The sequence below is a fragment of the Neofelis nebulosa genome, chromosome 4 (assembly GCF_028018385.1).
Source record: "Neofelis nebulosa isolate mNeoNeb1 chromosome 4, mNeoNeb1.pri, whole genome shotgun sequence".
Classification (NCBI taxonomy): domain Eukaryota; kingdom Metazoa; phylum Chordata; class Mammalia; order Carnivora; family Felidae; genus Neofelis; species Neofelis nebulosa.
In genome coordinates this window covers 34,431,067-34,700,737 of record NC_080785.1, presented here as the reverse complement: position 1 = coordinate 34,700,737, position 269,671 = coordinate 34,431,067, and the positions used below count along the sequence as shown (strand labels likewise).

The window sequence follows — 269,671 nt, the reverse complement described above, 5'->3', positions numbered from 1 at the left end:
TGTATGATACAGTGATTCAACATTTTCACATAATACCCAGTGTTCATCTCAACAAGTACACTCCTTGATCTCCATCATCTGTTTAACCCATCTCCCCACCCACCTTATATGTCAATTAATTTGAGACCCCAACAACTTTGTGATGAATATTAATATTCTCATTTGGTAAATGACACATCCAGGGGCTAATGCTTTGAAATTTGCTGTGTCTTAACTGGGATTTTGTTAAAAGGGCTATTTCAGTCACAGTTTGTTTTTGGCCTTGGTTAAGTTTACATTCAGAGCTGCTGTATTAGGGTTCTCCAGAGAAGCAGAACCAATAAGAAATACATTGGTTGTTTATATTCACAAATATATTGGTATATATACAGAATAATATAAATAGATACATAAAGACATAGAGATAGACAGATAAAGACATTTATTTTAAGGAATGGGTTTACATGATTTATGGAGTCTAAAAAGTCTCAATATAATGCAGGGTGAGTTAACAAGCTGGTGACCTAAGAGAACCAATGGTATAATTTCTGTCTGAAAGCTGGAAAGTTCAAGACCCAGGAAAAGCTTATATTTTAGTTAAAGTCCAAAGGCAGTAAAAAAACCAATGTCAGTTTGAAGGCAGTCATACAGGAGGAATTCTCTTATGCAGAGAAGCATCAGCCTTTTATTCAGTCCCTTCAACTGACTGGATAAGGCCCACCTACATTGGGGAGTGCAGTCTGTTTTACTTGGTTCTACCAATTTAAGTGCTATTCATCAAAAACACCCTCACAAAAAACACCCAGAATAACATCTGAGTAAATATCTGGGTGCTTTGTGGCCCAGTCAAACTGACACATAAAATTAACTATCACAGCTTCCAAAAAATTTTTGCAAAGGGGATCTTCTAATCTCTCTCAATCTGAAATTCCTTTCATGAAGTTTATAGAGTCTCTCTCTTTGTTGGACACTCAAGCAGGCACTGAGGCCACTTATTTAAAAACCCAATCTAGCATTTATATTTATTCAATAAATCCATTTCTAGTACATGAAGTAGAAACATGCCTTTAACCACTGCAGCATGTGAAATCCTGGCCAAAGTTATGTACCCAATTCAAGAAAAATTCATGAAGTGACTTTAAAGAATGATTATCTTTCTTTTGGTTTTATTATTTGAGTTTCTGAATGAATGCATATTAACAAAATAAAGGCTTTACTTAAGTATTTTTTGGTTCAGCCACACACATGAAACAGTTCCATTTCTGGACATATAAATAACTACATGGCTTCAGACAACTTGTATTCCATATTGGGAATAAGCAGCTCCACACACTCAGTAAGTGTTAATTAAATAATAATACACATCAACCACACCAACCTAGTGGAGTAGAGGTCTATCTGAACAGCTGACTCATACCTTCTCTGATGTAGGCACTGCTATTTAAATGTTCTAGTTATAAATTAAAATTCATATTTATAAAACTGGGAGGAAAGGGGAGAGGTAGAGAAAGACATTTGTAACATAACACAAAGGGTAAAATCACAGAAGAAAAGATCATGACTGTGATACATAAAAATGTTAAATTTCTAGGGGCGCCTGGGTGGCTCAGTCAGTTAAGCATCTGACTCTTGGTTTGGCTCAGTTCATGATCTTGTGGTTTCGTGGGTTTGAGCTCCACATCAGACTCTGGGATGGCAGCACGGAGCCTGCTTGAGATTCTCTCCTCCCTCTCTCTCTGCCCCTCCCCCGTTTGTGCTCTCTCTGTCTCTCTCAAAAAACAAACTTAAAAAATGTTAAACTTCTGTATATTAAGAACAGTAGAAACAAATATAAAATAATGATAGTATATGTGCTGCCGAAGCAAGCACATATAAAATAATGATAAAGAGTGCTAAAAAATATGTGTTGTGTATCTATATATATGTGCGTAAATGTATATACTGCAAAGCATTATAGTACACTTAAAATATAGAGAACTCTCATAAATCAAGAAAGAGATGAGCACAGCAGTAGAAAAATAGGCAAAGATATGAAAAGATAATTCACACAAAAAAGTGCACAACAATCACATGAAAACACATTTATACTCATTAGTAATGATGTAATAAAAAAGCAATGAGATACTTTTTGCCTGAGTTTGCAGTAATCAAAAATAAAAAATAACATTCAAGTTGGTGAGAATGGAGGGAGGCAAGCACATTCAACCACTGCTTCTGTGAATGTAATTGGTACAAGCCTTTTGGAGGACAATTAGATGTACTTATGATTGATCCAACAATTTCACTTATTAATAAAAATAACAGATATACCAAGGTTCATCACCGTAAATGTTCATTATATTATTGTCAGTAGTAGAGAATATTGGAAACAACATAAATATTCAGAAATAGGGAACTGGTTAAATGAGTTATGGTATATACATTTAATAAGCTACTATTAGCTTTTAAATATTCTTATTTAATCAAGAATTTAATGACATGAAAATATGCTCATGATGTTAATTGAAAAAGTAAAGTTAAAAATTGTATGTAAGATATGCTACTTCTTTTTTTGCTTTAAAAAATGGAGAGGAGGATTCAAGATACTACATCATTTCTGAGTGTTTTACAAGCATTATGTCATTTACAAAATCCTCATTTTGCAAAAGATTTCATCCTAGTGAGTCACCCATTCACATAACTAATAAGAATCTTGTTTAATCCAAGTGTATCTGACAATCAAAGCCCTGCTCCTTCTGTTCCTCTATCTGCACTGTATGGTTTCTGAGCCCTAACCTTTCCCCCTTTTCATGAAGTTTTCTGTTCCTACTGGCTTGCAGGATCATTGCATGCACTCTTAAATACATAATAAGTAACGTGAGCAGAGTTGGAGTAAACTTTGGCAATAGTTGAGTATTAATAGTTAAACATTATAATAATTTCTGCATGCCAAACATTGCTCTACTTTAAATATATAGTTCACTTAATCCCCCCAATAACCCTATGTGGTATGTACTATCATTATTATCTCAATTTTATAGATAGGAAATTTAAGCACAGAGAAGACAAGTAACTTGCCCAAGTTCAAAAAATACCAGTAAGTGACATGGAGTCTGACTCCAGAGTCTGGAACCTGAACCATGGCACCAAACTACAGAATTAACAACAATGCCAAACCAAGAAAAGCAAGTTGTACCTCTACGTAGAAAGTAATGGTCAACGGTATGGATGGCACTTAAAATGTAAACTAAAACATTTTACATCTAAAATATAAAATTAAAATTACTCTCACAGATTTACCAAAATCTTTGATTACAATATTTAAATATAAGTTTTACCACATAAAAATGTTTTGCAATAGTGTATATTTGATCACATCATAGTTTAGTGACTCTCAAGACCATAAAATGACTAAGTGACAAGTTAATGTACAGATTCTAGGACAGAAAGTTAAAGATGGAAAGAAACATATAAACTTTTTGAAATGCACCATAATACTTATATTTATTCAGAAAATTCAATAACGTATTAGGATCCAATTGGATTTAGATAACTGACAGAACCATTTTACCATTAAGATTTAAAACACTTCTATTTTTTTTCTAGGAATCCTTTCATTTACTTGACTTTCATATGCATTCTCAGATCTGCCAGTTGCTTGAGTAATAATGAGTTTCTCTAGGTATTATTCATCACCCAACTTACTGAAGCCATCAACGCAAACTCTCTCCTCTTCCCATAAGGAACAATGAATCTACTTATATTTGCTCCCATTTTCTTCTCCCATTTCCTTCTGCTAAAATGGAGGAAGATTCCCTGCTCTGACAAAAAGCCATTTCCTTGACATGTGTCCTGAGTTTCATTCCTTCTTATTTTCCCAAGACCTTTGCTCTTTGATTGTCAGCTCCATGTCTTTTCCATCAGTCTCTCTCTGTATTCTGGATTGTTTGCATCAGCCTACAAATACCATGTATATCTTTCTCATGAAAACAAAACAAAACAAAACAAAACAAAACAAAACAAAACAAAACAAAACTAAACCCCCTCCCTTGAAATCAGATCCTCCTCCAATCATCAACAATTTTCTCTTTCTTTTACAGCCAAATTTCTCAAAAGAATTATCTACAGATAGCAAACACTATGAAATTATCCTCGCTATAACTGTATTTTTAAGCCAAATAGGTTTTTACAATAATTTTTTACTTCAGGTGCTCAGATGTAAGCATAGGCATAGTCACAGGTCAGCATCATCACTGGTCTTATGTGGCTCTCATTATTTTATTTTATTTATTTTGTTATTTAGTTATCATTAATTAGTACTCATGAAATCATCACTTAATCAAAGGACAAGTACAGTAAAAAGCAAACAAAAACCAAAAAAACTTACAACCACTCATTTGATTCTTCTCTTGCCCATTCACCTGACCCCTTCCACCCATATGAAGTAATCATTCTCCTAAATTTCATATTTATCATTTCCTTGACTTAAAAAAAACCTTTTATATATAAACAGTCTCCCAAGCAGAAATTACTTAGTTTTAGCTATTTTTATGTTCTTTTTCTTTTTTTTAAAGTATCATTGTGGAATGGAATATTCTGACACTTAATTTTTTTCATTTAACTTTAAGAATCACCCATATTATTGAATATAATTCTAGTTCACTCATTTTTCTGCTATGTATTAGTTCAGTGTGTGAACATTCCACTATTTTTTCAGTTGCCTTTTTATGGGCCCTTGGGATGCCAATGGTGCTGTTATAAACATTCTTGTACATTTCCCCTGAGGGGGCTTATGGATATAAGTTCCTCTAGGGGTTATCATCACTAAGACTAAATTGCTTGATCCTGACCTATGACACATCCCCAATTTTTCTAGATAATTACAAATGGCTTTTCAATCATTATTATTAGATAGCAATTCACATGTGAACCAGCATTTGGAACTGGGACACTTCTTAAATTTTGCTAATCAAATGGGTATAAAATAGTATCTTATTTTAGTCTTGATTTATAACTCTCTGATAACCAGTGAAGTTGAGCATCTCTTCATATGTTTATTGGTCATGTGGCTTTCCACTTCTGTGAAATGACCTCCCACATCATTTAGCAATTTTTTCTTAGGATAGTTTCACTTACATCATTGGTTGTAGAATTTTGTCAGTTCTTTCTTGACTATGTATCTTGCTTTGGAACTCTTGCCTCATCTCCACTGTCACTACCTCAGTGTGAGCAACCATCATTTAAATCCTGGCCTACCTTAGCTAGTCTTTCTGTTTCCACTCTTGTTCCCAATCTAACTCATTTGCCCATTTTGCTATACAGCAACACAGTCACACACATATATACATATGTATACACAGGTTAAAGCCCTCCAGTGACATTTTACTGCATTTAGTATAAAATTTAATCCCTTTATCAAGGCCTTTACCAAAGTCTTACATGACCCACCCCCTACCTATTTCCCTCACGTTACCTCATACCACCACCTCTTCACTATCTGTGCTCCAGACACACTGATCATTCAATTCCAAGAACATGTTAAGCCCTATCAGCTCACAGAACCTTGCACAGCTGTTCCCTCTGACCAAATGCTCTCACACCTTCCTCTACTTTACTGCCTCTTTCTTATCCTTTGGGTCTCAGCCTTAATGGCCCTTAAGAAAGAAGTCTTCCATGTCTTTCCTACCTGAAGCAAGTTCTCCCTTCTTAATCTCTATCTCAACCTCTTGCCTATTTCCCTCAAAGCACACATCACATTGAGTAATTATTTTATTTATCTGTTCACAATTTTTTAGTTTTTATCCTCTTTAGGTAAACTCCATGAAACACAGATTTCACCATAATTGAAATTCCCCAATTGATATTTGTCAGATGCATAAAGGACGGATGGATAGTCAGACCATCCTGAAGACTATGAAAGCATGAGGTACCAAGTTTCTGCTTTACCCACAAATAGTGTCATGAAGAAAGTTATCTAACACATTCTGATATAAATTACAGCATTACCAACAACATACTGGCCATTTGCTCTTCTTCCACTTTATTTTTCCATGATTTTGTTCCCTCATCAAAACTTTCTCTACTGTATCCGTTTATATATTTTGATATGTCAAGATATGAGTTTCACCAATGAAAATTTTAGCAAAAACTACTCATAGATATTTGATACACGTATTTTTCTTAATTGAATAATAGCAAACACATGTTGATACAGTTACTAAGGAAAAAGATGACTTTCCAGCAGCTGTTGACTTCATCAATTCCACTATGTGATGAGTCACATTAAATTCCACAGAGCTAGAAAGTTATAAGGAAGGATTTTTTTTTAAATTGTGATGAGAGAGGAGTGGGAAGAGTGAGACATGGGGAAAACAAATAAAATCAAGTGGAATGAGGGATTTGATGCTATAGAAAGTTGAATCATTTACTGTATATCAACCTAGTACTTTAAATGAACAACTGAAAAACATACTCAAACTAGCATAAAGTATAGAGTGTTTGCAATAGGAAGAAGGAAGACAAAAAAAAAAAATGATAAGAGCCACCAGCCTGAGTCACTCAATGAATGGGCAAACCCTTTTTGGAGTGAAACCAACTCTTCTTCATTTTTATTAATATTATGCCAACTATTAATGAGATAATAACTATTCCAGGCATTAGTCAAAGTCCTTTTTGAGAGGATATTTTTTAAATCCTTCATTACATTGCATAACCTCTTGGAAAAGGTGAGATTTAGTTACCTTCCAACTCTGAACAGAAAGCTCTGTCAACTGCATAACACAAGTAAGCAATCTGAAATGCATAGCACAATGTTCACATTGATGGATGTAATTTGGCTTGACATTGACTTTACATTTTCACAATGATTTTCTTATTTGCTTCATTGTTTCTAATATTACCCTCAAAATAAAATAACTTCCATATATTGAATACATAACATATGCCAAGCAGTGCACTACGCATTTCACAACTAGTAGTCCTACAATAACCATATGGCTTATGTGTTATTATTATGTGTTAAAAGGATACCATTGCTCTATCTTTGAGATCAGAATATAGAAGCTCAGAGGAGTTAAATAACTCACTCAAGGTTACCCAGTGAATTTAACACTCATGACTATTAGTTCCAAAGCTCTTCTTTATGAAGAAATTCACTCTGTTCTTGGGAGACATCGCAAAAGCAGCCCACCATTTGACAGTATTACAATAGCAGTATGTGTTATTAAGGAGAAAAAAAGAACACTAAATAGTTAAAAGCCATGAAGCCCAAGGTTCTGTTTACATATGGTTCACTTTGTTCCTTTAAGAGGCATTTATAGAATAACTATTTGGTATAGCACGGAATAGAAAGATAAGACAAGGATGGGTGGGGTGAAGGTCTTTGTCAAGGAAGCTCAGTAAAAGCATCATTGAAGGCAACTCCAAGATGGAATTAATACTTTGCCATTTTTCTGCTGAGAAAATAGTTTTATGTAGAGTAAAAATTATTGATAATAAATGTCATGGTTTAATATGATGCTTTTAAAACTGTGCTCTATAGAATCTAGAAGTGTTGACTAGGTTCCCTAAGATGACAGAGGTTAGGGGTAAAGATGAGAGGAATTACATCCACCACTTCCTTAAGACAGACCAAGCTCCGTTATAATTTCTTTTCATATTACATTTCAGCATAATATTTTGTTTGATTAAATGAGTTGCATCACCAAGAAAATTTGAAAACCGTTGACTGATTTGTTGATGAAATAATACATATTTTATACCAACTTAGATCTTAAATGTTGATACTTGCTTTTGTAATTATCACTAAATATGTTCTATAATATTTTTTGAAGATGCAGGCTCAAACCAAGGAGATGACCAAAGTCAGAAAGTATCTATCAAAACCATGAGTACATACCAATTAAAATATATGATTGCCTTGCAAACTCTCACACTCTGGTTCTAATAGAAATGAGTAATGATTTGAGTGGGATGAGTAGGAAAAAAGTAGCTGTGTCATTTATATTCCTGAGGAGAAAATAAATTTAGCAGTGAGGTTTTTGGCATTAGGACACATATCATCCAGGATGATGTCAAATATTGCCCAGGCAATTTACAAATAAAATATCAGTCTTCAGTATCTACATTGGACTAGAAAAATTTCTTTAGATCCTCTTATTTAAACCTTAAACAATAATGAATGCAAATAATAAGCCATTCTGTAACACACAAAAAAAACCTTGAACTTAGAAGCAGAAACCTGTAACCAAATCCTCAATCAATCTCAGAACCAGCTATGACCATGGAGAAGTCACATAACTGACTAAGCTCTCTTAGTCAAGCTGGCAGCCATATTGCCTCCTACCTCATTAGACTGAAAAATGTGAAAATGCCTAAAACAGGGCCAGACCTCATGGAAATTAGAAAGTTTCAGACAACCCCTCACTCCATCACCCTATCTCATTCTTTCTCGTGCCTGAGGGTCACTTGCGTGCTTTTCTTAACACAACCAAGTCATTCTTTTGCCTATCTTCATTGAACGTATCTCTTCTGTGCTCATCAATATGAACTGAGTCAAAATGCCCAAATCTACCTGCCCTTTTACTTCAAAGATCGATCATTGTCTGACTTCCATTTCTGTCTCTACATTAACCGACTCAAGAGGGGCATCTGATTGGCTCAGACTGGATTATGTATTGGCTCCTCTTACATTTATTGTCTTATCTGGTCCAGTCAGTCATAGCTTGGTTTTAAAGGCTGCCCATTCAATAAGTTGTGGAAGGAAGGAGAAGCTAATTAGCAAGACAAATGTGACAGGCAAACTAGCAAACATGTCTATTAAAATCAAAATCTCCATAAAACTTTAGTCTTCTGGACATCTCTGTCCTCCTGTATTCCCATTAAATAGGAAGGGAAGTATACTCATAACCCCATTTTACATATGTAAAGAATAAAACACCAGAGACAAATGACTTACCTAGGGTCACTTAATGAGCGACTGGTGGAGCAAGAAATAAATCCAGATTTTCTGAGAGTTTAGGCTGCCAGTTCTCTCTCTAGCAACTAAGATTGCAAAGATTTCAAAACAAACAGCAAGTGCAACAAATGTTGTATCAGTATCAATTGTAGAGGCAGAAACTCAGGCTCAGATAAAAAGAAGTAACTACCCAAGGCCACTAAAGTAAGGGAATAAACTAGCTTGAAATAGACTTCTGTCTTCACAGCAATGTGCTTTCACTCCAGGGCAACTTCCTCTCTATAAAGTAGCATTAATGCCAGTGAGAAAAGAACCTGAGGGTTAAATCCTTGGCGCCAGTCCTAGATGGTGGTGAAGAACTCCCCTTCATCCCCTCCAGAATTCAGCCAACGAATAGATGCCTCTTTCATACGAGTCTTGGAAAATACAGTTAATATTCAGCCACTGCCCACAAATTAAACGAGGAGTTATCTTACTGTAAATGACATAACTATTTCATTATTTATGCAATTTAAATGAGACATAATAAAGAGAAAAGAGACAAAACAGCTGCTGCCATAAGTTTCAATAAAAGATCACTGCTGACCACTTAGAACTGTGAGACTATTATTAAATACAAATATCTACTGCACCTGACCCATGGTGTTGGGGAAAGGACAGGAAGAAGGCTCTCTCTGCTTTAAGCAGCAGAGGGCAAAGAGAAGTGTCATTTGCAGGAGGTCTGATGGCCTGCATTATGAATAATGTTGCTGAGCAAATTTGGGAGTTGTCATGGTTCCCACCCTATGGTCCAGGCTCATTTGTAAAATAGAGCAAAGGGAGCTCAGTGCTTTGAGACTGTTAATGCAAAATTATGACAACTTTATTATATAAGGCAGTTATTATTTTCTGTGTTATTCATGTACACGGATAGAGAACACAGAAGATATGGGTGTAATTGTGTTTTCCTCTCATAACTTTCCCAGGCAGAGAGAGCTGTTCTGGTCCTCAAGGACTTGAGGTATTTTTATTCATATCTTCATTGAACTGTAAGATACTGTGGGGCAGAGACCAATTTTTGGCCATCATTTTGTCCACACAGTTTATCTGCTAAACTGAACTGATAATTTTGCTATAGAATTTACTGTGATATATCCCAAGTTCTATAATAATTGTAAGTTCTTTAAATAGAGGGACCAAGTCTGATCCCTTTACATCTTTGTAAATATGGAGCAGTGCTATTCAGTAGAACTTTCTGTGATTATAGAAAAATCTCTTATTTCCATTATAATAAATGGAAAGCTCTTAAAGGAACTTTATTTCTTTAGGAATCTGTATTTACATTGTCCAACAGTAGCCACCAGTCAGTCATATGTGGCTATTTTGAAATGTGGCTAGTGTGACTAGGATCAAAGAAATTTAATTGTATTTAATTTCAATTGAAATCACTACTGGTTCATGGCTACTGTATTGGACAGAGTAGCACTGGAGTCTAGGATGGTGCTTGGCACAGAGCAGCTGCTATTCAAATGGTTTTGAATGAATGAATTACTGCACATACCTAATGAAAGCTTCATAAGCCTACATCCCTCCAAAAGCTCTCATCTTCACAATTCTGGGAGCATTCAAAACCTACCCATGTTCTTGGCTCAGTTAAGGTTAAATATGTGGTCTAAAGGAAGAGAGAATTTAGTCATTGGCTGGATATTATGAGGAAAGCTTTTTGTAACTAATTCAAAAGATGTATTTCAAAGTGGCTGATTTGCCCATACTACCCAAAGCAATCTGCAGATTTAATGTAATCCCTATCAAAATATGAACAGCATTTTTCATAGATGTAGAACAAATAATTGTAAAATCTGTATGGAACCACAAAAGATCTCAAATATCCAAAATCAATCTTGAAAAAAGAATAAAAAAGCTGGAGGTACCAGAATCCCTGATTTCAAGATATACTACAAAGCTATGGAAATCAAAACAGTATGGTACGGGCACAAAAACAGACACATAGATCAACAGAACAGAATGGAGAGCACAGAAATAAACCCATAATTATACAGTCATTAATCTTTGACAAAGGAGGCAAGACTATACAATGGGAAAAAGACAGTCTCTTCAGCAAATGATGTTGAGAAAACTGGACAGCTACATGAAAAAAGAATGAAGCTGGACAACTTTCTCACACCATACACAAAAATAAACCCAAAATGGATTAAAGACCTAAATGTGAAACTAAAATCATAAAAATCTTAAAAGAGAGCACAGCCAGTGATTTCTGATTTCTCTGACATTGGCCATAGCAACATTTTTCTAGATATGTCTCCTGAGGCAAGGGAAGCAAAAGTAAAAATAAACTATTGTGATTACATCAAAATAAAAAGCTTTTGGGGGTGCCTGGATGGCTCAGTCAGCTAAGTGTCTGACTCTTGTTTTCAGCTCAGGTCATGATCTCACAGTTTGTGGGTTAAAACCCTGCGTTGGGCTCTACTCTGACAGTTTGGAGCCTGCTTGGTATTCTCTCCCTCTCTCTCTGCCCCTCCCACACTCTTGTGTGTGTACACATACTCACATGCTCTCTCTCTCTTTCAAAATAAATAAAGTTTAAAATAAATAAATAAATAAATAAATAAATAAATAAATAAATAAAAAATTTAAAAACCCCTTTGAACAGCAAAGGAAGCAACAAAACAAAAAGACAGCCTACTGAATGGGAAAAGATATTTGCAACTGATATATCTAATAAAGGGTAATATCCAAAATATATAAAGAACTTATACAAGTTAATACCAAAAAACAAAATAACCCAATTAAAAAATGGGCAGAAGACTTGAAGAGACATTTCACCAAAGAAGACATGCAGATAGCCAACAGACACATAAAGAGACATTAAATATTGTTCATCATCAGGAAAATGCAAATCAAAACCACACTGAGATATCACTTCATAGCTGTCAGAATGGCTAAAATCAAAAACACAAGAAACAACAAGTGTTAGCAAGGATGTAGAGAAAAAGGAACTCTTGTGCATTGTTGTGTTGATTCAGCCACTGTGGGAAACAGTATGGAAGTTCCTTAAAGAATAAAAATACAATTATCATATGATCTAGTAATTCCACTACTGGGTATTTACCCAAAGAATATGAAAACACTAATTCAAAAAGATATATGCACCTCTATATTTATTGTAGCATTATTTACAATAGCCAAAATATGGAAGCAACCCAAGTATCCATCTATAGATGAATGGATAAAGAATATGTGGCATATACATACAATGGACTATTACTGAGTGATGAATAGGTCATTTATAAACCATATTTTTACTTCTAGTCTTACAGCTTAGACAGAGTGCTTAAGTAGAAAAGCAATCTACCTGTCTGCCAGCTGATTGACTTTGGAGCTCAAGTACCATGAAAAGCACTTGAGTTTTCTTAGTTGCAAAATGGGGAAATCCTATCTGCTGTGTCTCCTTCCTGGGATGTGGTCAATAGCAAATGAGATCACACGCATGAAAATATATAATGCTAAACAAATGCAGAATATTATTAAAATATGTTACTTATTTTGAATTAAATAATACTTTTAAATAATGATTGTTATAGCTATGATGCTTGTGTTATTAGCAAATAATTGAATATACATTGTCTTGCAAAGTAAAGACATTGCCCCCCCCCCTAAAAAAAAGTCAAAAATCGCTTTCTTCCACTTTAATTTCCACTTTGATTATACTTAGGAATGGCTACCTAGGGTCCCTAAGGAGGCTGGACCCTGCTAGTCGCCTAGACTTGGCAATGACCCCAGTGCCCCAAGAGAGTCCCCATCCTTCAGGAATAGTATTTCTCTGAATACTGACAACTGTGATCTTTGGGGACCAAATACAAGACATCTTTTGGGCATTCGCATGCTACCAAGAAGCATCCCATTATGACAGAGCTTGGCCTTTCCACCAGTCAGGCTAAATGGGGAGATTGGAGCATATTAAATTTATTTAGAAATAGGAAACAAATGTAATATTACTCACGTCCTGTGTTTTGAAGAAAAATCATACTGCTACCCACTTTATGGCTGTGCCTGAAAGCAGGGCTGACTTCCAGTCCACATTTTTTATAGGGGCCGTAATGAGGTGGCTTTTGGATTCATCCTTTGTCACAGCCCCATCTCCATATAACTGTGAGGACTGAGTTGAAGACAAATCTAATTAACACTTACTAGGCTGTATTCAAAAACCAGTGTTTTTCTCCAACCCTGAAACAATTTTCTTAAATCAAATGAGTGTACCTAGGGAACTGACTTAAGCTAATTTGGTTGCTCATGAGTTTTAGATTATTCTGGCAGATATCAGTCATTTTGAGTAACTATAAATGAATGAAAATTATAATTATTCTTCCCCACAATCTCATTACCGAGGGATATTTTTCATTGAAAGCATATTTCAAACCAAATAAGCCATGTGTTCAAATATCTATTATAAGCAGGCCCCAAAACAACTAGATAACCTGAGACAATAAGTACAACAAATTCCCAAGCAACATCAGATCTAAAAGAGTTACTCAAGCATATATCAGTGCTCTTGTGAAGAATTCATCTGAACTTGCAGTCAGAAGTCAGGCTACTGGATCCTCAATGTTAAGCAAAGCCTGGAGAGCTAGGGGGTCCAAGAAAACCCCTGTGAAGGGGGTAGACAGCTGGGCTCTCTCTAGACTCTTATTCCTTATGGTTCATACAAGGGCAATAGGTGGTGCCTGTACAATATTTCCAGCTAATCCACATAACTTGATCATCACTCACTTCACTAAAGAAAAATTATTGTAGCACCCCTTGCGCTAACTAGCAAACTTTCTTGCACTCACTGGAGATAAAGTTATAATTGTATTGCTGGTTATATTCTTTCAAGTACTAGCTTTATATTCACAGAGTGTGAATTTCTTAGCCCAGTATTTTGAAAATTAACTATCCACTGCTAACGTAAAATACACACACACACACACACACACACACACACACACACACCACATACACACATATCCTTCTGTTTGTGCTAGAGAATTATAATTTACAGAGAATATAACAGTATTGTTTTCCCTTCAGAGTTCTCCCCCTGAATCGTTGAGAGGTTTGAACTCTTTCTTCTTCTAGTCATGGGCTTAACATTGGAGTTCAGTGTTTCCCTTCATTGTCTTTCTTCTAGGACCCCCATAAATATAAGCCTCTGGTAAGCCCACAGAGCTGGCCCGAGATAACCACAATATATGAGATCATTGTGAGCATGCAGCTTGTACATGCCCTGCTGCTGGCTCTTCCAGCCAGTCAACACACTAGAGCCATTCTTAAAAATAAGTGCAAACCCAGTAGTGTTGTTCCAAACCTTCAGGAGCCTCCCAATTTCTTCCCAATGTCCAAAAGATATTTCCTCCCAAGTATCTATTTGTCTCATTTGAAACACAGTGTATCTTTTCACTGAACTGGGGATAGGATATCTGAAAAAAATTTCCACCTGGTGCCAAACAGCCTGGTACCTAAAATTTATTAATTTTTTCTTTCTTCTAGGAACAGAGGATATTAATTAATTGTGGGTTCTTATAACAAAGGTGGTTACATAGCTATCTTGAGAGACAATGAATAATAGTGTGTAAATCCCCTTCTTGAACTTTTCTTCCTTTAAGAATCCTATCTTCTCAGTCTCTGTTTTGAATAGTATGTCTCCTTCAACTAATGTTTCTCAAACTGTAAATGCTGACCTATTATAGAATTGCAAAATTGATTTAGTGGGTAATAGCTTTCATTTTTTAATGAGAATAGAATAAAATAGGATGGGATGGGATGGGATAGGTGAGGATAGGGTGGGATAGAAATATTAAAGTAGATCACAGCAAAGGTAATAGGATGAATTTAATGAGACTTGTTTCACTTTTATGAGTGTGTGTGTAGTGAATTGCAATATAGAGCCCATTTCTTACTGAGGATAATACCACAAAAAGTTTTAGGCCACTACCATAATTTATGTGGAGATAAATTTTCTTTGGATCTCAAAAAAGTAAAAGAAAATTCTAATGGGAATCACCATGTGTCAATCAAGATTAGCTAAGGGAGGAGGTTGGGAGTAAACTCTATCATGATCCCAAAATATCTGCATGGGGAAACATTATTTTGAAAGTATCAGAATAACCCCGGCATGAGGCCCAGGCTATTTTATGGAAAAGTAGAGTCTTTGCATTTTCCTAAAAGCAGACCCTGAGACAAGGATTCACATACAAACCATTTATTTCAAAAGAGCAGGAGACATCTGCTGGAAGCTAGGAAAGTGAAACAGGGAAGGAAAGACAGCTATAAAAGTCAGCTACTATGCTTAGCTTGTGTGTACAGAAAACTTGGATCAACACTGCACAACACATGCCTTGGAATTATCCCGCGCTAGGGGGAAGAGAAAAGGCATTTATATCCAGTTCCCAGGTTGATTACAGCCTGATGCCACGGCTTAGGGTAGAGGTGCTAGTGTTAATTCCCTGGAACTTCTAGCCTGCCCTGCTGCTGGGCAGAGTAAGGCAAAGAAGTTTCCCTGCTCTACCTTCCAAAAAAGCACTTGGACCCTGAGATGCAGATAGTGAAAGGTCCAAGGGATCCTCTCCATCCTTGTCTACTACACTCAACTGGGGACAGTGAGCAGACCACCCTGTTGTAACTGAGGGTGGAAAGAATATAAGTTATGTCAAGTATTGTTTTGGCTCTCATGGTTGGTAGCAAATAAAGGCTAAGTAAAATCTTTATGGTAATCCTAAAATTTCTACCACTTTTGTGATGAGAACAAAGCCTGCAGAGGAAAGCCCTAATTTTAGAAGATTTTAAGCCACTTATGCCAGTTTCCCTGGCTCTGAACCATTAGGCACATACTCCAACTTTGCCTGCTGCAAATCTGTCCCACCAAAAATGAGAATGCAGTCTGAAATTGTGGGCATGAACCCCTGCATGGTTTCTTTTTTTTAATTTTTTTTTAATGTTTATTTATTTTTGAGACAGAGAGAGACAGAGCATGAATGGGGGAGGGGCAGAGAGAGAGGGAGACACAGAATCGGAAGCAGGCTCCAGGCTCTGAGCTGTCAGCCCAGAGCCTGACGCGGGGCTCGAACTCACGGTCCGTGAGATCGTGACCTGAGCTGAAGTCGGACGCTCAACCAACTGAGCCACCCAGACGCCCCCCCTGCATGGTTTCTGAAGTAGCCCACTCTTCTGGCCTCAGTGTCCCCAGCCACCTGAAGGGTTTGTAGTAGGCAACTGCAGTCCTCAGACTCAGCCCTTCCCTTTCACTTTCACCCTAGGCCTGGTTCCCTAGTTGTAAAAGTTCTCTCTGGGCCCCCAGCACCATGAGTGGGAGGGCGATTTGCTAAAATTCCATGGCCACTTGGATTCATTGAACTGAAATGGACAGATCCCAGGCATCTCCATATCCTGTGCTGGGAAATACTCCACCTGAGAAAGGTATTACTCATAGGTATGAGTGAGTCCAGAGGGCACTACTGAAGGATATTAATTCCATACTTTCTCATCAATTTTACAACTGCAGATTCACAAGGGGGTTCTTGGCCTTGCCAAGAAACCTGGCCATTGTCTGGCCAGGAAAATGAACGACATAACCAAAATGAATTTAAAGCTGTAGCGAAATAGACCTTGAAGACTCAACCAAAACATTTACTAGATCCAAGGAAAAAGAGAAAGGGTTTATGTAACTGTATTTCTCAACCACAACCAGCTGAAGAAACACCAGACCTTTACCCTACTCACTTCCATGGTTCCATTTCACTGAATCTGGCAGCGTTCTAGAGATCCTTCTCAATCAGGTGGTATGATCTGGAATTTGACTTTCCATATCGTGTCCAATAGATTTGTCTCAGACCCTGAACACCCACCCAGAGCTCAGACTATAACTTCTCCTACTTTGTTGTATTAACCAAGGAATTATCTCTAAGTTTCCATCTTGGATTTCCTGGAGATAATTCTGACTTCTCCCAGGACTGAAGCCTGTTTTGGCCCAGATCACTTGGCTGTGATATTCTACTCTGCAACCCTGCTTGGTTCTTCCAAGCCTTCTCTTCTCCCCTCAAGGGGACTAAACCCAATTCTCCATGTCTCTGCCACTGGCCTCTTCAAACTAAACAGGCTCTCTTAGAAGCAGGTACAACTTATTATCTGACTTCAAACCCACCCAGTTCCTGGCATCAATACCAGCCATGTTGGGAAACAGACTTTGGCCACTATGACTGAGACTGGTTAATTATGCACAAAACTTGTTTTTACCTTTTTTTCTGGGCATACAGCTAAACTACATTTCCCAGCCCTTCTTGAATGGCCATGTGACTCAGATCTGGCACTGGATTTGGGGCAGAAATTATGTGCTCTGCCTGAGCCATAAAACCCTCCCACATGTCCCTCCATCTGTTGGCTGGATGTCTAGATCGAAGGCATCTATGAAAAACATGTGTTGAAATGGCAGAACATCTCTTCTCTTAGGTCCTCCAAAGACTATGTAGAGGAAAATGCCATCTTCCACCCTACCTTACTCTCCAGCACTAATGGGTTCTTACATGAGTACAAACTGAACTACTGAGATTTCAGGGTTTATCTGTTACAGCAGTTGCACTCATATTAAACCAATGAAGACACCCATGTCAAAGGCTTGGCCCATAGCCAAGTTGGTTACCCCAGCTGTCTGCAGCTGGCGCCCCTTTCCCTCACAGTTGTGGAGGTCTTGGCTTTCTTTACTTCCCCAAGAGGCAGTGTTAGACATACAATATGTGTGGATGGGTGGTATATACTGTCAAGGAGATGTTTTCTCAAGGGAAAAACTGCTTTTCCATGTTTTGTAATCAGAATTTTCCATGGTCATTCAGTGAGTCAGAGGCAAAGTGAGGATTCACGTTCTCCCTCTTCTGGGGTAACTCTCCTCCTGCAGAATGGGGTTTAGGTTCTGTGCTTAGGAATGTGGAGAATCAATCATGAGAAGAGTCATGAAATCAGGATCCTACCTTGTGACATAGACCAATGTGATTTAAGTCAGCCAGTCTCAGACAAGTAAGGAAGTTTAAAGTCAGCTGGATAATTCCTTTTTGGTTTAAATATAGTACTGTTCACTCCCTCTCCCAAATGATTCTATCCCATTACTATTTTCAAGTCATTAAAAATGCACATTCCCATTGTTTAATCTGTAAACTACACTGTCCAACTCATTTGTACAAAGAAGCAAATTGAAAACCACACTTAGCTAAGCACTGGAATGCATAGCAAATTAGTTTAAGAACTGAGAAGAAAACATGTCTAACAGGGGATCTTGAGGCTCCCGACCCTGTGCCTGTCACCATGACCAGCTTGCTCCCTCCAGGAAAGAGTTCATGTAACTCCAAAAGAAGTTTCGTGTATCCTCAGGGAATTTAGGAACACTTCATCAGCCTTACCCTGAGGAGAAAGATTCCTCAGAGCAGTGCAAAAGGCAGAGGGCAAAGAAAGGGGGAGGAAGCACATGACATGTAGCAGGCCTCGTCTACAAAGAAACGGCTGGGCCTTGCCGAGCCTATATTTAGTTCGTTCAGTGACATCTTTGCACCTCATCGCCATCTCTCACGCTAGCAAAGGCCTGTGAGACCAAAAGTTTTTCTCATTGTAGCAACGTTCTGACTCATGAGTTTAAAAAAATATGAGAACAATAAGACCCAAGGGGACAAGAGAATTCCAAAAAATAATAATAATAAAGGAAACAGTTGAGCATTCTTGTAGGCTGAATAAAAAATGATGGTCCTGGAAAACTTTTCAAGCAGCCTCCAAAAAGTTCTTTTTTTTTTTTTTTTTTGGTTAGAGCACAAATCCAAATTGCACCAAATACTAGTTTATAATTTCCAATGAGTTCTGAAAAACACTAGCCTCTTTTTATAATGAGTGTTTGCAAAACGAAAAACTGTTAGCACTGACTATAGACCAGCATTGCAGGGCTGACTCCAAATGCAGAAGTACCATATTTAGGCCAAGTAGTGGCCTGTTTTGGTTTGGTCTTGACCCCTAAAAGAGGTTAGAGACAAACTGAATATTTTCAATCAATCCTCCTTTAAATCTGTGAATAACTTACTGCAAAATTTTTCTGGACCAGATAGTAAATTTTTTTTTTTTTTTTAATATATGAAATTTACTGTCAAATTGGTTTCCATACAACACCCAGTGCTCATCCCAAAAGGTAGTAAATATTTTTTAGCTTTGCAGGACATATGGTCTTTGTCACAACTAGTCAACTTTGTCATTTCATAATTTGACTGTGTTCCAATAAAACTTTATTTCATTAGACCAAAATAGGAGCCGGCCTGAATTTGTCCTGTGGCCATAGTTTGCTGATCCCTGACTTAGTGGTCAGACACACTGTTAATGAGGCCAGGCACTCAAACACTGCCCAGGGCTTCACTCTGTTCTATGGCCAGAGATGTGCCTCCACCCCCACTCCAGCAGGCTGTTTCAAAAACCCTCTTCTGGCCAAGGAAGACCAAGCAAAAGAGGGTGAATTTATCCCTATATTTCTATCAGCACCACAGGATTATCAACTCAAACTCCAACTTTATAGGAAACAGAAAGTTATGCAAAAATTGAAAATGAGTATATATTTTCTTAGGTCTGAACCTGACAGGAGAATGAAGTTTCTGAAAACTCCTGCATCCACCAGGAATCAAACTCTTAGCCAACTTATCTGAGGTTGGGCTTTTGTAAGACCTGGTTTTTGGAGTTTAGACTAACAGTGTTCAGGGATCACCATACAAGATTTGATTTCTAGGAAGTGCTCACACCCAGAGCTGTGTAAGTGGTGTTTGTGGAACTAGAGGCCTGGCAGACTCCACTGGTTCTTGCCCAAGCACCAATATTAATGGATGTCCACCCAAAGTGTGAACACTCCTGCTCTCATAGTATCTGTTGAGGTTCTCTAGAAAAATAACAAAAGGAATTATCTCCTTGATAATCATATTCAGCCTTATAAATAACTCATTTAGGCATGTATAATTAATACATTTGTCCCAAGGAAATCATAAAGTCTTACCATCCCAAGTTAAATCTCAAATTCTACATCCTGGTTCTATCTCTTTTCATAGGGCAGAAAGCATGGACTTGGATGAGAAATGAGGAGAGTCTTTTTTTTTTTTTTTTAAGTCAAGGATAAGTTTTATAAGACAGAAATTTTAGAAGAGACTAGGGCCTCATTTTGATCCAGCCCAATTGTGAAGGGCATGTCCAGAGCTGGGCACACTCAGCCTCGAGTACAAGCAGGGCATGACATCAGGGGAAGATGTCAAGAGGCAATAAACAGGCCAGTGACACTTGTCTTGACCACACATGTGTAAGCCTGTCTTGTTCACCTACCAACAGGAGCCAACAGAAGAAAGCAACAGCATGTGGCTATGTCCATGGCAACCACCTGAGAAACTTTCTCATTGCTCCATCTTAGCTCTCAGTTCAGCTTCCCCAGCTTTGCCCATCTTCTGAAACCACCTTCATGAAAGGTAGAATTGAGTAGTTATTAGAAAACTGGACTTTAGAGCAGTGGTTCTAAACCCTGGATGCACACATTAAAGCCACCTGGGGAGTTTATTAAAATCCCAGTGTGGAGACCACACCCCAAACCAATTTAAATGAGAATTTAATGGTGTAAAGCCAGGTATCCATCTGTTTTGAAGCTCCCTGGCAACTGGTTTAAAATCTGATGGCCTGAGTTCAAAGTCCAGGAAAACCAACTACCCATTCTAAGTCTCAGTTTTCTCATCTGTAAAATGGTAATAATCAGAGTGTCTGATTTATAAGGTTATAAGGATTAAATGGGTTGATTCATGTCAAAATCTCAGCACAGCTCTGAAACCTTAGCTCTTAGCACCAAGTTTCCTCTTCTTGGCTTCCCAGTTTTGAACTTTAATGCCTTCCAAATATTTAGTTTTTCCTCATCATCTGTAGTTTTAGATATGGCTCTAACCCCAGGCTATGTAGTTGGCACCTAGGCCAGGCTCACCTGTACCAACACCAAGGGCCATTGGACAGGCATTGGAGGTCCGACACTGAAGAATACTTTGACAGAGGGCAGTTACAAGCAGAGTAGCTAACTGTTCTAGTTTGCTCAGGACAGAGGAGTTTTCCAGGATCAGGAATTTCAGTGCTAAAACCAGGACTGTCCTGGGCAATTTGGGACAGGTTGGTCACCCAGGAAATCAATGCAGACAGGAGTCATCTTGAAGGAAGCCAATTAGTAGGAAGTCAGAGTCTCAAGGTTAGGCTCTACTCCTAACAAGGACGAAGTTTGAGAAGAGAAGGAACTATATAAGAAAGCAAGACAGGACTCCAGTCCTAGTGACATCATCAGGCCAGTACAGGGATGCAAGGACCCCATTCACAAAACTGGAATGCACAAAGGCAACAATACTATGAGGCCAAGGCCCAACTAGACCTCATAAGTACCATGAGTGTTGAGCTAAAAGTGCTTAAATTCCTAAGACTTAAACAAGGTTGCACTACACGTGGAGATTTCATGCCCAAGGAAAAGAAAGAACGTAGATGCTGGCTGAAGCACCCTACCCTAAACCATCTAGGCTTGATCTCTTCTTTTTTTTTTATTTCTTTTTAACATATTTTTAATTTGGTAAAATACACATCATATAAAATTTACCTTCTTCACCAGTTCTAAGTGTACAGCTAAGTAAAGTATATTCACATTGTTGTGCAACCAATCTCCAGAACGTTTTGATCTTGTAAAACTAAAACTCTAGAAGGACAGATATGTTTTCACTCACATGTGGATCTTGAGAAACTAAACAGAAAACCAGGGGGGAAGGGAAGGGGAAAAAATAGATACAAACAGAGAGGGAGGGAGGCAAACCACAAGAGACTCTTAAATACAGAGAACAAATTAAGGGTAGGTAGGGGTATGGGGGAGAAGGAAACTGGCTGATAGGCATTGAGGAGGGCACTTGTTGGGATGAGCACTGGGTGTTGTATGTAAGCCAATTTGACAATAAATTATATACATTAAAAAAACCCTGAAACTCTATATACCCACCAAATAATAACTACTCTTTTCCCCTTCCCTCACCCCTGGCAACCACCATTCTACTTTCTGCTTCTATGAGTCTGATTACTCTAGATATCTCGTATAAGTGGAATAATTCAGTGTCTTTTTGTGACTGGCTTATTTCACTTATATAATGTCCTCAAGGTTCATCCATGTTGCAGCATGTGTCAGAATTTCCTTCCTTTTCAAGGCTGAATAATAGTCTATTGTTTGTATATAGCACATGTTGTTTATCCATTTACGCATCAATGGGCATTTGGCTTACTTCTACATTTTCGCTATTGTGAATAATGCTGCTGTGAACATGAGTGTATAAATATCTCTTCAAAATCTGCTTTTAACTCTACTGGATAAACATTCAGAAGTGGAATTGTCTTAACTTCTTTTTAAGCTATCGTCCTGAACTCCTTACAGTGGGCACAGAGATTTTGTGGCTTTTCTCAGGGTGGTGAGAGCTTGCTACCTTTCCCACAGAAGAGCTCACCCCGTTACCACTACCATGGCTGTTGTCTGTATCTTTTGTATTTTCAAACTCTTAGGCCTAGAATATTTATTTTCTGTGTGCGATCATCTAGCCATTCAATTACTGAAGAAATATTTACCTGAGGCTAAGAGATGAAGACTGAGAAGATGATGGCCTGGTAAAAAGTAGAAGAGCCTTCAGAATCAAGCAAATGGCATATGTAGAGACTTTACACTTCATTCATCTTCTCTTGCCTTAACTGATTTTTTACTACACACTCTTCTATGTTAGGCCACATGTCCCTTCGCTTCAAATAGTCAGTGTCCTCACCTGGTACCTTCCTGATCCTCTGACCAAAAAAGGTCTCTCCTTGACCATCCTCTGACCCAGACAGCCTCACCACCACAGGCAGCAGCCACCTCCCACCTCCAGCAGCCTCACACTTGCTTATTTCTGACAAACTCACAATGACTGCTCTGAATGCACTGACTCCTAGAAACAATGATTCTTCCCCTCTGCTCTCAAGTGGACTGGGGTAAATTCTTTATCCTGCCCAAGTCTTTTGAGGTAGATAAGAACAACCACCAGGGCAAAGGTCTCCTTGGAAACTTCTGTCTCATAGGGAGAAATGTTCCATTATCATTTTCTCTCTTTTTTATCCCCCCAAAATTTTCCCTTTGAAAAATCAGATTGGCAGCCTGTACAACAGTCACTTTGCAATATTAAACATTAGTAAAAATTTCTATGATTACCATAAGTTGTGTTTTTCCGTAGAGGAAACTTTGTAGAAGAATAAGGCATTATCTGATATGTTGCCATTCACATTTATAGGGCAGCATCTTGGCCAAGAATCATATCCCCCAGTCTGCTCCTCTTAAAAATTAAGAAAACTTACAGAAAATTTGTTTATTGAATTTATTATTCCAGTGTTTGCAGATATTAATAAATGAATAATTTCTTTTGTTCTATTGTGCCAAAATCTTTTTCAAACAAAATGAAACAAAAAAAGATATATGCTTGTTTATAGTCCTTTAAAGCTAAAAAATGAATAGCTTGAAATTGACTTGCAACCTCATGTATGAAACCTCAGCTTCAAAAAGGCAGATTTAAAAAAAAAGCGGCTGTTAGAGTTTAAAAGATGTTTTGTGAATCCTAGTGCATTGACTGCCATCTACTGGACATTCATGGTATAAAATTAGCTGAGCTTCTCTAGAACCATGTGCATTTAATAACTGAAGCAGGATCTGTAGGGAAAAAGTAAATTACAAATGTTATTTTTTTTTTAAGATTACTTATTTTGAGAGAGAGAGAGAGAGAGAGAGAGAGAGAGAGAGAGAGAGAGAGAATGAGCAGGGGAGGGTCAGAGAGAGAGAGGGAGACAGAGAATCCCAAGCAGGCTCTATGTTATCAGCACAAAGCCTGACGTGGGCCTCAAACCCATAAACCATGAAATCATGACCTGAGACCAAATCAAGAGTGAGATGCTCAACTGACTGAGCCACCCAGGTGCCCCTACAAATGTTAATTTTTATAATCAAAGTAAGTATCTGGATGGCTGCATGGAATAAATAAGTATAATATGCAGGCACAGCAATATTCTGTGTGGAAATACTCATTATTAAGGAGTTTTCATTTCTACTGACATTGTAATGTTTGCTTGCCACTCTGGTGAACACAGAATCACTGCATTCATGCTAATAAAATGATTTTCAAATTGTGGTTCCTTGATATGGTCACAGAGCAGAGATAACTCATTATGCTTCATGTGGTAGAGTAAACATAGATATGTGGAAAGTCCCTTGTTCTAAAATGACTGCAGAATAGGACATTCTGTCTAATCACACATTCTGAAAATATACGTTGCAAGTGTGTGTACAATTAAAGACGGAGACCAATTTTTAAGGAACTGAACTAGATCACCTTCACAATGCTGACTTTTTCATAAACTTCAATCTTCATTTCAGAAAGCAGTTCAGAGTTTTGTAGTGTCTTGTAGTCATTATTGAAAAAATTAATTATTTTTGTATAATACTGTAAAAAATATACTTAGCTGAGCTTTGACCTGTTACTTTGGACAGATAAGTGCTATCCTATCCTTTGATTGGATGGCCAAAAAAATACGCGGGTTTTGTATTTTAAAACATACAAAGTAACTAGTTTCAAATATTTGACATACATATGGAAAGTGCAAAGATTTTTTGGATGGTAAGCTTATTATAAGGCAAAAATGTGGGCCAGGGAAAGCTTAGATGTAAAGAAGACAAAATTCATCATAGATATTACAAGCAAACTTTATATAAGTCACATGTCATTTTTCTATTAATTTTAGTCCACACTTCCCACACATATGTACCTTGTTAGAGAGGTTCTTTAAACAACACTATAATAAATTGCTCCCAATCACTATAAGTCTGAAAAGAAATATGTGTGTATGTGTGTGACTGTACATGTGTATGAGGGTGGGAATACGTACGTGTAATGTATGTGTGTGTGTGTGCGTGTGTGCTGTTGTTGTTGTTATTGTTGGAGGAGTTGTTTATCTGGCAATAGGGGTTAAATTAAAGTGCCTTCTATGATGCCAATAACAGGAATCACAGTTGACCCATGCATAATGTGGGCAGCTAGGGGCACCCACCCCCTGCACAGTTGAGAATCCACACATAAATTCTAATTCCCCCAAACTTAACTATCAATAGCTTACTGTTGACCAGAAACGTCATAAACAGTCAATTCACACCTAGTTTGTATATGAATTATACACTATATTGTAATAATAAAGTAAGCTAGAGAAAAGAAAATGTTATTAAGAAAATCATAAGAGAAAGTACATTTACAGTATGACACCATATTTATCATATTTATCAAAAACAATCCACATATAAGTAGATACAGTTCAAACCTGTGTTGCTCAAAAGTCAACTGCATATACTAATGAAATGGTTAGAAGAGTGGGTTTAATTTTTTTTTTTTTATTTATTTTTTTTTATGTTTTTTTTTTTTTTTTTTTAATATATGAAATTTACTGTCAAATTGGTTTCCATACAACACCCAGTGCTCATCCCAAAAGGTGCCCTCCTCAATACCCATCACCCACCCTGCCCTCCCTCCCACCCCCCATCAACCCTCAGTTTGTTCTCAGTTTTTAACAGTCTCTTATGCTTTGGCTCTCTCGAGTGGGTTTAATTTTAAACGCAAGAGCACAAAAGAAAGTTCAATAACTTGCAATGAATAAAAATGGGATGAAGTTTCTATTCAAAATCCTTGAGTGTTTGCAGGGTAGATTTTAAGAAAATCTAGATTTTTTTTAAGGTAAAATTTAAGTTAAATGAAATTTTAAAAAATTATTTAAGTATTCATCTATTTTTAGTTAGAGGTATAATAAGTAGAAAATAACAAATAGAATAATAAAAAGTAACATATTTTGAGATCTCATGACACTACTAGCTTTTTTTTTAAAACCTGAATTCTCAAATGCAGATAATTAGCTTAGAAAAATAACTGTAGGAATTGGGCTTTGAAATTTACCCTTACTAATAAGCATTACAAAGTGGTTCTCAATGTTTTTGCAAATCCTTCTTTGTGAACCAGAAAAATTATCTTTGTTTTACCTAAATGCAATTAAACCAGAGCTACATAGCTAATACCATGAGAGAAAACGCAATTATGGAATAAATCCTAAAGCACTTGTATGGTGAATTCTCATGAATGTGGAATAATAAGAGTAATACAGAGCCAATCAGCATAGAAAGCAAATTAAGTAACTAGTGAATATAACCCCAAATTGATCAAGAAATCCCCATGTTTCCAATCTGTATTGTTCAATATGGTAGCCACTGGCCACATGTGGTTATTTAAATTTAAATCAGCATTACATAAATAAAATTAAAATTGAGTTCCTTAGTCCTACTAGCTACATTTCAAGTGCCACAGTACTGGACTGTGCAGGTATGGAACATTTCCACCATCTCAGGAACTCTATTACACAGTGCTACTATAAATCATTAAAATCTTATTTTAGCTCTTTTTTATAACTTATAAGTTTTTTAAGCAAAAGAGTAACTATACCCGTCCAATTAACAACTGCTTTATTTGCTAGTTTACTGAGTGAACATATTCCAAGCTTCAAAATAGAGTTGGCATACATATCCATTGCTTTAAAAAGATATCTCATAAGGTGCTGGAGTTAGAAAGGAGCTAGAGAGAAGTAAGATATTCTATCACTCTCATTTTACCAATAAGGGCACTCAGACTCATAGAGGAAATTACTTGCACGAGGTCACAGGAGCTAGTGCATAACTAGGTCAACAGGTCAACTGCATAACTAGAACTCAGCTTCATGACTTCAAGTCCTCTTTTACAATTGAGTAAGGTCTTTTTACAAGAGTAAGGTCTATCTAATCTGCAACTGTACTGTAACCTGAATAAATCTTACAAGGCATATAAAGAAACTAAATGGAATTTTAAAATGGAGGTTCTCTCAATATACTTGTGAAACATTTAGCAGTACTCAAAATGAACACTGGGTGTCAGATCATCAGATTTGAAAAGTTAAACCTGATGAACAGAATTTTTATGTATTTGATCAAAAATTATCCATCTTCCAAAAATCATTGCAAAATTCTATACCATGGTAAAATAACTTTGTTTGATTTGGTTGTCCCTGCAGATCGGAGCATTATCCTCAGTCAGTCCCTACTTCTGATCTTTGTTCTCAGAAGAGAATAATATTTACCTTTCTTAAGTCTAAAATGATTTTTGTTAATTATTTGGGGGCATTTTTAATTGCTCTTCAATGCATCTGAGAAGAAAACAGAATATTCAAAGCTTAATTATAAGGAGACTTAAAGTGGCATTACACTTCATCTTATGATATGCCATTTTCAGCTACTGCAGGGAATAGGCCATACAGCCCAAAAGAATAACTGGACAAAACTGGCCCTTGAGGAGTTATCCTTTTAATGCCACTCACATTTTTTTAGGAGCCCATCCAGTGATCTGTTGATCATTTAAACCTACTTTTCCATAGCTTCTGCCCCCCACGCATTACAACATTCCACCAAATCTTACTCCCTCAGGGTATCAAGTCGAACAAAGAAAAAAACCGGTAATATGCTAATGGAAAGGTTTGGGGTGCCCTTACAACATGTTAACTTATGACTACACATAGGGCTGGGCATGTATCACAAAAGAAAACTCATAATTCCATTAAGAAACAAAGTGAGGAAACTCACTATTTCCTATGTTCATTTATTTCTTCTTGTGTTTATAGGAATCACATTTCCAATGTTCTCAAACTGATCCCTTTGGCACTGAATTTTAAAAAACAATCTCATAAAACTGAGGGAAACCCTGCTGTTTTATGTCTGTATTTCTAGATCTAGGAAAAGGAAAATAATTGTTAAAAGAACACAGTCATAGCATAGGCAGAAAGGATTATTTTCCAGAGGTTTTTAAAGCCCATGGACTTATAGGGTGCCACAGAGGTGCCTTAGAACCTCTTACTGGGGAAGGACATGCTCTGGCAAGGGAAGAAGCTAGGTGGATGTGGCTTAGGGCTCTGCTCCCTTAGTTCCACTCTTCTTTCATATGTTTTATATACTGGCATTCATTTTAAAAAAATTAATGGTTCTACTGGTAAATGTTTAATAATCAGTTCTCCAGAGAGTGCAAAAAGCCCTGACTTGTAGTGTTTGCCACTTGCCATAGTGTAACTACTCCCACTATGGCCAGTTTCAAACCGCCAGCATGAAGTCTCTGAATACCAAAAGTTGGGAAGAGAGGCACCTGGGTGGCTCAGTCGGTTAAGCATCCAACTCTTGGTTTCAGCTCAGGTCATGATCTCATGGTTTCATGAGTTTGAGCCCCACGTTGGGTTCTGTGCTGGTAGCGTGGAGCCTGCTTGGGATTCTCTCTCTCCCTCTCTCTCTGCCCCTCCCACACTCATGCTGTCTCTGTCTCTCTTAAAATAAATAAATAAACTTTAAAAAATTGAAAAAACCAGTTGGGAAGAGATGCACATAGTCAACCCTCACAAGCTGGTATGAGTCGATTCCAGCACACTTCTGCACAGCTCATTTTAGTGGCTAGACCAAAACTAGAACTCAGATTCACTATATCAAAATGCAATCCCACCACACATTGCAAACTATCAACAATCTTGGGGTAATTACCCAAACCAGTGTTTAAATCTCATATGCAAAAATCTGAGTTTGGACCTTCTTCATCATGATGATTCAAACATTTCATAACAAATGAACGTTCCAATTAGACACGGATAGAATCGCATGTTCAGGATTTCCAGCTTCAGTAGGAGCCTAGAGGTTCTTACTCCAACCATGCTTCCTATGCCTAAATCTCTACTGTAATTGATCTTTCAGCCTATGACTACATGCCCCCAATAACAGAAATTTACTACCTCTCAGATCACCCATTACATCTTTAGTTATGAAATACCCTTTCTTAAAGTAAACCGACTATCACCTTGACACTGTATCCATTGCTCATCGTCAACCAGATGAAGCAAAGCAGAATAAGTCAAACAAAACTCACATGAACAGCCTCTTGGCTGGGACATTAACATTTCGATGAGTCTTCTTTTTCCAGTGCAAGCACTCTTAGTTTCCTTGACTATTCTCGTGACATGATTTCAATCAAGCCCTATCACCACCCTAGTCACTCTCTTCTGAGCTTGCTTCAACTTGCTTCTCTATTTCTCCAGGCTTGTGATGACTGTCATAGGCATCATGTGACCAATTCAGAGTAAATAAATAAGGGACAACCCTTTCTGTTTACTAACTTTCTACATGGCTGCCACACTGTAAACCTGTTAACACAAAAGACTTTCTCACACATGCCATTGTTAACACATGCCTGCCTGAAACAGTCCCCTTTGAATCAAAGGGGATTCTTGAATCCAAGCATAGATTTTCATATATATCATCATCTCTTGTAATCTTGTGAGATTATCCCTTTCTTTCAGTATCTTTCTGGGTCTTGATTTCTCTCATCCAATGTATCCCTATTTATTTTCCTGAGATCCAGGCAAAAGATAAAATCATGTGGTACAACCTAAAACTTTTCTTCCAGGTGATATCAATCCATTTATCAACATCATTTGGGTATCATTATTCCAATTCCCCTTTGGAAAGTTAAAAATTACAATTCAATTTAGTCCTCACTGTGGACTCCTAAATGGTCTCCAGGTGATCATTATTACTAGAGTATCAGAGATCCCGAACAACCCACAAAGAGATTTGACCTTAAAGCATGTGCCCTCGTATCAGTGGGACCCTCTTCCTGCAATTCTAGCATCAGAAATAGAAAGGACTATAAGCGTGGACAGGTTTCCTGCTGCCTGGTCTTTGTCTAAGGTTGTGGATGTTTGTGTTTGTGAACTGTTCTTTCTGGTACTTGAGCTCTGTGATTATAAGAGAATTCTAGACAACAGCCCCAAATAATGAAATCATGTATTCATAATGCAAGGCAGTGTCTGTCACACCATTATCATTCTAATATGGTTCATGCACCACAACTTTTTACTGGAATACTTAAAAGACTCTTCTTTGAGATCAACACCAAAATAAAAGAGTAACTATTAAGTCAGCAATGTGCACTATCCCAGGGTAGTTGCAGCTGGACAGGAGCTAGAACAAAGGCAATGGGTTGAAAACCCATTAGTATCAATAACATGCTATATAACAAATCTTGTCCAATGATAAGATAGCTATGGAAAGCTGTACAACTATCTATTTTCCAATAGTGGATTCAAAAGTCTGAGTGGATTTTCTACTATTATGAGGCACTGATTCTGGAGTGCAGCTATTCTTACTCCAATCCAGGAAACTCGTGGAAGCCCCTGAGTGCAGGGGTTCGGGTTAAACTCCAAGACTGGATTCAAGTACCTAGATCATCGTGAGTCCTTCAGCTCCTAGTCACCCAATCAATACTAACTGTGGCATATGCTGAGAACTTGGGCACTCCTTGTGCGACACCTAATTGTTTTAGTGTCCCTGAAGGTAATAATACTTTGCCAATACTAAATGGGAAAAAAACAAAAACAAAAACAAAAAGCCCTCAAGCCCTGTGGCCTATCTAGCTCCTTTAAGGTGGAGGTGTGATGATGAACATAAAGGCAGAGTAGGCCTCAAATGGACACATTCCAAAGTTTACAGGAGGTGACCTTGTTCCTGGATAAAGAAAGGAAGTGAGAATGGCCCCTTGGGTGTCCAGTCTGGGAGATTTGGGGAAATTCAGTCTAGGAAATGCGGGTGGTCCCAAAGAAAGCCTTGTCAATGCCAGTGCCAATCAGGAAAGGTAGAGAGGAATGCATCTGAAATTCCCCTGGAAGTCGGAGCCATGTATTTTTGTTGAGTGTGTAGTAAAGAAGAGATAAGAGAAAGATTTAGAAATGGGATGGAAGTATCATTTTATTCAGTATTCATAACTTTAATTTTACTAATCTTGTGAAATAATTATTTTTCAACCATTTTACTAATGACAAAACTAAGTCTCAGCTTAAGAGACTAGCCCAGGATCACAGTTAGCAAATAAAGGAGTCAGAATTCAAAAATCAGGTTTGTCTGACCCCCAAATCCATGCTTTCCCTCCATAAGAAAGAAGAGAGAAAAGAAAGAATAAGAATGAGCAGGAAACAACGTTGAGTTTCTAACACAGACCAAGTACTATGGTAGGCACTTTGTTTGTTTGTCTTATTTATTTATTCATTTATTTATTTATACATAAGTACTTATTTTTATTTTATGTAGTATTTAAAACAACAGATATGGTTGTTATTCTTGTTCTGCTTTATATCTGTAACTGTGATTTCCTGTATAAATTTCAAAGTCCCACAAGCACATTTAATCCCCACCTATCACTTTTCACCCACCCCAGACTCTTTCCTGATATGCTCAAGGTTTTGAGCCGGTATATAAAATATCCAAAGGCCCAGGCCTATGGCTGTCTCTGGAGCTACAACTCAAGAGACGTATTTAGGCTGAGGAATCTCATAACTGACATCAGAAGCATATTGCTCTGAAGTAAACCAGTGCAGGGGCGCTTGGCTGGCTCAGTCAGTAGAGCATGCAACGCTTAACCTTCTGGTTGTAAATTCGAGGCCCATATTGGGTGCAGAGATTACTTAAAAATAAAACCTTTAAAGTAGACCAGTGCGTGTGGTGCTGCCTCAAAAATGGGAGGCCACTGAATTAAGTGAGCAGTCTGAAAAGCTTCTCCTCCACCGCTAGAGGGCATTGTTCCTGTCTTGTCCAGGGTTGATTTCTGCCCACCAGCAAGCTCCACACAGCTGAGCTCCTCAAGAGGAGAAGGTGTCTGCTCTCCTCTCTCCTAGTGCAAAGTTCAGCCACTGGGACTCCAAGCCAAAGTAGGCCAGGCTCAAACTTGCAGCTCTTTCAAGTGGTTCATGTAGAAATCTCACCACAGCAAAAGCAAGCTTCCCTTCACTTTTCCCAAGCAGTAACTGTGATCAGCTCAGTGTTCCTCTTTCTACACTCATCATTATTCCATTTCAGGAGTTGTATCACCTATCTCCCTGTCCCTGGGCCTTGCTCAAGGCAACCCTGGCCCATTCTGATAGGTTTGCTGACTTGAATCACAGAAAGATTGGAATTAGAGGGTCAGTGAGTAGCCTTGGCCCCTTCTCTCGCAGAGGTCTTCTGGGCTGCTTATGCAAAATTGCAAAATTACCAATCTATTCCCAAATAGTTAATTATTCATCTCACAGGAGAAGAAAAGAAGTTTGCCTTTCATCTTGCCAGGCTCTCCCTACACACATGAAGAAACTAAAGCTCAGAAACGTTATAACAAAGAAGAAGAAGAAAAAGGAGAAAACAAACTCCAGTTCTTTCAGCTAGTTAAGTGAGACAGCGAAGATTCAAACCCATGTCTCACTCCATGATACCATATGACTCAAAGAAAATGACTTTGATTCAAATTATGGAACGTTCATTCTTGGGGCGCTCCCCCTGGAAACCCAGCCACCATGCTGTGAGAAGCCCATGCTGAATGGAGAAGCCACTGATAGGCACTGTAGTCCATAAAATCCCAGCTGAGCCCAGTCTCTGTCTCATCCCAATCCAAGTGCCTGCTTGGACCCTCCATAGAATTTCAGCCCAAACCATTCTAGTCACCCTTCTCTGTTTGAGTCTTCCCAGCTGAGGTCCCAGATATGAAAGAACAAAGAATCCATCCTGGTTGTGTCCTGGCTGAATTCCTGACCGCAAAATCAGGAGCATAGTAAGAAGTTTGCTGTTTCACCTCCTGAGCTTAGTGTGACTTGTTACGCAGGAACAGATAACTAGAGAAATTCATTAGCAAGTATTTTGGTCATCCTAGACAAACAGCATCAAATGCTGGAAAGTGCATTCTGTCACATAAGTCATAAGTCATCAAAATGCAAGTCTTTCACATTATAATCTTTGGTTGAGGGACTCAATATACACATTACTAGGTTATTGTTAACTGAGGATTATTCATGTTGGGCCAGGAAAACCTTTACTGGCAACAGTGGAACATTTGGATGTGGAATTCACTGTTACGGAAAATGTAAAAAACATTCCTTAGTGAAAAACACTGATCATCTGGAAAAAGCTTTTATCAGTATTTTACTGATGCTTTTCAATTTCTTATGAGGCAAAAACAGTTTCTCCTAGGTCTAGGTTACGTTCAGAACTTTTAATAAATAGTCCCCTAGTTCCTATTATGTAGATAACAGTGCACAAGAGATGAGAGAAATTGTCCAAACCCTGGAAAAGATTAGATAAATATATGAAGTATAAGAAAAAGATCCATAAATATGAGGCTTTCATATTTCTTGTTTCTTTAACATATACGGAATGTCATATACGTGACATATGTGTTGTGTTGTGTGTCTGTGTGTATTTATGACCATGAAACGACAAAATAAACAAAATGAACTTCTATTAAATCTCTTGGTTGTGTGGAAATAAAACATAAGGGTAAAATTTTTGATAGCCCTATATTCATCATTTTTCTAGCATAGTAGCAAGCAGGTACAGTCAAACAGGACATATACATGTATGTGTAGACTGGTAACCATATACAGCTGACCCTTAAACAATGCAGGGATTAGGGGCACCAACACTCCATGTAGCCAAAAATCCATGTATATATTTTGACTCTCCCAAAACTTACCTAATTGCCTACTGTTGATTAGAAACCTTATCAATAACATTAACAGTCAATTCATATATATTTTGTATATTATACATATTATATATTCTATTTTATAATAAAGCTAGAGAAAGGGAAATATTATTAAAAGAATAATAAGAAAATTCCATTTAGAGTAATGTACTGTATCAAAAAAAAAAAAAAAAAAAAACCCAAGCAGGTATAAGTATACTAGCACAGTTCAAACCTGTGTTTTGAGCACCAACTACACATTTATATATAAACTGTCTTATTCATTTGTGATGTTATAGCAATACCATAGACTGGGTAGCTTACCACAGTAGAAATATATCTGGAGGCTGGGAAGTCGAAGATCAAGGCTCCAACAGATCTGGGATCTGGTGAGAGACCACTTCCTGGTTCATAGATGGCCATCTTTCCAAGGTAGAAAAGCATGGTAGAAAAAGTAAAAGAGTCTGGGGTCTCTTTTATAAAGGCACTAATTCCACTCCTGAGAGTTCCATTCTAATGACCTAATTAGATTCCCCAAAGGCCCCACCTCCAAATACCCTCACATTAGGGATTAGGTTATGTTACATGAATTTTGGGAGTACATAAACATTTAGTCTACAGGATACATTGCCTACTGCCCATAATTAAACATATATTCATGTATTTATTTATTGAAAATATATATACTGCATACTAACTATGTGTCAGGCATGGTTCTAGGTACTAGAGATAACAGTGGTGGAAAAAAGAAATAAGAACCCTCCCCACATTAAGCTTACATTCTGGGGGTGGGGGGGGTAGAGTTAAATGATAAACAAGTAAATAACAAGATGGCTTCTGAGGATTCAAGGAAAAAACAGGTTTGACACAAAGAACTTTTGAAACACAGGATCACACAGCAAAGAAGCAAAGTAGGAGTGTGTGCTTCAACTGTCCAAAATATTACCTCCCTTTCCTTGAATAGCTTGGTCTCCCTTTATGTGAAACCTCTTGATAAAGGTACTACAAGCCTCTCACTATGGAAACCAATGAGTAAGAACCTCCCTCTCCTTACCCTGCTATACTGGGAGATGGGCATATGACTGAGATGTGGCCAAACAGGACTTTGATTCTTGATTGGCAGATTTTACACAGGTCTCGATGATGAAAGGCTAACCTGGACATGCCTACCAAGAGGATCTTGCCATAGGTAACCAGATATTGGGTCGAACATTATTTTAGATGTTTTTGTGAAGGTATTTTTAGATGAGATTAATATTTAAATCAGTAGACTTGGGAGTAAAACAGATTACCCTCCATAATGTGTGTGCCTTGTCCAATCACTGGAAGGCCTTAACAGAAAAAAACAAAACAAAAAACTGACCCTGACCTCCACCCCCGAGGGAATTCTGCCAGCAAACTGCCTGTGCACTCAAGCGATAGCATCAACTCTTCCCAGATCAATCACACAGACTAGCATCATAAAAATACAAATTAAATTTTACAAAATCCACCCATTTCAACCTATATATCAGTCCAACAAACTTCCTTCTGCTCATAATGGACAGAGGAACCTGCAACCATGTACCATGGTTAACACAGGAAAGCTATAGTTTTTGAAACTTGTGGTCTCTCCAATATCTTTTGCTTAATACCTTTTTGCCTTTTCTGTCCTGAAGCTTTCCTGCCTCCAGTAAATCACATACCTATACTGAGGACATTTTTGGCATCCTCACATTAATTCTGGTTTGATTTATGTGTTATAATTAAAGCTTTCCTTGTCTCCCCAGCTAGGTCCTTCAGAGCAGAGATCATGCTTCACACTCCCTCACACCATCCACAGCTTCCCAATGTGTGATGGCCACTCAGTAACAGTCTCTTGAGGTGATGGAAGTGCAATGCCTCAGTAAAGACCAACTTTCAGTTTGAGAATTACGTTACCTGTGGTAGTAGTGACTGATTTATTTGAGTTCTAAACATTTGAGCACATTGTTTCAATAATGCAAGATAATTTTTCACAATTATTTACAGATAGAAGTCCAATAAAGACAAAAAACATTGCAGTGATTTTTCCACAGATAGTTAAAGGTAATCTGAGGAAAAGGCTAAAACTATCCTTCTTTTCAATAAGTTGTGTTTTTATGATGCTAGTCTGTGGGGTTGATCTATAGCCTTTTTTCCTTAATTGGAACTATCATTTGTCAATATTTGAGGTGAAACTGGAATGTCTGCCCACATATCCCAGACTGACAGGGAGAGGATAAAGAGGGGAAAAGAGTATGGGTAGTGGGAGGGGCATTCAAAGCTGTTCATCTATTCATATCCGTGCAGATCAGGAGACAGAACCAAGGCAGCCAGAAGGAGATTGGGTGCATCCTCTTTTTCGCTCCAACTCAATGTATTGCTGTGCATTAAAGAAAACAGGCAAAGGACTGAAGCAAGTTAGTGGTAAAGTTTATGGGCTGAACACAGCTAAGACCGTGACATTAATAATGAAGACATCTTTTTCAATTCCTTTTAAGCAGTATGGTAACTTGAAAGCATTTCTAATCAGGCAAAAGTGTTTCTAAGGCAGCTCCCATTTTTCAGTACTTTCCATGAGCTAGAAGGTGAAGTTTAATAGTCACAAGATCTGAGGTTGCAGATATAAGTGTCTCTCTTGACTTGAATTTCTATTTTGTGAAGTTTTAGAAGTTTGTAAGGGGAAGTAGCAACAAAATAGGAAATACAGCTAAGAGACTTCAAATTCTTATGGGTAAATTGCTATCTCCTATCCGCATACAATTCAGATTTTAATTAATAAATTATTAATGATATGGCCAGAAAGATCAAATTGGTGAAAATTGCTAGGACAGAGTCTAAGTAATAGTGGCGTGATGGCCTTATGTAGACACAAAAAAAGGAAAATTCAGCCCCTATTGTTTTAAACGCTTTTCGCTGAATTTACTACAGAGACCATTAACTGCCAAGCTCAGATGCAAAAGGCGATGAGACAATAAAGGTAAAATTTAAGGCAGCTGAAAGGGAACTTGGCTTCCAGTGTAACTTTCCCATTAAATTACTATCATCTCAGACTCATTTCCATCACAGTCCAAGTTACCTGCTTTTACAATGAGACTCTAACAGGCAATTCAGGAAAATTCTTTTCCGCTACAGAGCTCCAAACATGGTGATTATACTACTTCAATGCCTCATACACACCAATGGCAGCCATAAAACCCCATTATGAACAGCTCTCTGCATGTGGTGCCTAATAAGTGCTACACAGAGAAAGTTTCTGTAGCTGATTTGAATAAGGCCAAAATGAGGCCCTCAAATGAAATCCAGCTCTTAAAAGAGCCACTTTCAACTCTCACCTAGGAAGTAGTTTATACCTGGGCTTCAGGTACAGAAGGGACACTGGGGCCTTGCATAAATCATTTAACCTCTGAGCTTCAGTGTTTTCCTGTATGCAAAGAGAGGACAATGGTGATGATAATAATAACAAAAAAGATAATAATAGCCAACACTTAGCCTTCACTACCTGCCAGGCACTGTTCGCAGCAATTCACATGTGTAACTCATTAATAATTAGGACAATCCTATTAGGCAGGTACAGGTATCAACCACCCTTCCCTCTGTTGCCTTAGGCCTCAGGCCAACTTAACCTCACCTCTTATAAATCATAGAACTGATTTCAAGCAGTAACAGCTAAGGGAACAGGCCTTAAAGCCTAAGACAGAAAATAGCATCAGGACACTGCAAGCAGGATGTATATCTGTAGCATTTAAAAAAAGAAAAAAACACCACACCATATAATTTTGACTTTGCCCCTGGTTTCTGGCAGAACTCCTAAAGTCTTTGGAATTTCCCGAGTGATAGGAGAGTCTTTTGTTATTCATAGCCAGCCCCTCTGTACTATACCTAAGTTGGTAATGAGATGACTCATAGTGAGGCCCTTAGAGAAAATCCAAACACGTGATCAGAGTCTGATTGCAATACTCTCAGCCTCACCACCCAACCTCTAAGGAAGGGACTGGGGGCTGGACAAGGAGTGCAATTACCAATGGCCAATGATCACATTTACACAGTGAAACTTCACTAAAAACTCTTGAACAATAAAATTTGGGAGGTTCCTGAGTGGTGAACACATTGAGGTTCTGGGAGGGTGGCACACCCAAAACAGTGTGGAAGCTCTACCTGGAAACCTTGCCCTAGGCATCTCTTCCATTTGACTGTTCCTGAGTTGTAGCTTTGAAAACAAAACTGCAATTGTAAGTACAGCATTTTCCTGAGTTTCATGAGTAGTTCTAGCAAATTACTGAACCTGAGGGGAAATTGTGAAAACCACTGAATGTGCAGGTGACCAGACAGAAATGGGGGTAGTCTGGTGACACCATATGCAACTGGTATCTGAAGTGAGGGCAGTCTTGTGGGACTGAGCCCTTAATTTGGAGGGTCTGCACTAAATTCACATAGTGTAAAAACTGAGTTGAATTCCAGGACGCCCAGTTGGTGTCAGAGAATTGGAGAATTGGTTGTTGTTGGGTGGGGGGGGGGGGGAAGAAACCCTCAATGGCTAATTAATTGGCTAAATCAAGCTCAGGGACAGAAATGGATAACTCTAAAATGGAGTGATATAACTCACTCTGTGACTTGTAAAGTAACCTGTATTCCTAGCAATTAAAAAGAGAAACACAGAAAATTCTTACTTATTACATAATATAGGAATCTCCCCAGGCACTGAGGTCATCTGACCCCACTTTGAATGAGAAGAAATATTTATTGTAAAAGCCATATTTGAAATTTTCCATGAGGAATCTGCATCTTTTCAAAAGTTTATTTAAAGACTCTTTCCTCTGGAGAAAATAGATACATATATATTGGAGGGGTGGTTATAAAAGATTTTATGTAATCATAAAAATTTAGTATATTTCTTTTTAAAGTGTTCTGTCCACCAACTCATTGTCCTATAGCCCACTGTGATACTTAGCATCCTAAATATGTAGTGAAGGATAAAGAATACCTGTTCTTAAGTCACTACTTCTGTAATCTAAAACAATTTGGCAAAAGTGGGAAGTAGATGAAGGAATAGAGAAAAGAAACGGACAGAAGAAAGGTGGGAGAGGAGCCGGGAAGGAGGAGGAGGAGAAAGTCTGTCTTCCCCCACACTAATCTGTAGTCATTCTTTTTGTCAGGTATTAATGTGATCTAATTAAATATCAACCTCTATTTTGATCTGTTGCTGCTGCAGCACCCTCCATTTATTAGCTACTTGCTTGCATTTCAAAACACAACAATGCTTTGAAGGATGATTGGCCTCCTCTGATCAAAGCTAATTTCATTAGCTGAAATAGCTTGACTTCTAGCTGGCCTATAATACAGAATTGGAAAAAAATTTTAATGTCTATATAAAAATACCTGCCAAAGGTCTTTCAATAATGTTTATTTTTCTCCAAAAGACAAAAGGAAGACTGTGTAGCTAAATAATTTACCTAATTGAAAAACCTAGTGTCCAGAAACCATTCAGAAAATTTTCATATAAATTAAAATTAAAAACCTTTGAAATACTACCACATGAACTGCAAAATCTTATTTAACAGAACTAAAAATAATTTAGAAAAGCTAACAGACTATATTTGTTAATTCTTTTTAAGCTCTCAATTGGTAGGATTTAAATGCACCCAATTCTTAGTGATTTAGTAATTGATAATCCAAATCATATATTTTTTAACAGCTTTCTTTTTCTAGAATCTTCTTTCCCTGGCTGCATTTTGGGCATTTAACTGCTTTTAGTCTCAACCACTTAGTTTGGTAAGGAGTGAAAGAGAAGATCTACTGGATTTTCAATCCAGTCTTTATTTGATAACTTGGTTACTTGACTGGAAAATTCCAAACCATGGATTAACATGGGTTTCTAGATTCCCTGTCTTTATTTTGTATTACTTCACTATTCATCTGTTACTATTTGTAAAGAAAAAATGGTTACAGTTATTTATAATAATTTTACAATGGAAAATATTAGATATTTTCCTACTTAGGCAAAATGAAAGAAAGTGGTTTTCAAATAAATAGTCCATCAGGTTAAGTTAGAAAGAAATACATTCAGCAATAAAAATGCTATTCCACCTTAAATATTCTAGTACATGCATTTTTCTGTAATTTTGTCTAAGTTCTGTACTTTATTTTGGCTATGTAAATAAAACACCTACTGTAAAACTTTAGGGTTTTTCTCATTTTTAATAACTTTTGCTACACGTGCTATATATTATCAATAATTGGGAAAGTCAGATGACATTCCCATTCAAGACACTTAGTATAATTGTATAAAGAGCAAATTTGAGAATTTATCACTGGGTAAATTCATTTAAAGATTTCCCACTGCTCTCAATAATTAAATTTAACTCAAATTTTAGACCATTAAGAAATCGGAGACTGAAGAAGAAGAAGAAATTTTGTCTATGGACTGTAGCAATAGCTCCTGCCTGATAATTTCCAGCCTGTTCTTCCTAATGGTCTGCCCTACTCATTTGGGACTAGCTCAACCAGGTCCAACAATTACATTAGGTCAATTCCTTGTGATAAACAAGAATATATATCTCCTACTGGTTCTGTTTCTCTGGTTGGACCCTAACTGATACAATCCCCAACACTCTTGCCAACTTCCCCAACTTCCATCCTGTCTTCTCTCTGAAAAGATTTGCCTTACATCCCATCATCCCATCTTCCCTGGCACCATAAAGGCAGACATATCATAGAAAGAGAGAAAAATCTATTGTTAACAAGAAACTATAAGCTGCAACTTTTCTACCTGTCTTCCTCCCACCCATTTCATCATAAAAAATTTTAAACTACAGAAAATTCAAAGATTTTTTATAGTAAACAGTGTATAACCTAGATTCTGCCATTAACATTTTATTATACTTACTTCATCTGTTATCTATTCATCTATGTATCTCCCCACTCATCCATTAACCCATCTTACTTTCTGCATTTTAAAGTAAGTTGCAGACATTAATACCCTTCTTCCTAAGTGCTTCAACATGCACATTATCAATTAGAATTTAATATTTGTTCATAGCTCTTTTTTTAAACGTTTATTTATTTTGAGAGGGAAGCAGCAGAGAGAGAGGAAGAGAAAGAGAATCCCAAGCAACTCTGTGCCGTCAGCACAGAGCCCAACGACACAGGGCCCAAACTCATGAACCATGAGATCATGACCTGAGCCAAAACCAAGAGTTGGACGCTTAACCAACTGAGCTACCCAGGTGCCCCAAGAGATTTCCCATATATCCCCTGACCTCACACATGCATAGCCTCCCCCATTACCAACTTCCCTCACCAGAATGGTACATCTGTTACAGTTGATGAATCTACATTAACATGTTAATCACCCAAATTCAACAGTTTACATTATGGTTCACTCTTGGTATTGTACATCCTGTGGGTAAAGACAAATGTTTAATGACATGCATCCATCATTACAGTATCATACAGTTATGTTCACTGCCCCAAAAATCTTCCGTGCTCTATTGATCTCTTCCCCCTCCCCAACCCACGGAAACCACTGATCTTTTTACTGTCTCTACAAGTTTGCCTTCTACTCAACAAGTTTTGACAAATGCATCCAACCATGTGACCCAAAATTTATCAAGAACACATTTACATTACCTAGAGTTCCCCTATGTTCCCTCCCATTCAATTCTTGTCTCACCCCACCAGAAGCCACACTGATATGATTTCTTTTCCTCCAAAAATTAGTTTTGCTTGTTCAAGAAATTAATAAATATGTAATCCTAGAGTATGTACTCTTTTGTATATGGTTCTTTCATTCATTCATGTTTTTGAGATTCATCCATGTTGTTGGGCATATCATTATGCCTTGCTATTAAAGAAGCATTTCATTGTATGAATATACCATAGTCTGTTTATGCGTTCTCCTATGATGGATATCTGGGTTGTTTTCAACTATTATAAATAATGTTGCTGTGGAATTCTTATATTAAAAATCAATCAATCAATAAAAAGAAATTCAAGACTACATTGCAAGTTCCATTCCTCACATGGTCAAATATTTATTGTACAACTATTATGTGCAAAGCACCATTTTGAGCACTTATGTCAAAAAGTTTAAAACCCAGCAGCAGAACAAAATGTGTAAAATGATAAAAAGTAGAAGTACTGCAAGAATAATGTGAAATTGAGTGTATCTGGAGAGGTTTCAGGAAAGATATCAGTGTATAAGTCTACAAAAGTGTGTTTGGACTGTATTTCAGAGGGTTTTTAATGAGAGGAGGGTTCTATTGACTTCAACAAATAATGAAAGGGAAATCACTGAAGGATTTTGAACAGGAACATGATGATCAGAACTATGTGTTAGCTAGATTTTTCCAGTGTTTGTGATGATTGAGGAGAGGATAGCCTGGAATTAAGATTCCAGTGAGAAGGCCATTACACCCAAGTGAAGTCATGGAGAACTTGCCCAAAGGAGGGGGCAGTGAGAATCAAAGGAGGGAATAGGTTTGTTACAAATGGACCTATAGAACTTGGCCACCAACTACTTTTTTAATGCATCCTCTGATTACATTGTAATTCAATACAGACACATATGCATAAGTAACTGAAATAGAAGTTTCACAAAAACATTATGTGTAATACACACTAATATTTTCTATTTTTATTCTCTTTCATTATTTAAAAGCTGAGAGTAGGGGCGCCTGGATGACTTGGTTGGTTAAGCGTCCGACTTCGGCTCAGCTCAGGGCTTTGCAGTTCATGAGTTTGAGCCCCATATTGGGCTCTGCTGACAGCTAGGAGCCATAAAAATTTTTTTTAATGTTTATTTATTTTTGAGAGAGAGAGAGAGAGAGAGAGAGAGAGAGAGAGAGAGAGAGACAGAGCGTGAGTGGGGGAGGGGCAGAGAGAGAGGGAGACACGGAATCCGAAGCAGGCTCCAGGCTCTGAGCTGTCAGCACAGAGCCCGACGCGGGGCTCGAACTCACAAACCATGGGATCATGACCTGAGCCAAAGCTGGAGGCTCAACCGACTGAGCCACCCAGGCACCCCTAAAATTTTTTTTTTAAATAAAAGCTGAGAGTAAAGCATTAAACTGATTTCATAATCTGTTGGGTCATGAACTATGGTTGAAAAAACATTGGGCTAGATAATGGTAATAAAGGTGACTCAGATTCTAACATGGGCAGTTGGGAGAATGGTGGTTTCATTGCATTTGAAAATACTTTATTGAGAAGTCTCAATTTATTGGGGGATAAACATAAGACAATTTAAGTTTTTCTAGTCACTGCCTTCAGCTATGTTCTATCACTCACCTTATCCTCACCTGACTTCATAACTTCTCTTTCTATTTATTTTTTTAATGGACTTCAGGACTACAACATTGGGTGAAGCATAATGCTTTTCTCATTATAGACTATCATGATTCATGGTCCTGTTTTTTATTTATGCATTAAGTACTTAATAATATAATCAATACCTATAAATCACTCACCCCACTGGAGAATTAGAACAGTGACAAAAATTTACATCTACCTATGTTCACTTCCCTATTCTCTCACTTCCCCTTATCCAATATGACTATTATAACAAATTATGCTTATCATTCCCTGATTTTTAAAAAATAATTTGCTACAAGGTCACCTGGATGGCTCAATCGGTTAAGCATCCCACCTTGGCTCAGGTACTGATCTCATAGTTTGTGGGTTCAAGCCCCGTGTTGGGATCTGTGCTGACAGTTCAGAGCCTGGAGCCTGCTTCAGATTCTGTGTCTCCCTCTCTCTCTGTCCCTCTCCAACTTATGCTTCCTCTCTCTCCCTCTCTCTCTCTCTCTCTCAAAAATAAAATAAAATATTAACAAACAATTTTTTAAATAATAATTTGCTGCAAATCCTGAGTTAGAACAAAGTGATAAAGCTCTATAATCTTGGAGGGCTGGGATTTTTATTCAACATTATATTATTAGCATTCATCCCCATTTTTTGATATTGCTATAATTTGTTTTAACTGCTGTAAACATTCCACCGTGTGAACAACTGCCATTTATTTATCCTTTTTTAATGTTTTTGTTTGTTTTTTTCCATGAACATTTTGTTTGTCCAGTGATTTTTGTCTATTTTTGCTACTACAAACAGTAGTCCTACAAATACTTTTGTATCTGTGCCTTGTAGTACATATTCATGAGTTTATCTTAGAGTCACATCTAGGAGTAGAATTACTGAGTTATAGGGTGTTCATATCTTCTACATCATAAGATAATTCCAAAGCACTTTGCCAACTTACCTCCCTCTTTTTTCCTTCACTTTTTATTCTACTTCTCTAAATTAAGTCCTGGTTATTTAGAAACCTCAATATCACATGGATTTATAGCTCTTTTTTGAACACTCCTTTCCCACCATTCAATGTTAGACCTGCAGCTTGGGGTGGAGGTTGGGCATGGCCTCTTTCACACACATCCCTCACCCCTCACCCCCATTTCCTGTGCTTCTCCTCTGGTCTTAGGGTGGGGAGAAAGGACGGAGATGGAAGAAGTATCCGTACTTGATAGCTCCAAACCAAATTTTACAATTTCCTCTTGCTGCTAGGGGAAGGATGGAGAAAGAGGTTGGAGACAGATGAAGGCAGGTGACAGACTAAGAAGTGGAGAGGCCTAGGCACACAGCCAACTCAGGAGAAACCATTCATCAAGTACTGAGGGAAAGTGCCTGACTCCTCCAATAGTATGCTCTCTGCATTTAGAATACAGACTACTTAGGATCTTCTAGTTCCAGCCTTGGGCCTTAATCACAGTTTTGAACTAAGTCCCACTTAGCACCTAAAACCACCTGTTACAAAGAAGTAGTGTCTGGTTGAAGGGAAATAATATTCACCTTCAGAATATGAGATTAAATTGCTAGTGAGACATCCAAGTAGAGATTCCCAGTTGGGAACAGGATTCTGGACCTCAGGAGGATGCTGTAGGCTATAAATTAGAATTTGAAAATCAGCTACATTGCTAAAGTCATTAAAAGGTAGATATTACAATCCATTTATACTAATGAAAAAAGAAACTGAAGCTCAATTGGTATAAATAACTTACCTAGGATCTTACAGCTGGCCAGAAGCTAGATATCCCAACTAGCAGAGAGGACATCTGTCTCTAAAAGTTCATGACTGCAAAATATATGCTCCTTTCACCACAAAATAATACCACATGAGGGACTGAACAATGAAAGAAGGGAAGGGGGCACCTATGACAATGATTATTTCTTTGGAAATCATAGAAATAAGATTGCACATGAAGAGTTGTATAAATTGAATAAATTATCCTTTATACAATCTGCTTCTAATAACTCAGAGGATAAAGGGATTGCCATATCTGTTAAGATATGACTATACTCTAAAGAAAGACCATTCATAAAGAACAACAAGGGTGTGGGAATACGTACAAGGCATGAGGGGAATATAAAGTGGACATGGTATGATAGAAATTATCTAATGAAGCAGAGATGAAAGAGAAGTGCAGAGACAAATAGTGGCAGTGCTCATTCAAGCTCCAAGTACTACTACGGGGAAAAGGAACACTGACCTGTGAACTCACCCTTTGCAAATCCAGACCAAGAATATTCCCCATTATGAAGATTAATCACATAATCTGCTCATTTTCCTACCCCAGGCTCACTATGCAACCCTTTTAATGGTAACTTGGCTTCCTGACACTTCACCTTAAAGAGAGAATGCACTGGGGTGCCTGGGTAGCTCAGTGGATTAAGTGCCCACCTCCGGCTCAGGCCATGAACTTGTGGTTTGTGAGCTTGAGCCCCACATTGGGCTAACTGCTGTCAGCACAGAGCCTGCTTTGGACCCTCTGTGCCCCCTCTCTCTCTGCCCCTCCCTTGCTCATGCTTCCTCTCTTTCAAAAACAAATAAACATTTTAAAGAAAGAGAGAGAGAGACAGACAGAGAGAAAGAGAGACAGAGACAGAGAGAGAGAAAGAGAATGCACTGACTAGAAGACAGGAGTATCCAGCCCCCTCAGCCCTTCCATATCTCACCACATCTTAATTTAATCAAGTTTATGAGCATCAATTTCTGATGAAATTTTTATGTGGATAAGGTCTGCTAAGTCAGTTTTGGAAGCTGGTATCAGATTTCTAATCCCACAAGTCTCTGAGCAATGGTCACCCTACCACGGTAAGGATTTGGTAAGGCTCCATGGCCATCCAGTGCCTTCCACTCTGCTGCCCCACTCTGCTCTGGGCTTCTTTGACAATAAAGGAAGCAATGCAGATAGCCAAAATGCTTTTACTAAGGAAGAGTAAGTAAAGAGCCAAGAATGGTATAACCACAGGACAGAATGTCATGGTTAAATGAGCAGAGGGTGGATGTCCACTGTGTCAAATGCTACTGAGGCAGTAGGATCTGTGCAAGGAGAAAAGACTTTAACTATTTTCTATATACATTATGATGACTAAAAGATATATTGTTGATAAAAAGCTAATGGATAAGAATTGAATAACTATTTCTGCAAGAAGATGTTAAATGTGGATATTTAAATGTAGTAGGCAATTTAGAACATAATTATTTATAAGCGTTGAAAGAAAGAGTAAAAAGAAGTGAAATTAGTGCTTTGACTTTTTTAAAGTATAGGTTAGTACTTAAGTCAGTTATACATAGCCTGGGCTTGCACATTTAAGAATATCAACATGAAACCGGTTCTACAAAATGAAGAAAAACTGAGATGCTCTCCTGAATGTTTGCATAGAAATTTTTCACGTTAAAACATGATATTCCTGATGAAAGTGCACACATTGATCACAAATGTGAATGGCTAGGGGGAAAATAATTGTTATTTTTGAATTACTGATTTCAGAGTCACAAAATACTAAATGCTTGTTAAAGAAAAGAAAAAGAAAAGCCTGGTTTTCTTCTTTGCAGCTTTAAATTTTTCAAAATAATAGTATCTCAAATGCAACTAAAAACATAAGCCAAAAGACCCCTGATAAACAATAATGCCTCTGATGGGACAGATGCCATTATTCCTTCTGTGTCCAGTGATCGAGTTCATGTTCGAATTATATATTGAGGTTTGGATGGGAGAGTTACTTTCAACACTGGTTTCCCTTTCCACTATACTTACGATTCTCTCTCAGATTATCTTTGTTTAGAGTGGTGACAAGAATATGAAAAAGGATTACCTAAGAGTCCCAATTAAATAAGAAAATTGTATAGGGGGCCATATTTCATTTGTCTAAACATGTGGCTTAGACCTATCACACTGCCCAGGCTTCCTAGCAAAGCTGTGAATCCTTGGCTGCCAGTTAGTAACATATGAACTGGGAAAGGCTAAGTTCCTCCCTGCAGCTGAGGTAGTAGGCATACAAGCTGCTCACAAGTAGGCAACCAGGGAGTAGAATAGCAAGAGAGTGTCCTTTGTGAGCCCAGTGTTCCCTTTGTGTCCAGACAGGACTGTTTTTTAGGAGTCTCCTCTATGATCTCAGGATAGGCTAAGGAAAAATATATATATTTAACTGATGAAGATAATGTCAAAGATTTTAGCTTATTAATAATTAGGTGAACCTAATAAATACACAGTTCATTTAAGGGGGATGTATGTGTATATCAAAAAGAAATCTCTGTGATGTCATGTTCCCTGGTATCTGAGACTTACACAACAGACAAGTCAAAACATTGGCAACCTCAGTAGTGTTTCTTTAATTGGATTTAAATGCTGTACTCTCAATATTGACGTCTGTGCTTTATCTTGACTTCCTTTTATTGGCATGGCCTTCTCAAGGACCTGGTTGTCTAGGTGATGAATACTGCACACTATAATAAAATAAAGTACTTTTGAAGTAAACAGTAATTAATGCATTCGCTTTGTAAGTTTAACCTTTCCCCTGATGAGGCAAGGGGGCTAGGGGCACCTTCCTCATCAATAGTCACTAGGTTTGGTGTTAATTCACCCATACTGTTGTTCGCCCTTGATGGGATGCAATTTGTCCACATTATGAAAACGCTTTTAGTATGCTCAATTTGATAAAAAGAAAAGAATGCTCCATCATCTCTTCCAATTGTTGTATCATGTGTGTAAACTATTATTTCTTTGCAATTCTTTTTATAACTTACTGAATTCACATTCCAAGAATTTCCTGGAAGTATACATGCACGTAGGTTTCAGTTTCTGCACCGGTTTCGGTCTTGCCCCAACCTGAGCTCTGACATGCCGGTCCCCGATTATCAGCAATTCCATCAAGTTAACATAAAGGGTTCTCTCAGTTATAGCTCAGTGATTCAGTGACAAGCAGCAGCTTGAGTGAGGTGAGGGGGGGAATGCATAGCAATGCAATGGCTGATCTTTTTATACTTTTAGGGAAAATAATGAAACTGAAGAGAAACAAAAATCATCCACAAAAGAAGGAAAGTAATAGCAGGATGTAAATGGCTCATTAGGCTAGCATGGTGGGTTTTCACATTTGGGGAAATAGGATTTGAAGACATAGGAATAAATGAAAAGGAATTGTTTTCAATGCTCATGCTATTATTCATTTAGAAGAACATCCGCACACATACCACAAAGAGACACATACACACCTACGTACACACCTGAGAACTTAGGAAATGGGTGTGCTGTGCCCAGGAAAGGAAAGGGTAGGAGCAGCAGGAGCAGGTTCGTTGGCAGAGCCTTGCATGACAAAAGACAAGTATACACAGCATGCAGTATGCGTGCTTGGCTCAAGTCTGTGCAATTAGTACTGCTATTTACAGCAAACTCCTTGTACCAGCACTTTAAAAGTAAATGACAACTAGATTGAAACTGTTTAATCAGAATGTAAAATTGAACCACCGTAGGTTCCAAAGCTGATTAACTAGCTCACATTTTTTTGCCTCCTGCTAATTGCTAAGTACATTTGCTGGTTCCTGGCATTGATTTGCTGGATTCTAATTCAGGGTATGAGTTTAAAATATTAATCCACAAACTTTTCATTTTCTTTATTGGTCAATACAACTCATGACAAATTGTAATCCATAAATTCTTCATCGTAATGTTTCCATTTTGATTTTTTTTCTTGGTTCCTCCATCTATTTCATATATTTGTCCTCATCCCTCCCCGACAGACTACATTTTTATTCTTTTTTCTGCTAAATTTCCTTAGACAAGAGCAACATCAGTCCGAAAAAATGAGAATACAAGTAACAGAGATTAATAGATACCACTTAGAGCCCAGGGGCTCGATACAATGGGTATTCTGTGCTAAAGAATAGAAGCATATTAGAAACCTAGAGAGACTGTACCAAAAGGTAGATGTGGGCTGATTCTTTCCTTTCTATCAATATTTCCAAATACCTTTTTTAGGAAGCATTGGGTCTTACATTAATCTAATATGTTTTCCTTTGGAGTTTGTGACTAATCTAATTTTACAAGGATGCCAAATATCTCTTGTTTGTTGGGAAGAATGATATCAGTGCTATAAAGAGGGTGGGTTGACCCCAGCAAACATATAATGCCTGATTCTGCACTCTATCCTTTACAGACAGGGAATAAATAAACTCTGCACCAGTGTGAGAAAACTCACAGTGATGATTCTTCCAGCAGATAATGGCGTGAAAACCTCTGTATTCCACAGACCCTTTGAGAAAAGTTATTGTTCCTCGAAGAATCTACCATTTAATTGTAATTCCATTTATACTACAGCAGAAAAAGTTAAATTCGCCTTTGCCAAAAAAGGCAAAATCTCTTCCTTATTGCTAATACAAGTATTTCCCATACAGAGAACATGAACCAACTAAACTAAAAATTTCTTTAAAAAATTAATCAACCTTTTGGGGTGCCTGGGTGGCTCAGTCGGTTAAGCCTCTGACTTTGGCTCAGGTCGTGATCTCGTGGTTTATGGGTTCGAGCCCCACATCGGGCTCTGTGCTGACAGCTCAGAACCTGGAGCCTGCTTCGGATTCTGTGTCTTCCTCTCTCTTCCCCTCCCCCCTCATGCTCTGTCCCTCTCTCTCCTTCAAAAATAAATAAACATCAAAAAAAAATTTTTTAATTAATCAACCTTTAAAAGATATATTTGATGCTAATATAATGACACAGATATTTTTTATTGCTACCATTTTATTTACAATAATTTCTCTAAGTATTCACCTCACAATTCAGAGAAAAAAACTCAGAGGAGTTTTGAGAAATAAGAAGCAAAGGGAACAATACTTTTTTAAAACCACCTATATGCAAGGTGCTTTACATATACCCTTTCACTAAATGCTCAGAACAACCCTGTAAGGTCCACAGGATTATATAAGGATTATCCAACAGGTAAAAAACCGAGACTCTGAGAAACCAAATAATTCGTCCCAGATCACACAGTTAAGTTTTATATTCAGGATTTAAACACAGGAGTATCTGTCCTAACAGCTACCATAACCTTTCCACCACATTATATCATTCCCTATATTTCTTTCTTCTTTTTTTCTCTTTCTTTTCAAAAGCAAATTTCTTATATCGCAATTATTAGAGAAACTTCCAAGAATATATCACTTGGTAAAGGTGTTCTTACATACAAATCAAACTAATTTTTAAGTGAACAAGGATGGGTTTTTTTTGCTAGAAATTCTTTGTCAAATAATTTTAATAATGTTTAGTTTAAATTATTAAATCCTCTTACATTTAAGGTGCATGTCCTAATCTGGACTCCAGTATAACAAATTCAAGCAGAGCACATAATAATTATGAGCCATTCTTCATATGTAACCTAAATGGCACCAGTGACCAGCCATAAGTAGGTAATATTTTCTAAGGTGTTTTTCCAGCAGTGGTGATGGATTTGCACTGATTCATTCTTTCTCCTTTCTTTTGCTGGTTCCCTTGGGACCATGCATATGTATTTGCATTTGCTATAAAGTCTGTTCAAGATTGAAAGCATGAAAATAGTGCAAAATGAACCGGCCCACAAGGGACTTAAACCTATGACCTTGGCCTCATTAGTATCATGCTCAAGTCAACTGAGTTAACCAGCTGTATTTTCTTAAGTCCAAGCACATATTTATTTGGTAAATATGGGAGTTTGAACTTCTTCAAGCCCCTTCGGGACCATTAAATAGACTACAACATTCATTTATTGAACAGATACTAATTGAATACTTAAATTGAACAAATCTTGTCCTTACCAATCTGAGAGCTATCAAGCAGTGAAAGATGTGGCTCATGGTCACCAGGAATTATAAGTTAGTTAATTAAGATGAGAAGACAAATATGCAGGTAGAATCTTATGCAATAGTTAAGAGCCTAGACCTGGAGACAAAAAAAGCTGATCTTGAAACATACATTAAATACCCTGTAAGTTGTAGCTAGTATGTTAAAAACTAGCAAGATGAGAATCAAAATTTTCTAATCTCCTAGGATTATTCAATTTGTTGAGAACTAAAGTTCCTTCCAACCCAAACTACCCATGATTTTCTTCTCCATTTCCAAGAATGGTGTCACCATTCCCCAAACCAATCTCTGTAAGCTCTAGTATCCTTTCTACTTTCCCTGAACCAGATCTCAATCTCAACACTACTTCTTTTCACGTCTTTCACAAAACTCCTTTAGTTCTCTGCTCAGCCATCTCCTCACTCCTTCCGAAGTAAAGCTCCTGAGCTGGGCTAACCCCAGTAGCTCCCTGATTTAGTATATCTTTTACCAGTTTATCATTAATTCAGTCAGTCCTCCATCTGTCCCTAGCAATCCTACTAAGCATAGTACTGGTTAAGTCCTGACTTACTTTCATTGGCTTTCCATTGTCTACAGAGTACTCATTAAATGGGTCAACAGCTATATAAAAATTTCTCTCTTCATGACTCCATTTCTTGCAGTATCCTCAATATTTGTCATTAAACGTATCACACAAAGGTCAAGCTTCACGGTCTTCCCATCCATCTTGCATCTTTCCACCTCAGTGTCTTTGCTTATTCTAGTATCTGCCTCCTGAAACTCTGCCTATCCTGCAGAAAAGCCCAGCTTAAATGCATCTTCCTTCAAATTAAGCCTGCTATGATGCTCTCATCATGAGACAAGCTCTCCCTCCCTTGGGTTCTAGTTACACTTCATTTGTTGTTTTATATAATACTCACTGAAGTACACTTTGTGTTGGAGTTATTTGTATATGCCTCTCCTTCATTTCTAAAGTAAACCCCTGAAAATAGTCATAGCTTCTAATACATCTCCCCATCTTACAAAATTCTAGCACAATGACTTGTTAAACCTGCACAGTTCAATCCCCCATTATCCACTTTCAACACTTATACTACATGTGATAGAAATTTACACAAGATCTCCTAGATCTCAAATCCTATTGACACATTTCAGTTCTTAATTGTACTTAGTCCCTCTGCAGCATTTGGCATTATTCATCCCTCCTTTCTCTCTTTAAATCTCTCTTTTGCTGGTTTCCTTAACACCACTCTCTCCTAATCTTACCTCCTATAACTTTCTTCTTCTTAGTTTCTTTCATAGGGGTCTCTCCCTCACCTATCCCTAAAATACTGGTATACTTATGTTTCAATTATCAGTCATATCACCTTTTCATTCAACATGCAATCTTATTGAATCACTAAATTTTACTTGAATCCATAAAGTTTTCCCCTCAACCACTTACTCCTTCCTTAAAAAACATCAACATAAACTCAACATAAACATCAACATAAACTCAACCACTCAAGCCGAAAGCTAAAAGCCATCTTAGAATGCCCCCCAAACTCATGCCAGCTGTCAACCTTTTGTCTCAGAGCTCTAACTCATTGCCTCCATTGCTCTCCTAGTGATATTAAAGGTGGACCCTGTAAACTTTTCTCTTTGCCAACAAACCCAAAGTTAAGCTTTGTCAGTGGAGGAAACTAACAGGACATTGCGGAAGGAAGGGATTCTCCTCCTGATTTTCTTTATTCTTTATTCTTGGTCCTGTGCTGCCTGTCCATTGTGAAGGACATGTGGTAGTGCTCTCCTCAGAGTTTCAGCAGCCTCCCCATGGGAACTTCCCCATGAGTTCCCCTGGTGTCACAACCAGCTTCCCAGTGAGATCAGCCTTAAAGTGGCTACCCAGCAAGTTCAGCAACATCCCTTTAGATGGCTTCCAAATTCCATTAGGACTCAGGGTTTTATCAGCACACTAGCAGATGGTTTTCTGCTTGCCAGTCCCAGACTGCTACACCTGAGTAGACTTCTTCAGCATTCAGGGGGCTATAGAAATCCTGTCCATTGAGATCTGAATCTCAGCCCTGGGGGATGGGACAGCATTTGCAGATTTGTTCCTTTCTTGGATGCTCTGCTTTGTCCCCAGAGACAGTGGCTACTCCTTATATCTGCTATTCTTGTATTCTTTAGAGTTGTCTTTATCCCTTCATAATGAATCCCCTGTTATTAGTTAATAATTCTTTATATTAAGGATACCTGGGTGGTTCCGTCAGTTGAGCATCTGAGTTCGGCTCAGGTCATGATCTCACAGTTTGTGAGTTTGAGCCCCATGTCGGGCTCTGTGCTGACAGCTCAGAGCCTGGAGCCTGTTTCAGATTGTGTCTCCCTCTCTCTCTGCCCCTCCCCGACTCACATTCTGTCTCTCTCTCTCTCTCTCAAAAATAAACATTAAAAAATTAATCCTTTATATGAAACTTGTGCTGTTCAAGTCACTGTGTGGTTCCTGTCTCCAGACTGGAGCCTGATTGATACTCCTCTCCTTCTCAAGTGCATCTCCTTAGGATCTCTCAGATGTATCAACTTCTCTCTAGTCACGGAGTCCCTGCCTGAGTTTAGACCCTTGTTTGTTTGGTTTTAAAGATAAGCCTCCTAAGCTATTACCTTCTTCCAGCTTAGATTTTCCAGTACTTCTTCCTCAACACCAGAGAAATCATTCTATAACATGCATTGGGTGTGAATTTTGATCCACCAACTCAAGTGTGGATGAAATGTCAAATTATTTTTCCTAAAGCCTAATAAAATCTAACTTTGACCAGAAAATCTTATTCCTAGTTATTATTGAGTTTCTTCTAATCTCCCTCACTCTATCCCTCCAGGATTGTATAGAGATCCCAAGAGTCTTATGGAGATTAAAATATGATCACTGATGGTAGGTGGTACAGCTAATTCTCCCAAAGGATAGGAATCTTTGCTGAAGCTGGTAGTCATTTCCATGAGTTCAGCCTTCTAAGGGTATACCATCCCATTCCCCTCCTAAACTCTGTCAGCTTCCTGGTACGCTATAAGGCAATGGAGAGCAGGTCTGCAAGGGCCCTGAAGATCTTCACCCCTTCCAGGATAAAGGACCTCTTAACTCTCCTCTTCCACCATTTAACAAGGTGAGGTCTATCCCAATAAGAATGATTTCTTCTGGCAACTCTGCTTTTAGACACTAAAACCTGAAACTCCTCCAGGCCAAGAAACACAAGATCCTGGCCACCTTCTAGAAATGGAAAAAGAGAGAGGAATACATGAAGAACAAAACAGAAATTAATATCTCACATAGGGTCATAATCTTTTTAGTCAAGAAAAAAAATCTTCATCCTTTTATGTTTCCCTTTAAATATATGTTGTATCCTCTCAAATTCCTTTTACTTTTTCCACAAATCTTTTAAAACAATTTTTTTTAACGTTTATTTATTTTTGAGACAGAGAGAGACAGAGCATGAACAGGGGAGGGGCAGAGAGAGAGAGAGAGGGAGACACAGAATCTGAAACAGGCTCCAGGCTCTGAGCTGTCAGCACAGAGCCCGACGCGGGGCTCGAACTCACAGACCGTGAGATCATGACCTGAGCCGAAGTCAGACACTTAACCGACTGAGCCACCCAGGCACCCCTCCACAAATCTTTTAAAACTTTCAATTAAAAAGTTTAGGTTTCAGGGGTACCTGGGTGATTCAGTTGGTTAAGCATCTGACTTCAGCTCAGGTCATGGTCTCATGGTTCGTGGGTTCAAGCCCCACATCAGGCTCTGTGCTGACAGCTCAGAGCCTGGAACTTGCTTTAGATTCTGTCTCCATATCTCTCTGCCCCTCCCCATCTCGCACCCTGTCTCTCGCTGTCTCTCAAAAATAAATAAAACATTAAAAACAATTTTTTTTAAGTTTAGGTTTCAGAGACACAATTTCTCAGATTTTTGGTATTTTATTTCTTACTACAATTCTCAGGAAATGAGCACAGGCCTAGCAGTCTGAATTTGGCAAGTTGAGGCAGGCGAAAAGTAGAGAAAGGAAGCAATGCAGGGAGAAAATAAAACATCAGCTAATCTCTCAAAATATTATTCAACCAGACATTTAATAAATCACCCTCCACAAATGCAAATTTAACTTATCCCTCCCCACTTATCATCCTTCATTATTTCTCAATTATTTCTAGGTTAAAAAATCAGTCTCCCTCGGGGCGCCTGGGTGGCGCAGTCGGTTAAGCGTCCGACTTCAGCCAGGTCACGATCTCGCGGTCCGTGAGTTCGAGCCCCGCGTCAGGCTCTGGGCTGATGGCTTGGAGCCTGGAGCTTGTTTCTGATTCTGTGTCTCCCTCTCTCTCTGCCCCTCCCCCATTCATGCTCTGTCTCTCTCTGTCCCAAAAATAAATTAAAAAAAAAAAAACGTTAAAAAAAAAAAAAAATCAGTCTCCCTGCATCTGGGCAAGGTTCTTCCCAATGTGGCGCTTGATGACTTCTCAAGGCTTACTCCCTCTACATGCTTTGCTCTAGGCATACCCAAGTACTGGCAGTTTCCTGGGACTTCCTGCCCTCTTGCCTTGTACTTTTTACAACTATTCCACCTTAGAAACATCTCAATTGTCATTAAGTGCAGTTGACAACTCCACCAAAAAACTTGTAGGCCTGCCCCCAACTACATCGGCCACTCCTGAACAGTGCTTTATCCTGTGCATTCCATAGTCCTAGCACCTGTGTTGTGTTTTGTTAAGATCTGGATTTTACACAGTTTTTATTTATTTATTTATTTATTTATTTATTTATTTATTTATATATTTTTTTAATTTTTTAAACGTTTATTTATTTTTGAGATAGAGAGAGAGAGCATGAACCTGGGAAGGTCAGAGAAAGAGGGAGACACAGAATCTGAAACAGGCTCCAGGCTCTGAGCTGTCAGCACAGAGCCCGACGCGGGGCTTGAACTCACGGACCGCGAGATCATGACCTGAGCCGAAGTTGGACACTTAACCGACTGAGCCACCCAGGCGTCCCATAGTTTTTAAAATGTTTCTTTAGGGGCACGTGGGTGGCTCAGTCGGTTGAGCGTCCAACTTCAGCTTGGGTCATGATCTCACGGTCTGTGAGTTCGAGGCCCGCGTCAGGCTCTGTGCCGACAGCTCGGAGCCTGGAGCCTGTTTTGGATTCTGTGTCTCCCTCTCTCTCTGCCCCTCCCCCGTTCATGCTCTGTCTCTCTCTGTCTCAAAAAAATAAATAAACGTTAAAAAAATTTTTAAAAAATAAATGTTTCTTTGTTTTGAGAAAGAGAGCAAGCATGTGTGCGAGGTGAGGAGGGACAGAGAGAGATGGAGAGAGAGGGAGAATCCCAAGCAGGCTCTGCGCTATCAGCACAGAGCCCAATACGTGGCTCCACCTCACAAACCACGAGATCATGACCTGAGCCAGTATCAAGAGTCTGATGCTCAACCAACTGAGCCACCCAAGCACCCCTGATTTTTACATTTCTGTTTGCTTTGCTTTTCTGCTTCCCCCTCTAGTTTATGGGTTACTTCAGGGATAGGCACAGTGCCTCTCATCTCCATATCCCAGACCTAAGAACAAAGATTGTTCTTGAATGTTTCCATGTTTGTTGAAATCACTTGACTAATTCCTTTCAGTTGCTACAAATAAATCTGATGATCAGAGTGCCCTGAAAGATGCACTGTTCCCTGAGATGGCTGAACTGAGTTGTCAGGTTTTCTTTTATCTTTCTAAGAACAACTAAACTCATCTCCAATTTCAGCTACAAAAAAAGGGCCAATTAACTCCTTCATCTTTCAAATGCTACTTACAGCATCTGCTGTGATACAGTCCCTGGAACCTTCTAAATATGGAAAAGCATGCTACCTCTCATTCTCCACATTTTTGGAAGTCAGGTGTGTGCTTTGGAATTTGATACTTTAAAGGGGGTATTTTTTTTTAAAAGGAGTATGTCTTTCTGATGGCCAGTAATGAAGTTGTTGATGATTTGCATTTTTAGGCTTATAGAATATGAATTACTGAGTTTTCAGAAGGGGGAGTTATTTTTCCCTTTAAAATGAGATGTTAATATTTTTATGTTGTTTGTGTATTTTGGCAATCTCAAGAAATGCCATCTGGATTAACAAAATGAGGTATATTCCTAAGGGCTGAAAAATAGTTCACAATTTATAAAATGTTAGTGCAGAAAAAGTAAGTTTCTTTGAAAAATAACAACAACTAGGGCTATTAAGCTAACTCAGAATGTAGCAAAAATATGGTAAGGGACTCAATATAATTTGTTCAATAGCTGGCTATCCAAAAGTGAGGTTATCCAAGTGCATTTCATTGTAATGCATTTCTTTTATAATAATTAGGTAAATTGATTTCACATTTTTGCAAAGCAGCACTTCTGCTTGGTTCAAAATGTGGTTCTGCCACTTTCCAGCTGTACAACCTTGACAAATTATTTAACTACTTTGTAACTCAGTGTTCTAATCTGTAAAATGGATACAATAATAGTACCTACTTCAGATAGTTGTGGCAATAATTTAATAATGGACCAAGTACCATGCTAGGAACTTGAGATACAACAGGAACAAAACAGGCAAAGATCTCTGTCCTCATGGAGCTTATATTGTGATTTAAATGCTTAAAACAGTGCCTTGCACATGAATCATGTAGAAAGAATTATCATCACTATTATTGTTAGCAGTAGTAGCAGTATGACCAGAAAGTAAGAACGTGCTGACTAGCAAGTATGTGCTGACAGTCCTTAAGCAATTGTCCAGAATCTTAAGTCTTTCTCTGTAGCCTGCCACACCCAAGGCTTCTGGGTGAAAGGTTGTAGACCACTGCCCAACCAAGCCACTCCTGGTTGGGGCAGGGGGAATGGTAGGGATGGAGAGGATTTCATCCATCTCCAGATGCTTAATATTAACAAGAAAAATTGAGTATCATGGGATTTTTTTTTCCCTTTGCAAAAGCCTAGGGAAGATAGGATAGAAACATTAAAAAAAAAAATCAGCTCAGGGTACAGAGAATGAACTAATCCTGAGAGATTCTACTTTTGCCAACACTTTTGGGTACATTCTAAAGAGGTTGCAACATGTGGCACATGAACCTGAAAGGCAGTGCTTGCGTAGGGAGGGGTGTGGAGGCTTTGAGAATAAACAGATATGCCCTGATACTCCATTTCCTCCAGAGCTTTGTACCAACTTGAACATCACATAAAGTGCTTTTTCACAGAGAATGACTAATGCAGGTAGCCAGCAATTTGCTTACAACTGTCTTAGCTTTATCCTGATTTTTCCAGTATTTTGTCTTTCCCTTCAAAGCTTTTATATTTCTCTTCCTTCTTCCCAGCCCTTGCTTTATTTATTGACTCTCCTCTACACTCTTAACTATTCAATATATCACAATTTGGAGGAAACTTATTAAAATGATGTTGTAAGATTCTTCTAAACCCATTTGAAGACAGGCACAAATAAGGAAAGCATAAGCAATGGTGGTCTTTCGTTGAACTTTACTACATCAGCAAGATTTAGACATGATTTGGTAAGCTCTCATTTTCACCCTGCACACTATGCTGGGGGACTCTCACTGCCTCCAAACCCCTTGTCACTTGAGGCCAGATGGACAAAGCCACCAACTAGTCATTATGCCTACATAATCCAGCCAGACCTTGGTTGACCTTTTAAAAAGGTGAGAGTCTCCCAGATGAGACCAGATGCCCCTCAGAAATGCAATTCAACTGACCTTCCAGTGATTTAGAGGAACTTGAGTGTCCCTGTGTCTCATATTTCTGCAAAGTTAAGTCATCTTCCAAGATACATGACCTCCTTTCCATTTGTCTGCCCCAGACACTTCCCCAAATACTCTTTATATCCTCTCTACTGACCCAACTTTCCACTGTTTTTCTCCTTCCCACACCTTCCATGGGTACCCTTGGAATTACCTCCTGGCAATGGTTAACAAACTTCACCAGCCTCCTCACTAAACATACCTTCTACCTCCTTGCCTGCACAAGAGAGTGATGTTTACACTCTCACAAGCTGAGTTGGAAGGTGGAGTCAGTGTCCTCAGGATAGCAGTATCCTTTCTATCTCTCCTGGTTCTTATTGTTTACCAGCCTCTAGTTATTCTCTCTTTCTACCAAAATCTTGGGCACCTTATCTTCATCCATGCTAAGAATCATAATTCTGTGAAAAAATCAATGCTCATAAAAGCTAGCTGATCAGTGCCTCAGCAGCCACCCAACACTTGAATACAGTCATTAGCCAAAGTAAATCCACCCTTTTATTAAAAAAAATAATAATAATGTTTATTTACTTTAGAGAGAGTGACAGAGCACAAACCGGGGAGCAGGGGGGGTGGGTGGGAGGGCAGCGAGAGCAGGGAGCACAGAATCTGAAGCAGGCTCCAGGCTCTGTGCTGTCAGCACAGAGCCCAATGTGGGGCTCAAACTTACTGTGAGATCATGACCTGAGTGGAAGTCAGATGCTTAACTAACTGAGCCACCCAGGTGCCCCACTCCATCTTTTTAAATTACAAATGTGGTTGTATAATAACCTGCACCTCCTAAATCATAGCATTTACCACACTGTTGGCTTTCTTCCCAGATAGACTATAAGCTCCTTGAGGGCAGGGATTTTGTCTGATTTATTTACTGCAGTCTTCCTAACCACTACCACAGTGTTTGACACAGAGCAAATTTCAAATAAATACTTGTTACATGAATAAACAATGGCCTGTGTTTGCCTCAATGGACAAAATGGCTCCCAGAGGCAACAAAACTTGAGAAATCAATGAAATCTATAGAAGCTGAGCTACTTTGCATTCAGTAATATGGCAAAAGTGGGTATCCAGCCATCCATGTATTAGCTGTCTTTCCAACAGTTAATAACTACTGGCCAAAAAGAGCTAGAGGATCATTTGCTTGACTAATGAAAAATTTATCTCAAAGGGAGTTTCCAATAAAGCTTTCCTGATGGTATTTATGGCCATTTTTTTTTAATCTATATGTAAACTGTTCTTATTGGTGGAGAAATCGCTTTCTTTTAGACTAAGATAAAACTGATCCTGTTGGAAGTGGCCTTCCTGAAGACTTCTTTGGCTACATACTAGGTATCCCCCAGACTCAAATCAACCACACATCACTTGTAATACAAGTAGGAGAGGCAACTATTTACCAAAATAAGTGAATTTAGCAAGTATTCTTTGGGTTTAATTAACCAAGTTGTTTTGATACCACAAATGAAAACATAAATAAATAATGAGGTCAGCATTGATGCTCCTTGAAACTAATTATTTAATCTTGTAGCTTCATTTGTAGAATAGTTTTATTAATTAGATATATTTTTAAATGGTGGCTTAATTTAATTATAATTTTAAAAATTATAATCACAGTCCAGAGCATTGATGAAAGGTCATGAGAACTCATGGTTACAGAAGTAAACTGAGATCCAGGGATCCTAAGATTCCAGTGCTGACTTCACAATAGAAGGCAAATATTTGGGAACAGATCTCTCATGACGAGAAAGCATGAGCCTCCTTCTGGGCCTTCCTATGCAGTCTTCACAAACACCACAGAGACCCTCTAAAATTAATATTTAACCACGTAGCACAAATACACAGTAACACTTCAGCTACCTACTGGGACCAAGAAATAGGTATTCTATTCGACTAGTTTTTTGAAAATAACCTGGTTTTAAAAATAGAATAGAGGGGCGCCTGGGTGGCGCAGTCGGTTAAGCGTCCGACTTCAGCCAGGTCACGATCTCGCGGTCCGTGAGTTCGAGCCCCGCGTCAGGCTCTGGGCTGATGGCTCGGAGCCTGGAACCTGTTTCCGATTCTGTGTCTCCCTCTCTCTCTGCCCCTCCCCCGTTCATGCTCTGTCTCTCTCTGTCCCAAAAATAAATAAAAAACGTTGAAAAAAAAATTAAAAAAAAAAATAGAATAGAGTATCTCTACAAAGGATTTATTATAAAACAGTGATCAGAACAATTCTCTTAAATGCTTAGAAGTGAGATTAGTGTATTCCCCAGTTAGGTGACTTGAGAAATACAGAATTTTACCAACTATAGACCTTCAGTCTTAAAACCAGACTTCTGAATTTCAATATATAAATAATCTCAATGAATTTTTATAAAAATGCATGGGGGTGTTAAGCCAAATAAAATCAAATTATGACAACAGCTACCATTTACTGAGCACTTATTAGGTGTCAGGCTCTGTGCTCAGCTCTTTTACATGCATAATCTTTCCCTAATGTAGAAAGCTTGAGAAGTCCATGAAAAATGACAGGCATCTAAAAGAGAAAATCTGATTATGGAATATAAGCATGGAGTGCTGGCTCTGAAAAAGAGTGGTAGATGGGAGGTATTATTAAGGTAATAAGCCTTAAAGATACAGTCATAAAAATGCAAATGTAGGAGTTAAATCAATTCTTCCCTAAAGATCAAAACTGAAGTCTCTGTAGGTTGAGCACACAGAATCCTTGAGGGGCACTTGGGAAACATCAGGGCACTCCACACAACTTCATCCCCAGACTCCCCCTCTAACAGATTTCTCTGCATCTTTGGTAGAGTTCCCAATGTGCTTTCAAGCACCAGGTAAATTTAGAATGACTGAAATATTATTATAGTAAGTACTATTATCACCAAACAGATGCCAAGAAAGAAAATAATAAAAAGCAAAAATGAAGTATAAATCAAGTGACTTTTGAAGGTCTCAGCAAGAAATAAATGCAACTTTAAAAAACACTTATTAAATTAAAAAATTAAAAACTTGCATGTGAAATAATTCCAAGATTATGCATGTACCAAATCAATACAACCAACCTACATAATTATCAACCACGAAATAACTATAATATTTAAAAAGAATAAACAAGGAGCGCCTGGGTGGCTCCGTCGGTTGAGCGTCTGACTTCGGCTCAGGTTGTGATCTCAGGGTTTGTGAGTTTGAGCCCTGTGTTGGGCTCTGTGCTGACAGCTCAGAGCCTGGAACTTGCTTCAGATTCTGTGTCTCCTGCTCTCTCTGCCCCTCCCCTGTTCACACTGTCTCTCTCTCTCTCCAAAATGAATAAATATTTAAAAATATTTTATAAAAATAAAGAGAAGAAACAAACAATTTACTTTCACACAATAAAGCCCAATGTAAATTTAAGTGGATCACTGTATGATGTTAAAAGTGGAAACAAAATACATTTCACTATTTGGAATACTAAAAGGAAATAAGAGTAATTAAGGAAAAATTAATGTAGAACACATCTAGTAATGACCACAGCTAAAGTGATAAAATATGAACTCTGACTAGAAAAAAAATCACACCACTAAATAGATTACCTGAAGCTATATGTGGAGATGATAAAAAATATAACTAAAAGAGCTTAATTCCAACTATAAATTAGTTCAGGTGCTTTTTAAACTATTTCTATTTAAGTGATATGAAGCAAACCTGACTCGATGATCAAAGTTTATTCCTAACTATGATTTAGCTGGACACACATTAACTTCCTTAGCACCACATTGTGAGCACCAACCCAATGAATGTTTGTACAGTCCTGGTTAGGTTTCCCAGAAAAAAGCTTTTATAAGAATAGTAAAAAGCACAGAGATTTATGAAAACCATTTGACATTGATTTTTCTCTATTCTTTGGGAACAGAGACTGTCTTTTGTCAATGACAGAAAGAGGGAACTTATCCACTGCTCACCTTAGAATTTGCCTCTTTAGCACATGCATGGCAGAGATATCTCTTAGCATAGCAATTGGGATCCTCATACTTTAGGATAGGACTCTACAAACTTTCTGGAAAGGTCCAGATAGTTAATATGTTAGCCTTTGTGAGACAAGAAGCAAAATAAAGTATGTTGATACTTATGTAACTAGGAAAAAAACCTATTCCACACATTTTTTATTGGCAAAATTCAAAAAGTGAAGATAATAATTCAGTACAATTTTTTTTGTAATACAGGCCTAACAAGAAGAATGAAATTATCTTCTAGGGAGGTAATTCACTTAATTGGGGGATAACAGTTAGAGTGTTCTATCATCAAACCAATTGCAAATATTCACCTGTAAAAATCATTATTGGGTCACAGGCCATACAAAATCAGATGACCAGATTTGGTCTTCAGAACATAGCTGACTATAAGACTTCTTACTGGTGCCATGGAAGAGATAAAAAGAACAAAACAAAGACCAGTAACAATACAAATTGTAATTTACATTTTTTTTCTGAAATATACCTATATTCTTCTTTATTTTACATTTCATTTTATTTGACTTTCTCCTTGAATGGCCAAAGGCCATCCATTTGCCTTGGAGGTGATTTGGATTATTTAGCAGAAATGGAAAGAGGGAGAAAGAATCAATGCTTAGCTAATGACTACCAAAATAAATTTTTTTCAGTTCCAAGTAAGGCCAGAATATTAAAGCCAAGCATAGCAGAGAGTGAAACTTTTTTTCATTATTTAAATTCCTATTTATATATCAAGAACCAAGTTTGACTAGTACCTTCAGTTTCACTAAGCTAAAGGAAGAAAGTTTAGGATATGTCTTAAGGAAAGTCCCTGCTACATGATATCTTAGTCACCAATGGCCACATTAATACTGAATAACAAACCATTTCGAATCTCAGTGGCTTACAACAATAAGAACTTACTCTCATCTTTTTGGAGTCTGAAGGTCAACTGTGGTTCAGCTAATACAGTGTGGGTTCAGCTGGATGACTATGCTTCATCCTGAGGTCCAGCTGGGCTGTGCTCCAGGTTGTAGGTTCATTCAAGTTTGCTCATGTCTGCTCATTCTGGGGCCCAGGCTAACGAAGCAGAAACTAGCAATAGCATGTTCTTCTCAGGGCACATCATCGGAATGCAAGAGGCCAGCTACACTGCACAATCATTTTAAAGTTTCTGCCCATGCTCTATCCACTAATATTCCATGGCCAAAGTGTGTCATTGTCAAACCCTATATCAATGGTTAAGGTAAGTATACTCTGCCCCCAATGGGATAGGAGGAAAGTGAAGTTTGCTACACAATAATTCAGACTATCACCACAAGATAAAAGAAAAACCCTGAGTTTAAAACACTATGATGTATGGAAAGGGAGATGAGAAAGAAAGTGAATGGAAGCAATCAAACAGACACCCTTGTCCTGACATCACCATTTTATCAGTGAGGAAAGCATTTAGCCCCATATAACAAAAAAAAATCCACTATAGTACTTTAGACAGTTTTCTTATAACAAGAAGCATTGAAGTAGGAAGCTGAGGGCAGAGGTACTATGTCATCAAGTATCCAGAATCTTTTTATCTCTCTCCCATTGTTAGCCTCTTCTCTCTCTCTCTGTCTCTCAATTGCAGTATGCCCATATTCCAGACAGGGTTGAAGGTGAAGAACTCAAAAACCTTTCTTATGGCCTTGGGGTTTATTTTTTTATTTTTTTATTCAAGAAATCACATACTTTCTAGCTTCTGCTATATCTCTTTGGCCAGAATTGCATCCCATGGCTACCTCAGACCAAATGGCCAGGAAGACTGAGTATTTAGTTTTCTAACACCCATAGCACAGGAATTCAAGATAGGAGATAGAGTGCAATTTGAGGCTGAGTAAGATAATTCATACTCCAGGCCATAAGTTCTCTATCCTAAGATCTTGGGGGAAAGGGTTTGCTGTTACAGTGCCCAGATAAAAATGGAAGAACATAGGAACACAGCAGCAAGTGGGCCACGTATCTGAATACCGCTGGGGTGGGGGATGGGGGGCACAAAGCTAGAGAAGAGGCCTGGCATTGACACAGAGCCACATCCAACCTGGCTTGGAAGTACAGTATAGTGTAGACTATACTCTCTTAGGTGTATGGAGAAATTTGTATGAAGCATAGCTCCTGCCTGGGACCCAGCAGCTTCTTCTGTCCCTGTAAAAGAGTAATGAGAGGGACACTGGAGGAACAAAGGCCTGAGAGCAGGTCATTCTGGGAATAACTATTCAATGCTCAATCCCTTCTCCTGAGATTCAAAATTACTGGACTGGGCTGTGGCAGACCAAAATAGTTTCAAACAGATTCCTACATAAAGTTACTTTCAAGATGGAATAAAGCCTGGTCCAGTGAGCTGGCCAATGCTAAGTCAGGAAGTCAGATGGGAATGATAGTTTGGGGTTTGTGATGAAAATAAAGCCAGACTACATATCCCTGCCCTTATAAATCAGGCTTATGCCCCAAAGAAGTAGCTCTGAAAATGAATCTAAAGGGCTGGGAGAAGGAAACAGAGGAAGCAGAGGAAGGTGGGAACTCTCCTTCCGCACCCTGAAAAATCACGATGTCCTAGGAAAGGCCAGAACCAGTATCTGTGGTAATGAAGAATACAAGAGATATAGCTGCTCTCCATCATCATGGACAAGACTTTAAGCTGTGTATCTTTCATTTTCTTTTTTTTTTCCTATTTTTTTAAAATATAATTTATCATCAAGTTAGCTAACATACAGTGTATACAGTGTGCTCTTGGTTTCAGGGGTAGATTCCCTTGGTTCATTGCCTACATATAACACCCAGTGCTCATCCCAACAAGTGCCCTCCTCAATGCTCATCACCCATTTTCCCCACTTCACTGCCCTCCCATCAAACCAGTTTGTTCTCTGCATTTAAGAGTCTCTTATGGTTTGTCTCCCTCTCTGTTTGAAACTATTTTTCCCCTTCCCTTCCCCCATGGTCTTCTGTTAAATTTCTCAAGTTCCACATATGAATGAAAATATATGATATCTGTCTTTCTCTGACTGACTTACTTCTCTTATCATAATACCCTCCAGTCCATCCACACTGCTGCAAATGGCAAGACTTCATTCTTTATCATTGCCAAATAGTATTCCATTGTATATGTAAACCACATCTTCTTTATCCATTCATTAGTTGATGAACATTTGGGCTCTTTCCTGATTTGGCTATTAAACATTGGGGTACATGTGCCCCTATGCATTAGCACTCCTATATCCTTTGGGTAAATTCTTAGTAGTGCTATTGCTGGGTCATAGAGTAGATCTATTTTTAATTTTTTGAGGAACCTCCACACTGTTTTCCAGAGTGGCTGCATCAGTTTGCATTTCCACCAATAGTGCAAGAGGGTTCCCATTTCTCTACATCCTCACCAGCATCTGTTGTTTCCTGAATTGCTAATTTTAGCCACTCTGACTGGTGTGAGGTGGTATCACAGTGTGGTTTTGATTTGTATTTCCCTGATGATGAGTGACATTGAGCATCTTTTCATGTGTCTGTTGGCCATCTGGATGTCTTCTTTGGAAAAGTGTCTATTCATGTCTTCTGCCCATTTCTTCACTGGATTATTTGTTTTTATTTTCTTTTTTAAAATATTTTTTAAATGTTTTTTTAATTTATTTTTTGAGAGAGACAGAGCACAAGTAGGGGAGGGTCAGAGAAAGACACAGAATCCAAAGCAGGCTCTAGGCTCTGAGCTGTCAGCACAGAGCCCAACGCGGGGCTCGAACCCACAAGCAGTGAGATCATGACTTGAGCCAAAGTCAGACGCTCAACCGACTGAGACATCCAGGCACATTTATTTTCTTTTTTTTTTAATGTGGGGAGGGGCAGACAGAGATGGAGAGAATCCCAAGCAGGTTCCATGCTTAGCGTGGAGCCCCACACAGGGCTCAATCTCACAACTGTGAAATCACGACCTAAGTCGAAATCAAGAGTCAGGCACTTAACCAACTGAGCCACCCAGGTGCCCCCATTTTCTAAGCATGTGACCCCAGATGTCTGGCCTAATGTTTCAGCCACTCTTAATGGACTGATTCCAGACAGGGTACATAGCATCCTTCATCACTAGTTGGTATGCCTGGAACTAACCCAAAGATAGTTATAAAACCAGAGAGCTTATAGCAGTTATCTCAAAAGAATATTCTTTCTCTCTAGGCAAGATGGGAACTCAAGGTAGAGAGAGTAGGGCATCCACAATAGAAAGAAGGGAAGTAGGTTTTTATGGCTTTGTTAATTATTTTCTTTTTCCCATGATGAGAGAAAAAATAACTCATCATTCTTACTTATATAAATGATAGCATAAATCTCAATTTTGTTTCTGGGAAGCATGAGCATGTAAAATGTTTACAGTATTTCACTTATTATGATTATAGATAATCTGGTCTGTACCTCTTAAGATCTTTCAGATAATAATGATGAAAATATCTTTAATAGAATGTAGTCAGGGTGAGTTTATGGAGGATGAACTTTCTATTAATATATTTCAGCAATCCTTTGTACCTCAATTTTATTGAAGAATATGTGGAAATAATCATTAAGAATGTCCAGGAAAGACAACTTTCCATAATTGTTTTCTCCAATAAATGTGAGAGGTTGCCACCCTGAAACAACACAGTCAACCTTCTATATAATGATGCTGTTAGAGAACAGGGAGAGGGAGAAGAGGGGGAGACAGAGAGACAGAGAGAGAGAATTAATTAAAATGAGACAGAGGATTACAGGAGAAAGGAATAGACTCCAAAGCCTATCTCTAAAATTCTGAAAGCAAGTGGCTCAGGTCATGATCTCACAGGTGATGAGATCGAGCAGTGTCCTGAGCCTTGCGTTGGGCTCTGAGCTGACAGGGCAGAGCCTGCTTGGGATTCTCTCTCTCTCCCTCACTCTTTGCCCCTACCCCACTCATGCACACTCTCTCTTCCTCTCAAAATAAATAAACATTTTTAAAATTTAAAAAATTCTGAATATAAAGAAGAAGAAGGCAGTATAGCAGAAATATATTACCTAGGTTTAAATATCAGTCGCGCCCCATTCATTAGCTGTGTGACATTGGGAATTACTTGAATCCCCTAAACCTCAGCTCTTTACCTGTAAATGGAAATAATAGTTCCAACTTCATATGGTTATAATGATTATTAGAAGACCTAATAGATATAAAGTACTTTTTACAGTATCTGGCAATAGTACTTGGTAAACATTATGCACTATTATTACAGAAAATAAATAGGCCATCTCTGCTAATTACCTAATTAATGTCCATTACATCTGATGAAATTTATAAAATGAGTTCTTCCTTAAATTGATTTACCCTCTTTTGTAATTATTTGGAGTTGATTTTTCCATCCATAGCTTATACAAAGCCTATTATCTTATTCCTGAAAAAGTTCCACTTTTACCTTGGTTCTTCACTTAGCACCTCCCACAAAGGAGGCAGTACCCAGTCTGCCTTCTACTATTTAGTCCTCAGGATCAGCATGGCCACTTTCAAGGGCTCTGCTAAGATACAGAATCTAGTCAGCCCAAAAGACTCATAGGATCAGCCACTATGACATGCTCCTCCCTGTGGGTCATTTAATAGTTACAAGACTGCAAAGCATGCAACTTAGGGAGGTGCACTTATGGAGCCTCTTAAACTGGACTCATTAGCAACCCTTTTCCTTCCCCTCTAGTCATTTCAGAGCCCCATGCTTAAAAACTTATTCTTAGGCAAAGAAAATTTGCCCCACATTTGGAAGACATTTGCTACCTAAGGGGTCTCCTTTGGTGAAGATCCAAAAGAAACTATGAGTCTACTGATGATCACCTCTCATAGAACTGTAACATTTTAGAGGTGAACAGGGTATATAGTCCTCTCATTTCATAGAAAAGGAAACTGGGGCCCAGAGAGGTAGTTGCCTTATGTGAGGTCACACAGCCAGGTCACAGTGCAGCTGGAAGGACCAGATTCCTGGTCCTGTATCTTTCCATTAGATCCTATTATTCTTTTCCTGTTTGACCCAGGGATAAAGAGAGAAGGTTGGATTATGTCATATATGTCCCCTTAAATAATACAATCTAAGCAACTACCATATTATAGGGACTATTTACAGAAAAAGGGAATACCTTCCTCCATTGAGATTTGTGTGCATTGAAATAAGCAAATGTCTTATACTTAATTGGATTGTCTAGAAATAGAATTTATGCCTCTAGAAACACATCTGAAATTATGATAGAAGCAATGCTTACAAAAAGCCTGACTTTCATCTATAAAATTTACTTTTAGGATCCTGAATAGGGACATGGAATAATCTAAGATGTTGTCAATTTTTACACTTGGGGTATGTGTGTGAGTGTCTGTGTGTGCACGTGTGCGTGTGTTTATCCTAACAGTGTATGACAGGTCAAAATTTTCAATTGGTGAAGTTTCCTGCAAACAAGGAAAGGGCTGGCCCTGTTGTGAGTTTGCCCTAATGACTGCCCCTTCCTTTCCATCTGCCAGTTGGTCAAGCTGCAATGAAATCCAGTGCCATGTGCTCTGCAGTTGTGTTTAGGCTAAGCACAGATGATCAGGACACTGAGCTTACCTAGACTTTGGTTAAATATAAAAGTTATGATCTAAAGGAAGGCCATATCATACCAGATATAGTCAAACCCATTTAAATTCTAAGCCATTTAGCATACACATCCTAAACTATAAACTGTAAACATTATTTGACTGATTAGTCATTTTTTTAAATGAAATTTATTGTCAAATTGGTTTCCATACAACACCCAGTGCTCATACCAACAGGTGCCCTCCTCAATGCCCATCACCCACTTTCCCCTCCCTCTCACCCCCATCAACCCTCAGTTTATTCTCAGTTTTTAAGAGTCTCTTACGGTTTGGCTCCCTCCCTCTCTTTTCTTCCTTCTCCTCCCCCATGGTCTTCTGTTAAGTTTCTCTACCCTATGACCCAGCAATAACACTGCTAGGAATTTACCCAAGGGATACAGGAGTGCTGATGCCTAGGGGCACTTGTACCCCAATGTTTATAGCAGCACTTTCAACAATTGCCAAATTATGGACTTACTAGACTTCAACTTCGCTACCGAGTAGGTAACAGAACACAGTTAATGTGAGACTTGGGATATATATTTCCATATATATTCCCCATATATATGCTAACATCTGATGCAGCTCAGAATAAAGAAACATATATAAAAGAAGACTATAAAATAAAGGTTATATAAAAAGGGGGAGGAAATGACAAATATAAAAAAATTTATCAGAAATGTGGGATGAGGCAGTCGCTTTAGCTGAATACCACATTCACCCTGGGCTTCCTGACCACAAATAATATTGGTGAAACTGAGCTCCTTATTTTATATATTTACTCCCACATAGATAGCACTCTGTTTATCTCATTTCATTCTCCTTGGTTCATATGCTCTGAGCCAAAGGTTATCATATATGTAAAGGCTGTTCTGAATTGCCTGGTTATAAGCCAAAACTATCTAAACTAATATAATGAAATCACATTATGGACAAATTGAAGATCCACAATCACTTATCTAAAACCATTGGGACCAGAATTCAAAATGATTCAGGGTTTGGAAATGTAATAAATTATATGGAGCCTACGTTATGTATCATTTATTTCCAGAGCCTAGGGCAGCACCCTGTAATCAAACACAAGACTGTTTCTAAAGTAAAATACATGAAGAGTCACACTTGCTGGTATATATGAAGTCTATATATAGCCATGCATCAGTTCACATCAGGTTTTGCCAACAATGGAGTTTGTTCCAAATATGAAAAACTTTTGGTTTTCAGAGCTTTTTGGATTTGGGAATGGTGGATACAGGATTGTTCACATATACTCACACATGCACACACACATACATACGTGCACACACATAATAAAGAACTACACATGAGAAATTGGACTAGTGAAAACTTTGTCTTTTTTCTTATTTTATATTTGACCTGAAGCAAATTATATCACTCTGGGCTACTTTTGCAGCCAAAAAAAACAAAAAAAAGGGAGAAAATGTGGAGTTATCCAAAAGATAAACTGTGACTAAAGGTTGTAAACACTCTTTGAAACACTCTTCGTGAATGAACATAGCTGGAAGGTTAGGAGATTTGAATGTCATCACAGTTTTGCTATTGACTTTTGATGTGACCCCAAGAAAGTCACTTCATTTCCCTGATCCTCAGATTTCTCTCCTGTAAAATGAGGCGACTGGAAATAATCTCTAAAGCCCTTCCACAATCTGTGTTTCTAAGGTTTTCATTTTGCTCATGTCAACAGTTTTAATTTTTTAAAATTAATATCCAATAATATGTTTTAAATCATCTCTTAGACTAACATGTCTATTTTTATGCAACTGAATATATTAATCTTCCTTTAGTCACTGAATTACAAGAGTTTGGGGCCATTTTCTTTACCGTTTCTAAATACATTATTTTACATGTGAGCAACGTGGAACAAGTAAACATGATAGTAAACCCAGAATGTTCCCACTCTCTTCAACTAGGCTTTGCAAACCTCTGTATTACTTAAATGCCTTGATGTCCTTAAAATAAGAACAGAAAGTGCTACAAGATTATTTCTCAACTCTGGAAATATTTGTGAGTAATTTTGCCAAAATATTAGTCAGAAATGCTAATTGAAAACTCCAGATGGCAGTATCACAGTTACCTTGCTTTGCTAATTTTCGTCTTTGAAATCTTGCCCTCCTAAGAAAACACATTGAAAAGAAGTCTCTTTGAAACATTATCTTGGGCATGAAAATTAGCTTCTCAAGGGTTTTTAAAAGCAAATTCATACTTGTGGCCTCTGTCCCATGTCTTTTTTGTAGCCACTGTTTTAATTTCTAAAAAGTACATCTTGGAATGGCCCAATGGTAGGAAATAGTAAGTTGAGTTTTATAAAAAATATTTACCAGTTGTGAATCTTATTAAACTGCTGGCACTCAACAGGACAATTATTGTGTTATCCAATGTCCTCCTGGAGCCAATCCAATTCAAAGTTTCCAATGACCTTGAATGAGACTTTGTACCATGTCAGCTGCTTGGTTATAAGAATAAAATAATAATCGGGGCGCCTGGGTGGCGCAGTCGGTTAAGCGTCCGACTTCAGCCAGGTCACGATCTCGCGGTCCGTGAGTTCGAGCCCCGCGTCAGGCTCTGGGCTGATGGCTCGGAGCCTGGAGCCTGTTTCCGATTCTGTGTCTCCCTCTCTCTCTGCCCCTCCCCCGTTCATGCTCTGTCTCTCTCTGTCCCAAAAATAAAAAAAAATAAAAAAAATAAAAAAAAAAACGTTGAAAAAAAAGAATAAAATAATAATCTAGGTTAGTATTTCTTGTGCTGACAGCATAACAGTTCTACAATTGTTGTCATGTGTATTTATTTTCCCATATATACTCTTGCTAATATATATTTTCCCCTTATCTGCAAAATGTCTCTTAATATTGTGTGTCTGAGTGTGTATGTGTGTGTTTGTGCCTGTACCATATATACCTTCAGTAACCTCTTCATCCTCTGTCCTTAAAACTGGTAACTTGTACCACTATAACTACTTAGTTAGTGATTAAAATGCTAAAAATACTAAATTTCTTAATATATTTTTAAATTTTATTTGTTTAGGACCAGGACCTCCAAATCCTAGCCTAATTTCCCACTTCTAATATGTATACTTCCTGCCCTATTCTTGTCTCTATAGGTTTAGAATATGAGTTGGAAAGAAAGCTCAAGGATTAGAGCACTTTATCTTTTCAACCCTTCTAGCTCTCATTCCAATCTCTGCCCTACACTCTTACTGTGTCCTGAATAGTGGCCTGAAGTTCATACATTAATGCATTTTAGTATATACTTTTGCTGGAGAGACACAATTTGATGCATAGTACATCCAAATGCAAATTATTACAGGAATCTACTTACGGTTTTTCTTGTCTTTTTCCACTTAAAGAATATATCCCCTAATATGTGTAAGAAATACTTTTATAGTTCTTTTTACATTTTTGCACATTGCAACTCATTTCTTAATCTAGTTTTCCTAAACCTTTAAAAACAGCCATCACGATTTCTACTCAACTTTTTTGAGCATAGTCTCACTTCATTAATTTCTTTTAAAGTTTAGTGAGCAAAATTTCTACATAACTTCTTTGGCTTTTCTTCTAAGAGTATAGCCTTGAAAATATAAACAAAGTCACATATACTTACACCCATAAAATATATGAAGAAACATTTTTGATAAATTCAGAGATTTGAACATGAAAAGAAGGCAAATTTTTTTTATCCCAGCTCCACTCTCAACCCTAACATACCATGTAAATAGCCCTCACAATATCACCCTACCTACCTCCTAAGGCTCACTGATTTTGCCTACTGGTCTACCTGCCAATGAGGGATAAAGGAGAATCAGGGAATGGCTGTTAAAGAGAGATGGAAACAAGCCAAAACATAAAACGAGATAGATAAGGGAAGTTTGGGTGCTAAGCTAGTGACTCTTGCACTCTTGATACTAACTGAAAAGTAATGTACAAATCTTAAGGCACACCAAAGGCAGCTGTGTTCCCTATCCAACAATAGCTTTCCTCTCTTCTCCAAACTTAAATACCCCAATTCTTCATGTAAATTTTCCTATAAAAAAAGAATCAAATAAGCAAATCAAATATGAATAAGATGTAACCTAGCCTATTTGTTTTTATGAGTTAGGCTATTAGATTCGAGTGTGCTTAACTGTGATTATAGATTTTGGTAAAAGAAATGGTGAATTACTAATAATTTACAGTCTCTCTGGTGTACATTCAAAATAATAGTAATAATAGCTAACATATACGGTATACTTCTATGTGCCATACACTTTCGTGTATTTTCAAAACTTTACATGTATTAAATGAACTTAATAGTCATAACAATTGTATTAGCATTCCTGTTTTAGAGACTAGGAAACAGAAATACTAAAAGGTTAAAAGACTTGTCCAAGGTCACCCAGCTCATAAGTGGCAGCCTCAAGGTCACACACATATAAGAAAAATTTTCCCTAACTTGAGAGTTTATTGAAAACAAGTAATTGTGCAAATTAAAAATAAATAATACATTTCATCAAATGGAAATTGGTTTCATATCCAATAATTAATTCTGTCGTAATTTCTGGAAGGAGGTGGTTAAATTAATCAAACAAAAGAAGTTTAACCACATAGTAAATAAAAAGTTACAGTTTTGGTGCAATCATTTTGTGCCAAGAATTACTCTACTGAGTTAGATGTTTTTATTATTTCCTTAAACTCAGACAATATACTAGTTGAATATTCCCATGCTCAAACAAAAGATGTAAAAATATATGCTTTTGTGCATATTACATACAAAATTGAAGCTTTATTATATCTTCTAATGCTAAAAATATATATTGGGAATGCACATTAATCCTCAGTTGTCCCTTGTCAGCAATATATTAAAATTATAGCCTTTCATGACTTTATACCGAGAATTTAAACTGCACATGTTATTTAGCTCTAATTTTACCACCACCTCAAATGTTATGTTTGTAAACTTACACCTCCTGGTTCATTTTATAGGATGCAATTAAGTGGATAGCTGCCCAAGGTTGTGACACAGTAATATATTTTCACATGGTGGTTTGATTTAAGGCTATTGATATGTTTGTTCAAAAGACTGAAGACTAAGCATTATACTAGACATTGAAAGCAGCTGCCATAAAATCAAACTGCAAAAAGTACAATGGTCTATATACCCATCATAAATGCTCTGCCTTACTGTTATTTTGAAGACCTAAAATAACCTGTGGAAATTTTCATGGTATTAACTCTCCCTAAAAGTCAAATAAAATACCTGTACTAAACCTCTGGTTAATTTTTTAAGCACAAATTGTATTTGAACACTTAAATGGAAACACTGGTATGAAGGTTTAGTTTATTTATTTATTTTTTTAAATTTTTTAACATTTATTTATTTTTGAGACAGAGACAGAGCATGAATGGGGGAGGGGCAGAGAGAGAGGGAGACACAGAATCGGAAACAGGCTCCAGGCTCTGAGCCATCAGCACAGAGCCCAACATGGGGCTCGAACTCACAGACCGCGAGATCGTGACCTGAGCCGAAGTTGGCCGCTTAACTGACTGAGCCACCCAGGTGCCCCTAGTTTAATTTTTTTTAAATAAACCTTTCAGAAATATTTTTAAAATATTAGGAAAATAATAATGTAAACATGGAAGACCAAAATGAACTCCACAAAACACTAAAGGAGTGTTATAGGCATTACTTGTCCTCCTCCAAAAAAAAAAAAAAAATTCAAATAATTTGGGGAGATGCAGTTTCTTTATAGGTTTCTTTTCCATAACTCATCAAGATAATTTTATATGTCAATTAATTGCCTTATGAATCTCCAAGAAAGAAACACTGCATACAGCATTTCCTATAATATCTGACCATAAAACCACTTTTTCATAGAACATCTTGGAGGACTCAAAGTTATACAGAAGTTATTTGGGGATTTTTGATTCAGAAACAAAGGACTCTTGCCACACATACATATCTGGGCCTCTAATGGGAAGATGCCCCTGAGTCTGGGCCCTCCCTATATGTAAGATTTCCACTTGACTCAGCTCCCCTAAGGTAGAGGTATTCTCTTTCATCATTGACACCCCAGCCTAGCACATTGCATGATACATATTAAGAGTCAACAAATATCTGCTAAACATTTCTATTCAAGATATTGTCATTACACTGCTATTTTACTATCCTTTCCCCTCTTTTCTCTCATTTAGCTCCCTGAAGTTGATCCATTGATTGGTCATGTAAGTCTGGGCCTTTCTAGTCCTGATTCAGTGTTTCCATAGCCAAGATATGATTAAAGAAATACCTGAAGCCCATTTGTAGCCCTAATCCATTCCTATTCTTCTATTCTGAAGGGTAACCACTGTCTAACAAAGTCACTGTAAATACACAATATGATACCTTTACTACTTACTATGCAATCATACTAACACAATGGGTACCATTCTTCAACTTGTTTTTTTCTTCATTCAACATTATGCTTTCACTATGTATCCATGCAGTACATGTAAATCTTGTTCATTCATTTTAACATGTATGGAGAATTCCAGTGGTGCCTGAGTGGCTGAGTCAGTTAAGCATCCAACTCTTGGTTTCAGCTTTGGTCATGATCTCACGGTTCATGGGTTTGAGCCCCTCATCAGGCTCTGTGCTGACAGCGTAGAGCCTGTGTGGGATTCTCTGTCTCCCTCTCTCTCTGCCCCTCCACTCGTCGTGTTGTCCTTGTCTCTCTCAATATAAATAAACTTAAAAAAAATTTTAACATGTATGCAGAATCCACTGTATGCATATGCCATAATTTTTTACCCATTCTCCTTTTGATGAGCATTAGGTATTGCATTTTTTAAAGAAATTGTAGTGCCCCACCCAGATTCCTTTTCCTTGGGCACTGCATCCACCTCCAGCTGCTCTCAGTATTGGTTGCTGATGGCTCACAAGCTACCCCTTTATCCAGAAATCTCTCTTGGCTGAAAGAAGCTACCTTACCCTGGAGGTGACATTACCCCACCTTGTATACATATCCTAGGTATGACAGGCACAGAGTATAAAATGATCCCATTACCTCGAGGGAGAAACTACTCAATGTAATTTATGTCACAGAGCCTTTCATGGATCTAACCATAAAGAATTATTCACCTGAGACCATATCTTTGCCTGACATTTCTCCACTCTATCCCTGCTTCCCTCACTCCCTTACAGGTTTCTCCTGAAGAACACACTCACAATAAATGGCATACACCTTCATCACTGTCTGAGACTCTGCCCCTGAAGAACTCAATCTCCAGCAGAGTCCTTGTCATAAACACTATTAGAAAATGCAGTGACCATTCTCACATGTCTCAATGTGCAAGTTTGCCAGAGGGTTGCCTGAGTATATGCCAAAGTTTCTGCCTATTAGGATAGGCCTATCTTCAATTTAATTAGATGTTGCCAAATTGCTTTAGAAAGTAGTATCAATTTACACAACCACTCCCATTTCCCACAGTATCTCTAGCACTTGCTGCTTTCGGCATTTAAATTTTGCTACCAGGTTGGGAGTAAAATGATTCACTATCCCACTCCTTCGTTCTGAGTTGTTTCCTTTTAATTTTGTTATTTAACAAATACTTGTATAGCATTTACTGTGAGCCTTATAAAGCACTTTACTAACATTAATTCATTTAATTCTCATAAGAAACCTATGAGGTAGGTACTTCTATGATTATCCCATTTTACATGTGAGGAAACTGAATCACAGGGGTCACAAAGGGGTAAGTAACTTGCTTAAGGTTGCACAGATAGAAAGTGGCAGAAATTGTATTTGAACTAAGGCAGTCTGTCCAAAATACCCATGTGCTTACTCACTATCCTAATGCCATCTATTAACTATACCCTTCACTAGTTCTCATAGTATTGATCTCTACAGAGTAACTCTCTTGAATTTGGGTTCTCTTGGAAATGTTTTTTTAAAATAAATACATAAAAATAAAAAATAAAACATAAAACCCTATATAACAAATTGTGGTCTGCTATATAATGTCCACTCCCCAAGGTATCCACATCCTAATTCCAAAACCTGTGAACGTTAACTTATATGGCAAAAGGGATTGTGTAGATGTAAATTAAGTTTCCTGAAACAGGGAGTTTATCCTAGATTATCCAAGTAGGCCCCAAATGTATCACAAGGGTCCTTATAACAGGAAGACAGAAACAGATTTAACTATAGAAGTAGGAGATATGACAACAGTAGCAAAAGACTGGAGTGACATGAGTAAGGGTTCATGAACTACAGAATATGGGTGGCCCCCAGAAGCTTAGAAAGTCAAGGAAATTAATTCTCCTGAAAAAACAGCCCTGCCAATCAAAGGTTGACTGACTCATTTTGGAACTCTAGAACTGTAAGAGAATAAATTTGTGTTGTTTTAATCACTGAGTTTGTGTTAATTTAATTCAGTAATAGGAAAATAATACAATAATCTATCCACAAAATCAATAACTGAAAAAACAATTATTTATTCTCATGCATATGTGGGTCAGCTTATCTTCTCCCAGTTGTCGGGTGGCCCTAATCTTCATGTCTATCAGCCTTCTCCTGGGACAAGTGGGGTGGTCCAGGTATATTGTTCCCCAAGGTGATAGCACCAGTACAGAAGAAACTCTCAATTGACACCTATATCTGAAACTGGCACACTGTCATTTTCCTTTCATTATATTGGCTACAGCAAGTCACATGGCAGAGTCCAGCATTAAGTGTTAGAGAAATATACTCTACTGCCTTTACTTCAACATTGAAAAATGCATTGCATACTTTCCTGAATCTAGTTTTTAAGTCTAATTGCTCTAATCTAATTTGTCATTTTTTCTAGGATTTCTTCCATTTCTGTCAGATAGCTTTTAAGAATTTTTGTTTGTTTTTGAGGAGCTTAGATTTTGTTTTTTACATTGAGGAAAATAGATTTATTTGTAAATTTGAAAGTTAACTTCCAGGGAAATTTAACAGAAAATAAATAGTAGTCACGTAAGAATTTAAGTAATGAGCAAATGAAGATAACTGGCACTTCCTTACATTAAAAAATATGAATTTTAGGGTATTTAATAGCTTTTAGATACAATGAGATAATCCAGACAAAAGAGTATTTCAAATTTACTGAAACAGATTATCCAGGTTTGCTCTTCCTTCTTAGAAATCCCACCACTTCCTCCAAGTAACCTTTCACTCTTTACTCTTATAGTCTTGAATTTAATTACTTTATGTATTCATTAAGTAAATACACAAAGCCTGTTACGAAGTACTGTGCTGAATTACAGGCCAAACCAGGACAGACAACAGATCATGTACAGTAGTTTGCTTGCTGTGTTTCTTTTCCCCTTGGTTCAAAATCCATTTTTATGAGCCAAGGTAACATTATTTTTAGTGTATTGTGGTTTTTTTTTCCTCATAGGCATCACTTCCCCTTAATTATTATAAGTCTTGGCCCCTGAAAGCCAGCCTTCTTGTTCATTTTTTGCTCCTTTTAGTCAATTCAAATCTTTACTCATCTTTCTGTCTTCAGTTTCTTTATTAATTCCGTTCCATCTTCTGCCTTGTTTCTTAAATCATTCATTCCCTGAAATCAAGGAACACATCCTCCCCATAATCTGGGCTTGAATGTATTACAATATCTCTTGCACGTATGCCCTATCAGCGGCATTTCCTACCCTATGACTGGTGTTGGACTCACAGATGACTAAGTGAGAAGTTTAGATTTGAATTTGTTTCCATTTATCTCACTGGGATGTTGGGATATTATGTCAAACTGAGGACTCCTATCTTGCTTTAGGTCTAAAAAAATTGAACCATACAAACTCTTATTATCTCAATTTTATGCTTCTGGAATTCCTCTGCTGGGCCTTCCTATCTACCCTCCACCTTTCTGCATAATTTTTTTTGTATCTCTTTACATTTCTGTGCTATATTCTAATTGATTTGTTTTTCCAGAGTAGCTCCCACTCCACTAATCCTCTCTTTGGCTGGGCCTAATCTGCTATTTAACATTTGTTGAGTTTCCATTTCACTTACTATGTGTGCTCTATAACTATGCACTTGCTTTTTCCATACAACTTTGTTTACTTTCTTTTTAATGTTTTTATTTATTTTTGAGACAGAGAGAAAGAGAGAGAGAGAGAGAGAGAGAGAGAGAGAGAGAGAGAGAGAGAACGAGTGGGGGAGAAGCATAGAGGAGGAGACAAAGAATCCGAAGCAGGCTCCAGGTTCTGATCTGTCAGCGCAGAGCCCGACGCTGTGCCCGAATTTGTGAACTGCGAGATCATGACTTGAGCCAAAGTCGAATGCTTAACTGACAGAGCCACCTAGGCGCCCCATTGTTTACTTTTTTATTATGGTTTTTATTCTTTCTTTCTTTCTATCGCTTTAAGCTTTTTTACTGGGGCTATTATATTTCAGATCATTCTATAATCTTCAGTTCTTGGGGTGCAAATTCTCCTGGTTATGCAGCTGTTCCGTCTCCCTCATGAAATTCTGTTTTCCTTTTTTTTTTTTTTTTTTTAATTCCCATGTGCTCTGTTTGTGGGATGATCCTTTCAGAGCTGTTCCGCTCCTGTTTCTTCCAGAGACCTGAGAGGTTCATGAGTTCTCGTGCCAACCAACACTGTTGTTAATTTCTCAATTTGGGATTCCTGCACCCCAGGAGTGGTGTAAATTCAGTACTCACACCTGTTGGTGTCGACTTAGATTTCCAATCCTTTGCAGATTTCTTTACTCAACCCATCCCAGGCCTGCCCCAGAGGACAGAGTCTCTTTAGTCCCATTTCATACTAGGGGCAGCCCTTCAAGACTTACAGTGATACAGGGGACTGTCCCAGTGTCTGTCTTACGTGAGTCCAGGGCCTCATCTCCTGACTCTGAACTGGACTCTAGTCCCAACTTTCAAATCTCTGCCTGATTGTGAAGCTCCATGGCTTCATCTTCTTACAAACCTGACTTCATATTACTTATTCGTTTCTGGTACCAGGGATTTTTACTTTCTTTCAAGCTTGGTTATTCACTTTTTAAAATGTACATATTTTCCAGTGTTTCCTTTTTTCTTTTCCATAATTAGGAGTAAGAGGAAGAAACTTCTATTGCTATCTCCTTTCACTATGTTGATAGGAAGTCTCTGTCTTGACTTTCTATTGTATAATAGTATTTGATGATCCTATTTACTTTCCCAGTCTCTTTTAGCACAGGGACCCTATTCTAAATCCAGCTGATACCTACAGACCCTATTGTCTTCCAGCTTTCCTTCCCCATGGTGAATCTTCCACTATACAAAAGTCTTCTAGAACCAATCACACACAGTCCATCTGGTTAGATTTCTTTGTTGTAGCAGTCCCACCATATTTGAAATTCTTTTTTTTTTTTTTTTTTTTTGAGAGAGAGAGAGAGAGAGAGAGAGAGAGAGAGAGATCAAGCACAAGCAGGGTAGGGACAGAGGGAGAAGGAGGAAGAGAAACCCAAGCATGCTTCATGCTCAGCACAGAGTCCAGCACAGGGCTCAGTCTCATGATCAGGAGATCATGACCTGAGCTGAAGTCAAGAGTCAAATCAAATGCTCAACCAACTGAGCCACTCAGGCACCCCTGAACTTCTGTTTCTAAAATCAAGCCAAAGGCTGTGACAGTGCCTGGATACTAAACAAACTATCCTCACTCAAGGCCCATCTCTACATTCAGGTTACTTTCTCCTATCCATTCCCCAATGATGAGCTTTATCCTGTTGAGTAAATCACTGCCAGGATATGGAGTATGCCTCAACAGTTTACCCCTGCCCTCATCAAAATCTCACCATAATACAGTAAAATCCTCTTTCAACAAACATCGTACTATCCAGAGCCCCTGATTAATTTCCAATCCCAAACCATTGCTAGAGCTCTATTTTGAGAAGAGAAAAGAAGCTTATATTGAGAAAGGAAGTTTATATCAAGGATTTACTCCAGTAATAAATTCCTGGTTATGTGTTGAAGTTATATACATTCATCCTAATCTCTGACTGTACAATGATTATTGACATTCAGAAAATCAATATCAGACACTGGAAATTCACAGTGGCCAAAGATAAATACATTTTTTTGTACTTCTCATGACAGTAAAGGTCATGAATACATTTTAAAAAGATTTTCAGTAAGAATTAAAAGGGAAGCAGTTAATCCTAAATTTAAAAAATTTTAAGTAATTAAAACAAAACAGCATATTACCCAGAATTTCCTATCAATTGAGACATTTCTGTACAATATTTCTATTAAATAGTATTATTTAATGAGTTTTCAGTTTCCTAAAATTATTTCCTATAAATTAGATTACAGATTTAATTCACCTTGTGAAAATTTGCAGAAAATATTGTCTTTTGACATGGTAAAAAAAAATCTATAATGCCATTTGAAGTTGACTTTTTTTTTAATTTTTTAATATTTATTTATTTTTGAGACAGAGAGAGACAGAGTATGAATGGGGGAGGGTCAGAGAGAGATAGAGACACAGAATCTGAAACAGGCTCCAGGCTCTGAGCTGTCAGCACAGAGCCTGATGCGGGGCTTGAACTCACAGACTGTGAGATCATGACCTGAGCCGAAGTCAGACACTTAACCGACTGAGCCACCCAGGCGCCCCTGAAGTTGACTTTTTAAGAATATGTTGACCTACATTATTACAGATACTATTGAAAAATCTTTAGGAATTGTAAAGAAAAACAATATAAGTAAATAATACTAATAACATTCTTCTTGAATAATTTTTGAAACAGAATACTTAACTACAGAATAATTAACATGCATGAAATAACCAATCCCTTAGCTTTTTCACCTAGAATTCCTTAGCAAATTTTTGCTTACTCATGTGTTCTGAAAGCAATTTCAGGTGTCTCCCTTCTGGGAATTTTTTTTTAAGAAAACTTCCTAAGTAACTTTCTAATAAAAAAGCCCCTTATGTATGCTATGTTATGTTTTCTATTTGACTATTTTTTAAAAGTTATCCCACAGAAAGTTTAGCAACATTTTCTGGGGAAAATAATTCCATAATTAAAACTAAAAGATTTCCAATAATGAATATAAATACTTCTATTTCTTATAGCTGATCTATGTAATACTACATATTTCTATATACAGTTCGAGGTGGTAGAAGATATGATTTGATGCATGATATAACTAAGCCATGAAATGAGCTCTATGCTAAAAATAGAGGTATGTGTCACTCTCTCTTTTTTTTTTTTAAGTTTATTTATTTTGAGAGAGTGTGTGTGTGTGCAATCTGGGAAGGGGCAGAGTGAGAGGGAGAGAGAATCCCAACCAGGTTCTGTGCCAGCATGAAGCCTGACATAGGACTCAATCCCGTGAACCTAGAAATTGTGAGCTGAGCCAAAATCAAGCAAGAGTCAGATGCTTAACCTCCTCAGCCACCCAGGCACCACTGTGTTACTCTTAAAAATATGGAAAAGATAATATTCTCATAATATGGTAATTAATGAAGCATCTGACCTCATTAATGAAGTTATAATATTCCTAACTTCATTAAAATTCTAACTATCTTAATATCCAATCTCTCTGGATTAGAAAACATCCAATATAACCCCTTACTGTAAACAGGCCTAACTATAGCATATTTGCAGACCAAGGATATTTATGAATCAGGAAAAAAATGCTACAGAAAGTATCCAAGTACATTTTTCTTTTAACTAGGACATTTCTATTACCAACATCGGATTGGATTTACTAAGGAAGCTCTAGAGGCTGGTTAGGTCTTTCTATCTAGGTTAGTTCACTGTGGTGGCTTCCATTAATTACAGCGCTTGTTGTTTTGGATTAAATTTCCAAGAGTTTAAGTGACTTGCAGCAATGACAGAATCCCCCAGTCTTTCAGGCCTCTGTTAGCCAAGACTTCACAATTCTTTCCCTAAGTTGAGGATAGAGCTCCTCCTTCTTTTTCCTATTCTAATGAATGTTCCCACTCTATACACATTTTCTTAAACCAGATTTTGCACTTTTCAAAGTGGGGGGGACCCCCTTGATATCGGCTCAGGTGGTAATCTCGCAGTTGTGAGACTGAACCCTGCACTGTCAGGCTCCACGCTGAGCATGGAGCCTGCTTGGAGTTCCCTCTCTTCCTCTCTCTCTGTCTCTGTCTCTTTCTGTCAAAATAAATAAATAAATAAATATTAAAAAAGAACTCTATGAAGATTATCTTGTCATTTGTGGATAGACATCCCACGAAAATAATTGAAGGGTATTTGATACAGTGACACAGCCCAGGGTTTAGAGCCTGACAGACCTGGCATGAAATCCATATTTACTAACTCTGCAAATTGCTTAACTCTTGGAGCTTCACTTTCCTCATCTATCATATGACGACAATAATTAGCAACTCTTAACAAAGGAGATAATATACAAGAAAAGATAAGTTTTTCTCTCTCTTAGAATCTAAGGATGTCCATGCTTTTTGCTTCTGACAAGAAATAATAATGGATATAATATAGAGGATCAGTCTGTTTTCTGAAACAATAACATGCTTCCCATTTATTCTAGCGATTATTATTACTTCCTAGCAATAGGAATCCCTAGCAGCAGGTGGAGGACAATTCATAACATAAACCAAGGAGAAAGTACCAGTCTTAACCTTATATTAGTTCTTGTCGGTTAACTAAATGCTGAGTAATTTCTCTGTTCCATGTTGTGCCCCTAGAGATGTGTCTGCACCTCAAAGAATAAGCTGGAAATAAAAAGCCAAGGTCTCCAAAGAAGAAGAAACGAAGGCTCAGAAGAACTATGGTCTGTGCTGCCATTGCATTGTCCTCTCTTTGACAGGAATCTACTCTAAGTCACTGCCATTTTCCGAGAAGCTAAAGTTCCTTTTCTTTAAAATTCTCAGTTTGTTTGGTGTAGGGAATTTGCTATCTTTCATCAGTCTTCAAACCTCAGACCCTGGGCCACTAACTCCCTGAAGTTGAGAAAGACCCGGAAAGCATATATAAAAGATTGACTATCTAAAGGAGATCTTGTCTCAATTTCTGAGTGTCCTTGCCAGATGCCTTTACTGTACTGACTTTGATCAAATACATCAGCTCAGCCTGTGGCTTTGTCAACTCCTAATTCTAACCCAGCCTGCTTGTTGGCCCCTGACTACTGGTCTCATGTCAGAGCATCTGTTACATTCTCACTCAGGTTTCTGTGACTTCTTAATTCTGATCGTTCCTGTAAACTTCTTTCATAGTCTTGCCTTAACTACTGCAATCTAGGCTTTCAACCCTGCCATTCCCATCTACTGTCATTCCCAACTCCAGTGTGATAATTTGTCCTCCCCCAGAATATCATCAATAAAAATGATGCTCCAGAACTGCCTGCCTTCTCAAAATTGCTACTGAGAATTTTATAGTTCTACAGTACTTTTTGAATACTATGGTGTTAGAAAACGAAATTATATAAATTGTCCAAAGAATTCCAGTTCACAAGCTCTATAAAATAATCCTGGATAAAATCTTATGGATCAGTGATTATTAGAGAATGATCTACTGTGATCTACTAGTGGATGGGCAATGAGGTTTCTCTTCATGGGCCAAGAAAGGACAAAAATCCTTCCCAGAGTGTCTTACAGGAGAATAATGCGCACCTCCATAGATTTTCATTTATATAAATGACCAAGGACAGTTTCAAAACCTATGATCTTAGCTAGGTTCCCCAGAAAGCAGAGACAGAGCTAAAGTATATGTGCAAATACTTTATTATGGAGTGCAATCCAGCAAAGCAAGGGACTTCAGCAAGAAAATTAGTGAAAACAGCTTTGATTCCTGTGTCTGTTTCTCATACTGTAATATGGCCACAATTGAGATTCATCTCATCTTCTGACCCCTTCACCACCCATTCAAGATTCCCTCATTCTTGGCCAGCACTTCGGATGGTCTCGTATTTTTGCTTACTGAGTGGCCCAAAGCTAACCATAGGGTGTTTAGTTTCTCCTCATTTCTAGATGGGCACCAACCAGATCCCATAGCATCTTCTTCCTCACCATCAACAAGAAAGCCCCAGGGCAGAAGGTGAGTAGTGCAGGAGCAGGTATGGAAAGGTGCTGGTGAGTTGTATTCTCTTGAAATCAGCTGAAACCCTTTCCAAGATGGTCACTCTAGTGGCTACTGCGGCAGAACAAGAGACTAAAATATCTTGGAGATGAGTGACATTGAAAGGATCTAAAACAGTATAGAAGTGTCTGGTGATGAGGAGAACAAAGGTAAAAAAAAATGTAGACAAAATTACATGTCCTTACAATTTTCAGCCCATTGATAAATACCCGAAACTAGCAGAATATGACATTCCTCAAGGAACTCACAACTGCTTTAATGTTAATGTTTTGCTAGAGGCAAAAAGCAACCTTCCCTTGACAATAATAGCCAGATCTCCAGGACGCTGTTAAGTCTTCTTTAACATATGAAATTCCCATCTCTGCTTCCCCCACCAAACTTAAAAGTATTTAATCAATCTCTCCTCACAATCACAGTGTAGCTCTTTCTGCCCATGGGTCCTGTCCCAATGCTTTAATAAAAACACCTTTTTGTCTCAAAAATTCTTTCTTGACCATTCGCTCCTGGCCCACATCTCATCATCTGGTAGTTGTAGCAAGTGAGTTAATAAACATCAAATTTCAAAACTTTTCATTCTTAATCTAAAGGTAGCATGTTCATTGAGGTTTTCTTCCCCTTAGTAAGTGGAAATGAGTAGGGCAGATGGTCCACAGGGCCCCTTGCCTTATCTAAGTAGTTGGGGGAAGGGTGTCAAAAAAACTGCATATTATTACCTGAGATGACCTCTATGCTGCTTATTTATTTCACTTGTTAACAATCAACTTGTTTTTATCTTGACTTTTTTTAAAGGATTTGAAGTGGCTTATAACAAAAAGCAAACCAGTATAATAGACATATAAAATGGCCTAAGCAAATGAGAAAAATACAAATATGTTAATTGTATGTTTAGAATAATTACAGTGATAGAACTGAAAATTTGGCTCAGAGCTGTATAGTTCAGAAAGCATGATAAGTTACGTAGCTCTTGTCATCACAAAGGGGGAAGCATGCCTTAGGAGGAGCAAAGTTTTTTCTGGCACTGAAATCTAAAAGAAGTTTCTGATATGGAGCTTTATAGGGGGAAATTGAATGATGTAATGGACAATGTTCTCAACAACATTTTTACAGCAAATGCAGAAGTGGATTTCATTTTATAATGAGGTAGGGGAAATTATTTTTAAAACTGGCACTATAATTTCTTTTAGGAAGAGAAAAAAACTTTTGCCGAGAATAACACTTGGAGTAGAAGCAAAACCTTCTATGGGTCTGGTGTGGGCTGTGCAGACTTGAGGGGAACAGGAAAATAGTTCTGCCAAATAGAGGGAAAGGAATTTGGAAGCATATGGGGCAATTTGGAAATGAGTGGGTGAAGAGCTAAGGTGGGAAGGAAATGAGGGATAACAAAAGCCACTTGAAAAGATGGAAGGCTCTGTGAACAAGTGATCCCTCATCACCTACCACCACTCTCAGACCTCAGTAAAATCTGCTAAAATCATAATTGCTTTGGATATTTCAATACATATATTGATATTGAAAAAAAGAGGGCTAACCTATGGTCAAAATAGCAGTGGGGCAAGATGGTGACAGAAATTAGGAATCCAGAAGCCAAGAAAAAGAGGAAATCAGGAGACTGTAAGCCATCTGGTGTTAACAAGAACCAGAGAACAAAAAAACAATGCTGAGGGCAGGTCCACAAGCTTTCAATACCAGATGAACAAGTGTTCACTTTGAAATTCTTTTATAAAAGCCAAAAGCCTAATAGTGCCAAAATGATAGACTATCCTTTCTCAGATGACACATGACATACTCATTATGAAGGAGTCCAGTAATTGTCACCCAGCATCCATTTCCCCCTTCTTTTTAGTTACAGAACATCTCCCTTTTTAGCTAGATATGTGGGGTCCCACCTAGAGCCGTTTCTTAACAGACCATTCAGCTGGTTGTTGCATGTTAGCAAATAGCTAATAAGATGTATGCAGAAAGGATATGGACAATTTCAGATCAGATCTTTATGGGAGGCTACTTGCCCATTTTTTCCAATTCTTGCATTCCTGAAAATTAGACTACAGACATGCTGGCAGTGAGCCAGCTTTGACCATGTGAATAAGGACAACACTCTTATCTAGGAGACAGCCTAGCAGTGATATAGAAGGAACCTAGATTTCTTGATGAGTAGAGCTACCTACCCTCCTTCCCCCCCACTACCTACCAACTCAAACTTTTACATGAGAGAAAAATAAATTCTATCACGTTTAAGTCATTGTTATTTGGTCTCTGTTAAATAAGCCAAGTCCATATCCTTTTCTTCAAATATATGCTCATCTGTTGATACTATTCTACAATTTGGGTGTAGCCCTTAAAATTATGTAGTATAAATATATTCCAAATGTAGCCAAAATTGTACTTCATCAGTTATAACAATGGTTCCATCACTGATATATTGCAAGTACTTCATTAAAATTATTATTATTATTATTATTTGCTATAACTAACAGTACTACCTATTAGACGGAATGTTTTGCAGCATAGACCATGTTGGGGCACCTTGGTGGCTCAGTTGGTTGAGCGTCGGACTTCGGCTCAGGTCATGATCTCGCGGTTCGTGAGTTCAAGCCCCACATCAGGCTCTGTGTTGACAGCTCAGGGCCTGGAGCCTGCTTCGGATTCTGTGTCTCCCTGTCTCTCTGCTCCCCCCCCCCCACTCTTGCTCTGTCTCTCTCTCTCTCTCAAAAATAAACATTAAAAAAATTTTTTTTAAAGAAAAAATAAAAGAATACACCACATTGCCCGTTATAGAGCAGGGTTCAATATGCTGCAAATAAGAGGTAAAAAGAATGTCATAATGTCATGCTGGCACAAAGAAACTACACTTATTGAACATGCCAAAACTTTCCCTCATGAATATGGGAGAGAAGGCAGTCAGAGCAGTAACAGCTCTATTCATATAGAAACACAGTGAACAGAGGAGATGTTTTTACAGATTCTGTGATAGTGTTGATCTGAGCAGCGACTGTATTATAATTATTGCTGATTTTTTTAGAGTAGTAATTCAGTTAGGAACTGGATTTCACTTTATGCAACAGAAAGCCAATAGCTGTGGTTTAGCCATATACAAGATTATTTATACCTTGTTTCAAGAAATCTAGAGTAAACTGTATAGGACTGTCATAGTGATTCCACAAGGCCATCAAGGACTCAGCCTTCCAGCTTTCCTCTCAACAATCCTTAACATGTTGCTTTCTTCCATATGATCACCTCTGCTGAATCATAAGGCTGTTGCAGCATAGATATCACATCTGCAGTCCAGGCAGAAGGATGGGGAAAGAATAAAGAACAAAAGAAAAAGCTGTTTGTCCTCTTAAAGTGTTTTCCTACAGTTAGTACCTAATGACTTCTGTTTACAACAAATTAGTCAGAACTGTGTCCCACTGCAATCCATAGATTCAAGGGAATCTAGAGAAGTGAGAATTTTTACCTGGGCATATGCTGACATAAATAAATTCAGAGATCTCTTAGTAAGGCAGAAAGAGAGAGTGGATACTGGGGTCAGTCTGTCACATAGTGTGGCAAAATTCTGCTACTCAACCATATATCATGAGCTCAAAAAGATGAGAACCTCTAGAATACAAGATTCCAAACATTTCTGAAACATGCATAAATCTATTCTATTACTTCTTTTCAGGATACTTTGTTACTTTTTCATAAGAACAGTGACTGCTACTGTTCATAATCAGTTTTTTCTTTCTGTTTATTATGTCATTATTGGTTAGAAAATGTGTTTTTTAGAGGGGGTTGTTTGCTTTTTGAGAGAGAGAGCATGAGCAGGTAAGGGGCGGGGGGGGAGGCGCACAGAGGATCTGAAGCAGGCTCTGCGCTGACAGCAGCAAGCCTGACACAGGGCTCAAACTTATGAACTGGTAGATCATGACCTGAGCCAAAGTCAAGACACTCAACCAACTGAGCCACCCAGGTCCCCTGGAAAATTTTTAATACTGAAGATGACATTGAGAATACTTAGAGATGGCCACAAATTTTTTTGACATTCATGAAGTCAAATTCATGAGATTTATGCCCCTTTTCTTGAATCTGAGTGGGCTCTGCAACTGCCTGACCAATAGAACATGACAGAAATGGTGCTGTGCCAGTTTTCAGGCCCAGGCCTTAAGATACTGGAAGCTTCCTCTACTTGTCTTTTCAAATACATGTTCTTGGGAATTAGTCACCATGTTGGAACAAAATTCAAGCAGCATTGTGGAGAGGCCAACAGGGAAATGAACCAGGGCCACAGCTTATAGCCCTGGCTGACCTCCCAGCTCAGAGTTGGCACCAACTCGCCTGGCATTTTAGTGAGCCATTTTTCAAGTAGATCCTCCAGCTTCAATGGAGCTGTGCTAACTAATGCCTTGTGGAGCAGAAATAAGCTGTCCCCTCATTCACCCCTCTGAACACTACCCAAATTTCAGATTTGTGAGCAAAATAATTGTTATGTTTTTAAGCCATTACATTTTGGGGTGGTTTGTTACATAGCAATAGATTACTTTCAGTGAAAGAAATTAATGATGCCTTAATGACACATAAATACTTAGCCCTCCACCTTGCTTACCTGCAGTTTAGTTTTCAGTGTTTTCAGTTACCTGTGGTCAACTGTGTCTGGAAGCAGATGGTCCTCCTTCTGACGTATTGTCAGAAGAGCAGTAGTTGCCAAACACTATGTCACGATGCCTACATCATTCATCTCATTTTATCCCATCACATAGGCATTTTATCATCTCACATCATCACGTGAAGGATGAGTACAATACAATAAGATATTCTGAGATGACCATATTCACATAGCATCTATTACAGTATATTGTTATAATTGTTCTATTTTATTATTTGATATTGTTGTCAATTTCTTAGTCTGCCTAATTTATAAATTAAAATTTATCATAGGTATGTATGCATAGGAAAACAATGTATGTATAGGGTTCAGTACTATCAGCAGTTTTAGGTAATAGCTCATGTAATATCTTCCTTTGATTCATGTTAATACCCACTGGGGGTCCTAGAACACATCCTCTGTGAATTAAGGGGATACTACTATAAAGATGAATTTCTAGTAGTCAAAAATTGTGAAGAATATAAATATCATCATGAACATGCCACTTATGTTTGTTTATACTAATACGTGGCTTTTTAGTTAATTTTGCTATATGTGCAGAATCACTGACATAAATATATGGGCAAAAAATTTTAAAAGGTGTATTCTCCATTTACATGGAAGCAAAAAGTACTTAAAAAGTAAATGAAAACTATACTTGAAAAGCATCTGATATAGTAGTTTCACCTTCCTGAACTCTGAATAAATTGTAAACTCTGAAGGAATTTAGAATAGAGATCACCTATTTTTTTTTTCAACAATGCACAGCTAACTCTGTCAGGTTTTACCATTTACAAGAATCAATTATAAGGACACCTGGGTAGCTCAGTTGGTTAAGTGTCGGACTCTTGGTTTCAGCTCAGGTCATGATCTCCTGACATGTGGGTTGGAGCCCTGCATCGGGCTCTGTGCTGACAGTGCAAAACCTGCTTGGAATTCTCTCTCTGACCCTCCCGAGCTCATGTTCTCTTGCACGCACGCGTGCACAAAATAAGTAAATAAACTTTAAAAAATAAAAATAAATGAATCAGTTATTGCCCCTAAGCCACTCAGCTGTTAAGCACTTAAGCTGTTAAGATAGAATAGGAGAGCACGCAATGGTCAGTTAAGATGGTTTATCTAATGTATCAGAATTGTCTAATTTTAATTAAGATATTTTCTTTTCAGTTTTACTACTTTTATTATGTTTGGGGCTGAAGTCATTTCAAAGTAGAGCTCCCTAGTTTGTTTGCAGGTGCAACTAAAAAAAATCTTTATCCGTTTCAGGATGAGGGATGATATCTCCAAATAAAATTTTTAATGTACCCAAACACAAAAATAAAAACTCAGTTGATTTTTCAATAAGACCTGATCCATGACTGGGTAATTTAGTATAAAATCTGAAAATTAAATCATTTTTCTTCCCTCTTGCTATCTGAAAAGATAGGCATAAGTTAGAAGATAGTCGGTGGTTTATAACCAAGACTAATTATGTCTTTGGTTTTTTTTTTTTCACTATTATTTTAGAGAGAAAGAGTGTAAGTGAGGAAGAGGGGTAGAGGGAGAGAGAAAAAGAAAGTGAGAAAATCTCAAGGGGGCTCCATGCTCAGCACAGAGTCTGATATGGGCTCAATCCCATGACCATGAAATCATGACCTGAGCCAAATCAAGAGTGGGATGGTTAACTGACTAAGCCACTCAGGCACCCCATGACTAATTGTCTTAAACACATTCACATGTAGGTCTTATAAGGCAGCTATGGCACCTCTAGTCTGTGAGTTGTTCAGGGACCCAAGCTCCTTTTGTCTTGTTGTTCCTCCATTTTCAGGTTTTCTTTACCCACATGTACAAGATGGCTTGTCATCACATCTACATTCCAAGCAGCAGGACGAAAGAATAGAGAAAGAAAAGCACACCTTCCCTTTAAAGATACAGCCTATAAGTTTCACAGATCAATTTTGCCCACATCCCGCTGACTAGAACTTAGTTATCACAAGTCACATCCAGCTGTAAGAAAGGTAAACAATACATAGACTTTATTTGGGATGGCCATGTGCCCAGAGAAAATTAGGTTTTCTATTGCTATAGGGAAAAAATTTAGATTAGATGTTAGGGAACAACTAGAATACCTACCAGGTGCACTCACTTGAGAGCAAGAATGAATCTTGTGGCTAACATTTTACTGTTTATAAGACCTTTGATTTAAATGTTCTGCCTGAATAAACACCAGACAAATGCTTTGCCTAAACCTGTTTGACCAAAAATTCATAAGGAATTCTTCACTATGAACAGAGATGATGCACCTTTAAGTCATTTTTATGAACTAGCCATAAAATACTATAATAAATTACAGTAACCAGAAGTCATTGATTCAGACACAGCTAATAGATATTCAGGGCACTTTTATCTTTGCTAAGCAACAATTTCTAGAGTGCTCTACATGTTTGCTTTTTATATAATTTTAACTCATGTAATCTCTTTCAGCAGACAATTTCAAGAAGCTTTTATAAACATTAATTAACTGAACTTCACAACACTCTCGAGAACTGAGTATTAATACATCCATTTACATGGCAGGAAGCCAGATAAACATTACAATCAAGCAATATGGAGCTTACTTGGTTTCAGCCATGTAAGGACATCAAACAAGCAGCACTGAAAATTCAATGTTAATCTGAAAATGGGTATTTAGTTACTTGCACATGTGCAAATGAATATTACCCTATATTCAACATAGGCAAAACCACATTACTAAAACAAACATGAAAAGAAACCCTTTATTTTGAAATACTACTTCAATTTGAAATGTGACTGATGTGTAATCTTCTATCTATAAATCTAAATATAAAAATAAAATTGGAAAGATTCTCATCATATAGACTTTTAGCACTAAGCTTGATGCAATTTGTTTCTAGATTAAATTTAAAAAAACAGCTGCTAAAAAAAAAGAGCTATTCAATTCACATGTCAGAGAAGGACAGCACATATCAGATTTCTTTCAAGGAAACAAATTATATCTGAATGTATATAATGTATACTTTCTGAACTTATCTTAGAGTTGCCCTGCTGAATAAATAATAAAAATGATGATTAGAGCTAACTTCTTTGGTATGACATAAAATATCCTGACAATAGTTAAAATCCCAAGGTTTTTCATATTGTTGTTATTCATTGGAGAAATTCATTATTTACATTCCGTATGTTCCAATGAATTTTCCAAATAAGCAAGTAGATATAACCATGGTCCCTTACAGAGGCCAATATATTTATTTCACAAAAGAAAATTTTTAACATTACACTTATTTCTGGTCATCTAATCTATGCCTGAAAAAAAGAGATGTATAAGTCTCAGTTTAATGAAAGTTAAATTATAGAAATAAAGGCAAGAGTGTTGTTATTTTCATAGGACTGGACAAACGTCCACAGCCAGATTTACTGATGACAAACAGTATGAGGACTAATGAAATATGAACCAATGACTTTTAGCTCAGACTTCCATCAGTAATCCTTCCAAAAAGCTCCTTAGATAGATTTTTTTAACCCTTCAAATAAGGTCAATCTGAATTTTAGATACAGGACAATATGCTATTAGGTCTTTTGAAGCTGCTGGTTTTCTAAAACACAAGAAAGTTAAAATAAATGTTTGGAAAATTTCTCCTAGGACATTTATCCTGGCGAGGCTAATAAAGGAGGGGAACTGGGCTTCCATTCCACCTGGCTTGCCCTTTCTTGTGGACTGACACGCTCAAAACATTAGAGAAAGTTTTAAGCCAGCTAACTAATGAAAACCATTTTGAAGCTAACAGTCTAACCTTATGAGTTATTTTGTTGGTTGTAGGGGGTGTGGGGCACCCTTTTCTGAAGGAATATCAAATTTAACTTTAATGACTTACCCAGGGAAAAGAATCCTGGTCATCAAAACCTGATAAACATGGAAAGTCTCTGCTAATATAAAGGTGAAATAGAAAAGTTGATAGTCATTTCTAATAGAATGGGAAATAGCTTTATGAGGGGATATAACTCTTTTCAAGCAGGATACATATACATGTTTCCCTATAAACACTAAGAAGGTTTTGTTGGGGGTTTTCTGTTTTTTAATAAGACTATAGACTTTTGCCTGCATATGTATTTTATGAAATTCATTTCAACAACAGTTACTGAGAATCTCCTACTGAGTATAGTTGATATATGCAGATGAGCAAGACACAGTTTCTGCCCTCAAGAAACTTACAATGTAAAAGGCAGCTAGGAAAGTATATGTACAAGAAGAATAAAATAGTATTATTAGAAAAGTACAAATAATGTATCATGAACTTTGATTTTTTTTTGTAATGTTTATTTTTTTGAGAGAGAGAGAGAAGACAGAGTGCAAGTGGGGGAGGGGCAGAGAGAAGAGGGAGACAGAAAATCCGAAACAGGCTCTGGGCTCTGAGCTGTTAGCACAGAACTCATGAACTGTAAGATCATGACCTGAGCTGAAGTCAGACACTTAACCTACTGAGCCACCCAAGCATCCCGATGTGTCATGAACTTTAATGGAGAAAAGAGCTGACATAGAATCAGGAAAGGCTGCTTGAGCAAGGAAATATTCAATATGGGCCTCCATGGATAGGTAGAATTTTGGCAATCAGAGTCTGGTGATATAGTGACATGAGGAAAGGAGGGCAGTAGCAGTGGAAGGATTCCAGGTAACAGAAACAAAAGACACAGAACACGTAAAAGTCTAAAATATGCTGAGTGGTATACAGTAGAATGTAGAGAGCCAAGTAATAAAATATAAACTTGGAAAGATAGGTCAGGGTAAATACTGTTCTTTGTTTAGCTTGCAACAGGTACGTTAAAAGTGTTGGATAGAAAATGCTGAGAATGGATTTGATGAACTTATTCCATATAGCTTTATTACTAAGAGCACTCATTCAATACCTATTATAGCTATGCCGTATACTTATACTTTAAATGCTCCAAATGTTTTACTAATTTGAAAGGATCACAGCTATATATTAAAATCTCACTTAAATTCATCAAGTGAAAACCACATTGGCTAGGTAGCATCTGTGATATTTTTCTCTTTGCATATCATAAACAAAAGAACTTCAGAATCTATAAATGCTATGCATGGGTCTCTTCTAATCAACTCTTCTCCTGGAGATGCTGAATGAATAAAAATATTAACTGATTTAAGTTTCACTTCCTCTTTGTATCCCTGGCCTTTCTTCTAACAGAAGTACTAATTAATATTGAGATAATCCAATGCAAGATTAGATTTTAGAGCCAAATGCAATATGAAGATTACATGTACCCAATATCTTGTTTTATATCCAGGAAATAAAAATCCATAGGCTGAGTGGCTCACCCAAAGTTTTCAGAGCTAAAGGTGAAATAGATCATATTCAGAGCAAGGGAGAAAAATTACTGAGTTTACCAAAAATATTATTTTCTCTTTCTACTTATTTGTCAAAGATCACTTACTAAGTCAAGACTTCCTGACATGTTTAGGACAATTAGGACAAGTATATTTGAGACTGTTTCCTTCACTTACTTTTCTTTGTCCATACTGACCTCTTTGTTGATCCTCAAAGATGCCAAGATACCTGACATGGTCTACTTCATATATATGTGCATATTTCATATACGTATGACAAAGTTAAAAGATAAATCCTACAATTTTAGCATCTCAATTCTGGAGTCCCGGGACAGAGAGCAGAGAAAATGAACAGGAGGGGGAAAATCAGAACTTAAAGTGGTATCAAACTTTTCAAGAACAAGAGGGGGCTAGAAGATAATGGATCTCTGTCTCTTAACTTGGTATTCTATACCCAAACTATCAATGAAGTTAGAAGGGTAAAATAAAAACACATTTAGACTTACAAAGTCTCAAAAATTCTCACCACATATACCTTTTTTTAGGGAGCTATAGGAGAAAGCGTTTCACCAAAGCTGAGAAAGAGGAAAACAGGGGACCTAAGAAAACAGGTGGGAGGTGATGAAAATGCCAGTTATCCAACCTCTGACCTCTTGGCTCATGCCTCAGATGTGGTATTGCCTAATCTCTCAGTCCTGACACAAAGTGCTACTTCCTAATCTTCACCTTCGTCTTCCCCTCCCCAACCTTAATTCATATACTCTGACTTTGCTATTGCCAGCATCACAAATAAACAAGTAAATATTTCATTTGAGCTGTCCTGGCCTTTAAGACTTTATGCTGTATCCAATCCCTCAGGAGTGGGCTTCTGTTGGAGATACTTCAGCCCAGTGACCAAGTCCCAAATAAGGTTTGTGGGACTTGACTCATATGACCGTAAAAGACTTTGCTGCAATTGTATGTAGCTCCCCTCCAGAGAGATCATGTAGTGCTTCAAAAATCAAGCCTTTGCTTCATGCTTTAGAATACTGCCAAAATTTGGGATCCTTCCCGGGTCAGGTTTCATTTCACTTCTTTTAATTATAGAGAGAAAGCAATTTCAAGACCCCAAGAGACAAACACAGGCTTCAGGTCTTGTCTATCTGAAGAGTCCAAGAGCCCTTGCAGGCATGGCTCATTTGGTCTTAGGGAAGCAAAAGAGCTTATTGCCACCCGCAAACAAGGGACATGGCCATGATCAACAGGTGCTTCCAAGGGCACAGGTATAGTGTGAGTCCTGGGTGACATCCAGGCACAACTCTCCTTCTCCAGGCCCATGAGACTGGCTTTTTGGCGCCATCTAATCACATGGTTTACCTCATTGGTGGCAGGTTTGGCAGGCATATCCAATCCCAACATTTTTGCCTCATTTGAGGCACTAAGTAGTAGATACCTTTCAAATATCTAATACAAAATAACTAGCAAGCATGTTATCTGAACAAAGAGAAAAACATCACAAGAATTCTGCACATATTTCATGATTCTTCCTTTGTGTAGTATGTATAGTATATCCTTTGCAGAGGAGACATGACATGATCCAGCGTGACATCCTTAAGAATAATAGACTCTGTTACAGTTTGCTAATCCCATTTGTTTTCCAGGAGAAAGGAAAGATTACTAATTACATAGTATGGTCAGGGTCATCTGGCCCACAGATATCAGGCCCACAAATCTTGATATACAGATATCAAGGATTTTAGGCAAATGGATTGAAAGGGTGTTATTTCTGATGCCTTGCCTAACCAATCAATTATAAAGTTGGGTTATCCTGTATTTGTAGCAAGGCAACCCCTTCTGAATATACCACATCCTAAGAGATGTAAGACCTTCCACCTCCCCCTGTCCTCAGTGACAGATTTTCTCATTTTCTTTCCCTTAATGTTTTCTTACAAATAAGAGACAGAAATACACACACACACACACACACACACACACACACACACACACACTAATGTATCACTGGGATATGCTGTCAACAAAAAAGGCTAATTGTAACACAGTGAGAGATGTGCTAACTTAGGAGTATGAAGTACCACTGGAAAACAGATAAAGCAACCTGTCAGCCTGCCCAGGGTGTGGGATAGGGTGGGGTGGGAGAGGGCCAGTCATTGAAGCCTTCTGAAATTAGGCTGGGACTTTGAGTTTGCCATGCAACTATAAGAAAGAAAGCTATTTCCACTGAAGGAATAAACAAAGCCAATACCACTGCTTTTTCTGGCCAGGCTGCCAAAACTGCCCTTTTTGCCATTCTCTTCTTGGAGTAGGAGACACCCATGTTCTCCTTTGCTGGCTTTAGAAGAAAGGCAGAAAGCAGAACAAAAACAAGAAAGTACTTGCCAGGGCACACACCTTTCTAGGTCAAGTCTCATTTCCCAATGCTAACAACAAAGTCAGTACCTCTTTATTATCATCCTTAGAGTTAAACTCCACCTTCTTCCGAGGGCAGAAATGGCCCAAGAAGAGTAACCCACATGCTTATTTTGGGGTTCCAGATAGTACCTTCTACTCACTTCTGTTCTTGACCTGTTCATGGCAAGATCCTCATTGTACTGATTGCATTAGTACCCTCTGTTCCACAGCTACTCTTTCAGTAAGAGCCTACATCCCACACACTACACCCCAAGAATTGTTCCACCTGCCAGCAGGAGGAAAACCTCTTTTCCTGCCACAATCTGCCCTCGTCCTTTCTGCCTGTGTCCAAGGCACTTGAGATCTTTTATGCCTAGTTCTCTCTGGCCCAAATAGTTCTAGAGCACTATATTATATTAAAATGTTCACATATAAGCAATAATAATGATTTCTTTCAACAGCATAAAAACCAAATATTGAAGTTTCTTGAAATCCCTCTTAGCTATCCTGACAATTTCTCCTATTTGGAAACATTAAGATCATCATCCTGCACCAATAATCACTATCAGGAAGTCAGGGGGAAAAAGACTCTCAAAATGAAAACAATTCCAACTGATAAAAGTTTTGAGTATAAAATGTAGGGATTTTAAGGAGCTCTGTTTGAAAATACACTTTGGTTATAGCTTTAAAAAAATTCAATCAGAGAAGCAGAACCACCAGGAGTCATAGAGAAGAAGAAATGTATGATACGACGTACGACTTACGCAATTGTGAGAAGAGCTGGGAAGATACAGATCCAAAAAAATGTTGTTGAAGGGAAGGGGAAAAGTCACAAATGACTCACAATTTGCAGGGAGCTCTGGAAGCCAGAATGTGAGACCATGAAGTCTATGGAAAGTTGTTGGCTCTTCATGGCTGCCACCTCTGTGAGTTGTCAGCAAAGTGTCTGGTGGAGATCTGGAGTCACTTTTGGTAAGGCCAGCATCAGGAAGGAGAGAAGAGCAAACAAACTGGGATCCAGCAGCACCCCTGCATCCAGTGATAACCTTCAGAGTATAATGACGGCTGCTTCTTTTGTGCCTTCCAGAACACACACAGCTTTCCTGTGGGCCAACTCCAAACTGAAATTACATGGAGAAGGAGAGTGAAAAATGCAGCTCTCAACATGAGACAACACAATAATGTGGCATGCTGGTATTTTGACTCAACTACCAGACCTCTAACAACTCATTGTGCAGGGACATGTAAATACTCCACCTCAAACTCAGTAAATCCAAAATGAATACATCATTGTGTGCTAGACTTCCATTAAACAACCAAAGACAAATAAAACAAAAAGAAGCTTTCTGAATATCACTCAATTTCTATAACCTCTAAGTGGTCCTGTATGTTCCATATCCTAGGCATCTATCAAACTTTCCTCCTTGCCCTGCATCCTGGCAGTCCCTGCCTTATGACATTGCTTCCCTGCACTAAAGAAACAGCCTTCCCTTGTGCCACCCCACGTCTAACCTATTGCTGCTCCAAATGTTCCATTAAATGTTCCATTTCTAAAATGTAAAATTCTAATCATTTTACTTAAAATGCTTTAGCGACTCCTTATCACCTATCATAGTTTTTCTCGGTGCAGTATACAAGATCCATCATATTCTGATCCTCACCTACTTTGTTAGTCTCTGCTAAGAATTAATTTCCTCACCTCAATCTCCTTGCAAATATAGTCACCTAGCAAATTCCTGCTCATCCTTTCAGATATGTTTCAAATGTGGCCTCCCTTGCAGTGTCTTCCATGTTTCCTCACCTCCCCCTGATCCCCAAAGTTACTCTGTGATACTCTCCTAACAGTGTTTAGCCCTTGTCTCATTGTACTGGGTCTGCTGATTTACAAGCTGGTTTTTCATGCTGGACTATAAATTCCTCAACAGTAAAGACTACATCTCATTCATCTTTGTAGCTTCAGACACTAACACTTCCCTGGCACATGGTAGGGGCTCAATAAACATTTGGTTAAGAAATTAATTGATGGATTACAAGACCTGACGTGTTTAAATATTTTATTCCATATTTATAACTGCTTCCATACAAATTATGATTCCCATAAAATACAGGTTTATATTTATAGAGAACTGATTAATTTGGAGGTAATCCAATAAATGTAGATGGCCAAATATTGAAATTCAGTCTAAATCTTGAAACGGCCCTAAATCATATGACCTCATTGACCAGAGGAACAAGATCTAAATTTCTAAATCTCAATTTCACTGGTGCTGTTTAAACATGGTCTTGACCTGCCATCAGAACATAGAACAACAAAGGAAACATCTGGTTTTTCTTAACTTTGGGGTGACAAATCCATTTGTTAACAGTAGCAATGGGAGAGCCAGAAGTACCTGATAACAGTTCTAACATGGGGAGCCTGTGCTAAAACAGATGGCCCAGACACTTCAGGGAAAGCTCTAAAAAGATGTCTTTTCTAATTCAGGTTACACACTCCTTGAAAGTTCCTTCAACATAAGCATAAAGTTTGCGGATGATTTTATTGGCTCTGACAGCTCTGTCAGAGGTTAGTTTGCAATTGCCTCTTGGGCACAGTTTGGTCGGATTTTTTTAAGTAAGTAAAGGCAGGAATGTTTATAGTAGACCAACAAACTGGAAGTCCAAAGCAGTTTGCATCACCACTGACTTTCTGAACATGAACCTTGACTGGTCATAATTTGTCTGCCATCTTAGTTTTTTAAACTGTTCACTGACAAACCAAGGTTAATCCAGAGTTACTGCCACTTCTTCTGTGTACATATATCAATAGTAATTATGTTTAAACACTGAGGTTGCTAAATGGTTGAAATCTGGCCAATACAAAGGTGTTGGTACCATTTTTATTATACCTTAGAATACATTAGTTACCTGTAATAGTTACAGTGATTCTAATCAAACCTTTCATTCTATCATTTTTCAATGCTGCTAAGATGTATATATTCCCTCTTAAACTGTTGAATTTTGTAGCCATTTCTAAAGTGCCTAATTTACTAGTATAGTAAATATACTATCCTTATGTTGATTATTAAATCAATCAATTACTGAAATAGAAAAAAGAATTTTATCATATTTGGATACAATACAATAAGGCAATAGTTAATAAGAACCGCATACTGGATACTTTCTTTCTAAGTTAATGTCCCTTTCTGTAAAATACAATTAGTAAATTGTCTGGTGTATTTGCTCCAAGTGGACTGGTTTCAGAAAAATTTTGTTTGATACTTAATTTTTTTTTTATTTAAAAAAAATTTTTTTTATTATTTATTTTTGAGACAGAGAAAGAGCATGAGGAGAGGGGCAGAGAGAGAGACACACACAGAATCCGAAGCAGACTCCAGGCTCTGAGCTGTCAGCACAGAACCCGACGTGGGGCTCAAACTCATGGACTGTGAGATCATGACCTGAGCTGAAGTCAGATGCTTAACTGACTGAGCCACCCAGGCACCCCTTTGATACTTAATTTTTAAAAATAGTTTCATTAGACCTTGAAACTGTTTTTATAGGTGAAGAAACTGATGCATTGGGGTTAAGTGCCAAAGCAATAATCTAGTGGTAAAACCTGGCATTGTAGTAATTACACAAACTCACATATGCATTTTTAAAAGGCTATCCATAAATAAATGCTGATCAATGAAGGAAACGTGTTTATTTTTTTGGTGCACTATTTCCCAAGAAGAGCTAATCCATTTCTATTAGTGCCAAACAGTTTAAATTGAGAGGAAATGGATAGGCTCGTTGAGAAATAATGCTATACAATGCTATATAAAAATGAAAGATTTTCCCCTATTTCTTTACCAAAATGCTTTTTTTTTAACCAATTTGCCACAAGGTAAAAGACAAAAGAAAAGAAAAAGAAATTAATACAACTTCTGGGAGGGAAATATTGATAGCAGAAAGAATTGTAAGAGCCTTCTGAGACTTTCTTCTAAAAGCCTTTGCCTTTATTTTTCATCTCTTGAGAAGACAGTGACTCTCCAAAACACCTTCTTTTAAGACTCCTTACTCTATCATTTGATGCTTTGCTTTCTCTCACATTCCCTAGGTCCCCAGAGGAGGGCTCAAGGGTTGTAAAAACAGAAACATTGGGGAAAGAGCATTACAATTCCTTTTCACACTTGGGAGGTTTCAGTCCTGTACCTACAGCCGACCACCTGGGCCACCTTGACTGCTGGGGACGCTTGCTCCACCCAGCCTGTGCAGTGCTTTACAGATGGAACACCATAGGTGGTGCCAGCACCTTTCTTCTCATGGCAATATCCAGTCCTCAAAGTGAAGCAAACAGAGGGGTACCTATGTCTTAAGTTGCAGCTGACTTTGTGTACAAAGAAGAAAGGAAAATAGGAGGAAGCTTTAAGTTCGGCTGTTCCATGTTAAATGACTACATCATTCACCAGAGGCCCTGAGACAATTTATAATAGTTGCAATGGGAAGTGCAAGAGCTCTGCAAAGAGACAGCCTTACTTAGGTCAGTGGTATGACCCTGGATAAGTTACCTGATCTCTCTGAGCCTCATTTCCCTGGATGTAAACTGAGAAGGATGATACCTCTCCTGGAGTTTTGTTAGGAGGACATAAGTAGAACTCAAACACATGATTGATACATGGTAGACATTTAATATGAGAGATAAATACATTATGCCTTTACTTGATTTTAGGAGAGAGGCAATAAGCTGGATGTGAAAATGAGCCAAATCTGTAACAAAACTGCAGCATCCTGTTGGAGATGGCAGATTTTTTTCATTTTTTCTGTGTCCAATTTCCTAAGCTTCTGAGTAAAACCATACTTGTAGCTTCAAGAGCCTAGCAGTTGTGTACTTGTCCTCAATATTGAATATGCTTAGTCATATTTTTAGATAACGTAACATTGCCTGTTTTATTTTTAGAGAGCCCAGCCACAAACAAATGACCAATACAAATTCACATAAAAGCAGTTCATATTGAAAGTGCCCTGTTCTAACCCTTCGTATCTGGCATTTCCTTTTTTTTTTTTTTTTTTTTTTTTTTTTTTTTAAGAGAGAGAGGTGGGTACATGTGCATGCAAGCAAGGGAGGGGGGAGAGGGAGAGAGAGAATCTTAAACACCCCTAGCAAGAAGCCTGAGCTGGGACCCCACACAAGCCTACGCAGGATGGATCTCACAACTGTGAGATCATGACCTGAGCTGAAATCAAGAGTCTTATGCTTAACCAACTGAGCCACCCAAGCACTCCTGGCATTTCCTTTCTTTAAGGCAAGGTTTCCAACAGTGTGTTCCCTATTATCAATTTTACAGAAAATTGTTACTAAAGATGTTAAGAGGAAGAAAGCATGTTTTTGTTTTTGTTTTCTTCTGTTGTGGTTTTCCATATGAGTCCTTAGAATCTTCGATATTCTATTGTACATGAGGTATCTCTAAAAAGTAAGAGGAGTCCTACATCCCCAAATTGTATTTGCCCACAAAAATGAGTTGAGGAACTGTCACCTGAATTCTTCTTGTCCTTTTGTGGGGACACTTTCCATAGGCACAATAACAGGGGCAACGGGGCTGGGGAAGGAGGGAGAGCAGAGTGAGTGAATCCAAGAATAAATACTCTAAAACAGAAGTCACAAATCCTAATGCCTATAGGAGAAAGTGACCTCAAGATCAGAGGTAGGCTGGATGCATTACAAGACAAGATGGTAAGATGATGGCAAACTGCAAAACATATGTTCTGTCTACCACAATTCAAACTGTTAAAAAATATTCTGTGGGCCTGTGCATGTCTGTGGTTCCTACCCTCCACAGGTTGCCAGTGTGAAGCCTTGCTCTAAGAAGACTGCTTTCATTTTTATTTCAAATACAGTATCATGTGAATGAACTTAAAGAGAACCTTTGAAGATCCACATTTTAATGTTTTGAAGGGGGAGCAGAAAGGATGTGGCATGTTTAGAGCAGGACATCACTGTTCCTCTCAGTCTTGTCCATGGCTACCATTAGGCCCATCTCGGAGTTAAGAGATGGGGTCCTGTTTATAGTTTAGCACTGTGTGTTATCCACGAATACGTGGGTAGGGATGGCTCAGGCCTTTCAAGAATTTATATTTCATCAGACACTATTCCATGTGCTTTACTTAATAGCTCTTCATTGCATCCTCACAAACCCTATCACTATCCTTATTTTACAGATAAGGCACAGTTTAAGCCACCAGCCTATAGTTACACAGGTATCAAGCAGCAGAACTGAGACTGAAATCCAAGGCTTTCTGACTCTAGAATCCACACTTTTTTTTTTTAAGTAGGCTCCACTCAAACTCACCACCCTGAGATCAAGAGTCACATGCTCTACTAACTAAGCCAACCAGGCACCCCCTAAAACCCACACTCTTAACTACTATTCCAAACTCAGTCTTGGAGATGTCTTGTTCCCCATTTGAGAATATATCAGTTTTGAATGCTTTGGACTCCAGGTGTTGGAAATCCTGGCTAACAATGTCTGGAACAAGCATTTTCCCAAAAAATAATCTGGAAGCAGGGGTCTACTGGTGTTAGTGCTATAGCTCAGCAATGTCAGAGCCAACTTCTCATGGTCACAAGATGACTACTTCTCGGCTGGGCATTATATATGAAATCAAGAAAGCAAGAAGTGGGAAGGGGTGGCAAGCTTATTAGATCTCTTTAATCGGGAAATTAAACTCTTTCCCAGAAGTCCCCAACAGACTTTAGCGTAATTTCATTACCAGAATGATATCATATGGCCATGTCTGGCTGCAAAGGAGTCTGGGAAAGCAAGTATTTCTCCTTTCTAGCCCCAGGAGTGGAGGCAGGCAAAGGAATATCTGGTTGGGAACAGGTGCTGGCTTAGCCAGCCAACAGTATTGGCCTCAGGAGTTTGGTTTGATTAGGAAAATACCAAAAGAACTCCATCATACAGTGTGTCACCCATGCCATGGACCCAAGGAAAGTTAAACAGCAACAAGTGAAGTTAGCCACAAAACCAAAATTGAACTTTAGAACTCTTATTGCCTTTTAAAAGTATCTGCTGCTGTCCATTTCCAAATATGTGAAATGACTTCTAACCCTTCTCCTGATCAAAACTCTCTGGGTAGTATGTAAAAACTAATTATTTTATTTTCACACACTCAGATACTTTTATGATGCTATTCCTAGTAAATGTTATTTTTTTTTTTTTTAATTTTTTTTTTTCAACGCTTTTTATTTATTTTTTGGGACAGAGAGAGACAGAGCATGAACGGGGGAGGGGCAGAGAGAGAGGGAGACACAGAATCGGAAACAGGCTCCAGGCTCCGAGCCATCAGCCCAGGGCCTGACGCGGGGCTCGAACTCACGGGCCGTGAGATCGTGACCTGGCTGAAGTCGGACGCTTAACCGACTGCGCCACCCAGGCGCCCCCCTAGTAAATGTTTTTTTTTATAAAATGTTATCTCCTTACTCATGGTTAATAAATCAAAATGACAATTTTTAATACAGTTTCAAAAGTGGATTGAAATTTGTCAGTAACTAGGAACTAGGAAACTTTGGTGCTGAAGATACATAATACATTACTTAGGTTTATAATCTATTTTCTATTTTGCATTGGCTTTTCTACTAGTTTAATTGTAATTTTTTTCTTTTGTGTTTTTATCATGGTACACAAACTCAGAAAACCTGTTCAGGCAACTATATAATGCAATCTAAATATCCAGTTAACATATTGCTATGGAAACCAGGAAACAGAAACGACACTCTAGTCATTTCTTTGGACAACTATGGCTAATTGTGTGTGTGTGTGTGTGTGTGTGTGTGTGTGTGTGTATGAATCCATTAGTTTATTCCTCTTTTATTGAAAGTTGGTACTGAACCCCAAATGTATAACTGAACTGTCCATAAATGGGACCAGTGCCCTGTGACCTATAGGTTAGCCTTTAATAACCACATAACCATTATGGTTATATAACCAATAACCATAGTCATACTTAAATTACGTCATGTGGTATCAGGAAATCTTCAGTAAGCTTGCCAGGCTTCGGCCTTTTGGCATGCTGTGAAGAACACCTGACTGGGATTTGAGGGCTGGGTTCTAACCTCACCTCTTTTACTAACCAGTTATGTGATCCTCAGGAACTCAGGCGCTCAGGTTCCTCATCTGCAAAATGGTTCAATGCAGAGCTCTAGTATGACGTAATAGGAAAGTCCTTTTTCCATAAAAAAGGAATCGTGAGGTAATTACTTTTGAGGATTGAAACTGCTTCTGCAGTCCCTGATAAAGTGCCTGGCACATAGTAAGCTCTCAGGAAAATGACAACTATTCTTATTTTACTTCTCTGTTTTTCATTCTGTAGTAAATGATGCCTGAGCCTGCACAGTGAATGTTGTTTTGTGCCGTGACTCAGTAATTAACAGATGCCATTATATGACAAGCCCTTAGGCCAGTCAGAAAGGAGACCTACTAAGACCTAACAGGCAATGCTGTTCCTTAGATTCTGTTACCTTTGCGTGTTTATTCTTTTGAAGGTTAATGTCAATTTTGGTAGTCAGGCATATGAAGTATAAAAACTTACCCTAACACATTCCTAATACAATTCACCAGGCCTCACAAACCTTTTTTTTTTTTAATCATAAGATTTCAACGTTCAAGAATTAAACTTTTGTTCCGTTTTGCTTGTTCATTGCTGTTTGCCTAGTTATTTAATCAGCCTGTTTCCTGCTATGAAAAAAAAAAAGTTAAAGAAGTTGAAGTTTCCTCAGGGCTAAACTCCTGTGTTGTTCTTCCTCCCAGAGATCCAAGTTATTATATAGTAGGGGATAAACGTTGCATAACGAAATCATTGGGACAATTCTCCATCCACTCCTACCTCCGCCGCTAACAATGAATTCCTTGTCTCTGTGGTGTCCAACTCTTTCTCTACCACGCTCAGCGCCCAGAGGCTGACGGAGCCGTGGGAGAGTCCGGCAACAGAGCGTCGCGCTTCTCCCGACGGCAGCGCGCGGGGTGGGGTGCGTGGAGTGTGCGCGGAGTGGGCGCGCCGGGCGTTCCGCGCGTCGGCTGACGCTCGCCGCGCGAGCACCAGGAGGGGGAGACTCGGACTCGCTTATCTCCCGCTGTGCTAACTTCAAACTGCCCGAGCTGGCGGAGTTGAGATCTCGCGGCCAGGGCGAGAAAACTTCTCCTCCACCTAGAAAGTTTCACCTTGGCGGGGGCGGGGGAGGGGTGGGAGGAAACGCGACCCCCGCGGGGCCAGGCGCGGCGCGCGGGCGGCAGGAAGGGCGGGGGCCGATTTCCCCCTCTGGGTGGTGCCAGTCCCCCCCTCAGCGGTCCTAGGACCGGCGGACCGGGCGGACGACCCCGCTCGAGGTAGACGGACACGTGCTGGGGCGGGCAGGCGGGCGAGCGCTTGGGTCGGGTCGCCTGCTTGTGCTTCCCGCCGGGACGCGCCCGGGGCCGCCGCGGGCCGCGCGCGCCACTGCCCGGCTGAGTCACCGGCTCGGTTGCGCGCGGGTGAGAAGGGGCGGAGGGAGTTCGGCTGGCTGGCAGACCGGGCGTTCGGCTCGGCCGCGCCGCAGGTGACCCGGACGCTCTCGCTGCCTGCAGCGCCCCGAGCGCTTTGTGACCAGATGCGGAACCCAGCGGAGGGCGCCAGCCAGATGCGGGGCGACAGCTGACCTGCAGCCGGGAGGCGCGGAGCACGCGGGTGGTCTCTGTGCGACTGACTTCTCCACGGTTCTTGGACGCCTCGAGGTAAAGCTACAGCCCACTCCAGACCCCGCACCCCACCCCTCGGCCCCAGCGTTCTGCTCTTTGTTCCCCTTAACAGACCTGAGTTCTGTTCCACGGGGCAAGACCAGGGAGGTGAGCAAGAGTTTAGGGGTTTCAGAAACTGAAGGGACGTGGCGGGTTAGAGGTGTAAAGTAGAGTGGAGCTTTTCGTTTTAAGGGGTTGTTTCTGACGGCCACCTGTATGACTCAGGGGAGAGAGGGGCGCTGGAGTAAGGGGTGATGTATGACTGTTATGGCCGGGCAAGTTTCAAGGCGGTGATCTGACTCAGCCCTTAGAAAAGAGATTTGGTCACCGTGTCCCAGAGTGATGCGGCAGGCAAGATTCGAGCCAAGTGCTTTTCTTGTTCCCAGCCCTGCTTTATCTATAACGCTTGAGGGTCCTTTCAAGGGGCAGGTGTGTTTGTGAAAATCTGAATTCTTCATTTCTGGCAAACACATAGGGCTTGTGATCCATCATTTTCAATCGTACCTTACTTATCTCTTTGCCGGGGCTATATGGAGGGCATCTATCTTATTCGGGGAAATAGATTATAACCGGAGGTCGGGCAGTCTAGCTAGTACTGGTACTGATCCAATAATTTAAGTTCCAATGAAAGTATTTTCACCGACTATGGATTGGTTTCCCATTTCATACCTTCTATGTTTTAAAAGGGCCATTTACTAATTTGGCAGTTGGAGAGAGTTCCAGTGGCTCACGCATGAATAGTTGCCCAGTGTATTTTACCTTATCACAGTTTTATGTTCAAAGGAGCTCTAGGGCTGAATGAAATATTGTCAGCCCTCTTAAGCAACATAATCAGGATACTATAATTGTCAGGTTAAGATGGGCGATGAACGTGAGAGGATTGTAAAAAACTCACATTGCAGAGAATATAGACTATATGGACCCTCTACTGAATTTTAAGAAGACTGTTCACATTTTGTAGAGTTGGGTGGTTTATTCTGCCATTTTCATCAGCCAGACACATGGACACTGCCATGCAAATGGATCCAGAAAAACATTATTTTCCTTTATAGCTGAACTATTATAGCTGACTAATGCATTTTTTCTGCATGAAGATGGTCTGAAAATGCTGTACATCATGTTTCTCTGTGCTACTGGGACATAAATTGTGTTTTTATGTAAACTGTTAAGTGGTGCTTGGATTACTTACATGTACGTAGCTTTCCTTTCGAGCTCTAAGCTTATTGGGATTTGTTTTCACATGTAAACTTCTGTAATAGAACAGAAGTAAGGTGCTGTGGCTCCACTCATACACTGCAAGACTGTGGCGTATTCAAAGTTCATTCTTTTTAAACTGCTGAATAATACCAGTAACATTTATATTACTCCTAAGACATGTTTGTAGTGTAGACACAAAAATGTGTCTTGAGTGCCTATAAAATACACTGGTGTTTTGGAAAATCTGTTCAAGTCTCAAACTTAATGGTGCATAAGTCTATAATTATTAACCTAAATATGTTTTGATTTTAACATGATGGACTGTATGGCATATAAAAGATGATCTGCTGAGTATTACTTTTTCAAAGATTGCTTTGTTCTTAATACATCACAGGAGGGGTTTACATTATATATACACTCCATGCCTTCAGAATTAATGGGTGAGGTTTATTTGAATGCTAAAGATATACAAGATTAACTATAGCCAGTCAGTATGAAAGCTGGTAATATTTTCATGACTTTTAAAATTACAATAAAAGGAAATTGACCCTTTTCTAAGCAGGAGACATATACTTATTTTATAAATTCCCATTTAAGTATATGTCCCACTATAATCTTGAAATTTTTAAAATTTGTTTTAATGTGGGTTAGACTAAGAAATACATTTCAAAAGTCAATTTTCTTAGCCGTTGGTTAAAAAAATAATAATTCAAAATAGCATTGGTCTAATTTTCCTTTTACAAATCTATATAGTAGCCTCAAATAAACTTGTTCTCAAATGTAATCATCTCAAAAGAAAGTGAATAACTCAAAAGAATTATTCCTTTCGGACACAACACCTTTCTCTAGGTGGCTGCACCAGTGCCTATGGCCACACACCCATGAGGAATACACAGCTCTGTACACTCTGAGAGCACCTCCCATCTTTCTGTCCCTTTCTCCTCACCCCTTCTCCTGGGTTTGGTCAGAGTTGCTTCCAAACCCTCTGTACCCCCATTTTTCCACTCTGATTTCATGGTTTCTTCTTTGCTGTCATTAGGCGCACCAGAGCCAGCAATGCTGTCTTTTCCCCATCATCCCTAATACTTCCTCAGGCTGCTGTGCTTGTTAATGGGATACCAGATTTCCTAATTGTGCTGCCTTAAGGGAAGAAAATTTGAAGAATCTCACGTACCAGGAAATTAACCTCCTTTTACCTCCCTGGTGTATGTTGAAACTGGTATCTTTGACATAGAGCCCTCAGGGCAGTTTCCTCAAGGGCTTTGCTCTATGCAAAATAAATAGTAACCTCTTAGTAATGGATGATAAATATACTGACTAATGTCAATTTAGGATCACTTTGATTCTCTTTTCTTAACAGGCACTGAATTGCTGCCAGGCTTACATTTGCCTCACCAAAAATAGCTAAGAACTATATGTTGAGCGTCGTATGTGTTTGATACTAAAGAAACATTTTTTGAAAGGGAGAAATGAAATCTCTGCCCTTGAAGAGTTTATAATCTAGATGTTCAGATAAATAACATATAAAATGGAACCAAGATCCATAATTATTAAGGGGACATAACATGAAAATGACATTAGAAATCATCCCGTTTACTACTAAATAATAGACTTCTTTAAAAAAAAAAACAACAAAAGATTGGAATTTAAAGACTTCTTAGAATTTTCAAGCTATATCTGAGCATGTTCTCTTTTTGAGACTACAACAACCTTACAAAATAGACGAGGCTGATATCAACATACTAACCTCTCCTTGCTATAGGCAAGGACACTGTGTTTGAGCCTAGCCTCCATGCTATCCTGACTGCACCACATAGCTTCTCCCCAGCCATCATTAAGGTTAACTATTTGAAGCATTTTCCACTGAAGCATAGTTTAGGATTCTTAGGTTAGTGGTAAGTGATGAATATAACATTTCTAATTTCTGGAGTTTTTCTCACCTTCTATTTTTCAAATCCTCTTTTTTGCTCTTTCTCTTTTTGTAGTAAGGATACCAGAAAAAGCCTTCATTCATATGTGTGGGGCGTTCTGCTCCTGTTATCAGATAAAGAGCTGTGAGTAATTTTGTAATCTGTCCTACTATCAGAAGCCCATTCTCAGATATCTCTTCAGCTGTGTTTAACAGTTTAGTATATTCCCCTTGGGATTTGTTTCAATAAAAACATCCAGTAAAATCTTACTACAGATCCTTTGCTTTTCGGAGGACAAAATGAAGAAAGTGTTTTTATAAGCTGTAAATGTAATTGAGAGAAAAATCACACGTGTGGCATTTGTAGCAGGAGGTGTGAGAACAGTGGGGGAAAAAACCCCAGCTCACTGACTAATTGCATATCCAGGTATACATATTTCTTCTATGATTGTGTAAATTTGCACAAGTATATTTATGTAGGTTACTTATGTAGTTTTTAATTTCTGTAATAAATTATGTAGCTATAGGGAACCATAGAATTCATATTAAGGGCCTGTAGGGGCACCTCACTGGCTCAGTCGATAGAGCATGTGACTCTTGATTTGAGGGTTGTGAGTTCATACCCCACGTTGGGTATAGAAAGCCAGGTTCCTATACTCTAAGAATGTGATTGAGGACTTAGACATTCAGGATAATTTACTGAGCGCCTACCAGGCATAATTCAAGACTCTGGCATAGCAGTAGAGAATAAAACAGACTAAGATCTCTAACAGTATAATACTCTGTTCTATATTGAGGAAGGCAAACAATAAATAAAATACATAAATAAAAATGTGGTGTTTGTGATGTGGTGATAAGAGCTGCAAGGAAGTGGAGTGGGAACTGTCAAGCATAAGGGGATGGAGTGGTAATTGAAAAAGTCAGTAGTAGAGTTAGAGAAGGCTTCACTTTGAAGATGACCTTTGAACTAGAACCTGAAGGAGATAAGAGAATGAGCCATGTGAAAATCTGGAGCATGGCTTCTGCTTTGCACTTCTTGGGAATGCTATTTTCATTTTGTTGTCTCTGGAATTGTGCAGTGCATAGCCCGCACAGCTATACTTGGAGTCCCTCATTTTTTATGGGAAGTACTTGGACAGGGCCTGCCATAGTTCATTGCAGTCTCAAAGGGGACGGTGAAGGAGTGACCCACATCCCTTGGTTTATGGTGTATGGAAGAAGCAAACCCATGGTATTTTCCTGCATTCAGTTGGTCCCATGTCTACGTGCCATCCTTGATCAAGGTTCTTGCTCCATTCAGAAAATTTTCCTTCTTATTTTCTACACTGTAAGCCTGGCCCAAAAGGATTTGTTGAGAGTAATACCCACAGCCTTTGTCTCAGATCCCTTCCATAGTAAATATTTGGAGACAGCAAAGGAGACAGTTGCTCATGGTATGCAGCCTCTGTTTGCTGAACACTTTTTTCTTGTCTCTCTCCTTTCTTTTCCCTTTCCAATGTTAAACCACTGTGTTGGATTTTCTTCCTCTTTTCTTCCTGCCCCTTTAAGCCCTGTCTATATCCTGTATCAAGATTTACAAACAGGAAAAAAAAAAAAAAAAAAGGGAGGGGACCTGTCTGGCTTAGTCAGTGGAGCATGCAACTCAATCTTGGGGTTGTGAGTTTAAACCCCATGTGGGACATAGAGATTATTAAAATTAAAAAATTAAAAAAAGATTTGCAAACAGGTAACCTAAATGAATGAAACTAACCATTTCACTAGGGATGACAACGTGCTTAGAAAAAGCCGCACCTAAAAGGAGGCAGCCAGCATTTGGCATCATCAGAGTTGCTGTGGATCCCAGTATGTGTCATGGGCCCATGTGGTGGTGTCTTTCAAATTTTTAAGAGAAACTAGAAACCTTGCAACTTTAAAGTGTTGACTCAGCATCTTTAAAACACTGTGCGGGATACAGAGACAAAAAGTCTGTGTGCCAGATTTGGCCTCTGGTGGTTCTGTTTACAATCCTTAGCCATGACTATACCTGCCAAGTGGTCCACTGTATCACCTTCAGGTGTTATATTCAGCAGCATGCATGGCCGAAGAGTCCCAGAGCCACTTGTGCCAAGTATTTTATCTTCTAGAGTTCTCAGATTTGTCCTCCCTCTGGAAAATTGGTTTAGCAATTAAAAAAAAAAAAAAAAAAAAGGATAAGGGCACCTGGGTGGCTCAGTCAGTTGAGCATCTGACTTCGGCTCAGGTCATGATCTTGCAATTTGTGAGTTCAGGCCCTGCGTCAGGCTCTGTGCTGACAGCTCAGAGCCTGGAGCCTGTTTCGGAATCTGTGTCTCTCTGTCTCTCTGCCATTCCCCTGCTCACACTCTGTCTCTCTCTCTTTCAAAAATAAACATTAAAATTTTCTTAAATAAAAAAAGATATAATTTATCACCTATTGGCACATACTTATTTTTGTAAACTCATTAACCAGTATGCTTTCTATCAAGCTATGTATATTTGTAAACTAAAGGGCACTCTACTTTTTTCATTCTTAAAGTGAAACAATCTTTTTCTGAAACCTCAGTTCATCGTAACTGTATGTATAGATTCCATTTCCAAGTTGTCATTCAGGATAAACTCCCTCTTTGGAATACTGGTGCTTTTGCTTTGTTTTATTTTTTTATATCTGCCTGAACTTCACTAGTTGTTATTTCTCTACCATTGAAATTCAAAATGTGTACTGCATTAGTTTCGAGTGCCCTTTAAAAGCCATCAGATCACTATTGCAATCTATTTTTCCAAAGGAATGAAAGCTCACAGGTTGTCCACTAACTTGTTTCCTTTAATCCTAAAATCTCAGTGAAATGCCCAGGCTAGTGGCCTTCAGGAAGGCCATTGTGTTAGAACGGAAGATTATGTACTGTATTTCTTCCTACTATTTTAAATGCAAATATAATAATATATCATGAAACAGTGCACATATTAATATCAGTGGCTTTTTCCTGTTTTGAAGTGATCCTATATTCCCTGATAGTTGGATCTAAAATCCCAGTCCAATTTTGAAGTTGCACATAAGAAAACAGAATTGACTTGGAGGAACTGGAAAGTACTGCAATTGTTTCATAAGACCATGGGTTGTTTGTGATTTTTAACATTTTATTGAAAATACCAAAAAGCATTCAGAGCTGGAGACCTTTGAAATATAGTTGATCCTTGAACAACACAGGGGTTAGGGGCACTGACCCCCTGCACAGTCAAAAATCTGTGTATCTTTTGACTCCCCCAGAACTTAACTACTAATAGCCTACTGTTGACTGGAAGCCTTACCAATAACAGTTGGTTAACACATTATGTTACATGTACTATATACTGTATTCTTAAAATAAAGTGAAAAAATGTTATTAAGAAAATGGTAAGGAAGAGGAAATACATTTACAGTGCTGTGTTGTATAAGTGGACCCATGCATTCCCAACTCATGTTATTGGAGGGTCAACTGTAATGTAGTTTTCACAAGGCAGAGAGAGAGGTAGAGTAAATTTGTTTAACAGAAGGCAGGTTGTCTCCTTTGAAGTCTAATCATGTGAGAAAGGAAAATCCAGCCAAGTTTGGGGTCCACAAGACAATTCAAACTATCTTTAAAAATAAGTTTTGCCTTTTCTTGAGACCACTGTGTGTTTAGACCAACATTTTAGCTCTTAAAATTTAAACCTAGGAGTCTTTTAAAGGAAATTTAATCCATGTGTTTTTGATTCACTAAATCCTAAATCATTACCCATAAACTGTATGTCTCTCTAAGCTCTTTGATGTCTAAGAAATCTTTGAAGCCATGTAAGGCCTTTTTTGTTCCAGAAGAATAGGAAGTTGGTTTTTGCTAAGGGTCAGTAAACAGCATCTTCAAATATCTGAATTAGGTCTAAAATCTCATAACCGTAACAGAATGAATATTTGAACGAGTGCTAATACAGTTTTCTGATGCAATGTGAAAAATATAAGTACTTTCAAAGACCCAGTAGTATTCAGTTGTAATCCTTACTAACCCCAAGGAAAATATTTTGCCAGCACTCCTCTTTCTATTGTAAAAAAAAAAAAGTAAGGTCCAAATATTTATTATTTTATCCTAACACACAGTAGGTACTCAGTAACACTTTTGTTGAATGTTAACTGAATGACGTTTTCTTCTGCTTAGAACCTTCCAGCTAATGTCAATCTTTCTATTCAGTATCAGTATCCATCTGTCATGTCTCAGAATAAATCTATTCTGAGTCAGTGACCTGGTTCGACAAATTTTTAAAATAAGCCATCAAACTAAATATATGACATTTATTGAAATTCATTCTGTACCATGAAGCAACTGCCTTGCAAAGAGTGCTGAAAATAGGAAGGCATTTCTAGGCTAATTAGATTAAATATTCAGTTGTTACCATATGCTTTCTGAAAATTGATTTTTTTCCCCCTTTTACTGTTCCTGCCATTCTTCCTCCCACCTTGACATGCTTACTGACTGAAAACTATGCATAGAAAAGGGCAGGTCATTTGTATCTATAAGCAAGTTCAAACAGGTTTAGAAAATGTAATGCTATAATCCTAAGTTGCCATAATGTAGAAGGGAAGAGTTTTTCAACAATAATGAGGGTGTTAGGTTTTGCTCCAGATTATATAGACACATATTTAAACTCTATTGTGTGGAGAAAAACACCTCTTACTGTACTTAGACTTCCTGTTTTTGAGTGTATATTTTCTAGTAACTAGACTTCCCATATGGACTCAGCACAAATATGTAGCTTTACGTGAAGTTGAAATGCACATGATTAGAGTACTGATGGCTGTGGAGACAGCAAGTCCTTCTCTCTAAAAGAAAGAAAGTAGTATTTAGAAGAAGGCAGAGTACTGAAACATGGGCACTGAGATCTTTCTTGATACCATGTTGTGAATTTCTAACTACTCCTCACATTTTGTCCTCAGAAAACATTGGGGTGACAGAATTTGGTGATTTCTTGTATCTTGGTGGAGAGAAAAAGGAAAATTGTGCTATTATGGTCTTTACATAGAGGTTCTTTTAGGTGAACCTGAAGGTTTACTGAATGCATATTCATTCCATCATTAAACTTGTTTTGAAACTTAATTATGGATAGTACTATATAAGGAGTAATTTATTTATATGGCTTATATGGTCATATATATAGAAAGAGACATGCTTAATTTCTATTTCAATGGTTGATCAAACCATTAGTAATAATCGTATATCAATATGTGCACGTTCATTTTTAGATGCTCTTTAAAACTCTACAAGTTCTCATAATTTGATAAGCCTTTATATTTGTATACTTGGAAAACTGTAGTTCAAGTTAAGAAGGTTTTTGTGATAACTCTCATGCAACAGATAGAGAAAAGAAATAATGAAGGAGAAGACCTGGAAGTTTATTGTTTTTGTCTTGTTTTGTTTTGTTTTGTTTTGTTTTGTTTTTTGAGAGAGATAGAGACAGCACCAGTGGGGGAGGAGCAGAGAGAGAGGGAAAGAATCCCAAGCAGGCTCAGCACTGTCAGCATGGAGCCCAATGCAGGGCTCCAACTCATGAACCCATGAGATCATGACCTGAGCTGAAACCAAGGGTCAGATGTTTAACCCACTGAGCCACCCAGGTGCCCCAAAACCTGGAAGTTTTAATGGGTGTTGGATCAGTGAGGTTACAAGAGGGGAGAGATGGGTGGATACACTGCTGGGTCACGGGCTTGGGTGCAGTGCTGGTTGTGAGGAGAGTGTCGCATTAGGAATCAGGCTGCTGCCTTCTGAATAGGAAAAAGGCTGGGCACAACTGAGTGGGGAATCCAGGAATACTCACAGTAAAATGGTAGGACATGTGATAGGTAAGCAAAGTCTGAACTTCCTCTGTCACATGTGGTTTGATTCTAGGAGAAGTGAGGCTATCATTTGCCCAGTCCTAGATCAGAACTCTTAGTCTGTTCTACCCTCAGATACCAATAAGAATAGCAAGGATACGTAGCAGGAAGTAGAAGGAACTTTTATTCTGAGTGTTGGAGACATGCTCTAAGCATTCTATTAGCTACTTGCAGACACTACAAATGAAATTCTGTATTCTCAGAAGAATTCATAGTTTTAAAACCAAACTTACAAGTATTTTACATGATGTTCATGACCAGAATTTTCTAGCATATCAGCTCATTATAATGCATCAGTTACTCTTGGGATCAAAGCTTATGGCCTTCGAAATTATATCCATAACTATTCTCCCTTGGAATACCATCTGCTGTGGATATATATTAGCTTTACTTTCAAATATTATCTTGAGGCCATTTCTTTGGGCTTTGATTACACAGAGTTCATGCTGGAGTGTATGTAATAATTACATTTGTTATGTTCTAAACACGAACTCAGACAGTGGTCTAAAGATTTGAGGAAAGCTCCTACCAAGGTCTGCCTTCACTTTTTGTCTTTTTCCTCCTCTGAGAGACTGAAGTGAGTAGATGTCCCCTTACTCTGGTCTCATATTCAGACAGAACCCCTTCAGCTGCTGCTACACTGTCCGAGGTGAGTTCATGGACTGACCATTGTCTAGTTAAGATAGAGACACCAGACAAATAGAATCGTTTAGGGCCTACATGAATCTTTGGGCTTAAAATATTATTACCCTAGCTGTTTTTTTTTTTTTAAGTGCTATTGAATTATATAAAGAAGCACCCAAAGTAAAGCTTGTTGACAGAAAAAGTGTCTTCCTAAAAGAAATAAATACACATTTTGGACTTTTCAGAAATTCACTTTCTGTCATGTCAAAATTAAGATACTTCTAAACTGTATTTCAGTTTTACTAACACATACTTGGATTGTTCATTGAAATCTATATGTCAGGGGCGCCTGGGTGGCGCAGTCGGTTAAGCGTCCGACTTCAGCCAGGTCACGATCTCGCGGTCCGTGAGTTCGAGCCCCGCGTCAGGCTCTGGGCTGACGGCTCGGAGCCTGGAGCCTGTTTCCGAGTCTGTGTCTCCCTCTCTCTCTGCCCCTCCCCTGTTCATGCTCTGTCTCTCTCTGTCCCAAAAATAAATAAATAAATTAAAAAAAAAAAAAGAAATCTATATGTCAGAATTCAATTGTTTTAAACACTCTTCTGCTCTTCAAAAAGCTTACAAAAAAGATTGTTCTTTAAATCACCAGAAGAGTGCAGATAAAACCCCAGTTTCACTAACGGCAATGAAATGTGACAGCCCTTGAGTCTATGTCATAAGTTGATTAATTATTTTCCAAATGTTATTAAAGATTCTGAATGAGTAACTAGAGTGGTATTTAAGATCAAGCCTCCCTCACAATTCCTAAATGGGTTTTAATTTTCACAGTTAGATGATCATTATATCTGATTCATTTCTTTAACATCTTCAGATTGTTGGTTTTATTGAAAAGAGAGCAGAGTATCTGTTTCAGTGTGTTTTCTTTTCTCTGAAATTATTCCTTGCAGATTTTAATAAAACTGGTTTTGAAATAAAAATAATCAAATGCTAGCATTGCCCTTTAATAAAGGCCCATATATCTGATGAGTTATATAAACATTACAAGAATTCACTACCAACGTCATGATTATGGAACCATTTAATTCCCAAATCTATCTTGCTGACTGCTTGGACACTCAACTGAAATCAGCATTGTGCATTAGGATTAGTATCACCTCAAGAGAACTTTTGTTTTGGTCATTGCCCATTTTCCCCCATTCCCACAATGATTCCAAACTTTCTTTCTTTTGCTTCCTTTACTCTCAGTGTAATATCTCCCTTTATGGTTTAGAGAGTAAACAGAAGCCCAGATGGTTTCCATATACCCGTTATTACCTCCCTGCTTCTGTCTCAAATGATAAAATGGTCTTTTCACCCTGTGGTCTTCATTCTATTCTTCTCCCACATCTTTGAGCACCTTGCTTCATCTGTCCCACCCTCCCTGCCCACCCCTACCATCTTTTAAAATCTCCCTCACTGTTTTCATTCAGCTCTTACTCAACTTGCTGCTGCTTCTAGAAAAAAAAAAAAAAATCCAGACATTCTGATAGGATTTTTACTATACATTTACCTTAAGTATTTATCTTAAGTATTCACTTCTATTTCTGCCTTATCCTTTAAATAAAAAATTCTTGAAAATAATTTCTCACTCATTGTCTCTATTCTCATTCATTAATTCATTCCACTCAAGCAGTCTGTTCCCATCTACCAAGAAGATGTCTTCACTCTAATAACCAGCAACTTCCTCATAGTGAAATCTGATGGACACTTGTTTTTATCCCAGTTGACCCCCCTGTGAGATTTGACACCATACATATTGCTCCTCCTTTTTGAAATTTCTAGCTTCTGAAATACCACTCAAACTTTTCTTTTTAGAGTTTAGATTTCAACTTTATATCTAAAGCTTGAATTCCTTCTTTCTGCATACTGAACATGCCCATACGTGATCTTACTTACCTCCATTACTTCAAATACACTGATGGACCAATGATTCACAATTGTCATGTCTGACTCTCTCTGCTCTAGACCACCATGCCCATTTATTAGCTACCTTATAGACACTTGCACTTGAATGACCAACAGATACCTCAGAGTTATTAACTGAACTATGTTTTTGCCCCATAACTTTTCTCTGCCTATTTATCTTACCTTTGCTTTTGACACCAAGATAGATATTTTTTAGTCATCCCTGACTTCTGATTCTTCCCCTATGATCAAAACCCATGTTAGATCATTGTCACATAAATTTTATCTCTTTAATATCTTTCTAATCTAGTCTTCTTTTTTTTCTGTTATATCCATACTGCCAGAGTCTTTGTACAGGGTCATTCTTTACTAATTCATTTCATTATCCATTCTTCAACAAATCTTTGCCAAGTGCTGTGTACTGCTAGGGGCTAAAAATGGAGCTTTTAGTCTAGTGGGAGTTACAAACAAGTAAATTACAACTCAACATAATAAAGTGTAACTAAGGATAAGGCAGGTTTGATATGTGAGCACATGGAACAGTTTCTACTCTTTCTAGAGGGTGAGAGAGGCGACAGAGAAGGCTTCCTGAAAGAAGTGTCACCTACAATGAGACTTGAAGAGAGAGTTAGTTAATCAGGTGAAGGTGAGGACAAAAGTGTTCCATAGAGAGGGATCCATATGTGCTGAGACCCAGAGTGGGAGAGCTCATGGCCTACTTCAGCAACTTGCAGAAGGGGAAAATAGCTAGAGCCTAGATTTCTAGGGGGACGATGGCAAAAGGCAAGGCTGGAGAGTTAAGCAGAAGCCAAATCATGAATGGTTTTTAACATGTGCTAAGGAGTTGAACTGTTTTTTTTTTTAAGTTATTTATTTTGAGAGAGAGTATACACACACACACACACACACACACATACACATACACATACACACACACGGGTAAGAGGGACAGAGGGAGAGGGAGAGGGAGAGAGAGAATCCCAAGCAGGCTCCACACTGTTAGCACAGAGCCCTACATGGGGCTCAAACTCACAAACTGTAAGATCATGATCTAAGCCGAGAGCAAGAGTTTGACGCTTAACCAACTGAGCCACCCAGCGCCCCAGGAGTCGAACTGTTTTTTTTTTTTTAATTGTTTATTTTTCTTAATGTTTATTTTTCAGAGGGGTGGGGGAGGAGCATAGAGAGAGAGGGAGACACAGAATCCAAAGAGGGCTTCAGGCTCTGAGCTGTCAGCACAGAGCCCGACATAGGGCTCGAACCCACAGACTGTGAGATCATGACCTGAGCCAAAGTCGGATGCTAAACCAGCTGAGCCACCCAGCCGCCACAAGTTGAACTGTTTTTAAACAGCAAAATGACATAATCGGATTGTCGTTTTAGAAAGATATCTCTGGTACATTGGGTAATGGATGATCAGGGGCAAGAATAGAACAGGAATACCAGGTAGGAAGCTGTTGTAATCCAGGCAAGAAGTGATACCACCTTAAACTGTGAGTGGAAGCAGATGAACATGTTTAAAACACCTATGGGAGTCAAGGGTGATGTCCTGGAAAAGTGGGAATGTTAGGCATTGAGATAGGATTTGAAGTGGTAAAATAAGTTTTCATGGGAAGAACATCTGACTGTTTCTTCTTAGTCTACTTTTCTCATTCACCTTCTTCTCCTCAGCCTCCTGGTTTGGTGTGCCTCAGCACACAGGCTTCCTCTGCATTCTCTACACTCCTTTCCTTGGTGGTCTCATTCAGTCTCATGGCTTTTCATACCACCATCGTTACACAGACAATTTCCCAATTTAAATCTCTAGTACAGACCTTTCTTCCCTAAAAAGTATCTCAAACATCAACAGAACTAAACTGCCTGATTGTCATACATTTCTGCCAGGCTTGGTCCACCCACCAGCTTCTTTCTCCATGTCAGTAAGTGGCAAAATCATTGTCCCTGTTACAAAAACCAAAATATTTGGAGTATTCATGATTCCTTTTTTCTTGCACACTTTATCTCCAACTCCTTTACCAAATCTTCATAGCTCTGTCTTCAAAATATAACCAGAATTCAGCTACCTCTCATCACTCACTCCTTCCTCTCTTGCCCAAGCTACTGCCATCACTCACCCGGACTACTACAACAGTCTCCCAACTGATTTCATTTCTCCATTTTTGCCCTATCCCATCCCCCTGCCACCACCAGTCTTCTTACACACCCACACAGTCAAGGTGATTCCATTCAAATATATTTACTGCCTTGCTCAACACCCACATTCACTCCAGTAAAAGACCCAGTCTCACAGTGGCCTACAAGGCCCTGTATGGTCTGATTCTTTGTCCACTCTGATCTCATCTCCCCATCACCAGAGTCCAGTGTTATTAACAAATAAGACACATCAGGCATGCTTTCAGTTTGGTCCCTCTTGCCTCTGAAAGAAAAAAAGAAATCTCTTCACATCTCAGATTGGCTAATTCCTGTCCTTCAACTCTTTCCTTAAAAGCTACCTCCTCAATTTTTCAAAGCCACAAACCTTTCCCACCACCTTCTTTCTCTCTCTCTCTCTCTCTCTCTGTCTGTCTTTCCAGTAGCGCTCAACACTCCTCACGTTGTAACACACTACATGTATAATTTGTTTTCTGTATCTAACTGCTAGAAAGTAAGTTTCATAAAAGCAGAATTGTTTATTTTGTTTACTGATGTACCCCCACCCCACCCTAAGTACCTCACACATATTAAGGCCTTAATTAATATTTGTGAGATTTAAATAGCTTAAATCTGTCTTAAATCGCTGTTGGACATAACAAAACTCATGCTTGAGAGATCGATTTATGGACTCTCTGGAGATAAAGAGATGAAGATATAGATCAGGGAATCTTCACTGTTGTCAGTCTTTATCTTCAATTGCCTGGACAGATGCAGTGACCTTCTGTTGTGTCTTCTGGCATCTAGCTTTTTTCCACTCCAATCCACCTCACCACATTGTCACCAAAATTGTCTAATATGTGTAATTACAAGTACTATGCTCATTTCCATCTCCTGCTTAAAACCTTCCAGTGACTCTTTACTACAGATAAACTACAGATCCCTCAACAGGATGTATAAGGCTTTCTATGATGTGGCCCTGGACTAATCTTTCAGTTTCGTCCATACCCAGCCCAGCCCACATAGCCTCTGTGCCAACTTCCTGAACAGCCCTGCACATTCTCCTCTAGGTGCCTGTGTGTGTGTGTCCTGCCTGTCCCCTGCCTCCACTGTGCCTAAGCAACTCCTAACCTGCAAGACCCAGCTCAAGTATTATCTCCATGCTAACATACTCCTTGGCTCTGCCTCTCGGCTACAATTAGCTGTTTGTCCCTCTGTGTTCCTTCAGCAATGTGCACCTGTCTTCATAGCACTTTATAGCACGGTGGGGTGGGAGGCTGGAACTGCCAGTCAGTGAGCAACACTGATATGGTTGAAATGTTTTTGGTTTGTTTTTGTTGTTTTTTTTTTTGTCTTGTCCTCTCCTTTCTCTTTCTGTTTCTTTCTCCCTCAAACACACACACACAACTCCCCCTTACACACAAACACAAATGCCCTGGATTATTTTTCCTTGAATTGATCAGTTATATAAACACAATCCTGAGCACAATTGTTTTTAAGTTGTCCTAATGTCCTCGCCTTTTGGTTTATTGATTTTTCAAGGACCCAAAGTATTTACTGAGTTTTAGAAATTGAATTTTGTACCTATGTACTTATTTTCTGTACTGTTCTGTTTTTTACAAGGATAGCTTTTGCTTGACATTCTCTATCCCTTTAAAAGTATTTTAAGATTTTTATAGAAAGTTTATTTGGCTCTTTTATTCTCTGATTATATATTGAACTCAATGTAGTGATATTTATATGCTTTTAATTTTTCTCCCAACACTGTTAATTGCATTATGTTCAGCCAAGGAATCCACATCTATATAAAATGTGATAGGTTTGGCTATTCCTTCCATTCATAGTATTTTTATGATTTCTAAAAGTTTTTTCTACTTTTCCTGAAAAAGACTATGTTATATACTGACAAAATTTATCTTGAAAAAGGTCCCTAGTTCATTCTCCTGGGAGAGAATCTACTTGCTAACTTTGATTTCCAAGAAAAGTACTCAGGTATGAGCAAAATAAAATTCAGACCTACCCGAAGAACTTAGTGAAATTAGTGTTACAGAGTAATGCCCACATCACATGGATTTGACTGTATATTTCCAGTTTAGGCACCCTCATGCCTCTCCCATTGTCTCCCTCTCCCTAGGTGCTGGTTCCTTTTTACATGACAGCCACCAGGACACAAATGGGATCCACTCACCACCATCATTTCTCACAACCATTTGATTTCTGCTTTAGGTAACACCACAGGAGGTTTCATCAGTTATATAGACCCAATTCTGAGCACAACTCCCCACACTTGGAATTCACCATGCCTTATGCTGGGGACATTTTCAAACACTGAGGAAGGGAAATATGTCTGATTCATTAATGAGTAATGTACCAGCTTCCTTTCTAACTGGTCTCCCTTTAGTGCTTCACATTCTGACTATTCAGTCAGGTTTATCGTATTCCAACCCTGTGCTTGAATACAACTGGAAAAAGTTGCTAAGCTTATTTTATTTTAACTTACATGCTTAGGAAGATGTTTCTCTAGTGAGATTTGTACTTTCTCATTATTCACTGTCCCCGGATTAATTGAAGAAAACCTGGTAGCACTTCTGCACAATCTAAACTATAAAATTACACCTATCCATTAGGCCAAAAATTATTTTTAAGTACTTTTATAGGATTTCAAGCTTCTTAGCACTTTCTTAACAGTGAAAGTTCAGTGTTCACATTTTCAAGGGTAATGAAACGTTCTTGTCTGACCTACAACTTATTAATGCGACAAAAGCCTTTCCAATCATTCAGAACTCTGACAATTCAATGTATTTTCTCAATAGGACTTTTTATAGTATGTACAATGTTAAAACAAATGTCCATTTATTCTTCCTTCCCAGAACTTGAATACTTTCAGCAATTCTTAAAAGGACAAAGATGTTTACTAACAGATTATGAATATATGAAGGATAATCTTGAGAATATAATGAAATTCTGTTCTTTTATCTGTATTCTTACCAGATCAGATTTGGACAATGGTCTCAGTCATATGTTACAACTAGAAAATGCACAGTTGGCTTTTTCTAACGCTATAATTCTATGATTTTCAACTTTAAAAATGTTTTTTGGAAGAAGAAAGGATGCAGTATTGGATAAGGATCTGAATAAAAGCACTATTTAGGTCTTTTTCAAAGAAATAACATTTGTGTAGTAATCAAGCCTCAATGTTTAGAGGAGCCCCTAAAACATTAATTAATTATAACATGTGAAAATTATTATTGCACCAAGTTTAGTCTAACTTGTTTTCTCCTATAGCCACCTATATGTGATTTTTAGTAAGCTTTTTTGTTATAAATTAAGTATACAAATCAATCTAAAGATACTTTCTTTGTTTTAGAAATTTTGTGTCAATGACAGATTGCCTTATATAGTATAACTTTTCTCCACAAGCGCACAAATCTTTTCCTTGATTTTTAATTAAAAAAAAATTTTTACTCCCTTTCACATAATTATATCTTCACATGATACTTAAAATCACCCGTTAGGAGCAGTTTACTGTGTAAAGTTTACTGTACAAATAAAGTTTATTGTGTACAGATAATCACTTTGAAAACAGCAAGTTTTAGACACATAGCAACAAAACAACAGAAACAAAATAATCATATGCAGTTATGCAACATACATGTGCTATAAAAACCTTAAAAATACTGTTCTACTCCAATAGATAAATATGTTTGGCCAAAATCTTTTCAATCTGAATTCTGTTAGTAAAAAGGGTAGTTGTTCCCTGATTTTTCTCCATTTGCTTACAGCTAGGATTGTCACATAAAATATATTCATGGAGGGGTGCCTGGGTGGCTCAGTCAGTTGAGTGTCTGACTTCTGCTCAGGTCATGATCTCATGGTTCTTGAGTTCAAGCCCTGCATTGGGGTCTGTGCTGACAGCTCAGACAGAGCCTGAAGCCTGCTTCAGATTCTCTCTCTCTCTCTCTCTCTCTCTCTCTCTCTCTCTCTCTCAAAAATAAACATTAAAAATTTTTTTTAAATATATTCATGGGACTTATTTATACTAAAAAGTATTCATTATTATCTGAAATTCAAATTTAACTGGGAATCCTGTATCTTTATTTGCTAAAACTTCAGTGAGGGTGTGGGTTTACTCTTCTTTAAAGTGGTAAAGTAATTTTTCCTTTTTTGTTGTTCCTCCTTAGAGTGGAAGACTTTTACCATGGTCTTTGTCTTGGAGGGCAACTTAAGAGTGACTTCAGGAACTTGACAGGTTTAGAGAAAAACCACAAATGGCCAAAGTGTGGGAAAATAAGAAATAACAGTATTTAAACTGAGAGGATTAAGGTGATGAAATAGTCACCAAGCATTTGGAGTGGGCTCACCCACTAGACTATGCCAAGTTCCTAATTTTTGATGAAGGCAGGCAAAAACTGGCTAAAACACAACTTAGGATAAGCATGATAGCCACATTTATTGAATGCCAATGTATGCTGCATGAATGAATGCCAGTGTCTCATGATTTATCTTTAACCTTCATGGCCAACCCACAAGATGTGTATCATTATCCCGATGCTTTAGATAGAAACTGACACTTACAGTCGTAAGGTATGTAAGTGGTAAGGCCCAGATTCACATCACATCAAATTCTGACACCAAAGCCCATACTCTCTCCACTACACTTTACCTCTTTTCTAGTAGGTTTTATGAACTGTTGGGAAGACTGTTGTCAAACAAAAGAGTTTGTAAATATCAGACATAGTATTGACCCCTGAGTATTCAGATCATTTAAATGTGGTCATATTATAGAGAAATTGGGTAGGCTGAAAAATCCTCAAGATTTCTTCTGTCCTCAACTTACTGTTAAAAATCATTGTCAAAGTAGTATCTGACTACATTAGATGGGATTTTTGACATGGCATATTGTTTTATCTTTCTAAAGTCAATTTAGGCTTTTTTGATGCTCGTAACACTAGTAAATCTTTAGGTATAAGAATCCAATGTTCAACAAAGAATGCTTTAAAATTTGCTTTCTCTACAGCCTGGTAGATCCATTCACTTTTCAATTTAGGTTATACACTTAGATTTTTAGCATTTATCTTTCTGTCTTCAAGTCCACAGACTGTATTCTTTTTTGAGTGTGGGAACTCTCAGTATCTAGATAAGTGCATGGTGTCCAATGGATGTTGACAAACATTTGACTAATATTGTGTGATATAATATGATTCATATGCAGTAAATGTTTATAAATACAGTATTTTAAATGACATCAGGAATCTCCTATTAGAATCTCTTAACTTTGCTTTTATGGGCCTACTTTTAAAATTAATAGAAATAATATAAGTGTGGAGAAGGCTAAGAATTTTTCTTAGGATTTCACTCTGGCAAGTCCTCCTGGAGATTTAGCTATGACTGTTTTTTATGGCTGCAATTTCCTTAATATGGGGTCTCGGCCATTTTCCATCATCGTAAATCCCTTTTATATACTTAAAAGCAGGATTGAAATGTTTTCTGCTTTTTATATCTTGCCTCTTCACTTAGATACATTATTTCTGTCTTGAGGTTATATTATGTAAATATAGAAAAAATTTGGAATTATATGGCAGGAAAAAACTAGTATACCACCTCAGAAATTTTAACTAATAAATGTGTTTCTAAATCCAAAGTGAAATATTTAAATTTTTTAAACGTTTATTTACTTTTGAGAGAGAGCGAGAGAGAGCCAGTGCACCAGTGGGGGAGGGGCGGAGAGAGGGAGACACAGAATCTGAAGCAGGCTGCAGGCTCTAATCTGTCAGCACTGAGCCCAATGCAGGGCTGGAACCCACAGACCATGAGATCATGACCTGAACTGAAGTCAGACACTTAACCAACTGAGCCACCCAGACGCCCCATCAGAGTGAAATATTTAATTATTCAAGTAAATAAGGAAACCATCTTTGTTCTTTGTTCTAATTACTGTAATATTTTACTTAAAATTGCTTTTATGCACTTGACTTTGTGTTTGAATTCAGAGGTTTGTAGTATTTTCAACTGGACATTGTTTGGTGAGGACTTATTTAGGAGCAAGGAATAAAGAATCACAATGAAACTGCTGATGGAAAAAAAGAGAGAGAGAAAGGAAGGAAGAAAGATTTCACTGGTTTCCATTAGTTTTACACATGGTAGGCACAGAGGCTTGAACAATAACATCGAGAACTTCCCTTTCTCCGTCTCTGGGTTCTCCTGTCACATGGGTCAGTTTCATGTTCAGTCAGGCTTTCTCCACATAATGGATGCCAAAAGTTGGGCATTAGATGCTCTAAGTTAACATCATTTTTAGTGCTTGTGATCTTTGAAAGAGAGAGGTCCTCTCCCAGTATCTGTATTAAATCTTAAAAAGACTCTGATTGGTCTTGCTTTGGTCACGTCCTTATCCTGACCAAGCTCTGCATCAAAGGAAAAGTTCATTGAAAGGCCAGCTTGGTCTGCAAGCTCACCTTGTGGTAAGGAGGTAAGCCATGTGATGACAGCCCCATTAGATAGAAGGGGGAGGGTTTTCAAACGCGTTGCCAGTAGTAGAGACATTGAGAACTGGGTAGGTAAAAACAAATGTTTACCAAAATATTGTGCTTTTGAATAAAAATATTTTCTAGGAAATGCAAATAATTTATAAAACAGCTCAAATAAGCACGATACATGTATTAAAAACATTAGAAACAAGAACTATGTTGCATGTTTAGTACATTTTACATAATATTTTATCTTCTATGAATCTCAGTTTCATTATCTGAAAACACAGGAATAATGCTTACCTTATAATTATGCAGACTCGAGGTGGGGATGTAACTGACTGTACCTTGTAAACTATATAGTGCTATTTATGTAATTGTAAATTATTATGATTTTAAGAAAATCAGTTCCTAAAGAAAGCAAAGTTATCTCTGTCAAAGTCTAGAAAATTTCTCTTACAAATGTATTCCATTACACTTGTGGTGTTTTTTCCTGAGATATCAGTGCTTGAATACAACACACATGTGCTTTGTGATCGGTTTTTGTTGATGAGGAGGACAGTAATGACAACAGCAGTAATAGTGATAGGCACAGGTGGCAACTCAATAAATTCTTTGAGAATTAAATATATTTCTGGGGAATGAAAAACCAATGTAAGTTAGTTTAATGAGAAAACTAGAGGCAGATAGATGGCAGACATAGTGGAGTAGTTTGTCTTAAGTTTAGGCTGAGCTGATATTCCTAGCTAACAGAGTAATCTCTTTAGAGGAAATACTCCTAAATACCAAGAGTTTAATAGCCAAGGTGCCATTCAGATAATTACTCCCAGGAAATGTTTTGCCAGTGAGATTATCTTAACTATCAACTGAAAAGAAATAAAGAAATGTTTTATGGATGATTCATTTTCACCTGCTATGTGTACAACATGGTAACAGAATGAATTAGTCAATCTGTTTGAATCATCTTTACGTGTTCCTTTTAGTAAGGAGCTCAAAGTTGGTTAGATGGCTAGCACTATTTCAAAAAGAAAGAATAAACAGAAACAGTAAAAAAGTCATTCTATATTGAAAGCCTGATCCAGGCACATCACAGGAATAAATGTATCAAGACGAAAATGTATGAAAAATGAAAGTATTTCTGGAGTCACTACCAATATAAATATTAAAATTGCTCACACATCCCGATCTGGCAGATTATATAGATAGAAAAGAAAAAGCAATATATGCCAATGCAATAGCATTGAAGTAGAATGTAATTGTATAAAAACAATCTCAGAGTTGAAAATTATTACAGTTAGAAAATAACTTTTGGAGGTCATTAGTTCAGCCCAGGAGTGTGCTTATAAATATTTAATAATCTTCAGGGAAGGAAAAAAAGCCCTGATTTGTAATGTTTGCCAATTTCTGTGGTGTAAATACTCCACCCAAGGTGGATTTCAAGATAGGTCACTGAACTCAGAGTTGGGAAGAGATGCACACAATAGGCTGTCATGAGACAGAGGGCTCCAGCACATGAGGAGTTCAACACTATCATTTTGCAAATAAGAAAGCAGCTGAGGCCAAAGAAGTTGGGTGACTGGCTTTGGGTCATACAACTATTTGGCTGCACTGCAACAAGCAAAACTTAGTTTCTCCCCCAGGCTACACCTCAGGATTCTGGATGCGTTATGAGGAAAAGACCATGATTGATTGATGCCTGCCTGATTCCCCAAGCCTGGTTAAGCTCCCCTTCAGGGACCCTCATAGACCGTTCCACATTGAGTTTAAACTGCGGTCTATTTGTCTGTCTCCCCTACTAGTCTGAGATTCACTGATAATTACAATCACTCCCATATCTCAGATGAGTAAACAGAGGCTCAGAGAAGTTATTTGCCCAAGGGGCACACAGACAGCAAATGGTTTTAAACTTCGCAGTCTGTCTCCAGAGCCTGTGCACTTGACTATTCAGCTGCCACTTATTTAACCAGCAGTGTCATCAGGCTACATAGCTCAGCAAGAAATAGTTCCAGAAGGTGTCCCTCCTCCATTCCTTATGAAAGACAGACATTTCCTGGAGAAGATCTAGTCTAACCAACATACACCTTTGTTAATGGGGAGGAGACTTAATTAATTGAAATGATCAAGGAAATGGGATGTTTAAGTGTTCTCATTATCTGAGGATTAAACAGAAACCTGTATTTTAATTAAAAGTCCTATTGTTGACAGTGGGCTCTAACCCTGGTTATTTGCTTTAATTTAAAAAAAAAAAAAAACCTTTCTTTGATTTCTCAGTCTGAAATATGGCTTCACTGCTTGCTATCAAAAGAATGTAAAGAAGAAGACTGGGTTAGCTAACTCCAGGGATATTCTGCAATGTTTTTTTTTCCCCTTAAACAGAAAAAATATCCTCCTTCCCTACTGGTTTTCTTATGATTTGCCTTCTCATCAAGTGAGATAACAACAAAGCCCATTAGTGTATTTGTACATTTTCTTGGATTCTAGTTAATTGAGGTTTAGTATTTACTGTGAGTGACTTCTATACCAACTTTAAGATATGGACCTTGTTTTTAAAACATAATTTAATACCTCAGGTTAAAAACAAAAAAAGTTCGTTTTGAAGGCTCCTTCAGAAAGCCTAAAGGAAAAAGTCATTCACCCTCCACATTGCATTAATGGATATCAACTAAGGTACAAATTGGTTGTAATGCTTTTTTTTTTTTCTTTTGGCAGTGATGGTTCATTTATTTTCTTTCTTTACTATATTTCCTAAAGAAAATACAGTGATAAATTATGTAGTAGGCTAATGTTCCAAATTTTAGAAGATACACTAATACCATATCAAGAAGTTCATTTAATTTTCACCCATAATATATTCTAGAAGTTTTAGACACATATTTATAGTTTGTTTGGAATTTAATTTTGTCTTCTCAGAGGAAAAATTGTTTTAAACCCTTCTTTTCCTCTACTTCTTGTCATTCCCCCCACTATTGCCAACAATTTTCTAGTACGTTTCAAAACAATGAGAATTACATATGTAAATACCAAGTACAACACCCTACATTTATATATACACTGTATAACGGCCAAAGCTTTCAAAGATGAGATCTCTTTTTCATACTTAAAACAATTGTGTGAAGATATTGCACTCCAGGATCGAGAGGTGGGTGAACTATCCAGAGTCCTACAGCTAGGGAGGGAAAGGGCAAGACCCAGGGCTCTGATTGTCTAACTTCTGCTCCAGTGCACTCTCTTCTTAGCTTAGGAAGCTGCTTCAGTACTAGTGAAGCATTTAAGAGCCTGGACAGATTCCTGTCAGGCAGACATGGGATTGAATTTGGTTCTGTGTGACTTTTGGCTAGTTTACTCATCTGGTAGAGGAGAATAATAATACTTTCTACTTCAAAGGGTGTTTATAGGGGCGCCTGGGTGGCTCAGTCAGTTAAGCCTCTGACTCAATTTCAATTCAGGTCATGATTTCATGGGTCATGGGTGAGAGCCCTGCTTCGGGCTCGGAGCTGACAGTATGGAGCCAGCTTGGGATTCTCTCTCTCTCTCCGTCTCTGTCTCTCTGACCCTTCCCTGCTTGTGCTCTCCATTCTCTCTCTCTCCCCCTTTCTCTCTCTTTTCCCCTTTCTCTCTCTTTCTCTCTCTCTCTCTTCCTCTCTCTCTCTCTCTCTCTCTCTCTCTCTCTCAAATAAATAAACCTAAAAAGAAAAGGGTGTTTATAAAGAGTAAATCAGAGGGTTTAGCAGAATGCCTGGCACATGGTAAGCATTCAGTACATGTTATTGTTATTATTATATGGCTTATACCTCTTTCACTTCTTCACCTTAATGACACTTTGCTTTGCCCTCTGGTCCAACTAGAACTCTTTCTACTTGAAGAGAAAGCCACAACACATTGTGTTTTATCTTAGGAGCTATTAAGCAATCCTTACTTTCATTTCCTGCTGACCTCTTTTTGCATGCCTTATTGTAGCTATTCTAAACCTCTTTCTCCAATCTGAAGAACCTAGTCCCTCTTCTGTAACCATTACTTTCAGTGATGGTCATATACCCTAATTTATTTTTAGAATGTTGAGGTCATATTCCCTGAACTCCCTCAGTGTCTGTACTTATCTTCATCTGACTTATCCTCACCTGCTGTCTCAGAAAGAGTGATCTCTCTTATGTTCTAGGCTCTTGAAAGTGCCTCTTTTTACTCTTTTTGGAATATTGCTCCAACAGTTTTTATGTCCCCCATTTGCTTTCCTTGGGCTTCTCTGGGCTTACTACATGCAGTTCTCTGGGCCCTCTGGGCAGTTCTTCTGGCCATGCCATATTCTCTTTCCTGCCTCTGTATCTTTGCACACACTGCTCATAATCATAATAATTCTAAGTACGAATTATTCCCCCCTCTCTTAATGCTTTTAGCTTTGGTTAGTGCTATGCAGGGTATTATAATGCTGTGTATTCTTGTTATTTTTGTATGTGTGCTGTCTCTCAACCACACTGTAGGTTTACTGAAGAGTAAGTGCCACATCCCATTTCCATAGTGCAAGCACAGAGCCATGCACATACTAGTTGTTAGATTTTGTAGACCTAGGGTTAGTCTTTAACATAGTTATAATGCCTAGTAAGTTTTTAAAGGTTCCTTTTGTCCTGTCAGAATTATGCACCAAAAAATAAGGGGAAAGGGTAATAGCTATTTGGTTTCTATTCCTTCTAAGTCCTCTCCTTTCTAACCTACCACCTTGCCTTGAACTTTTATAGTTAGAACTAACAAGGTTTGTAAGGTGTACCTTAAGTTTTTCAAAACTGAAAAACAAATACACTCGTTGAAAACTAGAAATACTGTCCATGTGCATACAATGGAATGTTAAGATAATGTGGTTTTTTTTGTTTTTTGTTTTTTGTTTTTTTTTACTAAATAGCTTTTGACTTGGTAATAAACAATATGTTGTTTTTCTCTGAGAAATAATTCTAGGACTTTAGTCCTGAACATTTTATTTTATACATTTTCAGTTTGCTGTTTTTATGTTTCTAGTGATCTCACATTAAGTTAAGCATTTGTCTATCCAAAACAATAGGTCTGCTATAGCCAAATTATAACCATACCTTTCCTCTGCACACAAAATCCTATAAACAGCATGTGATCATATTGCTTCTAGAATTTATGATTGTTTTCTTCCAAAAGGAAGCTAAATTTAGACTAGTAATTCTACATGCTCCCAAGAAAACAATGCCTGCTGTGATTTCTAGAATAAATGAATCTGAACCACAGTTCCTTTACTTGACTAACTGAGAAGGCTTAAATATCAACCTAGTCATTAACCACAGATATTAAACCACATTAAACAACCAGCAAGCGGTTAAGAAAGAAACTTGCTGTTTCTGGCTTTATTGCTAAATGAGTCTAACTTAGTTGCTGTATTGTCTTAATACAGAACATTGTTTGCATCTCATAATGGTTCTCTAAAATTACTCGTTCTGGCTCGAGTTCTAAAATTAAACTGTGTGGAGTCATGTCCATCTGTACAATGCATCTTTATGTGAAACCAGCTAGAGTTTTTCGTTTTCACTTGATGTAAAAATTCCAGTTAGGAAGCTTTGTTTCTAATAGTTTAACTGGTATAGTTCTTTCAGTTTCTTTGTTTCTAATGACAACTAAACTGCTCTCGCCTTGAACATGTTTTGGCAGATAAGCTTCTCACCATGAAGGCCCCTGCTGTGCTTGCACCTGGCATCCTTGTGCTTCTGTTTACCTTGGTGCAGAAGAGCTATGGGGAGTGCAGAGAGGCACTAGTAAAGTCTGAGATGAATGTGAACATGAAGTATCAGCTTCCCAACTTCACTGCAGAAACACCCATCCAGAATGTTGTTTTACACAAGCATCATATTTACCTTGGTGCAGTTAACTATATTTACGTTTTAAATGACAAAGACCTTCAGAAGGTTGCTGAGTACAAGACTGGGCCCGTGCTGGAACACCCAGATTGTTTCCCATGTCAGGACTGCAGCCACAAAGCCAATTTATCAGGTGGTGTTTGGAAAGATAACATCAACATGGCTCTACTTATTGACACGTACTATGACGACCAACTCATTAGCTGTGGCAGTGTCCACAGAGGGACCTGCCAGCGACATGTCCTTCCACCCAGCAATACTGCTGACATACTGTCAAAAGTTCATTGCATGTACTCCCCACAGGCAGACGAAGAGTCCAGCCACTGTCCTGACTGTGTGGTGAGTGCCCTGGGAACCAAAGTCCTGATATCTGAAAAGGGCCGGTTCATCAACTTCTTCGTGGGCAATACCATAAATTCCTCTTACCTAACAGATCATTCATTGCATTCTATATCAGTGAGAAGGCTAAAGGAAACTCAAGATGGCTTTAAGTTTTTAACGGACCAGTCTTATATTGATGTTCTCCCTGAATTCAGAGATTCCTACCCTATTAAATACATCCATGCCTTTGAAAGCAACCGTTTTATTTACTTTTTGACAGTCCAGCGAGAAACTCTAGATGCTCAGACTTTTCACACAAGAATAATCAGGTTCTGTTCTGTAGACTCTGGATTGCATTCCTACATGGAAATGCCTCTGGAATGTATCCTCACAGAAAAGAGAAGAAAGAGATCCACAAGGGAGGAAGTGTTTAATATTCTCCAAGCTGCATATGTCAGTAAGCCTGGGGCCCACCTTGCTAAGCAAATAGGTGCCAACCTGAATGATGACATTCTCTATGGAGTATTCGCACAAAGCAAGCCGGATTCTGCTGAACCAATGAATCGCTCTGCTGTCTGTGCATTCCCTATCAAATATGTCAATGAATTCTTCAACAAGATTGTAAACAAAAACAACGTGAGATGTCTTCAACATTTTTATGGACCCAACCACGAACACTGCTTTAATAGGGTAAGTCACGTTAATTTTCCACTTATAAATTATAAGGTATAAGTAAAATAAGTAGCAGTCTGAAAAGAATATCAAGGGCTTTTTGGTGCTTGGTAAATGATCTTTTTCCAAAATATTTGTACGTTCTTTCCAAGAAAATTTAAATATTGAACATTCATTTAATGGTAAAATCAGGGCCGCCTGGGTGGCGCAGTCGGTTAAGCGTCCGACTTCAGCCAGGTCACGATCTCGCGGTCCGTGAGTTCGAGCCCCGCGTCAGGCTCTGGGCTGATGGCTCGGAGCCTGGAGCCTGTTTCCGATTCTGTGTCTCCCTCTCTCTCTGCCCCTCCCCCATTCATGCTCTGTCTCTCTCTGTCCCAAAAATAAATAAAAAACGTTGAAAAAAAAAATTTAATGGTAAAATCATAGCTTGAGAAAAAGTTAATGTGGTTCTAAAAGAAAATATATTTTACAGTTTGGGTTTACATGTTTGTCAACACTTCAGATTGTTTTTTTTTTAATGTTTATTTATTTATGAGAGAGAGAACACAAGGGGGAGGGGCAGAGAGAGAGAGAGACAGAGAATCCAAAGCAGGGTCCAGGCTCCAAGCTGTCAGCGCAGAGCCCCATATGGGGCTTGAACTCACGAACTGCGAGATCATGACCAGAGCCAAAGTCAGATGCTTAACCAACTGAGGCACTCAGGTGCTCCAACACTTGAGATTATTAAACTTATTTCTCATAGAAGTTTTAATAGTTCTAATCAAATTTACATAAACCGTAACACAATAACAGTTAAACACAATTGCTGAGATCCCGATGCAGTCTTTACAACATTCAGAATAAGAAGCTCAAGTTAATTTGTGGGTTTTTGAAGGCATTTTCCTTATAAGGCCCCATTCACTCACTGATATACAAATAAATGCTTTATATTCTAGGCATTACATGAAAATTAACCAAAAACAAACAAAATAAATCTCTTCTAAAATGTTGATAAAGAAAATATTTTTAAATGTGTGAATACAGTTCTCTGAATAACTTAGAAAACTAGACAAAAGTTTTGCTCTCACATCTTTCCTTTGGAACATGTATGGACTTTCTACTTGAATAGACATGTGTCTACCACCTTCTAGTTAGGTACTTTTACCTGGATGGCGTTTGATATTTATAAATATAAATGTTTTAATCAACGCTTGTTTAAGCCTACATGAAATGATACTTTCACAGGAGGTGTTAGGGACAGTCTCTGTTGCTTTGATTTAGATGTAGTAAAAGCTACCAGCTATACTAGACGGTTTATCCTAGTAGCCATCAGATCACTCGGTACTAGAAGAAGAGCACCAAAACAGGAGTTCATTATGTCCTTGGGCTTTTTGGTTTGGGCCCAGATTTGAACATATGAACCTGGCTACTCCTAACATAATGACCCGTGGTGATCATAATTGGATGAACAAATAGTGTAGCTTTTCTATAGATGGTTTGACTTTGGAAATCCAAATCTCTCTACTCTAAAAGTTCTTAGCGTCAGAAAGAAGGTTGAAATTGTAAGCAGGAAGGACATTAAGCATCTCCTTGATGAAACAGAGTATATAATTTGCTGAAGGGTACCAAGGACATAGGAATTCAGAAACATTTGGTTCACTTTTGCTGAAATGTCTGAGATACTTCCCCACATGGAAACTACAAACAACTTATAAAGGTAGAAAATGCTGAGAAAATGAATTCATGTTTCAGTGATCTAAAGACCTACCTTCCCTCCTTCCCCCTCCAAAGTCTAGGAATAAAAAATAATATGCATGCATAAATCCCTAGTAGGACTTATTTCTCCCTGCATCCATATCATATATGTCAGAAACTCTGTAAGAAGCAATAAAGATTCCTCATGAGGCTGCCCCTTTTCTTCACTAGAAAATACAGAAGAATGAAGGAAACAAAAGGACTTTCAGAAACCTGAAATTAGGGGGGGAAATGTAATATTAATAGCATTCCAGAGAAAATACTTTTTTGTATCCAATAAATTACATCAGAAACACGAGTTTTAAAAGATTCTATTAGAAGTTCCTCCAGGGCCTCTAAAGCACATGACTTTGCTATTTAAATCTTGTTCTGTTAAAAGTTAAAAAGATACTTTACCTTATGAGGGAACATTGATATCTCATTTTCTTATTTTGTACATTTTAGCCCCCCCCCCCCGCTGTGTAAAATACTTACCAATTCTAGAAATTCTCAAAATAAATTTGAACTTTTTTTTTTATCCCTTTCACTCCTTTAGTATTTTCCAAGGGAAACAAAAAGTCAGGATTATCCAATGAAATTCAGGTCAGTTTTAGCATGCAGGAAAAAAATGCCCCAAATGCACCATTTGCACCTGAAATCATTATCATTCCCATTGCAAAATTCTTGTGGAAAACAGATGGGGCTTGCCAACATAGTCTTCCTACCAGGGAAGCCAAGTTTTGCACTGGCCAAATTCCATAAAGACAAATACCTTCCAACTTCTTCTACTTATTTGCCTGTTTATCTTCTCTGGTTACTAAATATCAAAATTCTTCTGAGAATGAAACTACCTACATTGTCAGTTTTCATACACCAATCCACAGAAAGAACTCTGATTCCCCCAATAATCAGCATACAGCCATTTCCTAGCTTCATCTTAAAATAAGGTCACCTAGAGAGCCTTTACTCACACAAAACAAAATGATTTACAAAATCAAACCTGTTTGGAAAGACCAAGCAATAAGATGACTCCATTTTGTCTTGGCAACTTTTCTTGGCAAGATATCAGGTGACCCTTCTAACAATTTCTTGGAACTGAGCTTTGGTTTTGGCATAAAGGTTGATGAATAAACACATATATTATAGTTTTGTTATTAACATCTCTAATCCATCAGATCTTTATGGAGGGACTATTGTGTGCTCTGTAGACAAGGAAAACTGCAGTGGTAACCTTGTGATAATAAGGCTTCTGCCCAGTCCTCAGTGTGTGAACAAAGCCATGGCAGGGGTTTTCTGGCCCTCTTTGAGCTTCCGCCATGTACAAAAAGAGTTTCTATCACAGGATCAGACAGAGAGAGTGCCAAGAAAGGGTCTTTTAAGTTGTAGGGGTCCAGCCAGTATATAAGCCTGACTTGGCTTATTTCAGATCACATATTAGGTTGCTTTTCCCACTCGCATTTTATGAAACAGGTCTATACTTCTCATATTGGTGACATCTCTAAAGCCCTCTTTTGAGTCATTTGATAGCTTCCAGAACACATCATCTTCACATCTAAGTTGTCTGTGCTTCAGAACTCTTTGATTCTGCATATGATGTTGTTTCTGGAAACTTATCCTAAGCCATATATGTACCCATTCATGTAATATTAGAGTTGATTGTATCAGTTCTATAAAAATAAATTCTTGATCTTCACAATGTAACCATTTTCTATGTTGCTTTTGAGAATGATTCTTAAAGGATAGATATGTTTACAGTGATTTCTAGCACTTAGAATTATGAGATTAAATACCCACAAATAATTACTAAATCTTTAGTCTTAAATATGTTACCACCTTTTTACTCATTCATCATTTGACCTCTGTAAACATCTTAAACTGGTATTTGATTAAAGTTGTTTTAGTCTAATGCGTATTTACTAGACAGCACATTATTATTCAAAATAAAATAATTGAGAAAATGTCCCATAATATGGAGAGTTTATAAATCAAATTTGGGGATAAACAGTATTAAAAATTCAGTTCATTTTAGATGGGATGTATACACAGTGGAATATTACTCAGCAATCAAAAAGAGTGAAATCTTGCCATTTGCAACAGCATGAATGGAACCTGAGTATATTATGCTAAGCGAAATAAGTCAGTCAGAGAAAGACAAATATTATGATTTCACTCATATGTGTAATTTAAGAAACAAAACAGATTAACATAGGGGAAGGGATGCAAAAATAAGATAAAAACAGAGAGGGAGACAACCCATAAGAGATTGTTAAATACTGAGAACAAATGGAGGGTTGCTGGCAGGGTATTGAGTGGGGGGGATGGGCTAAATGGGTGATGGGCATTAAGGAGGACACTGGTTGGGATGAGTACTGGACTGGGTGTTATATGTAAGTGGTGAATCACTGAATTCTATTCCTGAAAAACAATAATAAAATAAAAATTTTTTTAAATTCAGTTCATTTTAAGCACATTGATGGGACTCTTCAACAGTATTATATAAGGGATTTACTAACATGACATTTACTCTGGGAGAAAACTAGAATCAATACACATTGACCCAGTTCCTTAAAAATGGGATCAATATTGAATAAAAGAATTTTCTTAATCCCCAATTCTCTAAAGATCCTATTCCCTAAATTATACTTACTAAGAGAATTGGATTAATACATTTTGGAAAGATTTTTAATCAGAGTTGAAATTAGAAAAAGAGTTCTTGTAATATCTCTTACCTAACCAGAAAATAACAATTACCACATTATACTTTTTCTTGCAATCCCATTTCAAAGTTTTGCTTCATATGTAAGCATTTGGAAGAGTAAGAGTAGGCTTGTAGTAAAAAATATTTTCACCAACATCTTAATGACCATTGATTGATCAGTTGAGGGGGAAAAGCATGCAGTTTGGTGCCAGACATCCCTGGATAGAAGTCCCAGCTTATTGAATATCAACTGTGTGACTTTTGCTGCATGACTTAACTCCTCAGAGCCTCAGTCTCCTTGTTTGTAACATGCAGAGAACAAAACCTACTTCACACGGTTTTGTAAAAATTGGGAATAATACATAGAGAGTACCTGGCACAGTAAGATGACCATAAATTCAGGGCACCTGGGTGGCTCAGTCGGTTGAGTGTCCTACTCTTGATTTCAGCTCAGGTCATCATCCCAGGGTCTCAGGATCAAGCCCCATGTTGGGCTCTGTGCTGAGCGTGGAGCCTGATTAAGATATTCTCTCTCTCTCTCTCTCTCTCTCTCTCTCTCTCTCTCTCTCTGTTTCTCTCTCTCTCTGTCCCTCCCTCTGCCCTGCTTGTACTCCCTCACTCTCTCTCTGTCTCTAAAATATTTTTTTAAAAAAAGGAACCATAAATGTAGCTCTTTGGGAGACAACAGCATGGTCTAAAGGAACAAGACTGAAGTCAAAGAGATCTGGTCTGTACCTGATCATTTTATACCTGTCTGGTCACAAGAGCATTATTTAAATCTCTGAACCCATTTTCTTCCATGCAATACCATTGGGAAGACAAGTGCAAAAATGTTTGCAAAAGACCCTAACTTAGTCCTTGGTACCTAACAAATAGCAATTATTATTGTAAGGAATATTGTAAGGAATTCTTTATGTAAAGAAAGGCAAATTTAGATTATTGGATTTTCTGGAAGGGGTAAACTCTGGTTCTACTGCTCATGAAAGTCTTTCACTTACCTTCCTACCTGTTATGAGTGGCCCACCTCCATAATATTTAATTCGTGTAAGTCCTTCTTAAAACTTGATTGTTCAAAAAAGAGAAAGGGAGAGAGAGAGAGGGAGAGAGGTGGGGAGTGGTGGTAGTTTGGAGAGGAGAGCCAGGCTAGAAGTTATAAGGTGTGCCCCTGTTCCCACTTTCAATTCTGACTGTCCATGGCACTGTAAGATACTAAGCTTATGTAATTTAAATTATACTCTGCATTCAAGAATTTTCAGATAATGCTGTTTTAGAAAAAGTCAACTTCACAGGTTGTTTGTGTCAAGCTTCCTTGTTTTTAAATATCATTTATACTCAAATTCAAAGAGTAGCCAACCACTTCCCAAAATAAAGGAAACTTAAAGTAGTAATTTTCCATCTCCGTTTCAAGGAGTGCCAAAGTTAAAGGGTCACCACTCAGAGCCATCTGAGGAAGAAAGCAAAATGATTAGAACAATTTTGAATGAAAACAAAATCAAAACAAGATGCAAACAAGGAATAATAGGAATAGGCAGAAAAATAAACATACAGTGATGTTTCTTTATTACTATTATAAAAATGATAGATGAGTAAAATTGGGTTACATTTAAGTTGTAATGGAAGCAAATAATTGCAGCTTTCCATCAGGAAACCACAAGGACCATTATTGATCTGCCATCCTCAGGGCATGTCTCGTAATATTTAATAAAATAAACAAAGATTTATAACTCTTTATAGGCCATGTATCTGTAATCTCCCACACACCGCACCATTTGAACTGGGAATGTGGAGTCAGTGTTACAAATAACATCCATGTAATTATACTGGTTTGGCATGTCTTATTTAAACAATCTAGCACTCTCAAGAGAGTATTTTTGTATTAAGGATGAAAAATGTGAAGTCGGATTTCAGGGTTTTCTTAGTTTCTATGCTACGAAATGAGAGAATGTTATCCTATATGAAAAATGTTTTTGAGGATTCTTCATTCTAAACACTAGATACCTTGGCCTTAAGCCAAACGTAATAGCTACCAAAGCAAAATCTTGCAAAAAAGAAAATCCTTGAGGTATAATGATTCAGTATACTGTTTTAAAAATCTGAGTAGAAATTTGTTAATTTTACACTTGATTCCTCTCCTCCCATTAACTCGTTTATTCTCACCCAGGCTCAGGGAGTTGCTGCTCCCTAACTTACTTATTTGAATTCTACATGCTAACGTCCCATGAAAAGTAGCATATTGCATTATTTTATTTTCTTTAAAATTTTTTTTTAACGTTTATTTATTTTTGAGACAGAGAGAGACAGAGCATGAACGGGGGAGGGTCAGAGAGAGAGGGAGACACAGAATCTGAAACAGGCTCCAGGCTCTGAGCTGTCAGCACAGAGCCTGACGCGGGGCTTGAACTCACGGACCGCGAGATCATGACCTGAGCCGAAGTCGGACGCTTAACCGACTGAGCCACCCAGGCGCCCCTGCATTATTTTATTAAAAATAATTTAAAATAATTTTCTTTCCAGAATTTTGTGATACTCTGTGAGATCACAGGGCACACCCAGAGGGTATTGAAAATGTGTTACAGTGAGCCATTAATATCTTCTACTCTCTCTCTTCCTCCTGCTAACCTTTCTTTAAACCATTTGGTAGCTTATTCATAGGTCCACCCCAGGAAAGAATGAAAAAGCAAGGGCATGACATTTTTATAAGATAACAGCAAAGAAATACAGTTAATGCTGAAACCATTATCAAAAACGTAGGTAGGCTTTACCTGTGGATTATGTTGATCCATGATGTGATGAATGCATTTTAAATTAATTCTTTATTCTCAGTGCCTTTTGAAGCAGGTGGTATGATCTGTATTTTATTTAAGTAGTTGAGTTCTACATGGAGATTCACTTGGTAAAACTAATAATGTAGCAAACAATAAGGCATTCATGCAAAAAATAAGTCTTAAAGTTGGTTTTTGGAAAGCTGAAGTGTTAACAAGACAGTTCTAATACAAGATATTTTCGTTGTCATACTGCTACATACTGTTATACTACTACTGATTAGAGGCAAATGAAAACCTGTGGAATCCTGCATTTTGATAAAAATGTTAACCTCCTTGAGTAATAATGGATTTTTTTACTCAGAATAATATATCGAATTCTGGGTGTTACACCTTTACTTCATACTTCTGTCTTATCAGTCGTCATCCCACCCTGCACTGTTATCTCCTCTAATAAGAAAAAAGAGGATCTGTTAGAATTTGGATGGAATACCCATGAGGAATTTCTCCCGTTGCTTATTCATGGATTGGCACAGATACCGAGTCAGTGGGCACACAGAGTCCAGAATGACTCAGTGCCCAGATAAGTACTGTAAGTCACATCTCCAGCAGCCAGGGAGGGCTGTAAAGGGCTCCTATATCAAGGGAATGAAACCAAGGGCTCAGCTACTCTTGAAATCTTTAAGACTCCCTCAGTGTGTTTTGGGGTGTTTTGTTTGTTTGTTTTTGTTGGTGTGTGTGTGTGTTTAATAATAGTGAATGTGGTAAGTGATTCTGGGATCCTGGATACAGTCCAATTTGCTAATTATATATTTTTTCTAACTAAAATGTTCCAAGCTGGTTCATTTGCATATGAATTGCTTGCTGAGCAGTGTTGACTTCCTTTCTTAAAAGCCTTGGGGAAGAAGTTTACTGCACATCACCCTAAACCTAGGCTAATTTAGAACAGATGAAGTGTGTCTACCTTCTATATTTCAAAAATATTCTCTAGTTTTTCAACAAGAGGACAGAAAAACGTCTTACAAATTCATGCTGATGTAGAATAAAGGCTATTTTCACCACTCTGTGCTCGCAAGTAAGGGGAAATGCCTTATGAATAGTGTAGCTGGAAAACAAAAATTAAAATTGTGAGTTCAGACTAAAGTCTGACCTCAGTTGTCTTATTTGGGCAAATCACCAAAATGTTCATCAATCAGAGGACATTAAAATGGTAGGTGACATTTCAAATCATGCTCTAGGTAAAAAGGGCGAATTTAGGTCAGTTTTGATTTGTTAAGCACTCTTTTCTAGAGCTGATTTTATGAAAATTAAGTTTGCTAAGTTGCCATGTCAAAATATATGGATTATTCATGATTTGCTTTAATTTGTGTCCATGTACCAGAAAAGTGTAAATTTGTATAATGTTAAATTTTCCAGTGACATTTTTAATTTAAAATCTGATTAACACTTGCATGTAGCAACTGTTCTACTAACTTAACTATAGGTGAGGTGGTGCTCAGCAAGTGGGAAAAATGCAAAGATTAAATTGGTCTGTTAGCTGAGCGAATCAATAGTATTTAGTGCTAATGCATTAAGCAGATACAAGCACTAATGCAGTGGCAGTCAATAGCAAAAACAAACATCTCTAAAAATTATCTTGACAGTAAAATGTGCAAATTTTTCCATTTTTTGAAAGCTGCTTACACTGCATGCTTGTTCTTTCATCTTACTAGTTTAAGCCAAGTTCTAGAAACCTAATCATTTTATTTAGTGCATAAAATGACCAAAAACTTGTGATCATTGTTTTCAGCAAAAGACAGAAAAAAGGTTTTATTCATACAACCAAGATTCAACAAGAAATTCAGTAGATATGGAGTGTCTGACCTTTCAGATCTTATAGTGATGAATGAGATAGCCATGGTTCTTGTCTTTTTGAAATGAACACACTAGGGGAGGGCTGTCAATAAGAAGCCAGTCACACCAATAAACATATCATGATAGTTTATGAAATATAGTGTGAGGGACATAAAAATCTGTGAATGTAAGCTAGGAGGAATATGTTAACTTCATAGCGTAGTCACAAAAGACCACCCTGAGGAGGTGAAAGTTAACTTTTACATAAAGCCCAAAATTTTACACTTGATCTTAGCCAGAAGGCCGAGAAGCGATAAAGCCCAAAATTTTAGAAGAAGCCATATGTCCTTAGTACAAGGCCAACTACTTATTTAATTAACTTATAATTCTTACCTATTTCATAAACTTGAGGTCTTAACTACACGGTGCTGCTTTTAACCAGCTTTTTAAAGTGAGTTCTGGATATGAGTACATATTGTTTTACACTTAGAAAAACATATCACAAGAGGTAGAACTGTGCCAGAGATTTTAACTTCTTTAACAGTTTGTTTTTTAAAAAGTTGTTACTGTATATAAAGTTTGTCTTTGATTTCTAAGGGAATTAAGTTACTTTTCATTAAGTGATTCTTAGTATGAGGAAGATAATATGTAGATTTCTAGAAGCTAATGACATAATGTAGGTAGCACTTACCTCCTCTCCTAGCCTGTCACCTTAATCAGCTTTGAAAAATAGAGGTTTCTTGTATCTCTCCACGTTGTTTCTTTCTTGTCCCTCTCACCTTTCTTCTGTGGCCAGCACTTGGGATCCTATGCCACAGAAGAATTTGCATTTCCTGGGGATGGAAGGGATTGTCCTATCACCAGTAAATCCTATGACAAAGTGAATCATAATTCCAAAAACACACAAAATAAGCTCTTTTGAAACTATCAAAATTATAAAAATTGATGGAATTTAAGGGAATGTGGTGCTGAGATGGGCCCCAATCATATTGTCTTTCTACAATCATATACCGTTCTCTGCACAACTGTCTTATTTTAGACCATTTCCTTCTCATGTGAATCATGTGCCCTACAGGGCTGAGGAACAAGTGCTCCTGGGACTCACAAGGATGTCATGAGCACCTACTGAATGTACGGGGGCGTGTCCTCTAGTTAGTGCTGCCTTTATGTTGTTCTAATGCATTCCCTAACTGCAGACATTTTGCCTTTCTCTTTCATTTTAATCATGTTGAGTTATATATACATAATCGTGCAAATATCTAAATAAGTTTAAGGTCTTAGAGGGCAGGCAGTTTGTCATGGTTCTTTGTACCTAGGTATGTATGCCTTGCAGACAACAGACAATAGTATTTGACAAAATAATTTGTCTTCCAAAAGAAATCTGTAAACTTATACAGTAAATAGAGACCATCTAAATTGCTGCAGTGTTTGGATAAAAGCCCTTGATAGAACTACACATATTTTTATGAGGGTCGTAAAAGGCACTGTTTTTGCCTTCCCCACAAGCCATGAAGATTTGAAATCCAAGTACAAAACATACATGTGAGGAATCCAAAGGCATACTCACCTTTTTCTTGCTCACTTTGTTCACTTTTGTTTTGCCAAGAAAGAAGTGGAGTCTCCCATTGGAAAAGATGAGGGAACAGGAGGCATTTAATCCTCAGGGCTCGTTCCTGTGCCTGCAAGTCAGAGAGGTCATTGGCTTGCCCCTTCCTGAAGGCTATAATTATGGCAAAGGGCTATATTTACTTTCCAGTAAAGTAACCAGAATCTTGAATGTAAGAGATAGTTTATAGGAGTACCGTTGGGGGGGGTGGGGTGGTGGGAGGGTGGATATACAAAACCTTAGGAAAGATAATGGGTGAGATTATTTTTCTTCATATATTCATTAATATGAGAAGGTCCAAGACTCTGGAAATGTTCTGAAGTGCAGTAATAGAGGTGAATATGAGGTCAAATTAGGTGATCCTGGTACTTAAGGAACTGAATTAAATGAATAAAGAAGAGGAATTTACAATAGAATATATCTGATGATTCATTATAATGTATCTGAGGATTCATTAATGTAAACTTATTTGTGGCTCCAACATCATGGTAAACAAGAATCAGTAAATGTATTAGTAAGAGTAATTGAGAAATATTTCTAATTTGAAAATACCAGTTACATTGGGTCTATCTAGAGCTGATAGGGAAAAAAAATGGGCAGTGTTTCTTACTCTCAACTAAACTCGCTCTGGTTTCTGAAGAGTCATAACAAATGTATTGATTCCAAGTACAACTGGGCAGCCAAAACACAAGATCAATTCTGTTATTGGCCCAATATTAAGAATATTAGTCAGTGTTTGCAAAATAATGAGTAATATATAAATGGTAGTTTAACAATAGTACATATAACCTGTAATTAACACTTAAAGGTCAGGTTTTTGACATGCACAAAGAAGACTAAAATATGTGCCTGATTTAAAAAATACGTATTATGATGAATTGTGGCAATGATTATGGTATTTTAATTTTTTTAAATTTTTTAATGTTTTTTATTTATTTTTGAGAGAGAGAGAGAGAGAGAGACAGAGTGCGAAGAGTGGGACAGAGAGAGAAGGAGACAGAATCCGAAGCAGGCTCCAAGCTCTGAGCTGTCAGCACAGAGCACAACACAGGGCTCAAACTCTCAAACTGTGAGATCATGACTTGAGCCACTGTTGGACGCTTAACTAACTGAGCCCCCCAGGCGCCCCTATGGTATTTTCTATGTAGATACTTTTTTAAGAAAACAAAAGCATTAATTTCAGATTTTTAGGCAAACAGTGCTTTTTGTGATCCTGGGTATGTGGTATGGTGGCACCATTGAAAATTTGAAGTTCACCATTTGTGGCACAGTTATAGATCACAGAAAAATAAACACCAGGACTTTACCACGCCTAACAAGAAAGCTCTTTTTTAAAAAAAATTTTCAGGATCTAGACTTGTCATGGTGTAAACTATGTGATATTGAGTATCTTATGACCCTAAATTATAAGATAACAATCCAAGTGAATGCAGATGAACTCCTAGAAAAGGAGAGATTATTAAATATTTGAAAAGTAAACATCTAAATTTTCATAAGTAAATATTAATTTAGTATTTGTGTGAACTATAGATATTAAAGCTTTTCCTTCATTTTCTGGGCCTTTAGAACCAGCTGTTATAACTCCCAGTGCTTTTTTAAATACTTTATATGCCGGATATTCACAAACTGGCTAAGAAATAGTCAAATTTTTTATTTTCACTGCAGAAATATAATAAAATCTCTGTTCCAGTGAATAGCTGGATAATTATTTTAATAATGATATTGACATCACTTCATTTTATCTTTCTTGCTACTAGCAAGAAAGATAGCTTTTATTTTATACTCTGAACTCTGGCTAAATCACAAGTTAAACTGAACTATTGTTTGTTTAATGCTCTATTTCCTTCTAACCTTATTTTTGTCTCTCAACCTCAGTCCAGATCCCCAGTGGCTCAGGAAACCCTCAACTAGGATTAAGTAATAGTTTACACAACCTCTCTCATTCATTAACCCAAGTTGACATTCTTATTCTGTGTACCAACCTTATTTAAGACTTTCTAAGCACCTTATCCTGGTTTGAGTGCAACTAACAACACCTATTTAATCAAGGAACTTAATATTTCCAGAGAATCTTTCAGCCTAAATCAGCCTTCTCCATCAGCATGATCTAATTCAGCCTGCTTCTTCTATTCCTTCTTCCGAATAAAATTTGGTCTCATTTATAGTAAATGTGAAGTTTCAAAATCTTTACTTATTCTTTCTTTCTTTCTGCAGATACACAAAGGAGAAACAAAATTGTACGTTATCATTCCAGATAGATTTTGTTCTTTTAGTATGTTGAAATGGTGCCAGTAAGATAAAACTAGATCTCCCTGGCTCCATTCTCATCTCCAACCAATCTAGTTGTCTCCAGACTGCTGCTAGAGTAACTAATCTTTCTTGAAAGCAAACCCATTTGTGTTACTGTGTCCCTTAAAATAATTTGAGGGCTCCCCAATGGTTTTAGAGTAAATCCATACTCTTTAGTATGTATTCAAGAAGTGTCCTACCTTGGCCTTGACTATTTCCTGGTCCTCAAACTCACTAGTGTGCTGGATGTCTAATTCTGAGGGAAGAGGGGAGTAGAAGCCCTGATCTGTAGTGCTTGTCAATTTCTGTGGTGTAAACACTCCCACCAAGTCAATTTCAAGCTGCCAAGGTAAGTCACTGAACAGGATGAAATTAGGAAGAAATGTTCACAGTTGGGTCTGTAAGCTGGTACAAGATGGCTCAAGCACAGCACTGCCACCCTACCCTACCTTCAGCCTATCATACTTTTTACAAAAAACAAAAACAAAAAACTGTCTTTGCAAATTTCAACTATATAATTCAGTATTGTCAACTATGGTCACCATGTTATACATTAGATATTAAGACTTTTTTTATTTTTTAACTGAAAGTTTGTACCATTTTACCAGTGTCTCCCTATTTCTGCTGCCCTCTCCACCCGTCACCCCCATCACCCCCGACTGCTGCCCCAGCCCCTGGCAGCCAGTTTTCTACTTATTTCTAGAAACACAACCTTTTTTCCCCTTAGATTTCACATAAAATTGATGCAGTATTTGCCTTTCTCTGTCTGGCTTATTTCAGTTAGCATAATGCCCTCCAGGTTCATCCATATTGTGGAAAATGACATAATTTCCTTTTTTTTTTTTTTAAAGTCTGAATAGACATATACCACATCTTCCTGATCCATTCATCCATTGGTAGATACTTAGGTTGTTTCCATGTGTTGGCTGTTGTGTATAGTGCTGCCATTAATGTGGAAGTACAGATATCTCCTAGTGCTCCTTTTTTTTCCCCCCTTTGGATAAATACCCAGAAGTGGGATTGCTGGATCATATGGTAGTTCTATTTTTAATTTCTTGAGAATATCCATACTGTTTACTGGCTGTACTAGTTTACATTCCCACCAACACTGTACAAGGGTTCCCTTAATGTCCTTACCAACATTTGTTATCTCTTATCTTTTGGGTAATAGCCATTCTAACAGGGTGTGAGGTGATACCTCATAGTAGTTTTGATTTGCATTTCCCTGATTAGTGATGTTAAGCACCTTTTCATGTTCCTCTTGGCCATTTGTATCTTTCCTTTAGAAAAATGTCTATTTAGTTTCTTTGCCCATTTTTTTTCTTTTTTTGCTACTACTGAGTTGTTTGAGTTCCTTGCATATTTTGGATAGTAAGTGCAATGTGAGTCAACCTGTGCATTTATCAGATGTGTGTCAGCGTATCATTCTTGTAGTTCCCAGAATCCATTAGTGTCTCTCACAACCTTGCCTTAACACATATTACTTCATCTGCCTCAAATTCCCTTTAACATTGATTTTGTCAGGTTCACATTTTCTCCCAGTTCTTTACAATTCTACTCAGGCATTTCCTTCCCCAGGAAATCTTCTCTAGCTTTCCCCTAACCCTCCATTCTGGATAAGCTGCCTTTCCTGAGTACTCCAGTAGCACCCTTTGCTTATTTCTACCATATCTCTTACCACACTCTGTGGTAATATGTTCACTGGTTTCCTCATTAGCCCCTGAAGATATGAACTGTGGCTTTTATCTCCACATCCTTAGTACCTAACAAAATTGCTTGAACAAAATATCTGTTTATCAAATGAGCAAATAGTTATGGCACAGCCTCATATTTCAAGTAATGTAATGAAATGCTGATTAGTAAAAATTATTTTTAGATAAAACAGTTTTTCATTTCCTCCCCCAAATCTCTAAAAACTAATTTATAGAATTGAGGAGTTTCCAAAAGTTAAAATAGCATGGAAGAAGTTCTGGGAAGTGTTGGTCCCTTCCTTACACACACACACACACACACACCTTCCTTCATATACCAGTGTGGAATGAAGATGGATCAAAAAACAAGGAAAACAATGAAAGGAGAAGAAAAGATGATAGGGAGAGTAAATAGAAATTCCAGAGCTTTGTACTTAATCAAAATTGGGAAAACATAATTAGAGCAATTAAAAGGAGAAAGGTAGATTAACTTCTCTGCTCCATAATGTTTTTTTGAGCCTTTCAACAGTGTCCCTTTTAAGTGGGTGATATTGTCTGAATGAGAGACTTTAGGCAAAACCTTCTAGTAGACATTGCTTGAGCAGTGGTACTAGTAGAGGTGACCTCCCATGAAGTTTGATTTTTGAATTCATAGATTTTTCACTAACCACCAGTCTATGATTTCAAGTTGAAAATAATTTGTGGGTTAAGAAAAAGAAGTTAAGAGTGAAGGTCTTTTTCAATACCACCTTTACTGTGGCCATAATGGCGTCACTGCATATGTACCAAATACATGCTTGGTGCATAGCATGAGCTTGGCCTTGATGTAGATGCAGAAAGATTAGAAGAGAGTTTGGTAGGGGCTTGTAGACTTTGGTCAATGAGAAGGGTTACCCACAGATTGAGGTTTCTGATACACAGTTCTGGTTGGGAACAAGGGAAGAAGATGAGTAAAGAGGCCCACTGCACAATGGTAAGATGGAAAAGAAGGATAAGAGGTGATGACAGTCATGGCAGGTTAAGATATAGACATGGGTTTAAACAAAATACTGGGGCACAATTGAGGAACTGTGGTTTCATCCATCTTTCACCTCAACTGGCCATCCTCTAAGACATTCATCAGCCTGTTTTCTATTGAGCATGACACTGTTAGGCACATCAACAGACCACAGCTCTTATACTCTACAGAAAGAACTGCTTCTGTCTTACTGCTTAGTGCAGGGTAACTAGTGTTCTGTGTTTTGAGTATCTCTTACAATTCAATGAGTAAGCACATTAAAATTTGTTTTCTATTAACTAAATAGAGAAAAGGAGAAAAATTCTATACACTAAGCATTAAAATTTGCTTCACTTGGAACAGCTTTCTTTATGAATCACTCTGTCACTCCTGGCTGTGACTGAAGTGAGGTATGAAGGCTGCTAAGCCAAACCACATGGACTTGGTCTGTTTTAGATCTGATTCACCTTGGGAAATGATGATAAAGAAGGAAACATTTTAACACGTAGAATTCCAGAACCCCTATCATATTAGAATTCAGAGTCTTTTGAATCCTGGGGATACCTCGGAAGGTGGGTATGTTTTTATTTCATTTATATGTAAATGCATTTTTATACATGTGTATACACATGTACATAAAATACATTCTGCTCCAAATATTTCTTCCCTCTTCACTAATCCACCTTCTGTCAAGACCTCTGTCAGCTTTGGCCTCTGCCATGAGCAAAGCTGTTTAAGCCCATACTTGATCTTATCTTTTTCCTAATCTTCTAGCATTACCACCTGTACCAGTGTTTTCAGAATGTATCTATCAGTGATGTTCTTTGTGCTTTGCATTATTAGTTATTTTGTGTGTCTACTCTGGCACGACTCATTTCACTTAAACCTCAAAGCAATTCTGTTAGATAGATGTGCATTTTTCCATTTTACCAGTGAAGAAGTGAGGCTTGGTGATCTAAGTATTCTCTCTAACTTTGCACAGCGGGTAAGGGCAAGGCCACTCCTGAGCCCATGCTCTTCTCCACTAGGCTAGGGTGGTTACCACTGGATATGACTAAGGCATTTGGGGAACCTTACTCTAAAAAGTTATGAAAGTGGAATTGATCAAAGACATTCTGGAATCAAGGAAATTAGATTCTGGGACGCCAAGTGTGAGATTTCCTTTAACTCTATAGAAACATTTTTAAGAATTGATAGATGGATATAAACAATAAAATAAAAGGAAAAGTCAAAGATGACTGAGACGTCCTGAAGGGAGAGGGTGGCTATTGATGCCATATAGAAATAGGAAACCAGAAGAGGGAATTAGTTTGGAAAGAAAAGCAGTGAGTTCAAATGTCATTAATGGCACATTCAAACTTGGCCTAAAGGCAGTTGCAGAGACAGGGCTAGTCCTCAAAAGAGAGAATGCCGCTGGGTATGCCTCATCCACGAGGCAGCGTCCATCACCTCGTGAATCACTACTGTCGAGCCAGCAGCGTGTTGGCCAGATGCATGGTTGTATTGCATTCAGGGCCATCTGAACACACAGGGCCAGAGATGATGCCCTTTCTCCCTTCCTGGAGACAAATCAGCTCTTCTTTAACTGCCCTCCCCCCAGCTTTGCTCCCCTGCTTGAGGTCTTTGGTTGTAATGAACTCCGTGGCTGTTGAAGCAGTGCAGTAGGATTACTTCATCAAGGGGAGTTTGTGGCAGCACAAGTATTAAGGAAGCATCTTTCTTTTAAAACTGTGGCTGAGCACAACATGAAGCTGAGTTGTCTTTGTAGCACAAAATGGTCACATTCTTAGCGTTCAACCACACCATCCTAACAGTCTGGCCTTGCATTAAGGACCCCAAAGAAAAGGTCCTGCTCTGGCAGAGAACTGACTTTTCTGCATTTTACAGACAATCAGGCTTCATGTTGACATCTTAGATATTTGAGTACAGACTCATAGAAGTTAAATATGTCTGAAAGCAACATAAGCAGACACTGAAGTTCAAAGCTCTGTGCCTCTGCCTGCAGTCCACAGCACCTCCCTCCCAGTCCCACAGAAGAGAGAACAGAAGGAGAGAACATGAATAAACAGAAGAGAGAACATGAATGAAATTTAGAGAAATAAGTTATGTGGAATTCCTGAAATTAAAGCAGTTGAGTATTTAACCAGCTTTAAATACTCAAAGCTGAGTAAGAGGGACTATCTATTTTGAAATACATATCCCCCAGAAAACCACTATTATATGTCAATAGAATTTGTAGAAAAGGTGATTATTAGGGCGCCTGGGTGGCTCAGTCGGTTGAGCGGCCGACTTCGGCTCAGGTCAGGATCTCGCAGTTTGTGAGTTCAAGCCCTGCATTGGGCTCTGTGCTGACAACTCAGAGCCTGGAGCCTGTTTCGGATTCTGTGTCTCCCTCTCTCTGCCCCTTCCCCACTCATGCTCTGTCTCTCTCTGTCTCTCAAAAATGAATAAACCTTAAAAAAAAATTTTTTAAAAGATGATTATGAATAAAATTTATATTAAAATGCTTCTGTTAGTTTTGTCATGTACAAGAAGGAGAGAGGGCTGGTATGAGTGAACTGGCAAAGATTTTATAAAATAGTACGTTTTTTTAAATCTAGCTGCAAGACTGGGGCGCCTGGGTGGCGCAGTCGGTTGAGCGTCCGACTTCAGCCAGGTCACGATCTCGCGGTCCGTGAGTTCGAGCCCCGCGTCAGGCTCTGGGCTGACGGCTCGGAGCCTGGAGCCTGTTTCCGATTCTGTGTCTCCCTCTCTGCCCCTCCCCCGTTCATGCTCTGTCTCTCTCTCTGTCCCAAAAATAAATAAAAAACGTTGAAAAAAAAAATTTTTTTTAAAAAAATAAATCTAGCTGCAAGACTGATTTAAATTATCTATAGATGAGCTAAATCTGTCCTATAGATGAATTAAAGGAATCTCTATTTTAAGTATATCACATCCTTAATTATACAGAATTAAATGTAATTGCATATTCACTGCATGCATCATAATGTTAGTTAGGGAAAACAGTTTGAATCAAATACACTGAGGTATATAGCACTGCAGTGTTCATTTTATAAAAAAAATAGTATACGTCTGAGTCAGGTAAAAAAAAAAAATTTGGCCAAGTATTCATGAAAAGGTAAAGAAAGAATAAATTATTGTTTCAAGACTTACAAATTGTAGAGTGGTTCCTAATATTTAACCCTATGACAGTATATAAGCCCTTGAGTTAAGGAAGCAGGTTTGTAATAATTTTTTTTTTTTTTAAAGCAGAACAGGATGTTTACCATTGGTTCTCAGAGTGGATTTCATATTATTATTTTAGAAAAGGATGAACCTTGAGCAATTAAATGCTTTTCAAACTTCTTAAAAAATGGGCATATGTATCCAGAATCTTTTCATGTGTTGGAGTAGCCTAAGATGATTGGGGGACAGTGACTGTTTACTCATGACATCCTAAATATCCTGAGCAGTCATTTGTTCCAGCAGCAGGCCAATGGCAGCTTGGTAATTCCAAGCCTAGAGGAAGCTTTGGAAAGCCATCCACAGACCCACAGCATGGTAGAGCCAGAAGAGAACTTTGGATTAATTCCCTCAACCCCTTCCTTTACAGACAAACCTAGGTGGGGGGTGAAGACACTGCTGCTGTGTGACCTAAGTTTAATCCTTGCCCTGCAGCTGCTGGTCTTTTGACCATGCAGTGCCTCAGTTTCCTCCTAGGATTGTTATGAATTAATATTTGGAAAGTGCTTAGAACAGTGTCTGACGCATTATAAACACTCTGGACAAATGTTTTATATATCAGCAAAGTAAAGCTCAGACTCAGAGAGATCAAGCTATTTGCCTAAGGTCATGCAACTCATCAAATCCCAGCTGGGTAGAACCAGTCCTGTGCTGTAGGCACGCACATTCTTTTTCAGTGTCCTTAGACCATCCCTAGAATGTGAGTTTGTCTCAGAAATATTGTAGGAGCCTATAAGTAAGGAGTATGATGCAGTTGGATTTGGATTTGAAATCAACAGCTAGGGTTCAAGCTCTGATATTTACTGACAACTCTCTAAACTTTAGTTTCTTCATCTGTAGAAATGTAATGATCATAACAAATCCAATTTACAGACCTACTGAGAGGATCAGATGAGATAATGTACTTGGAAAACCATAACCTACTATGCAGATGATATTTAACATTACTGTGAGCTCCTGTGAGATGACAAAAGCCATGAGAATGTTTCAAATCTGCTTAGGATGTCAGGAAATTGGGGTAGGGAGAGTTTGTAGTAGGCTGTCTCCACTTTTTCACTTCGCATTTATTCATTGGTAATTCCAGTGAATTAAATTACCAATTAAATGAATTCATTCGTAATTCATTTAAAATTTATTTTTGTTATATTCATATATGCAAAAGACTCATGTTCTCTTTGTGTGTGTGTGTGTGTGTGTGTGTGTGTGTGCGCGCGTGTGCGTGTGTGCAGTAAAACAAATACTGAGTTCTCTACCACCAGGCTTAAAAAAGAGAATATCACCAAAGCCTCTAAGTCCCCTGTATGTCCCACCCCAGTCATATCCCTCTCCTTCCCAGAAAAGTAGGTAAACAGTGATTGCGAATTGTCTTTTCCTTGCCATTAGTTGCACTACATGTGTGTATATGCCTAAACAATGTATTAAGTGAATTTTTTTTCCTGTTTCTTTTTCCCTCTTGACTCAGAAATCTCAAGCTTTATGGCATCTACTTATACCCATATACTGTCCATCTTATTCTTTGTCACTATCTCCCTCCCAGTCCACTAAAACATAACTTCTGTCCTTCAACAGACTTCGCAAGGAGAGACTTTAGAAAAGAGCCAGGCTTTAGGTTCACATGGCCAAGGAGTAGGTATCACTGACTAGCAGAAGCTGAGACATCAGCTGCTAAAGCAAATGCAAGAATCCAAGAATGGGAAGGGTCTTGTGTCAGGATAGCCACTCTTAGATTCATTTGGTGTCCTAGATGTCACTTGACGTTTCACTTTAATGGAAAAAAGACTTAAGAACAAACTAAGGCAGGTGTGGATACCATAGTAGGGAGTGCGGGCTTTTCCTGCAATCCTTTGGGAAGCAACTAAGTTTTTGAAGAAGAGAGTGACCGCTCATAACTGCTTCAAGGCAGATGAGATGGAAGACAGGAAGGCCAATGAGGAAACACTAGCCTAGGGCAGGGGTGCAGGAGTGGCTGGAGGGCTGTAGCCAGAGGTCAGAGGAATTGAGCAACTAGTTAGATGTGAGAAATGCTCAAGAGAGAGGCGTTGGTGTTGACTGAAATTTTAGAATTACCTGGGTGGAAACATGTTAATGTTCATAAACCAAAATAGGCAATAGAGAGGAAGATTTGAGAGCCAAGCTGATTAGAACAGCCCAAAATGCTAGTGGTCATCTTTATGCCACTATCCAGAAAAAAAATAATTAATTCCAGCCTTTCTCTCAGAAAAGCAATCAGGGGTGAGTGAATCCACATTTCGTACTTTGAAGGGTTGTAGGTTTTTTACATGCTGATTGATAACTTTTGTTGAATGATTCCAACTTTTTGAGAGGTACAATTTCCCTGACTTTGAGTTTCTCATATTTAAAATGAGGAGCTGGGGTAAGATGGTCTCTAAGGCCCTTTCCGTTTTTGTAATTGTGCAATTCTTGGAACTTTGCCCAGAATAGTAAACAGTAGCAGAAGAAATCCATGAGGTTGAGAATCACAGAGAACTGAATTCTAATGACTGTTTCAGTTCTGATGCCAGTTCCAGCGTGAATCGGCCACTGTGGCCGCACCCTTGGCTGCTCTGAGTCTCCTACTCCTGAAAACTGAAAACCTTACAGGGCTGTGCATCGGCCTGCACGTAAAAATGCCCAACTCAGTGCCTGGCACAGTGTAGGTAGGTGCAGGGTAAAGACAGATATCCCCCATCCCTTCCTTTCTTCCTCCTTCCTTCCTTTGTTACAAAAAAGAGAGTTAGTCTGACTCTCCAACTAGTGCTGGGCTGAAACCTTTGTAGACTCTTCCTTGGTGCCCCAAAGCAGCTTTTACTAGAGAACTGCCTTCCACAAGCTATGCTCAGTTTTACCCCAAAGCACAGGGCCTCTTGGCTTTGAGGGAAACACGAGTGGCAAGGAGACCCCTGGCAGTAGATCTGTAGGTCTCCCATCTCCACCCAATGACTCCAAATGCTGTACCCAGGAACTGTATGTAAAGTTGTGAGAAGCCTCCCCGTCTTCCCTGCACAAATGAGCAGCAAATACATTTCCTTTAAGGCACATAGTGACTCAGACTGAGATTTATGAGTAGAGAGCATTTTCCTACATTTGCAATGCTGAGAGCTTAAACCAGGGTTCCCTGAGAGTTAAAATTCTGTTCAAACTCAAAGACAACATGGGGCTCTGTAAGCTAGTTCCTGCCACCCTGACCCCAATCATTGAGTTTGTCAAGATTCTCAGAAGGAAGAGACAAGGAGTAGTCCCCTCTCCTGCACTGAATGCTGGAATGTTACTTTCTCCTAGAAGCTTGTGGCCCCAGTCCTTTCCTGCAGATCTCTGCTATGGAGAAAAATGAAAAAGAAAAAGTTAGGAATCTGTGATTTATAAAATCTGAATGTCATTTGGATCTGACATGATATTTGTTTTTTTAGCTCCAAATTACATAATTTTTCAAGATCAAGGAGTTCTGTAGATCCTATTCCAGCATTGTGCAATGTTTTTATACTTAGGAATTTATTTGGGGGAGGGGGATAGAGACATAATACAGTTAGTCCTTGAGGAGGTACCATTTAGAGACCTTACTGTTTCCTAAAGGAGAAATCTAAAAGTGTAAATATACGTGAATATACATAAATGTGAATTGAGTCAGGTGCAGAGTTCTACACTTATGCCTTACATGTGAGGAAACAGACATACAATTCAGAGTTCTGGTTGTGTTACTTTCCCTCCATTTAAAAAAGATTGAGGGGGCGCCTGGGTGGCTCAGTCGGTTAAGCGTCCGACTTCAGCCAGGTCACGATCTCGCGGTCCGTGAGTTTGAGCCCCGCGTCGGGCTCTGTGCTGACAGCTCAGAGCCTGGAGCCTGTTTCAGATTCTGTGTCTCCCTCTCTCTCTGCCCCTCCCCTGTTCATGTTCTGTCTCTCTCTGTCTCAAAAATAAATAAACGTTAAAAAAAAAATTAAAAAAAAAAAAAGATTGAGGACTTCTTGCAGGTTTGCAGACACTCCGAGGCCCATCTCACTTCCATTCTCCCACTGGCCCAGTTCAGCAAGCAGACAACAAAGCAAGCTGGGTAGGCAGATGGGCTTATCTCTGGGTACCTTGCAGATGCATTAATTTTTAAGGAAGCTATTATTAAATGCCTACTGTGTGCTGGGCACAATACAGGGCGGGATGATAAAAGATGAATGAGACCGTTTGGGGCATCTTGTTGATAGAAGCCTGCTACTAGTTTACAATCTAAGACTCTACTCCACATGCAGCAAATTGTTTTCATATTCCAATGAATCCATCATATCTCCACTAGGTCAAATTTGAGGCCTTAGGTTCCCAGGATGCCGTCTAGACATAGAAAAAAAGTAAGAACAAGCAAGAAAAGGAACAAAACAACCACAGATACTGACCCTGAAGAGCAGTCACTTCTGAAATGGAATACTTGAAATGCTCTTTGATTTAAAACTAGTCTTTGCTTCTTTAAGCAGTGTCCCTTGGTTCTGACTATATCTGCAAAATGGATGATTGATCACCAATGGAAACTTAATTACCAATTAATCGGTTACTATGAATTGCTGGTATGTCTTAGTTATCTGCTATTCCTCAGAGCAATCTATAGTACTTTAGTGAAGAAAAGCTTCTAATTAAATAGTGAAATAGTACTCATTAATATATCAAAATAAATGTCTAGAACCAGTACATTTCATTAATTATAAGAGTCAGCAGGTTTTGCATCTCTGAGACTCTTTGTTTACTAATTTATTGCCACTTAAAATGAAGAAATATTTGTTGCTATATAAAACAGTATTGTAGATTATTTTTAACCATAAAAGTTAATAGATGTAAGAACTCAGTATTCCGTATGACCGACAGAAATTTGACATTGAGGAGTAAGGCTATTTTGCATAAGGATAACTGAATTTTTTATTTCACTTTGTTCTTAAACACTAAGTTGGTTTGAAATCTACTCTAACAGCTTTCTAATTATTATAAATATAATAGGACAATAATAGAGAATTCCTGATCTTCAAATAATTTTCCTTAACTTGAAACTACATACAAAAATCTGTAAAAATGAACTTTTTCTCTTTTTCTAACAAGTTAGACTTCATTTTCCTTGTTTATCCTCCTGCCTCCTGTTATCTGCCCTCCATTTACTAATTCCCAGATGTCTTATCAGTACAGTCAGGAGCCAGACACTCTATTCATTCCTCTTTTTTTTTTTTAATTTTTTTTAACTTTTATTCATTTTTGAGAGACAGAGACAGAGCATGAGTGGGGGAGGGGTAGAGAGAGAGACAGGGAGGGAGACAGAATCTGAAGCAGGCTCCAGGGACTGAGCTGCTAGCACAGAGCCTGTTGCAGGGCTCGAACTCACAGACCATGAGGTCATGAGCTGAGCCGAAGTCGGATACTTAACCGACTAAGCCACCCAGGCACCCAGCCTTGTTTTTTTTTAGCTTTTTTTTTTTTCTAATGTTTATCTCTATTCATTTCTTATAAACTCTTTCCTGTACCTATTACTGAAAGAAAAAAAAAAAGCTTTAGTAATATTAGTTTACGTCTCCACACTCATTCCCTCTCTACTTATAATTGATTCATTTATTCATTCACTTAATATTTATTAAAGATCTCTGTGTGATATTTCATCTACTACTAGCAATACCTTGGTGAACAAGCAGAGTCTCTGATGGCAGGGACTTCAGTCATAATCCACAAGCAAATAGTTACAGCTGTGAGTGCTATGACAAATAGGTAAAATGTATTATGACAGTCTGTAATAGAAGCATTTGACCTAGAAATTATGGTCAGGATAGGCCTCCTAAGGAAATGATGACGCACTAAGATCTGAAGGAGGCATAGCAGTTAATAAAATGAATGAAGGTGGAAGGATCACTCCAGGAAGAGGGAACAATATGTGCAAAGGCCCTGTAATGAGAGGACATATGGCATTTTTGGAGAACTGACCAAAGGCCAGCTCCCTGGAGTACAGAGTGCAAAGGAGAACACAATGAGAATGATTCTGGAAAGTTCAGTAGGATCCAGATGATGAAGGGCTCATCAGACCATGTTAAAATTTTTGTCTTTTATCCTAAGAACAGTAGGGGGACATTCAGTGTTTTAAAAAGAGTGATGTGATGAGATTTGTGTTTTATGGGGGGAAAAAATCTGGCTGCAGTGTAGAGAATGGACCTGGAAAGAGATTGGGTGAGATCAGATGTAGCAGGTCCAGTTTGGAAGCCATTGTAGTAGTTCAGGAAAGGGAGAGGATAGCTTGAATAAGGGTTGAAGTATGGAGGCAGAGAAAACTGAATGGATCCAGGAGATATTTAGAAACTGCAACTGATGAAAATAAGTGATCGACTGTACATGGGGAGGAATCAGGGATGGCACCTAGATTTATGACTTGTGCATCTGGAGGAATGATAGAACCATCCATTAGGGTGTGTGGTATCATCAGATCAGGCATGAGAGAAAATGATGGTTTCTACTTTGATTGTGTTGAACCTGAGGTCTTGGAGACATCTGAGTGTGTATTTCATAGGCAATTTGATATATGCATGGTCAGCTCAGAGGAGAGGATAGGGTGGAAGTACAAATGTGTGTCAACTAAATGGCAATAGAAATCATGGGAGAGACAGAGGTTGCCTACAGAGAGTGTGAAGAGTGAGGAGAGGAGCAGCCTTAGGATGGATCCTTGAGAAACCCTGACGTAGATGGCCCTACACCAGAGACCAAATGTTGCAGTGTAAGAAGTAGAAGGAAAATCAGGATACTGAAGTGTCAAGGTGAAGGAAGGGATCCACAGTGCTTAACTGACATATATAATTGAACAATATTTTTAAAATTTTGCACTTGAGCCTAAAAGATAAATACCTGATTGAGTGGTAGTTGCCTTTTAGTAAGTTAACTATTGCAGCACTTGATGCATGGTTTCTACATTTTTTTGAGCCTTTTACCATAATAATGACAAATACTTCAGTGGGATTTTCTGGGTGCTAGGTTCTATGGTAAAAGTTGTCTGTAAATTAGCTCATTTAACTTTTATAACAGCTATGCAAGGTTGGTACATTTCTATAAGTCTCTTGATTTTCCTGGGAGACTGAAATGAATAACCTGAATTTCACAAACACATAGAGGCTATAGGGTCTGTGTAAGGTAAATAAGCATGACAGACCAGGATTTGATGCAGAACTTGAGTCTGGGGTCTGTGTTCCACTGCCTCCTGGTGAATTATCTATCAGCCACCACCCCCCTACCACCTCACTGCACACAAAGGCACACATTTTAAATTTTATTTTAAAATTGTATTTTAAAATATATAATGTATTATGTATGACTCTAACATTTATTATTATTCCAGTTGAAATCCATCTCATTGGACTTGCCTGCTAGAAGCACTGCCTTTTTATTTTTTTAATATTTATTTATTTTTGAGAGAGACAGAGTCTGAGCTGAGGAGGGACAGAGAGAGATGGAGACACAGGATCCAAAGTAGGCTCCAGACTCTGAGCGTTCAGCACAGAGCCTGACGCGGGGCTTGAACCCACAAACCGTGAGAACATGACCTGAGCTGAAGTCGGACACTTAACCAACTGAGCCACCCAGGCTAGAAGCAATACCTTTATGCCCAGGACTGGGACATCTATAGTTTTGTTTTTCTTTTATTAGCACCACTAAGTTCCATTTTTATGTATGTACATATTCAACCATGGTGCAAACTGTGATAGTAAGGTTTACCCCAGTTAAAGTCTATATACACATAGCAGCACCTACCAGTACTGGAGCCATGTAGGTCACTAGAATAATTTCTGCCTGTCGGGGGCTCTTTGTTTATTTGCATGGTTATCCTTGCTATTCTACTCTGAGCTCTGAAAAGACACACTGAAAAGTTTCTTACCAGCTTGTTCGCATCTGACTCACATTAATTCTATGACCATATTTTATTCCAGACACTTTTGAGAAATTCATCAGGCTGTGAAGTGCGCAGTGATGAATATCGAACGGAGTTTACCACAGCTTTGCAGCGAGTTGACTTATTCATGGGCCAATTCAACCAAGTCCTCTTAACATCTATATCCACCTTCATTAAAGGAGACCTCACCATTGCTAATCTTGGGACGTCAGAGGGTCGCTTTATGCAGGTAAATGTTTTCTGAGAGTGGCTGTGACTGTTTTACTTGGTATTGTTCAGTTAGTTTGGTTTTGTTTTTACAGAAGGTATTTACAGATATCGTAAAGTGAAAATCACAGTAAAAGCTAGAGACACAGACTGAAAGCCAGACAATGAAGCCTGGTCCACTCTTTATGAAGTATATAGCCTATTTTTTTGTTAAGTTCTTGAAGCTTTCAGTTTAAATGTGGTTGCTTTAATTTTCTTGCCCAGAATGGTTTAGAATTTTGTTTGCTGTTGTTTTTTTTTTTCCATTCATGATTTCTGTCACATGATTGGAAAATAAAATGAAACAATTAAAGCACTTCCAGGCGATGTTTTCCTATTTCAAGGGAAGCTACGGATCAAAGGAGAGCTATTGTGTGAACCGTGTGTCTCCATGAGAAGAAACATTCACATCATTGAGAAATATTGGCAGGAGTTAGGAAGGGACGTTATCATCAGGATCCCATTGTAACTCCAGCTCTCCTGATTCTGCAAAAGGATGGGGTCAGACACAAAGAAGTTCATATACTGGGGGGAGAAAAATCTGGACTTTATTAATAAATGATTTTAATGGATAGCAACACTATTTCTATAAGTGAAAATTCACATTTCAGACTTGCAATTATTGTGTTTCCAGAAAACAAGAATCATAGCACTTTGCAGAAATTAAAATGCTCTTGTGTTGAATCTGTTTTCTTTAATAGTAATTGAGTAGTGTTTTCAACATGAGTTCTTAGTAGGATCTTGATTAATGCAGAATGACCAGGGTATCTATGGAAATGTTGACTTTTTACAAAGAGTAGAAATTTCTTCTAAAGAGAGATTCTTATTTCATAATAATCTGATGTAATTAACATCCTAATCAGACAGTGACTTCTGGTAAGCCAGTTGAGGACAATGATGTTTTCCTATGACTTGCCCATCTGTACATCTTCTATCTGTATTCTTTTACAAAATATATCTTTTAAAATTACCATTGTTGTTATAGTGGTATGGATATCGGTCATTGCCGTATTTTCAATCATGTTTTTCTTACACTAGTTGGATATATTGGAATTTTTTCAAAGTCATAAAATGTAAATAAAACCTTCCTAGCTCAAAACTAATCATATAGGGGCGCCTGGGTGGCTCAGTCGGTTAAGCGTCCGACTTCGGCTCAGGTCATGATCTCACGGTCCGTGAGTTCGAGCCCCGCGTCGGGCTCTGTGCTGACAGCTCAGAGCCTGGAGCCTGTTTCAGATTCTGTGTCTCCCTCTCTCTCTGACCCTCCCCCGTTCATGCTCTGTCTCTCTCTGTCTCAAAAATAAATAAACGTTAAAAAAAAATTTTTTTAAAAAAACAAAAAACTAATCATATAGATCCTCTTATCTAAATGTTTCCACACTTGGTCTCCCCTCCTCCCACTGCTTCTAATTACTATACTTTTTCACCCCTCCCCTTTCTCCCAGCCCAGTGTTCTTATTTACCCACCTCAGATCAGTTAGTTCTGTCTTAACTCCTCAAAATCTGAAGAGTATAATCTCAGTCCCCTTCTGCATGCACTCTGAAGTATTTGAGTTATGGTCATATCTATTATCCTTGTAAAATATGTAATTCTGTGTTTAAATGTGTTTTTAATTGACACTGATATTATTCTGCAGAATTCCAAAAAAAAAAATTGAAGGAGGATGAAAGAATCTTGCATCTGTTGAATTCCTAAGGTGTTCACTATGTTGATTTGTTATCTTTATTTTTTCTTTCTTTTTGTTCTAAATTGTTTATTACCTCATTCATCCAGTTTCATATTAATAAGTTTTCTATAGTCACTTTAGGTCTGATACTTTTTTACATCAAAAGGTTCCTGGCCTATTTCCAGATTCTAAAGTTCTAATAAAATCCCATTTTTAGATAGATCACTTTAATAACTGAGTAAATTCTGCTGTGTGACAGATTTTACCACCTAAGTGATATGTCATACATCAGTCTCATTGTGACAGAAATGCTGTGACACGTGTTTTATTCTTATCTCCCAGCATTTTCATAAAAGAAGCAATATTATGCCCATTATCTGTGCATCCAAAACATTAAAGAGGAAAATAAGTAAGTAGATACTTATTTTATGGAAAGTGCTGATATCACTGATTTTTTTTAAACCGTGTGGTTCTTAATTCATCAGATATGCACTGAGAACTTACTAACTTTGCTCTACTAGGCAAATACGTGAAGCAAAGGAAGCAGTGACACAGAACCTGCCTTTAAGGAACTAAAATTTTAGTATGGGAGATAAGAACACGTACCTGATATCAAGACAGCAAGACAAAGACATACAGACAAAGGGCTATTGAGACCCACATATAGGATTCATTTCTCTGACACTTGTCCAAGAGAATTCCAGTCCCTTAAATTTTATGTAAATAAACCTAAAGCATTTGAAGGATCAAACAGTCAACATCACTGAAATCCAGTTTGTTTACAGCAAATAATGTTGGGGGAGGAGTCCAGCGGCAGCAAAGACCTAGGGAACTTCTAGCTTAAGCTAGCCAAGTAGTAACTGCGGACCAAGTTCTGTAAATGTTTTGACTGCGTTAAAGTGCTAAATCTCTGGCCAGGCCTAATTTTCCTACAACTTGTGTTTTAGTAATACTGTGGAGTTTCTGTTATAAAATAGAATGGACATAATTTTTTTTCCAAAGGCAGGTGCCATATATGAAAAGGAACAGAAAAATGACTTTTACTTCCTTCCTACCCTGAAGCCTAAAGGCAGAGTTGCTTTGCAAATGTTTTCTCTCATGAATTTGCAGCTGTTTCTGCCTTTCCTATTGTGCTTATGTTCAGCTCTGGCTGGGAATACAAGCTTCAGCCCCAGCTGTTGGGTGCAAAGTGAATCAGGTATTTCACAGTGGTTATTTGGTTAGAAAGAATTATATTGTTTAGCTAACAATATCGTATGTATGGAAGAGAGGACATGTTTGACATGTTTCTAACATTTAAACATGTGTGACTTATCTCATACAGGTGCAGATATATCTAAACTGATAAGAACAGATACTACACTTGATCTTAGCCAAAAGGCCGAGAAGCGATGATATATCTAAATATACTGATGTGCACATGTATTAGAGTCTTTCTGTAGCACCAATTCAACATAGATACAAATTTCTAAAACAGTTTTTATTTGTGTGATCACCTTCTTGGGATACTTAGAAGTAAAATAGTATGATAAGTATTATTCAAGATAGTATAAGTGAACAGTGAGAATGGGGCTTCTTACAAATTTTATATGGGGAAGGGATGTTGAAAAGAACAAGGCTTGAGAACATTAGCACAATGTGCGGGGCTACGTGGGAGAGGGAGGACCGTTACTCATGAAGATCACAGGACTATTCACAGGGATTGCCCACGTCTCCCCTTCTGAGCTCCTCATCTAATCAGCTTGCAAAAATAATGCTTGCTTGATATATATATATATAATTTTTTTAAAGCTCTCATATAAGGCCTTTAATCTCTAGATGCAAGGCATTGCTATTAAAATATTTGTGCCTGACTGTCAGGCCAGAGAGAGTGAGTATATCGGGTGGGTTGGGGGGAGGAAGGCACTTTCAATACTTTATAAGTTCAGTTCCACAAACATTCACTGGGCAGCTACCTTGTCTGTATACAGTGGCCACTGCCTGGGCACTGTCACAGCTGTCCCTTGGTTCTTTGGCATCATCCTTACTCTTCTCCCATCCCCTTTTCCCCTCTCCCTGATTCTTTGAGGCTGTTCCCACTCATCACCCCTATTCTCTTCTGCCTCTTAACTGGACTAGTTGGATCATAAGCAAGAAAGTTAAAAAGACAGAGGGATCACCTAAAAAGACATCCTTTGCTTGTGATCATTACTTATGATCATTACTTAAAGGATTATGTTAGTAATCAGTAAACTTAAAAATAATTACACACTTCCAGTAAGAAGAATCAATTCATCTATTGACATCCTGTCTTCAAATTCTTTCAGTTCCTGTACCACCATCATGGTATGTCAATGCTTTTTGTTGGAAGCCTGTAGCATACATTATCTTTGGGATTACTGCTATTTTAGAGTAACAAATGAATGATATGAGCATCCAGCAGAGACCCAGGCAAATAAACAACATTTCTCTTTAGGGATTGTTGATTTACTGGTCTCCTTTATAAAATGCTCAGATAAAATATCATCTGTCCTTGTTTTTAATGTGTACATCATTGGTTTAATTATATCCCTAAATAATGGTAGATTTGGTATATTTCTTTTTATTAAATGTTTATTTATTTATTTTGAGAGAGAGCACGAGCTGGGGAGGGGGAGAGAGAGAGGGAGATAAAGAATCCCAAGCAGGCTCCATGCTGTCAGTACAGAGCCCAATGCAGGGCTTAATCCCACAAACCATGAGATCATTACCTGAAATGAAATCAAGAATCAGATGCTTAACTGACTGAGCCACCCAGGTGCCCCTGATTTGGTATATTTCTTTAGGAGAAAATATATTCATGAATTGTGAGGCTTCTTTTGTTTGAAAGAGAACCCATTATAAATAATAATTTCAGACTTCTATCTATAACTAAAATTTAAACCTAGGGCATGTATATCTCCTAAAATGAATTCATGCATGCTCTTGAAATACATATATCTTATACACTATTATATGCATAGAAAATTAAAACATAAGTATTTGAAACCCTGAGAAAATGGTAAGCTTTTGTTTGTTTTGTTTTTTGGTAGTAAGAAATAACTAGGATTTCTTGTTTGGGTGCTTTATTGACAGAGTAGAAACACATTTTAAAACATGAAGTATACGAATCAGTAGTTTTTTTTTTAACTTTTATCACTTCTAAAATTCAAAAACAGATATACTCTGTGTATACATTGACAGATCCTACAATTACTGTATTTGGAGTATTGATTTGAAAGTACTGATTAATTTTTTTTTATATTTTCTAGTCTTTTTGGTTTTTAGTTGCTTGATATTTTTTTACAGAAGTCTCAATCTGGTTTTGACTCATTTCAACTCACAGTGATTCATTTTAAAAAATTTAAACACACACCCACATCAGTAGTGCAGCAATAAGGAAAATTATTGTGCTGTTTGTGTATACCTGGCTTTTGTAGTATCAAGTTGGTGTAGAAGCACTCATGCCCATTTACCAAAAAGAATAAAGGAAAGAAAGAACACAATAACGCTTCATTTAATTCATCTCTTACCACCTGGTACTTTGTCTTACGACTTTTATTTCTTGAGCTGTCAGCACCAATCAGCAATTTCTGTTTCTCGTGTTGTTGTTGTTTGTTGGGGTTTTTTTTTCCATTCCAGAAAACTAGATGTTTACCTTGATTGAAATAAATGGTTCCACTCTTCATATCTGATTTCTTGCTATAGAAACACCAATTTCTCTCACATACTGAAGAAGATAGTAAACCTAAAGCAGGTGTCTGAACCAGTTCAGGCTACTTTAACAAATTTCCCATAGACCTGGTGGCTTAAACAGCAAATATTTATCTCTTACAGTTCAGGAGGCTAGGAAGTTCAAGGTCAAGATACAGCAGATCTGGTTTCTGGTGAGAATCTGATTCCTGGTTCATAAATGGCTGTTCTTGCTGTATCTTCACATGGTGGAAAGAGGGAAAGAGAGCTCTCTGAGGTCCCTTTTATAAGGACACTAATCTCATTTGTGAGGACTCTGTCCTAATGACCTAATTGCCTCCCAAAGGCCCCACCTACTTACACCATCACATTGGAGGTTAAGATTTCAACATCTGAATTTTAGTGGGCACAGACATTCAGTCTGTTGCAGTAAGCAAGAAGCAAGAGGCATTAGAAGCCATACGTTGAAAATGCAAATTGAACTGTTGGAGGTTATGTAAATATCTGAAACGTCTAAAAACCTTACCCCTTCATCAAGACTTAAGTGAGTTTCTTATTTCAGGCCATTCATATATTTAGGCAATAGATATACCTTTAGGACCTACTATGTGCCCAATCCTGTATTGGGAACTACAGTTAAAGCAGACCCACTCTAGATCCGTAAGGTCACACCCAGTTACAACCCAGGCTGTTTATTAATGGTGTCATCTCCTCTCACATTTTTTTCTTTCAATTCACATTTTTTTCTCATTGAGTTTCAAACTCCAGCAATTTGCATCATCTTTCATGACAAATGAAGTTTTCCTCATTCCCTAACAAAAGTCCTCTATTTTTCTTTGTTTTTAAATTAGAAATCAGTCTAGATGTTATCACAGGTTCCATTCAGTTCTATTTGCCTAGAAATTGAACTGTATATATTCTGTTCTTACAAAAGGAAATTTTACTTTGATCCTCAATTAGTATATGTGCTGCCAAAGCGAGCGCTACTTTGATCTTCAAAAAGCAGTGGGGCCCAGGGTGCCTGGATGTCTCAGTTGGTTAAGTGTCCAACTCTTGATTTCAGCTCAGGTCATGATCTCACTGTTCGTGAGTTCAAGCCCTGTATCAGGCTCTGCACTGATAGTGTGGAACCTGCTTGGGATTCTCTCTCTCTCTCTCTCTCTGCCCATCTCCTGCTTGTGTGCATTCTCTCTCTCTCTCTCTCTCTCTCAAAATAAAATAAACTTAAAAAAAAAAAAAAAAGGCAATAGGGTCCAGGGAGTGTGCTGCATCTCCCACTCTGATTCTTCTAGTGAAAATCCACTTTTATTCCATTTTTTACCCCTTTCCCATCTCCAGCCTCTCTAGGACCTTGTTGTACAGAAGTCCAGTCTGATCCTGAGGGGATATTTAGGACACAGGTTGGGAGGCTAAGCAAGTGATACCCAGGTTCTCAGTCTTGGGCAGGAGGAATGGATGGGAGACTGTACATCTCGAGAAGTAAGCTTGCCTTTTACTTAATTTAAGCAAACATTTGGCAGAGAAATGCAAACCAAAATCACAATGAAGGATGACTTCACACAACTATGGGTTGGCTATAAATAATCAAGAAAATGGAAAATAACAAATGTCAGTGAAGTTGTGGAAAAATTAAAACCCTCATACATTGTTGGTGGGAATGTAGAATTGTGCACACCTATGGAAAATGGTATGGCAGTTCTTCAAAAAGTTAAATATAGAGTTATTGTAAATCTGACATTTCTGCTCCTAAGTATATACCTGAGAAATGAAAATATATGTTCTCACAAAAAGTTGTATATGAATGTTGATAGTAGCATTATTCACAATAGCCAAAAATGGAAACAGCCCAAATGTCCCATCAGCTGCAAATGCATAAATAAAACATGGTATATCCATATAATGGAATATTATTCAGCAATAAAAAGGAATGAAGTACTGATACATGTTCTAACATAATGAACCTTGAAAATATTATGCTAAGTTAAAGAAACCGGTCACAAAAAAATCACATATTGTAGGATTCAGTTCATTTAAATGTCCCGAATAGGGAAATCTATAGAGATAGAAGGTAGATTCATGGTTGCAAGAAACTGGAGGGTGTGAGGAGATAAAGAAGATGATAGCTAAGAGGTGTTGGGTTTCTGTTTGAGATAATGACAATGTTCCAAAATTGGTTGTGGTGATGGTTGCACAAATCTGTGACTATACCAAAAACCATTGAACTGTCCACTTTAAAAAAATGAAGAGAAAGCGACATACAAATATCTCATGTTAAATTGTATTCATCATTCTTAAGGAAAATTAAATTTTGAAACAGTTTAATCAAAAATAAAGCTCTAGTAGCACCTGCATGGCTCAGTTGGTTAAGCGTCCAGTTTCGGCTCAGGTCATGATCTGGCAATTCACAAGTTCAAGCCCCATGTCAGGCTCTGTACTGACAGCTCAGAGCCTGGAGCCTGCTTCAGATTCTGTGTCTCCCTCTCTCTCTCTACCCCTCCCCTGCTCACACTCTGTCTCTTTTTCTGAAAAATAAATAAACAGTAAAGACTTAAAATAAATTAATTAAAAAAAGATTTTAAAATAAATAAATAAATAAATAAATAAATAAATAAATAAATAAATAGAACTCTGTGCATGGGTAAGGGAATCTGGCCCTTACATATTTGAAGATACATCATGCAGAATTATGATTCTAGGTTTATGGATTTTGGAGCCTAACCACAAAGGTTTTATTTTATTTGTACATATATTTCTTCCCCATGTCTTCTCCCATATCATTTGAGATCACAGCCGCAACAATCAAGTACATTTAGATTCCTCCCTAGTCCCTCACACCCAAACATATTAGTCTTATATTTTCAGGAGCATTAAAGAAAAAGGCGGGTATTTTTTGAGATAAACATTAAAAATTAGTTGTCAACATAGTAGAAACTCAAAGATAATTGCCATTCTTCTATTTTATACTTACCCTAAGATTGCCAAACTATTTGTCCTAAGCATTAAATTTAAATGACAGATTTAGTTCTGTCCTTGAAACTATCTCCATGATGACCAAAAGGAACTTCTAATTTCTTAAAAGCATTGCTTCAGGGATATTTTGAAGTTAAAGTGGTTATTCCATTATTTGGAATTCTAGCAATAAGATAAAGTGAGAAATTAATGATAGAAAAGCGTTCTTGGCATGTTACAGCAGTAGGTATACCTGTAGAGAAAGGGCTAATGATCAACAAAAAGGTATTTACATCTGTGATATGACCTCTACTTAAAATTCCAGGTATCTCAATTTTCCACACAGCCTTCCCATCTTCTCTGGTTCATCCCATTTTCTGTATGAAGCCCCACTCATCCTAGCTCATGCTCAAAAGTAGAGCTCACTGGCTCTACTAAGTAACATTTCCTCTGTACCATCAAAAACTATTCAGATGTAGTCTTTCTCCTTAGGCACACTTAACTTGTGCAGCCAAGATTGCTGAAACAAGGAGGATTGGCAAGGCAAATATATTGGGAAATTTGTTTTAATGCTTTGACTCACAAGTGGCTCTTGAGAGCTCAGAGTTGAAGCTTTTTATTAGTATTTATTCTGGTGCTCCAAGAGTGTAGCAGTTGAGTGTTTAAGAAGAGGTCAAGCAGTCAGATTCTAGCATTAGATAAAGCTCCTTGGAAACCTGACTCTTGTACTTCCTAGCTAAAATTCTGTCTTATTTTCTTTATGGAAAATATTAGTACCTACCTTATACGATTATTGTGAGAAGTAAACAAAATGTCCATTTAAAGCTCTTAACACAATGACTGGCTCAGTTACCATATATATGGTGCTCTCCAGACAAGAAGTCTTAGGGAATACACTAAATCGATTCCAGTTCCAGAGGTGCAAAGAGCTTCTTTATGAAAAGAGAGATAAAGGTTAATCCTTTCTGGGAAATGAACATTTGGATGGACTTCAGATATTTGATAAAGTCAAAGATGATGACCTCGTAATTAGGAAGGAATTGCTTATTATAGATGTGGGAAATGATATTAAAGAGAGCAAAAAACATAGGAGAAAAAAAGGGTACTAAGAGTTGATTGTTATATAGCAGGTCTGAATAGAATGGAAGCACAAGACAAAGAGAGGCAAAATGGAAATATTCGTAGGAAGGTTCAGGGGGATGAATAATCTTCAGTGAAGTGGAAAGCACAGAATGAGGCAGAGAACAGAGTCTGGTTATTAAGGGAGACTGAGGTTTTGTTTTGATTTTGACATGTGTGAAAGATTTTTTTTTTTTCACCTTTGTAGTTGAAAGTGATTGGCAACAATCAGGGATATATGGGAAAAAATGAGGGTTGACAGATAGGAAAAACAAGTGGTGAGCACCAGAAGTGAGTCAAAATTGAAAAATTATATAACTGAAATATGGATAATTTGGGATAGAGGCTCTAGAAGTCTAATGTCCTGATAATTCTGCTTGTAACCTGCACCCAGCAGGAGGTAGGACTGGTAAATCAAACTTCTTTTTACTTTGGCTACAAAAGTCACAAATAACTATTTGGCCTACATTTAGGAATAACGGTTCCCATCCTTTCCTATCCTGATCAAATGACCTGTGATCCGTCATTTACTTCTGTGCAAAAATAGCCACCCTGCTTAATGGAGATGTTTTGAAAGTATTGCATGTTTGGAATAGAACATGTGTTAGAAAAAAAATGTCATGATGTTTAACTTTTAAAGACTGTATGTGAATTTGGTTAGTTTCTCTATCAACAACCCACTCTCTGGAAGCAAATTAGGTACTTTGGAAATCTTCCCAAATTGTTTCAAGCTACTTGACTCCTTGTGCTGAGGAAAAAATTTACTGCTAGCTCTCCAGGACATTTATATGTTGTGTGTGAGTTTGTTAGAGTACTAAGCAGTTAATTTTCATTCCCATTTTACAGATAAGAAAGGTGAGGTAGAGGGAATGGTTATTTAATCATAACCTCACAGATGCCCATGTTTGTCCTGTGATTTCATACCCACAACAAATAAATACACTTTCAATGAAACAAAAAAGGATATTTGGGATGTCAGGCAATTTCACAAAGTCAGTTTCAAGCCCAGAGCTGCATGCAGTAAGCCTCCTGCACCTCATGTAGATGCAAACCCACGGCCTATTAAGAATGAAAATCTTTCTGACCACTCTTTTTATTTTCTAATGTTTATTTATTTTTGAGAGAGAGACAGAGTGTGAATGGGGGAGGGTCAGAGAGAGAGGGAGACACAGAATCCAAAGCAGGCTCCAGGCTTTGAGCTGTCAGCACAGACCCCAGCATGGGGCTTACGAGATCATGACCTGAGCTGAAGTCGGCCACTTAACCGACTGAGCCACCCAGGTGCCCTTCTGAGCACTCTTAAATACTCCTGAAGTCTGAGTGTTCATCTCAGATTGTCATTCAGATTTTATCCCTGGACTTCATTATTACTGGGTTCTTGCAGTAGAGAAGATGGAAATTATATAGCCTGAGAAACATCCCAAATTAGAAATACCTGAAAGCAAGAATGACACAAGTCCTCAAACTCCATTTCCAAGGCATTGTTAAAACCATCAGGCCTTATTGTAAAACCAGGCCAAGAAGAACTTTATAATCCAAGAAATAACATCTGATAGGACGATGGTTTATAAAAATGACATTAAAGTACCTGAAGGCCTATTTTGATCTCAGAAGATCTATAAATATGGCTTAAGAGTTAGCAAAGCTGGAACTAGATTCGGGTCTCCAGACTCCCTGTCTGCTAACCTTTCCATTACATCAAGGAAAGCTGCCCAGTGAGGAGGGGAAGGAAGATAGATTTAAAAAATAATCTGAAATCCTTGTAGCATAAGTGAGGTCTTCTGTTTTGGAGAGAGTTTTGGCTCTTCCAGTTCCCCATACAATTGTGAGGATTTGTCTGCATGCACCGGCTGATTGACTGAAAGATCTCCTTCTCAATAAACCGTTAAAAGATCATATGCAAAAGTCTGTCTTGGGGGTTCAGATGAACTCTCTTCACAGCAGGAGATTAGGAGATGTTGTATTGATTTACAATGAGGTAAACTGTTGGGCCTTCTCTTCAGATACCCACAAGCTCTCCTAATCTGTTATTAACATTATCATCCACATTTTCCACTTATATTTAAACTGAACTCATTGGACTAAGGGTGTTTGTGTTTTGTTTCTCAGGTTGTGGTTTCTCGATCAGGATCATCAACCCCTCATGTGAATTTTCGCCTGGATTCCCACCCTGTGTCTTCAGAAGCAATTGTGGAGCACCCATTAAACCAAAATGGCTACACACTGGTTGTTACTGGAAAGAAGGTAAGCCCCGTTCCCACAGGGAGGTTCCAGGGCTGTAGTTTTTCCTGAGTGGATATTTAAAGCATGTATCATATGACCCTTTTTAAGTTTTGTTTTGGTCTTGGATTCACCTCTCCTTTCTCAGGTTATTTCTTGAGTATTCCAGAGATCTTCTGAAGCCAAGTTAAATTTTTATTTAGGAAGACTGGACCAAAGGGAGGTCCTCCTTGTAATGTGTACTTCTCCTTTTGTCCTGTATTTCTCAATGAGAAAAACAAACATGCAGAATGAGAATTACAGTCCTAAGGGCAGACTCTAGTGCAGGCTGGTAAGTCCTGAAATGTACATTGGAATCTGACACCAGCCAGCAATCCCTCTTCCCTGAGAGGAGATGCATCTTGATGCTGAATGATGTGTAAACTTACTTAGAATTTCCCAGGGGTCAAGTGTGTTTTCCAGCAGCTTATATTAAACTCTCTTATGTTTTAAAATCACACTTCAGATAGAGCAGAATGTCCCTACTAAATAAAACTTCTAACATTGCATGACAGTACTTATGTTCCCTGGACAGTAATGGTAATGTTTATCACATATGTGCCAACAATAGAAGAAAGGAAGGAATTTGGTTTTTTGATTTAAATCACTTAACCATTATTACATTACATGTTTTTTACACATTGGTGCTATCTCTAGTAGACTCTATACGATTATAGTTACATATATCTTTGGGGTATTTACTTTTCATTTAACAAACCAATAAAAAACCTCTCTGGAAGCTCTTTCCAACACTTTTCTTCACAGATCACCAAGATCCCACTGAATGGCTTAGGCTGTGAACATTTCCAGTCCTGTAGTCAGTGTCTTTCTGCCCCTCCCTTTGTGCAATGTGGCTGGTGCCACGATAAATGTGTGCAACTGGAGGAATGCCCCAGTGGAACATGGACTCAAGAGATCTGTCTGCCTACAATCTATGAGGTAGGAATCTGTCAGCTCTCATGTATATTTTTTGGTAAACATAAATCCCATTGATGAAAAAATTCCGAACTCAGTTTATTCATTTGGCTGTGAGACACCAGTGAAAACACCATCTCCCTCCAAGGTTTTCCTTCAAGGTGGCATTTGGGCACATCACCCTGAGACCTGTACCTGAAGTGCTTGCTTCACTCTCCCTAAGTAGTTCTCTCCTTGAGCAGTTGCTCTCCTTTAGTGCTTTGTGAATAAAAGAATGGTGGCTAGTGAGCAGCATGGCTCCCCATTTCCTTACCCTGGGACTTTTCCTCCTGACTCATTTGACTCAGTGGTTTCCTCACCACCTACTTAATCTGCCAGGTGCCCAGAAATGAGCCTCCATTACACACAGAGATCTGCTCATAGAATAACCCAGAATCTTAAGCTGAACCATGCAAGCTAGGGATGCCAGCCATGCAGGAGCAGATAGGACAGAAAGTTTCTTCCTGTCTGATGCATAGATGGTGGCCTTGTCTCATCACACATAAGACTGGAGGTTACTGGGGTGCCTGGTGGCTCAGTCAGTTAAGTATCCATAACTCTTGACTTCCGCTCAGGTCATGATCTCACAGTTTTGGGGATTGAGCCCTGCATGGGGGTCTGTGCTGACAGCACGGAGCCTGCTTCAGATTCTCTCTCCCTCTGTCTCTTCCCCTCCCCCACTCGTGCTCGCTCTCTCTGTCTCTGTCTCTGTCTTTCTCTTTCTCTCAAAGTAAATAAACTTAAAAAAAAAAAAAGACTAGAGGTTACCCCCAGAACAATAGGGGAGGCAAGTAGTCATTGAACACTCATGGGTAGCTAACTCTCTCAAAGTTCCTAGAAGAACAGTATAGGTACAGCTGATGACTATACTAACATCTATACTCTGTGAGCCATTTCATTCTTTGATTCATTCCAAAAATATTTATTGAATACAAACCATTCTTCTAGACATTAAGGAGGCACTCTTCTAGACATTAAGGAAATGTAGTTGACCAAGACAAAAGTGCCTCCTAGAAAACTTAGCTTCTACTGATGAACTCAATTGACATTGTAGCCATGCTCTCTAGCTCTTTGCTGCCTTGTTTAAGCATATATTTGGCACTATGAAAATCGTCATGGCATTTTTTTAAATGTCTTGGTCCAAATATATTTTGCTTGAAAATAATTTTCTGGTGAGGACCCGATATGTATTTTCCCTGTCCACATATAGAACAGTTGAACTTTAGTAAATGATTCTTGTGAAAGATTCAAGTTAAAGGTCTCGGTCTCCTGGTGCAAGCCCAAGTAAACAAAGTGTGCAAGTCAGAATGAGAACCCCCCCCCCCCCCGCAAAGTGCATGGCTGTTTTCATTTAGTTACGGTTTGGGGCAAGATTTGTGCAGGGTGACTGGGTTTTAAACCAAATTATTTTCTGTTAGGTGAGACACAGTTACTAAGATTTAGTTTGATCAGTCAGGAATAAACTAGAAGATAATAAGAAAACAAAGTTAAATCTACATGCACTCTTTCTGTTGTCGTTGTTTAGTATATTTGTAAAACCACATGCAATGTTATACTTTTTTAAACACACAGCCTTGGCAATTTGAGACACTAGAAATCTGAACTCAGCAACTCCATGAAAGAGATATGGGAAGAGTATATGTGATGTGTGTGTGTGTGTACGTGTGTACATGCAACTGAATTACACCAATTTCATTTCTTCAAAAGTAGCCAAACTGGTGTTTTAAATACAGAGCACGGAGAACCTGTATAAGTAGAACATTTAATTTTGACCAATGTTCTTCCTTTTATGACTCATGAAAGCCATATTAAAATGGTGTTTTAAAATGACTAAATATCTTAGAATTTTCTGGAACCAGAGAATCTCTGACAGTGTTTAAATCTCCCTCCTCTCTCTCCTTTCCTAACTCCACCTTTCTGTAGTTGGTGATTTTTGAAAGGTTGCATTGCATCATGCACAAGTCAGTGAGGCTTGGGCTGTATGGTTAGGAGGAAAGTAGTGCAGCTGAGTCCATAAATCCTTTTCAGTTCATAGTTGTTAGGAAGATTTCATGCTGCACTAGACCGTGACAGTTAGCATTCTTACTGCAAAAAATAAGACAGATTATTCATCTATTTCTTATCTGTCTTAAATACTATGGACACAAAACCCAACTAGTGTATTGTTTTACTTTCCAATAAATGTAAGTTAACCTGCTTTTCAAGGTACGTGATGTTCAGTGGCTGAAATTCTTTGCACTTCCACATATGAGAGATTTCAGGATTGCAAACCCATTATTTTGTTTCACACGTTATCTGATCTCATACTTGAAGAGCAAAGAGAAATGTTTCAGAAAAGGAAAAGCACTTTCCAATGTATTCTGAATTTATTGAGATAAAATTGTCATATCTTATAGGATTGAATTCAACCCCAGTGAGACAATAAAACTATTTATTAATTGATCAGAAGATTCAGATAAGAAGCAACAGCAATATCTTATGGGGCACGGGGGTCATTCAGGCAAAACGCTACCACCACTGTATTTGTGACTTTTTAAGTACTAAAGAGGCAAATTCTAATTTTCCAGGAAGGGTTTGTTGTTGTTTTAGTGTTCTCTTGTATTATCTTGATAGGTTTTGAAAATGTGATCATTTAAATCATTTCCACCTGTTGAAAGGGCACCAGCTGCTTTTGTGGCTGTTTCTCCCCTGTCCAGACAGGTGGGAGATCTGCGTTTGTGGCTTTATGCTGGACACTCCTTTCCTTCCCACAGAGTTTCCCTGCCCTTTAGGATAACTCAGAGTTTGCCAGCTCATTGTTGGTTCTGTCCAAGGGTGTGTTGTCCAAAACCACTTCCTTCCTTTTCCCCTGGAAGATTGAACATTACCCCATAAACTAAGGGGGAAATGCTCGCATACTCCACTCTAGCATCTCAGCCCAGGGAAGAAAGCTAAGTTCAGCTGGCCTTTCAAATCCTGATCTTCCATCTAGCAGACATTTTTATAATATTCATTTCTGTTTGCCAGTACACCAGCTGAACAACTCTCATTGTGTTTTCTCAAATCATCATTCCAAGTGATGATGTATGTAGATGACAGAGTTCAGTTTTTACATAGAAAGGGGGGATCTGGGCAGCAGGATCAGGCCAACATCAGTCTTAGACAGCTGTTTTCTATGGGGAAGCCTCCTCCTTAAACAAGGGAAAGGCAGCTGTGTGGCTGCTTCAGGCTGAAGAGAGTCCGGAAGGGTTAGGTGTCTTGTTCTCTCCTACTGGATTTCTAACATAATAATAAATTTTTTTCTAGCAGTTCTTATTTGACTAGACATGGACGAGGTAAGTTTTCATGAAAGGCACAACTGTGTAATGGATTTTATGGGTAAAATAGCTATCATAAAAGCATTAAGCTAAGACTTTAAAGAGGTTTGGTAACAAGGGTAAGTTAAGACTTTGGTTTGCGATTATTTACTTGGGATGAATAGGAATGTTTGCAAATTTGAATTTTGCTAAAAGCCCTTCTAAATTGTGAAAGAATCACTTTTAGACTTTTACTAACTGGTCTTTAGCAAACACTTTTACTGGTTTTTGAGTTGTCTCTATGGTGGTGCTATGTTTTCCCACCATTGTACTTTTCCAGCACAATTTACAATATGTCCTCCCCAAAAGAGCATTTCCTTTCTCAATTGTCACAAAGCTGCTGAGGAGAAGCTTATTTTTAACTTAGAAATTTGTTTTGTTTTAATAGTTTTAGCCTAAGAACAGTTGTCTTGTAGACTTCATAAGCACCTACTGCTATCTTATATCGCAGTTGCCAGAGTTTTGTTAATGAACTCATGTTTTACTTTCAACACACCAAAAGTGAGCCTGCAATAATAAAATGAATGTATGTATTTAACATAGAATATGGGAGAGAAAAAAAGTCAGCTCTAGAAATGAGATGTAAAATAATGCCAAGAGAGATAATTAGAAACATTGCTACAATACAGATTACATTTGGGGCTCTCTCTAGTTTTGTTTTTTTTTTTTTATATCCATTTCTAATAGAAATAATGTATTATATTTATTTAAAATTATATCATTTTTTAAAAGCTGGGTGTGTCAACTAACCAGCTTGTCTATAGAAAACAGGGACCATATTTAAAGGAGAAAAGAAAAATTCCGAATCAGTAATAAATGTGAATTAGCAAGTATAAAGAAATAGATTCACCTATTCATTTGTTAGTGCTTGGCACATAGCAAATAATTTATAATGAATAATGAATGAGTGAATGCCAGATATATATTGAATACCATCTTTGTGTTTGGTCTTATGATAGCTGCTGAATGCAATTATGAAAACACTGGACACCAAGAGGTGTTTTTACTGTGTGAATTTCTTCTCTGGGTGGGGAGTACATAGCACAAGACTATAGCAAACACCCAGCTGGTGCATGGAGCAAGGCACATATTGGTGCTTGGCTTCTAGGGCACATGAAGGATTTTTGATCAGAGTTTGATCTGGAGGCCCATGAAGGAGTTATAATGAGAGTTACAAACATGTAAAAGTCTGGGCCCAAACTGTGTCTATTCCAACCTAGAAGATTACTAGATGAATTCACTTCAGAGTGACCCACAAAGACCCTTCATTTCCACCCAGGCTGAATCTGCTTTCTGTCCCATCTCTGGATCTCCCGAAAACAGCTTTTATTCATCAGCATGTTAGGTAATTTTCATATTTGTTCCAGATTCTGTGAAATTTGTGACACTTTTTCAGTTTTGTTTTTTTGTTTTGTTTTTTTAGATAGTGGCAGGATAGAAGAATTTTAGACTGAGGATATATATTTTGTTTTGCACACAAATGAAGGATAATGTCTTGAATTTTTTTTAAGTTTTTGGTTATCCTTGTAGGTTTTCCCAACCAGTGCACCCCTGGAAGGAGGAACAATGCTCACTGTGTGTGGCTGGGACTTTGGATTCAGGAGGAATAATAAATTTGATTTAAAGAAAACTAGAGTTTTCCTTGGAAATGAGAGCTGCACTTTGACCTTAAGTGAGAGCACAACAAATATGTAAGGATCTTAAAATGTTTTGCTGGGGTGTGGTTGGAAAACAGGTTGTGTTTCAAGATGAATGCTTGTAAAATTATCCCAAAAGTCCATGTCTTGAGTTAAAAAAGGGTCTTGGCCTTGTAACATCCCTAGTGGAACTGTTTTGTTTTTAATCCTATTTACTTACCAGGATTAATAAAGAAGAAAGGTGACATTACCTAGTAAGGAAAAGAAGAATCCAGCATCTGGGAGTTTTGAAACCATTTTTGTTACATTTCTTCAGAAATTGTTTGGGTAGATTTGAAAGAACAGCACTGGCTAGGGTTGCTCCATCTTTAAAGTCTTCAAATATAGAGTCTCCAATGGCTTTTTCTATAAAAATCAGTAAACAGCTCAATATAGACCCTGTCTTCTAAATTCACTTTCTAAACCTCAGAAATGTAGTGAAGCAGCTCAGTCATATTTTTGAGAATTCTTTTTCTTTCTTTCTTTCTTTCTTTCTTTCTTTCTTTCTTTCTTTCTTTCTTTCTTTCTTTCTTTCATGCATTTAAATTTATCTTCAGTTGATATTTATTGGTACTGTAATGGAAAGGTATCTCATTTAGCCATTCCCAAATCCCAGGAGATAGCAATACTAGACCTATTTTACAAAGGTGGTACCTGAAGTTCAGAAAGGTGGAGTGTAGTTTAGCAGAGGCAATCCAGAGAATAAGAGCTTAATAGGCCTTCTAACTCAACTCTCCTGATCCAAGATACATGCTTCTTCTGCCATTTTCTACATGTACCTTCTATCAAATGTAAATCCCATAATGAACAGAGAATCCAGAAGTTTTTAGTTATCATTTAGTAATAACAATCAAACATTTCAAGTTTTATGGTTGAAACTATCCTATCAAGTGATTATTTTATACCTTGTAGAATTTCTTCCAGGGCTCAGAGGTCTAAGTCTACTCATTTACTGAAACCAAAACGTCAAGTAATGTCATACTTGTTAATGGAAAAACAAATCCATTCTAGAAATCTTCCTTGTAAGTTCTTACTCCTTGCATTATATATTATAACCTGTAAAAGTGAAACATAATTCATTTTCTTCTTTGAATAGTTGTTTAACAAAAAAAATCATATTTATACTTTTTCAAGACTATAACATTATTAATTCAAAAAGAATTATATGGAGGGGCACCTAGGTGGCTCAGTCAGTTAAGCATCCAACTCTTGTTTTTGGCTCAGGTCATGAGATCATGGTTTGTGAGATCACGCCAGCACAGAGACTGCTTGGGATTCTCTCTCTGCCTCTCCCCTGCTTGTGCACTCTTTCTCTCTCTCTCTCAAAATAAATAAATGTTTTATTTTATTTTATTTTTTTAACATTTAAAAAAATAATTCTATGGAAAGTCTGTCACAAAAATAATTTCATTATTTTTAAAATAATTTAAATACACACATGATACATGTAATTACAGAAATGTGCCTGTTGACATTCTTTAATGAAGAGATTTGGTTTATTTATTATTATCCCATTGTTTCATATGCTGTTGAAATATTTATCTTAAGAATACCAAACATTATGCCTACAATTTTAGAGGATTACACTTAGATTATTATGAATTTTTCAGTTGGTGAGGTCTGCACAGATGAGATTTAACTGTTGCTGTTTTGTCTGTGTGAAGTGTAATAGTACAGAACTAGAAATATATAATTTTTAGCCCTAATGCTTACCACAAAACTCTACTTGCTATTCAGAGTATCCAGCTCATCATAATTTAGAGCTAATGTTCCTTCATATAAAACAGCCAAACCAGAAAAAGCCTTTGGATTTGCAACATATTAAACTTTGGGTTTTTTTCAGGTTGAAATGCACAGTTGGTCCTGCAGTGAATGAGCATTTCAATATATCCATAATTATTTCAAATGGGCGAGGGACAGCACAATACAGTACATTTTCCTATGTGGTAAGTCTAAGCACTACAGTTCTCATGAACTAGGATATTTGGTACCAAATTTGTTTAGTTATAAAATCAACAAGTTACTTTGTTTTGTTTTGTTTTTATTTCCCATCCAGGATCCTGTAATAACAAGTATTTTTCCAAGTTATGGTCCTAAGACCGGTGGCACCTTGCTTACTTTAACTGGAAAGTACCTTAACAGTGGGAATTCTAGACACATTTCAATTGGTGGAAAAACGTGTACTTTAAAAAGGTGTTGTGAATTTACTTTTTGTTGTATCAGTTAAGTAGGATTAGTATCTGTACCTAACAAATCAAGAAGAGATTGTTTTGTTTTGGTTTTTTTTGTGGAGGAAAATCAGGATGCATATTATTTACTCCCATACTGACAAAATTTCTTTTCCCATATCCATCTACCTTTTTGCTGACTTTTTTACCCTTCCATTATGTTTATTAATTCCACTTTTAAGTTTCATCTTCCCATCTACCTTCTCTACTGTTACATTACATCTTAGTATCCTAGCTATGCTGTGAGCTGTGAGATTCTGGTAATTGACAGTAAATTAAAATAAACATTTCCATCAATATTTACAATTAGATTAAATCACTTTGGGGAGGTGAGAAACATGGGGGAGATTGGGTTTAGAAAGAAGTTATGTTTCTGTTTCTTAGAGGTGAAAGAGCTCAGTTTAATCAAGTACCAAAAAGATACTTTAAAAATTGCTTAAAATCCCAAATGTTCTGAAGTCAAAGATGGCTTGTCTATAACAAGGCTGAGTTTGGGATCCAGTCAAATGTAAATAGGCTGCATTAGAAAGAACTTTTTTCTAGACACATCTGGAAATTCTCATTTAGGAGCCATTGAGTGATATACTTTTGTGCATATAATTCTAAAATATGTATATCTAATAGCTAAGGTCAATTTTCTTAATTTTTTTTGTTCAGTGTGTCAGATAGTATTCTCGAATGTTATACCCCAGCTCAAACCATTCCAACTGAGTTTCCTATTAAATTGAAAATTGACTTAGCCAACCGAGAGATGAACAGTTTCAGTTACCAGGAAGACCCCATTGTCTATGCAATTCATCCAACCAAATCTTTTATTAGGTAAGTAAAAGCTTCTGATGGGTGTAAGAAAATAATGAACATACGGATGATTTGTCTGTCAAATAGCCAAGAGGAACTGCAGTTTTATCTCTGGCTTTGATGAGGTTGCATTTCTTTTAAAGGCTGCCTTTCCAATTCAGGAGTGAAAACTACATTCAGGTTCTGAGTACAACTTCATTTTATCATTGCTAGGTTCATGCCAAGAAACATTTTATCCTACTCTATTACGTTTTAAATGGATTTCAGTGAAATAGTTCAATGTGGCACCATAGTATTTATGCACTTATATACATGTCAATTCTGTACTAACTTTAGTGCCCAAAAGTGGAATTACCTTTTTTTCCTTCCATTCTTCAGTGTTTTTTTGCTCTGCCTACTTTAGATATAGCTTTTCCCTATACTAGATTACCTTTGAATCAGTATCTCATTGGATTCAGTTCAGTCTGCCTTGTTTCCATTAATTCTGCCAGTCTAACACAGTAAAGTTCGTTTTTCTTTGATTTATTTTTAAGAGAGAGAAAAAATATTTCTTTTGCATACTTTGTGGCTAAAAAGAAAAATGCATTTCTTCAACTGATGAAATAGGAATTTTTAAAAATATTTTCAAGTTAAGTAAGTTGTTTCCAAAGAAGAGTTACCACTGAACCTCTATTTGACTTTGGTTCTGACTATATCTTGCAATCACTACATGTGGTTTAATTTAACTTATTTCTTAAAATATTTGGTAGAGAAAGAACCTCTCCTTATTGCTGTGTTTATTTTATTTATTTATTTATTTATTTATTTATTTATTTATTTATTTATTTATTTTGAGAAAGAGTGTGAGTGCTTACATGTAAGCAGAGGAAGGGCAGAGAGAAAAAAAGAGAATCTTGAGAGGTTCCACACTCTCAAGTGTGGATCCCAACACGGGGCTTGATCTCACGAACCATGATATCACAACCTGAGCTGAAACCAAGAGTTGGAATGCTTAACTGACTGAGCTACCCAGGTACCCCTCAATATTGCTGTTTTTCTACTTTATTTTTCAGTGGTGGGAGCACCATAACAGCTGTTGGGAAAAACCTGAATTCAGTTAGTGTCCTAAGGATGGTAATAAGTGTACATGAAACAAGAAGGAACTTTACAGTGGTAAGTCCTTTGAGTGATGGTTGTACTTAAAGCTGTGCATCTCTACCTTTACCACTGGTTTTCGGTGTGCAGAGGACATTTGGGTTTTGCTTCTGATTGCTAGTTCCCTTCCTTGCAGCACAGGTCAAATAGTATATTTTATTCAGCAACTAAAATTATCTTGTCTCAGCCTAACATTGTAAAATGCACATATACACACAAAATGCTTAGACACAAATGATGAGTACCAACTTGAGGCAGTGTTTTTAAAGATAGTACAGATGGAAACTATGTCATTCCCTGTCTTAGTTCAGGCTGCTATAATAAAAACCCCATAGACTGGGTGGCTTAAACAACAAACACTTATTTCTCGCAGTTCCAAAGGCTGGAAAACCCAAGATCAAGGTGTCTGGTAAGGGCACTGTTTCTGATTTGCAGAAGACCATCTTCTCATTGTATCCTCACATGGCAGAGAGTGAAAGAGGAAGCAAGCTCTCTGTGTCTCTTCTTATAAGGGCGCTAACTCCTTCATAAGAACTCCACTAATTACCTTCCCAAGGCCCCATCTCCAACTACAATCATGCTGAGGATTAGGATTACAACATGTGAATTTGGGAGGGGCATAAACAGTCCATAGAATTCCTCTATCTCCCCCTTTTTTTAATGCAGCAGAGGACATTACCCCTATTATCCCTTTTGCTGTAATCTTGCAGCAGCATCCTTGTCTAAGTGGCAGGCACACTATGTATGTTCTTACATCCCAGTGTAAGAACGGTGTTCTTACTGTTCTTCTTGTCCCTTTGTTAGCATGTTATCAAGTAATGAGAAGGACCATTAGACTGATGTCCTAGACTGTTTGTTGCTTGGTATTTCTCCACCTTCCCTCCTTTTATTTGCAAAGTCAGTCAAAATTTAACTGAATGCCTCCTTCAAAGTGACCTATTTTGTGGTCTAACAATTTATATAGATCATATTAAAGTGGCAGTTTTCATTTAGACTTTAGGAAGGTTGAAGTTATTTACAAAGATTTCATATTTTTGTTGACATTTTTCTCTAATGTCAAATACCATAATCTAGTTGGACTTGTGCACTCAACTAAAAATGAAAGTTCTAAGTGCCCTCTCTCAAGCAGGGTCTTGATTGGGCAGGTGATAGATTGAATTATAGCACTTTCTTTTCTATTCACCATCCAATATTTCTTGAAGACTAAGGCCACAGTGTTCTTTAATTACAAAAACCAATTTGGGGCTAAAAATGTCAAGCCAAATCACCAAACAATAGGGTCACCTCCAATGAGATTTTTCTTGACCTTCTCAATCAGCCACATTGCATCACCTCTAAAGAGTATTATTAGATTTTTATCATATTCCTGAGAGATTGTACTCCAGGGAGTCACCGTATGAAGTAGAGAGCTTTAAAACCAATCCCCACACATGGCCACAAACAAAGTTAGAATACCACTGCTATTAATTTAAGGAACATCACTTCTTCACAGCCAAACAGAACAATTTTTCATTAACCAAGTAAGAATACCCTTTTTTGGTGTTGGCATGGGACTCTTTAGAAATCTGAGAAATGATTAGCAATATCTAATTTATGGTGAGCCTAGGTTATTAAAATAATGGCTAAATTTCCTCCTCCCTCACCAGCATTATGATGACATGTAGAACACCTTTGGCTTTATTCATTCATTTGTAATCAACTTTTTAATTTATTTAAAAATCTCTTAGGCGTGAGACATAAGAGTTCCATAACCCAAGGAAGATTCAAATAATGGTAGGAGATAAAAATCTTATCTCTACATATCTGAAAATATAAACTTCTATTGTTTTAGCCACAAACATATTAGCACAATAGAACTCTGCATTAGAATTGGACAAGAATGAAGAATTCTACTTGACTGTTGTTTATTGAGAACTACTTCATAAAGAAATGTGTGTTCTTCTGTGTTCCTTGGTGCTTATAGAATTTGAAGCTGAGCATGATGAATTGAACCCATTTATTATTTAACAAATAAAAACTCTTGGCCAGGTCTGATTTCAGTATACTGATCTAGCCATGATAATTTTTAAGTTCAACACACTCTAATCTTTTAAAATAAAAATACTAACCACCTCCTTAACAAAATTAATATTAATACACATTATATCCCAGAAGCCAGCAGTTTATTATATAGTTTTCCAATTTCTTGTTGTTAATAGAGAATTATTGTACTGGCAGTAACACTGTTCATTTCCACTTTTCAAGATGATAGGAATAAATAGCTTTTGGCATTATAATATGAATTTGATATAAAACTAACATTTTATTTCTATATCTATGTATCTGTTTTCTTTATCTGCTTACAGCATACATTTTAAAATGTAGGATAATTTTTTTTCATTATTTTTAAAAGAAAATATCAAATACTAAATTTTGCTTGTGCTTTTTATGTATATCCTGAGTCCTTTTTCTATTGTGGGCATAAGTAATTGTTTTATCTCCAACTCTACTTGTCAAAGAAAAGGAAATCTAAGGATGTTGTTGCTTGTTTGTCTTTTCCTTGGGGAAAAAATACAACCATTTAACCTCAAATGTGCCACTTTGTGTTGCTGGTTTAGTCTAAGCACAATCAAGAGGAAACCACATTTTCCAAACTTCCATAAATCAGAATTCCAAAGGGGAAGATTTGAAATGAGAGATGAAAACACATGAAATAATAATAGCAGAGACTTTGTAAAATAGTGTAGGAAAAAATCTACCAATATAGAATACATATAGAGAGAGAGCAAGAAGCCATATCGCATGGGAATTAAGTCAGTGAAGTTGAGCCAGTGACCTAGGACTTACGTTCCCACTTTGCCCCTCAGAGTTGTGTGACCTCGTCTAATGACACTAGCTCAAAAGCTTAGTTTCTTCATCTTGTAAAATGTGGGTAATCATAGCACCTCTCATAGAACCGTGAAAATTAAATGAGACCTGCCTGTAAAGTATTTTGCATAGAACCTGACACTCAGAAATTGAGGCTTAAAACACATCAAACAGATGACCCGACTACATAGCTAATTATAATGTCAGCAGTATGGTGCTTGGTAGTTGACGACAACATACTTTATACCATGTAGTATCACACACTTTTAATTTCAATTCTTACTTCAGAAAACTGAGTCTCCTAGCAAGGGCTTTGCCCTGATTGTCATGGCTTATTTTAAAGGTCTGATGTGAATCAAGGACTTCTCACCACACAAAGTCCAGCTCTCACTGTCCCATAGCTGTTTCATAAATGAAGAGGCAGTCCCTTCAGGTGACTGTCTTGTCATCTTAAGGAAAATAAAAGTGACAGAGGGAGAGCCAGCTTCAGATCCATATAGCTTATTCAAGGCAAATGAAGTTCTGCATTCCTTTAAAGATGGTGTTATTTGGATAATATTGCATCTATCATACTTTCCGAAATGTGTTCTTTAACATTAGGAAGTTAAATGCAGATTTTTTTTTTCAAAAATTACATATTTTCAATTGATTGTCTAAAACAATGAAATGTGGAAGTTGCTATTGATGTTGTTTGGCTGTATTCTGTCTACAGTGGATAATTGTGTCTTACTATAGGCATGTCACCATCGCTCTAATTCAGAGATAATCTGCTGTACAACTCCTTCACTGCAACAGCTGAATCTGCAACTCCCTCTGAAAACCAAAGCCTTTTTCATGTTAGATGGGATCCATTCCAAATACTTTGATCTCATTTATGTACATAATCCTGTGTTTAAGCCTTTTGAAAAGCCAGTGATGATCTCAATAGGCAATGAAAATGTACTGGAAATTAAGGTAAGAAACGCTTAAAGATATTCTCTTAAATCATCAACTTGAACTTAATTGACTTCATAGCTATATGAATAGAATTTTTGTACTAGGTCATTATCTTATACTACATCAGCAAATATCTAAACTCTGAAAAACAAATCTTTTTGGCATTAAGACTAAAAGGTAAGTGTAATCGTGGACTGCTTTTTAATGAAGCATTGAAAAATTGTTTCTTGTGTGTGTGTATTAAAAAGTAGCAAATATGGGACACGATCTGTTAAATAGGCTGCCTGTAATGCATTATCTTGCTGATGTTACACATTTCCCTGGACACCTAAATGTGCTCATTATAATATAAAAGGTAAGAGCTATGAAAGTAAATGCATCAATTGTAGTTCTGTACTTCCTTAGAATACTGGGAATTTTGTATCTGGGTATGGTCCTCTCTAAACTGATTTCTAAATGAGCTGGATTTCCTCTACCTTAGGAATATATTAGCCTCCAAATGTAATTTAATTGGAGAATAACAGATCGTTTTTTCTAACCCAGCCTGTTGCAACAAAGAACACTAAAGCCCAGGGAGTTTAAGTGGTTTGACAGGTGATGGAACAGTAGCAAAACAAAGACTAGAGTACAGCCCTCTTACATCACTTCAATCATTTTTACTTCAAGTAGTAAGTAATAAAATGGGCAAAATGATCAAGACTATATCAATAACCCCAGTCACATTTATCCTTCAACATATTGTTTTAGACATTCAGACTTTTTTTCCCTGAAAGATAGCCTGAATGCAAATATGAACAAACACAAAGTAATAGGATAGTTCTTGTTTACATGTAATGTAAGTTACTATAGATCATCTCACCCAAGTAATAATGTATTTCTACCAAAATTTTTCTGCTTTTTCAAAAAGATTTTATCCACAGCCAAATTCATGCACACATTCATAGTCATGTAAGTTTACTAACCTTGAATTGTGTTTTATACAATAATTAAGCAAGCCCAGCATGAAATTAAATGGAAGCCTGCTTCAGTGAACAGCATGTTTACCACAGCAAAGTTCTTTCATCTGCTTCTTTAATTAGTTTTAGAGAAGGAGAAAGAGCTTTTATCACTTCTTTTTTTTTTTCAATAAAACTAATCTAGTGTGACCTTTTGCTTTCAACAATTACTGTGTTTGCCATTTGAAAGATTCCATTTGGTTTTTCTTGATGAAAACAAAGGTTTATTTGCAAATGTTTTTACACCCAGATAAAGACTATTTTTCTGTTCCTGTATCTCTGATGGAAGGATTAGAGATAAATGGTTCTTTATCTGCCCTTCCAAGCATGGTCCTATATGGAAGAGAAAACTTATTTTTCTGTAAATTAAATACCCATTATTCAATGTCCTACAAAATTGTTGGACCTAGAAAAACATGATTTGACATCATCCTCAGCCTTTCAGTGCTATTCCCAACATGGCCCAAGGGATCTCCGCAAAGAGAGGCAAAACACTTTCTTTTTTTGCTTACTTACAGAATGATTCTTTTCTCTAACAAGTGTATAACATCTGTCATGTCACAGAGTGGTAGTCTGGGGAGAGAAGGGGTGGTTAGAAGGGATTATTTAGGTATCATCATTCAGTCTTCTTCCATACTCCATTTTCCTTATATATAAGAGGAAATCTAAGATGGAAGATTTGTGTGACAGCTGTTTAACCCTTTATCAGTTTCTCAAGTTAATCACATTATACCTCTGTCTCTCTTGGGACAGAAACAAAGGAAAGGAAAGCATGAGAAAAGAAAGAAAAGGCCCTTCTGGACATGCAGTAGACTGTTTTTATCAAAAGAAAGGATGGCATTTTATTTCATGTTGTGTTTGTCCAATTACCATTCAAAACATAAGTGTAAAGTAGATTCATATTCCATCAGTGAAAGCTATGGAGAGAATTATGTGTTTAGAGAGAGATTTGCTCCTTATTGCCAGGGAGAGTTCATGCTCCTCAAGCAGCCATACATACAAGAATTCCTTGCTAAAAAGAGATTGTGATAGTCTCCAGCCCTACTTGTGGGAACTGCCTCAGTCAGCAGCTGGCCAAATGAGTACACCATGACCAAGAGGGTCAGCCAAGTGTGGATCAATAGAATGTAGGAGAGACCAAGGATCAATCACTCCTAAGAATGAACCAGAAATCCCATCGACGTGGGAAGTAGTTTAGGGCCAAGGTTTCAAGTTAGCCAGGACCAGTTGTGGACAGTGGTCATCAAAAGTAGACCTGTCTCCTTTGGAATACATACCAGGGCACAACATTTATGTCAACAGTAACTCACAAATTTAGTGAAAGATTAGTTAATACATTACTTTGACATATATTATTTCATTTCAGAGTCACATAGACCTGTGAGGTTTAGAGGTCCAGTGACGATTATCCCCATTTATAGATAAGTAAACATAGGTTTAGAAGATTAGGTGATTTGTTGTGGGCCACCTAAGGAGCAAATAGCAGAACTAGGATTCACACTCAAGTCTCTTGATTTCAAATTTCGTCTTTCCACTAGATTACAATGCTTTTCACATCAACTTTCATTTAATGTATACCAACATACCTTTCATAATAGAGAAACTTTTCTATTATATGGTTTGTAGATATCTATACAGTTCCTAAGATGAAATAACCCTAGACTCTTCAAACAGAATTGATTTTTTACATATTTGTGAATAAATTCTATATTTTCCCTAATTATCTTATTATATGACTTTTTGTGCAAAAGTATATTTTCTGGAAAGTCGAGAAGCCCAGTATGTAATGCTGGAACAAAGTTTGTCTGACACTGACCTGAGGATTTATGTTATTTTGGAGCATATTGATATATATGGCCATAGGGATGCCTCAGAAGTCCAGTCTGGAGAAGCCAGCTAAAACAGGAAAAGGAGGACGGGAAGATTAGAGGTTTTACAGTGCCCCAACTAGCTAATGAAGAAACCATTTTAATTTTGGTTCGTGCAGCTTTCCCCAAATGACCAGGAACCTTCTTCTGCAAATGTCTGTCAACATCCTCTGGAACTCAGTTTTTAAGCCTCTATCAAGGTTCTTTGGCCTCGTCCCTAAGCTGAGGGACTCCTATCCTCTGGATGAAGGAGGGATGAAATCTCCCCCTTCCTACCCCTATCTCCCCCAGTTCACTGATTTTCTCTTGCCAAGCTTCCTGGACCATTGCCTCTCGGGGCCCAGCCTGCACCTCACTGCTTTAGCTGTCTTTCCCAGACTCAATCTTGTGGCCACCTGGATGTGTGAAATCTTGTAAGATCCCTCCTGCTACAATGCTATTTTTCAAATTTTACATACTGCTGCTCCCATCTGTTGTGTTCTGTAACCAGCTCAGACATGGATCCCGAGGCCTGAATCCTAGATGGAAACGCTGTGTCACACCTGGCCAGAGTTGAAGAGGAAAGGAATAAGGAACATCCTAATATAACACATTAGCAGAAATTACTTTTCACTTTAGAAATGTACTTATTTTAACATTACAGTGAAAAGAAAAACTTCTTGTTCATCTTTATATTCTCAGTAACTGGACATGTGTCTAACACACAGCAGATGATAGGTAGAATTTGTATCAAATGGAATTGATTTGCTTCATAACCTAGTCCCTTCTTGAACCTTAGTTCTCAATATGTAAAGCTAGAATGACAATAACACCTACCTCAGTAGGGCTGTCTTTACAAGATAAAATGAGATAATTATAATTCTAAATTGTTCTATGTGTATAGGGAATTAAAAACCAGAAAGTTTTTTCCTGTGCTGCTTTATTTAAAAGAATATATTACCATTTTAATGACTGAAGACCTGGGCCAAATTTATAAATATGTTCTTCTATTTCATAATAGTTAATATTAAATAATAAAAAGCAAATAATAAAAGTTCTAAACATATGCATTTTTCCCATAACTCCATAAAGCTGTGTTTATTTTAAATGACAAAAAGTACCCTATACCTTTTTTTTTCTGACTTGGGCCCATCTGCATATAGTAGTGGGCTGCCAGTATCACTTTTCTTGGATTATAGACTTTTAAAACAATTACACATACAAAGCTGATAATAATTACTTGTATGTCACTATTTATTGTATGTTCCTTACTAGGCACAAATGAAAAGGGGTTCAGTGTTTAGCTGAATGGTCTGTTTTTGTTTTAGAGAAACCTTTATGCAACATCCAAGGAGAGCCTCTGCCTAAAAGGAGCATTTGGAGTTCAAATGTAGTGTGTTCATCCCTTCCCCCAGCCTTCATTATTATCTAAGCAAGCAAGACACATTTTAGTCATTCCCTCATAAATCAAGCCCTTCAGCTCTTTAATCTCTTTTCTTTGTAATTCCCTGAATTCCCTCCAATATGTGAGTGAGTGCCTTACCCCTCCTCAGACCTAACCAACAAGTTGTCATTTGAAGCCCCAAAGTGACCTGTTAGATTTATGTGCTTTTATGTTGAATTGCCCTGTGTGGCTGACCTGGTTCAATGGCATACACACACTGCCTCTAGAAATATCTAGAAAATAGAAGCATACAGTTTGTCTCTATCCCATTTTATCTTAGAATCCAGATTTATGTTAGAAAAAAGTATTTCCTTCTATCTTCTTTTCCCAGAATGATTTCTGACCTACCAATCTATTGAGATCCATGTAAGACAGTGTACATAAAAGCAGTTTGCCAAGTATTAAAGATCACATAAAACAAAGTAGCAGCACTGTAGTTATTACTGGCTGCTGTTTGTCCATGTTTTGATATATCTCCTTTTTCACTTTTTAATAAATAACTGCACTTATTAAGTCTTGATATGAGAAGTTGTACCTATGTTTTCACTTCTTTTCCAAGGCTAACAATTGGTTTCTTCAACAAAATGTTGGTATTTTTTAAATGCTTTCAGTCAACTAAATATGTCAAGTTTCATATTTTTTTTAAATCCCCATGTAACTATAATTGGTCAGAATAATGTAATCATGCTCTCAAATCATAATGAGGGTCATACGGCATCTCATGGGACATTCTGTAAAAACGAGTTTATTTATGTATAAGATTCAGCTGTGAAGAAAGGATGAAAAGGATGAAAACTCAAACACAAAAGGAATATATTAACATAGATCAATTAAATCAGAATCTCTGGAGATGGGACCCAGGCATCAGTTATTTTGTAAAGCTCTCAATGTGATTCTAAAAGTGAAGCCAAGGTTCAGTGTCACTCCATGAGGCAGTGTTAGCACAACTGAATCTCTAAATTACCTCCTTTATGCCAACCATTGATACCCACTATACTTTAATAAGGTAAATTTGGTTGGAAAGGTGTGAAATAAGAATCTCTCCTTTGCTCTAAAATCCAATTTGATGGGAAAGCTGTAGGGGCTCAGTTCCTAGGGCATGTGACTCTTGATCTCGGGGTTGTAAGTTTGAGGCCCACATTGGGTGTAGAGATTACTTAAAAATAAAGTCTTAAAAAACAAAACAAAACAAAAAGACTATAATGCTTTGAATCCTAATTAGTGCCCCAAAATGGTCATGCTTTCTTGCAACTATCCAATTCCCATGGAAAGGAATATCATAAAATTATGTGCCTTGGCAAACAACATGGCCTGTGTTTGCAGTATATTTATGTTCTTGCACAATTGTTAGCATTCCTACCAAACTGTGAAGTGTTAACCACCTCCTTTTTTCTCTTTCAGGGAAATGATATTGACCCTGAAGCAGTTAAAGGTGAAGTGTTAAAAGTTGGAAATAAGAGCTGTGAGACTATATACTCAGATTCTGAAGCTGTTTTATGCAAGGTCCCCAATGACCTGCTGAAATTGAACAACGAGCTAAATATAGAGGTGGGATTCCTGCATTCCTCTCATGATGTAAATAAAAATGCCAGTATAATTATGTCACTTGCATGCTTAAAAGAAATCATTAAAGCTCATTTGTGTGTTGGCTTTAGTTCATCAGCTCAGCCTTGATTCTTAGTTGTTATTTTAGAATTAGTGAGTTTTTGTTGCACTGTTTCCCTCCAAGCCTTCAGTGGGTTTCCCTCCAAGCCTTCATCTCAAAAGTCCTGTCTAGGGGCGCCTGGGTGGCCCAGTCAGTCAGTTAAGCATCTAACTTCGGCTCAGATCATGATCTCACGATCTGTGAGTTCGAGCCCCACATCGGGCTCTGTGCTGACAGCTCAGAGCCTGGAGCCTACTTCAGATTCTGTGTCTCCCTCTCTCTGACCCTCCCCCGTTCATGTTCTGTCTCTGTCTCAAAAATAAATAAACTTTATTTAAAAAAAAAAAAAAGTCCTGCCTAGCCATAGTCCCTCTCCATCATGCCCCACTTTTGCCAAAATTTATTGTAACTCTCAGGAAGAATAAGAGCACATCCAAGAGTGCCCTACCCCCACTTCTTAGCACCAGGAAGCAAGAGCCAACATCTGTCTGTTCTCCACAGTGATCTCAAATGCATGGACAAAGTAAAATAGGAAATAAACTAACTTCTTTCATGTTGCACCATGCAACTCACACATTTAAAGTGTACAGTTCAGTGGTTTGGGGTGTATTACATTAATTTTTAAAATTGTGGCCACATGCATGTATCATTTTAACTATTGTTTAGTGTGCAACTCAGTGGCATTAATTACATTCACAACATTGTGCAACCATCACCACTGTCTAATTCCAAAACTTTTCCGTCACCCCAAACAGAAACCCTAGAACCATTAAACGGTACCATCACACTCCCTCCTCTTCCCCAGCCCTGGTAACCTCTAATCTATTTTCTGTCTTTATGAATTTGTATATTCTAGATATTTCATTTATAAGTGGAATCATACAGTATTTGGTCTTTTGTGGCTGGTTTATTTTATTTAGCGTGTTTTCACAATTCATCCATGTTGTAGTATGTGTCAGAACGTCATTACTCTTTAAGGCTGAATATTCCATTGTATAAATATATCACATTTTGTTTATCCAAGAATCAATGATTTTTAAAGCATTCCTGAAGTCTTCTAAAAAGTTATGAAATGGTCAGAGAGAAAGTTATAAAATGGGAAAGTACAAAAAAAATTAGAAAATTTAAAGCTGAATCATGATATCAGAGTTTGAAATTAAAAAGGACCATAAATCCTAAAAATCATACCATGTTAGAGCCAGAAGGATCCTCAAAGGTTTCTTCAGGGTATCAAAACTGAAATAAAAATTTATACAACTTTATTATTCCATATGATTATTTATGTCTTAAGAAGAGTCTTCTCTGCCCTCTACCCAACCCATCAGGACAGAATCAGTGTCCTGTTGTCTCTGTTTCTTACTGTTTATTCATATTTCCAGGGTATATTTCACATTATATTATCACTTACCTATGTATTTGCTTCCCTTTCTGGAATTCAGTTCCTCAAGATCAAACTCTTTCTTTATTTATTTTTTTATCCTTAATATCTAGTTATAAGTGTAAACAGCTAAGCATCATATAAGTACTTTAAGAATCAGTAGCCCCTAATTATTTGAACAGAATTATTATCTAAAACAGAATTGAGGAATATCCTATTGCTCTGAAGGTAATTATGCCACTCGTAGAACACTAATAACCAGGTGGTGCTTTGGGTCCAAGGAGACTGTGAGTCAACCTGTGTAGTATATTTTGTATTTATCATTACTAAATTCTGACTTTTCTGTATTTGTCATTTTTAGTGGAAGCAAGCAGTTTCTTCAACCATCCTTGGAAAAGTAATAGTTCAACCAGATCAGAATTTCACAGGATTGATTGTTGGTGTTATCTCAATATCAATAATACTCTTACTATTACTTGGGGTTTTCCTGTGGCTGAAAAAGAGAAAGCAAATTAAAGGTGCATTTTTGTTGTTATTACTATTTTCTTTAAGAGGTTACCTGAAGTATACAGTCATTACAGTTTAAAATTGCCGTAGATTCATGTGTGTTGTCTTATGTGCAATCCACAAAACCCATGAGTTCTGGTCACTGGGTCAAGGTCTACTGGGACCCATGATAGCCAAATCTTTAACAAGCTCTTTCTCTCTCTCTGTTTTAAGATCTGGGCAGTGAATTAGTTCGCTATGATGCAAGAGTACACACTCCTCATTTGGATAGGCTTGTAAGTGCCCGAAGTGTAAGCCCAACTACAGAAATGGTTTCAAATGAATCTGTAGACTACCGAGCTACTTTTCCAGAAGGTATATTTCAGTTTATCATTCTAAGAAATACCTATACGTATACCTCAGTGGGTTGTGGCATTGTTGTTTATTTTTGCTTTTCCCTTTATATTTTTATTAAAAAAAAAAAAAAGAAGCATTTACATCTTCTTTGGCCAGAGAATTAAGTTTAATTTGACATAGAATTATATGACTCTTATTTTTAAATGGACTCGCTTATATATTACATTAGAGTTTGAGTCTTTAAACTTTCTTCTCACAAAAAGGTTAATTTTAAAATCATTTGAGCAAAGGTAAGTTCTTTATCAGAGTTCAATGAGAAGAAATTGTGAAGCTTTCTTTAACAACCCAGGAAGAGTTAAGATACAAACTTTTGTGTATGTAAGTGGGCACCGATGCATTTTTTTACCTCTTAATCCTCAAACATTTAAATTATACCTCTCATATTCCTTTAAAGATTCCTTTAAAGGATTCTCAGTGAGCTATTAGTACACAGCCTTTTACCCACCAGCATTCCAGGACTTGGATATATTCTGAGTCTTATCCAATAAAAACCTGCAATTATGCTATTTAAAAAGGAGTGGTTAACACCATCTGCTTTGCAAAACACTAGACCTAATAATGGTAAGGTTAACCGGAGAATTTCACATTGTCTTATTTAAAATCTCCTGGTAAAAGCAAAATGTCTGTATTGTATCTGCCTCATTATCTTTAGAAGTTACAGGACGTGAGTCAAGTACAGCACTTCCCTGGTTGAATATTTACCATTGGACAAATAAAATGAGTCACAGATGATTGAGGATACTGGAAAACTAGAAATTGCTCATCAAAACAAGTACAAGAGCACTGAGACACTTAACATTTTAACTTTTTTAACACTCATTGCCTCTTATTTTTTGAAGCTTATATTAATTCTGTAGAGATACATACAAATATTCTTTGCCTACATGACTCCATTTGCCTTTGAAAATCCATGCCCTTAACAACATGAACAAATAAAACCCAGTTTATATCTTTGAAATTTATATCTATTAGTATTTTATATTCATACTTAATAGCTCTAATCTGAGATCATTAAAATTCACAAGTAATTAAAAAAAAAACGTATTTAATCTTCCTTCAGCCTCTTTCATCATTACCAAAAGGCTTGTCTTTCATCCTCTTTCTAAAATTGAACCTGAACCTTCAAGATGTGAAAAATTAAAATAGACAAAAGAAGTTCATCCAGAAGGAAGAATGAGGAAATGCACAGCCAGCACCTAATGAATAGGCAGCTACACAGCTTTTCTATATATATCTAGTGGAGACAGCCTCCTCATCAGTCTTTTCATGCAGACCTAGAATTCTTGGTGGCATTACAGCAGAATCACACATTGATGGTTTAAATTGGTTTTCGAACAATTTCTATTGCTCAAAAACCAGAGGTTTTCTATACCAGAGGACTTTTTTCCTGTATCTTACCAAGGATTTCCCTCAGTCTCTGCACCTTTGAGAATTTAGAACTCTGATCTCCAGATGCAAAGGTTTGAGAAGTGAAGGTGAAGGAACTGAGTTCAGAGAGGCTTGTTTGCATTACCCCTTGGGGAAGTTTTGGAGAAGCCGACTCTAGGATTAAAGAAACCAGGCACCCAAGTAGGCTCCCTTCTTCCCTCACCCATCCAACATTCCAGGTACTCACCTGATGTTCTGCATCCTTTAAGGCTGCATCTGTCTTATTTCCAGCCAGTCACTATAGCTATAGGTGGCCCCCAAAGCTTTTGTAGAACCACTATGGAGATTTACTGTTTTAGCCAAATTGATAACCTAACTGCATTATGGAAAATACTACAAATGCTTAAACAGGGTTAGGAATAGTCAGAGTACCATCAACTTTCTTTTTATGCCCCTCTCTCAAGTTCTAATTTTCCTGGTCATTTGCAAACAAGCTATATTATATTTTAGTGCCAACAGGGACCCTCCCAAGCCCTCTCCCATCTCCCCATGTTATATGCTAATATATTTCAGTGCCCTGCCTAGTTTATCTTCACATCAGTTGTAGATATGATGCCCTCTCCTTGACAGGTTTGAATTCCCAGTGGAAAGGGCAAAGTAACTAACTGGTGGCTTCTCTGCCCTGTTTCTCATTAAGAAATTATATTCTCAGCCCTACAAGATTCTCAGTGAGCTGTTAGTACACAGCTCTTATTTAAAAAAAGCTTCACCTTACAGTGGGGGACCTTGTCTGAGACTCTTACAGAGCTTTGGTTGTAAAGATCAACAAAGAAGGAATGCTGATTCCTTTCCAAGTGCCCTCAACTAAGCAGTGGGGATGGCATACTAACCCGTTTCTAGCCTTCTGTGAACAGCAATCACATTAAATCTGCTGCCATCACCACATAGGAGAGAATTTGCCGCTAATGTGAAAAGACTTCAATTCCAAAAATTTGAGTATTATATATTTCTAATCATACGTATACGTATATATAAAATGTCACCATACTATATTTTCCCTTGGCCAGGAATCCATATAGGTTTAGCAATACTAATTAATCCCATTAATAAACACTAGTCTGTCAAAGGCAAACTACTTTTGCTGCTTCCCAATCTTAAGAATATACCATATTATGGGGCACCTGGATGGTTGTGTTGGTTAAGTGTCCAACTTTGGTTCAGGTCATGATCTCGCGGTTCTTGAGTTCGAGCCCCGCTTCAGGCTCTGTGCTGACAACTCAGAGCCTGGAGCCTGCTTCAGATTCTGTGTCTCCCTCTCTCTCTCTGCTCCTTGCCCGCTCATGCTCTCTCTGTCAAGAATAAACATTAAAAAATAATAATAATCATATATATATATATACACATATATATGTGTATATGTGTGTATATATGTGTATATATTTATATATATATTTATATATATATAAATTTACATATATATGTGTGTATATATATATATGTATATATATAAATATAACAAATAAAAAATTAACCTCAAGCATGGCTTTTTGCTATATATAAGAAGAGGAAATGAAGAGGGTAAACAAGGTTTCAAAGTTAATGTCTAGTTTATTTAAACGAAAATTTATAAACATTGTTTTATAACTCTTGTATATATAAGCCAGTATCTTTTCCCACCTTATCATTTTTATTAAATCAGTTCCTTTGTCAAGGCTCTTTCTAGCCTCATTCAACAACTAAACTACCATTCCTTAAATTATAAAATTCAGAATTCATTATTGATTGAATTTGCTGCCCCTGTTGTAGTCTCCACTAAGTGAGGTTTTGCTATTGTTTTCTAGTAATTTTGCTTTGTCTTGCAGACCAGTTTCCTAACTCATCTCAGAATGGATCGTGCAGACAAGTACAGTATCCTCTGACGGACCTGTCCCCCATGCTTAATAGTGGGGACTCTGATATATCCAGTCCATTACTGCAAAATACTGTCCACATTGACCTCAGTGCTCTAAATCCAGAGCTGGTCCAGGCAGTCCAGCACGTAGTGATTGGGCCAAGTAGCCTGATTGTGCATTTCAATGAAGTCATAGGAAGAGGTAAGTATTTCCACTCAGCTCTTTGTTAAATACAGTTTTCCAGTAAGCATTTTATCTTCTCCCTTTGCAGATTAGAAGCTTAGACAATGGTCAAAGCAACTAAAAGAGCAGTGATAACAAGTACACTTGATTTCCGTTCTGCAGAAATACAGCCCTACAAATCACATCCAAGGGGATTTGCCCCTGTGCAGGGAGGCAATTTGATAATCTTGTAAGCATATGAAAAATAAATCACACCCTTTCCTTACCATTATCATGATGGCCAGTATAGTTTCTTGGAAGGTGTTATTTACTTCTTTATAAAAATCATTAAGTTTCAATATTTTTACTCATATCTTCCTCCAGTCTTTCTTTGCCCAGACAACAGTGACTAGCTCTATGAAGTCTTGGCTTATAGCAGTTTGTACACTGCTGGACAGAATCAAAAGATTGAATTTATAGCATTACCCTGATCTGAAGCAGCATATATCATCTCTACAATGTACTCCAATTTCTTTATACAAAGATGATGAATATTTGTAATAAGCCAGCCAAAGCAGCAATAACAGTTTGCATACATAGTGTTTGAGGAATTATTTAGCAGGAAAAGAAACCAACCAGAAGCCAGGAAATGAACTGCGCTTTTCTCTTTTTTTCTAAAAAACCTATGCCGTTGATACTAAATGGCCTTTTATTCTATACGTGCGACAAGAGGTAGCAGGCATCTGTCAGCCTGATGCAGAGGAAGCTGATGGGACAATTTGCCTTACATGAACACAAGACTTTCCCATTTTCCTGTGACCTCATCCATATCTTCCTCTGGCACACATTCCAGGTTTTAGTCCTTAGAGTGCTCCCTCTTCCTAACAGTAGCTTCACTATCAGCAACCCTGTTTTACATCAGAGTAATATTTAGTTCTATTACTGGCCTATAAATTCCAGAAGTTGCACCAGTTTTAGAGTATGCGGTCTCACCAATTACGTTCTATTTCTATTCATTATAAAATTAGAATTTTTAATTTTTATTAGTAAAGGTGCTAAACTGGCAATTATTTCTCTTAGGAAGTAGTAACCATTAATGATTCTATAAATATTAACTATTATTTATTTATACATTTTTCCCAGTAGAATTTGAGCCCTCAAGAGCATAGGTTTTATTTTATTCATCTTCACTTTACGAGAGGGTAAGCTAATGCCTGACACTCACACACTAGGAACTCAGGGAATCTTGGCTGGGTGGATGAATTAATTAATTAGGGCCTTCCACAGCTATCAGACGTTTGGCACCTCTGGGGAAAATTACTGCCACTGGATGAAAGGCTACCATTGGAAAGTGATGTGGCTAAACCCAGAGAGAACTAGATGAAATGACTCAGAGTGAATTTGCTTCATTTGGGCAGTTGCCTTTCAGTTTCTGCCAACCTGGATTACGTATTAACCAGTGACTAATGGGGGAAATCTTTATTCTATAATGCTAATCTTATTCCTAATGGTAACATTTTTATTTCAGTTTAGCTTACTGGAATATAGGGAACTGATTTTGTTGCATTTCTTCATGTAGTAAAACTTTCTTTTCATATTTAAAAGATAGTATTTGATCCTTAAAAACAATAAATTTCTTTTATGAGGTAGATGTTACTCCTCTGTTCAGTGGTTCCACTGTAGTTGAATATTTTGCTTTATTAGCTTTTTTTTTTTTTTTTTAATTTTTTTTTTCAACGTTTTTTATTTATTTCTGGGACAGAGAGAGACAGAGCATGAATGGGGGAGGGGCAGAGAGAGAGGGAGACACAGAATCGGAAACAGGCTCCAGGCTCCGAGCCATCAGCCCAGAGCCTGACGCGGGGCTCGAACTCACAGACCGTGAGATCGTGACCTGGCTGAAGTCGGACGCTCAACCGACTGCGCCACCCAGGCGCCCCTTAGCTTTTAATAAGAGTTATAGAACCTAGCTTTTTTTTTTTTTACCATGTATTAAATAATCATATAGCTTGTATCTTAGAGTGAAGTACATTATATATACATGTTTTAACAGACACATGTAGTGGTACTATTAATTAAAAGTGTAAGAAACAATGCACTTTTTTGCCGTGTGGAAAAAAGAAGGAAATGAAGATCACAAAGGGCTTCACAAGTGATGCTGCATAGTTACAAGTAATACAACACTAACCAAATTCCCTCTTTCATGTAGGACATTTTGGGTGTGTGTACCATGGGACTTTATTGGACAGCGATGACAAGAAGATTCACTGTGCTGTGAAATCCTTGAATAGTAAGTGATACTTTAACAGCGGAGTCACCTCCATGGTTTGCTAACTATTAAATAGTTCATAATAAAATGTTGATTTCGACCTTCTCTTGTGGAAAAATCAGCCCCTACTGGAATTAGGGATCTAATCCTGAAAATTTGTTTGGTCTAAATTCTTTTTGAAATATTTCCTCAGAAATTATTTCTCAGAGCCCTCATACATAAAAGTATAGGAGCAGTGAGGTTCTTGGATTAACTGAGTGTCATTTAGCTATGTTTGCCTTATAATATTTGTTTTATGGAAACTATTGGAAGCATGTTGGCACATACAGTAATAATGACTCATTTTACCCAGAAGAATTATTATAATTATTTTTAACCACAACTTTCATTAAAAAGATTTAAAAATGAAATAAGACCAACAGGAGAAAAATATGCTGGCAGAAAATTGTAAGTGTGGCAATATCTCATTTATCTGCATGAGGTATTCTACAAAAATGAACTTCCTAAACAAGTGATACTTACCCCCTTTTAAATGCTAGAATTTTAAAAAAAAATTTAGAGGTTATTGAGAAAATGTTTTTAAGTGGAATGTATACTCTTTTCAAGAAACAAAGAAGCTTCTAGACATTAAGATTATTGATGACCTGGAGACGCAAGGAAGGCATAAATTACTCTCTTGTACAACCCAATGTACCCCTCATACTAAGAGTTTTCCTGGCTTCACCTTTGCCGAGAGGTTTCACATGTCAAGTCAGTGTGCTTGCCTTTTTGACCTATATTTCTAAATTTCTAAATTAAAGGGACAGTTTATATGAAACCTAACTACAAACTGTAATGGATTAAGTATGATTGTCAATAATATCTGCCTCACAAGACAGCACACTGCTCATTGTACTCAGAACATTCCTAACAGCAAGAAATCCTTCTCTGTCTCTGATGTTCATTAATCTCTATTCTATCCACATGGACTCATCTCAGAATGCATTACATTGTAAAAGAATATCATCACTGACACAGATACTAGTCAGATTAATAAATCAAAGGTCATTAACCTTTCATCAGTGCCAAGTAGTGTCGGACCCTCAGGATCTCTCTCTGGAAATGAATAGAAACTGTTACACCAGAAAAAGTCTACTTAGAAACCATATGACAACGATTGGTCTTCAAACCCTCCTAGTCCAGGGATCAGAAAACTCTGGCCCCATGACTGTTTTTATAGATAATTGTCTGTGGCTGTTTTTGCACTACAATGGCAGAGTTGAGTATTTGTAGCAGAGACCATATGGCCCACAAAGCGAAAAAATATTTACTATCTGGCCCTTTAGAGTAGTTTGCCAACCTCAGCCCTAGACAGTCACTACAGAAATAGATTGGTCTGCTTCCCTTTCCTTTTTCTGTATGAGACAAACTGATTGGTAGAGTTTGGGGGTGACTTGAAGGCCCACTGCAGGGTGACATCATTTATTCAAACGTATTATTAAAAAACAGTCTGAGGATGAGGTGTCAGGACAGGATTCAGCCCTGTGGTTTTACATTCCATAACTCTCCCTATCTGAACTTGACCGAGTATTTATTGGTCCATAATGAAGTTAATGTCTCCACTGCTGGATTTCTCAGGAATCACTGACATAGGTGAAGTTTCCCAGTTTCTGACTGAGGGAATCATCATGAAAGATTTTAGTCATCCAAATGTTCTCTCACTCTTGGGAATCTGCCTTCGAAGTGAGGGGTCTCCACTGGTGGTCCTACCATATATGAAACATGGAGATCTTCGAAATTTCATCAGAAATGAGACTCATGTAAGTATATTACCAAGGTTATTAACTGGTAAACTAGCTATAAGCCAACGAGTTTTTCAAAATGTTGCTGTTTTTAAAATTTTTAAAAGCTTTCAAAGAAGCACATGTAAAATGTTTACACCATTCAGCTATATAGAGGCTAATTCAATTCACTTGTACCTCCCAATCCCCTATCCTGATGGGAAGATAGTGGTACCTAGAAGGATTTCCCAGGGGCAATGATTCTTACCTGTCCTGCAAGCTGCATTGATCTACCATCCCTCTGATAGGCACAATTAATCATTTTTGAGTGCCTACTAATTGCCAAAAACAGAAAGCACAAGAGACATAGAGGCAGAATGAGCCTCAGCCCACATGGGATTTTAACCCTAGAAGGAAAAACACAGAAGAACTAATTACAAATGAATCCCTTAGTATTCTTCAACCTTCACCCACTGTCCTAATTCAGGACCTTTGTATTTGCTGTTCCGTCTGCCTGGAACACTTTCCCCAAGATAGCCACATATGTCACTTCTCATCAGCTTCAGCTTTTTGCCCTAATGTCATCTTCAAAATGAGGCTTTCCTGGCCTAAGTAATTGACCCACCTCACCCCCATGCCTCCTGTCTGTTGTCTCCTATCCGCTGCTTTCTTTTTCTCCATCATACTTACCATCATCTGATAACAGTAGGCCTAAGCAGTGTGCTACTGTGGCCATGAGCCATATGTAAAATGTGGCTAGTCTGAATTGAGACGTACTGTTAGTGTAAGTGTGCTGTAAATCCCAGGTTTTGAATATTTAGTATAAAAACAGGTAAAATATCTCATAATTGTTTATATCGATTACACGTTGAAATGATATTTCTTGAGTTGAGAAATATATTATGAAAACCAATTTTACCTGTTTCTACTTTTTTAATGTGACTATTAGAACATGATTATATGTATGGTTTGCATTGTATTTCTATTGAACAGTGCTATACTGAACAATAACCAAATACATAATAGCTATATAATACATGTATATATGGATGTGCACACACACACCATTAGAATGCAAGCTCATGACAGTAGGGATTTCTGTGTATTTTGTTTATTGCTTTAGACTTAGCTCCTAAAGTGTGTTCAGCACATAGGCCTTCAGTCATATTTGCTGGATGAATGAGCTCAGGATTACAAAAGAGGTTCTTAGGTTCTTGCAAGTGAGAGTTTTCTTAGTGACATTTATGCCTAAAGGGTGAGCAAGTAAGTGGTCAGGCCAGGGAGGGAAGTGGAAGGAGTCCTCGGAACTGAAGGCACAGGTGATCTCAGGCTTCTTCTTGGCTCCTGCATCCAGGCCTCTGGGAGTAAATGGAGTAACTTTACTCTTGATCAAAAACAAGACACATGGGGTCAGGTTCTCAAAAGAAATAAGCTCTAGGATAGGAAAGAAATATTTTGTGTTCAACCAAAAGAATGAAATACTCCCTAGCTGTGAATTTTTGCAGATAAGGTGAATTTACCTTACAAAGTGAAAGCTACCCCGACAGATCCCACTTTTCTAGTTTAACTTGTCATTGTCCTGGTGAGTTCATCTGAATGGACATGCTGCCTTCTCTAGAATAGTATTCCCCCAGCATTCAAGCATGGTAGAGATTTCCTATTATCCAGTACCAGGGCCTGTTTTTATGGTCCCGGGATACTATATTACAACCACTAACAGATACATTCTAAAAAGAAGCCTAAAACACAAGAAACTGGCCTCTCCACATGTTGTGTGCATTAAGGGGGCTGCAGCCCTCCTTGCAGGGCCCCTAGTAGCTGCCTCTTGAGCCCACAACCCCCACAGTGGCTGCTGAAGAAGAGATACCCTGTTCCTGAAGGCGAAGTACCAGCAGGGCTACCAGCCACAATGTTATCTGTGCGATTTCAGATATGTTTTTTGTGTTTTTTTTAAGTTTATTTATTTTGAGGGTAGGAGGCAGAGAGAAGGAGAATCCCAAGAAGGGATTGTCAGCACAGAGCCTGATGCAGGGCTCAAACTCACAAACCGTGAGATCATGACCTAAGACAAAACCAAGATCTGGACACTTAACTGACTGAGCCACCCAGGCGCTCCTCAGATATAGTTTTTATAGTTAGTTACTAAAGGAATTCCTCTGTCCACCCAATTTTGTGGATGAAATTTCTGGAGAATGAGATTTCCTGTTTTCTGTGTGGATCCAAGCCATTATAGTTGCAGGTTGTTACTTTCATACCAGTTGGAGGGCTTCTAATGTGATTGATATCACTGCAGTGTGGGCTTTGGAGCCTAACAGATTAGGTTAAAATCCTAACTGTACCACTTACCATCTGAGTGGCTTTGGGTGATTTATTTCTCTCTGAACTGCTGATATTAACCATGTATTGCTTTATTTTTTTATGTTTCAACCTTTTATTCAAATTCTAGTTAACATATAGTATAATATTCGTTTCAGGTGTAGGATTTAGTGATTCTTCAGTTACATACAACACCCAATGCTCATTGCAACATGTACCCTCCTTAATGCCCATCACCCGTTGAACCCATCCTCCCTCCCACTTCCCCTCCAGCAACTCTCAGTTTGTTCTCTAGTTGAGTCTCTTCAGTTTGCCTCCCGTTTTTTTCTCTCCATGTTCATCTGTTTTGTTTCTTAAATTCCACTCGTGATTGAAATCAGATGGCATTTCTTTTTCTAACTGACTTGTTTAACTTAACATAACATACTCTAGCTCCACCTACGTTGTTGCAAATGGCAAAATTTCATTCTCTTTAATAGCTGAGTTATATTTTATTGTACATATATACCATGTCTTCTTTATTCATTCATCAGTATTGGACACTTGGGCTCTTTCCGTAATTTGGTTATTTTTGATAATGATGCTATAAACATCAGGATGCATTTGCCCCTTCAAATCAGTATTTTTGTATCCTTTGGGTAAATAACCTAGTAGTATAATTGCTGGGTAGTAAAATAGTTCTATTTTTAGCTCTTTGAGGAACCTCCATACCATTTGCCAGAGTGGCTGCTCTGTTTTGCATTCCTGCCAAATGTAAGAGGGTTCCCCTTTCTGTGCATCCTCACCAACATCTGTTGTTTCCTGTGTTATTAATTTTAGCCATTTTGACAGGTGTAAGGAGGTATTTCATTGTAGTTTTGATTTGTATTTCCCTGATGATGAGTGATGTTGAGCATTTCTTCACGTGTTGGTTGGCCATCTGGATGTCTTCTTTGGAGAAGTGTCTATTCATGTCTTTTGCCCATTTCTTCACTGGATTATTTGTTTTTTGGGTGTTGAATTTGATTTAAGTTCTTTATAGATTTTGGATACTAACTCTTTATCTGATATGTCATTTGCAAGTATCTTTTCCCATTCCATTGGTTGCCTTTTAATTTTGTTGGTTGTTCCCTTCACTGTGCAGAGGTTTTTATCTTGATGAAGTCCCAATTGTTCGTTTTTGCATTTGTTTCCCTTGCCTTCAGAGATGTATCTAGTAAGAAGTTACAATGGCTGATGTCAAAGAGGTTGCTGCCTATGTTCTCTTCTATGATTTTGATGGTTTCCTGCCTCACATTTAGATCTTTCATCCATTTTGAATTTATTTTTATGTATGGTGTGAGAAAGTGGTCCATTTTCTTTCTTTTGCATGTTGCTGTCCAGTTTTCCCAACACCATTTGTTAAAGAGATTGTCTTTTTTCCATTGGATATTCTTTCCTACTTTGTGGAATATTAGTTGACTATTTGTGGGTCCATTTCTGAGTTTTCTATTCTGTATTGATATATGTGTCTGGTTTTGTGCCAATACCGTAATATCTTGATGATTATAGCTTTATAATATACCCTGAAGTCCAGTATTTCTTTTCTTTTTCAAGATTGCTTTGGCTATTTGGAGTCCTCTGGGGTTCAATACAAATGTTAGATTAACTGTGTATTTATGATGCTCTGACTACTAGTGCCTTGCTGACCTTGGAGTGATGGCCCTTTCCAGGACTAGCCCCAAGATAGTAAATGGCTCATCTTCAAAGAGCAGGCCTTTTATAAGCAAACCAACCAATCCAAAGCCCATACCCCAATCACCTCCTTTAAAGAATTCTCACACTCTGGGACACTATCCACCTGCTGTAATCACTTCAGGGCCAGGTACCAGGCAACTGAAGACAGCCCCTACACTTCATAACCTGCTGAAATTATTCAAACTAGCCCAATCCTAAATCCGCTTACCCTGCGTCACCCATTCTTTCCCATGGGAACCACAAAACAAGCTCTTGCCCATGTTTTCCCATTGCTCCCTCTGCCTCCTAGACCAACCCCATTGCTTCCCTTTGTGGCCTCGCTTGGCATGGTGTGCCCCCTCCTCTTGGGAATTGTGAGTAACAAGCTATCTTTTCGGTGGCAGTGGTCTTCCTTCTTTTAGCCCCACCATACCAGAATAATTTTAAAACACTTCCATTTCCTCATCTGGAAAATGGAACCTGCCTTATAGAAGTGTATAAGCATTAGCCAGAACTCACATAAGCATCTAGCCTGGTGCTTTTCAAATAATAGATATCTAATACATGATTGCTGTTATTAACAAGGCACGAGTTATTGCTTGAAACAAGATAATTCTTATAAACATTTCAGAATTCACAGATCAGTAGATGCTTAGCTTACGCGTTTTTAATTCTCTTTGATTGCAGAACCCAACTGTAAAAGATCTTATTGGCTTTGGTCTTCAAGTAGCCAAAGGCATGAAATATCTTGCAAGCAAAAAGTTTGTACACAGAGACTTGGCTGCTAGAAACTGTATGTAAGTATAAGAATCTCTGTGCCCACAGTCCAAATTAAGTGACAAGGAGGAATCTGTTTCCCACTGTTGAAGCCTAGTGAGGATGTTTTCTCTTCTTATGCAAAAGTCCTTTATTTCCGTTACAGTTTTAAATCGATATGTAAGCACTGGGATGTAGGCGGGGCTTTCAGGCTTTATCTAATGGAGAATTTAAAAGGAATTCTCCAGAGGGGGTCTTAAACAGCTGTTGTGTGCTTTTGCTTTTCTTTTCCCTTCCCACCAGTAGCCCCCAATGTTGTGGTTTCACACTGCATTAGTGTTTGGAAGGGAGAATTTGATCTTCAGCATTTTACAGTGAAAAGGAGAGGGCTGGTAACACAAATACCAACATATTGCAACTTCCCAAGACTGGATTTGAAGTCAGTCTGCAGAAGCCCTACCAAAAATGGTATTGGGGAATGAATATACAAAGAGCTTTATTTGTGTCTGGGTGCCTGGGCTGTATAATTCAACAGTCAACAGTTTGTAATGGATTCAGTTCTTCCCTCACATAACACTGATTCATGACTTATGGTATGTGTGAATGAGAGAGCTGTGCTATTAATTTCCTACCTTGGTTTTGGTCAATGTAACAACATAAAAGCCAGCTTAAACAAAGGATACATAGCCTCAGAGAGCGGAAATTGATTTTTGTTGAACCTTGCTGTTTTTGTTAGATGCTTTACTGTGTCCTACTTCTCTATTACCTCAGAGGTGAGATACATGAATTTTATGTAATAACCTAGCCCATTTGAGAAAGAAAAGGTAAAATAACAGTCCTCTATCATAATCCCTCATAAAACTGAGTATTACTAATAAATTGACAAGTGAAGATACACAATTGCTTGGGATAGTCAGTTGGCATATTTGATTTAGTAACAAAGGAAACCTAGGAGGGGGGTCCAACTTTACTGTTAAGGCAAAAGGGATTTTCTTATGCCACACGTAGATCTCTTTCCTTGGCCTGTTGAATTTGTAATGTAAATGTCAAGCATTTTTATTCAAGAATTCCATTGTAATTTAGCGTTAGTAGAGACCAGATGAAGCCCACCCTGCAGAAGTTATGGATTTCAAATATCAAGTCCTTGTTTTGACCTATAGATATTCAGCATCACTGTAAATTATTGTATTTCGGCCACCAGTAATGATTTTTGTCCTTTCTATAGGCTGGATGAAAAATTCACTGTCAAGGTTGCTGATTTTGGTCTGGCCAGAGACATGTATGATAAAGAGTACTACAGTGTACACAACAAAACGGGCGCCAAGCTGCCAGTGAAGTGGATGGCTCTAGAAAGTCTACAAACTCAGAAGTTTACCACCAAGTCAGATGTGGTAATGTACTCATCATCCCTGACCGTCTCCTGTTTTCCTTTCATATCCAACATTTTTAATAGTTTTATGGCTATTTAATTTTTTCAAAAAAGGACACCTTCAACACCCTAATTTCAGTTTCTTCAGAGCTTGATTGTTAAACCAGATAGCCATCATATGTTCTCACAAATTTATTCATTTATCAAAAACATTTGCCTAGTAGGGTACAACGCCAGGTCCTTAGGGAGCCCAGAGCTGAATCAGAACTAAACCCTGTCCTCCAGGAGCTTTGGCTCCACAGAACAGAGAAGACATAACTGTCACTAGCTGTTACACAAAGTAGACTGGGATTAGTCTGGCCACTCATAGCTCCGGGACAGCTGCATTCCACATGGAGAAATCTGAAAGCTATCACTGAGGCAGAACTGGCAGTGAGGGCATTATTCCTGCACCCAGCTAGAAATGTGCCCTTCTTGGCCACCTGGCTGGCTCAGTTGGTAGAACATGAGACTTAATCTCAGTGTCAGGTCTTGAGTTCAAACCCGACATTGGGCGGGGAGCCTACTTTAAAAAAAAAAAAAAAGTCTAGAAACATGCCCTTTTGTATCTACCACGGTCATCCTCTCATAGAACAGCTTCAAAAAGCATACACCTGAGTGCTGAGGGTGGGAGAGACACCTGGGCAGCCACATTTTCCTCACTTACCTACCACCTGGTGGAGGAGGTGGTGCTTTTGTACAGGCCTTAAAGGAAGATAGAATGGGCCATGAAATAAATACCAATCCAGGTAAGCAAAGGGGCAGGAAAGTATATACATCTTTAAAGTTCTAAGGAAACAGTAAGGAGTGGGTGATTTGGCCAAAATGGAAGGCACAGAGGGAAGTTCTGAGGATAGATTGCGAAAAATATATTCATACTAGATCATAGAGGTTCTTGGAAAGCAAACTAGGGAGTCTGGAATTTATTCTCTGGCCATGTGGAACCTTAAAGTGTAATCAGAAACACTACAGCCTTTCTTTATTCTGTAAGATGTTCTGAGAGGAGTAGATGCAGGAAGATGAAGTGAGAGGTATAACTTGAAGTAATACAGAAATTTTGGAACAGAAAAGCGAGAGCAGAAAAGGCATCTGAGAGGTAATAACAATATTAAGTAAGAAATTGATAAAAGTCAAAGATGAATAAAGTTATATGCTGGTACAGTAACATATGTGAAGCAACAGAGTAAAAACTTGTTGGAGAGGAAAAATACCAGTTAAGGCTTAAACATACTGAGTTTGATGTGGGAGTAAGACATCCAGGCAGAAGGGGAGGGTAGGTGATGGGCATTGAAGAGGGCATCTTTTGGGATGAGCCCTGGGTGTTGTATGGAAACTAATTTGACAATAAATTTCATATAATAATTAAAAAAAAAAAAAAGACATCCAGGCAGAAAGGTCCATCAGGCAATTGGAAATGTGGATCTACAGCTTGTACAACCTCATTAGTTATCTTATTCAACTTGGGCCACCATAGCAAAATACCATAGACTGGGTGGCATAAACAATAGGCATTTATTTCTCCCAGTTCTAGAGGCTGGAAGTGTGAGATCAGGGTGCCAGTGTGGTCAGGTTCCTGACTTGCACATAGCTACCTTCTCACTGTGTCCTTGTGTGGGAGACAGAGCCAGAATAAGCTCCCTGGTGTCTCCTCCCATAAGGGCACTAATCCCATCATGAGGGCCCCACCTCCTAATACCATCACACTGGGAATTAGAGTTTCAACATTTGAGTGGGGGTAGGGGGTCCACAGTTCAGTCCATAGCAGAAGTCAAGGCTGGAAATAAGCCTTTTAGAGTCCAAAAACAATTACTCCGGAGAAACTACACATAGGAAATGAGGGGGAAAAGCAGAGAGGTAGGAGACCCAAGAGAGAAGAGGCCAGAGGAAGAGAAAGTTTCAAAAAGAAATAGGATACGGTCAGCAGGGTCCACTGCTACTCAGTGCACAGCAATGGTCTTGAAAACCGAGTAACTTGAATGATTTGGAGGTCTCAAGTGGCTGTTGAATGGAACAGAGTATACTTACTCTATCTGCACGTAGTAAGTCAGGAGGACTGTGATGCATAGAGGTAGAGAAGGATTAATTTTCAGTCCTTGGAGATAACAACTGAAAAGAGAAAAAATGTAAACTGGTGATATCAGTAAATGAGGTAGGCAAAAAAATAAAATTAATGGAGGGCATAGACTTCAAAAGAAAAAGGGTTGGCAGCTATTGAAAGATGACAGGGGACAGGGATCTGAGTGTGGCATTGGGAAGCAACAAGTCATCTACCCTCCCCCCTGTGAGTCAACAGATTTCAAAGACATTGTGGTCTTCAAGTGAAAGCAGTTTCAGTTCCTGAGGAAGTGGGGGAGACATTAAAGACTAAGTTGAGAGTGACTGGGAGTTTGTTTTCAGTAAATGTGTTACAGGGCATGGTGGAGGGATGGGACTTTGGGGTGGATAAGATTAATAAGAGGACATGATAGTATATGCTAAAGTGTAATGCCTGAGATTATGATGCTGAAAGATTCTGAAAAAGATGAAAGAAGTGAGTGCTAAAGAGGTAGGCTGGAAACATGTTAGTGATGGTGGCAGGTGAAGGCATAAGGTAGGAAGAATTAACCTGTCCTCAAAGAGTATACATTTCATCCAGACTTAACTGTTAGTCTGCCATTAAGAACCAGACCAACTCATATAGCTCAATAAGACAACTCAGTTTTTAAAATAGGCAAAAGATTTGAATAGACCATCTACCAAAGAGATATATGAACTAGCTATTCATAAGCTAGTTCATAAGCACATGGAAACATATGCCTACACAAATACTTGTACATGAATGTTCACAATAGTATTTATTCACAATAGGAAAAAACCAGGAGCAATCCTAATGTCCATCAACTGGTAAAGGGTAAGCAAAACATGGTATTTCTATACAATGGAATAATACCATTCAGCACTATGCTAATCCATGCTATAATGTGGATAAACCTCAAAAATATTATGTCCAGTGAAAGAAGGCAGACTCCAAAGGTGATATGTTGAACGATTCAATTTATATGAAATTTTTAGAAAGAGGCAAAACTAAAGAGAAAAAAAAAACAGATCAGTGGTTGCCTGGGACTGAGGGTGGGAGCAAAGATTAACTACAAACAGGCATGGGCAACTTTCTAGGGTGTTGGAATTGATCTAAAAACTGAATTGTGGAGATAAGTACACTATCAAAATATTTACTAAACATCATGGGCTGTCCACTTAAAACTGGCAAAGTTTATGATATATGTTATACCTAGTGAAGTTTTTAAAACAAAACAAAAAGAACCTGATGAAATTTTGAATGTTCAAGGCAAGAATTGTGATTCTGAGCTTTTAGACAACCACACACACATTACTAACCTACACGCACGCACACACACAGCACAGAGGCCACCATTTATCACATAGCAACTGTCATTCAGGTCCTTGACTATAGATTTATATAGGCTTCTGTATATGAAGTGCTATCTCTCTCCTTCTCATTGGAAGATACTGTATTGTACTGCATAAGGGTGAGCCTGAGTAATCCAAATGCAGTGCTGCTTTGACAAATGGTTATTGATTACCTGGATAAATTTGCATTAACTTTAATTTGCAAGACAGCACAATCTTTTGAATGTTGACATGGAACATTTCCAAAAGTATGTGATAAGCTTTTATGTAGAGACCTATAAGCAAAACCTTGCGAGCTAGTAGAAATGTCCACTTTCTCACAAATGACCAGATGGAGTTCAGCTAAAATCTGAATTCTCTTGAAGCCCATTCAAACAAAATAGAAGTGTCACTATATTTGTGACTTCTCATACCCAGTATTGTACAGTGTGCCACACTTAGTACAGGTGCTTCCATTAAAGTCAGTATTGACTTCTCAGTTGTTCAACCAGCTAACTTTTTCACCCTACTTCAGAACTTAACATTGTCCACCACTCCTTTCTTCTCAAAATTTCCTCCTCCTTTGGTTTTTGGGACACTGCATCATCTGGTTCCTCTTGCTTCTTTGTTATGTTTGCTTTAGCCTTAACAGCTCTCTTCCTTCTCTCACATCCCACATGCAACTGTCACTCAGGATTTTGGGGGAAGAGGGGTCTTTAGGTGCCAGCCTCCCTCAATAATTTCAACCATTCCCATCAACAGTTACCTTTGAACCTCTCTTCCTGGATGTTTTCATCAGCATCACAAAGTCACCATGTTCAAAGTCCAGTTCTTTCCTGCCAACTGTCAATTCCTCTCTTCTTTATTTCTGTTAATGGTATCACCATTATGCAATATATCAACTCTTTACCCTTTTTAATGTACAGTTCTTCAAGTTTTGAAGGATGCATATAGTTGTATGACCATCACTATTGCAACTAGGATATAGAGCAGTTCCATCATCCAGGAAAATGTCCCTGTGCCTCTTTGTAATCAAACCCTACCCTATCCCAAGGACCTGGAAAGCACTGGTCTGTTTTCTGTCTCTACAGTTTTACCTTTTCTAGAATGTTGTATAAATGGAATCATACAGTAAATCATACAATAAATAGCCTTTGAGCCTGTCTCGTTTCACTTAGAGTAACACATTTGAGAGTTACCCATGTAGTATGTAGCAATGTATCTAGATGGTTTCCCTTTTTTTTAATTGTGGTTTAAAAAAAAAAACCATAAGAGAAAAATGACCATCTCAACTATTTTAAGTGTATGGTACAGTAGTGGTTAACTAACTACATACACATTATTGTGCAATCAATCTGTAGAACTTCTTCTTCTTGCAAAACTGAAACTCTATATCCATTGAATAACTCCCCATTTCCCCCTCCCACAGCCTTTCCAGAAACCACCATTTTACTATCTGTTTCTAAGAACTCAACTACCTGACTACTTTAGCTACCTCATATAAGTGGAGTCATGTAGTATTTGTCTTTTATGACTAACTTATTTCACTTAGCATAATGTCCTCAAGATCCATTGATATTGTAGCATACGATAGGATTTTTTAAGGCTAAATAATATTCCATTATATGTATATACCACATTTTCTTTATTCATCTGTTGATGGGCATTCTTAGGTTGCTTCCATCTCTTGACTATTGTGAATAATGTTGCTGTGAACATGAGTGTGGAAGTATCTCCAGATACTGATTTCATTTCCTTTGAATATATACCCAGAAGTGGGATTGCTGGATCTTATGGTAGTTCTATGTTTAATTTTTTGAGGAAACCATACTTTTTTTTATAGCAGAGTAATTCATTCCTTTCTATTTCTGAGTGGAATTCCATTGTACGGATGTTCCACATTTTGTTTATCCATTCACCAATTTGGAGGACATTTAGATTCTTTCCAGTTTTAGGCAATTGATTACACATAGCTGCAACTACTAAACATTTGTTTAATTGTTTTGTGTATAAAGGTTTATATTTATTTTGAATTAATATCTAGAAGTAGGATTACTGGGTTGTAAAGCAAGTATATATTTGACTTTATGAGAAACTACCAACTGTTTTCCACAGTTCATGTATCATTTCATGTTCCTAGCAGTAATATGTAAGAGTTCTGGTTGTTCAGCATCCTCACCTGCACTTGGCATTGTCAGTTTGGGATTTTTAGCCATTCTCATAGTCTGTAGTGGTGTGTCATTTCCTTTTCCATTTGTATTTCCCAGATGACTAATGATGATAAGCATCTTTTCATGTGCTTATTTGCCATCCTTCTATCTCCTTTGTGAAGTATGTGATCAAATCCTTTGCCCATTTTCTTTTAAGTTTTAGAGTTTTGGGTTTTTTAATTGGTTAGTTTATTTATTATTGAGTTGGTAAGAGTTCTTTATGTATTCTGGATTACAGGTACATGTTATCAGACACAAGTTTTTGTGAATATATTTTTCTAGTCTGTGGCTTGCCTTTTCATTTGTTTACTGGTATCTTTCAAAGAGCAGAAGTTTTACATTTTATTGAAAATTTTACTCATTTACCAGTTTATAGAATTTTATGAATATATCCACTTTTTAATCAGTTGTGGTTTTTTTGCAAATTGTGGTGTATCTCGATTTACCCACTCCTGAATGCCCAGGCTGTCTCCATTCCTTGCTTGCCTTAGTGTCACTTTCTATCACTTTTTATGGCTCTAATAGTCTTTCATGTCTACTAATTGCTTTGATCTTCACCTTTGAAAAGTGAGGCAGAGATTCTTCAGAGGACCTCCCTGCTGGTGCTCAGATAATCAGGCTATGTGCTCACAGTAACTGAAAGAATGGCAGAGCTCTCCTGTCTTGAAACTAAAACTAACTTCTTTCCATCATTCCTAATGCACGGGCATCATGCACCTATCTCTCCTTCTCTTTCTCTCCCTCCTCTTCTCGCTTTCTCTTTCTTTCTCTCTCTTCCTCCCACTCCTACCATCTCCCCCAGCCTCCCTCTTCTAGTTCTGCCTCATTCTCCTTCAAGACCCCTTTCCCCACCATCCTGTCAGTTCCAAACTGTTCCTGGGGGTTTGAAATGCAGGTGGTACTATGGTTTTCCCAGAAGCTGCCTTCCCCCTGACCTCTCCTGTCCAGTGAGTCTTCCAACCCTCCTCTGATACCCAGTCATTGCCCAAGTCCTATAATTCCTCAGAAATGTACCCAACTGTGCCCCCTTTTTTTGTGAATTTGCCTTCAGACAAACCTATAGCCTAGGCTATGGGTTAGGAGACCTGATTACAGACAAGTAATCAGCCTCTCAAAACTTTGGCTTCCTCACCTTTTGTAGATACTTTAGTATCTACAAAGCCAGTTACATCACAGGGTTGTTTAAAGGATTAAATAAAATAATCTTTTTTAAAAAGGGCCTGAACCTGTTCCGTGCTTACTATATGGCATCTACTCTTTCCCACCACCTTAATTTGGGAGTTCAGTCTCATCGGGTTCTAGGTTGCCAAGATGTAGCAGCACCCCCACCAGACATCCTGTTCAGAAACCCCCCTATCTGGTCTCCTTATGTGAACCAGCTCCTCCTATTTGTCTAAAGCATAGTGTTTACAGATGCAGCATTATGGAGCTCAGCTGCATGTCCTGTCCCTTTCAGCGTAACCCACTTTCAGCACTCAAAAACCCCCACAACATGGTCTCATTTTTACCCTATCTATCCCTTGTCTCCCTCATCTACTCCATACATCAAGCAGAGTGACCTATTGTCCTTATGTAGTTCAGAAAAACACACAAGTACTGTCACCTCTGGGCCCATTGCCTCCATCCAGAACACTCCTCCGCCCTCACCTTCTGTGCACCTGGAACATAAATACTCCCGTTCTTCAAGACCTGCTTTACTGTCGCTTTCTCCCTGAAGCCTTTCTCAGTACCCTACTGTTATCTCATTGACTTTTCACAGCATTTGTACATCTTTCCTATTTTTGTTCTATATTAGTTATTCTGCCTTACTCTCCTGTGTGACAGTCAGTTGTGTCATAACTCTTAACCCCGTTAAATCAGCCGTAGGCCCATCCACTAACTTGGAAAGTAACCTACTTGTACACCAAGGGTCAGTAGATACTTGTTAAATTGATTTAAACTTTAATGCATATTTTGGAACTTAAAGGTTAACACAGTGAAGTTGTCAGAAGTGACTCATAAGTGACTCAGGCTTTGGATACTTCGATTTTGAAAGGCTGCACAGGACAGCAAAGTTATCTAGTTGCCACCTGGGAAAGACTGTGTCCTCTATTTGGATCGAGGCAGTCAATGTCCTTAAAGGGCTCCTGCACTTGGGCACATGCTTCACTCTGCTTTACTCTCCTCACTGAATGTTACAAGCTACGCTGCTTCTCAGTGTTAAGTTTTCCCACTCTACCTATCAGGTCTGGATTCCCCTTTCCCTCCAAGCCTCCTTGTTCCCAGAGCCTCGTTTCTCCCCGCCACATAGTTTTTAGTCTGTCAGTGACCTAGATGTGTTTCTAAGGAAGCGCTGATTTCCTGGGTCCTTGGCCAGGGGTGAACCGCACATGCCCAATTACTCTCTTTGTGTCATTCTCACCTTGGCACACATCCAGGGGGAGATGATATGTATGGCCTAGTATATTCTGAGTAGAGTGCTTTAAATCAAGAAATTGCATATTTAGTGCAGTTTAGTAGGCCAACCAAGACCCAAGAGTCAAGAATTCTTAAATGTTTATCCCAGTGTGAATTCACATTTATTGGGGGAATTTCTAGCAAGTCACTTAACCTGTGTCCCTACAATATTCCTGCAAAGTACTGATACAGCTGTTTTATATCAATCTTGTACTTTAACGTTTTTAAATTACATTTATTTTATTGAAATTAGTTTTCAACAGAGAACCTTCTTGCCTAGCAGTTTTATCACTTCTGATTTTTAATATGGACTTGCACTTACACTGCCTTAGATTTTGCCTTTTAACATTAATGTTTAGATGTGGTTACATTTCTTTTTTGTTTCTTTGGGGTATTTTTTGTTTGTTAATAGTTATGTTTCTTTTTTTTTTTTTTTTTTTTTTAATTTTTTTTTTCAACGTTTTTTATTTATTTTTGGGACAGAGAGAGACATAGCATGAATGGGGGAGGGGCAGAGAGAGAGGGAGACACAGAATCGGAAACAGGCTCCAGGCTCCGAGCCATCAGCCCAGAGCCTGACGCGGGGCTCGAACTCACGGACCGCGAGATCGTGACCTGGCTGAAGTCGGACGCCCAACCGACTGCGCCACCCAGGCGCCCCAATAGTTATGTTTCTTAAAAAGTATTTACATTCATTCAGAAATCAAAAAAATTTAAACTTTGGAAAGTTTCCTCTATCTTCTTCTTTTATGAATAATATAAAATTATAGTGAAACTATTGGAAAAGAGGATGAAACATGTGAATGCTTTGACCAGTGCTTTGACCCTGTAAGAGAAAACCTGAAAATCATACTGTACTAACTATAGATGAAATCTTAATCCTCATGTGGACTTCAGATATTCTTTTTAAAAACTTTATACTTATTTGTAATCTAAACCTTATCCAATTCTGGTATAAAGAAATCATAAAATGTGTATTACCTTTAAGGAAGTTTTTGCCCCAAAGAGCAATAGTCTTGAATATACTAAGCCAAATTTAGTTATCAAGACCTTCTGGTCACCTTTCATGTTCGTGCGGTCACAGTTCTCACCTGGATTATCCCTTCCATTGTTTGACTAGTGGTCCTTTGGTGTGCTCCTCTGGGAACTGATGACAAGAGGGGCTCCACCTTATCCTGATGTCAACACCTTTGATATAACAGTTTACTTATTGCAAGGCAGAAGACTCTTACAGCCCGAATACTGCCCAGATCCCTTGTAAGTAGGACTTTCAACAGAATCTTCTGTCATTCCTGTATTCTTTACTTTTACAGAAATGCATGCCTTCATGATGTCTCTCATAGCATTTCTTCCTATTTGAAACAGATATGAAGTGATGCTAAAATGCTGGCACCCTAAAGCTGAACTGCGCCCATCTTTTTCTGAACTGGTCTCCAGGATATCAGCGATATTCTCTACTTTCATTGGGGAGCACTATGTCCATGTGAACGCTACTTATGTGAATGTCAAATGTGTTGCTCCATACCCTTCTCTGTTGTCATCACAAGATAACATTGATGGCGAGGGGGACACATGATGGATGGATACCTCACCAGCCTCCTTCTGAGAAACATCATAGAACTTTCCAAACAGCAGTCTACATTTTGTTCAATGTTGTTGTTTTGGTTTTTTTTTTTTTTCACTGCCTGGCCATTGAAAGGCCACCAGATATTTTTTGCTTTTGCCAAGATTGCACTATTATAGGACCTTATATTGCTATTTAAAATGAATGGATTCTAAGGAATTTCTTAGCTGACAGAGCACCAGAGCCAGAAGCTCTGTCCCGCAGGCCAGTGACCAACAGCAACCCTACAGCTGTGATGATGCTCCTGTGCATGGAGGCCAAAGCCTGAATTCTAGGTTGAAGTTTTTAAAAATCAGGATCCTACATGATTTCATATGAGGAATGGAAGCAATGAATTTTGAGGGCTTCTTGATCACATAAAATTCAGAAGAAGTGATAAAGTTCAGGACAGACATGGCCCCAGTACCAAGACACTCATTTAGAATTAAAGTGTTTCAAAGAACTTTCATGTGTTGGATGGTCACTAACGTGTTTTATTACTGATGTTGCCTTTTGCCCATTTGGCAAACATTCCCTTTTAAATTTTTGTATACATTCCTTTTAATGGGGAAATATCTATAGGCAACACAGTCAACATTTCAAAATGGCAGGACACAAATGTGTTTATAAATTAATAGGGATATTTACATATTGTACATAGATGACATTAAGAAGGTCCTCATAAAATAGCTTAGTCATAATGAAATATTTAGTTGTCATTTAAAAATCAACTGAGGATGATACTGTTCTTATGACTGTAGACATATAGATGGTTTGTCTGTATTTTTTTTACAACGACTCTGAAAATAAAACAAGTGATTTGTGGTAAGTGTTTTTAAAGGTGTAACTCAGCATGTTTTTAAAGCAGAATACATCTGACTAAAAGGTTCATCAGTTCCAATCATGGCTCATGTAGGGCAAAGAAAGGATCGATGGACTAGAAATATTAGCCTCTTTCTTAGGTGGCAGCTTCCCACCCCACAATCGGAGGCAATAAAACTTTCTGGGAGTCCAGTTTTTCATTAGCACATGCTTTGTGTAAAGCAAAACTTATTTTACAGGGGAAAAAAAGCAATTGAAAGTTCTGGCCATTTCACCTGGATGAATATTTATTCTGGGCAGGACGTTTGTAATGTTTTGTTCTGTGGGATTTTGTGCTTACTACTGTATAGTGCATGTGGCACAGGATACTCTGTTTTTGTCAATGTAAACATTTAAAGTATTATATTTTTATAAAAATGTTTATTTTTAATGATATAAGAAAACTTTTGTCAGCCCACAAAAATACTGCACTGTGAACATTTCAGAAAAGGTATGTCAGACTTGGATTAGTAACAGCATAGTTCTCAATGGCTGTAAATAATGATAAGGAAATGTACTGATTGCCAGTACACCCCACCCTCATTACATCACCAGGACTTGAAGCCAAGGGTTAACACAGAAAGCTGTAAAGAGGGTGTGTTACACCGAAGCCCAATAGTGGAGCTGGGCTGACGATTACAACTTAAACTCTCTGACCATGGTGGAATTTACCAGAAGACACAAGGAATTGTACTGTAGAGATATACTCCAATTTAAACTTTGTTTCAGAAGTGTAAAAGAGTGATACCAATGCACAAATACTGCAAATGGTGGGTAACAAAAGAAAAACTCTGCAGAAATAAATATCTCTACTAATATCAAGAGGATGAATGCATCAGAACAGAAAGAGCTTGTGGAAGCAACCCATCAACAAGACCACACACCTGTATATATGCTTGAGAAAGCTGCAATGTGAAAATCATGTTTGCTATTTATAAAAATGTCCTTAGATTAATGTGTCTGGACAGACTGTGAGAGTAAGTGATTCTTCTAAGAATTAGATACTGTCACTGCCTATACCTGCAGTTGAACTGAATGGTACTTTGTATGTTAATAGCTGTTGTTTTGATAAATCATACAATTAAAATAATGTATCATCTTGTTATTGAGAGTTGGTTATTGCTAGCCATACTTGATCACCTATCCACTTACATAATGAAAGGAAGCCTAAGATTGATTTCACCTGGCTGCATCAAGATCATCCATATATAAGAACCTTAGTTAATTCCTGGGCAGCTAAAAGAATTTGCGTCCTTGAATCTCAGGAAGTCTCTGTCTTTCTGAGAGTGGTTTGCCCTGAGTTGCCAAATTACCTGCATTTCTCTGTCTTTGAACTGCTAAGAGCACCTGTCTCCTCCTTTTAGCATGATGTTCTTCCCTAGCAAGGTGCATCCTTGGACCAGAAGCTATGACAATAAAGCTGAAAACCCACAGTTGGCAGAGAGATAGATACCTATTTGAGTGTTGGAGGAGAGAGGCCTTCTTATCCCCTTCAAAGTACCCTTTCCATCTACACTTGTTCCCACCATTCAGGAGCCCCCAGTTACTAGAGAACATAACCTTCATGTTATCTCCATGAATATTCTTGTAATGCAAGTAATTGAAAAAAAAATTTTTTTAATGTTTATTTTTGAGAGAGAGAGCGTGCGCACGTGAGTGGGGGAGGGGCAGAGAGGGAGGGAGACAAAGAATCTGAAGCAGACTCCAGGCTCTGAGCTGTTAGCACAGAGCCCGATGTAGGGCTCAAAGCCACAAACCACAAGGTCATGATCTGAGCCAGTTGGACATTTAACTGACTGAGCCACCCAGGTGCCTCTGTAATGCAAGGGGATTCAATGGTGATATTTCCATCATCTAAAAAAAATCATGTGGCACTTTGGAGCAATATGATTTATAAGAAGACCCAAAATCAAACTGGTACCTATAAAATACAGTGGGGGCTGATTCTTTATGAGAGAGAATTCATTCCTTGTACACAAACTCCCTCCCAGCCAAGAAATGCTTTTCTATAAGAAATTCAATGAAAGAAAGAAAGAAAGAAAGAAAGAAAGAAAGAAAGAAAGAAAGAAAGAAAGAAAGAAAGAGAGAGAAAGAAAGAAAGAAAGAAAGAAAGAAAGAAAAAAAGAAAGAAAGAAAGAAAGAAAGAAAGAAAGAAAGAAAGAAAGAAAGAAAGAAAGAAAGAAAGAAAGAAAGAAAGAAAAGAAGTTCAATCAGATTCCATGCCCTTGAAGGACAAGAACCTATCATCTTTATATCCCTAGTGTCTGGCACTTAGGAGATTCTAAAATAATTGCTGGTCTGAAACCAAATTTTCTTATCCTTAATCACTTTAAAGCACCACAGACAAAGTTATTACCTATGTAGCTTCCATGATATTTGGTGAGCAATGGCATGGGGAGGGGAGGACCTTTCTGGGGAGAGAAGATAAAAGGATCTTCTTTTACAAACTTTTGCTTGGTGCTCTGAATTTTTAATTACTGGATTTTTCACTTCACAATGTAAGCATCAATTGTATTTTTGTTCTTTCTGACCTACATAGCAGATTGCAGATTCCTGCATTGTACAGGAATATACAACCTGTAAAAAGCACATCAAATGTTTGCAGACATCTCACATTATTAATCTACCCAATTGGGTTGAGGAAACAAGTTAGCATTATATATAAGAAATTGATAAGTATTTCATTTAATTCAACTATTGAGCAGCTACAAATGTCAAGCACATGTGCTAGGTAATGGAGATTTAAGAATACAGCCCCTGCCACCCCAAGGAATTTAACAGAAGAGACAAACAAAATTACACAACTAGTGCATATTATAGCTATGCATTTCTTAGATCTATAAAATATCTTGAAGAAGCATCAGAGTTTATAACTTGAAGTTTGTAACTTTTGATCCCCTTCACCCATTTCTTCAATCCTATCCCCCACTTCTGGCTACCATGAATCTGTTCTCTGTTTCTATGAGCTTGGTTTTGATATTCTTTTGTTTTTGTGGGGTTTTTTGTTTTTACAAATTGCACATATAAGTGAGATCATATGGTATTTGTCTATCTCTATCTGATTTAACTTCACTTAGCATAATACCCTCGAGGTCCATCCATGTTGTGGCAAATGGCAAGATTTGCTTTTTAGTGGCTGCATAATATTCTACTGTATATCTATATCACATTTTCTTTATCCATTCATCCATCAGTGGCACTTAGGTTGTTTCCATATCTTGGCTTTTGTGGATAACACTGCACAGAACATGCATATATCTTTTTGAGTTGCTGGGTTTTTTCCCTCTTTGGATAAATACCTAGAAGTGAAGTTACTAAATCAAATGATAGTTCTATTTTTAATTTTTTGAAGAACCTCCATACAATTTCCCAATTGACATTCCCACCCAACCGTTCACGAGGGTTCCCTTTTCTCCACATCCTTATCAACACTTGTTATTTTTTGTCTTTTTGATAGTAGCCATTCTAACATGTGTAAGGTGATATGTCATTGTGGCTTTTATCATCATTGTGTTTCCCTGATGATTAATGATGTCGAACATCTTTTCATGTGTCTGTTGGCCATCTATGTATCTTCTTTGGAAAAATGTCTATTCAGATCCTCTGCCCATTTGTTAATTTTGTTTTCTGTTGAATGGTTGATTTCTTTATATATTTTGGGTATTAACCCCCCTTACCAGTAATTGATTGGCAAATAGTTTCTCCCATTCCATAGCTTGCCTGTTTGTTTTGTTGATGGTTTCCTGTGCTGTGCAGCTTTTTGGTTTGGTGTAGTCCCACATATTTGTTTTTGCTTTTGTTGCCTTTGCTTTTGGCACCAAACTTAAAAACTCATTGCCAAGGCCTGTGTCAGAGAGTTTCCTGCCTGTGTTTTGTTTCAGGGGTTTTATGGCCTCAGATCTTATGTTCAAGTCCTTAATTCATTTTGAGCTAATTTTTGTGTATGGTGTAAGATAGTAGGCAGTTTCCTTCTATGTGGCTGTTCAGTTTTGTCACCACCATGTATTGAAAAAACTGTCCTTTCCCCATTGTATATTCTTGGCTCCTATGTTGTAAATTAATTAACCATATATGCATGGGTTTATTTCTGGGCCCTCTATTCTGTTCCATTGATTGGTGTGTCTATTTTTATCCAACACCATACTGTTTTGATTACTATAGCTTTGTAATATAGTACAAGATCACAATTTAAACATTCCAAAGTGAAGCCTCCTGGGCAAATAGATCAAATTCTGACCTATTTTGGGCAAACTACTGAACCTCTCTCAAATAGGTTAATCCTACTTACTTCACAAAGTCATTTGAAGACTAAAAAATAGTATGGAAAAGTACCTATGAGCAACACCATAGTTGCTCATAAATTGTGATATTATTATTACCTTCAATCTTGGACAGTAAGAGCCCAGGTAACCTGTGGTTAATTAAAAAGGAAAATTAAGCCTGAGAGGGACCTTGTAGATGTTTAAATCCAAATCCTTAACTCCCTCCTTCATCTGATACCTGCTTTATACATTAGAAGCAGAGTTGTGATTTCACCTTTTCCTTCAGTATTAATGTGGGAGTGTGTGTGGACGGTGGGGAGGGGGAGCACATAAGAAGGGTAACAAGACAGTGATAAAATGGCGGCACCTTCCCTCTCAGTGCCAGACACCTGAAGAATACCTCCACCCCTTCTTCTTTCCTTAAACTCCCTACTATTTCTTTAATTACCTCTCTAATGACTAATTTCCTTTTTTCTTGTTTGGTCTTGAGACCTAGAATATACATGAGACATGAAAAAAAAAATCTGTCTAAATTCCAGGAAAATTGCACGAAGGCACAATAACAGGAGTCACAATTCTCAGTATTCATGTCTAGAAATTATTACTGTTCTTTGTTTCACTCGAATGGATGGTTAATGATTATTCAGATTCAGGAAAAAGTGGGCTTAATACAGTATTGTTTTAGTTATATGATATATGTTTGGAAGATAAGGAATACTTCATTAATATTATAATCCATCTGGATGACTAGACAGGTAACTACACAATTTAGACAATTTCAGGAGATAGGTATGCAGACATTATGCCCCAAAGTAAGAAATGCTTATTGCTTTTAATTCCATAAAATGTTTTTCCTTTTCATACTTGACATTTTTCTTCAAGACAATCTCAATTCCCTATCTATCAAAAATTGGAAATAAGTTCAGTCATAAACCAGTGAAATATTTCAGTGGTGAATTTAAGGTAATAAAACAGAGGCCTGCCCAAACTGTCCTTTGTTATAAATTACACCCAGAGGTCTAGATTACGTCAGCCTAAGGTATTGATCACAATGCTGAGAGGTTTATAACTACTATTGACTTAGCATGCGACCCAGGAGCAGAAATCTAGGAAAATTGCAAAAGCATATCTACAGTAATGAAAAGCCCATCATTAATAGAACTTACTATCCTGTCATCTAACTAGTACTGTGTTGGCTTTAAGACAAATATTTAACAAATGCTGGAAACAGGATTCTGTCTTCTCCCTTTTCTCCATTGCTGGCTTCTGAGGTATTCTGATAAATGTGTTTCCCTTCATACCAACAAAAAGTATGGGTTAAAAAAAAAAAACAAGTGAATTAATTAGCCCCCCATAAAACTAGCATCCAAACATTCAAATAGCTCCTAATCCTTTAGTATTATTTTTTTCTTTTTTTTACTGAAGAACTAATTCCCCAGATAGACTAATTTAGAATAGGACTTATGTCCTATTATCCTGGGCAGTGAAACCCTACCTGGTTAAGCATTCTGAAAACTAGTTAGTGTTAAAGAAGCAATTCTGGAATGAAAATGGATGTATATTGGATGCATAAACAGAATTTTTAATTTAAGTAAACTAGTACTAATTGGATATTATTTTGAAGCTCTAGATCCAGACTACAATGATAATTAATTTTTATCCTTGAAAACAAGTCCTTTGTTTTTATGCATTCACTTTTTCACTGTCACATGCGTGCATTCTTTTCACCACATGAGTTCCAGGCTGGCAAAAACATCCACTAATCCTTAGACTTCTGGGTTGGAACGACAAAAATGCATAAAATCTTACCAGGCCAAAAGAGATCAACTTTAAAAATCTTTGGCATCCAAACATGTCAGAACTGTTTTTCACTGACTCCCCAAGCCATTTGTATTCCCCATTATGGTCCATGGGATCTATAATATCAGTTCCTACTTTTATTGGGCAGCCTGGAATTTTTAAGAACCATATTTCATTCACCTTTCTCGGTTGTTTATAATTTTCACAGTTGTCTTGTGAGTTTTCTTTCTGTCTCTAATTCTAAAAGTATTGGAAGTGGTAATGGACACACTGCTCTCTGCCAGCTGAAGCCATCACTTTGACGTTTGCCCCTATATCCTGGTGACATCTGTTCTTTCCATTATAGTCAAGCTGGGCCTTTCCTTCTGTAGAACTGTATTCAAAAACCACCATATTTATCAGGGGCAACTTCTTGTAAACAAGAAATGCTAAATTCAGAGCCTTTGTGAAATCCTGCCACATAATGTCTGAAGTCAGTCACATGGTCTTCAGATATTATTTCAGAAGTCCCAATAAAGAAAAATTGCAGAGAAACCCAAATATCCTATCAGGATACTTTTGCAAGCTGTTTCTAATTTTTTGTTGGACTAAGAGAATTAAACATAGGGAATTTAAATGAGCTTTGGTGGTAGCCGAAGGGTCTGTGAAAACACATGGGTAAAGTAAGAAGTCACTATCACATAGATACTAAAAAAACATATTTCAGAAAGAAAATATCCAGTGTTAAAACTACATAGATATTTGCTTCTGAAAATGAACTTAATTGATAAAAATAATGATAATAATGACCTCATCCCAAGACATGTTACAGGAATTAATGACTGTCTGGCAGCTAATGGACTAAGGTAATACTCTCAGAAATTAGTCTTGCTTTAATGAAATGCTGTTTGTTTAGTAAACGAATGCTTGAGATGACAGAAGTAAAAGATCAGGGCTGCTAACCACCAAGCCTGGTTGATTCACAGGGGGGGAAAAAGTTAATGCAAAAATGTGCCACGTGCTGCTCTTATTCATTTTTTTATTCATTTGTGATTCAGAAAAAGTACATATCCTTTAATTTTTTCTTTCATACATCTGTCTCCCACTTTTACCCTGGGGATATGTTTACTTATGGATTGTTTTATTGACACAGAATTAATCTGTTAAAGAAAATGTAACTCCCTCTAGTGCAAGCATAACAAATTTAAAATTATGATCGCTTTCAATTATTTATTTTAAAAACTATGATGTGAAGAAAGTGAATCCTCCACGTGGGCTTTAGAATGTTGTCTCTGAATTATACTTGGCCTAAAGGTCTTTATACAACATCTCTTTCCAAGATTATTCTAACAACTGACCTCCTGATTCTGTCTTAATATCCAAAACCAGCTGCCAAAATCATATAATATATCTGATTACATCATTTCCCAGCTTGAAAACCTGTGTCCATTCCTAGAGGGTCCCTGCATGAATTCTTTATGTTGTTATGTCATGTTTTGTGTTTTTTAAGTATGTATCCTCATGGGAAAACATTTTTAGACAAAAAGATATAAAGTGCACAGGAAATATCGTCTGACCACTCTTTCCTCTATCCTCTATCCTCACTTCCTAAAGGTAAACAACATTAACAGTTTCTTGTATATTCTTCCAGAAACTTCCACCTTGCATTGGTTCTAAACTAAGCCAGGCACTTTCAGGACATCCTTCAAAAGCCTCCATTTTATTGATTAAGCTATCATTCATCATAATCTGCTAATCAAAAGATTATCTCTCTACCTTTGTGACTTTTAATTTATACCAAAAATATCCCGCTTTTGGTATAAGCTGAATAAACAGGACTAGACCAAACTATTTGGACTACCAACTGCACACGAATTGGCTTATAATTTGGGTGTCCCTTCAAACTGTTATCCTTGAAATATTTTCTCAACTTTTATTTAAATAGAAGATTGAAATTATGTTCTTTTAATAAAAAAATTTAAGAATGATTTACTCATTTCCATTTAACAAAGCAGAATCAATATCCTAAAAAAAAAAAATTAGCAAAATATTGTACTTTTCTAAAACTCTAATTCTGTTTTGCAGTATTCCAACCAAACCAGCTTGGAAATCATAAAGGGTTTTAAACTTAGGTAATAAAAATAAATCACCCATTCCTGATACGCAGCATTCTGTGGCGGATTATTTTTAGAATTTCAGCTGACTGACAACTTTTAACTGACTGGAACTGTACTTACGTGTGGCAAATATACACCACAGAGATGGGTTGTTTACTGTAGCAAGTTATTTTGCTTCACTCCAACTGTCCTTTTGGCAGAAGTACACCCAACCTAATTTTGCCCGTTACATAAGGAGCCACATGTGGAAACCTGAATCAGCTGACATCATATTACTGACTTAATCCAGCCATAATTCAGTGCCCAGTGACCTGGCAGGCCAACCTCTTGGTCTCATTCTGGATAAAAGCGCTATAGCATGGAGGCTAGGTGGATACACTTTGGGATCGGACACCCTAAGTTTGAATCATTTCCACCACTTATCAGCAGTGTGATTTTGGACTAGTTGCTCAAACTTTCTAAGCCTCAGTTTCCATATCTAGAAGATGGAAATGCAAATGGTGACTTCCTCATAAAACTGTATGAGGATTGACTGGAACAATACATGCATAACCCTCAATAAGTGGCAGTAATTATTTCTGGAGAGTTTGGTTTTATCATCATCATCATCATCATCATCATCATCATCATCATCATTTATAACCTGCCTTGCTCCACAGAAAGATTGAATGTGGAAGATGCTAGAATAAAATTACCATGAAACAGTTTTGGCACAATCCAGAAATATGTGAAGGTAAAAGGCATGAAAACATCTTTCTTAGTAGTACCAGCCTGGATGTTAGGAACAATGGGCCCCTCGTCCAGTCTGACTTAACTGCTAGTGAGACCCTCGGTGTCAATCTTTTAAAGTTGTACTATTCTTCTCTATAAAGTATGAGGATAATTATATTCACAGTGTTAGCTATAAATATGAAATAATATAATAAGGTTTTAGACAAATATAGGTATTATGGTTATTCAATTCATCAAAAAATTTTTTTTTATTTCAAAAGTCTGCTTAGAATTCATCTGATGTATAAAAATTTGCTCTAACAACCCCAGCACTTCCTTTGCTCCAGCATAATTGCTGGAGTTGTTTATAGAGATTTGGACTTAGAATCAATGGGCTCAGGATTGGAGAAGGGCATGAAGCTGGCCGTGGGCCTCAGCACGGGTGTTCTGAACGCTCATTGCTAGCTGACCCTTAAACAACTCCCTGTCCTCTTTGGAGTTCAAAGTTTGGGGGTGAAATCACTGCCCCTTCTCAAAGATAAACAAAAATGCAGAACTGAAGTGGTGTCCTGAGCTAACATGAAACAAGTTGAGTTTGAATCTCATCAGGGCAGTGTTTTTCCAACATAATAAATTGCTCTTTGTTTAAATCAGAAACTGAATTCATTTTATTTTCCAAAATGGGCCCTGCCAGGTTTCCTTGATTTAATTGTATCTTTTTTGTCTGCTGACAATGGAAAGCAGAAGAAAATAGTCTTGGTTAGGAAATGAAATATTACCAAGAAAAACAGGCATTCTCACACTGTATGAGGTAGTTTTTCTTTTTTTTTCACATTCAATTTTTTTATAAGAAAAAAGGTCTCTACCCTTTGAAACAACAGCATTATTGCAGCTACTGTTAGGTCATATCTACATGGCCCAAAAGAAAATGTTGGAAAGAAAATTAACTAGTTCATAAGGGTATGGACAACATTATTTTTAAAAGGAAATAGTTTTTCATACGTAGAAAGAATAACAAATGATAGCAAAGAACAGTGAGAGTTGCAACACTTATTTAAATAACTCAGATAAAGATGTATGATTTTAAAGCATCTGTGGAGTTCAGGTAAAATCATTTAGAGGGAACACAAAATAACCAAATCATTACTGTAATTCTTCAATTTATTTAGCTAAAATAGCCCTTGCTTTAATAGCAGGAAAAAATTCAGTCCTGATTGACTGATATGGAGGTCTCATAATGAAAGAATAAGGGTTTGAAGCAAGAAAAGGCCAGGTTTCCATCCCCAGCTCTGCCACTACTCACTATTTGCCAGGGAAAAAAATACTGGATTTTCATTTATTCAATTTTAAAATATCTCTGAGAGTCTTACATGGTAGGCACTGTTCTAAGGAAGAAAGATACACCAGGAAATATACTAGACAAGACTATTGATCCCATGGAGCACTTACTCCAAAGCAGGGGAAAAGATAAGGAAGGAAGGAAAGGAAGGAAGGAAGGAAGGAAGGAAGGAAGGAAGGAAGGAAGGAAGGAAGGAAGGAAGGGAGGAGGGGAGGGAGGGAGGGAGGAAGGGAAGGAAAAGACAGGAAAATGGATGGATAATGGCTGGGTGTATAGACAGGTAGATAGATACACAGGAGAGATAGATACACACAAGTTATTTTCAAATTGTTATAAGTGCTGTGAAAGGAATAAATAGGATAAAAGGTAAAGATTAAAATGGCTACTTGGCGTAGGGTGATTAGGAAAGGCCTCTCTAAGAGAGGAAAATGTGAGCTGAGGCTGACAGGTAAGAATGAGCCAGCAGTATGAAGGGCTGATGTGGAGCCATCAAGGCAGGGAGAACACCAAGTACAAAGGCTGTTTCTGGAGGCAGGAGGGAGCCTGTTGAAGGCCCAGGAAACAGACCTGCATGGCAGTAGTATGTTGAGCTGGGTGGGGAAGAGTGATATGAGGCAAAGTTGAAAATGTAAACAAGTTAGACTTCTAAATGTGTGGGAAGCTACTGGAGGGTGTTAACCAGGGTTTTTTAAAGATCGGTCTAGCTGCCAAGTGAAAATAGATTGTAGCAAAGCAAGAGAAGAAGCAAGGTGGCTATTTAATAGTATTTGGCCTGAGATCATGGTATCAGGTGGGATGGAAATAGGACGGAGGCAGCAGAGATGAAGATAAGTGAACAGATTTGAGAGGCATTTTGAAGATGAAATGAACAGAACATGCTGATGGACTGTATGTGGATACGGAAGGAAAGGGAATGATCAAAGGCAACTCTTAGATTTTTGGCTTACACAAATAGATGGATGTCACCAGCTATTGAGAGAAAACTAGGAGAGTCACAAGTCAGATCAAGAGTTCTACTTCAGACATTTCAACTTAAGATGCCTTTTAGCCAAAGAACTGAAAATGCCAAGCAGGCATTTGAATATGTAAGTCTGAAGCTTAGAGGAACAAAACCATCAACATTTGGTTGTATAAAGCCATGGAACCAGACAAGATCATCTAGGGGGAGAAGCTACAGAGGCCAAGGATAGAACTTCAGGGCACTTCATGTTTAGAGCTCAGAGAGATAAGATTGAGAAGTCACTTACTTCATTATAAAATACAAACTTATGGAAAAATTAAATAAAGTATGTATGCTTTGCTACTAGCTGGTTAAAGCTACTTAACAATTGTTAATTTCTTCCATTTTTTTTTAACCTTCTTTCTGCTCACTCCCACCATGCAAATATGATTAACCTCTGGTTCTAAAAAGAAGTGAGCTACTGCATACCCAAAGGAATAAAAACCTATCACTTCTTTCACCTCTATTTATCTAGGTCCCAAGTGAATATAATAAGCAAGCAAAGATCATACCCTAACCAGTCATTATACATCATGACCGGTAATCCTAATGACAAGTCTCGTCTATGCTTCTGAAGAATTCCATTTCATTCTAATTGTTCTAAAGTTTCTATTACTAAATCAACACAAATTATATCCAAGCTTGTCTTCTTTCATTTTAAATTGGAAAGATGTTCATCCTGCGTTTTCCCACTCACTTTGAACACTTTAACTCCTGCTTTTACTTAGATGATAAGCTTATATGATCGTTACTGTACTTCAAGCAAGTTCCTGAAAAAAAAAAAAAATGCTCCACAGTTAATCTAGAGTGTGTGTATCAGGACTGGGCTCAGAACACCCCAGAACAACTGTGGCTTAAATGAGAGAAGAGCTTCCTTCTCGTACACAAAACAAGTTGGAAGTCAGACAGTTGGGTCTGGTGTGGAGGCTACAAAATGTCATCAGGGACCCAGCTCCCATCTTTCTGCCTGCCGTCCCAGTGCATGACTTCTATCCTCATGGTCACCTTTGTGGTCCAGATGGCTTCCTGAGTTTTTGAAAGAAGGAAAGGCTGAGTCAACATCCTTTAAGAACCTTTCTAAAAGGCCTGCAGAACTCTTCCACTGCTATATTTGGCCAGAATATAGTCTTAGAGCTACCCCTAGATTCAAGGGGTGGCTGGGAAATGTAGTCCTTTACTTTTGGCTTCAATATGCCCAAATGAAAACCAGGGTTCTTTTAAGGAAGGGGAGAATGGATATGAATAGGCAACTAATAATCTCTTTTACGGTATGTATACAAGACCACTATCAACTAGTGTTTTTTTATGGAATAAAACACTGAAGAATATTCTTTTTTGGGGTCACCTGGGTGGCTCAGTCGGTTAAGTGTCTGACTTCAGCTCAGATCATCATCTTGCAGTTTTTGAGTTCAAGCCCCACATTGGGCTCTGTGCTGACAGCTCAGAGCCTGGAACCTGTTTCAGATTCTGTGTCTCCCTCTCTCTCTGTCCCTCCCCCACTCACGCTCCGTCTCTGTCTCTCAATAATAAATAAACGTTAAAAAAAAAAGAATCTTCTTTTTTTAATGATTAATCCAAAAAATATGAGCTGTCCCTGACTTGGCTATCCATCATGGGATCAAGTTTTATCCCATCTAATCTCAGCAAATTCAACATTAATGGACTGTAATTGTTTGATGGGGCACTTGGTCAGGCAATGTAGGTGATACAAAAATTTACAAATCTTTCCATAATTTACACTTGTATTAGAAAAAAAAAATAAGGACAGAAATCCTAACTGTGGTAGATTATTGTAATAAGCATAGAAATCAAGCAATTGGGGAATTCAGCATATAAGGAGATTCATTATGCTAGAAGGGCATTGAAGGAGGTTTTGAAAGAAGATGCACGTGCATTGGGCCCAGATGGATAAACAGGAAAGGAATACTCCACTAGAGAGAGAGTCATGTCTGCAAGGAAGCCAGGAAAGTACACGAATGGTAAAGGAACAAGAGAGGTTAATTTGAATATAATACTTGGGGAAGAAACAGTAGTGTGTCTACTGATAATGAGCCTGAGCGAACAATCAACTGCAAGCCTCCCCTGCCTACCTTTCTTATCTTCTCATGACCCTGGTTAGTAGGTTCAGAAATTCAAGGATGGGGTTGGGTAATGGAAGGATATAATCAGGATAAAAGTGAGTTCTTTGTCCTTTTTGGCTTCCAGTCCCTCAGCATGGGTCATGCCACCCCACTCCTGTCCTGGGTGTGACCCATCCAGAACACTCTGTGCCGCTGGATGTGATGCAATACGAATGCTGCACAAGGCGGCTGCCTCTCTTGTAAAAACGTAGCATATGGTCAGCTACACAGCACTGCAAAAAAAAATGTCATGAATAAAAGAATTGCATGGCACTCCCGGAGCTAAGGAGCATGCATGCTCCAGGAGTGTAGAGGACTCAAATCGTGAAAGGCCTTTAAGGTGTTGGGAAATGGGGAAGGACAAAAGGCTTTCAAAACAGGGGCAACAAGATCAGAACTCTTATTTGGAGTAGTAACTCCAACAGCATTGGTTGGAAGAGGACATATTTTAGAAGCTCAGTGAAGTGACTATTTCAAGTAGTCTAGGTGACTAGAGCAGAAACTACAGCTGTACTGAAGGAGAGTGACAATAGGTCAGCATCCTGCGGTCACGTTGCACTGTTGCTTTATGCTTGTATTTGATGGCACAATTGTTTACAACCCTTCTCTTTCTTCTCTGCCTTATCATTAGTGTTACTTTAGAATAATGAAGCCTGTTCCATCCATTAACTCCACTAACATTTGATCTCCCTACGGATTGAGGTTAAAAATTAATTACTCTTCCAACATATTGATTACATGACTATAAATATAAAAACAGAACTACAGAGCAACTACCGGGACCTTTGTTTAAATAGCATGTTTGCTCTTTTTAAAGGAGGGAATTAATGTTGAAGGACCTTGGACCTGGAGGAACATACAAGAAAAGCAACGCTAGAGTGCCATCTAGTGTCGACAACATTTTTTAATGCAGCATATCAAAGAAAGGTAGGCATTTATGTTTGCAATTTTCTCCTGTTGAAAACTAGTCAACGTCTGACTAGTCAGAACCAAATTCTCAAACTACTTTTACTGCTTTCCATTCGGAGATAGATCTGGATTTTAGACAAACAAAATATTAATTTTGAAACTGCATTGTGAGAAGGGTTTCAGTTCCACTTCTAGATTGTGATAAGTCAACAGAATGGGAAGACCTTATTCTCAGCTTTGCATCATCCCTGATACAACCCCCTCTTTTTAACATTCTAGGAAAAGGCCCTGAAGTAGAGCTAGCTTTTAATTCTCTCTTTTCATCTCTTTAACTGTTTCAGACTATTTCACCTAATGAAAAGTAAAGTCATAACATTTCATGACTTAAAGGATGAATAGGATGGAAGAGGTTAGGAACTGGTGTTAAAATCTCTTGCCGTGGAAATTCCCTGTTACTGGGGTGGCTCATATATCAGAGCACTGCCTTCTGTAGACATTAAAATTCACTTTGTTTCGTGTCCCTAATACTGCCCAGCCCTTGGGAAGCACGAATCTGACATTATATTAGGCAATTCACGCTGACCCAGTAACTCAAAGCTATCATCACTGGTAACTGAAAGTGACTACACTCCAAAAGAAATAGAGCCTAAGGTCACAGTTGTAAATCTTGCCACAGGAAGGCCAAAGATTATAATCTTTATACCAAGTGCTACAGATTCCTTTCTGCTGAGCAGACTCATATTTCAAAGACTTTACTAATCTGAAACCTATAGGCGGTTGTGACAATAGCAGATATGGTTTAAATGACATCAAACACACATTTTAAAGAAAAGTGGTAAATCAGTGGGAAAAAAGCAATTGCATTTGTTATATCTGAGATTCAGATTTTTTTAGTGTTCAGATTTTATCATTCCAGCTTTGCACTATACTGAAATCCAAGTATGATCATTTGTATGGATTAAAAGGCTAACATAATTAAATCATGGTTTGTTGAGGAGGTATATGATCCTATATCAGCAAACGTCTGTATAATTTGTAAGCTGATTCTGTGTTTGCTATGATTATATAGTAAGCAAGGGGGACTAGTTCAGTTGGAGCTTTGTGCTGTTGAGACCAAGGTTAGAGGTTTGATTCCTAAACAGGACAAACAGCTTCGCTATTGGGTGCCTCGAGACATCTTATCAATATGCTTCCTCAAAATCAATGGGTTTTGGGAGATTCAATGTATGAAGTGGCCACTGCTAAAGAAAAACACTTTTAAAAATCTGTTCTTAATAGACTTTTTATTTCATAAGCAACATATGCCTGTGTGCCGATTAATGTCACGAAGTAATTTTATAAAAGCTCACATTCTTGCAGGCTAACAATCCCTCCCACTACTACTAGTGTGTTCCAACAGATTCTCTCACCCCCATATTCTCATGCCTCTTCATACTCATAGAAAGATATACATTTACGTTGATTTTAGGGTTTTTCAATAAAGATAGGATCATGCTAAGGACATAATCTGCGACAGGATTTGTTTTCACTTAGCAGTATGTCACAGGTATTCCTCCAGCTTGTAACTCAGTCTTTTTGTTGCCTAATTTTCTGTAAAAAGGGTATTTAAAATTTCATGTAATCATTCCCCTCTTCATGGGCATTAGGGTTGTTTTCAAGTTTTCTGTTTTGTTTTGTTTAACATTACAAACCATGCTGTCCAAAATATACATGTAATCTAATATACCTGCCTTTTATTCTGTGACACAGTCCTAAAAAGACAGAAAAAGCAATAGATAATTGATGCATCCTCTAATATCACATTACATTAAACATATGAAATTGAAAGATTTCTCCTTAGACACATAATAAGTCCAAGCATGTGTCAAATCAAAAAGGCATGACCACAGGGGCGCCTGGGTGGCTCAGTTGGTTAAGCCTCCGACTTCGGCTCAGGTCACGATCTCGCGGTCCGTGAGTTCCAGCCCCGTGTCGGGCTCTGTGCTGACAGCTCAGAGCCTGGAGCCCGTTTCAGATTCTGTGTCTCCCTCTCTCTCTGACCTTCCCCCGTTCATGCTGTCTCTCTGTCTCAAAAATAAAAATAAACGTTAAAAAATTTTTAAAAAAACAAAACAAACAAACAAAAAAAAACCAAAAAGGCATGACCACATCTGTCCCATGTCTGAAATTCTGGAGAAAAAAAATGAAAATGGAAAAGGGCAACTCTTTATGTTGATACTGTGATGTTCAGCATACGCTCTGCCAAAACATTCTCTGCGGGGATTTCATAAGATGAAGCAACATTAAGTTCTGACCTGTGCTCTGCAATACAGTTATGAGTTAAGTAAGAATCTAAACAAGACATCCTTGGCCTCAGATGCTCCTTGAAAGAGCATTTCAAAAGAAAATGATTTCAACTTGCTTTTCTAAGATTGGGTCTAACTTGAACGATAGGAAGACCACCAAGTCGCAGCTGGAAGAACGGGACCCAAGGGCTGGCTTAGTCACTTTTTAATAGCCAGCATTTATTGAGGAATTACCTTGTGCCACACATGATACAAAATGCTTTCCATGGATTAACACATATGATTCTCACAATAACCTGATGAGGTACATGCTATTATTGCCCCCATTTTATAAATGAGGAAAATGGACACAGAGACTTAGGGAACTTGCCCAAGATTACATAGCTAATAAACAGCCAAACCAGGAATCAAACATAGACGGTGTTCCTCTAAGAACCCAAGCTTTTAATCAACGTTCCATAAGTGGATAACCTTGAGCCCTTTTCTTCCTAAGACTCAGATAACTTATCTCAAATATGAGGGTAATAAACCTCTTCTACCTATTTCCCCAGGTCATTTTGAAGAGTGAGATCATTATATGCACAAGTCTCAGTAAGTGATAAATCATTACAGTTTTCAGGGTTTTTTCCTGGTTCTCAGAAATGAGAAAGATGAATTCTAAGTGAAATTTTAAAGTAGATGTCCCTTTTTAATAGAAAGATTGACACTTAGGCAAGTCGCCTGGCATTGACCCTACAACACTGTTGCACTTTGAAGCTAGGTATGATGTCCTTTTGGTAGAAAATGTGAGTGTAGCATGTGGACTGCGAAGAGTCAGGGCTATAGGTCCCACACTGGTTTCAGCCCTTATCCACTCGACAACATAGTCGCTTATCCTTCATTCTTCCCTCCTGTAAAACCTATTCCCTGTCTCACAGGCCATCTAAGTAGCACACCTAATGTGCTTTGCAAACTACCAACCAACAAGCTATTGTGTGTTTTACTGCCCTGTCAGAGAACTGCCATGTACAACTTAACCCAGAGTCAGAGAAGGAAAGGATATCACTGGCAGGGAGATGGCCCCAGTTACCTTGGTGCCTCAGATTCCCTCACCCCCATGTTCTGGGAGAGCCTGACGTTGATGACCACGGGTTTTGTCATTTTATTTTTCAGCCACACTAGACGGGGGCTGTTTCTTTCCCTTCAGTGCCTGCCACCCACGGGGAAATTACCTGCTCCTTAAACCTTTCATTCAAGTGCCTATATGTTTATTGAGCATCTCCCATGTACCTAACATTGTGCTAATTGTGGTGAACACTGGGGATACAACAGTAATCAAAATAAAGCCCCTGCCTTATGGAACTGACATCCTAGAAGGAGGCATAAACAGAAAGTAAGCAAACAAAAAAATTAAACAAATGATAATAACATGAGCTAAGTGCCAGAATGAAACCAAGAGTCATAGTGAGATGATGAGTGGGAGGGATCCACTTTGATTGGGGTAGCAGTAAAGATGCGGAAGATGGGGACAGGCAGACAGATTTAAAGTCTCTCTTAAAGGCAGAACCAACACAGCTTGACAGATCTGATGTGAGGGGTAAGCAAAGAGAGAATTAGGAGATGACTACCAGATTTCTGCAACAGACAACTGACAGGATGGGAAATTGGAAGAGGGGTTGTGGAAGTCAAGATATATTGGCATATGTTGATTTTTAAGTGCCTGTAAGCCATTTAAATGTCAAGTTGGGGGTATATGGGTGGCTCAGTCGGTTAGGCGTCGGACTCTTGATTTCAGCTCAGGTCATGATCTCACCATTTTTGAAAACAAGCCCTGCATCGGCCTCCACGCTGACAGTGTGGAGCCTGCGTGGTATTCTCTCTATTCCTTTCTCTCTCTGCCCTTCCCCATGCATGCTTGCATGTGCTCTCCCACTCCCTCTCTATCAAAATCAATAAATAAACTTTTTTTTTTAAATGTCAAGTTGGAAGTATGATTCCAGAGCACAAAGGAACGTTTTGAAGAGAAAAATTGGGATGTAATGAGCTTATCAATAGTACTTAAAATAATAGGAATCCACATTATGAACTATTTGATGTTACCTTTCCCTTGGTTATTGACATTTTAATAACAAAGAAGTCTGAAAAACTTTCAAGAATGGATTTTTTTAATCCCTCAGGAAAACTATTTCTGGTCAGAAATCCAGAGGGCATCTCTGGAAAATCACATCAGTGGGGTGATCTGCTACTATGGTAGAACTATGGAGCAATGGAATGAGGCTCTGTGGCTTTCAGGACATTTCTTATCCTTTTCATCTTCCTCTTTTTTTATGGGCGGGGGGAGGGGTACAAGTGAACAAGGGCAGAGAGAGAGAGAGGAAGAGGGAATCCCACGAGGAACTGAGACAGAGAAACAGAGGGAAAGAAGCATTGTTCACCCAAAGCAGGGCTCAAGCACCTGAAGCAGGGCTTGAACCCACTAACTGTGAGATCATAACCTGAGTCAAAGTCAGATACTTAACTGACTGAGCCACCCAGGCACCCTCACCTTCCATTTAATTATCTAAACAGTGAAAATTAAAATACCTACTTTGTAGAATTGTTGTGAGAATTATAAATACTGTATGCAGAAATGCCTAGCACAAGATAGTGTTCAGAAAACATTAGCAACATCACATTTCTCTTCTTCCTTGTACTGTTAGAATATCTTAAAAGACCCAACCTGTATGTCCACACTTCATTTTCTCAATTCACTCTAATCAAGTTTCTTTTTTTTTCTTAATTTTTTTTAATGTTGATTCTTGAGAGACAGAGAGAGACAGAGAGAGAGCGAGCATGAGTGGGGGAGGGTCAGAGACAGAGAGAGAGGGAGACACAGACTCCGGAGCAGGCTCCAGGCTCCGAGCTGTCAGCACAGAGCCTGAAGCAGGGCTCGAACTCACGAAGTGCAAGATCATGACCAGAGCCAAAGTCAGACACTTAACTGACTGACCTACCCAGGCGCCCCTCCAATCAAGTTTCTTATCTGTCCATTCCACTGGATCTCCTTTTATCAAAGTCACCAGTGGCATTAAGTCTGTCCTCATTTTGTACCACATCTTCATGGCATTTGACCCAGGTGATCACTCCTCCCTCAGTGGTTAGCTTTCTTCTTGTGACTTCAGTGACACCATACCATCCTGGTTCTATCTATGTCACAGCAAACTCCTTCTCAGTCTCCTTTGTTGGATCTTTTTTCCCAGCTCAAATCCAATTATCTCAGGTTTGGTCCTGGAGCACCATTTCTTTTGTGGCCTCACTCCTTCCAAAGTAATATCCAGTCCTGTGGTTTTAAATACATCTATACATCTACAATATTCCAAATTTACATCTTCCCTTGAATTCCAAATTCACATATGCAGCTACTCACTTGACATCTTCATGTGATAAGCACCTTAGGTTTAACAAATGAAAAATAGAACTCTTGACCTCTCCCATTCAAGTCCTCTACCATCTTAGTAAAAGTGCATCACCATCCACCCAGTGGTACTCTACCAAAATCACCCTTCAGAACATGCTAATGACTCCATTTCCAAAATATATCCACAATCTGTTTCGTCTGCGCTGCCAAACCCCAAGACCAGGCCACAGTTGTTTCTTACCTGGACTACTGCTCAAATGGTCTCCAAGACTCCACTACAATCCATTCTTCCATTGTAGCCAGAGTGAGCTTTTAGAAACATAAATCAGGCCATGTCACTTTCATGTCTAAAATCTTCCAAAAGCTTCCCATCGCATCTAGAAAAAAGTCCAAGTTGTTTACCATGGTTCATTGAGGTTTCCATGATGGAGCTTCAGCTTCTGCTCCAACCCATCTCATTCTACTCACACCTTTAGCACACTACCAACCGCCTCACCAGGTTTCCTTCTCTCCTCTGCATGTGTTTTCCCTTCAGAATCTTGCCCTAGCTATATCCTCCACCTGGAACCCCTTGCCTCAGATCTTTTCTTGGCTGACCCCTTATCATCGTTCTGCAAGGCCTTTCCTGATCACCTAGTCTAAAATAGCACTCATCCCCTCAGTCATGCTCTGTCACATAACCCTGCTTTCTTTTCCTTTGGTGATTTATAACTATTTCAAATTATTGTTCATCTGTGTGTTTACTTCTGTATTATCTGTCTCCCCTCCATTTGATTATAGGCTCTAGGAAAGCAAAGTCTGATCTCTTTTATTCATCCCTGTGTCCTTAGAATGTAGACAGAACCTGACACACAATAGAAACCCAAGAATATGTGTCAAAGAGTGAGTGAATGAACACCACTTACTATTGTTCTGCCTATGTACAAACTGAGACTTGGGTGTTATGGAATACCGTCTTCTACTTGGTTCAGCTTTCACTCCTTGGCCCATTCCTTCTACTTTATCTAAATGCCTTCTCCTCTCATTCTCTGCTTCACCCACATTTCAAATGTCAGTATTTCCCAAGGCTCAACTAGTTATTAAATGTTCTCTTTTAAACATCTCTTATTTTTACCTCATCTTCTCCTGCCCGTGTTGACTGCCTTACCTCAGGCTCTCATCATGTTTTACCTTAACACTAAATAGTCTCCTACTTGGTCTACCCCCTCTGGTGTCACCATTCTTAAATCCAATATCCACTTCTCATAACATACGCATTTCTGTTAATAGCTTTCAGAGATTCTGCCTTTTCTACAGACTCCTAAGTAAGATGGAGAAAGGTACCCTGGGACTGGATCCCCCTGCCTTCTATGAGCATCACAGTTCATGACTTCCTCAGATGTCAGTCCAGTCCAAAATGACTTTTAAATGTTCTCCAACTTTCACTTCTTTGCTCTGGTGTAGACTGTTCCTTCTGCTAGAGATGCCTTTCCATCGCCGTACCACTCCCATCTGTGTGTTAAAATCATAATCTTCCTTCAGTACTCAACTCAGCGACCTCCTCTTCTGCAAGATCCTCTCCAGTCTATCAAATCCACATTGGTCCTTTTTTTGCTGTACTGTCCCTTTAACAAATACATACTTTTGTTACTTTTCAAGCTATGTGGCAATTATTAATTAGCTTGATACATATTGTCAGCTCAATAACAGGAACTATGTTTTATCTTTGCATCTCTAGCACTTTGCCTGGAATATAATTAAGTGTCATTAGTAAACATTTGTTGATAAAGAAAAATAAAGAAACTAAAGACAATGTATTCAGCCACTTAACAAACATACATTATAAACAATAAGTTGTATATCCAAATCATTATTTTAAAAGCAGGTTGTACACTATTACTCTTCAGCATTTACTAGAAAGGAATGACGGAAGAATAAAAATTACATACAGTTAAGCCGTGAATAAGGCGGGGGTTAGGAGAGCCAACCCCTACACAATGGAAAACCCATGTATAAGTTGACTTCCTGAAAAGTTTATTAATAGTCTACTGTTGACTGGAAGCCTTACCGATAACATAGACAGTGGATTCACACATTATTTCATGTTGTATTATTATATACTGTATCCTTACAATAAAGTAAGCTAGAGAAAAGAAATGTTATTAAGAAAATCATAAGGAAGGGGCACCTGGGTGGCTCAGTCGGTTAAGCGTCCGACTTCGACTCAGGTCATGATCTCACAGTTCGTGAGTTCAAACCCCACATCAGGCTCTGTGCTGGCAGCTCAGAGCCTGGAGCCTGCTTCAGATTCTGTGTCTCCCTCTCTTTCTGCCCCTGCCCTGCTCACACTCTGTCTCTCTTTCAAAAAAGTGAATAAGCGTTAAAAAAAAATTTTTAAAAGGGAAAATCATAAGGAAAAGAAAATACATTTACAATATTATACTATAAAAAATCCACGTATAAGTGGACCCGCACAGTTCAAACATGTACTGTTCAGAGGTCAAGTGTATTCTGAAACCCTGCTTAACAATTTAGGTCAAAGCTCAGAAACTTGGAAATCACAGTTTTGAGAACTTTTTGTCACCCCTGTGCCTCTTCCCTCCATTTGTCCCTTTGAAAATGGCCAGTTAACAAAATATTTGTCATGCATCTTATAATTGCTTTGATTAAAAAAAAAAAAAAAAAGCCAGCAGTCTGCTTATTATGAGAGCTCTAGGTTATTTTGGAATTCCTGAACCAAATATACAAATCAGTTCTTTTAATAGTCCTTGGAAATACAGAGCAACCGAGCAGATGCTGAAAGAAAGGGAAAAGCTTGATGTTCTTTTGGTGGGGCCTGAAAATACCATGAACGCTAATAACCGCTAGAACTGTTGGACTGCAGTCAGTGTTAACAGTAGAAGTACACTATAAACATAAGCCTCTTTTTTTTTTTTTTTGGCTTGTATTCTCTAAAAATATGTGAAAGACTAAAATAGGATATACATCGAAACTGTACTATAAGGCCTCTGCTGCTCAAAAGAAAGCAAAACAATCTTCCCTTTCTCTTAAGGCCGATCCTACCTACCACTAAAATTAGCATATCATCTTTATAAAACCCCTGTTAAAAAGCACGTAGGAAAGTTTCTTCCATGAAAAAATTAATTCTCATTACTCGGTTGGTTCTACTGGTTTGTCAGATTTTCAAAGAGAGAGCATTCCCCAAGAGGTCAGAAGGATAAGAAATAGGAAGTTGTTGATAGAAAAGCCCGAAAAGGGAAGGACAGAACTAGAAGCAAAATTCAGTCTGCTTTTGACTAAGGCAGGCCCTGGTGTTGGCATAATGATGTGGTGGTTAAAGTTGCACTAGAAGGAACCAGAGCAAAGGCTTCCTAAAGGACACTGGGCGAGAGTTAGGCTTCAACCTCAGGACTCTCTGGGGCTCAGTCCCCACAGAAAAGCAGTCTTTGTTTTGTGCTTAGCTTGCAGTGACCAAGTGAGAACTCCTGAGCTAATGAGCTACAAAAACATCGTGGACTCAAAGCACTATATGAGGCTCCTAGCTGGGGCGGGCTTCAGGTGTAGTGTCTCCTGTGAGTCTTACCAGACAAGACCACCCTGCACTTGAATTTTTTTTTTAATTTTTTTAACGTTTACTTATTTTTGAGACAGAGAGAGACAGAGCATGAATGGGGGAGGGGCAGAGAGAGGGAGACACAGAATCTGAAACAGGCTCCAGGCTCTGAGCTGTCAGCACAGAGCCTGACGCGGGGCTCGAACTCACGGACCGCGAGATCATGACCTGATCCGAAGCCAGCCGCTCAACCTACTGAGCCACCCAGGCGCCCCTGCACTTGCATTTTTAATGAAACATGTGAGAAAAGTCTCAAAAAAACAAGATTTCCTACTAAAATGTCAGAATTAGGGGGGGAAACCACAGTATTGAAATGTTTTGCCAGCAGAAATGTAAGAAACAATGTAAAACACAGAGTTCTTTAACTGTACCAGAGTGGAATAGACCCCATATCCAACAGACTCCAGTAAGAACAGCATGAAGTCAACGGAAATGCTACAAGATCAGAATGGTAGGTTAGAAGGGCCATGAGGACCCATCATCCCTGAGGTAGAAACAAGTGGCAATGTTGGAGGCAGGAAGTGGAGAGATTGAGGGCTGACCAGCAAGAAGTTGTTAGATTAAATAAATTCTTGTTGCTAGATACAGAATAGATTCTAATATTGTTATTAAGAGTAACTACCTACTAAAGCTTTTATTTATAAAGGCACATTAAAGGTTTAAAGAAGCTATTACTAGCTACCTGGAAAAAAACCTGCTTTGTAATAAATTACATATATAATAATACATATATAATATGATACATAACAAATATATATATTATATATAATTATATATAAGATGCATAATATATATATATAATATATATTATATATATAAGAAAACTACTTCACAATAGTAAATTGATGGTACCAATACTTATTACTGATGTAATAAGTAAATCTCTCAGTATTTACTTTTTTAGGGCTGCCATAAAGTACCACAAACTGAGTGACTTAAAACAGAAATGTATTTTCCTACAGTTTGAAATCAAGGTGTAAGCAGGTACATGTTCCAAGACTAAGCAGAATCCTTTCCTGCCTCTTCCCAGCCTCTGGTGGTCCTTTGTTTCCAGCTACATTGTTCCATCTCTGTGTCTATCATTATGTGGTCTTTCCCTGTGTATCTTTCTTCACATAACATTTTCCTTTTCTTATAAGGACACCAATCATCCTGGTTTAGGAGCTACCCTAATGACCCCACCTTAACTCAATTGCATCTCCAGAGACCTCATTTCCAATTAAAGTTATAATCACTGGTGCTGGTGCTAGGACATCAACATATCTTTTTGAGGGACACAATGAAACTCCCACAACAACCAAGATCCTTTCCTTTGATCCAGCCTCCAGTGGAATCTAAAATAGGCCAAGACCTAAAGTAAAATTGTCCCAAGATCTAAAATAAATTTATCCCACAAACCTTGCCACTTTTAAATGCAAGCTGACATTTGTCTTTTACCTTAACTAAAACTAATATCTACTAGGTAATCTTATGGCATTAATCTTATGGGATCCATTTCTAAAGTACCTTTACTTTTGATTAACACATCATGTAAGTGGATAAATACTTGATACATTTATAATTCTTTGGTTCTATCTGTGTGTCCCATTCTTGTATGTCTATATTTGACTATGAGCTCCCAGGAGGCAATGACTGATTAATGCTTCCTGCCCTTTTTTCCTGTCAAGCTCTTTAGAGGAGTTCCTACAGCAGAATTTTTTGGATTCCCAAAGATATAATTCTTTCTTACTTTGCAGCCTGGCAAGGTTGACACTGAGTCAGGGTGGGTTCACATGCAGCCACACACTGTATTTGGAACCTCTTTCTACCTTCTAACTCGGACTTTGACCTAAGTACTCTAAATGTAACAGACTCTCTACTTCTTGATGAGGAATTTTATTTCAGATGGCCCATTGCCCTTCCTTTAATCTGGCTTCCCTAAACCCATCCTCCTGTGAATACATCAAATATTTCTCTCTATGACTGAACACCAAATATGGCCATGAAGCAAATTCTTTCCACTGACACTCTGGAGAACCAGACAAATTAAGACATATAGTTGAAAATTTATGTAAGTGGCCCCGTGAATATTTCCTTCATCATTATCATTATCATAATCATCCCAGTCATTGTTAACATTTATTGAGTGCTTGACAGTTATTTTCTCATTAAAATCCCCCATAAAGGAGGTACTTTATTGCCCCGATTTAACATATGCATAAGGAAAACTGAGGTACAAGGACATTAAGTAACTTGCCCAAGGTCACACCGCTGCCAAGTGGCAGAGCACAGGACTTCATGGTGTCTGAGGAAGCTTTATCTGCTTGAGGACACAGGACTCCAGGAGCCTGTTACCTAACTTGACGCACTGGCAGCTGGTAGCCGGGGCCCGTGTTGCAAAGAAAAGTCATATGTATAAGAAGAAAAGACCAGTAGTGTGGTATTGGCTACAGGTTATAAAGTAGTTAGTAAACTCCTATTTCAGTAGGGAAGCAGTGCTTAGGCAGAAGTAAGTGGGGAGAGGAAGAAAAATGAGTGACATCAAATGGCGCTCTGAGAACGCGCTCCTTCTCCAGACAACTCCAGCTTGCTCTTTGCCTAATTAGGTGTGCTTTTTCTTCTTTGTTCTTACTTCACTTTACTTCTAAGGAATAATTTAGGTACTTAATTATACCAAAAATGTCATGCGTGAACCAATACATAATAATTAGTAGGAAGGTGGAGAAAGAGGCAAAAGAGAAATACTAAGGCTGAAATAATAGGAATATTCTTGCTAGAGAAAACTGAAAGGAAAGGGGAGGAGAGAAGAGGAAAGCTGTCCTCTGTTCTCACTTCAGGAAGTGAACAACGGCATGTAGGAGCCAGAGGAGCATGTAAACCAGTTTGTCCTTTCTTCTTTCTTCCTTCCTATTCCACAAAATGTATTTATACAACGAATTCAAAGTACCATAAGATGGAGGACCTCTTGAGAATAGTCTTGCCCAAAGCTGTCTTGATGCAGTCTTCACAAGTGAAAACTTTGACTTGGGTCTTTACACTGCTCATCTTCACCTCACCCAATCTGTTCTGTGGTGAATTTCTCCCCCCAGTGTCTTGTTATGTGCATACGTTTATATAAGTAAGCTATCTGGATTGCTTAAGTGGACACTAGCAGATGCAATGCTAAGTATAAAAGAACAAATGTTGAAGATGTTCAGATGGTCAGGATATGCCGGGAAATGTTTTGGGTGAGAGAAATCTTTTAGTGCTCCTCAAATCGTGCCACGAAGCACTGTGCCACTCTCTCTCCTTTCCAGGCCCTGATTTGATCTGCTCCCTTGACTTCAGGCAGGACTAAGTTAAACTCATTGTATATTTGACTATAGCAAGAAGTGGGCCTACCATCCATGGGTTTAATCATGATGAGCGTAGTTTTTCTAAATTGTCATGTTACATATTCAAAACTTGCAGAGAAGAAGAAAATAGTATATGTTAATCATGGCTGGTGTATATTGAGTCTCCACTGAGTCCCAAGTATGTTCTAAGCCTGTCGTTATCTCAAGTAATCCTCTCAAGAACCTTTTGAAGTAGAAATTGTCAGATTTAATGTAGGAAATTGCTGCTAATTGACTGTTCATAACCTATAAGAAGGACAATTTTGTTTTTTAGCCTACTCTTATTATCCCATCTTACAGATGAATAAACTAAGTCTCACAGAGATTAAGGAACTTGCCCCAAATAGGTGATGGAGCCAAATATCTGAATCCAGGCAGTATGAGTCGTTTACCATAGCCAAGAGTCTTCAAAGGTCTTTGAAGGTCATAGTATATAACAGAATGCTTTAGGACAGATACATACAGATTTTTACACATATAGAAAGTCTCTGAAAAGCTTTTGTTCTTCATGTTCTTCCTCAAGGATAGATTCCCTTCTTGAATTAGTAACGCTCTTCATTTTGATATCAACTATTTAATAGAAAGCCAAAACTTTCAAAGGAAACATCACTGTAGTGAAACTGTCCGTTATTCCCCCAAAGGTTCTACTCTCCTCACAATTAACTGTTAGTCACCTTTCTGGCCTTTATCACAATGCTCCTGAGGATCATCATAGAACTTTGCCACCCTAGAAATGATTCGTCCCATTAGTCTGTGCAGTTTGTTGAGTGGTTTGATTTGTAGGAAGATAGGGATTGAGTAAACATAATTTACTTGTTGTTCTAAGGTGAGATCTTAGAACAGAAAAAGAATATCAGATAAAAATTGAGGAAATCCAGGGGCACCTGGGTGGGTCAGAGGGTCATGGGATCAAGCTTCACAGCGGGCTCCACACTGAGCATGGAAACTGCCTAAGAGTCTCTCTCTTTCTCCCTCTGCCCCTCCCCCCTTACGCCCCCCCCCACACTCTCTCACTCTCTCTTTCTTAAAAAATTTTTTTCAGAAAATCTGAATAAAGCATAGACTTTACTTAAAAATAATAAATCAATGTTGGTTTATTAGTTGTCACACATATACTAATAATGTAAGATGTTAATAACATGGGAAACTTGGTATGGGGTATGTGGGAGCTCTGTACTTTCTTGGTAATCTTTCTGTAAATCTAAAACTATTCTAAAATTAAAAGCTTATTCTTTAAATAAAAGTCTATCCACCTAAACATCTCCCCTTCTGATTTGGCCTGGCCATTATATTACTCAGAATCTTTTTGAAATATTAATTTGAAAATTAGTATAAGCTGGGAAAAATGACACATTAGCATAGTTTCATTTCATATATTATTTCCCTAATCTGATTACCCCACAGTGATCCCAATTTGTGGTTTGTAGAATCCTCCTCAGAAGGCCCTAAATAATGGTAAGAGTTCCCCTAATTCATATGCCTCTATTTCTCACACAGTATGTGTATAACCCTTAGGGTCAGTAGCAATGCACAGGCAGGTAAATGAAGCCACATGGCAATTTTACTGGAACACTAGTTATGGGGTGGGTAAAAAATACAATTTAAATTTCAAAGTAATATATACTTCCTTCTGCATAAAAGTTTGGGAAGCATTGACAGGCACAAAACAATCTTGCTTAAGGACAGATGTATACTATAAACATATGTTTATATGTTCTTTATATCACTGTTTTTCAAGGATGTGTAGATGCAGCTGTGATTAATTAAACATGTTTACGTGGATAGGAAGAGGATGGAGGAGACATCCAATCTATGCAAAGTCCCACCCTCAGCACCTTGCCTCAGGTCTCCTGGTTTTGACCTCCAGCTCCTCTCCCAAATGAGTTCCCTTCTATCTGAGTGTGAATTAGCTCTCCTCACTTGCCAACTTCCACTGCCCCAGCATCCGCACAAAGGTAGGCTTCCGAGTTCTCCCACCTGCTTGCAGTTAGTAATATTGTTCAATGACATTTGTCCATTCACAACTCACCCCAGCCCAGCTTTGCTCTCGAAACTCTTCTGTGTCAAGTTTTTGCGGCTCTTCTTAATTTTTGCCCCCAGAATCAGGATGGTAATTACCTAGGGTTAGAGTGCAGGGGGTACACAGTGGGCTTCAAAGTACTGGTAAAATATTCTTTATCTTTAGCTGGATGGAGGGTACATGAACGCCTATTTTATTGTTCTTTAAACTATATGAATGTTGTGCACATCTGTCACAAGTTGAGATCCCGGGGAAGCAGCCTCTGAGATGGGAGATTACCATGTAAGAGGTTTATTTGGGAGTGTTCTTAGAATCAGCACACCTATGGAAGGGAACTGAAGAAAGCAGGACCAGACTGGGTCTCAGTGAAGGTCACAAGCAACCACATAGAGAGTTTTGAAGCTGGAATGGCCCTTCTGAGTTGTCCTGATTTGGTGATGGGTCTGGTTTTTGTATACCTACAGTCATTGGATATAAGCCACCCTTGGGAAAAGGTCTTGACCATGAGCAAAGCGCTCTCTTCAGCCACGGCCATCTGCACAGGAGGCTTACAGCTGAGGACTTCTTGCTGGCCGAGCTCCTAGCAACTGGGACTAAGTCTTTCATTTGTGAATGGGACTGAGAGGCATAGCACAGTGTTCACAGTATCGTTTTATGTGTGGTATTTTCCACAATAAAAATTGTTTGCAAGAAAAGAAAGTAAGACAGGGAGGCCAAGATGTGAAAGGAAATTGTTTAGGAGTGGTACAGAATCTCAGACAAGACAGGACAAAGTCAGGAACCGAAAACAACAAGCTAAGATGAGGGATAAACTAAGCCAAGAAGGAGGAGTGTCTGTTCATGGAGTTGAACACAGGTTTTCTACTGGTTAGAGGTGAAACCAGTGAATCAGAGGTGATTTGGCAATATAACCCAGACTATTATGATTAACAGACATAGATGAGTTGGCCTCATGGGGCATGAGTGAGTTTGACGACTCCCAGGACGTTTGTGTTGCATATTCGGCCCTGCTTTGTCCCCACCTGACTGTAAGGGACATGTGTGGATCAGGGCTTTTATTCTGAGTCTGAGAAATCCTGTTCATTTGACGATAGAATGAAAGGGGGGGTCCACTAGAGTGGTGACGGATACCTCGAGAATTTTAGTCTTAAGATATGTTCAAATGACAATACAAAGTCACTTTATCTTCTCTCCTGCTGCCAACCATTTCATCGTAACAAATGTTATTATTTATTAGTTATTTACTATGAAGCAGGCACTGTTTTACATGCTTTACATGTATTATCTCATTGATTTCTTCACAACAGCTAAATGGTAGGTACTATAATTATTTCCATTTTGTTGATAAGAAAACTGAGGCACAGATGAATTAAACCACTTCTTCAACACCTCCAAGCTAGTAAGGAATAGGATGAGCATTGAATTTAAGCAGCTTGGCTCCAGAAACTATTTTCTGAACACTCAACTGCTTCCCAGCTAGAAAACTGTCAATCTCAGTGGTGACAGGAGCTCTGTGTATTGCACAGCTACCTGGGCAGGGATGAGGCTTGACTAATTGGTCCAACTGCTGAGATGCAGACATAGCATCCAGGCATGGAAAGTGTGCCTGGGTGGGGAAGGCTGTGGGGTGACAGACAGCAAGAACTCTGAGGACCCAGCTTTACCCTGGTTCACTCTCTGAACTCACAGCAGCTGGCAGGAGCTTCTCCCTGAGCCCCCAAGACTGTTCTATATCACAGTTGCTCTCCATAAGCACAAAACTGAGGAATAAGATCATGATCTGAAGTTCTTGTCTGCAGATGGATTTTGAGCTAATACGTGAGCAATATCACTAGCCATGGAAGGATGTTAAAAATTCCTCAATTCTAGGGCATGTGGGTGGCTTGGTCGTTAAGCATCTGACTTCAGCTCAGGTCATGATGTCATGGTTAGTAAGCTCAAGCCCCGCTTCGGGTGAGCAAGGACTCTGCATAGAGTAAGCATGAGCCCCACTTCTCTCTCTCTCTCTCTCTCTCTCTCTCTCTCTCTCTCTCTCTCCTTCTCCTCTCTTTCTTTGCTCCTCCTGGGATTCTCTCTCTCTGCCCCTCACTCACTTGTGCCCCCCCACACTCAAAAAAAAAAATTCTCAATTCTTGGAGAATGGAAAAGCCAAATGAAAAATTAAGGAAATAAGTGTTTTCTAAAATAAAAAATGTCAATACTGGGATGGGAACTTTTAGGACTCTCTCCATAGCACAGTGGTTAAAAGACAGACTCTGGAGGCAGACTGACTGGGACCATGGCCTAACTCCATCTGAAAAGCCAGGGACTCTGTACAAAATGCAGAAGATCTCCCTTGGACATGGACAAGATGGCACTCGCCTCATAGCACTGCCGTGTAAAATCATGTAGAGTTAACATGTGTCAAGTGTTTAGAACCAGGCCTGACCCACGTTGTTCTAAGTACCTGTGTGCTATTATTATCTCTTCCTGGGTAGTAGGACATTGTTTGCCTTGACAATTCTATTCCGGCCTTTCTTTTTTTCTCCAGGAAATCAGGGTGTGGTTCTGGGATCAAAACCATTCAGAGTAGCAAAGTGACTAACTATTCAGTCTGGAAGGAAGGCCAAGTATTCCAAGCTAATAGGCAGGCTAGTTCTTTTCTAATTCTAGAATAGGCAGGCTAGTTCTAATACCTGGAAACACATCAAAGTTTATGATTTAAAAAACAGAGGACACAATCACACTCTCTGGCTCTCTGGTTCCTTATGTGTAAGGTGGGGGGGTGGGTGTGGTAGGGGATTCAGTTGTCGGGCTCTAAACTGGCTTGTGCAGAGCTGTAGGCTCCCCAGGAGGGATGGAGGAGAAGATGTGCCAGCAGGGCCCCAGGCCTCCCACTTCAACCAGTGTGGCTCCCATTGCCTCTGTTTTATGTATTTTCAGAACTGTAAGAACAAAATACCTGTAGGTGGAGACAGAGCGGAACTACAGGCCCTTGACTAAAAATGTAATCAAGTTCTTCCTGGAGTAAGAGTCTCAAAGCTCCTCTTTTTGTAATTAAGGCCATAGCCATTAAAATATTATATCCTTTTCTTTAATTCATGACAAATCCAAATGAGCACAATCTGGAAAGCAGCAGGGAGGGGAATGAACAAATTGAATTAATTCTTGTCCTGAATATTAATGTAGTGCCACAGAAAGGTGATGCTTTGCAAATTTAAGACAGTTAGAAAATATTTTTATCCCTTAACATTTAAACGGCTCTGTCTCTAAGAAGTACTTTTCTCATGGCAGATGTCTGTCAGGCAGGCCCACCGGGGTTGGCTTCTTTGTTAGACATAGTAGGCACAGTGCTTAAGGCCCATGATACTTTTAGGGCCCCACAGAAAAGTTTTAATTTTCATTTCTTTAAATATAAGAAAATATATATAGATTACTATATACAATAATGAATTCAGCCTGGATTAATTCATCTTTGTACCAGCACAATCATAAAATATAATTTCTAACTTTTTTTTTTTTTTTTATGGAAGAAGGAATCCACAAAGGCAAACATGTCTGTAGCCCACTAAAATCATAAAGCAGCCCTGAAGCCTGCAGCGCACAGATGAGGTCACAAAGGGGACGTGGTGTGCAGGGCCCAAGCCCAGCGCCCACTCCACTTTAAGTGCCAAATCCGCATGATGTGTCTTGGAATTTAATCATGTCATCTGCCTTCCCTGTTTGTCCTCATGAACCCTTCCCTACTGTGTTACAAGAACTTCCCTATTCAAACCATGGTGGCAGGTCAACCGGGTGAGAGCATCAGCAGGGACTTGTTACAAACTTTCAAACCCCTCCCAAGACTTCATGAATTAGAAGCTGCCTTTTCACAAGATTCTGAGTGAGTTATAAGCACATTGAAATTTGTGACGGTCTGGACCTGAACCAGCTGATTCAGACGTCAGGAACTGAGGACTGGAGAGAGAGGCTGACCCTGGCACCAGGTTAATGCCTGAGGGTGACTGAGGGATCTCCTTAAAAAGACAGTGGAAGCACAGGTAAACAGGAGTAATGTGAGGGCAGGGGAGCCAAAAAGGAAGCTAGAATAGAATTCAAGGGAAGCCGGCAGAGAGATTTTGCCTTTACTGTGCTTTTCCCTTTGGACTCTGGAAAAGGTTAACTTCTTCTTTTTTTTTTTTTTTTCCATTAGAGCATTTCTTTTTTTTTTTTTTCAATATATGAAGTTTATTGTCAAATTGGTTTCCATACAACACCCAGTGCTCATCCCAAAAGGTGCCCTCCTCAATACCCATCCCCCACCCTGCCCTCCCTCCCACCCCCCATCAACCCTCAGTTTGTTCTCAGTTTTTAACAGTCTCTTATGCTTTGGCTCTCTTCCACTCTAACCTCCTTTTTTTTTTTTTTTTTTTGGAAAAGGTTAACTTCTATCTGCTCAAAGCCTGAACATGTGACCACCGGCATGCTGGTGCTCCAGAAGCTAAAGGAACAGTGCAGTGGAATAAACACTTACTGTCACCCATTCTCCTCCCCAACCTGGGCCCAGTCAAGGGCATCACATCCCACCAGGGCCTGTGCCCTGAGCTGTGACCAGGTGACCGGTGGCAAACAGAACTGTGGTGCAAGGCATCACCAGAATCAACGCAGGAGATCAGGGACAGCAAAGAGCAGCTTCCGCTTAACCACCTGAACAAGAATGTAAAACGGAAACATCTGCTCTCCCACTGTGTCCTAGACCAAAGGAGGGGGATTGCTGCTAGCTCTTAGGTTACAGTAAGGTTTCATTTAAGTTTTCTTCATATTAAGGACATGGTTACGTTGTTTTTAAATGTCAGAAAACTCTAAACCAAAAGTACCCTCCAGTACTTCCTTTACTATGTGCTTTCTTTACTACGATCAGCAATCAGTTCAGTTTTATTGTTTTAGTTCATGTATTGAGTGAGGGTCGCATCATCCTTTGACAGACTGAACCCAGGGCTCTGTATGAATATAACTTCCTTAATCAGTTGCAGATGGAGAAGTTTAGTTGACTAGTTACATAGAGAAAGAGGCCATGAGAGAGCCCTGACATTCTTACTAATGTTTGCAGCAGCTAGGGGAATAAAATGAATAGAAAAATCCTGGGTTTCAATGTCCAACTCTCCTTGGATTGGGATGTCCATTGGACTCTCTCCATTTCACCAAGCACATTGGTTACTTCTTGTGGGAGAGAACCCCGGAGAGAGCAGAAATGAGAGGATGGAGAAAGGAAGTGGAGATAATGCTCCAAAACAGTTTCTTCCAGAGATTGGAGGCTAATCTCCCCCAGAGAAACAGGAGGGAGAGAGAACAAGGTTCCCCCTGAATGTTCTCTTTACTAACAGCTTTGCAAACTGTTTACAGACAGAAGATACAAATACTTAAACAATTGGGAAATACTAATAGAGCAAACTAGTCTGAGAAAGACAATGTCATTGGGAGTCATATAGAGGGAAGAATTTCATAGAGAAGATAAAATTTGAGATGACCTGGGAAAGACGGAGTAAGTTCATCAAATATGAGGGGTTATCAAGCACCATCACGTAAGGCAGTGGGTGCTGGGCTCTATAAACAGAGATAAGTAAGTCACTATCTCTAAGTTCTGGAAGCTCATGGCCTGAGTCAGTGGCTTGCAAATGTAGCTGTGCATTAGAATCATCTGAGGGGATTTTTAAAAATACATATAATCTTGATTTAATTTATCTGGAGTAGATTCTGGGTATCATCTTTTTAAACCTCAGGTATAGGCAAAGAGTTCATGAAGAAGACAAAAAAGATAACCATAAAAAATTTGGACTTCAATGAAGTCAAGATTTTACAATCATTAAAGAGTTAAAATACAAACCACAGACTGGATGAAGATATATATTAGCAATGAATATATTCAAGAACTGGAAACAATACAAATGTCCCTCAATAGGAGAATAGGTAAATAAATTGTGGTACACTGATACAATACTACACACAATAAAAGAAAAACTACCTACACACAGAACAAAATGGGTGAATCTCAAATTTTACTGAGTGGAAGAAGCCAGAGACAGAAGAGTATATATTGAATAATTATTAAAATTTCAACAGGTAAATCTAATCATGGCAATCCAAGTTATCTTTTGATGACTGAGAAGGAGCACAGCAGAACTTTCTAGGTAGTTAGAGATGTGTGGGGTGGGTGTGTGTGTGTGTGTGTGTGTGTGTGTGTGTGTTAATCCTGATCTGGGTTGGTAGTTACAAAGAGTATGTGCAAGGGCAATTCTCAGAGCGGAATACAGTTGTGAACCATCAGCAACCAACATCCCCAGCATCTGGAGGAAATAAAGGTCTTAATCCTGGGAGGAAGATTTGGGCAAAGCATCACAGCAGCCCACTACACCAGGTGATTCTAATGTGGACCCAGGACTGAGAGCTATTGGTCTAAGTCAGTGATTCTCAAAGCATGGTCCCTGATTGGCAGCATCAGCATCACCTGTGTACTTGTGAGAAATGCAAATTAGTGACTTCTGAAGCAGAAACTATGGGGATAGAGACTAGTGATCTGTGTTTTAACAAGACCTCCAGGTAATTCTGAGAAGCACTAAAATGTGAGAATGACTGGTCTAAGAGGTTTCACTTGAGAGTGGAGAAGGGCTTTCAGAGAAATGGAAGAAAACATAACAATGTCACAAAGCAAGTCAGGTATAACATGAACAGAGTGTAGCTTGGAGAAAGGTGATGAGAAACTTGTTTAGCAAGTGGAACTAGTTATTAGGGGATTTTATTTAAAATTTTTCTCTCTTAGTCCAATAGATAGTAAGAAAACATTGTAGATTCCTAGTAACCTGGCAGAGGAGTAAGGTAAAATAGGAGGAAGAGAGACAATGTGCAGTGAAGATTCCAAGAAGAGGTAATTGAAATCATCTATGCATAAAGTAAGGAGGACAAAAAGTGCAGTCACTAACAGTAAAAAATGGGAAGGAAGAGATGACACTGAGGGACTCAAGGATAGTTGGCAACAGAATTTGAATTTCCAATGGAATGAGGAAGCAAAGGTTACTACAAGATTTTGAGATTTGCATCACTAGTACAGTACCAATCACTGACACAACTGGGGAAGTCAGAAGAGAAAGTGGAAGGAAATATGAATTTTGTTTTTTATTTTGGAGAGTGTGATATTGTGATTTATAATAAGAAAGATATATTTGGGCTTCATCCCTGTTCGAGGCCCAGAGCTCCTAACACCCTTGGAATTTCCTAAAAGAGCAATAAAGGTTGTTGTAGACTCTGGGTCTGGAGTTCTCTCTTGTCCAGCAAGAGAGCAGACACAGGATTGAAAGGCAAGAGAGGCTAATGTCTGGGAGGAGACAAGAGCCCCGAGTAAGCGTCCTTGCTCCGTTTTTATTAGGATCAGAAGACTTATAAGAGTGATCGACCTGCACAAAGAGACAACGAAACTGTGAACATTAACTCATGGGCATGGGAGAAAGGGGTTTTGAAGATATGCAGTGTAAGGGGTGTGGGTCAATACAAAACAAAATTCTGGTGCTGGGCAGAAGGTTGTTTACAGCAGACATGAGGTGCAACCTCTGTTTACCTAAACTGGCCTAGGGGACAAAAAAGACAGAGCATGCTACCTCTGGGTCAACAAGGCCCCTTTCTTTTGCTAATTAGCTCTACTCCTAGCAATTTCACCCTGCTGTGGTCCATAGCCCTATTTACCTATTTACCTATTTTAGTCCTTCCATCCTGTGAAAGCAGCTTTCTGCTATTGTACTAAGTTGGGGGGGGGCATTTCTGCCCTGAACACCTAATCTTGTTTACCTCATTTTTGATGCTTTCATCCTGAGGCGTTTCTATTCCTATATCTTTGTCCTATACGGGGGGCCTTTGCCCTGTTTACCCAATCTTGTTTGCCCAAACTTGGGTGTGTTCATCCTGTGGCTTTCTAATTCTTTATGCCTTGTAAACCCATGGGTGCAAGCTCAGGGTATTCCTAAGCTTATTCCCCACAAAAGGTGTTTTCTGTTCCATTACTGAGGTGACTTTTGGAAAGCCCCTAGGTAACCATAAGACTAGGGCTTATTGCCAGGGTAACCAGCCTTGCAACTGGAGGGTTGGAACTTTCAACCCCATCCCTAAGGAGGGGAGAGGGGCTGGAGACAGAGCACAATCACCAATGGTTGGTGATTTAATCAATCGTGCCTAAGTATTGAAGCCTCCATAAAAACCCAAAAGGACAAGGTTCAAAGAGCTTAACCGGAACACAATCACCAGTACTGTGCCAGGGCTCTAAACTCCACAGAGACAGAAGTTCCTTCGTTCAGGACCTCACCCTATGCACCCATCTGGCTGTTGATTTGTACTTTTTAATATCCTTTGTAATAAACCAGTAATCTAGTGAGTAAATTGATTTCCTGAATTCCATGAGCTTCTCTAGCAAATTAATCTAAGCAGAGACATCATGGGGACCTCTGATTTATAGGCAGTGGGTCTGAAGCCCAGATGACAATCTGGACTTGTGACTGGCCTCCAAGTGTGTGTTTGGGGGGGGGGGGGGGCAGTGTTGTAGGACTGAGTCTTTAGCCTGTGGAATCTGATGCCATCTCTGGGTAGATTGTGTCGGAATTGTGTTGAATTTTGGGATGCCCATATGGTGCCAGAGAATTGCTTGGTGCTGTGGGGAAAATAGCCTAAACATTGAACTGGTGTCAGAATTATGGAGAGTAACCCTGGGACATCTAGATGGAGATGTTTTATAAACAGGTGGAATGTGGGACAGGCTGATCCTAGAGTTGTAAATTTGAAAGACAGCATAGAGGTTTTGGAAATTAGAGAAAGGACAAGAGCAGAATCATGGGGAGGTGCTCCTTCAGAACCAGCTGTGGGGCTGGTCAGAGCTTTACTAGCAACTAGGACTAGATGCCTTCTTTGAGACTTCTTTCTTTCTCTTTTTTTCTTTCTTTCTTTCTTCCTTTATTTTTTTTAATTTTTTAAATGCTTATTTATTTTTGAGATAGAGAGAGAGACAGAGTGCGAGCAGGGGAGGAGCAGAGATAAAGGGAGACACAGAATTGGAAGCAGGCTCTAGGCTCTGAGCTGTCAGCACACAACCCGACGCGAGGCTAGAATTCATGAGCTGTGAGAGCATTGACCTGAGCCAAAGTTGGAAGCTTAACTGAGCCACCTAGGCACCCTGGGGCTGCTTTCTTAACCGAAAGAGTATCATGCCCAGTTACACTTAATAGAATTTATAATATAATAATTTAAAAATACACATACATATTTGTGAAAATTTTAAAAAGGCTGTTTTTCTAGATTAGTGTTTTTCATACTGTTGTTTGGGGAAAACTATTCTAGGTGAAGTTAAGAAAAAATATCTAGTATGATTCTATTGTTTGTTTAGCTGTTAGACACAGTATATCTCAGAGCCTTTATCCTAGGGTGCTTTGTGAAATGCTAAGAGAAGAATCTGTTGCTCCAGCTCATTTGATAAGAGATCCTTTTATTCTTGGAGCACTGACAACATCTCCTGGAACCAATGTTTTGCTGAATAATTTGGAAATTACTGATCAAGAAAGACTAGGGTAGTAAACCTGCTGCATCAGAATCTCATGGAAAGTTTCAAAGTGCAGATGTCTGCACCCCACCCAAGACCTGAAAAATCTGTTTTTGACAAGATCACCCAAGTGATTCTGTATTGCACTGAGGTTTGGAAAATAGCTAGTCTACACCATTTCTAAGGCCCCTTATAAGAGAAAACAAAGTGTTTGGAGAAGGAGAATTTGGAAGAAAAAAGAAAGTTGTCAGCAATGGGTTTAGTAGAAATCCAGCAAGATGAGGCATCAGAAAACATCCCTGCATGTCAACTAAGACAAGGTCACAGATGACTTTATTGCATGTTCTGGTCCATGTGAACAGAATTCCATCCATTTCTCCAACACATAACACTCTTCTAGCTGTACCTCCTTCCACTTGTACAGTAATCTGTGAGGGACAGTTCTTCAGTACTCTCAGAGAGCAAACTGGAACCTGACCCTTCTCCTCCCTTTCCATTTCTTTCCTGCTTCCTGCTTCTCAGCCCCATCACTGGGCTGCCTCATTTTCACACATCAGGCTTCAGTTCCAATGCCTCATTCCTCAGAGAAACCTTCCCTAGCCGTGCTGAGTGGTATCCTCTATGTATCATCTCATTCTCCTGTTTATTTCCTTTTTTTGCACTTTTATTTTTTTAAATGTTTATTTATTTTGAGAGGGGGGGAGGGAGGCAGAGAGAGAGGGGAGCAAGAATCTCCTGTAGGCTTCCTACGGTCAGCACCTAGCCTGATACAGGATCACTAACCAAGCCGAAATCAAGAGTCTGACGCTTCCCCGACAGAGCCATCCAGGTGCCCTTTTCAAAGATAAATTAAAAGATAAATTAAATTTAAATTAAGTTAAAGATAAATTAAAGATAACATAAGAACTCTTTTTAAAGATAAATTCTAAAATACAACTGGGTCTTCTCTCCAATGTTTGACCAGCTCTTCATTTTAGTCATTCTCTCTTGCTTCCAGAGCCCCACCACCCTTCCCTGTGCGTCTTGCATTTGTGTACAGACGCTTCTCCCAGAGTTGGGGCGGCATGGGATTCCAGGTCTCTAGGATTCAGGTTATGGGATTCCGGGTCTCTAGGATTCTGGGGTTAAAGACCTTTTCGGGCACTTCTGCTGGCACTGGGCTTGCCCTAACCATGGAAACTCTGATTGCCCTGCAGTTTCACTCGCTTTTCCAGTTTCCTTTTTACGTGAACCTCAGAGAGAGGGAGAAATCTCTGCCATTTCCTCTTTCCACTCACTCTTCTTTTCCCTTTACTCCCCTAGTGCCCCACTCCACTCTAGCCTCTACCCTGCTCCACCCACACTTCTCCAGCCAAGGAAAGCCTCTTGGCCCCTAGTAGGCTCTGGACTCTGGTGAAAACAATTGCGAATTTGCAGTCAAAAAATATGGGAAACGGGGCGCCTGGGTGACTCAGTTGGTTAAGCGTCTGACTCCGGCCTAGGTCATGATCTCACAGTTCATGGGTTCAAGCCCCGTGATGGACTCTGTGCTGACAGCTTGGAGCCTGGAGCCTGCTTCAGATTTTGTGTCTCCCTCTCTCTTTGCCCCTTCCCTGCTCACACTCTGTCTCTCAAAAATAAATAAACATTAAAAAATATATATGGGAAAGATTCCTAAATATACAGATCTTACCTTCCTCTAAATTCTCTGTTTATCTCCTAGTAGGATTTTATATGTGAAGATAAGCACAGTAAAATACAGGATAATTCTTATGATCTGGAAGATCCTCTGTGATTTGTAAGGGTAGAAACACAATCTTTTGTTCCCATCTCAGCTCTCTTGGGTTGCCTGCTTGATTTGCATACAAACATGAGTTACAGTAAATTCTTCTGAGCTGGTCCTGGCTTGGTACCCAGGCTTGGTACCCAGGAACCACTGCCTTGGTACCCAGATCAGTCCTATGACACACCCAAACTGCAACATACTTCACTTCAGTAGAGCCATTGCCTTGATTTACAGTGTTTAGTCTGGCTTCAGTATGAGTTACGTAACTTTTAAATATATTCTTTCTTATTTTTTTTGACTAAAATTAACAAAAATAAATTTTATATTTTGCTTAAGATTGGAACATTCCAGGGTTGGCACATCTTAAATTATATAAGTATTCAAGTACTTTTTTCTTTATTTTGTACTCATTACCACCTCTTCAAGAGAAGTAAAAGTGAAAATCAAGAGTTCTCTTTATTTTATTTTTTTTCCTAAGAGTTCTCTGTGGCTCTAGGAAAGGATGGCTAGGAGCAAGATAAGATTAAGCTTGATTAAAATGTGCTTTACAATTTCATACATTTCTTTGGGCTATCTTTACCACCCATGAGCACTGGATTTAGTCAGGAGGCTCATCATCCTATGAATTACTTTAAGAGAATTGTAAGAGAAAACAAAAGAATTACTAGACTTACATTTTGAAAATAGGCCTCGTCTGTGATTAAAAAAAAATAGACAAAGTTTCTGTATAATTGATTATTACCCAATATGAAATCACTGTTACCACTTACAAATGAAAGGAAGATTTTACATATTGCTGTATTAGGATTCTCCATAAGATATATATAAGAGGCCATTTAGATATAACTTGGCTCATGTAGTTATGGAGGCTGAAAAGGCCCATGATCTGCTGATCTGCCATATGCAAGCTACTAACAGGAAAGCTGGTGGTGTTAAGTCCAAACCCCTGGAAAAGAGGAGATGAGCAGTGTGTAAGTCTCTGAGTCTGGACACCCAAGAATCAAGAACACCAATGTCCAAGGGCGGAAGTAGAGGAATGCCTCTATTCAGTCAGAGAGAGTGTCTTTGCCCTTCCTCTGAATTTTTGTTCTATTCAAGCCCTCAATGGATTGAGTAATATCCACCTGCATTGGCAAGGGAGATCTTCTTTACTCAATCTACTGGTTCATATGCTGGTCTCTTCCAGAGGTACTTCATAGACACACCCAGAAGTAAAGTTTTACCAACTATCTGGCCAGAGAAAGTCATCTGAGAGTGGACAATGAGGCCATTATGAAATGAGATCTTTTCCCAGCAGAGATAAGAGGTACTAACAATCACATTCTCCTTCTTACTTGAACTAGAGACACAGAGTCATTAACCAGTAGGATCTTGAGGAAACAAAGTCCTTGAGCAACCAGAAATCCCTCCAGGAGGTGGAAGAGACCAATTGAATGACACCTTCCCCCAGCCACATCCCTTCTGGCTTACCTTTTTAATTTATTTTGGCTTTTTTGGACAACTGAGAATGGGAGTGGGGGAGAGTAGGAGTGAATTGATTTATTTATAACTGTGGAAGTGGTAACAGCAGGAGCAGAAAGTAGTTGAATCACATTAATGGCTGAGCACAGAGGAGGAATGGATGCCAGAGCTGCCTTGCTCCAGTCTGGAATGGTCTTCCAGGTCTTGCGGCAGTCTGGTCTACAGGAGGCTGAAATGCACGTAGGTTCCAATTTTTCTAGTTAGAACTGGGAGATCACATTCTTGAGGCCTCATCACCTGGCTGAAATCCCCGTCTTTTTAAATTACCCAGCTTCCTTGTAATAAATTCCTCACACTCAAGGTTAACTCCACTTTGTCCCTATTCTTTGCTTTTTAATGTCTGTTTTCTTGTTTAGAGAGCATGAGCAGGGGAGGGGCAGAGAGAGAGGGAGAGAGAGAATCCCAAGCAGACCCCTTGCTGTCAGTGTGGAGCCAGGGGTCTCAATCCCAGGAACCATGAGATCATGACCTCAGCCAAAATCAAAAGTCAGATGCTCAAGCAACTGAGTCACCCAGTCGTCCCATCCCTATTTAAAAGTAAAAATTAGGGGCGCCTGGGTGGCGCAGTCGGTTAAGCGTCCGACTTCAGCCAGGTCACGATCTCGCGGTCTGTGAGTTCGAGCCCCGCGTCAGGCTCTGGGCTGATGGCTCGGAGCCTGGAGCCTGTTTCCGATTCTGTGTCTCCCTCTCTCTCTGCCCCTCCCCCGTTCATGCTCTGTCTCTCTCTGTCCCAAAAATAAATAAAAAACGTTGAAAAAAAAATTAAAAAAAAAAAAAGTAAAAATTATAATGAGCACAGAAGCTAAATTGAGTTTTTGTCATAGTGAATATTTATCAGCCATGAAAACAAACAAAAAACACTTAGCATTCTAGATGATTTTTCATGCTTTTTTTTTTAAAGAAAACCACTCTGTTTTAGGTGGTACAAATGTAAAATACAGAAAACCTACTTTCTCTCCTAATCACCAGTACAATAAGTGTAGTCTTTCTTAGCAGGATACGGTTAGCCATATGAGACCTTCTTAGGAATCTCCCACATTAAAATGTAACCTGTTAAATTTCCAAATGTTTGTACTGCATAAAATTTTACCTAACTGGTTACAGAAACTACTTTCATGTAGCTAAATTTGTTACTTGTACTAATAAGTCCGTGATAATCCTGTGTGTGTATGTGTGCGTATGAATTGTTTCAAGAATGATCATTCTATGAATCAAAGTTCTCATATATCTTAGGTTTATGTAATATAATGGAATTATAATACTAATAAGTAATGTGATTTAACCTATAATTTAGCGACTTTATCTTGTTGAGGGTGACTACCAGTATATAAAAACAAATGAATATTTCCTTTCATGTTTGGCAATTGAATAGGTGATCTATAAATTTAAGGTATCAAATCTATTAAGGACACTATAACGCTTAATTACAATGTTGCAAAATCTTAAATATTTATCACCAAAGGGAAGCGGCCTCATCATCCCAAATAAAACTTCCATTTATATATGCCCCCAACATTTCTATTTTCTGTTTTTATTTTTCAGAGTTTTCAGGTGTACTAAGTCTAAATGGCAAAGTGTTTGAGGAGCAAGTATTTTCATATTCTTATATTACTGTGTTTTACTATATGACTTTTTTGGAGCATTTGATGTTTGCTTGTTGTTGCTATCCTCTAACAAAAAGGCTGAATGCTTAAACAAAGAAACCAGGCAAATAATTGCAATAAACTTTTTTTTTTTTTTTTTTTTAGTTTGTTTTCTTAGTTTCGTGGTTGTTGGTTTTAGGTTTTACTTGTAACACTCAAGTAATGAAAATACTTTATTGCTGCCTGAAAAGCAGAAAGTACTTTAACCTGGCTTACTCAGTCATATGCCCCTCCCCGTTCTCATTACCCTTATCCACTGACTTGGTCATTCCTTTTCATTTCCTGAAGTCTGTAGTATCTGCACCTCTCAGTCTCTCCCCCTCTTCGCCCGCCAACTCTTCTCGTTAACCTAACCTACAAGGCGGTTCAGTATCTTGGCCTACATTCAGTATCTTGGCCTCTCACCTGATTAACCCAACCCCAAGTGAGCTTCTCCAATCCAGCTCATTAAAGCACACCCACCTTACATTTTACCTACTTCTGCTCCCACATCAAAATCACTAATGTAGACATCATTGTGAGACCACAATATTCCTACTAGATTTGCTTCTTCTTTAGGTTGCTTATATTCAGGCCTCTTATCTTCCCATTCTACCCTCTATCTGGATAAGCTCATCTACCACCATGGCTTAAATACAACTATATGCCAACACCCCCCAAATTTATACCTCCAATCTGGACCTCTTTTCTTACCTCCAGACTCATAGGTTCAACTGTGTTCTCAACATGTCTTCTCAGACACCTCATAGGCATCTCAAACAAAGCATTCAAAAAGTGATCTTCTTTTCTTTCTCCCAAACTCTCCTCCCCAGCTTAATAAATAGTACCCATGTTTGCCAGTTGGCCAGACCAGAAACCTGAGTGTCACTTTTGGACAATTCTTTTTTTTTTTTCACTTCCCATCTCCAATCCATCATCCAATTGTGTGACCTCTAAAATATTCTTTGGTACTTCTGTCCATTTTTGCTACCTTTTTTTCCTGTCTAACCCAGTAGGCTTTGCCTTGATTAGGACCAAAACCTTTTAACTAGCCTCTCCTCATCCACTTTTGCCATTTCTAACCCCTTCTTCTCATAGCATCTGGGGTATGTAACTCCCCTACTAAAATTTTCATTGCCCTTAGAAAAGTTTGCAAGTTTTTATCATTGCTTAGAAGGCACCCTGTGATCTGGCCCCTGCTGGTCCCTCAATCTTCATTCAGCACCACTTCCCCTAGTTCACATGGCTCTGGTCACAGCCCTTGTCTTTCAGTTCTTCAAATCCACGAAGCTCATTCTCATGTTTTCTTGGCCTAGAGATCTTTCCTCAGTCCTCATCTTATAATTCCTATTTATCCTTAAGATATCAGCTTTATTCCTTCATTTAATAAATAGTTATTAAGTACCTACCCTGAGCCAAATTCTGTGCTAGGCACTGTGAATGCAGCAGAAGTCAAATCAGACCTAGATCCTGTCCCATGAAGCTTATAATTTAGTTGAGGAAAGTGGACACCAACCAAATAATATACAAAAAAAAAAAAAATGTAAAATAGCTCCATGGTGCCAGGAAGGCCTATGATGGGGGATTTGGCCTCACCAGGAAGGCCAGATGACCCAAGAAACAAGATATCTATCTGAAGGAGGACAGCATTAAAGAAACAAAAAGGGTCACAAGTGCAGTAAATTGCATATTCAGAGGCCCAGAAGAAGAGGCATCACAGGGCTTACAAAGAACCAAAAGAAAGCCATTGTGGTGAAGCTGAGAAAATGAGAGGCATGTGGTGAGAGCCTAAGCTAGAGAAGCCAAAACATGAAAAGCCTGGTAAGTGACTCTAATACTCAGGGATTGGGCAGACAATGTGTGAAATGACAAGAGGGAGAGGCAAGACCTATGGTAAAATGGAGATCTAGATCTTGCCTCCAGGCACTCACATTCCATCTGAGTTTGAAATAAAACAACACTGTGCTGCTATATATATATGTATATATGTTTCACTGTAAATTTGTCCCCGCTGATATGGTCTTGAAAAAATCATGCTTAAGAATTTTGTCTTGATCTAATAGCTATGTAGGAAGCTGCTGAAACAGAAGTCACATGGGGAGAGCTATGCTAACAGATTTGTATTTTGAAAAATGCAGTGTTTGGGAAAACTAAAAAAGAAAACAAAACCAAATTATGTATAATATCCTCACATGATAAGATTGCACCCACAAAACCAACACAGGATGTCCCTCCCAGCTACAGCATGATAGTAGATGGATTGGAGGTTCTACATAAAGTTGGTGAAGTGAACACATACTTTCCCCCCCATCACAAGACCCCAATAAAAGGACCTTTTTAAAATTAATGAACACACAACAATGTGGGGGAAGAGGAAAGGATACAACAGTGCCAGAAATTTTGAGACTAGAAAATTTTGAGACTAGAGGATGGCAGTAGCCTTGAGGACCTCAAGAAGCTAAACTGGTGGCAAAACCCAAGAATCAATCTCATTTGTACCCACGGAATACTCAAGGGTCCATGACTTGATAGCACAAAATACCTTTGGAAATGGGGTGAAATGAGGCCCCAAATTATAGGGACCAGATAAAGGCTGTTTGAGAGACAGATAGATCCTTAGATGCTCTCCCCTACTCTGTACTGCTGAGCCATCCCTAGTCTACCAGAGGTCTGGAATTTTATTCTCTGGTAAGGGTAAAATGAAGGGATTCTGGGCTGGGGGATACCAAGCATGGTTGAAGGTGACAATATCATCCAGTAATTAAAGGAACATCTATCTGGATGGTGAATGATGAGACATCCAGCCTTCTTTGGACTTCTCAAATGCTATTAGCTAGGCCTTCTCTCTTCTAATTCCGGAGATTAGAAGAAGAGTCTGCTGTGGGGATTCTGACCAAAACAAGAGGAGAATCATAAAATGGCCCAGTCAGATATTCCTAAAATAAAACTCAACTAGTTAGCCAAACACTCATAAACATGAGCCGGTAACAAATAAAATGAAAAACTCAGTAGTCAAGTAAGTCAGGGCTGTTATTTGAAAAATAGTAAAGAAATGAAAAGATATGTAAATATAGGAAAGAAAAGACTTTTAAAAATGGAGCACCAGGGTGCCTGGGTGGCTCAGTCGGTTGAGCGTACAACTTTGGCTCAGGTCATGATCTCGCTGTTCATGGGTTTGATCCCCGCGTCAGGCTCTGTGCTGATAGCTCAGAGCCTGGAACCTGCTTTGGATTCTGTGTCTCCCTCTCTCTATGCTCCTCCCCTGCTCACACCCTGTCTCTCTCTCAAGAATAACTTTTTTTTTAAAGATGAAAAATAAATAAATAAATAAATAAATAAATAAATAAATAATAAAAATGGAGCAGCAACCTAGGAGGTAGAATGTACAAATAACTGGAATTGCAGAAAGAAAGTACAGGGAAGGTGGAAAATGAAAATTATCAATGAAATAATTTATGTAATTTCTCAGAACTGAAGGACATGATTTTCCAGATTGGAAGAACCCACAGGACCCACTAAAATTGATGAAAATAGACCCGCAAAAGTCACTTATGTCATTTCAGAACACTGAGACAAAGAGAAGGTCACATACACAGACATACACACACAAATCTAGAGACAATGGAAAAATGCCTTCAAAATTCTGAATGAAAATGAATTCCAATTTAGAATTCTAGATACATCCAACTATGAATCAAGCATAACAGTCAAATAATGATGTTTTCAGATATGTACAGTTGCAAAAATTTACCTCTTAGATACCTTTTCTCAGGAGGCATCTGGACTATAAGTTCTATAAACATAAGAGTAAATGAAAAAAAGAGGAAGTCATTGGATACAGAAAATAGGAGATCTGACACAAAATAGATCTCAAATAGATTCAACGCAGAGTACTAAAGGAATCGCCAAGAGGAGAAAAGAAGACACCGAGATGATACCTATAAACTTGGCAAAGAGGGGGCATGTCCAGATTGGAGAACCATATACCTCGAGAAATAGGACAGGTTAAATACCTTCAGGATAAAAATGCCTGCTGTAATCTGAGGGCTGAATGCCGAGATAAGCCTGGATCAGATCTGTGTCTGTACTTGGCTTGCTTTGACCATGTGCAGAAGTTCCTGCTGTCTCCTCCATGCCAGGCCAAAGACCATCTGCTTGGACCATTTGAGAACATCCATCTCATCCCACAGAAGTACACTGCTTCAACCTAATCCTGAGAGCAGGAGGTTGGCCATTGTGAGCTCAGGACCTGAACACACACAAAGAAACCTACCCACTCCCCTTATTTATTCCTCAGATGTCTCAAACCTGTCCACGTTCCAGTACCAACTGTGGTGGCTCAGTGTTTCCTGGGACTCTGTCTTCCCCAAAGAGAGCATTTGTAAACTCACAGAAAGCTGAAGCCGGATTATAATCCTGAGATGATTCAGATGATCTTCTCCAGGAAGACTTCGTCTATCATTGGCAATATTGCCCTGTCCTTATACAGTGAAATATGTGCTTGAACATCAAGTTCTTTATCACCTTGTACATTCATTTACATACAAACTGTTGTTAAAATAGTAGATATTATAAGGAGAAAATAAGTGGCACACAATGATCCACATTGAATTCATGATAGTGAGGGAGGGACAGAGGAGAATGAGATGAGGGAGGAAGACACAGGGAACCTCAACTGTGTAAGTAATGCTTTATTCATAAACACCAGAGCTGAAGCAAATATGAAACAATGCTAGTTAGCATTTGAAAAAGCTGGGCTGTGAATATGCAGGTGTTTAGTATACTAATCTATATTCTTAAATGCATTAAAATGAATTGGAGGGAGGTTAGACTAGAGGCTTACATGTCAATCCTTTTTTATAATGAGTCTGTAATCCTGCCCTGCTTTCAAGCAACACATTAGCCTACTACAGTTTCATAGATGCTGGAAGAAAATACGAGACCTCTTGCTCAGAGGCAAAGTGTTTTATTGCTCATGGCACACCAAGCACCAAGAACATCAGCATATTTGCATTAGTTTTCTCTGATGCCCAAGTCTCATCTGGCAACAGAGATGGGTCCAGATGGAAGCCTGCATGTGTAATCGGGTGCATTACGGGAGAAGAACCTTGAGCTTAGGGAACCCAAACGTCTTAGAGTGGGAAGTAAGCATGCCTATGCGTTGCTCTGGAGGAAGATATTATCCTCCAAGATTGTTTGCTATGCAAACTTCCTTTAGAAAGATAGTCCAGAACAAAGGGTAGTCAGTCTGCTTGCAAGATGTGCCAAAACATGAAGACCCATGGAGAATTACCTCCCAGCCTATACACTCAAATCACTCTGTACATTTCCTTCATTGCACTTATCACAATTGTAATTCCATAGTTATTTGAGTGATTGTTTACTATCTGTCTCTCCTTTAAATAAGTAGCTAGGCAGGCGCCATGTCTGCTTTGTTCATTGCTGCATCTCCAACTAGTAGAGTGCTGGCATATAAGAGAAGCACAATAAATGAACAACTGCTCATGCATTAGTAGACTTGAGTACACTAGAGACCCAACCAAAAGAAAGATGAATGACAGGTTACTGATGTCACAAGTCATAATGTACTTTAATGATAAATTCTTAAATTCTTTTTTTAATATTTATTTTTTTTTTGAGAGAGAGAGAGAGAGAGAGAACAAGTGGGGGAGGGGCAGAGAGAGAGAGGAAGACACAGAATCTGAAGCAGGCTCCAGGCTCTGAGCTGCCAGCACAGAACCCGACATGGGGCTCAAACCCATGAACCTTGAGATCATGACCTGAGCCAAAGTCAGTTGCTTAACTGACCAAGTCACCCAGGCACCCCCTAATGATAAATTCTTTACATTCATCCAGCACTTTCTCTTTTACAAAGCCCCTTTTGTACATTATTTCATCCAAGTTTCACAGTAAGTCTTTGAATTGAATCAACATGTTAAGAGACTTATCCAAGACTATTAGACTTTGTATACAGTTTTATATTAGTTTCAGGTGCATAATATAGTGATTCATCAATTCTATACATTGCTCAGTGCTCATCATGATGAGTGCACTCTTAATCCCCTTCACCTGCTTCACCCTCAATGGACTTTTTAAGTGATAAAAACAGAGCTGAAATCTGTATATTCTAGGCCAATACTCTTTCCTATATTCCATAAGGTTTTTTTTATCCATGACAACTACAAGGTAAGACAGTATCAAAACATCTTTTTAATGTTTCATTTAAATGAAAAGTTGGTGGAAATATTTTGTATATCCATTATGGTTACAACAGTGAAGATGAATAAATAGATTTCAATTTTCTCAGACTCTGAGTTACAAACAGCAATGCTTTACATATTTATAAAGTATGCAACATTTATATATTACTTTATCCTCATAAAACACAGTGATATTGGTACTACTTTTGTTTCCCTTTAAAAAATTTTTTTAACATTTATTTATTTTTGAGACAGAGAGAGACAGAGCATGAACGAGGGAGGGTCAGAGAGAGAGGGAGACACAGAATCTGAAGCAGGCTCCAGGCTCTGAGCTGTCAGCCCAGAGCCTGACGCGGGGCTGGAACTCACGGACCGCGAGATCGTGACCTGAGTTGAAGTCGGACGCTTAACCGACTGAGCCACCCAGGCGCCCCTTGTTTCCCTTTTAATGGATGATGTAATTGAGGCCCAGGATGATTTCACTAATTGGCAGAAATCATAAGCTATTTCTCCCATAAGTTAAAATACAGAAATGTTTGACTGAAATATGGTGCTTTTTTACAAAAGAAAATTACTTTCCCAAGATGTAGACATCCCTTTCTTTAACATCACTCAAAACGGTCTACTCTAATATGTGCTCCTATACATCAATCTCTCACTTTGGTTCACTGTGTCAAATGTTGTGGAGTTATGAAACTGTTTTTCTAAAATGAGCCAATTAATCAAAGAAGCAGTTGGTATGTAAATCCATAGAAGTAATCACATACCCTTATCTTTGGAATCTAGATTTTTCTCTAAAAGTATTAAGATTTAGGTTTGAATAATTTAACATTGTAGTATGCCTTAAATTCACACTTTAGTCATGAAATAGGCAGTGTAGCAGATTAGGAAATACAAAAGAGTAGAATTTAAAAGCCTATATTTCCTCCTTCCATCCATTATTGCAATATGTTTTACATCCAATCTCATAAAGAAAACATTTCTCATTTGTGCCATTTATTTTGCACAAATCACATATTGCCTTGCAGGCTTATCTTATAACCAGAATATAAGTTATTTTAGGACATGGGTCATATCCTGTGGTTTAACATTCTCTCTCCTCCACCTCTCTGCTTTGCATAGTGTCAA

The 269,671-nt window shown here is 38.2% G+C and overlaps 1 protein-coding gene, 3 long non-coding RNA genes and 1 pseudogene across 6 annotated transcripts; 2 read left to right on the top strand and 3 right to left on the bottom strand.

Annotated features, from left to right (window-relative positions):
- Positions 1-106,987: 106,987 nt before the first annotated feature.
- MET (MET proto-oncogene, receptor tyrosine kinase) lies at positions 106,988-220,148 on the top strand. 3 transcript variants are annotated; one of them, XM_058724514.1, is made up of 21 exons: positions 106,988-107,171; positions 132,976-134,192; positions 160,908-161,099; positions 172,651-172,785; positions 173,566-173,739; positions 178,620-178,780; positions 180,609-180,711; positions 180,822-180,958; positions 181,651-181,812; positions 182,844-182,943; positions 186,508-186,726; positions 192,396-192,542; positions 194,379-194,535; positions 194,738-194,878; positions 198,151-198,381; positions 200,552-200,632; positions 202,229-202,410; positions 207,070-207,179; positions 208,364-208,529; positions 217,700-217,836; positions 217,945-220,148. In XM_058724514.1, exons 2-21 carry the CDS (start codon positions 132,990-132,992, stop codon positions 218,153-218,155), a joined length of 4,149 nt encoding a protein of 1,382 aa, XP_058580497.1. In that variant the 5' UTR covers positions 106,988-107,171; positions 132,976-132,989; the 3' UTR covers positions 218,156-220,148. The 3 variants fall into 3 exon arrangements, with proteins under 3 accessions (XP_058580497.1, XP_058580498.1, XP_058580496.1); XM_058724515.1 differs by lacking the exon at positions 106,988-107,171 and adding an exon at positions 107,261-107,282; XM_058724513.1 differs by lacking the exon at positions 106,988-107,171 and adding an exon at positions 116,749-116,804.
- On the bottom strand, positions 164,065-164,176 carry LOC131511272 (U2 spliceosomal RNA; annotated as a pseudogene).
- On the bottom strand, positions 168,742-170,060 carry LOC131509095 (uncharacterized). The gene is made up of 3 exons (XR_009260288.1): positions 169,716-170,060; positions 169,442-169,605; positions 168,742-168,995 (listed from the first exon to the last, which is right to left on the bottom strand). It is a non-coding gene; the product is annotated as an uncharacterized LOC131509095 (long non-coding RNA).
- Positions 220,149-233,153: 13,005 nt separating the features above from the next.
- LOC131508391 (uncharacterized) lies at positions 233,154-254,019 on the top strand. Its single transcript, XR_009259990.1, has 3 exons — positions 233,154-233,298; positions 247,625-247,841; positions 252,305-254,019. It is a non-coding gene; the product is annotated as an uncharacterized LOC131508391 (long non-coding RNA).
- Positions 254,020-260,080: 6,061 nt separating this feature from the next.
- LOC131509093 (uncharacterized) lies at positions 260,081-266,516 on the bottom strand. The gene is made up of 3 exons (XR_009260287.1): positions 266,331-266,516; positions 260,671-260,890; positions 260,081-260,146 (listed from the first exon to the last, which is right to left on the bottom strand). It is a non-coding gene; the product is annotated as an uncharacterized LOC131509093 (long non-coding RNA).
- Between the last annotated feature and the right edge of the window lie 3,155 nt (positions 266,517-269,671).

Excerpts from the sequence above, each read along its gene's own strand:
- MET (XM_058724514.1), top strand. The coding sequence starts at position 132,990 with ATGAAGGCCCCTGCTGTGCTTGCACCTGGCATCCTTGTGCTTCTGTTT. Across the intron at positions 182,944-186,507 it reads CAAGAAGGAACTTTACAGTG|GCATGTCACCATCGCTCTAA; the intron begins GTAAGTCCTTTG and ends GTCTTACTATAG. Across the intron at positions 194,536-194,737 it reads AAAGAGAAAGCAAATTAAAG|ATCTGGGCAGTGAATTAGTT; the intron begins GTGCATTTTTGT and ends CTCTGTTTTAAG.